Source organism: Helianthus annuus, chromosome 15, assembly GCF_002127325.2.
Source record: "Helianthus annuus cultivar XRQ/B chromosome 15, HanXRQr2.0-SUNRISE, whole genome shotgun sequence".
Taxonomy (NCBI): Eukaryota; Viridiplantae; Streptophyta; class Magnoliopsida; order Asterales; family Asteraceae; genus Helianthus; species Helianthus annuus.
Genome location: NC_035447.2, coordinates 144,359,120 through 144,647,477, shown reverse-complemented (window position 1 = coordinate 144,647,477; position 288,358 = coordinate 144,359,120).

Here is a 288,358-nt window from a genome sequence, read left to right as displayed (position 1 = left end):
GAACGACTCAATCGGGTCATCCGCACGATCCTACAATTGGTATCAGAGCCAGTTGGAGGAGTTCCGCAGTATTCAGCCGATTTAAATTGAAATTTCTCACTTCTACACCTTCTTTCATCATTTCAGTAAGATTTAACGGTCAAAATCAGTTCAAAATTTCACAAATTATAGATAATTGGACATTAACAAATCCCTGAAAGTTTGAGACTTAAATTCACATTAAAACTGATCAAAATGGACCTTCGAGTTGTTTTCGCTCGTAATGGACATTTCTGATTTCGCTCGAGTTATCATTCTGATTTCGCTCCAAATTGCCAACTTTCTGATTTCGCTTCTGCTAACGTTCTGATTTCGCTCCAGATAGTCAAACAAGTGATTTCGCTCCTGAAGTTTGCATCTGATTTCGCTCCTGAGTAACAAAATCTGATTTCGCTCCAGTGATCAGGGTAATTTCGCTCCAATCAACAACTTGGTGATTTCGCTCCTAAGTGTGTGTTTCGCTATTTCGCTCCAAAGCTGCAATTTGGGATTTCGCTCGAAGCTGCAATTTGTTAATTTCACTCGAAAGTGATTGTTTTTTGAAAAACGTGACTTGCAATCATGAGTGAAGAGTTCTATAACGCGTTCGCTTCATCTTCTACTGCTCCGGCTTCCATTACTCAAGTAATGAATTTGGAAAATGAGACAGGAACTACACAAAAGCCCCCAAAACTGATGAGTATCGAAGAATACTACGGGTGGAAAGACAGATTCGAAAACTGGGTTCAGGTGAATCATCTTAGGTCTTGGGAGTGTATTCTGAAGAAATATGTGTTACCACAAACGGATTTGCAGGTTATCAAAGAGCTATCAGAGTTCAATGACAAAGAGCGAGATATGTATAGAGCCGAGAAAATGATGATCAGTCTATTGCAGCAGGCAATCAAAGAAGACATCTTCATATTACTTCAGCATGACAAAACGTCAAAATCAATTCGGGATGCTCTTCGTGTGAAATTTGAGGGTAGTGAAAACATGATTAAGAGCAAGAAAGAGTTACTCAAGAAAGAATTTGATCTGTTCAGCAGTCTACCGGGTGAAGACACAAAGAAGTTAATTGAACGTTACTGTCACTTGGTGCGATCCATGTCAATGCTGAGTATTACAAAAGATCGTGAAGAGTGGGTAGACAAATTAGCAGATGCATTACCGCAAAAAGAATGGGGAACGTACTTGATGATTCTGAAGAATACTGGGGTGTATGATGGATTAACGATTTCTCAGTTTATCAAGAAGATAGAGAGTCAGGATTTGGAACAGCAAAAGATCGCAAGGATGAACAGTCCAAGTGGTCAACAGGATGTAAAGATGTACTACAAAGGTAATGTTCCAGTTCTGGAAGCTGAGAGAAGTCCGAAAATCCAGACTGCGTTCAGTGCTGGGGATTCTATAGAAAAGGTTGATCAGAGTTCATCTAAAAGCAGCAATGGATTCTCTACATTTCCGAGTGTTAATCCGAAAGAGTCAAATACAAGTTTTCACTCTCAAAGCACAAAAACTGGAAATGGTTATGTGATCCAGTGCAACATCGCTTTGAATCTTCCAGACGACCAAAGTTTTTCTGAAGAAACCGCAAAAGATCACATGGCTTTACTTGGTTCTGTGTTACTCTCCTATGAAGGTTTGGTTGCTGGTCGGATCGGAAATCCTATGCTCACAAAGGAGGATTACGATCAGATAGACGCTGAAGAAATGGAACTGATGGACATCAAATGGTGTCTAGCTAGTGTTCTTAGGCGTGCTGAAAAGTTCAAAACGATTATCGGGAGAAATGACTTTCTTGATGCACATGTTTCTACTTTAGGTTTTGATAAATCTAAAATTACTTGTTTTCGATGTAGGGAGAAAGGTCATTTCAAACGAGAATGCAAGAACAGGGAAGCTAGTGGAGTTCAGAATCCGTTTGGAAAAGATGATTACTACCGGAAAGCCATTTATCAGCAGGTTGGTCAACAACAACAGCAAGAACCGCAGGTGGCTCATGGTAGAAAAATCAAGGATTCAAAGAGAGCATGTTTGGTGGATTTTAACTGGAGTGAATACATATCACCTGAAAGCAAAGTCTGCTTAGTCAATCAGGATGATGAAAGACTACCTGAAGGCTTTAGCTGGGATATGTTTGTTGATGAAAAAGGAGAATTCAAAGCGTTCATTGCTAAGATTGTTAAAGAACCAGATACGTTTACTACATGGATAAAATCTATTGGTGAGACTGTGAAGAATGTGGAGAAAGAGTCTGTTGCATCTGATGAAAGCTCAGAAAGTGCGGACGAAAGCTCACAGAGTTCAGATGAGAGTGTACAAAGTGATGACAGTTCTAAAAAGGAAATTGTTTTTGATAAAACTCCATCTGATACTGGTTCATCAGATGAAAGTTCTGAAAAATCCGTAGAGTTTGATCAGTCACCTCCAGATGACAGCAGTGACGATGAAGAAGAAAAACATATTAACATTGCAAAATCTCATCTTTCTCCTGAAAGTTTTCATTTCTATTTTGCAGATTGCCTGGAGAAACTAAAGGAGAAACAAGCTGCAAAAGAACAACAAGAAATGAAGACTGAAAGTGTTGCTGAAGAGATTGTTGAGAGTGAGTATGTTGATAAAGCAGAAAAGATGACCGAAGCAGAGAAAATGGTCGAAGTTGAGAAGATCATAGAAATTGAAAAGATAGTGGAGGTCGTCAAGCCTTGCTTGAAGTGTCTGGAAGCTTGCAAAGAATGTGCAGCTAAAGATGAGAAGCTGACAGAATATGAAAAGATGAAGGGGCAGTTGCTGTTCAATCTCAATTATGTAAAAGAATCTTATGATGTCTTGAACAGAACGGTAACTGGTCTTCAAAAGACCAACTCTGAAAGAGAGGATGCTTTGACGATGATGAATGCTGTGATGATGTCGAAGCAAAAAGCTATCAATTTTTACATCGAAGAAAGTGCTAAGTGGAAGCAAGAGTTGGAAACTGAGAAAATCGAGAATGTGAGAATCAGACGTTTATTACAAAGTTATTCTAGTTCTGATTATCTTATTGATAGAATATCCAACTGTTGCAGGTTTCGAAGCTTTCCAAGATGACAAGAAGAAGAAGAAAGATAGTGGTAAGAAACCGACTGTTAGCTATAGCAAGTGTTCGCCTCCAATATGGGAAGGGTATTCTCCTAGAAAACCAAACAAGGAGCAACTTGAAAAAGCAGTCAATATAAAGCTAAAAACCGATTCTACTGATGAATTACCAGAGAACATTGACATCACGTTTACCTCGTCCGTCACGTTAGATACTGATGAGGAGTCTGAGTCAAAGTCTGAATCTGGAGGGTCAAGTTCGTCAGTCAATGGTCCAAAAGCGTCAGTCAAAAGAGCTTACAGTAAAGAGTTTTTGTTATCAAAATCAAACTTGAACGATGAAACATTCGAAGTAGCGTATACCTTGAATGATTCTGACAAGTTATACTCTGACAAAGAATTTCCAAAAAGAAGTGTTCGTTTTGAAATGATCAAAAAGGTTTTCAAAATGACAGAAATTAATATTTCTGAAATAAAAGATTTAAATCTTACTAGAAAACCTAAAAAATACACTTCAAGAGTTTAACAAAGGTTAAACAAGAAAAAGCGTTACAATTATGGTTCTGGTTTTCAAAAGAAACCAAACCAAAATCGTAGCTACAAAAAGAAAGGTCTTGGTTTTATTCCACCAGAAAATAATAAAAATGAGAAAATTTCTAAAACAAAAACAGAATTTGTTTCAGGTGGAAGTTCAGAAGATGAACAGATGAAACCGTTCTGGAAACAATCAAATCAGGAGTTTCTTGCTGAGAAGAAAAGGAATGGAACTGGAGTGTTTCATCCAAGAGAGACTCGAACCTGTTACAAATGCAATGAAGTTGGTCACATTGCATGGAAATGTCCGAAAAATGCAAAGACAAAACAGGGAGTTTCTGAAAAACTCAAAGAGAAAGTTGTTGATGTTGAACCACCAACTGAAAACTTCAAAATTTTTGAAAATTCTATTCATGAAGTTGGTGAATGTTCAAAGAAAAATGTTTACAAAAAGAAAGCCAAAGACAATCAAGTGTGGGTTGTTAAAAAGGTTGATGAGAAAGTCGGCGATGAATCTGGTTCCACAAAGCCAGATGAGTCACAGGTTGAGGTAAAAAATTCAGTGAATGATGATGATTTTCCATCACTGAAGTTTGAAGAAGTTAAGCAAAAAGTTGGTAAAGTTGAAATCTCGAGTCAGTTTTATTCTGAGAAAAATGAGTTTGATGTCGAGAAAACATTCAATGGGAATGTTAAGAAAATTTTTGGAAAAATGCTTAATGGAAAAGCAAAAGGGGTTAAAGATTTTTATGCAACTAAAAAGGCAACTTACAACCCTACTGAGCAAGAATTGAAAACCCTCAAGTCTGAAAAGACTTGGGTGGAAATTCTTTTCCCTTGAAGTCTTAGGACTATGCCGGAGATCCCAAGTTTGTAATCGTGGATCAGGAATAGGCATCATTCTAGTTTTTGAATAGATTGTTTGAAAAATTTTGAATGAGTTTTAAATTCTACAGGTTGAAGGACTACGCCGGAGCTTCCAGGTTGGTAAGTGTGAAGCAGGTGATTGTTTTTACATTTGGTACAAAGGGTGCATACTTGAATATGGTAAATCAGGGACATTAATTTGTATTTGATTTACTACAAATGTCTGATGAACAAAATGATGAACCACATCCCCGAACTTATTATTGATATACCTACAAGTGGTAAAATCAACCAAACATATTTTCCAGAAAAACCATTTTGATTAAAACAAACTTAAGTGTTTTGAAATCTAAAAGGGAAAATAGTTTGTTGATAGGGGGAGTTCTGATTGTTTATGCCTAAGTGGATGGCGAATTGATGTGATTCGATATCAGTTGTCAACTTACTGTATAGTTTTGTTTTACAATTGGGTCAAGAGTCTAGTTTTGTTTTTCAATTTTCTTTAATGTGTTTGCATTTTAGGGGGAGTAGAAAAATTTTAGAAAATCCAAAAACATTAGAAAATCTGAAAAATACAAAAACATGATAAAATCAAAAATGCGTTTTGTTGTAAAAAGAGGAAAGATAAATTGTGATAGAAAATCCAAAAACATCAGTGGGCTGTCACAACATGCTAAAGAATTAGAAAGATAAATTGTGATAAGCAATCTTACTGAGGATATGCCAGTAGGTTTTTACACATTTAGTAAATTGTGACGAGATATAAATCTAAAAAATTCAAACTTACTTATTTTGTGGGTAAAAACTTCTTGGATATATAGGTAACCCCTGAAATCTTGTTTGAAAGGTCCTTTATTCTGAGATACTAGGTCTTTATGCTCAGTGATATCTGGGGTATTATCCCGGGACTTCTGCTGTATGGAAATACTGACCTAGTCTCCGGATAATACTTTCTGCAAATGCTTGAAACATAGCATCACCCTTAGCAAGTTGATAAAACAAAAAAATTGATAGTCACTGCTGTTGTAACAAAAAAGATCCTCTAAAGGGGACACACCAAAAGTCGAAGCCGTCATCTCTTTGCGTATACGGAAGTATCAATCTGAGCTCTCACGGCCCTCGCAATTAACCCCTGACAGATATCATCTGTGGTATACTCACCTGTAAGACTGAATATTGGGATCTGGATATGGGAGTATATTCAAGTGTTGGGACACTCAAATAAGTTTAAGTATCTAAAACATTAACATCGTATCTCGGATCAATTGAACTTTGTGTGAAAATTTAAGTGGACAAATATACTGACAATCTAGGTAAATTGTTTAGAACTTAAAATGAAATCAAGCTTAATGATGTTAGTGACTTGTCTCAGAAACTGATATGATCCTCTTACACAAACTCACAAAAATATTGTATGTAAATATTTCTTCTCTGCATTTCTTTTATATCAAAAATCCAAAAAGATTTTTATTGTGTCTTAGCATAAATTTTGAAAAATTCAAAAAGATTTTCGACAACTGGTATTGAAAAGCTGATTTTCAAAATTCTGAGTGCTAAACATGATGAGTTTAATTTGAGGGGAAGTGTGTATTTTGAAATTAAATGTTTTCAAAAGTCAATCTTTCAAGTGGTTCATAAAAAATCATTGTTTGATCTAAGAGTGAATTAGTGTTGGTACAAGTCTCTATTTCTGAACAATGAAATTGTTACTGTTAGGTAAAGACTGTGTAGGTTAAAGCTGAGCCAGACAACGATCCTGAAGCTGATGAACTAAAGGAATGCCAGCATATCGCAAGGGGGAGTCTGAAGACAATCTGAAGATGAGAAGAGATGGTAAAGCCTAGAGACTGATCAAGACTGAAGTTTGAGAAGACTCGACACGTGCGACTCGTCAACATCTGAGGGGGAGTCTATTAGTGCATGCATCTGTTGACTTCGTCTTGTATCGAGTCTTGGATTTCATTGTATATATCAGGGCACGTTTTACGAGAAAACATCATGTTTAGGGTGTTAAATAGGTTGATTTCGCTCCTAGTCTTGATTTTGCTCCTAGGGTCATTTTGTTTGATTTCGAGAGAAATCACATGTATATGATTTCGCTCCAAGTGTTTCCATGTGGTTTCGAGCGAAATCACAACCCTATATATAGGGTGTTTATGAGCGAAATCAGTATCAATCACCTTGTAATCCATGCCAAAGTGCTGCCGGTGTGAGAATCGATTGTAAACATTGTCAAATCAATGCAATCAGTGAATTAAGTGAAGATCAAGCTGTTACTAAGTCTATTTCTTGTTTTCCGCACCTGAAATAGATCAGAACCTCTCTGAACGACTGAATCGGGTCATCCGCACGATCCTACAACTTGGGTAAGAGCTTTATTGTCAGGTTTTTGAACTGCGAAGGATGACCCATGGATTTTATTAAGGAAGTAAAACGGACTTTCTAAAAATTATATGGATGTTTTAAAATAAACACATAATCAGAAAGTTTACCTTTGGAATGAATTGTTTGTATGTGAATATGTGAACTCACCTTCCTTTGTGTTGACACTTGATTTTAACGTGTTCTACAGGTACTTGAGTTCGGCTTCGGGAATCATGGTGTATCTTGTGTTTAATGATGCATGTTGTGTTACTTAAAAATGTTGGACTACTTTTAAACTTTCTGGGACTTATGTAATAAGATCAGCGAGGATCAAAGACAACTTAACTTTTGTGGTTGTGTCATGGTTTTAAAAATGTAATGTTTAAATACTTTACGTTTTAAAATAAGTCAACATGTCCAACAAATAAGTGCATCGTTCAACAAGATATAAATGGGCACCAACTTCCGTCACCACTACGTTTAATATTCCGTTGCGACGTTTTTGGGGTGTGACAGAAGTTGGTATCAGAGCCAATGGTTGTTAGCGAACTAGTTGTTTTCGGGAGAAAACACTAGACTTCAATCGAGGAATTTTGAGATGTAAAGTCCAAAATTCTCGAAGCCAAGAATTTTAAATAAACATGAAAACTTTATCATGTATAAAAACCCTTATGTGTTTTTATGCATACGTGATTTTCTGTTTATTTGGGCCTTATGTGTTACTCTTCATATTGATCACACACTTGTACGGTTATATATGTGTCATAGATGTCACACGAGCACGAGGTCATCGAGATCAACGACTCAGGTAGCGAGCCAAATTTCGAGACTTCACCCAGATCCATTCTACCAGAGATACCTATCACGACCCCACAGATGGTTGGTATGGCTGAGTTTGCTTCATCATTCCGCATCGACCCTGCTGCTTTCGCCGGCCAGGTAGAACCCCGATATGCTTTCACAAGCAACAGGTGGATTGATGACAATGATGACGCTCCTCTCTCGATTCACGAGATGGGACAATCATCTGGCACAGTACCAGTTATCGATGATGTGATCAGAGGTGTCCCTGTTATTGTAGGATCTCTTAGTATTACACCAGCGGTTGATGCCACTATTATCATGGCTCGACCATTAGAGCCATCAGTTGTTCCATCTGCTACTGTGATTGAGTCTATCGCTGAGGTCCCTCCACTTATTCTGTCAGAGTCAGCTTTACCTGTCTTAGAGTTACGCACATCTACTACACCTCTGTAAGTGTATTATCGTCATGGGAAGAGGGTTAGGCCAGTTGGGGAGATTGCTTCTACATCACGTGCTGAGACTGCATTTGCTTCTAAGAAGTAGAAAGGGGTTTGGGTAGATCGATGTTGCCACTATGACCGACAGATTGCTACCTTGCGCGAAGAACTGGAAACGACCAAGGGTAAGATGAAGGACCTAGAGGGGAAAATGGACTGGTACGATGAGTTGAAGGATTTGGATAACAGTGCGATGGACCAGATGCATTGGAGGATAGTGGATTTGGAGGAGTTGGTCAGGAAGATGCTAGATTTTATAGGGATGAAGCGTTAGATGTTGGTTGTAGTTTGTTTGTGATTGTTTGTTTTTGGTTATTATGTTAGACACTTTTTATTACTTTTGTTTGGGGGCCTGCGCGCCGGTTATATATTTTTGTGATATTAGGTAGAAATTTTTGTGAAAACTTGTTTTGGGTGTCAATGTAGATATGCCAAGGATAGTTGGGATGTACTGAAAAACAAGTTTGTTAATTTCTATGATAATATCAAATGATCTACTTTTGGTTTAAAAATTTTTCTCATTAATATGTGGATATTATACATGCGCAATGTTTGGTCCACTAACATTTAATGAATGAATTATTTTTGGTTATCGTCTCATGTGATTATTATTGTTGTAAATAATAGAAACGATGAAAATGCCGCCAAAAGCAAGACAGGGTACTGGACTACCTGCCACACCAGAAGAGTTGGCACGACTCATAACCCAACACGATAATATTGCTTTGGAACAGCGTAATGCTAACCAGAATGATGGGCAGGAACGTGGATGCGGTGTTCACGGGCACAGTCTTGATGGGACGCAGATTGGAAACCCTCCAGGTAAAATAATGATCGAAAAGTTTTGGTAGTTCATTTGTTATGATCTTATTGGAACGTATTCCTGATTTTCATTAACCGTATGAACAGTGCACAGAAGCATACACAAAACAATCCAGGGTTGTACCCGAGATCATTTACTGGTGCCCTATGCAATGATGTGGCAGCGATATGCGTGATATCGTGCTGTCAAAATGAGTCGATCATCCGAGTGATTCAGCGCTCCGAACCTAGAACTGGAGATTCGAAGAAGCGCAAACCTGAGAGCTCCAAGAAGACTCCTGAAGAGGAACGTAGGAAGAAACGTAGTTTGGAGAAAGCGAGTGTAGCTAACCCTAGGGAATCGGGAAAGGGTAAAGTCGGTGATGAACAAGAGAAGTGCGCCAGATGTGGCCAAACCGGACATGTGACTCCCAAGTGTTATGCTAAGAATACGTTGGATGGAGTTGCGCTCGATGGATGCTTTACATGTGGTGAACAAGGACACAACAAAAGAAATTACCCGAAACTAAAAGGACAGGATGCTAAGGGCAAAGCCGTTGAGGCGAGTGCTGGGAAGGCATGTGAGAGTCCTGCTACTTTTACTGGTGTGTTTCGAATCAAAAGCCAATCTATGTTCATACTTTAATACCAAGGCTGACTTGAGTTTTGGTTCGAAAAACTTTGAACCATTATTGTGTTCACCAACAAGTGAGCTGAGTATAGAGTGCCTGATAGAACTAGCAATTGGTAAGTTGATAGAAACTAGCGAGGTCGTTCGTGGTTGTTGTATTTATTTAGGTGATCATAGTTCTAGTGTCGATTTATTTCCAGTGGAGCTGGGGAGCTTTGACGTAGATGTGAGAATGGACTGATTATCCAAGAACGAAGTGGGGACTATCGCTTGAAGAAGCTAGCTAGGATATCTTGTCCTGATGATGGTAGGAAGGTGGTACTTGTTCGCAGGAGATCGACCGAGTCGAGTGTTGAGTGTCGAGAGCTGAGTGTTGAGTGTTGAGATAGTCGTCATTATTATGAGGATGCTCGAGTTGTTACGGAGAGGCAGTCTTGCGTTTTTAGTGAATGTGGTGGATACGTAAACCGAATGTAGGAATATCAGAGAGATTTCTATCGATCGCAACTATCCGGAAGTCTTCCTAAAAAGACTTACCTGGATTGCCCCCCCTACGAGACGGATCGAATTTCGAAACGATCTGGCACCTGGTGCTGCGCCCAATTGCAAAATCTCCTCATAGATTAAGCATCATCTGAGATGATAGGAATGTCGAGTCAGTTTCAAGAGCTATTTGGACTAGGGTTTCATTCAATCAAGCTTTTCGCTTTGAGGCGCATCTATTTTGTTGAGAGAAAGAAGGATGGATCCTTCAGGATATGTGATGATTTCAGAAAGCTGAACAATTTGACTATCAAGAATCGGTACCCTTTTACCGAGGATTGACGATTTGTTCAATCAAGCTACCGGGATCCTGTCACACCCCGAAATATCAGAGCATTGGCGTGACTAGACTGGTATCTTCATTGCACAGCGGAAGCAAATAGGCTAAGACTTCTAGAAAACGAACGCCCACTAAGTACTGGACTCTTCATGGTTCTCCTATTTCAACCGTGCCTTAACTTTGAAATGCAACCTAAGAAAGAAACATGCGAAAAATCAACATAAAGTTGAGCGAGTTCATAGTTTGTTTTGGAAAAGATTTGAAATAAATCTATTTGAATAACTGGATTTTGAAATGTTGTTGAGAAAACGAATTTAAAAGTCATTTTCTTGTCAAGTTATATGGAAACTTTGTATTTGTATCGCATTATATTCGTAAAACCATGTATTTGTAAACTCTTGTATTTGTAAAATCTGTGTAACCGTCAATGTCCACCCTGACATTGACAACATGCATGCATAATCCTATGCTTTGAATTTGTATAAAACATGGTATGTAATTTGTGAAGACGTATTGAAACTGAGTTCTGTAATGTAAGGAATACGAGATCGCTAATGGTTCGTGAGGCCACTAATATATCTAACGACATAGGAAGCATTCAAACCATAGGCATTTTCAACTGTCGAATCCACGACTGTCGATTCATGACTAGAGACACAAAAGCACTGCTTGGTACTAGAGTGACCAAGAGTGTGGCTGCCTGAAACCCATTAGATCTAACCTTTTGTTCCGCGGTCTTGGTATGTAACTGATTAATGGTGCTTATGTTACCCTATTCGTGACATGATCTATTGTGTCATTCCTTAGTTTAACATGTCGTTTGTACTTGTACTTTCCCGTAGTTTAGAAAACTTGAATACGTGTGTATGCACATTTTAAAAAAATACTCTTGCTTGAAAAACTGGCATAGGACATAAGCTTTTCGTAAACCATTTATGTCAGTTAAAACTTGTTTGTAAAATGGTTTAGAAATATGTAATTCATGTTTATTGAAAACCTTGTATGCTATGCAAAATGTGCATGTCTTTCCACCCCGAAAATGTTTAGAAAAATTGTAAAACTGTAAAAAGGTGGGGGTTATGAACTCACCTGAATATTCCTGTGCAAAGCTAGCTATATACGACTTTGTAATGTCGTTTCCAAGACGTGACTCGCTAGCGTGCATTCTACAATATTCCTAACACGGAGTATCTTATAAGTTTCTAAATAAAAGCGGTAACTAAACTACGTGTCACCGAGCTCTACCGAATCGTTAACTGGACGATTTGACGATAACTTGTTAACTTAGAAGAAGAGAAGAAATTATACTTGTTTAGTTCGTTTCTTCGTCGGTAATACTCAATAAGTCTTGAAAAAAACAGTTAGTTCTCGTGAGATTTAAAATATATAAATATTTATATAAAAATATATAAATATTTCGGTAGAATCCCGTTAGGCGTCTTGAGAAGTCGTTGTGTAAATAGGAATATTCGTATGATACGATATTTGAAATAAATATAAAATCTATATTTATTTTAATAAAACGAATTCGAGTCATGTGATATTTGAAATAACTATATTTATTTTTATAAAAAGAAATCCAAGTTAATTGATGTTCGAAATAAATATACAATCTACACTTATTTTTATAAAATAATTGTCGAAATTTGGAAGTTTAGAATAAATATAATAACGATATTTATTGTCGTAAATAATATCTGAATCGTCATTTTTGTAAGTTGTAAAGTGCCGTCAATAAAAGTAATTTGAACCCGATAGTTTTATTTTATGATAAAACGCTTTGTATTTATGGATTTCTCGAAAAACGGGCAGAGTTTTGTAGCACCCCGAAAATGTAAAACTTTATATTAGAATTGTAAAGTTTAAAATAAACAAGAATAAGCTAACTAGGATAAATAACCCAGTTAGTTAGGAGTCTTATAGTAACACATGAATGAATTAAAAAGCCTAAATTATAAACCAAATGAAAGTTGAGGGGCCTATGTGATGAAATATGAAACTTGATTACACAAAACAAAACCAAACACACCCTTGTGATGTCTGGTTCGATCAGAAGCAGGAGAAGGGCGACCCCCCATCCTCAAAAACCCTAACATTCACTAATCTTTCAAATCGAAGGCTCAAATCAAGTTGAAATCGAAATCTGAACATAGAATCGTGGTCACCTCGTCAAAGGGATCATAAGGTACGTCAAATTAGGTTGTTTTGATTCAACCCAATTTTCTTGCATGTGATTGAAATCGAATGTTGAGCTTAATTATGTGTTGTAAAAATGAATTTGGAAGTGATATAAGGTTTAGGGACAAACCCTAGACAATTTCTTGTCAAAATCTTGCATGATAATTGTATGGATCAAAATCACTATAGTGGGTGGTTAATGAGTTAGTAGAACTTGATAAACACTAGGATTAAAACTCTTGTTCTAGTGTAAACTGAAATAGTGAGATAATCCCTAAACTACTGATGTTAAAATATGTGTGTAATGGCTTAATTGAAGTCAAATTGGGTGAAAATTTCAAGTAATGAACTTGGTTTTTGTCATATAGAAATCTGAACCGTTAGGTGTTTGATAAAACGCCTAAACGAGGGTTAAAATGTTAAAATTGGGTGAAAACGCAGATTTGACTATGTTAGAAAATAATGCGTTAAAGCTTATGAAAGAGTTCTAAAATTGATATGAATTGAACTCTTTAGGCAAGGAATCCGGAACGTCAAGCGGACACGCCGGAGGGGATACACGTGGAAAAGGTGTGCTTTAAAGGTACGTGACTTTCGTCTCATTAAATAATGCATATTCGTTTGGGTTTAATGTATAAATGGAGTTGTAGTGTAATAGATGCGTTTGATGTGTCTTTAAAGTGGCGAAGTTCACTCGACTATCAAATGGGTCAAAATAAAGGTTTGGAATTGGGTTTGGCTTGTTAATAAAGTGATGGTGTTCACTATGTGGTTAAACGAGTCAAATCGATGCCATAGAAAGAATCAAGAAAGTAGCAAATTGAAAGTCTAGTATGTTGTTAAGTGTTGGATTGCACTACTCTTATGGATTTAACTATGATACTTAAGGTTTGCGAATCCAGGTTTCGGATCAAACAATAGAAGTAAGTTGTAAATGTTTATAGGATCGTGTTCTCGACCTAACGAGTCATTCAGAGGCGTTCTCCTATGTCTCAGATGCTGAATAATAAGAAACGTAGGTAGAAATAGCTTGTTCTTTACTTTAATCTACTGTTGTATTGATTTATCAACATTTACAGCTTAAACGTCACACCGGCAGCACCTCAGTATGGAAATCACAAACGTTACAAATGAATTCGCTTCAATGATATATATAGTGATCAGGTTTCGCTTGAAGTGACATGTTCACACAAGCGAAACCTTATGTGAACACTCAAGGGCGAAACCAATCACTTGACATACAAGCGAAACCTTCTAAGATCATTTAAGCGAAACCTTCTCCTAAACACATACATTCTCCTATTTTCTCGTATATAGAGCCCTGATCTATACAAAACAATATATGACTTGATCGAAGACGAAATCAACAGATGTAGTGCATCAACAGACTCCCCCTCAGATGTTGATGGAGTCGTTCATCACCATGCTGTGACTTCACATCTTCTGTCTTGATCAGTCTCTGGGCTTTTCTCTCTTCACCATAGACTCTTCTTACTCTCATTCTGCTCAGGTATCTTTAGATTCCCCCTCTCGATTTGCTGGCATTCCTTTGTTCTTCAGCAACATCTTCAGGATCGTTGTCTGGCCTATACAGGATTTCAGGATTGATCAGGCTGACTCAAACATAGGTTTTCAGGAATCGAAACCTGGCTAAAACCTGCACATTCTTAACCCAGCAATAAGATTTCTAAATTTAACATTTAAGTGCACCAACACTAACTCACTCTCATAACATATGCACTAACTACAATTCTCCCTCAAATCATTTGCATATGATGAACCACTTGTTGATTTGAAAACTATGTTATAACAATTTTACACTCTTCCCCAAATACTGCTTCATCATGTTTAGCACTCGGAATTTTGAAAATCTGCTTTTCAATATCAGTTGTCGAAAATCTTTTTGAATTTTCTGAAACTTTATGCTAAAACACACACAAAATCTTTTTGGATTTTTGTCATAACGAAACATATAATGCAGTAAAGAAATATTTACAGACAATATTGTGAGTTCGTGTAAGAGGATCATATCAGTTTTAAAAACATGTCACAAACACCGTTAAGCTTGATTTCATTGTCAGTATATCGGTCCACTGAAGTTTTTACACAAAGTTCAATTGATCCGAGATACGATATTAATGTCTTAGATACTAGCTTATTCGTGTGTCTCACTACTTGAATATACTCTCGTATCCAGATCCCAATATTCAGTCTTACAGGTGAGTATACCACAGCTGATATCTGTATAGGGGTTAGATGCGAGGGCCGTGAGAGCTCAGGTCGATACTTCCGTATACGCAGAGAGATGACGGCTTCGACTTTTCGGTGTGTCCCCTTTAGAGGATCTTTTAAATTCAACAGCAGCGACTATCAATTTTATTGTTTCATCAGCATGCTGAGGGTAAAGCTATGTTTCAAGCTTTTGTGGATAGCATTATCCGGGGACTAGGTCAGTACTTCCATACAGCAGAAGTCCCGGGATAATACCCCAGATATCACTGAGCATAAAGACCTAGTATCTCAGAATAAGGGACCTTTCAAACAAGATTTCAGGGGTTACCTATATATCCAAGTTTGTGTTAACCCACAGAACAAGCAAGTTTGAAATTTAGTTTATATCTCGTCACAATTTACTAAATGTGCGAAAACCTACTGGCACATCCTCAGTGAGATTGTTTATCACATTTTATCTTTACATTTCTTTAGCATGTTGTGACAGCCTACTGATGTACTATCATTTCCTCTTTTCTCAACAAAACTCATTTTTGAATTTTATTATGTTTTTGTATATTTCAAATTTTCTAATGTTTTTGGATTTTCTGAAATTTCCCTACTCCCCCTAAAATGCAAACACATTTCAAAGGAAATTTGAAAAATAACTAAACTCGTGACCTACTTGAAACATGAAAAGTAAAACAAACTGTACATAAACTAGACAACTGACATCGAATCACATCAAATCGCCATTCACTCGGCATAAACAATCTGAACTCCCCCTATCACAAACCATTTTCTCATTTAGATCTCAAAACACTTAAGTTTGTTTTAATCAAAATGATTTTTCCGGAAAATGAGTTTGTGTTTACCACTTTTAAGTTTACCACTTATGAAGCATGGGGATATGGTTCATCATCTTGTTTATCAATCTCATATGAATAGTAAATCAAGTACAACTTAATGTCCCTGATTTACCATTTGCAGTTAAACACCCTTTATACCACTTGTAAAACAATCACTTGTAGGATCACAACCAATACCACTCGTATGTATAGCAAACTAATACCACATGTAGGAATGAATCATCTATATTTTACCCATCAAAGTGCCGATTCCTGCTTTGCACTTACCAACCTTGTTGGATCCGAGTTTGATTTTGATTGTATTTTGTGTTTGAAATTAAGATGAAAGTGAATGAGTGTGCAGCGGAATTAAGATGAAAACAAACTTTGCATACAATAAAACGAGAGTAATACTTTGATCAAACATCTTTACACAATGAACCGAAAGATTGAATTTATTTCAACAACGATTACAATGATTGATGAATGAATGCAAACTCCCCCTCAGCCAGAGCTCAGTTGTTTGTTCGTGCAAAGAAGACGAATGATGCAAAAGAGCTAATAGAACAGTACAAAGTACTGAACTATTTATAGGCACTTGCAAACTACTGAGCATCTTAGCTGACGTCACCATGAAAGTGACATCTAACCTCCACACAAACTCCAACCTCTGATCTATACAAACACTGCTTGTGTTAACTACTGCTAATACATTCTATTTCAAAACAGACTTTAGAACAGCTGCTGCAACCTTCTACTGCTGTGAACCCAGCAGCACTTGTCCGGATCAACAGTGCTTGACTCAAAGCAGTAGATTGACTCAGCAGGACTTTAGTCTTCCATCAGATCTTTTACTTGAGCAGCAGTTGTAGGTCAGCACTTTGCAAGATCAGCAGATAGGAGGTCATCAATTGTTGTAATCACTTTCAAGGGGAGAAACTTGTATGTAAACATCTGCTTATTCTGGATCCACTGCTCTGATCCAGTTTTGGCTTTAATTATCTGTTCCTCTGATAGGGTTCAATCCCAATAATCTCCCCCTGGAACAGATAATGCCAAAACTCTTCATTATTGTGGACATTTTATTGCCTCATTAACAGCTCCCTTATCTGACCTTTAAATTGTATTTCAAAGTCAAGGGCATCTGTGTCTTCATCATCCCTGCTAAGTGGAAGATCAAGGAGATCCTGCAAATCTCCAAGACTCATGCCAAGAGCTTGTTCCCTTGATATTTTCTCCACTTCTCCACCAGACCTGAGCAAAGTCAATACGCAGGTCTGTTTGTCAGTTTCCCACTTTTGTATTTTTGAGCCTGGTGGGTTTCTTGGGAGATGCTTATTTGCAGAGGTATTTGGTGAGGCTGGCCTGTTCATAACTGGCTGAGCAGTTTGTGCAGATTGACCCAGCCTAAGAGTTTCTATGATCATTTTCTTTATGTTTTCTTTTACAAGGTCATCTCCTTTTATCAACTCTTGGATGGTTTCAGCTCCCAACTGTTTGTGTATCCTTCTTTTGTAGATGGCAGTACCAGTTGGAGCAGTGGCTCTCCTGACTTGCAGCTTTGATGGTCTTTTTGAAACCTCTGCTTCAGGATAGTCAGGCTTTTGAGGAACTTTTGGATCTTTCTTTCTTAATTCCTCCAACCTTTTGTAGGTTGTCCTGACCACATCTTCTTTCCATCTTGCAACTTGTCTTTTGTTACCATATTCAACAGCAACCAGTTCTTCTCTCATTCTTTTCAGTTCTACCTGTTTGTCAGGTACATTCTTTCTAAACTTTGCCCAATCAGGAGGAGTGTGAGTGACTTTCCTTTTTATCATGTCTTGAATTCTTGCCGCTTCATCTTCAAGCTCAGGAACAGTCCACTCTTTGTACATGTGTCTCTCTCCTTTGTACTTCTTGTGAGCCATAATGCTTTCAATGTAGTCTTTCTTCAAAGTTTCAGCTGCTCTTTCTGAAATTTGTTGACTGACATTCTTTGCAAAATGTTCTAGGGAACTGACTTGTGTGAGCAGATATTGGTAGTATCTAGAAATTTCTTTGTCAGATTTCCCTTGTGTGTTTCTTTTCGAGATATCCTCTGCTTGCTTGGCCTTTATCTTCAAATATTCATCAACATTTTTGGGCCAGGAATATCCTTTGATTGATGGCAAACTCCTTTTGGCAGGGTCATCCTCCTAATAAAAAAGATTTTATTTCTTCTCTAACAGCTTCCAGTTCAAGAGGAAATTGAACACCTGCAGAAGGTAAGGGCTTGTACATTGGAACTGAAGAAAGAGGAACTGGTTTTGGTATTGTGACAAGAGCTAAAGATTTTGAAGAAGTTTGGGATGGTGAAGTGACATCATCTTTAAGAATTTGCCTTCTCCTCTTTATTTGAGGAGGGACTAATGATGTTTTGGATGGAATGGTGGTTGTAGTGGTAGTGGTTTGTGATAGACTAACAGTTGTTGAAACAACTGGTGTTCCAACCACTGTTGTCTTTACAGCAGATGTTATAACAACTGCTGTCTTCTGCCTTTTGGCAGGAGGTGATTTTGTTTTTGGTGGTGATGGAGATAAGGCAGTGGATGTAGTGTGTGTTGAAGTGGTGTGTGTTGAAGTGGGAGCAGATGTTGAAACCACTGAAGTACCAACAGTAGTGGATACAGCAGAAGTTACAACAGCTGTTTTAGGTGGTGGTTTTGGAGCAGACTTTGAACGTCTGGTTGGAATGGATTTGGGTAGCCTGATTCTTCTTGTAGGCTTCTTCTTTTTATCAATAAGATTTTCATCATCTCTTGATCCTGAAGTACCCTGATCCGGATAATCAACCCTGGCTTTCTTTTTGGCCTCTCTATCGCTTTTTACACATGCAACTGCTTCTGCAAGTGCATTTGTGGTCACATCAATTTTCTTGCTTCCATCTGGCAGAGGGATCTTTTTGGTCATATTTGAATTTTCTGGTGCAATGTAGAGGCCATCCTCTATCCCCTTTCTTCTCCGTTCCTGAATTTTCTCCCCCTTTTTGGCATTATCTTCGGGAAGTTTATCAATGAAGAAAACTGGTGGAGGAGCAGTGCCAGTGGTGTGCAGGATCTGAGATTTGAGAGCCTTTAGATCTGCCTGGGTGTTTTTGAATCTTGACTCCATTGCATTTCGCAGCTGTTGAACATGTTTTTCATGTTGCTGATCTGCTATTTTTGCTTGTTGATGGAGAAAAGGTTGAAATAGATTCCAGAGCTCTTTGGTAGCAGATGCCTGTTGTGGAGCAGGTGCTGGAGATGGAACAGCAGTGGATTGTACCTTTTGTACTTGTAACAACTAGTGTAGCATATCTTTGAGTTCTGCAACAGAGTTATCAAGTTTTTCAACACGAGCCGTCAATTTCTGGTACTTTAAACCATCACCCAACTTAATGGGATCATCTGATTTCCCACTAACAGTGGTTTTATCAGTGGTTGAAGTAGGGAGTTTACTCCAAACATTAACCACTGATGCCCCTTTTTCTTGGTACTGGGGTCTTCTTCCTTCAACACTTGACAACCTTTTGATGTTGCCAGTGGGATAAATAAGTCCACTGGTGGTTGACAGAGGTGCTATAAAAGGAATTGCCTCCAAGGAAGTCTTATTGATGTAACCACTGTCCAACTGTAAACCAGTGGGTTCAGCAGTTGTAGTGGCTGCTTCACTTGGATTACCACCAAGAGTTACTTGTAACTCAAGGGTTTAACCTCCTCAGGTTGTGTTGGTGGGTTAGCAAAGAATGATACATCAGGCTCAGTCAATTGTTGAGGTATATTCTCATTAACAGGTGATTGAGAAGGACTGGGTAATGCCTGGTTCAAATCGATTTCATCTAACAGTAGTTGTGTTTTTGGTGGAATTGTGGATGTGATGGTGGGTGTAGAAAAAGGATTTGCCCCGGGCATTGAGCTGTGGATGATGGAAACGAGTGTATCCAGAGCATCATAATGTGGTGGCCCTTTGTGTACAACCTGTTCTTTTTGTGAAGAAGCAGGAGGAGTTATGGTTATGGGTTGAGATATTTGTACCAACTGCTGTGAGGAAGGAGCAGCAGTGGTTTCTTGTGACATTTGTGTTGTCACAGTCATTAACTCTGGTATCTCATCCTCCAGAGTTGTCGTTTTGATTGGTTTTGGGGGTTTTGGATTTTTCTTTTTGTTTTGCTTTTTGGGATTGGTAGGTGTGGGTTTCAAAACAGTTGGTATGCTGCTTTGATCACCTAGAGCTGTAGGCTCAGCAGCAGATACCTGAGGAGCAGTGGTAGCTGCTAAATTCTGCTCAGGCACCCCTGCTTGTGTTTTGCAAGGTGCTAACATTCGTGAAAAAGTTTCAGATGTTAGGCAGTTTATTACAGTTATCTCACCTTGGTTTATTAAAGCTAAATCATCCTTACTGAATTTCTTTTCAAAATAGTAACTTAAAAACCTTGGAAACAGTAAGAATGATTTGGTTTCAACATTATTAACCAAATCTTTAAAGATTTCTCGAGAATAGTTAAAATTTTCTTCTTGAAGAATTGCATATCCCAGATTTTGAATCTTTATAGGGATCTCATTAAAAGAAGTGGTTTTGTTTGAAACACATAGTAGGAGGGTATGAAATAAGAATCTGGTTGCAGGAGGAAATAACCTTTTTCTAAGGTAAGTTTCTTCATCATTGTGGCTTCATACCCTCGTTCAATGAAGTCAATGTGCAACTCGTTTTTAGTGACGGAAGTTTTACCTGCCTGATCACCGAGTTGAAAGACTTCGGAGATGGATTGTGGTGTGATTTGGACAGCTTTACCCTTTATAGAAGAGTGAATGGTGGTTGCAATGTCTCCTTGTTTTTCAAGGGTTGCATTCTTCCAAAACTCCCTTTGAGTCGCCAAATAGATTGGTGCATCGGCGGTGAACAAAGTTTTTTACTTTGATTTTGCCATGATGGTAATAATGGAATCGAAAACATTGGTGGTTCCTGGTTTTGTTAGAAGACCCAGGAGATTGTGAGATGATTTGTATGGAATTTTAGTGGAAGTTTCCTTTTGAGAGGCTGTTTTCGATGATGATTTGGATGAGGGTTTTGCAGATGGCTTCGATTTTGTCATTTTTGAAACGAATGATCGAAGAAATTTGTGAGAAATGAGAAGAAAAACTGCTTTGAGAAGAGAATTTTTAAGAATTCAATTCGACAGTAAAACCATGTTTTGATGGTAAGTGGGGGATTTTACGGGGAAGAAAGTGAATGCTGACGTGGCAGCCGTTACAAAAGGTCTGACTGCTATGTACTGTCCACATGACAACTCCTGGTGAAAAATGAAGGACAGTACTTTGATGAAAGCAACTGATGAAGGCAGTGGTAAGGAAGCAGTGGATAATTTTCACTATCAGTGGATAGCATATCAGTTGATAAGACACTGCTTTTGTACAACAGAGGTTATCAAGAAATGAGAGAACAGAGGTTGCCTTTCAGCAGTGGGCAGGCTTTTTGAAGTAGAGCAGACTTTTGAACAATCAGTGATTGTGGCAGACTTTTAAGGATTTTAATGAAATTTTCATTTTTAGCTATTTTCAAGGATGGATTTTTGATTTTCTGAAAACATTTTGTTGCTTTTATTCATAAAAAAACAAGATGTTTCTTGTTATTCCATGTTTAGCATCCCAGTCCTAGAGCCCAGACTTTCAAAAGTGGCTGTATCAAGTGCTTTTGTGAGCACATCTGCCAGCTGGTCTTTAGTTGGGACATGATGCAGAGAAATCAAACCTTTTTCATAGCAATCCCTCACAAAGTGATGTCTGATGTCGATGTGCTTTGTGGTAGAGTGGGAAACTGGATTTTTTATGATATTTTCTGTTGCCTGGCTGTCCAACATGAGTGGTGTTTTTAAGGCAGTGATACCAAAATCCAGTAACTGATTTTGAAGCCACAGGAGTTGGGCTGTACAGCTTGCAGCAGCAATGTATTCAGCCTCAGCAGTGGATGTTGAAATTGCTGCTTACTTTTTGCTTTGCCAAGAAACTAAGCAATCACCTAGAAACTGGCACCCTCCTGAAGTGGACTTCCTTGTGGTGTGACATCCAGCAAAGTCACTGTTTGAAAAACCTGAAAGCTTGATATTCCTATTAGCTGGATACCAGATACCAAGTGTGGGAGCACCTTTTATGTATCTGAGAATCCTTTTTACAGCAATGAGAATTGATTTTCTGGGAGCTGATTGACTTCTTGCACAGACACATGTTGCAAACATGATGTCTGGTCTAGATGCAGTTAGGTACAATAAAGACCCAATCATGCTTCTATAAAGTGTTTGGTCAATCAGCTCATCCTTTTCATCAGACATGACCAGCTTATTTGTTGCCATGGGTGTGCTGCATGGTTTACAATCATTCATATCAAATTTGGTTAAAAGTTCTTTAGCATATTTGCTTTGATGAATGAAAGTTCCATTTTGCAATTGCTGTACTTGGAGACCAAGAAAGCATTGCAGCTCACCCATTGCACTCATTTCAAACTCAGCTGTCATGAGCTCTCTAAACTCTTCACACATTTTGGTACATGTGCTTCCAAAAATAATGTCATCCACATAAATTTGGACAATCATTAAATCTTTCCCTCTCCATTTAATAAACAGTGTTTTATCAATGGTACCTCTTTTGAAACCATTTGAGAGTAGAAAGTTGGAAAGAGTTTCATACCAGGCCCTTGGTGCTTGTTTCAGGCCATACAAGGCTTTGTTTAGCCTGTAGACATGATCAGGATAAAATGGATCCTCAAAACCTGGAGGTTGACATACATATACCTCTTCATGCAATGTACCATAGAGGAAAGCACTTTTGATATCCATCTGAAACACCTTCATGTTGTGGTTGACAGCAAAGGCCAGGAACAGTCTAATTATGACAACCGTCAATTTTGCATGCATCCGTACAATTAATTAATTTTAATTATGAGCTTAATGACTGTGCTTGATTACAACTAACACTTTAAATTGCTTACTGATTTAGATTACAAACATACATGTGCATTCTTACATACAGTCACTTCAATTATTTCATACAGACTCTTAGTGACAACCTGATGCACAAAGCACAGTTAGTACAGTGAGCGAATAACTCAGACACATGCTGACAATGCCAGCACATAGACAGACACTATTTTTAGGCCAGTATGGGCCAGGGATAAAACACTACACCAGTATGGAGTGTAGGGAAGTGAGGACCATAAGACTATGTCACTAGGTGATAGCTTGAGTGCCGGAAAGTGCCTAAAACACAATTTAATTACAGAATTCCGCATTTTCAGTAACAATTCAGCTTTTAACACACTCATATTATACAGAGTATTGACTAAACGGTCCTGAACACTTTCCTAAGTGTTGGAATTAAATTCGTTACAAAAAGATGCACAAAAGACGCTTTACGGGTCAATTAAACGCTTTAACGGAACGATGCGAAACCGAACAACCAGACATTACCCGGGACATGAAAATATTGTTAGAAATATTATTTTATTATTTTAAATTAATCATGGTTACAAAAATCCCCATGCACCATGCAAACATGACATACACCCACTATACTTGTAAATACCCTTAACCTTTTAATAATTACCTACTAATTAACAAAAAAATTTACACTTTACCCCCCCCCCCCCCCATAACCGAAAATCTGCCCTAATCATTAAGATATATTTTGTTTAAATCTTTTGTAAAGAGAATCTTGAGTTCATTGGCCAAATTTCATGTAATAATTCTCCTACAAGCTAGATGCACATTTCCAAGAAATATTCATCATTTCCTCTAGATACACACCTCTCTCTCTCCTCCCTCTAAAATCGGCTCATACCCCCCCCCCCCTCTCTCCACAACTGAATTCCATCACTACCATACATCAAACCTCCATTTCTTCTCCATCAAGCTCACATTCAAGTGGTAAAGATCCTCCATAGAAGTGAGAAGTTGGAGTGCTCTCAAGAAGCCTTGTTCAAGCTTTTCTCACCATCATTCTTTATCATCTCATCCTAAGATTTCAACCCTAGCCTTGTGCTAGTAGTAAGTCCATTCATACTCTTGTTCCACTTTGATTCTTGTTCGATTGTTGAATGTTCATCACACACAAAAGCTTAAACAGCTTGCTGAGTTGGATTTCCAGCCAACTTCAACAGGCTGTAACGGGATCATTTTAAAACGAAAAACGGAATTTCTAAAGCCTAAAATGAGTATTTTGGAATAACTAAACAAATGGCGCTGGAATCATAATTTTTCGAGACCGTTTACTATTTTTAAAAGGTTATTTTTGGACAGCAGCTCAAGCTGCATTTTTACTGCAGAAAAAGTGGGTTATTTTCGGAGTCACAACTTAAAACCTGAGTAAAATCAGCTCATAAAATTTTTACAGTAGATAGACACCGTTGTCAGGACGACCCTCCAACTGGAATTTCGTCAAACGGACTTACGGTTGATTTTTAGTGAATATTTCCGTAAACTGCGATCAGAAGGTAACAAATCTGATTGCAGTCGAGAAAATGATTTTCTATAAAATATGGGTAACGAATTGGACTTTGATATTTGTACACAATACACTTTGGAAATGTGTGACATTCTGTGAAAATTTGGTAATTTTTAGAAAAGGTTAACTATTTTATAAAAATCCTCGAAACAGTCTGGTTTTGAGTAATAAAGCTGAAATAAAGTAAGTAACGTTTTGTTTGTCGATATGTCGGTTTGATGATTGAAAATGAACTATTGGATATATATAAAAGAAAATGATATGATATTTAAGCATGGACACCTCTATTTACAGAGGAGACTCTGCCGAAATTTTCCGAGAATCCGAACACTTAGTAAAACATTCGAGAAAATAAATACGAAAATGTTGTCTAACTATTTTTCTAATAAAGTTAAAATAATTATTATTATTTTAACAACATAATGCAAATGTAACATAACTCAAAACACTAAACTCTAAGTCAAGGCACGGCCCGTCCATCTAATAGACGTTAGACCATTGTAGGTAGTCGTGTTTGCTGAGGAGATTTGGGTTACGAGTACCGAAGACGCAATACTGTGAGTTCATGTCCCCCTTTCCTCTTAACCGTTTTCAGTTTTATACTTCGGGTGTGAAATACATGTTACAATTATTACAGACTTTTACAGACATTTACAAACTTTTACAGACATTTTTATACATGGTATGATTAGCTAAGGAACTTACTGTTAGATCACGTGAATGGATAGGCTATTATCGTAAGACCATTAATCCTTGTATAAGGACCGAGAGGCATGAGTGATAGATCTATTGGGTGTTGCGAGCCCCACACATGGGCCAGCGTGTGGCTGCATGTGGTGACTATGTCGTTCCGCCGGAAGGACCGGTATGAAATACGCGTTACAGCTTTGAGTGCTTCCTAGACCATGTCACTTATTAATGCATTAGCTACACATTAATTGATCTGTTTTTCCTTATTGCTACATACCAAGGACATACATTTTTACAGACATATTTCACAATCTATACAGACACACATTAATGATTTATACAGACTCACATACACATGAACTCGCTCAACTTTTGTTGATGTTTTCCAAACTACATGTATTTCACGAAATTAAGTATGGATCTGGCGGGCGTTGGAATTTCAAGTCATGATTAAGTATAAAGATGTCATCCATGGTTTTTAGGTTTGGCCAGTGTGTCTTAATCCTGGACGAGACACGTCTTCCAAACTTGGATTACAACTATTATCTTTGACGAGTCCTTAGCAAACTTTTACACAATTCATCTGGTTTGTAAAACTTAAATTTTGAAGTCTACGTTTTAAACAATGTTGTTATGTTTTAAACTCATTTTATGGATGACAAATCTTTGGTATTATCATATAGATTGTTTGATATGGTTGAATGCAATGATAACAAGTAAGTCACCCCATAATCACGCTTCCGCAAAAGTCAGGGTGTGACAGCTTGGTATCAGAGCTTCGATCGTAGCGAACTAGGATTCATTCTCGAGTCTAGACTACGATCAATAGGGCTCTCACGAAAACGCTTTTACAAACATGTTTTCATTGCATACACAAAACGCCCAGATCCAGGGAACAAACATTTTTTACAAACAAAAGGCACAAATACACATTCCAAAATATATGTTTATAATTCAGTCTTAGAGACTGAGGGATTCAATCTTAGAGATTGAGGGAGGTTCAGCCTTAGAGGCTGGGGAGGTTCAGTCTTAGAGACTGAGGGATTCAATCTTAGAGATTGAGGGAGGTTCAGCCTTAGAGGCTGGGGAGGTTCAGTCTTAGAGACTGAGGGGATCAATCTTAGAGATTGAGGAGGATCAGTCTTAGAGACCAGGGATTTAGTCTTAGAGACTGGGAGGTTTGGTCTTAAAGACCAGGGATTTAGTCCTAGAGACTGGGGAAGTTGGTCTTAGAGACCAGGGAGTTGGTCTTAGAGACCAGGGAGTTGGTTTTAGAGACCAGGGAGTTGGTCTTAGAGACCAGGTAGTTGGTCTTAGAGACCAGGGAGTTGGTCTTAGAGACCAGGAAGTTGGTCTTAGAGACTAGGGAGTTGGTCTTAGTGACCAGGGAGTTAGTCTGAGAGACTAGGGAGTTCGGTCTAAGAGACTGGGTGAGATAGTCTAGGGAAGACTAGGATGGTTACTTGCTTACATTGCTATCGCATACATGCTTAATTGTTGATTATTGATAAACGTGCATATGTGGAAACTGTTTTAATACATACTATGACTACCATGCACCGATACACAGGTCGCCTTGATCAAAAAGCGAGTTGTCAAGCATTGACGATCCTACCGCCACCGCCACAGATGATGAGACTGTACCTGCGCCAGAGATATTTACGTCAGACACTGAGAGTGACCCTGACATGTTGACCAAGAACGAGGACGACTGCCAACCATCCGTGCTGCCAGACCCTGGTGATAAATTACCCTTGCAGATGGCTTCCTTGACAAGAATCTTCCTGTCATCCTTGTTTCGGTCCACGACCACCTCACCATTTGGACACTTCGATGACGCGCACATCGTGACTCCGATTCTCGACGCCATGCCGCTCATGATTATTTTCCCCAAGAATCTACCTCTTTGACAAATTGTTTGATGACGACGTTAATCTGCTTATTGATGATCCTTCCGTTGATACCCAGGATGATGGAAAGTTAGATGAGGACGTTGTTACTAACTCTACGTTTTGGGATCCCTCTTATCAAACTATCCTCTGATTCTAGTATACACTCGATTTCAGACTCCTCTGAGTCTGTGACATTTACAACCTTATGGATGGTCAGATTGCAACTTTCTACTACTGACACGGACGACGACGCCGTTATGACTGCTGCACTATGACTTGCTCGAGGCACCACACCGTTACATGACCCGGAGACTGCCCCTGAGCTAGCTTCTGCACCTTTGTGGGACAACTTGATGTTGCACCTGCTGAACCTGTTTAAACGTGATATTATTTCCTTTGGACTACTATACCTTGCACTCCTCTTACCAGACCCAGTACCTGCACCTATTGAATCTCCTTTTGTTGAGACATTCCTACCACACCTGCACCCGCTGATGTTGCATCTATGAAGACCGACGTCCATTGCACCGACATGCCTACCGTTCTCTTTCAAGACATACCCGCACCCCGGGAAGGCACTCCAGATCAGCACCCGCATAACGATTCTTCAGCTACGGTAACATTTTTCCTAAACTTAACAAGACGCACCGATTGCTACATTCACCTCTACAACGCTGGACAAGTCATTTCGATGGATCCCTATGCTACACTATGTTACCCTTGCCATCCCTCACATTATGGAGGCTACACACAGGATGAGTACACCTGTCACATGAGCTACAGTTTGAGGATATGATTCGCAGAGTGTTGGAGCTTGAGCTGACACCACATTTGGTAACTTCAAATGCAAAAACATTGCATAATTGAAAACATGATTTAAGTATTTACATCACAAAACAGCATATTGCCTGAAAAGTTTATGTAAGACACCACGCCCTCCACCCTGTCTATTGCCAGAATACATTTAACCTCCACATATATCAAGGTTCCTTTCGCGCTCTCGACCGTTGCTATCACACCGTTCCCAGGATTCTGATACTCATTTCTTTACTATCGAGCAGTAGAGCAGACAATTACTTCGACATATACACAAGCTCGAGGAGGAAGTCCACGCGCGTTAACAGTTTACTTTCTTTTCCTCCTCTTCCTCAGTCACCAGTATAGTTGGTTTCTGGATTCATGCGGATTGCATTACACTTTGGTAATAAACACTAATGATAAGCCGGGTTGTGGAGACTTTAAAGACCACTTCTGACTACGTAATTTTGATGCACTAATATACTTGTTGGCACAGTGATTGTGGTCGGAGGATGACGAAAGCCCTGCGTTCCTTCTGATATGATACGTTTTGTAAAACACAGTGATTGTGGTCGGAGGATGACGAAAGCCCAATCATCTTTAAACATGCGACAATACTTATGACTAATAACTAATGAATAACTCGGTCGCTGTATTCCCACTAAGCACGCTGTTAATCAGCATATTTGTGCTACAACTATAATGCTACATGTTTACTTGTTACGTTCCTATTTACAAGTTGTGCAATAATTGTGATGATACGTGATTGAATGTTACAACGACTGCGGATATACATATATGTAATATACCTCTGAGGTCCTATTCGTTAAATAGAGACTTGTGTACTCGTGTCCTTAACAAGACCTGACCTAACCAACATTCTTCTAGGAAGATGTCGACTCAAGGGAACACCAATACCAGCAACCCTCTGCCAACGACAGAGGTAGAATTTCAAGAACGCCTCTTACAGGTCATCGCGCAGTACGAGGCCCTTCGCTCTGAGCGCAACGGAGGTACCTCGGGAAATAACCCAGCCAACGGCTGTACCTACAAGCAGTTCTTAGGCTGCCAGCCCCTACATTTCGACGGCACTGGGGGTGCCGTAGCTTTCGTGCGTTGGATTGAGAAAACGGACACTGTTTTGCGTGCGAGCAAATGCGCCCCAGAGCACCAGGTCACGTACATTTCCGGACTGTTCCAAAATGGGGCTCTGTCATGGTGGAAACTCCAGGTTCAGACGATGGGCGAGACTACTGCGTATGCTTTATCATGGGACGAGCTGAAAGAGCTAATTCATAAAAAGTACTGTTCGAGAACAGAAAGCCAGAAGGGGAAACTGAGTTCTGGAACTTGAAGATGGAAGGTCCAAAAATAGCTGAGTATGTGGAGAAGTTCCAAGTTCTGTCGCGTATCGTTCCTTACATGGTAGACCCAGAGTTTAAGAAGATTGAGCGTTTCATTTGGGGATTGGCACCCCAAATCATGAGCATGGTGACGACATCGAAGCCTACAACGATTGCTGAAGCCATTAATCTAAGTGTGGCCTTGACTGAAGAGGCAATCAGGATGAACAAATTTTCAACCTCTGAGGAGAAGAAGGAGACTCATGTAGAGTCATCTGGAGATAACAAGAGGAAGTTCGCAAACTTCAAGCAGAGTACTCAGACGAATAGCAACAACAAGGTCAAAAAGAGAAAAGAGTACATGGGTAAACTACCTAAATGCGACAGGTGCCGACGTCATCATACCGGGCGATGTAAAAATGGGAAGTGTGACAGCTGTGGCAAAGTGGGACACAACAGGGAAACGTGTTGGAGTGAGACGAAGCGTGGAAAGAAAGGAAAGGGGAAAGATAAAGGATGTTATACCTGCGGGGATATGAGGCACTTTAGAAAAGATTGCCCAAGGGAGATTAAGCAAAATCATGGGAAAGATGTCTAACACCGGAGCCATAGAAGCACGCCAGGAATCCAAGCATGGATATCGGTACGTCCCATACTACTCAATGTTATGCATCTTTATTGCCAAATACTGTTGCAAATTCTACGATTCGCACCTCTAAGAGTTCGAGAGTATAATTGGTTTAAGCAGCGAGTAAGTAGATATTCCAATACCTATTAGAACTAGCTTAGGGGAAGCTAGTGGAAGCCAACACAGTAACTAACTGGAATCGGCAAGATAGAACACGGGAAGCGTAAGATTACACTTGATCTACTGCCAATGAATTGGGAGACTTCAACAAGGTAGTTGGAGGGATTGGTTGACAAATAATCAATAGGAGATTGATATCCGCACCATGATGGCGAACGAAGAAGTGATCTTGACTCATGAAGCAGGATACGCCTCTGCAAATTACAAATCGCTTGAAGGCACAAAGAATGTTACGAAAAGGATGGGTTGTTTTATGGCTCATGTCGGGGACAAGGGAGCCGAAGAACTAAAACTCGAAGATGTCCCTGTGATAAAAGAATATCCTGAAGCCATCCCCGAAAACTTGCCAGAATTATCTACTCAGTGACAAGTCGAATTTTGCATCGATTTGATTTCCAGGCGCCGCGCTTGCAGCCAATACACCTTGGCAATTTACACCTTCAGACATGCAAGGATCGACAGTGTAGCTTCAGTAGCTGGTAGAGAAGGAAGATAACAGACCAAGTTTCCCATTTTGGGTAACCCCAACTCTGCTCATCAAGAAGAAGGATGTGACTTTCAAATGAGCATCAATTACTAGGGGCCGAACGAGCTAACCCACGAGAGTCGGTGACTCTCGCTAAGGATTAACGAATTACGTATTTAACTAACTGTGAGGATCCAACTACTATTACATGACTGTTTGACGATCGAGTGTCGTTAGCGATGAATTCAGGGAGAAAGTATACCGGGGAAATCGTGGGACGATAACTTGTCTTTAGACGCACACAAGATGGTGTTTCCTACACAATGCACAAAACCGAGTTACACAGAATATGAAACCTTGAGGATCTAGAAAACATATGATTAGGACCCTTGGGAACCCAGGTCCAAACTTGTAAAGGTTATTACTTAGACACCATATCTGTTAACTCAATCGAACACTATTAACCTGACATATATGCCATTTCAGTTAACAGAATAGAAAGTACTTGAAAATTCTTTCGTTAAAATCTTCACTTTTGCTTCTAGCCGAGTAGATGTTTGCATCTCTACCCCCCTTAAAGTAGTTGCATCGTTTTGATTTTCTTCGCTAAGAGCGAACACACATTTGCTTCGATACATGGTCATTACCTCATACTCATTGTTTCATCACCTGGAAACTCACATAATACGCGTGCACCATCTGCTACGCATACGGTTTCATTTCGAACGCTTCATTGAAATTCGAATATTATGTTGCTAAATCTAACTACTGGTTTGTGATTCGAATGGCCTACATTATTGTAACGGTTGACTCTTCTGCTATCAAGTCAACACACTTTCTCGAAAACTTCTTTTGTTTCAAGATATATTAACCATGCTGAGATTTCCCTTATTGGTACATACGTTTATTGTCGCGTTATCCTAAAAATAAGTTCAATTGCTTGAACTTATCCATTTCACATGTTTTAATATGAGACGCCATATGATGTATTGGGAACATCACATTCAAATATTCTTGCAAAGGTTCTTTTGTTTCGAGACATAGTGGACTCGATTGGCCTACGACTCCACTAAATCATATGTTGATTTCGATACCTTGCGGTGATACTTTCACGGAATTGAAGCTTGTGCTAAGTTCGTTACGCACCTCATACACGGATTTGATTATTTATTGACTTGCACTAAATCCATTTTGTTTATCATGATTAAAGCAGTCTCAACACAGTTGTGTGTTAAGGCAATGGTACATAGATTCATTTCATAAGCCCAATGTACCTCCTGATGATACTTTCATTGACAAATCGAATACCTTGTGGTATTTAATATTTTTTTCACCTTCGATCAAAAACAGTGGCTCTTTGATATTCTTTGTTCAACTGGAAACTTTACGACATTGTGTAAATCAAACCTTCGGGTTGTCTTTGTACACTTTCATTTGATTTCAGGCACGATGAACTTGTTCAGTCACCATTATTATCTCTCGTCATTTCAACACCTTGTGGTGTCATTGCAAATTTGCAGCTTGTGCTAATCATGGTCGATCGTTTTACACAAAACTACATATTACTTTTGTTTGAACTAAGTCATTTAAACATTCCTGATGCAACTACGAATCAAGACAATGATACACCAGATTCACTTGTATTTCATTCAGTGTATTTTCGCAATTCGAGAATGTCAGCACACAAATTCTTATCATTTACTCATTCGAAAGCTGACAGGTCATTTTCATCTCCAAGTTGTTGATTTTGAGTTCATGTAGCGGATGCTATGGTTTGTGAAAATTTGCATACTATAACCAATCATTTGAGAATCCTATTGGACAAAACTCCTCTTTTGTGAAACCCCTATTAACTGGATTACACTAGAGTATGCGTCGATACGTCTTGTACCTTCGACGCCAAATGCTAAAAGCACATACCTTTTAATTCGTGATATTATATATATTCTTGGACTCACTTGATGTGAATAGGGTTTGATTCGATTTGGTGATTATCTACCTTGGTACTATTCATATGCATACATACATAATGAAACCCTAAGGAGTTAAGGTAGTACAAATTTCGAGGACGAAATTTTCTTAACGGGGGGAGAATGTGACAACCGTCAATTTTGCATGCATCCGTACAATTAATTAATTTTAATTATGAGCTTAATGACTGTGCTTGATTACAACTGACACTTTAAACTGCTTACTGATTTAGATTACAAACATACATGTGCATTCTTACATACAGTCACTTCAATTATTTCATACAGATTCTTAGTGACAACCTGATGCACAAAGCACAGTTAGTACAGTGAGCGAATAACTCAGACACATGCTGACAATGCCAGCACATAGACAGACACTATTTTTAGGCCAGTATGGGCCAGGGATAAAACACTATACCAGTATGGAGTGTAGGGAAGTGAGGACCATAAAACTATGTCACTAGGTGATAGTTTGAGTGTCGGAAAGTGCCTAAAACGCAATTTAATATTAGAATTCCGCATTTTCAGTAACAATTCAGCTTTTAACACACTCATATTATACAGAGTATTGACTAAACGGTCCTGAACACTTTCCTAAGTGTTGGAATTAAATTCGTTACAAAAAGATGCACAAAAGACGCTTTACGGGTCAATTAAACGCTTTAACGGAACGATGCGAAACCGAACAACCAGACATTACCCGGGACATGAAAATATTGTTAGAAATATTATTTTATTATTTTAAATTAATCATGGTCACAAAAATCCCCATGCACCATGCAAACATGACATACACCCACTATACTTGTAAATACCCTTAACCTTTTAATAATTACCTACTAATTAACAAAAAATTTACACTTTACCCCCCCCCATAACCAAAAATCTGCCCTAATCATTAAGATATATTTTGTTTAAATCTTTTGTAAAGAGAATCTTGAGTTCATTGGCCAAATTTCATGTCATAATTCTCCTACAAGCTAGATGCACATTTCCAAAAATATTCATCATTTCCTCAAGATACACACCTCTCTCTCTCCTCCCTCTAAAATCGGCTCATACCCCCCCCCCCCTCTCTCCACAACTGAATTCCATCACTACCATACATCAAACCTCCATTTCTTCTCCATCAAGCTCACATTCAAGTGGTAAAGATCCTCCATAGAAGTAAGAAGTTGGAGTGCTCTCAAGAAGCCTTGTTCAAGCTTTTCTCACCATCATTCTTTATCATCTCATCCTAAGATTTCAACCCTAGCCTTGTGCTAGTAGTAAGTCCATTCATACTCTTGTTCCACTTTGATTCTTGTTCGATTGTTGAATGTTCATCACACACAAAAGCTTAAACAGCTTGCTGAGTTGGATTTCCAGCCAACTTCAACAGGCTGTAATGGGATCATTTTAAAACGAAAAACGGAATTTCTAAAGCGTAAAATGAGTATTTTGGAATAACTAAACAAATGGCGCTGGAATCATAATTTTTCGAGACCGTTTACTATTTTTAAAAGGTTATTTTTGGACAGCAGCTCAAGCTGTATTTTTACTGCAGAAAAAGTGGGTTATTTTCGGAGTCACAACTTAAAACCCGAGTAAAATCAACTCATAAAATTTTTACAGTAGATAGACACCACTGTCAGGACGACCCTCCAATTGGAATTTCGTCAAACGGACTTACGGTTGATTTTTAGTGAATATTTCCGTTAACTGCGATCAGAAGGTAACAAATCTGATTGCAGTCGAGCAAATGATTTTCTATAAAATATGGGTAACGAATTGGACTGTGATATTTTTACACAATAAACTTTGGAACATGTGTGACATTCTGTGAAAATTTGGTAATTCTTACAAAAGGTTAACTATTTTATAAAAATCCTCGAAAACAGTCTGGTTTTGAGTAATAAAGCTAAAATAAAGTAAGTAACGTTTTGTTTGTCGATATGTCGGTTTGATGATTGAAAATGAACTATTGGATATATATAAAAGAAAATGATATGCTATTTAAGCATGGACACCTCTATTTACAGAGGAGACTCTGCCGAAATTTTCCGAGAATCCGAACACTTAGTAAAACATTCGAGAAAATAAATACGAAAATGTTGTCTAACTATTTTTCTAATAAAGTTAAAATAATTATTATTATTTTAACAACATAATGCCAATGTAACGTAACTCAAAACACTAAACTCTAAGTCAAGGCACGACCCGTCCGTCTAATAGACGTTAGACCATTGTAGGTAGTCGTGTTTGATGAGGAGATTTGGGTTACGAGTACCGAAGACGCAATACTGTGAGTTCATGTCCCCCTTTCCTCTTAACCGTTTTCAGTTTTATACTTCGGGGGTGAAATACATGTTACAATTATTACAGACATTTATAGACTTTTACAGACATTTACAGACATTTACAGACTTTTACAGACATTTACAGACATTTTTATACATGGTATGATTAGCTAAGGAACTTACTGTTAGATCACGTGAATGGATAGGCTATTATCGTAGGACCATTAATCCTTGTATAAGGACCGAGAGGCATGAGTGATAGATCTATTGGGTGTTGCGAGCCCCACACATGGGCCAGCATGTGGCTGCATGTGGTGACTATGTCGTTCCGCCGGAAGGACCGGTATGAAATACGCGTTACAGGTTTGAGTGCTTCCTAGACCATGTCACTTATTAATGTATTAGCTACACATTAATTGATCTGTTTTTCCTTATTGCTACATACCAAGGACATACATTTTTACAGACATATTTCACAATCTATACAGACACACATTAATGATTTATACAGACTCACATACACATGAACTCGCTCAACTTTTGTTGATGTTTTCCAAACTACATGTATTTCAGGAAATTAAGTATGGATCTGGCGAGCGTTGGAATTTCAAATCATGATTAAGTATAAAGATGTCATCCATGGTTTTTAGGTTTGGCTAGTGTGTCTTAATCCTGGACGAGACACGTCTTCCAAACTTGGATTACAACTATTATCTTTGACGAGTCCTTAGCAAACTTTTACACAATTCATCTGGTTTGTAAAACTTAAATTTTGAAGTCTACGTTTTAGACAATGTTGTTATGTTTTAAACTCATTTTATGGATGACAAATCTTTGGTATTATCATATAGATTGTTTGATATGGTTGAATGCAATGATAAAAAGTAAGTCACCCCATAATCACGCTTCCGCAAAAGTCAGGGTGTGACACTAATAGCTTCCAATCTTGCAACAGAGGCAAATGTTTCATCATAATCAATCCCCTCTTCCTGTCTGTAACCTTGAACCACAAGCCTGGCTTTGTTCTTGACAATAATGCCCCTTTCATATGTTTTGTTCTTGAAGACCCACTTTGTGCCAATGGGACTAATCTCTTCTGGCAGTGGTACAAGCTCCCATACTTGTTGTCTTTTAAACTGTTGGAGCTCCTCTTGCATGGCTTCTACCCAGCTGTTGTCTTTTAGTGCCTCTTGGTACTTGACTGGCTGATGGAGTGATAGAAAACCAGCAAAAAGACAAATGTTTTGGGTTTGGCTTCTTGTGAGCACCCCTTCATTGATGTTGCCAATGATTTGATCAGGTGGATGAGATCTCAAGAAGATTAAATCTCCTTGGTATGGTATGATGGCATTTGTTGGTGAAGGCTGCAAATGTGTATCATCTGAGCTAACCACTGCTGGTGACTTTGATGACCTAGCAGTGGCTTCAAAAGGTGGTGGAATAGGAGGTAATGAAGTGGACAACTGCTGACTTTTATCCACTGTTTGAGGACTTTTGTCAGCAGTGTTTGAGGATGTGGAAGCAGTGGTGAATGGGCTACTTTGGTCAACAAATGTTGATGTAGCAGTGGTTGAGCTTTGACAGATGTTTTGAACAACTGATGCTTTTCCTTTTGTGGCAGACCTTTGAGGGATGATGATTTCATACCCATAGTCTGTTGTTGTATCCTCTGTTGGACCTGCACTGTTAGTCTTGATAGCAGTATTTTCAAAAGTAAACTTTTCAAGATCAAACAGATCAGCAGGATTTGCTGGGATTTTCATTGAAGAAAGTTCATTAAACTTTACATTCAAAGTCTCTTCCACTGCCTTGGTCCGTGTATTGAACACTTTGTAGGCCTTGGCAGTGGCTGAGTATCCCAGAGGATAACCACAATCAATTTTGGCTGCAAATTTTGAAATGGAATCTTTTAAGTTCAAAATAAAGCATGGGCAGCCAAACACCTTGAAGTATGAGATCAGTGGTTTGATTTTATACAGAATTTCATAAGCAGTCTTTTTGTACCTGGGGTTTATTAAAACTCTGTTTTGGACATAGCAAGCAGTGTTTACTGCCTCTGCCCAGAAAGTTAATGGCAAACCTGAATCTGCAAGCATAGTTCTGGTAGCCTCAATCAGAGTTCTGTTTTTTCTTTCAACAACCCCATTTTGCTCTGGTGTTCTAGGGATGCTGTAATGCCTTACAATCCCTTTCTTCACACAGAAGGCATCCAACTCCTTATTTTTAAATTCTGTGCCATTGTCACTCCTGAAGCTTTTCACTGGAAGGTCAAATTGCTTTTCAACCTGTGTCACAAAGTCTTGCAAAATGCCTGCAGTCTCATCTTTAGAGTGTAAAAAGAAAGTCCATGTAAACCTAGAAAAGTCATCAACAATAACCAAACAATATCTTTTCTTCTTAAGGCTCATGACTTGTACTGGGCCAAACAAATCCATGTGCAGCATTTGCAAACATTGGGTTGTTTTGGACTCTTCAATGGACTTATATGAACTTTTATGCTGTTTTCCTTTTAAACAGGAAATGCAATGTTCAGAACATGAAAACAATTTTTGTGGTAGGCCTCTCACCAAACCATTTTTTGAAATTTCTATGATTGTCTTAAGATTTTTGTGCCCCAGCCTTCTGTGCCAAAGTTCTGTCTTTTTGTTAGAGGCAGCTGAGAACAGACAGGCATCAGCTCTAGGACACTCTTTTGACATATCAACAACATAAACATTGCCACTTCTTTGAGCAACAGGTTTAGTTTGACCAGTTTTGATTATTGCTTCAATCTTTTTGACCACGTCTGGTCCAACAATCCTACAACAATTTTTTGTGAAGAATGACCAAAACCCTTTGTCACTCATTTAAGATACACTCAGAAGGTTGAATTTCAGATTGTCTATTAGATTGACATTTTCAAATTTTACATTTCTAGATTGCACTGTACCAGACCCCAGAAATTTCCCTTTACTATTATTCCCAATGGATATATCACCCCCTCCATGGATTTTAAAGTCTTTGAGGAGGGCTTTACATCCTGTCATGTGCCTGGAGCCTCCACTATCTACATACCAAAGACTATCAAAGCATGCAGAAGCTCCCTGCACATGAAGTAAAAGTATTAGTTCATTAAGGACTCCAAAGCCAACAAGGCTTTGGATGGAGTCTCAACAGTGTCTGGTATGGATGTAGTGTGATGGACAGTGGTTAAGTCAGGGGTTTGGACAGTTTTAGTACTGTTTCTAGCTAACCACTGTTGGGGGTCTTGACCAATCACCTGCTGATAACCAAAAGGATGCCTGTTCACTCTGGGTTTAGAGGGCTTTTTGTAGACCTCATAAACGTGTGGAATCCTTTGGTAAGACTGTTTTTCCTTGCCTTTTCTGAACTGATTGGCAGGAGGTGCATCAGTAACCTGAACATCTCTTTTGACAGATGTTTGGTTCAGCTGTTTTATGACAGCTGTTTGAACTGGCACAAACAGTGGTTGTTTCTTGGCGAGTTTGACAGATGGTGATGATGCTGATGAACCCAAGGATGTTTTAGCAATGTACTCATTCTTCTTCACATCAAAGTTTTTGAGATACACACATGCTTGAGTTTTATGGTTTGTTTTACCATAAACACTGCAACTTTCAGCTGAAGTAAAGACACTTGTTTTGTTTAAATCATAAGCTTTTAAGTGGAAGCAGTCTTTTGTTAGATGATTCATTTTCTCACAAAATTCACAAAACAAGTTATCAATTTTTTCTTTCTTCTTTCTCTTTTCAGACTCCTTTGCAGCAGAGGTTTTAACCACTGCCGGGATGTCCTTGAGAGGAATGACTTTAGCTTTTGGAGCTTTAACACCATCAGTTGATGTAAAGTCCATTGGCTTGAAATTTTCAAGAATATCACACTCATCAGACCATTTTGGTTTAAACTGATGATTCTCAATCTCCTCAAAAACAGAGGGGCCCATTGGTCTGTCAAGTGTGATTTTGTTACCAAGTTTGTGAGTGATCTTCACTTCTTGGCCATTCTTATTTGTGGGAATGAACTCAGCAGTCCCATCAGTGGTTGAGACAGATTTTCCAAAAGCAATGTTTTCATCATCATGTTTTCTATAGCCAACCCCAAATTTCACATTGCTTTTTATCTGTTTCTCAAGCATAACCTCATACCCTTTGCATGATTCCACCCATCTCTCACATGTGATCTGGGTGGATTCTAACTCCTTTTTGCAACCTTGGTATTTTTCTACCAAGGTTTGGAGTTGGGTTTTGGTTATGCTTTGCTCTTCTTTCATGCTGCTAATCTCTTTCTCTTTTTCAGCCAATTTGTTTTTAAGTTATTTTAGAGATCTTTCAAATTTGACTTCATCAGATAAGATTTTATCATGAAGGTTTTCATTCACCTCTTTGATGTTAGCAAAAGCAATAATGCAATTATCAGAACACAATTTTTCAAGAACTTAAGGTGATACCTTGGCAGCAGCCATCATTGCACAATCACATTGAGGATTTTCCTCATCTTTGACTCTCTCTTCTTTCTCACCTGCCTTTTCTTCTTCTGACTATGGATCTGTCAGTGGTTCAATCAGGGTGCCTGAACTTTCTCCCAACAGTACTTCATTAGCCACAGCAGTAACCACTGCTTCAATCACCTCATCCACTGTTTCAGAAACCAGCTATTCCTCTTCAGATTCAACACCCTCCTGTATTGACTCTAATGCCATCAAACAAAATTCATCATGAGAAGAAACATTGGAAGCATAGAGTGTAAAATTTTCATCACTAAAGTCTTCAGGCATACTGCTCCAGTCAATAAACCCTTGAGTGAAAAAGCTTTGTTGATCTGGTTGTACTGCTGCTGGAGCAGTGGTTTGAGGTGCAGGTTGCACTTGTGCCTGAGGGACAGGGGTTTGAACATATTGGATCTGTGGAGCAGCTGTTTGGACATAATGTACTGGCACAGGGGCAACAGCATAGAGAGCAGTGTTCACTTGAGCTGCTGGGGCATATTGGGCATAGTGCACAGTGTTTTGATTTTGAGGTCTAGGGTTTGAACTAGGATGAGTGATTATGGGGCCAGCAGTTTGACTCCTACATTCCCTAGCAAAGTGTCCTAACCGATTACACTTGTAGCACTTGATTTTCGATTTATCCAACCCAACCCTTAGATTCCTATGCAACCATGGGAATTTTCGCCCTGTTCTTTTATAAAATTTGCTAGTTCTAACACTTAGCAAGGCCAGTTGATGCAGGATGTCCATTTCCTCTAAATCAGTGGGGTCAAAATGTTGTAGATCATTGAGTTCAAAGCTTAGATTGTCTGACATCTGGTTTTCGTTTGCAGTGAAAGCATAACTTTTAGAGTAAGGATCAGGGTTGCTAAAATTTGCACCAACAGTTATGTCAATGAAGTGATCATAACCCTGATCCTTACCACTACTCCCAGATTCTTCTTGACCCAAAAGAGCAGTGTTACCGAATGTATAATCATCAACGGTTTTTCCTGACTCTTGTAATTTCCTTTTCTGGTTCAACTCCCTTTCGTAGGTCAGGAGTCGACCATGGAGTTGGGTCAAGGTCAGATCCTTGAACTTAGGTGAATTTCGGGTGACAAAAGCTATGGTGTCCCATTTTTCTGGCAGTGACCTGAGGAACCTGCTATTTTGAGTTGAGTTTGTAAAAGTGGTTTTAACAAGCCTCAGTTCACTAATGAGACAACTGAAACACTCAAATTGTTGCGTTAGTGATTCACCTTTAACATGACAAAATGTTTCATACTGTTGGTTCAGGATTTCCCTATTGTTTTCTATGACTTCTTCGGTACCCCCAAACTGTTCCTTAAATGCGTCCCACAATTCTTTGGCACTGTTACAATGTAACAGTCCAGCATATATTTCATTGGGCAGCGCTGATGCTATGATGCTAAATGCTTTAGCATCTAGTTCAATCCTTTGAAAATCGGTTTCGGTATAATTTTCAATAGGTTTTGGAACAGATGCTTTAGCATCTTCAGCGCTTGGCACTGTAGGAACATGGGGACCAAAGACGACAGACCTCGAACAACCTGTGCTTTGTTGAGCGAGGATGTGACCCATCCTCCTCTGCCAGATGTTGTACTCATTTCTTTTTAGCATAGGTGGTTTAAAAAGCGAGCCGATGTTGTTTTTATCGTCCTGAGATTGTGACGTCATTCTTGTTGTTTTACAGATACTGAGAAATCAACTTTAATGGTGATTAATCCTTACTCTGTTTTTCAATGACAAACAAACGATCAGTATCAACTGTTTTGAGCTGAACTATTTACGTCAAAATGATTGTTAAATCAAATTTGACTGTTCTAGCTCTGATACCAATTGTTGGATCTGAGTTTGATTTTGATTGTATTTTGTGTTTGAAATTAAGATGAAAGTGAATGAGTGTGCAGCGGAATTAAGATGAAAACAAACTTTGCATACAATCAAACGAGAGTAATAGTTTGATCAAACATCTTTACACAATGAACCGAAAGATTGAATTTATTTCAACAACGATTACAATGATTGATGAATGAATGCAAACTCCCCCTCAGCCAGAGCCCAGTTGTTTGTTCGTGCAAAGAAGACGAATGATGCAAAAGAGCTAATCGAACAGTACAAAGTACTGAACTATTTATAGGCACTTGCAAACTACTGAGCATCTTAGCTGACGTCACCATGAAAGTGACATCTAACCTCCTAACAAACTCTAACCTCTGATCTATACAGACACTGCTTGTGTTAACTACTGCTAATACATTCTATTTCAAAACAGACTTTAGAACAGCTGCTGCAACCTTCTACTGCTGTGAACACAGCAGCACTTGTCCGGATCAGCAGTGCTTGACTCAAAGCAGTAGATTGAATCAGCAGGACTTTAGTCTTCCATCAGATCTTTTACTTGACCAGCAGTTGTAGGTCAGCACTTTGCAAGATCAGCAGATAGGAGGTCATCAGTTGTTGTAATCACTTTCAAGGGGAGAAACTTGTATGTAAACATCTGCTTATTCTGGATCCACTGCTCTGATCCAGTTTTGGCTTTAATTATATGTTCCTCTGATAGGGTTCAATCCCAACAAACCTGGAAGCTCCGGCGTAGTCCTTCAACCTGCAAACATCAAACACTATTCAAAATTTTTCAAACAAACTTTTAAACACTAGAATGATGTCGATTCCTGATCCACGATTGGGATCTCCGGCGTAGTCATAAGACTATCATGGAAAACAAACTTCCATCCAAGTCTTTTCAGACTTGATGGCTTTCAACTCTTGCTCAGTGGGGTTGTATGTTGCCTTTTTGGTAGCATAAAAATCTTTAACCCACTTTTCTTTTCCACTCAACATTTTCCCAAAAATCTTTTTAACATTCCCGTTGAATGTTTTCTCGACATCAAAATCCTTTTTCTCATTGTAAAACTGATTTGAAATCTCTGTTTTACCAACTTTCTTTTTAATCTCCTCAAATCTCTGCGATGGAAAATCATCATCATTTTCTGAAATTTTCTCCTCAACTTGTGGCTCCTCTGGCTTTGTGGAACCAGATTCATCACCGGCATTCACATCAACCTTCTTAGCAACCCAAACTTGATTATCTTTTCCCATTTTTTCATACCTATTTTTCTTTGAACACTCACCAACCTCATAAGTTGAATTTTCAAAAACTTTAAGTTTTTCAGTTGGTGGTTCAATATCAACAACTTTTTCTTTTAGTTTCTGAGAAACCCCTATTTTGTTTTGGCATTTTTTGTACAATTCCATGCAATGTGACCAGCTTCATTGCACTTGTAACAGGTACGATTCTCTCTTGGATGAAACACTCCAGTTTCATTCCTTCTCTTCTCAGCAAGAAACTCCTGGTTCAATTGTTTCCAGAACGGTTTCTTCTGTTCCTCATCTGAACTTCCACCTGAAACAAATTCTGTTTTTGTGTTAGAATTTTTATCATTTTCTAGTGGAACAAAACCTAAACCTATCTTTTTGTAGCTACGATTTTGGTTAGGTTTCTTTTGAAAACCAGGACCAGAATTGTAACCCTTTTTCTTGTTTAGACGTTGTTGAACTCTTGAAGTATATTTTTTAGGTTTTTCAAAACTTTTTAAAACTTTCAATTCAGGAATATTAATTTCTATTAATTTGAAAGTTTTGTTAATCAATTCAGTTTTAATACTCATGATTGGAAACTCTTTGTTGTAATATAATTTGTCAGAACCATTCAAAGTATAAACAACTTCGAATGTTTCATCATTCAAATTTTCCTTTGATAACAAGAACTCTTTACTATAAGACCGTTTGACCGACGAATTTTCCCTGTTGACTAACGGTTTTGACTTTCCAGACTTTTGACTCGGACTCCTCATCAGTATCCAAAACTTGATCGACCACCTTTTTGAATAACTCAGACTCATGATCAGTATCGGATGAGGTAAACGTGACATCAATATTATCTGGTAAGGCGTCAGTTGTGTCGGTTTTTAGATTTATATTGACTGCTTTTTCAAGTTGTTCCTCATTTGGTTTTCTAGGAGAGTATCCTTCCCAAATTGGAGGCGGACATTTGTTATAGCTAACAGTCGGTTTCTTACCACAATCTTTCTTTTCTTCCGGCTTCTCGTTTTGAAAAGCTTCCATACCTGCAACAGTTGGGTAAATACGATCAATGAGATAATCAGAACTAGAATAGCTAAGCAGTAAACATCTAATCCTCTCATTTTCGATCTTCTCGGTCTCCAATTCTTGCTTCCACTTAGCACTTTCTTCGTTGTAAAAGTTTATGGCTTTTTGCTTTGACATCATGACAGCATTTATCATTGTCAGTGCTTGTTCCCTTTCTGAGTTTGTCTTTTGGAGACCAGTTACTGTTTTGTTCAAGATATCGTATGATTCTTTCACATAGTTGAGGTTGAACAGTAACTGCTCTTTCTTCTTCTCATATTCAGCTATTATCTCATCTTTTGCTGCACATCCCTTGCAATCTTCCAAACACTTCTCGCAAGGCTTGACGACTTCAAGAATCTTCTCAACTTTGATTATTTTCACAACTTCAATCACCTTTTCTTCCTCGTTCACCTTCTCATCTTCACTTACTTTCTCAACTTCAGTAATCTTCTTAGCTACACTTTCAACATTTTCTTTCTGAACAACTTCTTCAATCTTCACTTGTTGTTGTTCTTTGGCAGCTCGTTTTTCCTTCAGTTTCTCCCTTCTATCTGCAAAATAAAAATGAAAACTTTTAGGAGAAAGATGAGATTTAGCAACATTAATATGTTTCTCTTCCTCATCATCACTTCTACAATTAATTGGTGACTTATCAAACTGTACAGACTTTACAAAATCAGCATCTGAATCAGATGGAGTTTGATCAAATATAACTTCCTTTTCAGAACTAGCCACATTTTCAACTGTGACACTCGAGGTTTTTCCGAACGATCACCTTGTAATATTTTGTGTATATATATATATTAGTAAATGAAAACGTGATTTTTACTTGATATGTGACGTATGTATGTATTATATATGTAAATATGAGAGCCGAAACCACGACCCGAGACCATGACTCGCAACCGGGCGGTTGCGAGTGGGTCACTCGGTTGCGAGTGGGCCTTTGGGCCGTAACCGGTTTGGGTCGAAACCCCCAAGCCCAACCCGAAACACCCTATGAATATATATCCCACCTCCTCCTCATTTCCTTCATTTGTTACACCAAACAAACACACACCTCTTCTATTTTCTCTCAACTAAAAACCCCAAGCCAACAACATCCAAACTCTTCCAAACTTTCGGTTCAAGCTCAAGGATCTCGGACAAGGAAACTCGGTCAAGACCAATTCGGACACTCCATCTTCTCGGTTCTCTTTTCTTTGTTTTCGGCTCCTCCTTTCATAACCGGTTAGTGTTATCTTTGTGTATCTTTTGTGTATAAGATTTATGTGGGTTAAATGAACTAGAAATATTATGCTTGGTTAGAAATACTATGCATGATTTTTAGGAAGATTGTGAAGTTTTGACTATGTGTGTTAAACCCTATGTATGATACTTGCTAACATGCTTAAATGGTTATGGAATAATGGTTTAAGGATGTTTAGGGCCAACCGAGTTATGTTAATGCCACTAAGTGTATGTTTTACTTGTTCTTGCATATTAATCTTGTTAGAAATAGGTGATTTTCGGTCCAAAATGTGTGATTATGTTGGCATGAAAACCCTAGAAAAACTATGAACTTGATGAACTTGTTGAAGATAGTTTGAAGATTTTAAAATGGTAATGTTTGATCTATTGTTGTATATGGTCAAAATTAGGAAAAGTGTTTGTAGAAACCCTATTGGCTGTTTCCAAATATGGGTCTGATTTCATATGTACAATTTGGACTGTCTTTTCTGCATCATCACGTGTATATGAAAGTGACAGATTACGACTCGCAACGACAGCATTCCGACTCGCAACGACAGCATTCCGACTCGCAACGACGGCATTACGACTCGAAACCACACGGTTGCGACTCGCAACCAAAGCATGACAAGTCGAAACCACGAGATTTCGACTCGAGACTACGACGGTTGCGACTCGCAACCAACACGTGACAACTCGAGACCACGATTGCGACTCGCAACCATAACGAGACAAGCCGAGACCACCTGGTTGCGACTCGAGACAAGCTGGTTTCGAGTGGGCTGTCCATTTTGGTTATTGGGCCATTCTGTGTTAACTTGGACTATCTGTTAAATGGACTATGTGATGCGGTTGACTGTTTAATTGTTTAGGCCGGCCCAATAACCCAATGACTGTTTACTTATATGCTTGATACGTGCCTATATGTGTTTTACGTGAATGCTTGTGCACCGAACCTGACCTATACCGGTAACCATGTTAGGACGTGGTGACCAACGTGATTGACAAGTAACCTAAACCTACCGAGCAACCCAAGGTGAGTTCACAACTTAAAAGCATGCGTCCCGGTGGTTTGGGACACGAGACTAACAACCCTATCCCCTGGTAAAAGGGGATACCATTTACATACCTTCCCTAGTTATTGGGAACAAAACCTACTTTTTCTTCCCAGGTATTGGGAAACCTTTTGGTTAATTACTGTTTATACGGATTGCAACTAACGGCACTAAACGAAACTCTATCACTCAAGTCCCTACTACAAATACCGATTAGTCGCCGGGTTAGGCGAACGGGTTATTAGTTGATAGCGCTATTTAGGTGTTTACCAGCCTCACACCGTGCCCTGGTTTGGGACGGGCGTGAACTAATGTACTCAGATATTCGTCAATGATGATAGAACATTGACATCGGGGCATCCTGCGGATACGCAACGGTTACCTAGTGTTCGGTATTGGAAAAACAGTTTAGTCGCTAACTTTTGGGGTAGCTCCCCAGGGCATGTATAAACGGATAAATTAACCGGCGAAACAAAGTTTTTGGTAATTAAAACTGGACAACTAGTGAACTCACTCAGCATTATTGTTGACCCCTTACTGCATGCTTTGCAGGTAACCAGTGACGAAGGAGCTTGCAGCTTGGGAACGTGTGGTGTCTGTTCACCCTTGTGTTGGGTGTTACCTTATTTTGAATCATGAACTTTGTTTTAAACTACCTTACTTATGCTTCCGCTATTTATTACTGTTTTGAACTTAACACTTTAAACTCTGAACTTAATATTTGCTAAGCTTATGATTAGTAAGTATTACTTTTGTTATCAACTTAAGTATTCAGTATAATTGGTGGCTGGATCCTGGTCGGTCACGCCCCCGAAGCGGGTGTTATCCGCAGGTGGATTTTGGGGGTGTGACAGATTGGTATCAGAGCCATTGGTTATAGTGAACTTGGTTTTAAAAAGGGGAAAATCTTTTTGGAGAAAACCAGACTATAACCCGTGACTCGCGACGACACTACACTCCAAGTGCAAGGCTCGACACATTTGACCTCATAGCTCGGACCAGTGTTTACTTGTTTGCTTTATGTTTCCTGTTATGATATACGTACTAGTGTGCCTAAACTAGATAGATACACCTCTCTCTTCTATCTCATTCTCGCTACACTACGACATCACACTCATACTGTGTTTTCTGGTTATGAAGACAATGAGTGGACGCGGAAGAGGAAACATTAACATGACGCAGGCTCAGTTCACTAACCTGCTCAACACAGTGGCTGCGGCTTTTGCAGCCCACCCCATAGGTAAGCTCGTTGCTTTAGGATGTATAGATCCTACCGCCACATCGACTTTTCGCCTCTAAACCTATACGCTTCGCTTCTCACGAACAGGTCAGCATGCACCTGCGCAACCACCAGTGTGTACTTTCAAAACTTTCATGGATTGCAAGCCTCTCCCTTTCAACGGCACTGAGGGTGCCATAGGTCTTCTGCATTGGATTGAGAAAATTGAAGCTGTTTTTGCTGTTTGCGAGTGTCCGCCTGCAAATTGGGTGAAATTTGCTACTGCTACGCTTGAAGGAAGCGCGCTTTCTTGGTGGAAGGCGCAGATTCAGATGTTTGGTTTGGAAACTGCAAATGCTACGGCATGGGAGGATTTCAAGGATATGATTAAGGATGAATACTGTCACCGGGATGACATCCACAAGCTTGAGAACGAGTACTATGAACTCAAGATGGTTGGGTCGGAAATTGAAACTTACACCAAGTTGTCCAATGACTATGCTGCTCTTTGCCCGAACATGTCTCGACCAATGTACCGAAGGATCGAACTGTACATCAAGGGTTTGGCTCCAGAGATTCGAAGCCATGTAACTTCAGCCAACCACACTACCATTCAGCCGATTGTTCGACTTGCTCACAAACTTACAGATCAGGCCGTAGAAGAGGGCCGGTTGCCCAAAAGGATTAGTGCCACTGTTGGAACTTCTAGTGACAGCAAGCGTAAGTGGGAAGGAAGTCAAAGCAAGGATGCTAACCCCACTCAGGCCCCAGCACAGCAAAGGAAAACTGAAAACAGCAAAGGCACCCAGCAACAGGGTGGCTACCGGGGAAGCTACCCAAAGTGCAACAAGTGTAACAGACACCACCATGGGACGTGTAACAAGGGCCAGTGTCAGCGATGCCACAAGATGGGGCATGAGGCCAAGGATTGCAGAAGTCAGTTCCCAGCTAGACAGAACCAGCAGCAACCCCAACAGCAACAGCAGCAGGGAAACAACCGGGCATGTTTTAAGTGTGGAGCTGAGGGGCACTTTAAGAAGGATTGCCCTGAACTGAATCAGAATCGCAACAATAATCAGGGAGCTGGGAACAACAATCAGAACAACAATGCTGGGAATGGTGCTAGAGGAAGAGCTTTCGTGATTGGAGCTGGTGAAGCAAGGAATGACCCCAATGTCGTGACGGGTAAGTTCCTACTCGATGATCGTTATGTTTCTGTGTTATTTGATTCCGGTGCCGATGCTAGTTATGTATCCCTACGTATTAGTAAGAAGCTTAAGCGTCCGCTTTCGTTACTAAGTTCTCCTCATATCGTCGAGTTAGCTAATGGAAGAAACATCGAAGCCTCACATGTTGTCAAAGGCTGCAAACTAGAGTTGTCTGGTCAGACATTTAGTATCGATCTTTTCCCTGTTACTCTTGGAAGCTTCGACGTCGTTATTGGTATGGATTGGTTATCCAAGCATCGCGCTGAGATCCTCTGTCAAGAGAAAGCAGTTCGTATTCCTCGCCGTTCTGGCAAACCCCTCATTGTACAAGGTGGCAAGGGTGGAGAAATCTCCGGCATTATCTCGTTCTTGAAGGCCCAGAAGTGTTTACGGAAAGGGCACACCGCTATCTTGGCACTTGTTACCAACACGCAGGAAAAGGAAAAGAGGATTGAAGACTTTCCAGTAGTACGCGACTATCCCGAGGTATTTCCTGAGGAATTACCTGGACTCCCTCCCCATCGTCAGGTCGAATTCCAAATCGAGCTAGCTCCCGGAGCAGCGCCTATAGCTCGTGCACCTTATCGACTAGCCCCCGCAGAATTGAAGGAACTCTCTATTCAACTACAGGAACTTTTGGATAAAGGATTTATCCGTCCTAGCTCATCACCCTGGGGAGCACCGGTACTCTTTGTTAAGAAGAAGGATGGCACGTTCCGAATGTGCATTGACTATCGTGAGTTGAACAAGGTTACCATCAAGAATCGTTACCCTCTCCCTCGAATCGACGATTTGTTTGATCAACTGCAAGGATCGAGCTACTACTCTAAGATTGACCTGCGATCCGGCTACCATCAGTTAAGGGTCCGTAACGAAGACATCTCCAAAACTGCATTCAGAACTCGTTATGGTCATTATGAATTCCTCGTTATGCCCTTCGGAATGACCAACGCCCCTGCAGTGTTCATGGATCTTATGAACCGAGTATGCAAACCCTACCTCGACAAATTCGTGATTGTGTTTATAGACGACATCTTGATCTACTCGAAAAGTCAGGAAGAGCATGAACAACACCTACGCCTTATCCTCGAACTCCTTCGCAATGAGCAACTGTATGCCAAGTTCTCGAAATGCGACTTCTGGCTTCGAGAAGTCCATTTCCTTGGGCACGTGGTTAACAAGGACGGAATCCACGTCGACCCTGCAAAGATCGACTCTATAAAGAATTGGCCTACCCCTAAGACTCCCACTGAAGTTCGCCAATTCTTAGGATTGGCAGGTTACTACCGCAGATTTATTCAGGGATTCTCTAAGATTGCACAACCTCTCACGACACTCACTCAGAAAGGCATCACCTACAAGTGGAATGAAGCACAGGAATCTGCTTTTCAGAGGCTTAAGGATAACCTCTGCAGTGCTCCTATTCTCTCGTTACCTGAAGGAACGGACGACTTTGTGGTTTACTGCGATGCGTCTATTCATGGGCTCGGTTGCGTGTTGATGCAACGCGAGAAAGTCATTGCTTACGCATCCCGACAACTTAAGACACATGAAAGGAACTACACAACACACGACTTGGAGCTAGGAGCAGTGATATTTGCGCTTAAGATATGGAGACATTACCTGTACGGTACCAAGTGCACCATTTACACCGATCATAGGAGTCTCGAGCATATCTTCAAGCAGAAGGAGTTAAACATGCGACAACGCCGATGGGTCGAACTTCTGAATGATTATGAATGCGCCATCAAGTATCATCCGGGCAAGGCCAATGTCGTGGCAGACGCCCTCAGCCGAAAGGACACTATACCACGGCGCGTGCGAGCATTACAACTTACCATCCAGTCTAGTCTCCCTACCCAGATTCGAAATGCTCAGATTGAAGCTCTGAAACCGGAAAACATCAGGGCTGAGTCCCTGCGAGGATCAAGACAACAGCTAGAACAGAAAGAGGACGGCGCCTACTATGTGGCAGGGCGCATTTGGGTCCCACTTTACGGAGACCTACGAGAGCTTGTGATGGACGAAGCCCATAAGTCCCGTTATTCAGTACATCCTGGTGCAGATAAGATGTACCACGACTTGAAAACCACATACTGGTGGCCTGGCATGAAAGCCCACATAGCAACCTATGTTGGCAAATGTTTGACCTGTGCAAGAGTCAAGATCGAGTATCAGAAACCAGCAGGCCTACTACAGCAACCCGAAATCCCGAAATGGAAATGGGAACAGATTTCCATGGATTTTGTTACAGGGCTACCTAGATCTCAACGCGGGAATGATACTATTTGGGTGATAGTAGATCGTTTGACTAAGTCTGCACACTTTCTGGCCATTAAGGAAACAGACAAGTTTTCTACCTTGGCAGAAATCTATTTAAAGGAAGTAGTCTCCAGGCACGGGGTGCCAACTTCTATTATTTCCGATCGAGACGCTCGTTTTACTTCCGAATTGTGGCAAGCTATGCACAAATCCTTTGGCTCACGTTTGGACATGAGCACCGCTTATCATCCGCAAACGGATGGGCAGTCTGAACGCACCATCCAAACCCTGGAAGACATGCTTAGAGCATGTGTGATCGATTTTGGCAAGAACTGGGAGAAGCATCTGCCGTTGGTGGAATTCTCCTACAATAACAGCTACCACACCAGTATTCAGGCGGCACCTTTTGAGGCATTGTACGGTCGTAAATGCCGATCACCTCTTTGCTGGGCGGAAATAGGTGACAGTCAACTCACAGGCCCAGAACTAGTGGTAGACACAACAGAAAAGATTTCCCAGATCAGTCAACGCATGGCGGCAGCTCGTGACCGTCAGAAAAGCTACGCTGACAAGCGTAAGAGACCGTTAGAATTCCAGGTCGGGGACCGGGTTCTACTTAAAGTCTCACCCTGGAAGGGTGTGGTCCGTTTCGGTAAACGGGGCAAGCTGAATCCAAGATATGTTGGACCATTCGAAATTACCGAGAAAATCGGTAAGGTTGCTTATAGATTGAACCTGCCTGCAGAGCTGAGTGCAGTGCACAACGTCTTTCATGTATCTAACCTGAAGAAGTGTTTGTCGGATGAAACACTTGTGATTCCTTTTAAGGAACTGACGATTGATGAACAGCTACATTTTACTGAGGAACCGATTGAGATCACGGATCGAGAGATCAAAACCCTCAAACGTAGCCAGATACCCCTTGTACGAGTTCGTTGGAACTCACGGCGCGGCCCAGAGTTTACCTGGGAGCGGGAGGACCAGATGAAGTCCAAGTATCCCCAGTTATTCCCAAACGAAAACCCCAGCACTGAAGCTACAGCCGAATTTCGGGACGAAATTCCAAACTAACGGGGGGATGATGTGACACCCCGTTGAAACACGCCAGCTTGGCAGTGGCTGCTTCAACTTTCGGGACGAAAGTTCTTAAAACTTGGGGATAATGTGACACTCGAGGTTTTTCCGAACGATCACCTTGTAATATTTTGTGTATATATATATATTAGTAAATGAAAACGTGATTTTTACTTGATATGTGACGTATGTATGTATTATATATGTAAATATGAGAGCCGAAACCACGACCCGAGACCATGACTCGCAACCGGGCGGTTGCGAGTGGGTCACTCGGTTGCGAGTGGGCCTTTGGGCCGTAACCGGTTTGGGTCGAAACCCCCAAGCCCAACCCGAAACACCCTATGAATATATATCCCACCTCCTCCTCATTTCCTTCATTTGTTACACCAAACAAACACACACCTCTTCTATTTTCTCTCAACTAAAAACCCCAAGCCAACAACATCCAAACTCTTCCAAACTTTCGGTTCAAGCTCAAGGATCTCGGACAAGGAAACTCGGTCAAGACCAATTCGGACACTCCATCTTCTCGGTTCTCTTTTCTTTGTTTTCGGCTCCTCCTTTCATAACCGGTTAGTGTTATCTTTGTGTATCTTTTGTGTATAAGATTTATGTGGGTTAAATGAACTAGAAATATTATGCTTGGTTAGAAATACTATGCATGATTTTTAGGAAGATTGTGAAGTTTTGACTATGTGTGTTAAACCCTATGTATGATACTTGCTAACATGCTTAAATGGTTATGGAATAATGGTTTAAGGATGTTTAGGGCCAACCGAGTTATGTTAATGCCACTAAGTGTATGTTTTACTTGTTCTTGCATATTAATCTTGTTAGAAATAGGTGATTTTCGGTCCAAAATGTGTGATTATGTTGGCATGAAAACCCTAGAAAAACTATGAACTTGATGAACTTGTTGAAGATAGTTTGAAGATTTTAAAATGGTAATGTTTGATCTATTGTTGTATATGGTCAAAATTAGGAAAAGTGTTTGTAGAAACCCTATTGGCTGTTTCCAAATATGGGTCTGATTTCATATGTACAATTTGGACTGTCTTTTCTGCATCATCACGTGTATATGAAAGTGACAGATTACGACTCGCAACGACAGCATTCCGACTCGCAACGACAGCATTCCGACTCGCAACGACGGCATTACGACTCGAAACCACACGGTTGCGACTCGCAACCAAAGCATGACAAGTCGAAACCACGAGATTTCGACTCGAGACTACGACGGTTGCGACTCGCAACCAACACGTGACAACTCGAGACCACGATTGCGACTCGCAACCATAACGAGACAAGCCGAGACCACCTGGTTGCGACTCGAGACAAGCTGGTTTCGAGTGGGCTGTCCATTTTGGTTATTGGGCCATTCTGTGTTAACTTGGACTATCTGTTAAATGGACTATGTGATGCGGTTGACTGTTTAATTGTTTAGGCCGGCCCAATAACCCAATGACTGTTTACTTATATGCTTGATACGTGCCTATATGTGTTTTACGTGAATGCTTGTGCACCGAACCTGACCTATACCGGTAACCATGTTAGGACGTGGTGACCAACGTGATTGACAAGTAACCTAAACCTACCGAGCAACCCAAGGTGAGTTCACAACTTAAAAGCATGCGTCCCGGTGGTTTGGGACACGAGACTAACAACCCTATCCCCTGGTAAAAGGGGATACCATTTACATACCTTCCCTAGTTATTGGGAACAAAACCTACTTTTTCTTCCCAGGTATTGGGAAACCTTTTGGTTAATTACTGTTTATACGGATTGCAACTAACGGCACTAAACGAAACTCTATCACTCAAGTCCCTACTACAAATACCGATTAGTCGCCGGGTTAGGCGAACGGGTTATTAGTTGATAGCGCTATTTAGGTGTTTACCAGCCTCACACCGTGCCCTGGTTTGGGACGGGCGTGAACTAATGTACTCAGATATTCGTCAATGATGATAGAACATTGACATCGGGGCATCCTGCGGATACGCAACGGTTACCTAGTGTTCGGTATTGGAAAAACAGTTTAGTCGCTAACTTTTGGGGTAGCTCCCCAGGGCATGTATAAACGGATAAATTAACCGGCGAAACAAAGTTTTTGGTAATTAAAACTGGACAACTAGTGAACTCACTCAGCATTATTGTTGACCCCTTACTGCATGCTTTGCAGGTAACCAGTGACGAAGGAGCTTGCAGCTTGGGAACGTGTGGTGTCTGTTCACCCTTGTGTTGGGTGTTACCTTATTTTGAATCATGAACTTTGTTTTAAACTACCTTACTTATGCTTCCGCTATTTATTACTGTTTTGAACTTAACACTTTAAACTCTGAACTTAATATTTGCTAAGCTTATGATTAGTAAGTATTACTTTTGTTATCAACTTAAGTATTCAGTATAATTGGTGGCTGGATCCTGGTCGGTCACGCCCCCGAAGCGGGTGTTATCCGCAGGTGGATTTTGGGGGTGTGACATCAACACTCTCATCTGAACTCACTGAAATTTCCTCAACATTTTCTGAAAGTTCATTACTACTTTCTGTAATTTCATCAGATGTAACAGACTTTTCATCCTCACTCGTCACATTTACTCCGATAGACTTCATCCATGTAGCAAACAATCTGGCTCTCTGACAATCTTTGCGATGAAAGCCTTAAACTCTCCTTTCTCATCAACAAACATATCCCAGCTAAAACCTTCAGGTAGTCTCTCATCATCTTGATCAACTATACAAGCTTTGTTATCAGGAGATATGTATTTGTCCCAGCTGAAGTCCACTACACATGCTCTTTTTTAACCTTTGATCTTCCTACCATGAGCCGTCTGTGAGTCTTGAGATTGACCAACTTGCTGATAAATGGCTTTCCGGTAGTAGTCGTCTTTTCCGAATGGATTCTGAGCACCACTAGCTTCTCTTCCTTTACATTCCCATTTGAAATGGCCTTTCTCCCTGCATCGAAAACAAGTAACTTTAGATTTATCAAAACCTAAAGTAGATACATGAGCATCAAGAAAGTCATTTCTCCCGGTAATAGTCTTAAACTTTTCAGCATGCCTAAGAACGCTTGCAAGACACCATTTGATATCCATGAGTTCCATTTCTTTGGCATCTATCTGATCGTAATCCTCTTTTGTGAGCATAGGATTCCCGATCCGACCAGCTACAAGACCCTCATATGATAACAACACAGAACCAAGAAGTGCCATGTGGTCTTTAGCAGTGTCTTCTGAAAAGCTTTGACCTTCTGGAAGGTTGAGAGCTATGTTGCATTGAATCACATAACCATTTCCAGTTTTTGTTACCCTGAGACTGAAAGCTTGTGTTAGATTCTTTAGGATTGACATCGGAAATGATGAAAACCCGCTACTGCTTTTTGTTGAACTCTGATCAGCTTTTTCCGTAGAATCACCAGCACTGAAAGTAGTTTGAATTTTCGGACTTCTCTCAGATTCTGGAACTGGAATGCTACCCTTATAATACATCTTCACATCTTGTTGACCACTTGGACTATTCATCCTCGCGATCTTTTGCTGTTCCAGATACTGACTCTCGATCTTTTCAATGAACTAAGAAATAGTCAACCCATCATAAACACCCGTGTTTTTCAGAATCATCAGATAGGTTCCCCACTCTTTCTGTGGTAGTGCATCAGCCAACTTATCCACCCACTCTTCACGATCTTTTTCAACACCCAACATCGACAATGATCGCACTAAGTGACAATATCTCTCAATCAACTTCTTTGTATCCTCTCCTGGTAAGCTGCTGAACAGATCAAACTCTTTCTTAAGCAGCGCCTTCTTACTCTTAATCATGTTCTCGCTTCCCTCAAATTTTACTTTAAGAGCATCCCATATCGACTTTGCAGTTTTGTCATTCTGTAGCAGAATGAATATATCTTCTTTGATCGCTTGCTGCAATAAACTGATCATCATCTTCTCGGCTTTGTACATCACACGTTCTTGATCCGTGAACTCCGATAACTGTTTGATAACCTGCAACTCTGTTCTAGGCAACACATACTTCTTCAATATACACTCCCATGATCTAAGATGATTTGCCTGAACCCAGTTCTCGAACCTATCTTTCCACCCGTAATATTCTTCGATACTCACCAATTTCGGGCGCTTTTGGGTTGTTCCTGTTTCGTTTTCTAAGTTCATGGCCTGAGCAATCACAGCAGGAGTAGTCGGAGTAGCGAACGCGTTGTAAAACTCGGAATCCATGATGACTTTGCACGTTTAAAAAAAAAAAACAGAGACGGATAAGCGAAACTATAGTGATCACAGAAGCGAGACTACTGATATGCACTTGAAGCGAAAACACCAAAAGTTCTAAGAAGCGAAACCACTGATGCCCTTAGAAGCGAAACCTCAAATACGGTGACACACAAGCGGAACTATCACGAATGTGACAATCAAGCGAAACACTTATGCAGTTTCAAGCGGAACCTTTGATCTTTGTGTCAAACAAGCGAAACTATTCTGCAATTTGAAGCGAAACTGTCAAGCGAAACTCCAAATTGTTACTAGAAGCGAAACATTTCAAGCGGAACTACTAAGTGTCCAAACAAGCGGAACCTAGTTTGAAGATGTTTTGACCTTTTTTTTAATTCGAATTTTGGCATGAAACTTTCCAGGGTTTGTCTTTGATCTATTGCGTACAATCTGAGAAATTTTGACCCAAATCTGACCGATAAAACTTTCTGAAATGATAAAAGAAAGGTGTAGAAGCAAGAAATGATGATGAAATCCAGCTAATTTCTGTAGAAAACCTCCTCCCAAGCTCTGATACCACTTGTAGGATCGTGTTCTCGACCTAACGAGTCGTTCAGAGGCGTTCTCCTATGTTTCAGATGCGGAATAATAAGAAACGTAGGTAGAAATAGCTTGTTCTTTACTTTAATCTACTGTTGTATTGATTTATCAACGTTTACAGCTCAAACGTCACACCGGCAGCACCTCGGTATGGAAATCACAAACGTTACAAATGAATTCGTTTCAATGGTATATATAGTGATCAGGTTTCGCTTGAAGTGACATGTTCACACAAGCGAAACCTTATGTGAACACTCAAGCGAAACCAATCACTTGACATACAAGCGAAACCTTCTAAGATCATTTAAGCGAAACCTTCTCCTAACACATACATTCTCCTATTTTCTCGTATATAGAGCCCTGATCTATACAAAACAATATATGACTTGATCCAAGACGAAATCAACAGATGTAGTGCATCAACAATGTTTCTTGTAACGGAATGTTTGAATTCCGAGGAAAAGAGATTTTAGTTCTAAGGGAACACAAAGCCATGAATGGCGCAATTACGCCAAGGTTATAAGCCCGGGGAATTGGGTAACCATGCCTAAGAGTAATAAGAAACTGAAATGTGGCATAATGCAACTACGGTTAGTGGGTCGGATAATCAAAATAAGGAAATCAGGAACTAATCGCTGGTAATTCGGTTTCCGTGATGTGAAATTTATATGGTTAGGTCCGTAATTTTATTACGGACTTATAGAAAAGAGAATCGGTTAAAACGGACTAGCTAATAAAAAGTTATGATAGTTTAAAGTTGGAAAATGGTCAATTTCCGGAGCTGGGCAGAAGTGCAGGATTTAAACCTGCACCTGCAGGAAAAGGGGTTCTCCCGCGCCACGCTAAAGATCCCATTCGGCCCCCGCGACACGTGAAATCCGCCGCGACACGCGACGGCATACATGAGTCCTCCTGCGACACGCGGCAGGACCAGTATTGGAAAATAATTATTTTTCTTTTATATTTTGAAGCAGAATCTAGTTTATGCATTTCATTTAAATGTCAAAACTAACATTTTAACTGGTTTTGACTCTAGGTGATGATGGGAAGTAACCGGATGAAAGCTTCCGCTTTAATTTAACTTTATCTAGACAAAGTTGTTGATGTAAATGACTTGTTACTCATATTTTGAATCTTTTAAGCTAGTCGGTGGTTAACTAGCAAGTGACACTTGAAACTTTAATTTTGTAGTTATGTAATTCAAGGTATCTTATATTTAATTAAGTATCTTTTATCATATACTATTTAAAAATGTAAACGGATGTTACAAGTTGGTAATCAGAGCTCAAGGTTATTAACAAAGTGTGTTCGGTTCGGGATTGATCAATATCCGGTAAGAGTTAATCATTTTAGTAGGTTCTTTAATGTAAACGAAACAGAAATTGATATGCACGGGAAGAGTGTGTTAACACACTCAAACCCGGAAAGTGCATTAAGTAAGAACAGTTAAACAAGTTACGAACTTGACTAAACCAAAGTAAATAAACCACATGATATAGATGAAATGTTTAACACATGATCTAAACATTTCTGTTTTAAAGATGACGGATATGGGAAATGATGATGCGGTGCCTAGAGTCACCGAGCAAATGAGAGAAGTGATTGCCGAGGAAGTGGGAAAGGCAATCGAAAATAACTTATCTGGTTTTATTGATAAGATCCAAAATACGGTACTATCGGTTGTTGACGAGAGAATCAAGAAATTGGAAGATAACGCTAATGTAGCTAAGGAGAAATTGGGAGAGCGTAAGGGCTGCTCGTACAAAGAATTTATGGCATGTAAACCACCACTCTACAATGGAGAAGTGGATCCAATAGTGTGCCAAAGATGGTTGAGTGATATTGAAGGGGTGTTTGAAAGAACCCACTCTGACACGAATGACTTCGTGGCTTATGGCACGGGTCAGCTGAGAGGCCAAGCAAAAGACTGGTGGGATAATAAGAAAAAGGAAATTGGTAGTGAAGCGGCGAACGCGATAACGTGAGACGAGTTTAAGGTACCATTCCTTAAACATCACAGTCCCAAAGCGGTTATCAATCGAATCAAAGAAGAATTTATTCAGCTTAGACAGAAGGGCGAATCCATTGATAAGATCACGGGGATCTTTCTCGACAAACTAAGGTTTTGTGATGAGTTGGTGACATCCGAAGAACAGAAGGTGTATTATTATTATAATATGTAAAGCGCAGAGTATCGGGAGTTCATGACTCCCTCAAAATATGAGACCCTCACCGAAATCATCAACACCGCTCGAGAAAGGGAGATTAAGTTAAAGAAACAAATTGAAAGGGGCGAAAGAAGGGCACGAGTGGTTAATCCAAGCCCTACGAAAAAGGCACGCACGACTGACTCGTCAAAGAAGCAAGAGGGAAAGAGTAGTTTGCCAAGTTGTAAAGTATGCGGGAAAGGGCACAAGGGTGAGTGCCGGTTTAAGGACAAGTCGTGTCCTATATGTGGGAAGACAGGGCACACGACTGCTTTGTGCCAGGAAAAGTGTCGGTGTGTTACAAATGTTATCAACCGGGTCACAAGAAATCTGAGTGCCCGGAGTTGATCGAAAAGAAAGATGAAAAAAATACACATACTGAGACACCAAAAGCAAAAGTAAGATCCTTCCAGTTAACAGCAGCGGAGGCGAAAATGGAACCTGATCTGGTTTCAGGTATATTTACTATAAATTCAATTCCCGCACATGTGTTATTTGATACGGGTGCGAATAAATCCTTTATTTCACATGGATTTATTCGACATCCTTCTTTTGTACTAACAAAATTGCCTATGCCATTAGAGGTAGAAATAGGTGATAACAAAAGTTTCCTTGTGTGTGATGTGTGCCGAGATTGTAAGATAAGCATTGACAATGAAGAATATCCAATAGACTTGATTCCTATGTCGATGGGAGAATTCCAAATAGTGGTCGGGATGGATTGGCTATCCCGACATCACGCGAAAGTCATATGTTCCCGCAAGGAGATTAAATTAACGTCTCCAAGTGGAAAACATGTTACCAACTATGGAGAAGGGCGGTAAACCCGTTATGTGCTCGATGTTAAAGGCTCATAATCTCATGAGACGTGGATGCAAAGCGTTCATGATATATGCGAATGAATCAGATAAAAGATCGCCAAGGATTGAAGACGTACCAGTAGTACGTGAATACACCGATGTATTTCCGGAGGATTTACCAGGAATACCGTCAGAGCGGGAGGTAGAGTTCGGAATCGAATTGATTCCGGGCGCGAAACCTGTGGCCAAGACGCCGTATCGGCTCGCGCCATCAGAATTACAAGAATTGATATCCCAAATCCAAGATCTACTAGACAAAGGGTTTATCCGGCCAAGTGTGTCTCCGTGGGGCGCACCGGTGCTATTTGTGAAAAAGAAGGATGGGAGCATGCGCATGTATATCGATTACCGGGAGTTGAACAAATTCACGGTGAAAAATCGATATCTGCTCCCAAGAATTGATGACCTATTTGACCAATTGCAAGGCGCGAATTGGTTCTCCAAGATCGACCTTAGATCGGGGTACCATCAGTTGAAAGTTAAAGAGGAAGATATACCGAAGACGGCTTTCCGTACACGGTACGAACATTACGAGTTCCTTGTGATGTCCTTCGGATTGACCAACGCACCCGCAGCTTTCATGGATCTCATGAACCGGGTTTGCAAGCCGATGTTGGATAAGTCGGTGATAGTATTCATCGATGACATATTGGTATATTCAAGAAATGAATTAGAACACGCGAGTCATTTACGCGAGGTGTTAGAAACACTCAGAAGAGAAAAGTTGTATGCAAAATTCTCAAAATGTGCCTTCTGGTTACGAGAGGTGCAGTTCCTCGGGCACGTCATTAGTGCAAATGGGGTGTTAGTAGACCCATCGAAAATAGAAGCAGTGGCGAGCTGGAATTCCCCAAGGAACCCTTTAGAAATCAGAAGCTTCTTGGGGCTTGCGGGTTATTATCGGAGATTCATACAGGATTTCTCCAAAATTGCTATGCCATTAACCAAACTAACCCGTAAGGACGAAAAGTTTACCTGGGGCGAAGATCAAGAAAGGGTGTTCCAAACGCTTAAGGAAAAACTAACCCATGCACCGGTATTGTCATTACTGGATGGAACGGAGGATATGGTCGTTTACTCGGATGCCTCGCATTCGGGGCTTGGCTGCGTTTTGATGCAACGAGGAAAGGTTATAGCCTATGCCTCAAGGCAGCTTAAGACTCATGAAAAGAAATATCCTAAGCATGACCTCGAGTTGGCGGCAGTGGTGTTCGCCTTGAAAATATAGAGGCATTATTTGTATGGAGTAAAGTGCACTATCTTTACCGACCATAAGAGCTTGAAGTATTTCTTCGATCAGAAGGAATTAAATATGAGGCAGAGGCGGTGGTTAGAGACTGTCAAGGACTTCGATTGTGATATACATTACCATCCTAGGAAGGCTAATGTAGTGGCGGACGCGTTGAGCCGAAAGACAGATTATACGCCTATTCGAGTCCGATCGATGCAATTAATTGTGACATCGGGATTGCTTGACCAAATCCGGAAGTCTCAAATTGAAGCAATGAAGGAAGAAAATGTGAAAAAGGAAAGAATAGTCGGGCAGTTAAAAGACTTGGTGGAAGGTAACCAAGGATTGAAAACTCGATTTGGGAGAATTTGGGTTCCAAATTCATGTGGAGCCAAGGCACTTCTACTTGACGAGGCCCATAAATCTCTCTATTCGATACATCCGGGGGCGACCAAGATGTATAATGATTTAAAACAAAATTATTGGTGGCCCGGGATGAAGAGAGACATTGTAAAATATGTGGAGAAATGTTTGACCTGTTTGCAAGTCAAAGCAGAGCACCAACAACCATATGGTAAGCTGCAACCATTGGATGTCCCAGTTTGGAAATGGGAACAAATTACAATGGATTTGCTAACTAAATTGCCCAAAACCAACCGTGGGTTTGATGCTATATGGGTAGTCATGGATAGATTGACGAAAAGTGCTCACTTCATTCCGGTTCGTGAGACTTATACATCTGAGAAAATGTCAGAGGTATATACCAATGAGATCGTGGCGCGTCATGGGGTACCGATATCCATTGTGTCAGACAGAGATACCCGGTTTACCTCAAACTTTTTGCGCGAATTCCAAGAACAAATGGGAACTAAACTGTTCATTAGCACTGCCTACCACCCACAAACGGATGGGCAAAGCAAAAGAACAATACAAACGTTGGAGGATATGTTGCGGGCTTGCATTATTGACTTCGGAGGTAGCTGGGATGTCTATCTACCCTTAGTCGAATTTTCATATAACAACAACTATCATGCGAGCATAAGAATGGCCCCGTATGAGATGTTATATGGTAGAAAGTGCCGAACCCCAGTGTGTTGGGGAGAAGTTGGTCCACGAGGACTAGCTCGTACCGATGTAATCCGAGCTACGAATGACAAAATCGACTTGGTCCGAACTCACTTAAAAGCAGCTCAGGATCGACAAAAGTCGTATGCGGATAAACGAAGGAGGCCAATAGAATTTCAAGTGGGCGATAAGGTAATGTTAAAAGTATCGCCGTGGAAGGGGATAATTCGGGAAAATTGAGCCCAAGATTTATTGGGCCATTCGAAATCATTGAACGAGTTGGTAAGGTAGCATATCGTCTCGAGCTGCCTGAGGAGTTGAGTGGGATACATAGCACATTCCACGTGTCACATCTCCGAAAATGTTTAGCAGACGAAACTACTCATATCCACTACGATGATATCGATGTGGATAACAGTCTCAACTATGTAGTAAAGCCAATTGCGATTTTAGATCGTAAAGTGAAGAGTTTGAGAAACAAAAAGATCAACCAAGTAAAGGTTAAATGGGAACATAGGAAGGGTTCGGATACCACCTGGGAGTCCGAGGAGGAAATGCAACGGCTCTACTCTACACTATTTGGTACGTATTTCGATTTCGGGGACGAAACCCTTTTTAAGGGGGGTGGACTTGTAACACCCCAAAGATGTAAAACTTTATATTAGAATTGTAAAGTTTAAAATAAACAAGAATAAGCTAACTAGGATAAATAACCCGGTTAGTTAGGAGTCTTATAGTAACACATGAATGAATTAAAAAGCATAAATTATAAACTAAATGAAAGTTGAGGGGCCTATGTGGTGAAATATGAACCTTGATTACATAAAACAAAAACCAAACACACCCTTGTGATGTCTGGTTCGATCAGAAGCAGGAGAAGGGCGACCCCCATCCTCAAAAACCCTAACATTCATTAATCTTTCAAATCGAAGGCTCAAATCAAGTTGAAATCGAAATCTGAACATAGAATCGTGATCACCTCGTCAAAGGGATTATAAGGTATGTCAAATTAGGTTGTTTTGATTCAACCCAATTTTCTTGCATGTGATTGAAATCAAATGTTGAGCTTAATTATGTGTTGTAAACATGAAATTGGAAGTGATATAAGGATTAGAGACAAACCCTAGACAATTTCTTGTCAAAATCTTACATGATAATTGTATGGATCAAAATCACTATAGTGGGTGGTTAATGAGTTTGTAGAACTTGATAAACACTAGGATTAAGACTCTTGTTCTAGTGTAAACTGAAATAATGAGATAATCCCTAAATTATTGATGTTAAATTATGTGTGTAATTGCTTAATTGAAGTCAAATTGGGTGAAAATTTCAAGTCCTGAACTTGGTTTTTGTCATGTCGAATTCTGAACCGTTAGGTGTTTGATAAAACGCCTAAACGAGGGTTAAAATGTTAAAATTGGGTGAAAACGCAGATTTGACTATGTTAGAAAATAATGCGTTAAAGCTTATGAAAGAGTTCTAAAATTGATATGAATTGAACTCTTTAGACAAGGAATCCGGAACGTCAAGCGGACACACCGGAGGGGATACGCGTGGAAAAGGCGTGCTTTAAATGTACGTGACTTTAGTCTCGTTAAATTATGCATATTCGTTTGGGTTTAATGTATAAATGGAGTTGTAGTGCAATAGATGCATTTGATGTGTCTTTAAAGTGGCGCAGTTCACTCGACCATCAAACGGGTCAAAATAAAGGTTTGGAATTGGGTTTGGCTTGTTAATAAAGTGATGGTTTTCAATATGTAGTTAAACGGGTCAAATCGATGCCATAGAAAGAATCAAAAAAGTAGCAAATTGAAAGTCTAGTATGTTGTTAAGTGTTGGATTGCACTACTCTTATGGATTTAACTACTTAAGGTTTGCGAATCCGGGTTTCGGATCAAATAATAGAAGTAAGTTGTAAATGTTGCTTGTAACGGAATGTTTGAATTCCGAGGAAAAGAGCTTTTAGTTCTAAGGGAACACAAAGCCATGAATGGCGCAATTACGCAAAGGTTATAAGCCCGGGGAATTGGGTAACCATGCCTAAGAGTGATAAGAAACTGAAATTTGGCATAATGCAACTACGGTTAGTGGGTCGGATAATCAAATCAAGGAAATCGGGAACTAATCGCTGGTAACTCGGTTTCCGTGATCTGAAATTTACATGGTTAGGTCCGTAATTTTATTACGGACTTATAGGAAAAAGAATCGGTTAAAACGGACTTGCAAATAAAAAGTTATGATAGTTTAAAGTTGGAAAATGGTCAATTTCCGGAGCTGGGCAGAAGTGTAGGATTTAAACCTGCACCTGCTGGAAAAGGGGTTCTCCCTGTTGGTGCACGAATGTCTAAAGCCTGCGTCTTAGTCTTAGTCAAGCTTGTATAGTGTCTAGGGGTCAGAAATGCTAATTATGTATAGTATAGGGGGGCTGTTTGTAAAAGTTGGAATGTAATGTTCTGATTTCGCTCCTAATGACATTATGTCATTTGGAGCGAAATCACAAAGTTCTGATTTCGCCCGAAATGACACAATGTCATTTGGAGCGAAATCAGACCCCTATATATAGTCTTGTTGTTTTCTCATTTTGGATCTGAATGTTGACCGTGTAGCCGAACTGCTGCCGAATTTTTCTGAGAAAGTTTAATGAGAAAACGTGTTTAAAGTAATCTGCATTCTGTTTCTACTCCATTCTACTTTGATTCAAGCTGTTTGTGTATTTCCGCTGCATAAATAGTGGTGTTTAGCTCTGATTGACTCATTTGATCGTCAATAACGACCCTACAATTGGTATCAGAGCCAGTTATGAGCTAGAATACCAGAATCAAAGCTTTTTTACTGCACTTTTTGAGTTTCTGGACATTGCCACGGACAAAATGGACTGAAATTTGGACATATTGTGTAAAATTGACAATTAACAAACCCTTGAGAGTTTCAGATAAAAATTCGGCAGCAGTTCGGCTACACGGTCAACATTCAGATCCAAAATGAGAAAACAACAAGACTATATATAGGGGTCTGATTTCGCTCCAAATGACATTGTGTCATTTCGGGCGAAATCAGAACTTTGTGATTTCGCTCCAAATGACATAATGTCATTAGGAGCGAAATCAGAACATTACATTCCAACTTTTACAAACAGCCCCTATACTATACATAATTAGCATTTCTGACCCCTAGACCCTATACAAGCATGACTAAGACTAAGACGCAGGATTTAGACATTCGTGCACCAACAAACTCCCCGTTGGATACAGCGGTAGTCTGCAGTCTTGTCTTCGGGTCTTTAGAGTGATTTAAACGTTTCTTCCCTTGACTTAGGCTTCCTCCTAAGTAAATTCCTCACTCTGTCATTCTCTTTCTTCCTTTTCTTTTCTTCCTCAGCTTGAATATTCATCCATTTTCCTCTGTTTTCTTCAAGCTTTCTACGTTCACGTTCAGCTTTCCTCTTTACTTTCTCTTCAAGCGACCACCAAGTTGACTTCCATTTACTTTCAAAATTTATACCTTTCTGAAAGCAAAGAGTAGCAACTCTTTGAAACTGCATCGCCTGCTCTTTATCTTCAGCCTAATAGTGAATCTTGTAAATTAATAAACATTCAATATCTTTCGCTGAGCAGTTCACTAACCACATCGGGTCATACACATGTATCTCTCTTATCTCACTTCCAGCTCTGTATGTAATCACAGCTTCTGTAGAGATACAACTGTATACCCAGCCCATGAAGCCTTTATAAAATTCCTTCTCCATCTTTGGCATTGGTATATCTTTCATCGTCTTTGGCCTTTTAACGTTAAGTATCGTTTCTTCAACCCCTGTTACCGGATCTACCCTCTGCACTCTCTTTGGGTAATGCGGCTTCCAATGTCGAAAATCTTTCAATGATTCAAACTTTATGTACCCCCACATTGCAACATCATTTTTACGTACTGGATACTCTAAAGTTCTTACTTTCGACAGCTCCTCAACATCCCACCATGGTAATGACATTATATCATATAGACGTTCAAAGTATTGCACTCCAAACTCCCTTCTGATCGCATATGCATTAACATGAGGCAGGAAACCCCAGCTAATGATGTCACCAAGTGAAATGCTTCGATCTCTCTGATAGAACTTCAACGGCCTTTTGAATTTTCTCTCATGACTATCTTTAAACCATTTATGCCGTTCTTCTTTCTGCATATCCTTCGGAGTACCATGGAAATTTTTGTCTTTTAAGATCTCAGCGACTTTCCTTCTTAACTCGTCTCTATTCTCTTCAGTAAAGAACTCCATCAGCGTAGGATACTGAGAAGTATCTTCACTTACACTCTCATCATCTGTGCAATCCTCAACCTCAACCCTGTCGTACATATCAACATCCTCTACATACTTATACTCGTATTCAGGTTGGTAGTTGATGTCGAATGCATTTAATTCTACTTCAAAATCAAACTTGAAATCAGGATCCACCATACGTGTCATTTCTTTAATCTTTTCCAATGTATACGTCTAAAAGTGTTCACCTTCTTCCCTATAAGTATCCAATCTCAAAACCAACTTTTCAACATGTTCAAAATTTTGAGCATCACCAGACTCCCCCTTTCCTTCAGCTCCCCTGACTCTTCATTCACAGAATCATTCAGAAAATCATCAACAGTTCTTTCATTGGAAGCTTCAGTTACTTTAATTCCCATACCACCTTGAGCATCGTCATCGTCATTATAAGAACTATGACTGCTAGCAGAAAATACTTTCTCATCATCGTCATCTTCCTCATCATCACCCTCTTCTTCATCACCCTCTTCATCGTCATCCTACAAGATTGCCACCTTGCCTTTTGACTAGATATAATACTTTAAAGACTCGTTATCTTCAGTTTCTCGCTACGGCTCGGATTGACGAAGGCGATAGACATTAATGCACTAACAGTCTCCCCCTTGGATATTGCCGCAGTCAATCTCGTAGCGTCTTGTCTTTCTCTTTCTCGAACAGAATCCCCGTGGATCTGTCTTTAGCTTCAGTTGCTCTCCCTCTTGGTAGTCTCTTACTTCAGGCTCCCCCTTTCGTCAAGCTTCCGTGCTTTTGGGATCGACACCTGGCTTTCCGTATACAAGCTCCTCCAAAATAGTTATCTGGCTCCTTGAATGCTCACTCCCCATTGCGTTGAGCTTGTCTTCAGACTCCCCCTTAGACTCAAATGTCGGGATCGTAGTCTGGCTTTCATTAGTCTCATACCTGCACATACTTTAACCAACACTAAGATTTGACTTTATGCTTATCACTTGTATTTAAAATGATTAAATTGGTTTCAAATTAATGAGCCATTTATCCATTTCAAAAACAATTCTCATTTCCAACAAACTTCCCCAAACTTCTGTTCTTCCTGTTTAGCACTTAGAATTTTGAATATCAGCTCTCCAACATCAGTTGTCGAAAATCTTTTTGGATTTTTCAAAATTTCATGCTAAAACACACTAAAATCTTTTTGGATATTTGTCTTTAATGAAAAGCAGTAAAGAAATATTTACAGATAATATATTTGTGAGTTTGTGAAAGAGGATCATATCAGTTTTTGAGACACATCACAAGCACCGTTAAGCTTTTAGACATTTTAAGTTCTAAACGTTTCACGTTGATTGACGATATAATTGTCCTCTTAAGCTCAATCTAAAAACTTTCGAAAATGCTTACCGATACGTTAAGGTATATTAATTTTGCACTAAATTCTTATGGATCCCATGATCTCAGCATATCCCCTCATCATGCAATACACTAACTCAAGTAATGCCTTTAAACTTTCATCAACTGTGATATGTGCGAAAACAATGCAGAATGTTTAAACATTAACAATCAGGTCGATACTTCTGTATACACAGAGAAAGTCCAATGTTTAAACAAAATAAGAAAAATAAAACAACTTGAAATTGTTTAGGCTTTAACCACCAGGTCGATACTCCCGTATACGCAGAGGTGATCCAAAGCTTAAACGAAACACCAAAGAAAATAAAGTAGAATGTTTAGGCACTAACATCCAGGTCGATACTCACGTATACGTAGAAGATGTCAAATGCTTAAACAAAATAAAGAAATTAAACAAGTTTAAATCTTTGCATAATGAAATGCACAATCACAGTGACTTTTTCAGCAAGTTGTGAAAGTTCACAAACAAACTGGTTTTTATGCTCTTTTAGCATTCAGCGATTACTGAGCAGGCACACAGTCAAGAAGGACAAAACTAAGTACTATGCTTTCGATCGTGTTTCCCACTAGAACTACGCTTTTTCATTTAAGTTTGTATCGTTATCGCAAATCTATTAGTCTAGCTGAGCCTATCGTCACATCTTTAGTGAGACCGTTTATCACATTTTACATTTCATTTCTTTAGCATGCTGTGATAGTCCACTGATTTACTATCATTTCCTCTTGTCTCAACAAAACTCATTTTTGATTTTTTCAATGTTTTTGACATTTTCAAATTTTCTAATTTTTTTTTAAATTTTTCTCCCTCTAAATCAAAATATGTTTCAATTTTGATTAACCGGGAAATTTTTAAAAACAAAGCAGTAAACTATACAAACAAAGTGACAAACTGATGAGAATTGTCTCAATTCGCCATCCACTTGGCTTAAACAGTCAGAACTCCCCCTGACAACAAACTATTTTCCCATTATGATTTCAAAACACTTAAGTTTGTTTTAATTAAAATAGTTTTTCCAGAAAATTAGTTTTGTTTGCCATTTCACAAACACGGGGTTTAATTCATCACACTGTTTTCAACCACTTGTAGGTTTTTCACAAAAACAATTTCCAATAATCATACCACTTTGTAAGATAGTTAAATCAAGTACAACTTAATGTCCTTGATTAACCACTTGTAAGACGAAATATCACAGTTAACAACCTGTGAATTTCTCAAGAAAGATGCCGATTCCTACTCCCCAATTACCAACCTGGGAGTTCCGGCAAGTCAGGTTTTTTCATTTAAACAATTTCACCCAAGCCTGATGGTCCTTGGGTGCTTTTGGAATTCCTTTTGACAATGATGGAAAATTTTCATCATTCATTGTCAAACCGAAATCACCACTGTTCACCTCAACCAATGGCTCCTCTGGTTTTAACAAACCAGATTCATTGCCTGAACATGGCTCCTTTGACATTGATGAGTCAAGATCATTGCCAACAACTGGCTCTTTTGATTCAGAAGAAACAAATTCATCACCAGGAACTTTTCCTTTCTTAACACTCCATTCTGTCCTCAGATTTGCATCTGAGGATTTCGTTTTGCTTGATTTGTCATTCTTTGGAGAGCAAGACGATTTATCAGAACTCTTCTTTGATTTTCTTGATGTATCCGAGGACAAAATCCTTTCGAGATACTCTCGTGCTTTCTTCATTTTCTTTCTCAGTCTGTCTTTTTGCCCTTGTGAAAGCTTCACTTTCTTTTCTTTCACTTTCTGTTCTGAAACTTTCAGTTCCTTGGGCTTTTCTTTGACTTTGACTGATTCCATCACCCTTTTCTGAGATTCAACCCTCGATCTTTCATTTGATCTCATTGGGCAATCTCTGGCAATATGTCCTTTGATTTGGCAGTTATAGCATCTCCTCGTCTCAAACCACTGATTCTGGCAGTTAACAGCAATGTGTCCTTGAACACCACAAGTGTAGCACACTCTGTTATCGTACCATTCACCACTTTCACACCAAACGCTAAGATCATAACATTGTCTGGCTTTGTGGTAATCAGCACTCCTCCTAAAAGCTGGATTTGGCTTTGAAGCACTGTGGTCAAACCTGCACCACATATTACCAACTTTTTGTGAGTTTTGATTTTTCAATTTTGTGGTTTTTTATCTTGATTGGATGATTGAACTGATGAGCTTTTATTCTTGTTTTGAATATTTTCTGAATTTTTTAGTTTTTGTTTCTGTTCTACTTTCTTCTTCAAGGGTTTTTGTGTAGAGCATTCACCCTTTTCAGTTGATTGCGGAACAGTTTCTTGAAATTTTTCTTTTAATTTCAAAAATATTTTCTTTTTTTCTTTTTTCTCATTTTCATCATCAGTTTTCTCATCACAATCTTCAATTTTGACTTTGTCAAAATTTGTGACATTGTCACTTATTGGGATAGCATTGATCGGTTTTGGACAGAGTTGATCAATCATTGCAGAGGAGGTCACAAAACCTTTCAATTTCTTCTCAAACTCAGCAATTTTATTTCTTGCACTCTTAGCTTCATTTTCAAGCTGAGAGATTTTTTCAAGCTGAGAAGTAATTGCAATTTCATTTTCCACTATATTCTTTTCAAGAACAAATTTTTCATTTTCTAAAATTTTTATATGTTCTTGAAATTTTGATTCATTTTGTTTCAGATTTTTGTTTTCCAATTTTATCCAAAGATCTTTGTTTTCTGAAGATTTTATCTTATCTTTAATAACTTTTTCATTTTCTTTCAAAATATTGATTTCCAATGTCAAACTCTCCATCTCTTTTAAGAGTTTGACATTGTCTGCTTTAGATTTATCACAGTTTAAGCACTTCCCGGTCATCGTTTCAGCTTCAGCTTTCTTCTCGATCTTGATAACTGAAATTTCTTCAACTTGCTTCTCTACCACTTGAACATTTTCCTCAGATTTGTCTTTTACTTCATCAGTTGCTGCTTTACTCTTCTCTCTTGAATCAGACTTCAATTTTCTAATCTTTTGGAACTCAAGTTCTTGAGCTTGAATCTTCTTGACGAAATCGATCAAATTGAAACTATAATATTCTCCGCACTTCTTCCAATCTAACAAATACGTTCCCCACACATCAATTGGTAAAGCATTCGCCAACTTATCAAGCCACTGCTCATTCATTTTGTTAATTTTCAAATTTCTCATCTCTCTATACAACTTAGCATACCTCTCGATCAAATCTTTTGTAAACTCTCCCTTGATACCTGTAAAACTATCAAACTTGTTCAGTGCAATATAAATCTCAGAACCCATGTTTCGGTATTGAACAATTTACAAAGATGGATTTTCAAACAATATGAAAATTCACACAATCTGAGATTTGTTTTAATCACTTTATCAGACCACTGAATCAGATAAATATCTAATTGAGTGGTAATAATCAGGCGACAACTGATCAGGTGGGAATTCGCTCGGACATGTATTCGATGCTTCACAAATACCTCGGATCACCTACAAACAAACAAACAAACAAACGATCAGTTTTAAACACAAACTGAATATGTGAAAGTGTGTGACGATGGAATTGATCTAGGACTCGTGTCGAATACAAAATGAATCGATGCACACTTCTTAATTCAAATGGGCCCTTTTTTACAGACTAATAATGTTTTTGGGCCAATTAATAAAATCAAGTCACACGGGCCGATGAAACAATTAATCAAATCAAATGCAATTTTGGGCCGTTCAACCTAGTGGGCTTTAATTGAAATGAATTCTGTCCGACAAATGCTTAGCACACAAACAATTTCATTAGGCCAACACTTGAATTGTGTCACTTGTAATATACTCACATGCACGAGTTAATCAAATCAAGGATCACATTAACTTCTGACAATCAATAATGATGACCGACAAAGTTTAATATGCAACTCAATTTCATTGGACCTAAAATCTGATTGGGCCTAAAATCTGACAATCAATTTCACGTTAAATGAGTCTGATTGGGCCTTACTAGCGACAACATCAATTAAGAGCCGACAACATATTAAGTAACATGGATCTCATTAAATAAACTTGTCTAATATCACTTGTAATCTCAATTTCTGATTTGACCGAATATTAAATGTGGCCGACACACAATGTTAATCTGAATCAATAATTGGACCGAAATAACCACTAAGCTGACATCTGGGCCGACTTTTTAAATTGTAAGTTTAAATCTATTGGGCCGTTCAATTTCACATTAATTTCTTTAACGGGGCATCGAGAGATTTAACAAGCCGACAACACTTATAATGATTGATTTTAATTTGACCGTTTAAATGTATTCAGTCGAAGCACATAGAGTCTGTCAATTTTTTCAATCAAAACACATGGTTCAATGAAATGTTTCACGTGAAATCAGCACAATCACACAGAATTAAATCACGTTCAAGTGGAATCAACTTTTGAAGTTCGAGCGGAATCAGAAATAATCTGTTTCAGGCGGAATCAGAACTAATCTGATTTCGAGTGAAATTAAAAGATAAATTTCGAGCGGAATCAGAATTTTTCTGATTAAGAGCGAAATCAGAAGATAATTTTCGAGAGGAATTAGGATTTTTGACGCGAAATCGGACCTAAAAACTCAAATTTCTCCTAAACGGCTAGGAGTTTGAATCTGAAATTTGGTAGGGTTGTAAATCAAGTGTTTTCGAACAACATATCAAAAAATCAACCAATTTGGACCGTAAAAACCCATTCAATTTGACGTTTTTCAGAGAAAACTGTGATAAAAGTGAAAAAGATGAAGAAATAGATGAAATTCGGATCTAAAATCAACGAAATCTGGTACGAATCTTGCAGGATCGTTGTTGAACCCGAATGAGTCAATCAGAAGAGTTGTTTATCCAATTCAAAGGCGGAATCAATGAATCAGACGCTCAAACTAATTATAATGCTTCTTTGATTGATTTTAACAATGTTTACAACCTGAAAGCAAATTGGCAGCACTTCGTTACAAATTCCAGAAGTTACCAAATGAACTACAAATGCACCTATATATAGTGAAATAGTTTCGCTTATATGGACTGTCCATAAAAGCGGAACTATTTGCTAATGGTTTCGCTTTTATGGACAATGTCCATATAAGCGGAACTATTTGCTAAACCACCAACTTTCGTTTCTCGAACCTCGTGCACTGGTTATTCTAACCTATCCTATTCTATTACGTGATGCAAGACAAAGTCAATAGACGTAATGCACTAACAAATCTATGTGTTTGATCAGTGCAATCGAGCTCCAGCTTTGATACCACTTGTAGGATCGGTTTTGACACCGTACGATTGCGTAACGACACGTTCAACGTGCGGAATCCGTGAACGTGTGTGACCGAACACACAAGAACGTACTAGAACCGTGATTCTATTAAATAAGATGATGTGTACAATGCAAGAATCACGTGAGAGAACTTTCTCTCTCTAAGCTTGAATCTCCTAAAAGTCACAATGAGCAAAAAGTCTCAACACTAACACTATAACTCCCTATATATAGGCCAAGGCTTTTAATGAAACTTTTCATTAATTACAAGATTGCCACCTTGCCTTTTGACTAGATATAATACATTAAAGACTCGTTATCTTCAGTTTCTCGCTACGGCTTGGATTGACGAAGGCAATAGACATTAATGCACTAACACTCCTGCGCCAGGCGGAAGATCCCATTCGGTCCCCCGCGACACGCGGAAGCCGCCGCGACACGCGACGGCATACATGAGTCCTCCTGCGACACGCGGCAGGACCAGTATTGGAAAATAATTATTTTTTTTTATATTTTGACGCAGAATCTAGTTTATGCATTTCATTTAAATGTCAAAACTAACATTTTAACTGGTTTTGACTCTAGGTGATGATGGGAACTAACCGGATGATGATCAAGCATGCTACCAAGAACCGAACACGCATTTTGAAAGCTTCCACTTTAATTTAACTTTCTCTAGACAAAGTTCTTGAAGTAAATGACTTGTTACTCATATTTTGAATGTGTTAAACTAGTCGGTAGTTGACTAGCAAGTGACACTTGAAACTTTAATTTTGTAGTTATGTAATTCAAGGTATCTTATATATAATTAAGTATCTTTTATCATATAATATTTAAAAATGTAAACGGGTGTTACAAGTTTCCTCTGTTTTTGGACGCCCCCGACAACACAAGTTGTCGTTATTTTTCACAATTCAAATAATACACTCAATATATAATATTTCGTCAAGTATGTAAAGATGTAAAGTATACTTAAATAGATCGGTTCGAGCTCGTTTCTCACGTATTTAATAAAACTATAAATATAACGAAATAAACGCATCGTTAATTTTTACCAAGTCTTCCGTCAAAATGTCGAGCCGCTTGACTGAGTTGACCGAGTCAACTGAGTCGACCGATTGACTTGCTAAGTTGAATAGGTTTGACCGATTTGACTCGGTTTGACCGAGTCAATCCGAACCGCTTCATAATCTGACCCGAGACTCGAACCTGCTGACCCGAAACTGAGTCTGACCCTGTATGAGTTCTGTTGACTGAACCAAGAACCCGAGGTTGACCGTGTTGATTCGAACCTAGATATGTCCAAAACGGAACCCGAAGCAAGATAACCCAATAAAACACCACTGTTGCTGAAACATTATCGGCGTGGTTCTGGCGGCTGACGCCGCCGTCGAACCATCACTAACATCACATCATCTCATCGTCATCCCCATCGACAACATCATCAGCTCCGATTATCATCTTCGTCACCATCGGACTGAAGACCTGAACCGTAACTTGAACTGAAACACCCGGAAATAAAACCCGAACCATCTCGTGACTGAATCATGAACCAATCCTGCTGAACCGAGAATTCGAAGCTGATGTCTGACCAGCTTTGACCGAACCCAGAACCAAATCTGAGCATAACCCGAACCGGAATCCCTTTGTCGATGTCATCGGCATGGCTCCACCACCATCTTCATCATCTTCACGTGTCATATTCATTATCAACTCATCATCGACTTCGCGAGACCGCGTTGCCGGTGTGGCTTGCCAAAACTGAAGAGAGAAGAGGAGAAAGAGAGTAACCGAGAGGGGGGGGGGTGTCTCGCCCGTCGGAGAGAACCACCGGCAGCCGTTGGCTCCACGATTTCACCGAATGCGAGTCACCGGACTTCGTGGGAAAGAGGGATGAGCAGACATGTTGTTTGGCTATGTGTCTGTAGGTACGATCGAGTGGTGAGAAGAAAATAAGGTGTGGTGTTGTTTGGGGTTTTCAAAGCTAGAAGATGGAGAGATCAGTAGTGTTGTGTGTGGGTATTTGGAGGAGATGAAGCTACTTATATTTGTAGATGAAATTTGAGAAGGAAGCAGAGGGGTTTTGTTTAGTGGATAATATAATTATTTTCTAACAATTTATTATCCACAAGTCATTATGTCCCATATCAACCTTACAAATCCATTAGAATATAGCAAATAAATCACAAGTGGATCCCTTATGTTGGTATGCTAGTTATGTTTCAATGCTTGGTTATGAAATCTAGTTTGATACAAAGTGTAATGGTTAGTGGTATATGTGTTTAGGGTGTATAGGATGTTTTATGATGTTTTGCGACCATAACTAGCTTCGTAACACCATAACAAAGCTTCTGTTTAAATTTTGGTGTTTAAGTGTGTTATAATGTTTGTTAATCGCGTAATTAGGAGCCGTAAATTACCGGTTGTCACATTGTTGGACCGTGTCCGACCCTAAACAGTCAGTGCAAGGCAGTTCATCTTTGTATACAAAGGCGGAATCAATGTAGACAAAGTCACAACAGCTTTTCCTTTCAATTTCCTTCTCTATTACTGCTTTCTGAGTAAATTTTGACAGCGTTTCGACACCTAGCACATGACTTGATTTCGCTCCAAACGTTTCAGAATGAGATCACACATAGGTATTTATAGTACGTCTGATTTCGCTCCAAATGACAGGAGCGAAATCACCATGTGATCAACAAGAGCGAAATCACCAAGATAAGCTTGGAGCTAAACCCCTACATAACACATAGGAGCGAAATCACCTATAATGACCTATGAGCGAAATTACATAAGAACCTGATTTCGCTTCAAATGACATGAATGTCATTTGGAGCGAAATTACATGCAAAAAACTATTTCTTGATTTCCATGCTCCATTCTAACCTATCAAGATCTAAGACTCGATACAGACGCAGTTAACAGACATTCAGTGTACCAACAGACTCCCCCTTGGATGTTGACGAAGTCTTTGGCGTCGAGTCTTCAGTCTTGATCTTTTCTCCAACTCTTCTCCAACTCTGTAAAAAACTCTTTCTTCACAGGTGCAGGATCTTGATCTGGCTCTATCTTCAGTCTCCCCTTTGACTATTTATCCAGACTTCTAGACTCCCCCTTTCACAGACTCCCCCTCTCGGTATGCTGTGATCTAAGGTCTTTAATCTGGTTCAAGCTTTGACTTTTTGATCCTCGGAGATGATAGAATCTACAACCTTTTACTCAAACAATAACATTACAATCTATTGATTTTAACAATAAATCACAATATCTATCAGTTTAGAAATCCACTTAAGTATTCAGGTCCAAGTTAATGACCCTGATTACTCAATTAATCTACCGAGTTCAACTTAATAACCTTGGTTGATTTCAAACAAAACAAACAGATTTAGATCATCATTTTCAAACATTTTCTGAAAATAACAAGCATCAAGTTAATGAACTTGTTTTTGACTTTTCAACAATTCAAACTTCATCAAGATAAGCTCTCCTCATTCTCCAGTCCAGAATTTTTCCTGCATCTGCTTCAACTTTCGAGAATCCAACGATCAATTCTCCACTTTGGTTTGTCCGAAAATAAAGAGAAACAAAATCTTTTTGGATTTTTAATACAGTTTTCTAAACTAAGAATGAAAAACAGAAACTTAAATTGAAGAATGTAAAGAAATTAAACTATTTACAAACATATTTTTGATTAGCGTGTCAGGGAATCATATCAGCTATCAGACAAGTTACTAGTACCATTAAGCTTTAATTCATACTCAGAATTAAACAATTCACTTAGGTTGTCGATATACTGATCCATTTTAAATTTTCACACAGACTTCAATTAATTCAGGATACGATTTAGATGTCTTAGGAACTTAACTCATTCATGTGTCCCACCTCTTGAATATACTCACGTATCCAGAATCCCAATATTCAGTCTTACAGGTGAGTATACCACAGATGATATCTGTAAGGGTTTAAATGCGAGGGCCGTGAGAGCTCAGGTCGATACTTCCGTATACGCAGAGAGATGACAGCTTCGACTTTTCGGTGTGTCCTCTTTAGAGGATCTTTTATTTCAACAGCACTGATTATCAATTTTATTGTTTAATCAAGTTGTTGAGGGCGATGCTATGTTTCAAGAAATTGCGGAAAGTATTATTCGGGGACTAGGTCAGAACTTCCATTCAGCAGAAGTCCCGGAATAATACCCCAGATATCACTGAGTATAAAGACCTAGTATCTCAGAATAAGGGACCTTTCAAACGAGATTTCAGGGGTTACCTATATATCCAAGTAGTGTTCCCCACGAATTTCGAAAGTTTGAAATTTTAGGTTTATATCCCGAACTAATCTACTAAATGTGCGAAAACCTATCGACACATCATTAACGAGACTGTTTAACTCTTTTTAAAATTTACAAATCTTTAGCATACTGTAACTGTCAAGCCGATGTACTATCATTTTCCCTTTTTACACAAGCTCTTTTTCATTTTTCTATTGTTTTTGGATTTTGAAATTTTATCATGTTTTTGTCTTTTTGAATTTTTTTTACTGTTTTTGTATTTTTCTGAAAATCTATCTACATCTACTCCCTCTAAATACCAAAACAGGTAAAAAATCGACAAACCATTGCAGATTGTTTCTCATCTTTATCCGCAACAGTATCCTCATCAACGCCAACAATTTCATCCGACACCGAAAGAAGCTTCATACCGTTCAGTTTTAAAAGATATTTAAAACGTGTTTTATCAAAAGCTTTGGTATGTAAATCAGCTTTCTGTTCGTCAGTGTGGATTTTCTCAATTCGAATCAACTTCTTCTCGAAGCAATCTCGGATGAAGTGATGTCGAATTTCTATATGTTTAGTTTTAGCGTGATGTACTGGATTCTTTGTTATGTTTAGTGCGGCCTCATTATCAACAAAAAGGGGTGTGTTAAGAAACTGCAAACCATAGTCGCGCATCTGTTGCTGTATCCACAGGATCTGAGAGCAGCAACTGCTAGCAGATACGTACTCCGCTTCACATGTAGATAGCGCCACAAACGTTTGTTTCTTACACTGCCAGGTAACCAAGCGAGGTCCAAAGAACTGGCATCCTGCAGTTGTTGATTTTGAATTGACTTTGCAGCATCCGAAATCTTAATCGGAATACCCTTCGAGCGTAAAGTCGCCTTTTCTAGGATACCACAACCCCAATGAAGGAGTTCCTTTCAGGTAGCGTAATATCCTCTTCACAATAATCCTGTGCGAAGCTCTCGGGTTAGATTGATATCTTGCTGCGAGGCACGTTGGGTACATGATATTAGGACGTGAAGCAGTTAAGTACATCAATGAACCGATCATGGAACGATAGAATGTTTCATCAGCCCTATCCCGGTGAGATCTGGGTGAATCCCATGATTTGTTGCAAGTGGGGTAACAGCTACAGTAGAACTTGACATCCCAAATTTCTCTAGAATATCATGCACGTACTTCGTCTGGTGAATGAAAATTCCCTCAGGTAATTGTTCAAGTTGTAGACCCAAAAAGAATTTCATTTCCCCCATTGATGACATTTCGAACTTTTGCTTTATCACTGATTCAAAGTCTTTGCACAGACTCTCATTTGTTGACCCAAAAATTATATCATCCACATAAATCTGTACTATCAGAAGATGTCTGTCGACCACTTTAGTGAAGAGAGTGGCATCCACTTTTCCACGAATAAAGCTGTTGGCTAGTAGGTGTTGAGACAAAGTCTCGTACCAAGCTCTCGGGGCCTGGTGTAAACCATACAGCGCTTTGTCCAATAACTAGACCTTGTTTTTGTGGATTGGGTCGATGAAGCCCAGCGGCTGTCCGACATAAACCTCCTCTTTAACCTTCCCATAAAGAAACGCCGATTTACATCTAGCTGATATACTTTGAAGTTCTTCCAAGATGCAAATGCCAAGAAAATTCTGATTGCTTCTAGTCGTGCCACAGGAGCATAGACTTCTGTAAAATCAATCCCCTCCTGTTAACTAAAGCCCTGAACAACGAGTCGAGCCTTGTTTCGTACAACAACTCCTCTGTCGTCTCTCTTACATTTAAATACCCATTTTGTATTGATTTTCCTGTGACCATCCGGCAAATCAACTAACTTCCACACTCCCAACTTTTCAAACTGACTTAACTCTTCCTGCATCGCAATGACCCAAGAGTCTTCAGTAAGCGCCTCTTTGTAAGTTCGCGGTTCGATCTGCGAAATAAAAAAAACTCAATGAAAATTCATTTTGTAAAGGTGCTACTGTAGAGTAAAAACATGTAAGGCCCTGGTCAATTTGACGTCTCGTGCGAACGCCTGTTTTCAACTCTCCAATGATCAACTCCTCTGGATGGTATGAAAGAGTTCATGGCATTACTTCACTTGGAACATCTACATTGCCTTCCAGATTAGTAACATTCTGATCTGCATCTTGTTCACCGACTTGGTTTGTTTGACTTGAGCACTGGATCTGCTCCCCCTCAGAATCTGAATCACCATGATCAAATACTAGCATGTTCTCAGCTTCTTGATTGTCATTCTCTTCCGACTGATTACCAGGAGCAATTTCATTATCATGTTCACTAGCATTGCTAGGACCTGCTTCATCATCATTTGAAGTTTCCCGTGGTCTTCTAGAATACTCAGCTGGGAACCTTTTCTGCAACTCGTATTCACACAAAGTATCCAACTCATCAAAGAAATCTTCTTCTTCCTCTGATTCTTCCCTCATGTCAAACGAATCCCACAACTTGTCATAATGATAACGCCATGAATCTCCAGGATTCTGCGGCGGCATTGTATAACCTTGACATTCAACATTTGCAGCTTCAATAATCCACTTCTCACTTGGAACGAAGACACGTCGCATAGGGCTTGCATAACGGACAAATATACCCTCAATGCACTTCGGACCAGACTTTCCATGAGGCTCTATAACAGTATAGGGTGACCCGAACGGTTCTAGATACTTCAAATTCGGTTTGCGGTTATTGATCAGCTCAAAGCATGTTTTGTTGAACTTTTTGACAGTGAGAACTCTGTTGAGAGTATAGCATGCGACGAAAACAGCTTCAGCCCAAAAATTTATTGGTAACTTTGAATCTGCGAATATTGTTCTGGCCGTCTCAATTAGTGTCCGATTTTTGCGTTCTGTGACTCCATTCTGCTGCGGAGTGTACGGAGCACTAAACTCATGCAATATACCTCTTTCATCACAAAATTCTTCCATCTTGCTGTTCTTGAATTCAGTACCATTATCACTTCGAATTCTTTTGATACGCCTTTGGTACAAATTCTCAATCTTCTTCAACAACGCCATCAAACTGTCAAACGTTTCATCTTTCGTCTTCAAGAATGAGACCCACGAAAATCTGGAATAATCATCAGTAACAACTAAACAGTAGTAGTCTCCTGTAATACTTTTGACATTCATAGGACCAAATAAATCCATGTGAAGTCTCTCCAGGGGTCTTGAAACTGAATTGACTTGCTTTGTAGGGTGTGACTTTTTCTTCTGCTTGCCTTTGACACAACTAATGCACTCCCCTTCCAGATGAAAACCTTTGACGTGGACACCCAACACTAAATCGTTATGAACCAAATGATTCATCTTCCGTAGGTGTATATGCCCCATCTTGCGGTGCCACAATCTCGATTCTTTCTCAGTTGCTCTAGACACAAAACAATGAGCCTGACCCGTGGTTGTAGTAGCTACACTCATGTCCAACACGTATAGATCATTAACTCTTGGTGCCCTCATGATAATCCATTCCTTAGGGATAACAAATCCTGGCTTCAAGATCAAACATTCTTTATCAGTGAAGTGAGTGGTATACATCCTGTCACAGATCTGGGAGATACTCAGTAGATTATTCTCCAGCTCAGCAATGTAATTAACTCTTTCAAACGTTACAATCCCATTGGACAACGTTCCTTCACCAACAATCCTACCACCTTGATTACCTGTGAATCCTACATAACCTCCATTGATATTTCTAACATCATAGAACAATGTAGTTTTCCCTGTCATATGTCTGGAAGCTCCACTATCCATGATCCATCTCGATACAAGTTTTGGAAGATCCTGCACATAACAAAAATTGATTTAAAAATTTCAAAAAGGATGCCAATTCATGCTTCGCGATCAAGGAATCTCCGGCAAATTCAAACTGCTTAGTCAAACATTGTGTCCACCCAAGCCTCATCAGTCTTGGGTGTAACCTTGGTACTTTTGACTCTCACAATTTGAATTTTAAAATTTTCAGCCTTAAGAAGTGGAAAATTTGCATCATACTCAATCGGAATTGAATCCTCAGCCTATTTCTCTTCAGAAGTTGAAATTTTTGTCTCTGTTTTAGGTTTCCAAACTTGTTGAGATAATGCTACCTGTTTGTAAAACTTGTCATTTTTAGTTACCACTTTCTTTACGGGCTCAGTTTTGACTTTGATGTTATCATTTTTCAAAACCTTTTTCTCAACAACCAATGGAGCTTTGCCCTAAGCAACAACTTTCCTTTGCTGAGACTTTACAACTTCAGTCTTAGGCTTCAAGTTGGTACAATTGCGAGCAATATGTCCAACCTGATTGCATCTAAAACATGTTCGAGTGTCAACTACTCGACTTGTGCCTTCAGACTGAAACTGTGAAGTCCTCTTTTCAAAGAATTCTTCATTTGATTTCGAAAAATCTTTGCTTCTTCATCAGACAGTGAACTTGAAATGTTCACAAACACCTTCTTTGCAACAAACTTCTTATCCTTACCTTACCCTGATAACCACCCGACCAGTTGTTTTGATTATTGTTATAAAAACGCGGTGGAACAACAGGTTTCTTGTAGTACGCTTTATCTTTCTCAAAATTTATTTGTCTCTTTGTTTGACTCAGATTGTTCACTTCTGACAACTCATCTTCAACCAATTTGAAAACATTTGTCAATTTGTTCACATTTACATTCTCAATGGGAAACTTAGAATCCGAAAACAACTTATCTGAACCCAACATCTTGTACATGACAAGATTTGGTTCTTCATGTAAGTTGTTCTTGGACTTTTGTTTCGGAATGTATTTGTCCAAGAAACATCCATCTTCCTCAGTAGTGTCACTGTCCGTTTTTAGCACATTATCAACAACACTTTTTACAACATCAGTTTGGACACTATCTTCATCGGAAGATGTGAAAGTAACATCAGTAGTATCTGGAAGTTTCACTTCATTTTCTTCTTCAATTTCAACCAACCCAGATTGTTTTTTCGAATAATGGTCAAGAACTGGTGGTGGAACTTGATGAAAACCCACCCCGGTTCCATCAGAGAAAACATCTTCGCCAACCTTGTTTTTCCCGATGGGTTTGGGAACAATATGTTGCAAAACAAAGCTTGCGGAGTTGTAACTCTTAAGCTTCAATTGGATTCGCTCATTTTCAATTTCAGCCTCTTGAACTTTAAGTTTTAATTTTGCGATTTCATCCAGTTGTTGGTTGATTGATTCCTCTTTTAACCGAAGCACCGTTTTTAGTTGAACTTTTTCTTTATAAGTTTTACCATTCATATCATCATTATCTTTCATAGTGCTTTTCAGTTTCTCAAACTTTTTAGTGATCTGACGATTTTCAAGAACTAACTTTTCATTTTCTTGCCTAATCCTTTCATGATCAATTTTATCATTTTCAATTTTGTTAGTTAATTCTTTTAACCGTTCAGTTGAAGCTTTAACCATCTTATCACGATCAAGGATTTGATCCTCAAAGATTATGACTCTCGCAGTCAAATCTTCAACCTTCTTACTGTTGCGATAAGTGACTGTGTTACAAACTTTGCATTCCTTGATGCAATTTTTGCAAACAACATCACCATTGTTGTTTTTACCAGACTCAGACGTTGACAAGTTTGAACTGACCTGGCCTTTAGACTCAGAGACGGATTTAGAATCTACCTCAAGTGCCTTAGCTGCCAGCACCTTGTCAGCCATTTTTCCAAGATTTTCAGCATTCAACTCCTGCGTTGTGTCAATGATCCCAGTGTCAATCTTCTTTGACTTCTCTTCATCTATCTCTTCTTTCTCTTTCTCCTTCTCTTCTTTTTCTTTCTCATCTCCGCTTCCCCACCATTTTTTCTGCCAATACTCATCTTCGTCTTTAAACTCTTTGATTATAGTTTCCACATCTAGAGGTTTATGATCAACAGCAATGTTTCCATATGGATCAAGATAACATTCCCTATCTGGATCCCATCTCTTAGCTCTTACTGCTTCATTAAAAATACCAGCTAATCTGACCAATCTGTTCGAGGCCAACGACCTTCTGTAAATGTACTTTTGTTCTTCAGTTCTGTTGTCTTTCCAAGGAATAGGTTCTGTTTTTGCCATGAATGCATATCCAACCGAATCTTCCTCAGGTAACAACTCACTCCAGTCATAGCCTTCATCGTCGTGAATTACTGCAAGAGCTCTAGACTTCTCTTTGTTCTCCTCCAGCTGCTTCAATCTTGGCGGCTCAGATTTATTCTGATGATAAATCGCCTTCTTGTAGTAATCTTCTCTGAACGGGTTCTCAGATTCATCAGCATACGCGTTTTTGCACTCATGCTTAAAGTGACCTTTCTGTTTGCATTTGAAGCACGTCACTTTACTCTTGTCAAAGCCTAATTTGGGAGAAGGTCCCCCAATTGATTTCCTCCCTGTGATCTCCATGAAACGCTGTGCACGACGAACTGCACTGGCCATACACCATCTTATGTCGATCAGTTCCATCTCCTCAGGATCTATCTGATCATAATCTTCTTTCGTCAAGTTGGTGTTGCCAATCTTCCCTGCTACAAGACCTTCATAAGATTCTAACACTGACGCCAAGAAAACCATCTGTTTTTTAGTAGACTCCTTGCTGAAATTCTGAGCGTTCTTTAAGTCTATAGCGATGTTGCATTGAAATAAGTTCTTTGCATCAGACTGGTTTGAATTTGATGAAGTTCCACTGTGATAACCACTATGATATCCACTGCTTTGACCTTCTTTGATTGTTGTGGAGACATTCTCAGCAGAAAACGCAGTCTTGGGAGATGTGTTCTTTGGCATCATGCTTTTTGGATAATACAAATCCAAGTTCTGCTGATACGTTGAGTGATTTACTTTGTGTGTCTTCTTTAGCTCCAGCTCGTGACTTTCAAGTCTCTTAATCAACATATCCATTGTAAGCTCTGCAGGCTTGATCGTATTCTTCAGCATCAACGCATAATACTGCCAATCCATCTCGTCTGGCAACGAATCAAACAGCTTGTCGACTAGCTCTTCTTGAGAATAGAAAATTCCATTTCTCGCCAGTTCCAGCTTTAGATGCCCAAACCTCTTAATCATTTTACAAAAAGACTCATTCTTTAAACACCCAAACAAATCAAACTCTTTTCTAAGTAGTTTCTTTTTGTTTTTCACAATTTCTGCACTTCCTAAACATTTGGTTTTCAACTTTTCCTAGAGATCTTTAGCAGTAGAGTACTCGATCAAAGATATTATATCTTCTCGAACGGATTGAAACAGCAACGCAACACACTTCTGCTCAGCAACAAACGATTCTATCTCCTCAGGTGAAGTTAAACTTTCCCCACTTTTACCTCCATCCTGGTATCCATTTTTTAGATTCTTCCAGCTAGGAAAGGCAAAAGCTTTCAACCAATCTTTGAAATTCTTGGCCCACCGGCTATATTCTTCGATAGGCATCAACTTCGGTGGTTTGTTTTAAGTTCCGAAAGCACTTTCAACTTCCAAAGCATCAGATAGCTTTTTCTTTGTATTCGGAGGATTCTCATTCGTGTTGCTTGAAGAAGTATCGTCTCCAGAATTTCCAGCAAACGCATACATATCGCTAAACGGGTTCATGAAAAGATCATCCATCTTGAAAGTACCTGAAAAATCAGCAAACAGTTAGAATATTTTCAAAGTTTTGAAAAACAGTGATTTCGAGCGAAATCAGCTTTTTGAGCGAAATCCACTTATGAGCGAAATCAGACAGAAGCAGTTCGAGCGAAATCAGATATATTCTGATTTTGAGCGAAATCAGAAATGTCTTCACGAGCGAAATCAAAAACTTATGTCCCTACGAGCGAAATCAGAACTTTCTCTCGAGCGAAATCAGGTTTCGCTTCAAATGATCAGGTGAATTTCGAGCGAAATTAGCCTTTTAGCAAAGAACTGTTTCGAGCGAAATCAGGTTTTTAAGCCATTTTTATCATTTTTACTTTGAATTTTAACCTGATTCTTTCTAGGGTTTGTTAATACTGTGTTTAATACAATATACTCGAAATTCAGGCCATTTCAACCGTTGGAACTAGTTCAAATCAGAAAAATATGAAAAGAAGAGAGTAGAAATAAGAAAATCCGGTAGAATCAAGCTGTTATGGTATGAACTCCTTGTCCTTTGCTCTGATACCACTTGTTGGACCGTGTCCGACCCTAAACAGTCAGTGTAAGGCAGTTCATCTTTGTATACAAAGGCGGAATCAATGTAGACAAAGTCACAACAGCTTTTCCTTTCAACTTCCTTCTCTATTACTGCTTTCTGAGTAAATTTTGACAGCGTTTCGACACCTAGCACATGACTTGATTTCGCTCCAAACGTTTCAGAATGAGATCACACATAGGTATTTATAGTACGTCTGATTTCGCTCCAAATGACAGGAGCGAAATCACCATGTGATCAACAAGAGCGAAATCACCATGTGATCAACAAGAGCGAAATCACCAAGATAAGCTTGGAGCAAAACCCCTACATAACACATAGGAGCGAAATCACCTATCTATGAGCGAAATTACATAAGAACCTGATTTCGCTTCAAATGACATGAATGTCATTTGGAGCGAAATTACATGCAAAAAACTATTTCTTGATTTCCATGCTCCATTCTAACCTATCAAGATCTAAGACTCGATACAGACGCAGTTAATAGACATTCAGTGTACCAATACACTTTCTCCCCCTGTTAATAAAATTTCGTCCTCAAAATTTAGACTACGTTAACTCCTTAGAGTTACGTTATGCGTAAGTAAATACAAATAATGTCAAAGGAAACGAGACATACTGATACAGTCACCAGTGTGACCAAGTTAACAGGGGTCCAATAAAAGAGGAATTTCAACCAATAGAATTCCAAGTGGACGTTTACAATAGGCAAATGAATGTTAGAAACAATAACATTCACTAGGAGAAGCTTAGAATCAACAAGCCCAACGAAATGGTTTTGCGTGAAACGCTCGATCATGATCAGCCCAAGCTGCAAGTTCTACCGACGCCACAAGGTGTCGTAGTTATCAAAATAATTCAATAATATCGGTGACCGAACAAGTTCACCGTGTTTGAAATCAACTGAAAGCGCAATGAAGCAAATCTGAAAATTTGTTTCGAATGACATCATAGGATTTTTCAATTGAAAAGGTAATAAATATCGCAAGGCATTCGATCGATAATGAAAGAACCATTAGGAGGTACACCGGAATATGAACTAAATTTTGTGTACCATTGTCTTATCATTCGATTGTGTTAAGATTGCTGTGACATGATAAATCAAAGCGGATTTAAAGCAAATCAATAAATGACTTATTGGAGTCGTAGACCAAGCAAGTCTACTATGACTCGGAACAAATGAAGCGCTTATTAAAACGAATTTGAATATGATGTGTTCAATACATCATATGGTGTCTTGAATTGAATAAGCGTAATGAACAAGTTCAAACAATTGAACTTGGTTTTGGCGCAAGCCGACAATAAATACATGTATCGTCAAGAAAACTTTCGGCATGGTCACAACGAAAAACCATGTATGTAACTTGAAAGAAAAGAAATTTCAAGAAAATGTGTTGCCGTGATAATAAAAAAGCCAACAATTACAATAACGCGGGTCATTCGAATCACAAATCAATAATTAGATTTAGCGAAATAATATTTGAACTTTAATGAAACGCTTTATTCGAAACGAAACCACATGTGTAACAAACGATGCATGCGTAACATATGAATTTTCAAGAAATGAAGCAATGAGTATTCGCTATAATGAAAGAAATGATTGTGATACAATGACCATTAAGAGGAGTAGAGATGTGAAAATCTACTCACTAGATGCAAATGTCGGAATTTCTATAAAAGAAATTTAAGGACTTTACCTGGGGTTGCGTGTGATAACTGGTTGTTAGGTGACATTACCATGGAATGTCGAACATGGCGTATTCGTCATTATTGAGATAGGGGGAACACGGAGACATGCGTCTTCTCCTTGGCGTGATTCATGTCGTTGCAGGACCGTGTGACAAGTTGCCGCATCATAATTCGGTAGTTCTCCTGCTGACGGAATCTAGCGTCGTTCAGTCGCGCCATCGTGTCTTCTCAAAGACCTTGCCTCGATATTCGTATATGACATACTTCAACCTCCATTGATGTATAGGTTGAGTTTCGTGTAATTTGCGCGCCCGTACTTCATTTTGCGTAGGTTACCTACTCGGTTACTTAAAATAGCATGGACGACATAATAATGGCGTTTGTCCGAGTTAATAAACGTGGTTCCTACGTGATGACCTTTAATGAACTTCAACATGAGTTTCCAAAGTCCTTAAATGCATGTTTCCTAAACTCTCAGAGTTTTATGTACTGTATGTAATTGTACCATGTGTATAACACCACAATAGCGTATGTTTGAAAACATAATCTTGACTGTTTGTTTTTCGGCAACGGTTGGAGACCATATTCGAGTCTTAGGCATTCTGTACGTATTTAAAGTCTCAGTAGTCTAAGTCCCAGAGAAAATTGAGGTTAGAGCCTAGGTATTCCTACAGAAAACCTTATTCGCTGTAACCTATAGTTCTGATACCAATCTGTCACACCCCGAAATATCAGAGTATTGGCGTGACTGGACTGGTATCTTCATTGCACAGCGGAAGCAAATAAGCTAAGACTTCTAGAAAACGAACGCCCACAAAAGTACTCGACTCTTCATGGTTCTCCTATTTCAACTGTGCCTTAACTTTGAAATGCAACCTGAGAAAGAAACATGCGAAAAATCAACATAAAGTTGAGCGAGTTCATAGTTTGTTTTGGAAAATATTTGAAATAAATCTTTTTGAATAACCGGTTTTTGAAATGTTGTTGAGAAAACGAATTTAAAAGTCATTTTCTTGTCAAGTTATATGGAAACTTTGTATTTGTAACGCATTATATTCGTAAAACCATGTATTTGTAAACTCTTGTATTTGTAAAATCTGTGTAACCGTCAATATCCACCCTGACATTGACAACATGCATGCATAATCCTATGATTTAAATTTGTATAAAACATGGTATGTACTTTGTAAAGACGTATTGAAACTGAGTTCTATAATGTAAGGAATACGAGATCGCTAATGGTTGGCGAGGCCACTAACATATGTAACGACATAGGAAGCATCCAAACCATAGGCATTTTTAACTGTTGAATCCACGACTGTCGATTCACGACTAGAGACACAAAAGCACTGCTTTGTACTAGAGTGACCAAGAGTGTGGCTGCCTGAAACCCATTAGATCTAACCTTTTGTTCCGCGGTCTTGGTATGTAACTGATTAATGGTTCTTATGTTACCCTATTCGTGACATGATCTATTGTGTCATTCCTTAGTTTAACATGTCGTTTGTACTTGTACTTTCCCGTAGTTTTTCGTAAACCATTTATGTTAGTTAAAACTTGTTTGTAAAATGGTTTAGAAATATGTAATTCATGTTTATTGAAAACCTTGTATGATATGCAAAATGTGCATGTCTTTCCACCCCGAAAATATTTAGAAAAATTGTAAAACTGTAAAAAGGTGGGGTTATGAACTCACCTAAATATTCTTGTGCAAAGCTAGCTATATGCGACTTTGTAATGTCGTTTCCAAGACGTGACTCGCTAGCGTGCATTCTACAATATTCCTAACACGGAGTATCTTATTAGTTTCTAAATAAAAGTGGCAACTAAACTACGTGTCACCGAGCTCTACCGAATCGTTAACTGAACGATTCGACGATAAGTTGTTAACTTAGAAGAAGCGAAGAAATTATACTTGTTTAGTTCGTTTATTCGTCGGTAATAATAAATAAGTCTTGAAAAAAACACTTAGTTCTCGTGAGATTTAAAATATATAAATATTTATATAAAAATATATAAATATTTCTGTAGAATCCCGTTAGTCGTCTTGAGAAGTCGTTGTGTAAATAGGAATATTCGTATGATACGATATTTGAAATAAATATAAAATCTATATTTATTTTTATAAAACGAATTCGAGTCGTGTGATATTTGAAATAACTATATTTATTTTTATAAAAAGAAATCCAAGTTAATTAATGTTCGAAATAAATATACAATATACATTTATTTTTATAAAATAATTGTTGAAATTTCGAAGTTTAGAATAAATGTCATAAATAATATCTGAATCGTCATTTTTGTAAGTTGTAAAGTGCCGTCAATAAAAGTTATTTGAACCCGATAGTTTTATTTTATGATAAAACGCTTTGTATATACGGATTTTCTCGAAAAACGGGCAGAGTTTCCTCTGTTTTTGGACGCCCCCGACAACACAAGTTGTCGTTATTTTTCACAGTTCAAACAATACACTCAATATATAAGATTTCGTCAAGTATTTAAAGATGTAAAGTATACTTAAATAGATCGGTTCAAGCTCGTTTCTCACGTATTTAATAAAACTATAAATATAACGAAATAAACGCATCGTTAATTTTTACCAAGTCTTCCGTCAAAATGTCGAGCCGCTTGACTGAGTTGACCGAGTCAACTAAGTCGACCGAGTTGACTCACTAAGTTGACCAGGTTTGACCGAGTTGACTCGGTTTGACCGAGTGAACCCGAACCGCTGCATAATCTGACCCGAGAGTCGAACCTGCTGACCCGAAACTGAGTCTGACACTGTTTGACTTCTGTTGACCGAACCAAGAACCCGAGGTTGACCGTGTTGACTCGATCCCAGATCTTTCCAAAACGGAACCCGAAGAAAGATAACCACAAAAATAAAACACCACTGTTGCTGAAACATTATCGGCGTGGTTCCGGCGGCTGACGCCGCCGTCGAACCGTCACTAACATCACATCATCTCATCGTCATCCCCATCGACAACATCATCAGCTCCGATTATCATCTTCGTCACCATCGAACTGAAGACCCGAACCATAACTTGAACTGAAACACCCGGAAATAAAACCCGAACCATTTCGTGACTGAATCATGAACCAATCCTGCTGAACCGAGAATTCGAAGCTGATGTCTGACCATCTTTGACCGAACCCAGAACCAAATCTGAGCATAACCCGAACCGGAACCCCTTTGTCGCTGTCATTGGCATAGCTCCACCACCATCTTCATCATCTTCACGTGTCATCTTCATTATCAACTCATCATCGACTTCGCGACACTGCGTCGCGGGCGTGGCTTGCCAAAACAAAAGAGAGAAGAGGAGAAAGAGAGTAACCGAGAGGGGGGGGTCTCGCCCGTCGGAGAGAACCACCGGCAGCCGCCGGCTCCACGATTTCACCGACCGCCGGTCACCGGACTTCGTGCGAAAGAGGGATGAGCAGACATGTTGTTTGGCTATGTGTCTGTAGGTATGATCGAGTGGAAGAGGAGAAGAAAATAAGGTGTGGTGTTGTTTGGGGGTTTCAAAGCTAGAAGATGGAGAGATCAGTAGTGGTGTGTGTGGGTATTTGGAGGAGATGAAGCTACTTATATTTGTAGATGAAATTTGAGAAAGAAGCAGAGGGGTTTTGTTTAGTGGTTAATATAATTATTTTCCAACAATTTATTATCCACAAGTCATTATGTCCCATATCAACATTACAAATCCATTAGAATATAGCAAATAAATCATAAGTGAATCCCCTATGTTGGTATGCTAGTTATGTTTCAATGCTTGGCTATGAAATCTAGTTTGATACAAAGTGTAATGGTTAGTGTTATATGTGTTTAGGGTGTATAGGATGTGTTATGATGTTTTGTGACCATAACTAGCTTTGTAACACCATAACAAAGCTTCTAGTGAAATTTTGGTGTTCAAGTGTGTTATAATGTTTGTTAATCACGTAATTAGAAGCCGTAAATTTCCGGTTGTCACAGATCCAGCTGCTACATGAAGATCGATCTACAATTAGGATATCATCATTTGAAGGTTGCTGGCGAAGATATTCTAGGGAATGCATTTCAAACGTGATACGACCATTACGAGATATTAGTCATGCCTTTTGACTAAATTAATGTGCCATTTATATTCATAAATCTCATGAACAAGGTATGGAAACCCTAATCGGATGAATTCGTGATAATATTCATCGACGACATACTTGCCTATACATGAACCAAAGAGAATCATGAGTAACGTTTGAAGTTAACTATGGAGTTGGTGAGGAATGAGGAAGGTATGCATGTAGATCAGTCTAAGATTGGAACAATCAAATGATGAGGAGCGCTAAAGACCCCGTTGGTAGTATGATGATTCATATGACTAGCTGGGTGCTACCGGAGATTTTTTAAGAATTTCTCTAAATTAGTGCAGCCTTCGACACTAATAGACCCAAAAAGGAAAAAGGGGAAATGATTGGATAGTAAGATAGGAGGAAGCTTTTCAAACCCTTGAAAGAAAAGTTGGGAGCGTATATGATGGACTCTAAAGGAAGTTAAGATACCCACATGCCCTTGGGAGAGTTATCTTACAATAATAGTTAACACGCTAGTATTTAGGTTGCTCCGTTTGAAGCCTTGCATGGATGGAAATGTTGATCACCATTTTGTTGAGCTACCGTGATAAAGGACAATTAACCAGACCTTAGTTTATCTAGGAAACTAGCGACACGATTTGCCTGGATCGAGGGAAGGTTAAAAGTCGTCAATTGATTGACAGAAGGATTATATGGACAATTTAAGGGGACTATTGCGATTTCAGATCGAAGATTTTGTTCTATTGGAGGAGTTACTTTAAAGGATATTATTAAGTTAGCAGAGAAAGGGAAAAAGCAAAGCCACGCTGACTTGGTCCTTTCAAGAGCCCATCTTGAGTTGGATCAGTCGCTTATAGGCTCAAGCTACCATAAAGACAGAGTAGTGTACATGAAGTATTGTTTGGTCCAGTTTGAGAAAGTGTATAATGGATAATACATTGATTTTGTTCTTGTAGAAATTTATTTTGAAGATAAACAAAATTTATCGAAGTACCGTAGAAGCAGTATGTATAGCTAGAAGAGTTATGCTGATAACTGGAGAGGTGATTACAGCATTCTAGTAGTATATGTGATTTATTGGTTGTGTAACCCGTGGATATCTGAAATGAATGCAAGATGGAAAGAAAACGAGTTTATGACATTTGATTCTTTGGAGAGCCCATCTCGAGTTAGATCAATCGTGTGTAAACTCAGACTACCTAAGGTACGGGGTAATGTATATGTAAACATATGTATGTAGAACCCGAATTGGTGAAATTTTGACTTAATCTTCATGATTATGTGCTTGTAAATGTTGAACCTTGGAAAGGGTGGAGAGCACTGAGATGTGAGGTTAGGAATTGAGGGTGTGTGTAATATATTTCTACGAAGATTCTTAGTAAGAATCAAAGTTTCTCGCAGAAACTACAAGACTATATTCATCAATCTTGTTTTTACTGTTTCCACCTAGTGCGAAAACAGAATCTGTAGAGTAAAATTTCGGAATCGAAATTTCCTAAACTGGGGGAGACTGTGACACCCGGCTTTTCAGGCCGTACCGTACAATTGTAACACGTGTTGTGAAAAGGTAAAAGGTTGTATTTGATTGATTATGATGTTCATATGTGTTATTAATCAGTTGGTAAATTTAAACTGTGGTAAAAATTATGTTGGCAACGATAAGATAAACGCTTATTGCGTAACGATTAAAATGCGAAACAGATGTCGGCGACCACCCGATTAGTGTTAAAATCCTAAAAATAGTCTGTTATGATTAGAATAACAATTTTAATCATATTCGTGAGGAAAAATAAATTAAAACGCTAAGAAACTCTATTTTTCGAGTTTGAGCACGTACCGCGCGCATTAGTCCAAAATACCGTCAACACAGCCAGTCAAGGTAACTGGTAATTATTTCAGTAATAATTTTGAGTGATTATTTTTATAGAATGATAAAAAATTTAAAACACACTAAAACGGGATTAAAACGCTAAATAAAATACCCGGTATCCAATAAAATACATGTTTTAACACTAGATTATATATATATAAGTGTATGTATATAATGTGTGTGTGTGAGAGAGGCTAGGTGGCGGCAATAGGCAGCCCACCAATTTGCCACTTTTCTTTCTTTGTGCCAAGTGTTGGCATGGGGAACATAAGTAATGATTTAAACATTCTACACACACTTCATTTACATAAATCAAGACCAAACTACTCTCTCTCTCTTCCTCCTTTGAACATCTCGGCCGAAACACCCCTCTAACACATACATTAAAAAATTTCAAACCTTTTCATGAAGATTCAAAGGCCTTTCATGGTGATTTCAGGCTTGTAAGGAGGTTTGGAAGTGTTTTCAAGAAGATTCAAGCAAGAACAAGCCTCATATCACAATCTTTTCTCAAAAACCCACTTAGAAATCTTGAAGGTATAAACTTATTTTTAAAACCACATTCTTGATTTTTTTGTGATGATGGAGATGTTAGATAGTTTCTCTTGAACTTGGAATAAATCACAAACTTTTAACAAAAAAAGAATGAGATTTTAAACAAAGTAAAACTGAGTATGTATATGTATGTATGTATGGCCGAAAATATGTATGAACATGTGTGTTTAGTTGTGTTTTGATTTTTGTTAAATGATTCATGAATGATTTGATTTGATTCTTGAGAGATGGATACATGCATGTGTTAAAAAGATGTCATAAAAGAAGGTTCTAAAAGGGTCTTGTGATATGAGACGAATGTGATGTAAAGTGAACTTTTGGAAGTTCATATGTGTGTGTATGTGTCATATATGTATATGTATATATATATGCATGTACAAAGTTTTGTCACATGTAAATAAATGAAAGAATGTTTGTATTTATGTGAATATGATTAGATGATGATGGAATATATATGTCTTGATTTACATGAACATGAAATAAATATGGTCTTTGATGTATTTAAGATCATGTTGGATGATGATATTATGATATGGGTATACTAGATGCAGATACTTAGACATGCATGGTGATTTGTGATCATAAAAAGGTGATTTGAGTATAATTATTTAAAAATAAGTTTTAGGTAGATTATAAACACTAAAATAAATTTATTTTAAAGTGTTTAGTGACATATAACTTTGTCATAATGTTTGCTAGCTTTGCATGTTGTACTTGGTGCATTAAAAGTTGTAAAATATGTGAAATCGCATGATTTATGTGACTTACACAAAAACTGCACTAATCTTATTATAACCACTATTTTAATCAGTAAATAATATGTATTTTGTTAAAATATCAAGTCATTCCGAGTTGGGATGATTATAGTAATGTTTAACGCAAAACTATGCGTTAAAACGGTCAAAAGTCGGCTTTTCGAGTGATTTTTATAAAACTGATCTAGAACAGTAAGTAAACTGATATTTTTAGTTTAAAAATAAGTATTTTAACTAATTTTAAGTTTACCTTGTGACACCCCAGGAAAACCAGAAAACCACGCAACCCAGTTAGCTTCCTCTGTGACTACGTGCTAAATTTCGGGACGAAATTTCTTTCAAGTTGGTGATGATGTGACAACTCGTAACTTTGAGATAAAAGCCCATCTATTTCTCTTTTATAAATCAAATCTTATAGTTATTTTATTTGATGGATTAATTATATGCTTATTAAAATTCTAGTGCGTCAACGAATATTTGAAACCAAATCTTTACCGTATTATACCGATCCGAACCGTTTGAACCAAATCATATATCTCGCTTGCCAACCCAACCTACTCGCGCAACCCGAAACCTTAGAGGGTCAAAAGATAGCATGGATACTGTACACGACATTGTTGATGCATTGTGTGTATAAATATATTTATATTATAATAATAATAGTAATAATTAAATAATTTAACACATAATACTTATTCATAAGTATGTGTTGCAAATATAATTTGAAGAATTGAGTTGATTTTGGATTACTGTTCGAAACCCAACCCCCAGCCCACCTTAACCCATGCATCGGCCTACACAATCAAACCCCACCGCCAATATTCAACCGTAATTATTTATACATGAATCCATGTACGTAATGTTTATCCTCACACGCATAACACCCGAACCCTACGGCAGCAGCAAGGTTTCACCCCCTCACATACCGGTGCGATCTCCCTCTCCGGCGAACATCACTTTCTTCTCCGGCGAGTTCGCTAACGAACACCGGTAAGATATCTCCTTCTCGTCCGTAGTTCTTGCAGTAGACCCGCTGCGGTTTCGGTTTCGGCCCAACCTTAACTTTGTGTCTTTGTTTGATGCCTGTGATTATGTGATTACGTGAAACTATCATGTAAACTTGTATGCATGTATATATATATAACCGTAGTAAATCTTTATGTATGTATGTATAAGGGTATATGTAACCATGAGGAGTAGGAAAGCATGTATGATAATTAGAATCGTGATCAATCTAAACATGTATTGTTACGACTCACTGGAGCTTCTTAATCTGAACATATAAGTAAGCATACCATAGATTTCCCAAAGGTGTGTGTCGACACGAACCGAGGAGTCGATGTCGGCTATATATATATGAGTGAACTGTTAATGGCGAGTGTGGTATGTGATATATAGATGTACGTGATATGTGTATATATATATTGGTTCGATGATCTGTACATGTATGTTCATGCTAAGATTCGTAATATATGAAAGTATATGTTTACTCGTAGTATATGAAATATATGTATACTTGTTCGATGATCCGTACACGAATCTTAGTAATACTTGCTTATGTAATTATGTATATGCATGCGTGGATCCGAGAGAAAATTTAAAGAACATGTAAGAGAACGAGTTCCGGTTCGACTTTGGTTCAAAAACATGAACTCGTGTACGATCCGGCGTGCTGATTGATTTGATTTGCAAGGATGTTAGTTGTTACACGAATCGTAAGTGAATATATAGGTATTTTCGGAATCGATGTAAATGACAGGAGAAACTGGTTATGTTAAAAGTGTCTATATATGTATCATAAATTACTTTGCATGAGTAGAGATACTTGTATACTTGACATATGCATATGCACTTAAATGTATATGTTTAGGAACGTGAATTAGCATCTGGAACTTTGGTGGGCATGTATGTATATATATTCGTAGTTATAAGTAGTATGGAAACTTGCATTTGCTGTTGTGGGTATTCGATGTAAGTAGGTGTATTTGGATAACATGTAGTTTTACGAGATGAATGGGAATGAGTTTTATCGGGGAGGGTTACAAAATGTCTATGCAAATAGGTTAAATATGAATAATTATTGATTGGAAATCATAGGATGAAGGTGATGTTGTCTGTTTCTGCTTGATCTCATTATTGCCTTAATGATTAATTTAGGCTGCATATTATGGACTTTGAATAGTGGGCTGCATACTTGTAACGGGTTCAGGGATTGGGCCGCACATTAATATTAAACTGTATAATGTAAGCACACCTCGTTTGGGCCTAAGGTCATGATATATTGAGTATACCCAAATCGCACATGTTTGGGGTATCAAAGAATTAACTATTATGTGACTTGTATGTATGAGCTCGTGAGGTGAATTGGCTTCTGATCTACTTACATGCTAAAAGACTATTCGAGGATGTTAGGCTCGTATGTTAATTGCTATGACTTGAACTATATGGGTGTTACTTTTATATTACGATTGTGTGGTATGTGATTGAGTAATATGTGAATTAATCGTACGTGAGATACGTAGTATGTATGCACATGAAACTGATTGTTATCTGTACCCGTGTTAGGACGTGCTTAATCACCGTTAAATAGAGTAACTTATCTTACCGAGCAAATCAAGGTGAGTTCATTGCATTTTCTCAAGCATGCGTCCCGGTGGTTTGGGACAACTGGTAAACATTTGGAAGGGAAACTTTGGGTAAACAACTTAATTGGTTTTGGTTATTGAACATGGGATCTATCATCGGATTGCCTGAAGGGCAATGGGGGTGATTAGTTGATAGCGCTATTAGGTGGGAAACCTCACACCGGGCCGTAAGGACGGGCGTGAACTAATTATCTGGGTATGGCTATGGTTGTTAGAGGCACACTCCTCGGATACATATGGGCACTCTCCCTAGGGTATCTAACGAAGGCAACATAGCAATCGGTCGTTAAGGGGTACCCACTCCCCGGATACTTATGGGCACACTTCCTAGGGTATCTAACATGAGCAACATCGTGACGCAACATTAAATCGCATTAACATACATATGGTAACATAACTTGTTAACAAAACCATGAACTCACCAGCGTAGTCTGACACACTTGTTTACATGCTTGTAGGTGATTATTGAAGGAACTTGGGAGCTTGCCGTCTGATGCTGCTGGAGTGGTTGTGGTCATGATAAACAATTATATTGATTTGGTTTTCATACATTTATACGCTTATACATTTATGCTTCCGCTCAATACTTTGGTTTTGGTTTAACTTTTCAAACGATACATTTCTTTCAATTGGGTATTTTAATACATTATAACTTGTGTTTGATATGATTGGTGGCTCTTTGTTGGATCGTTGCACCTCCAATGGGGACATGCCCTAGGTGGTTATTTGGGGGTGTGACAGTTTGGTATCAGAGCCACTGGTTATAGAGAACTCGGTTTTAAAAATGTTTTCATAAAACCAGACTATAACCGAATTGATCCAAACGATGACCATGACACTCAGCTTCAGACTGCAAGGTTCGTTCCTCCTTAGCTTATGCATTATATGCCTAGTAAACGTAACCATATTTATAGCATGCACGATACGACATGGTAGGCATCCTGACACATTGATAGTGTAACCTAACACTTGCATCTAGTAAATTCTAATCTTGTTGGTAGTGCTTATTTTGTGTTGATTGGGGTGGGAGAAACTTCAAACATAAGTTAAGAAGCATCGAGAGGAGCATGCAAACCGCCTTATTATCATGGGTGCACACATAATAATAACGCGTGGTGCATGTAAATCCCAATGAGGCTTAACGAGTGTAAGAGGGGTTCTTCCCTGTTTGTGTATGAACATGGTAGTTAATCGTCCCTAACGTGATAAACCTGAACACTTTCCTCGTTCTCGACACCTAAATCTGTTCCCTTCCCCTATTATAGAACCATGAGTGGACGAGGAAACGGACGTGGCAACATCAACATGACTCAGGCTGAGTTGACAGATTTAATCAACACCCGTGTGGCTGAGGCTTTAGCAGCCTATCAAGCTGGTCAGCAAGTGCAACCTCAACCCAACCAGCCTGCGTGTACATTCAAAATGTTTATGGACTGTAAGCCGCAGACCTTCACCGGGACCGTAGGGGCTGTGGGACTTCTGAGATGGTTCGAGAAAGCAGAGTCCGTGTTTGCTATCTGTAACTGCCTCGCTGGGGACAGGGTGAAATATGCTGCGGGTACCTTGGCGGATGGTGCCCTAACGTGGTGGAATGCCCAAGTGCAGTTGCTGGGCATTGAGGCAGCAAATGCCACAACTTGGGATGATTTTAAAGAGCTGATCAGGGAAGAGTATTGTCCTCGGGATGAGATCCAGAAGTTGGAAAACGAGTACTACGACTTGAAGATGGTTGGATCTGAAATCGAAGCGTATGTGAAGCGATCGTATGAATTGGCCGACATGTGCCCGAACTTGTCCCGGCCTATGTCTCGGAGGATTGAGCTATTCGTCAAGGGGCTGCCTTCGCGTGTAAAGAGTTTGGTCACCGCAGCCCATCTCAATGACTTGACACAAATTGTTCGTTTGACCCACAAGATTGTGGATCAAGAGGTGGAGAGTAACTCGTTACCACCGCGTGTTTCAGCCACTACTACTGCACCCACTGCCACTGCGTCCGCTAATGATAACAAGCGGAAGTGGAATGACTATGGCAAAGCATCTAGCGCGGGTCAGACTCAGAAAAGGCCAGACAATAGTAGCAACCGCAGTAGCAGCCAGTCGTTTCCTGTCAATCAAGGCCAGGGAAGTAGCCAAAGTCAGGGTTCGTATGCAGGGAAGAAGCCGCGATGTAACAAGTGCGGCTATCATCACTTCGGGCAGTGTGGACGAACATGTAACAGGTGTGGTAAAGCAGGCCACGAAGCCAAAGATTGTGGAGCCCCACAGCCCAGACATCAGCAACAACAGAACCAGCAGAATCAGGATTTCAGGAAGGGGTGCTATCAGTGCGGGGAGGAGAGTCACTTTAAGCGAGATTGCCCTCAGCTAAACCAGAACGCTAACGACAACGATCGCCAAAATAATAACAATGCTGGGAACAACAACAACAACCAGGGAAATGGGAACAACAATGGGGGGTAACAACGACGACAATGGTGCTAGGGGACGTGTCTTCGTGATCGGTCAGGGTGAGTTCCTACTTGACGACTTTTGTGTTACTGTTTTATTTTATTCGGGCGCCGATACTAGTTTAGTGTCTTTAAAAGTTAGTCAAATGCTTAATCGTACCCCGACACTTCTGAACACCGAGCATATAGTAGAACTAGCAAACGGTAAAAGTCTAGAGGCCACACATAGGTTAGGGTCGCTATCTTGTTCTTGTTGATCAGACCTTTTCTATCGACCTCACTCCTACCGTTCTGCGGAATTTCGGGACGAAATTCCAAATCAACGGGGGAAGGATGTGACACCCCAGGAAAACCAGAAAACCACGCAACCCAGTTAGCTTCCTCTGTGACTACGTGCTAAATTTCGGGACGAAATTTCTTTCAAGTTGGTGATGATGTGACAACTCGTAACTTTGAGATAAAAGCCCATCTATTTCTCTTTTATAAATCAAATCTTATAGTTATTTTATTTGATGGATTAATTATATGCTTATTAAAATTCTAGTGCGTCAACGAATATTTGAAACCAAATCTTTACCGTATTATACCGATCCGAACCGTTTGAACCAAATCATATATCTCGCTTGCCAACCCAACCTACTCGCGCAACCCGAAACCTTAGAGGGTCAAAAGATAGCATGGATACTGTACACGACATTGTTGATGCATTGTGTGTATAAATATATTTATATTATAATAATAATAGTAATAATTAAATAATTTAACACATAATACTTATTCATAAGTATGTGTTGCAAATATAATTTGAAGAATTGAGTTGATTTTGGATTACTGTTCGAAACCCAACCCCCAGCCCACCTTAACCCATGCATCGGCCCACACAATCAAACCCCACCGCCAATATTCAACCGTAATTATTTATACATGAATCCATGTACGTAATGTTTATCCTCACACGCATAACACCCGAACCCTACGGCAGCAGCAAGGTTTCACCCCCTCACATACCGGTGCGATCTCCCTCTCCGGCGAACATCACTTTCTTCTCCGGCGAGTTCGCTAACGAACACCGGTAAGATATCTCCTTCTCGTCCGTAGTTCTTGCAGTAGACCCGCTGCGGTTTCGGTTTCGGCCCAACCTTAACTTTGTGTCTTTGTTTGATGCCTGTGATTATGTGATTACGTGAAACTATCATGTAAACTTGTATGCATGTATATATATATAACCGTAGTAAATCTTTATGTATGTATGTATAAGGGTATATGTAACCATGAGGAGTAGGAAAGCATGTATGATAATTAGAATCGTGATCAATCTAAACATGTATTGTTACGACTCACTGGAGCTTCTTAATCTGAACATATAAGTAAGCATACCATTGATTTCCCAAAGGTGTGTGTCGACACGAATCGAGGAGTCGATGTCGGCTATATATATATATGAGTGAACTGTTAATGGCGAGTGTGGTATGTGATATATAGATGTACGTGATATGTGTATATATATATTGGTTCGATGATCTGTACATGTATGTTCATGCTAAGATTCGTAATATATGAAAGTATATGTTTACTCGTAGTATATGAAATATATGTATACTTGTTCGATGATCCGTACACGAATCTTAGTAATACTTGCTTATGTAATTATGTATATGCATGCGTGGATCCGAGAGAAAATTTAAAGAACATGTAAGAGAACGAGTTCCGGTTCGACTTTGGTTCAAAAACATGAACTCGTGTACGATCCGGCGTGCTGATTGATTTGATTTGCAAGGATGTTAGTTGTTACATGAATCGTAAGTGAATATATAGGTATTTTCGGAATCGATGTAAATGACAGGAGAAACTGGTTATGTTAAAAGTGTCTATATATGTATCATAAATTACTTTGCATGAGTAGAGATACTTGTATACTTGACATATGCATATGCACTTAAATGTATATGTTTAGGAACGTGAATTAGCATCTGGAACTTTGGTGGGCATGTATGTATATATATTCGTAGTTATAAGTAGTATGGAAACTTGCATTTGATGCTGTGGGTATTCGATGTAAGTAGGTGTATTTGGATAACATGTAGTTTTACGAGATGAATGGGAATGAGTTTTATCGGGGAGGGTTACAAAATGTCTATGCAAATAGGTTAAATATGAATAATTATTGATTGGAAATCATAGGATGAAGGTGATGTTGTCTGTTTCTGCTTGATCTCATTATTGCCTTAATGATTAATTTAGGCTGCATATTATGGACTTTGAATAGTGGGCTGCATACTTGTAACGGGTTTAGGGATTGGGCCGCACATTAATATTAAACTGTATAATGTAAGCACACCTCGTTTGGGCCTAAGGTCATGATATATTGAGTATACCCAAATCGCACATGTTTGGGGTATCAAAGAATTAACTATTATGTGACTTGTATGTATGAGCTTGTGAGGTGAATTGGCTTCTGATCTACTTACATGCTAAAAGACTATTCGAGGATGTTAGGCTCGTATGTTAATTGCTATGACTTGAACTATATGGGTGTTACTTTCATATTACGATTGTGTGGTATGTGATTGAGTAATATGTGAATTAATCGTACGTGAGATACGTAGTATGTATGCACATGAAACTGATTGTTATCTGTACCCGTGTTAGGACGTGCTTAATCACCGTTAAATAGAGTAACTTATCTTACCGAGCAAATCAAGGTGAGTTCATTGCATTTTCTCAAGCATGCGTCCCGGTGGTTTGGGACAACTGGTAAACATTTGGAAGGGAAACTTTGGGTAAACAACTTAATTGGTTTTGGTTATTGAACATGGGATCTATCATCGGATTGCCTGAAGGGCAATGGGGGTGATTAGTTGATAGCGCTATTAGGTGGGAAACCTCACACCGGGCCGTAAGGACGGGCGTGAACTAATTATCTGGGTATGGCTATGGTTGTTAGAGGCACACTCCTCGGATACATATGGGCACTCTCCCTAGGGTATCTAACGAAGGCAACATAGCAATCGGTCGTTAAGGGGTACCCACTCCCCGGATACTTATGGGCACACTTCCTAGGGTATCTAACATGAGCAACATCGTGACGCAACATTAAATCGCATTAACATACATATGGTAACATAACTTGTTAACAAAACCATGAACTCACCAGCGTAGTCTGACACACTTGTTTACATGCTTGTAGGTGATTATTGAAGGAACTTGGGAGCTTGCCGTCTGATGCTGCTGGAGTGGTTGTGGTCATGATAAACAATTATATTGATTTGGTTTTCATACATTTATACGCTTATACATTTATGCTTCCGCTCAATACTTTGGTTTTGGTTTAACTTTTCAAACGATACATTTCTTTCAATTGGGTATTTTAATACATTATAACTTGTGTTTGATATGATTGGTGGCTCTTTGTTGGATCGTTGCACCTCCAATGGGGACATGCCCTAGGTGGTTATTTGGGGGTGTGACATACTTGGTGTTTGGTTGGTCATACGTGACTTCCGACGCCCGGAAACGTTACCGAATCGCTAAAATACGCATTTTTCAATATCACTAGTATGGGTAAAATTTTGGGTGAACCTTATGTGTTAAAATGTGTTATGTGAGTTAAACATGAGAATGTGAAAACATGTTAAGTTTTAACATGATTTTGAAAATTTGGATTATGTATGTATACTTGTGCGTTTTGTGCGGTAGAAATGGTAAAAATCGCGTTAAATGTATAACTTGTATGTCGAGCATAAAATTTGACACATATGAGATATTTTATGTATAATTGCTTTAAAAATGACAAAATAGATAAGTAACAAGATTTCACGTGTTCCGATGGTAACTTATATGAACATTTATGTATATATATTACGACGCGTAAATTGTAGATATATTGCGTATAAACGGAAGTGTTAACGGGTTTACACGAAAACGGTCACCAATAAAATCGTTCAAATCGCAAAATCTTATATATATATATATATATATATATATATATATATATATATATATATATATATATATATATATATGAACTCACGTATATATATTAATCTGCCAACATAATTAGGGATGGCAATGGCTCGGGTTTGGGACGGGTTTAGGTAATCCCAAACCCGAACCCGGTTAGATAAGCTTGTCCCAAACCCGTCCCAAAACCCATCGGGTTTCTAACGGGTAAATACCCATCGGGTATCGGGTATAACCGCGGGTTTCGGGTAAACCCGTTAATTTAAAAAGATTACTCGTTGGGTATACTCATCTCAAAACCCATGGGGTATTTATCGGGTACCTACTAATCGGTTACATTTTGTATTGTCATTATAAAGATATATATCAATAACTACAATGTAAACGGAATAGAATACCTATATGTGTAAAAAATGGATGTATCATATATATACGTATTTAATAATATAAAAGAAATTATATCGGGTATACAATCGGGTAAACAGGTACACTTTATCGGGTAATTGGGTCGGGTAAACGGGTACATCACTAACTCCCAAACCCGTCCCAAACCCGCGAAAAAAAATAAAAACTATTCCCAAACCCGTCATAAACCCGATTAACCAACCCTAAACCCGTCCCAAATGTGTCGGGTTTCGGGTTTACCCAGCGGGTTCGTGTTTGATTGCCATCCCTAAACATAATCAAAAATGACAACTTTTCGAGAAAATCTCTGAGCTATTGATTTAAAACTCACTCCTACATATACTAGGACGTGTAGAAACCAATCTCTGGGATTGCGCTATTTAAAATACGCACTCAAAGGTGAGTGTCACTAAACCCCTCTTTTTTACTATTTTGTATATATTTTGGGTGTAGAACACGCCAATAAAAGGGTTTAATAAAGTTTTTGGGTTAAAACATACCTTTTAATATAAAATATATATTTTCGTTGAAAATATATGGAGTTTGATAAATCATACATTTCGAGATAAAACATTTTTGATGAATGAATGTTTGGAGGAAATTGGGATGGTACGGTGTTTCCGAGGAGAAACAGACCGTAAAGTTGGGACGAATGCTGGCCTGGTCTCAAGAGAGGGGATTCAAGGGATTCGTACAACTTCGTGTATTAAATTTGTCATATAAGTAGGATATATATATTGTACGTGAGGCAGACATCATATTTGGTCTCAAAGTGGACCCTGCGCACATGATGTCGTTTAATCTATTAAGTAAATCTACGCGAGGAATTGTTGGTAGATCTATCGGGTTGACAACCCCATCGTGACCGATCGCCCCGTGTCAAGTCAAACGACGAATTTAGATTCTGGTTATTGTCTAGCTTTGATTATCCCTGCATGGTAAATATATAGTTCGTATTGTCTAGCTAACATACGAGTCTGAAAATTGACGCTATGAATTTAATATAAAAAACCTGGGTAAGAGCTTTATTGTCGGGTTTTTGAACTGCGACGGATGACCCATGGATTTTATTAAGGAAGTAAAACGGACTTTCTAGAAATTATATGGATGTTTTAAAATAAACACATAATTAGAAAGTTTACCTTTGGAATGAATTATTTGTATGTGAATATGTGAACTCACCTTCCTTTGTGTGGACACTTGATTTTAACGTGTTTTAAAGGTACTTGAGTTCGGCTTCGGGAATCATGGCGTATCTTGTGTTTAATGATGCATGTTGTGTTACTTAAAAATGTTGGACTACTTTTAAACTTTCTGGGACGTGTGTAATAAGATCCGTGAGGATCAAAGACAACTTAACTTTTGTGGTTGTGTCGTGGTTTTAAAAATGTAATGTTTAAATACTTTACGTTTTAAAATAAGTCAATATGTCCAACAAATAAGTGCATCGTTCAACAAGATATAAATGGGCACCAACTTCCGTCACCACTACGTTTAGTATTCCGCTGCGACGTTTTTGGGGTGTGACAGTGATAATGGTTTAGAATTTGTAAATATCAATATGAGTAACTTTTGTAAACAAAAAGGAATTGTTCATCAAACGACTTGTGTCCATACTCCTCAACAAAATGGTATAGTTGAGAGGAAGCATAGACATTTACTGAATGTTTCTAGAGCTCTAATGTTTCAAAGTAATTTACCTGTTCGTTTCTAGACTGAATGTATTTTAACTGCTTCCTACCTAATTAATCGGACTCCTTCTTCTGTGCTGAGTGGAAAATCTCCTTATGAGCTAGTATATGGGTTTGAACCTTTTCTTGATCATCTGAGAGTGTTTGGGCGTTTGTGTTTTAGTACTGTTTTAAATGAATCAAAAAAGTTTAATAGTAGAGCTGAGAAGTGTGTCTTTATAGGATATTCATTTGAAAAAAAGGGTTATAAACTTTACAATCTAGATAACAAAACTATTTTGTATTCAAGAGATGTAAAGTTTTTTGAGTCTTTTTTTTTCCTTTTAAGCACAAACTGTTTTTGAAACTTTTGACTCTAATTTTGATAAGAGTGTAAACGTATTAAATTTTTTGATTTATATGATAACACAATAACCAAACAAGTCTCAGAGGTGAGTGATCCCGATCATGATGAAAGGGATTTAGGAGAAACAAGAACACATAGGGTTCAGCAAACTGAAACTAGTGTATTCACTGAAGGTAGGGCTGTTGGACAACAACCCAATAATGATACAACTTGTTCTGATAGGGCTAAAAATGTGATTACTGTTGGTGAACATGTGGTTAGTTCTGAGGGAGACACATCTGAGACAAGTGTATCTAATCTAAAAGATCTACTAGGAGTGTTAGTGTTCCTAGGAGGTTAGAAGATTATATAATAGAAGGTAAGGTTAAGTATGGAATGGAAAAGGTTGTGAATTATTCTAAATTGTCTAGTGCCAATAGGTCCTTTGCTACTCTATTGAATAAGAGTGTTGAGCCAAAAAAAAATTAAAGAGGATGTGTGTGATCCAAATTGGGTTACTGCCATGAACAATGAAATTAAGGCTTTACATAGAAATCATACTTAGGACTTGGTTGATCTACCTAAAGGTAGAAGTGTAGTTGGTTGCAAATGGATTTATAAAATTAAATATAAATCAAATGGTGAGATTGAGAGATATAAGGCCAGATTAGTGGCTAAAGGTTATAGTCAAAAGGAAGGTGTGGATTTTAGTGAAACCTTTGCACCTGTGGTAAAAATGGTTACCTTTAGGTGTGTGTTGACTTTAGCTGTTCAAAATAATTGGACTTTGTTTCAACTTGATATCAATAATGCTTTTCTATATGGTGATCTTAAAGAAGATGTTTACATGTGATTACCTTAAGGGTATTATTCTGAAAATGAAACAAGAGTTTGTGGAACGCAAAACTTGTGAAAGTGTTATTTGATTATGGCTTTGTTCAAAGTATGTGTATTTATTCTTTGTTTATTAAAAATAAAGGTGATATATGTGTTGCATTGCTGGTATATGTTGATGATATAGTTTTAACTGGTAATAGCTTAGCAGAAATTTCAAGTGTGAAAAAAGGCTTTAAAAGAAAAGTTTCTTATTAAAGATTTTGGTAAATTGAAATACTTTCTTGGTATAGAAGTCATTGAATGTGATAGAGGTCTTTGTTTGTCTCAAAGAAAGTATTGCATGGAACTTTTATGTGAATATGGAATGTCTGCCAGTAAACCAGTGAATACCCCTATAGAGTCTAACCATGTTGTAGCAAATTTGTGTAAGTTAAAAAACAAAGAGTTGAGTAATTTGAGTTTTAATCAGAAACTTGTTGGGAAGCTTATTTACTTATCCCATACAAGGCCTGATATTGTTTATGCAGTACATGTTTTGAGTCAGTTTATGCATCGTCCAACAGAAGTTCATTTAATTGTTGCTTTAGATTGCTGAGATATTTAAGATAATCTCTAGCAAACGGAATTTATTTGAAAAAAGTGATAATTGTGATTTGCAAGGATTTGCAGATTCTGACTAGGCAAAATGTGTTGAGTTAAGGAAAAGTGAAAAGTGTAACCGGGTTTTGTATTTTCATGGGTCGTTTTCTGGTATCCTCGAAAAGAAAAAAACAGTCAACCGTTTCTGTCACACCCCCAAAAATACCACCTAGGGAGTGTCCCTGATAGGCGTGTGATGAGCTGACGATGAGCCACTAATTACATTGAACCCACAAGTTTCAAAATAAAGTTCTCAAGTTCATAATAAAATCCCATCATAAGTTTATACGAAAATCCATATGTTTAGCGGAAGCAAATAACAAACCATAACTACGATGTTCCAAAAACCAATGTAAATTAATAATCAAGTAATCATATGAGTTTCCTCAGTCGACCCATGACCACTCTCGCTCCTCCAGACAGTAAGTATCCATAAACAAGAGACCTAACGACTTGCGAGCATGCAAAAAATGTATCAGACAAAGCTGGCGAGTTCACAGTTTATTAAAATGTTTGTTACAAAGTGTGTAAAACAGTTCATTAACAAAAGCAAGTAATATTGATAATATCTCATTTCTGAACAAGACGGCTCCTGATGTATGTTTTTGCCCTTTCCCCAGTGCTCCTATCAAAGCACTGGGCCTGACTGGGTCATTAGTTCACAACCGTCCTCCCCGGTACGGCGTGAGGGTGCCAAACCTAAGTAGCGCTACCAACTAATACCTCGTTACCTCCCCGGTAACAAAAGATGGGACTTAAGAATGATAGGATGAGAATATTATCCAATATATACCAGTTTTTACCCAAAAGCCTTATCCCTCCCCGGGATACCCACTGACTGTCCCAACCACCGGGACGCATGCTCAAAGTAGTGAACTCACCTTAGACTGCTCGGTATGTTATGTCACATTATTCACAGTTGGTCAACAATTCCTAACATGGTTACCAACACTAATCAGTTCCATGAATGTTTATATTCATACTCAATATTCACTTTAGACTATTTGTATGCTAGCAAAGCACATAAAATGGTACTGTTCTCGGCAGTTACTTAGTCACCCATTTGTTCACAAACATAACATTTCATATCATACACATAATCTCATAACAATTCTTGTCATTATTTCACACACATGGGTTCAACACACAACTTCACAGTTTCAATTTAACACAGAGCTTAATTAGACATACAATTAATTATATTATATGTTAGCAGTACTGATTGGATCACCTAAACAATTTGCAACATCAACATCTCTTAATCACTAATATGCTAGCCATGACTTTGTTCGATCTAATAAGGCCCGGCCCAACTCAAGGTCGCGGCCCAGTTCCCTTTTGTGCGGCCCGTTTTCGTTTCATGGCTCATGACCGGTGCATGGTTTGAAGCTGTGCGGTCCGGCACCAACCCAAATATGTGCGGCCCAATGTTAACCAATATGTGCCCGGCCCAATCGAGTTATGTCTAATGTGTGGTGTGACCATGTTGTGTAATCAGTTCGCGGGTCAGCAACTATTTCATCATTCCTAGAATTAAGTAACATGAACGTCTAATTTCATACCGATTACCATATCATAATTTATCAATCAATCTTTCATGAACTAGCGTTATGAACTTTCTTAACATCATATAACTCTATGTTCTTATCAACATCAGTTCTATCTATCATACCAATTGACACATCACGTAACTGACTTCTCGTTTTTTTCATTCTAGCAACTTACTTTGTTCACATAGCATAATTATCACGTTTCACATGTAGGCACTTTGCACGTATAGCAAGATCAAATGAATAGAAATTAATCATGAAAACAAACCACTAACCGGAAACTCGATCCAACAGAATGATGTTTCGAAGGAGATGGGATCTCTTGTTGCCGTACGAACTAATGAGAGGAAAGTAGGGTTTGTGTTTGCTTCTTGCTTTGAGATGTAACTTATGCGATTGCCTATAAACCCTCTAGTACGTGACCACCCAATGGCCCAACATAATAGCCCATCTCTCACTAGGTGGGCGTGTATATGAACCGAGATCACAAGCCGGCCCAATCACCCAATATACTTTGGACTTAACTAAGCCCAACATAAGTTCGATGCACAGAGATGCTCGGTTTGGGCTTCGGCTCGTTTAATTCGGCCTAGAAGGAATTGTGTGTGTGTACGTGGGCCGAAAGGAAATATAATAAGTGCGACCTAACTAACCTAAGGCCCAAACATACGGATAATGATTCTCGTTTACGTTAATGTTTAACAAATAACAAATAACAGTCGTTCATCGTAACGTGTGATAAAAAACGTAGTGTAACAGGAATAATACAAAATAAAAAGTTACGAGGTTAGACGACACAAACCTTGGAATTTCGGGTTGTCACATCATCCCCAACTTGAAAGAAATTTCGTCCTGAAATTTGACAAGTAAACACTGAGGGGTGAAGTGAGGAAATCAAGATTGTTGCGAATTTTGTTCAGGTTTCACATCATCCCCAACTTGAAGAGGAATTTCGTCCCGAAATTTACCAGCTTTACCAGATTTAGACTTGTCTTTAGGGAAAAGTTTAGGATATTTAAGCTTCATCTGATCCTCGCGCTCCCACGTGAACTCCGGTCCACGTCGTGAGTTCCAACGAACTCTAACAATCGGGATATGACTATGTTTGCGCACTTTGACCTCCCGGTCCATAATCTCAATAGGTTCTTCGACAAACTGTAACTTGTCGTCAATCTTCAACTCTTGAAGCGACACAATCAGTGTTTCGTCAGACAAACACTTCTTCAACTGTGAGACATGAAAGACATTGTGAACATTACCCAACTCCGCAGGTAACTCGAGCTTGTAAGAGACTTTACCGATCCGCTCCATATTTCTAAATGGCCCAACGTAACGTGGATTGAGCTTGCCACGCTTCCCGAAGCGTACAACACCCTTCCACGACGACACTTTCAATATGACCCGGTCACCTACCGCAAACTCTAACGGTTTCCTACGCTTGTCAGCGTAGCTTTTCTGACAATCATGTGCTGCTTCCATACGATTCCTGATCTGAACAATCTTTTCTGAAGTTTCAAGAACAAGCTCAGGACCCATGATCTGACTATCGCCCACTTCAGCCCAACAGAGAGGAGAACGACATTTCCGCCTGTACAATGCTTCGAACGGAGCTGCCTGAATACTAGTGTGGTGGCTGTTGTTGTAGGAGAATTCTATCAACGGCAAGTGTTTCTCCCACCCTTTCCCGAAATAAATCACACATGCTCGTAGCATGTCTTCAAGCGTCTGAATGGTGCGCTCGCTCTGACCATCCGTCTGTGGGTGATGTGACAACCCTCAATTTACATGTATTCCGTACAATTCATTAATGATAATTAAAGTGCTTGACGACTGCGTGGAAATATTTAACTGCTCTCTGATTTCTGTGTTATATTCACATGTGCGTGTTAACATACTAGTAGTATGCAGAAAACCTGACTAAATGGTCCTGAATATTTTCCTGAGTGTTAGGAATTAACCGTGTTACGAAAATATATTTAAAAGACACATTACGGTATAATTAAACGCTTTAACGGAACAGTATCCGACAGGATAACCGGACATTACCTGGAACACTAAATTTTTGTCATGGATATAGTTTTATTGTTGGCTAGTCATGGGTCCTGTATACCACAGCACCCACTATTTTCCCTACTAGCTAGTATATGGAATTATATACTTGCTATCTAACTAAGACTTGCCATTTAGTTACAAACTTTGCAAATAGACCCCCCCCCCAACCGAAAATTGGTCCATATGGACCCACCATATCATCCCTCCATACTTCCATATATTTGTTTAGATTTTAATTCAATTGTTTAATTGATTTCTTGCTTGTAGAAGTGAGTAAATCATTCCCTCCATACTTCCATATATTTGTTTAGATTTTAATTCAATTGTTTAATTGATTTCTTGCTTGTAGAAGTGAGTAAATCATTCCCTCCATACTTCCATATATTTGTTTAGATTTTAATTCAATTGTTTAATTGATTTCTTGCTTGTAGAAGTGGGTAAATCATACATAAGTATGGCTACCTCTTACACACATCATTCTCATCCTTACACACTCCATCTCACTACTCCTTTCTCTCTCATTCGGTTCCCCTATGACCGAAACCCATCACCACCACTTCATTCATCCATCTCTTCCATTAACAAGTGCATTCTAAGCTTTGAAGGTGAATCTTTGGAGGTTGCCTCTTGAAGGGTTTCAAAGGATCTTGTTCTAGTCTTTTTCACCATCATATTCTCAATAGATTCTACCCTAGCTTTAAGCTAGTAGTAAGCTCTCGTTTAACCCTTGATTATCTTACTTTTATGGCTAATATTTGTAGAATGATGTTTATTTCACAAGAACACTAAAAAGGGTTTAACCAAGAAGATGAAACATGATGTACTTGTGTTAGTATGAAGTTGTTTTGATATGTACTGAGTATTTTCTGATTTACTTGTTGATATTGATGTGGGATATTGTTACGATCACTAAATATAATTAACGGGATCAACCGAACACAAACTAGTAAGCTAGAGACTAAAAACAGCAATCTGTCCATACTTTACAGCCAACTTCAGTTGGCTGTAAACAGGTCATAAACTCAACGAAAAAACGATATTTTGAATCTAAAATATTTCATTATGAAATACGGTTCTAATGGCACTGGAATCGTAATTTTTGGACTTCGTTTGCTATTTTTAAAGTGTTAATTTGTAACAGCAACTTAAGCTGAATTTTGACAGTAATAAATGGGTGTTCCGTGGAATTACCCCAAATCTGTGTTTGCTATGATAACCGATGCATGTGTAATTACCCCACTGGAATTTCATAAATCGGACACTCGATGAATTTTTAATAAATTGTTCCGTGGACTGTGGTTAGAAATACACAAATCTGAGTTCAGTCCGGAACATGAATTTTTATAAAATATTGGTAATTAACCGGACCCCGATGTTTTTACACAATAAAATATGGAACGTTTAAGACAACCTGTAAAAATTTGGGAATTTTTGGAATAATTTAACTATTTTATTAAAATGTCCGAAAACAGCCGGTTTTGAATATAAATGCTGAATTGAGATAAGTTGTGACTTGCGTGTCTAAATGTCGAGTATGCTATCCGTGAATGATCTAACATGTTATATATGTTATGTGCATTATCGTATGTTTGATTTTGAGTGGGGAATGGATGGGAAACTTAGAGGGCATAAACCGTTAAAGTGATGCATGTTATGTGATAGATACGTGTAGGAACTTTGTGTTCTATTTGAAAGCCACTAAATGACTAACTGGTAAATCATATACTAGGACGTGATTGACCGACCTTGACTGTTAGCTATATTGAGAATCTAACCGAGCAAACCGAGGTGAGTTCACACACTTTCTAAGGCATGGGATTCCCGGTGGTTTGGGAATGGGTTAAAGAATTAAAACGGAATCTACATACCCTACTTAGGTAGGATATGTACGGCCATCCTCCTCGGGTAGGATGCCAGTATTAATCCTGCGTATTCTCTTTGGGAGAACTACGTACGTTCGTCCTCCTTGTGTAGGACAACAACCTTAAACTTACTAGACAAAACTCTTTCATAAGTCCCTCATTTTATATCGACTTAATCGCCGAGGCCAGTGGCGAGCGGGTCATTAGTTAATAACGCTATTAGGTTTAACAAACCTCACACCGTGCCAGTCGGACGGGCGTGTACTAATGGACTATGGCAAACCATCAGTGATGATAGACACTGATGTAGGGCACAACTTACTTGTGTAGTAGTCGATATCATACGGTCTAGTGGTTCACATGGGGAAGCCCCCACTAATCATGAACAGGGTATGGGTAATAAAGAATGAACTGGTTAAACTTTCTTTCAACTACGGGGTAACCCCCACGGCAATTATGCCAACGAAAGACAAACCACGTTTTCGAAAAACAACTTAAAACTAAACAACCAAACGTGAACTCACTCAACTTTGTTGTTGACTCGTTGTTACATGCCTTACAGGTCGTTAAATGCTTGGAGCTTGCATATGGAGGTGGTCGTTGTGGGATGCGAACTGATATGTCCCGTATTTAATAAATAAACTTTATGAACTTATTAAACCTACGTTTTGGACTTTAAACTTATGAACTATGGACTATGAACTTATATTTTGGTATCACGTATTATGCTTCCGCTGTTTAATTTAAAACTTGGTTAACTGGCTTTTGGTCACCAATTGTATTGTGGTTGGTTTTATTTACTTAAATACTTTGTTCAATATGATTGGTGGCTCGATCCTGGTCACGTCACGCCTCCAAGCGGTGGTCCTCCGCATGGTGGATTTTGGGGGTGTGACAGGTGATAAGCAGTACTCATATCGTGTTGTGAACCGAACGATTTATGCATTGATTGCCACAATTCAGAAGTGAAACGCGAATCTCGATCTGAGATGATAGAAGTTGGCACCCTGTGCCTAGAAACTACCTCCTTAAGATAAACTGCAACTAGCTGTGAAAACTTATCTGTTTCCTTGATTACCAGAAAATGCGCTGACTTCGTGAGTCGGTCAACGATCCCCCATATAGTATCGTTTCCAGCCTGAGTCCTCGGTAACCCTGTAACGAAATCCATGGCGATCTGCTCCCACTTCCACGTGGGTATCTCTGGTTGCTGGAGTAGACCCGAGGGCTTCTGATGCTCTGCTTTGACTTTAGCACATTTCAAGCATTTACTCACATATGTGGCGATGATAGCTTTCATATTCGGCCACCAATACAAAACTTTAAGATCCTGATACATCTTATCCGATCCCGGATGAATAGAGTATCGTGACTTGTGCCCTTCATCCATCAGAAGTTCTCTGAGATCACCAAACAGAGGAATCCATACTCTCCCCAATAATATAATAGATGCCATCAGATCTCTGCTCGAGCTGCTTTTTCATACCTCGTAAACCCTCAGCTTCAATGTTTTCTTCCTTTAATGCCTCAGTCTGAGCCGTACGAATCTTATCAGGAAGGTTCGAATGAATAGTGAGTTGCAGTGCGCGAACCCGTTTAGGCTTCGTCTCCTTTCGGCTAAGTGCATCAGCTACTACGTTTGCTTTACCCGGATGATACTTGATAGCATACTCATAATCGTTCAAAAGCTCTATCCAACGTCGTTGTCGCATATTCAATTCTTTCTGGTCGAAGATATGCTGAAGGCTTTGGTGATCGGTGTAGATGGTGCATTTGGTACCGTACAGATAATGCCTCCAGATCTTCAACGCGAAAAATACAGCCCCTAACTCCAAGTCATGAGTCATATAGTCCCTCTCGTGTACCTTCAGCTAACGAGAAGCATAAGCTATCACCTTCTCGCGTTGCATCCACACGCAACCGAGACCCTGAATCGATGCATCACAATAAACCACAAAATCTTCGATACCCTCGGGCCGAGACAAGATCGGTGCGCTGCATAGTTTCTGCTTCAAGAGCTGGAAAGCGTCCTCCTGTTTCGTTCCCCAAGAATATACAACGTTTTTCTGCATCAAGGAGGTGAGAGGTTGAGTAATCTTCGAGAAATCCTGTATAAACCGATGGTAGTACCCTGCAAGACCCAGGAATTGTCGCACCTCCGAAGGATTCTTCGGTGCCGCCCAATTCTTAATTGCATCGATCTTGGCAGGATCTACATGTATCCCCTTTTCGTTAAAAATATGCCCCAGAAAGTGTACTTCTCGAATCTAGAAATCATACCTAGAAAACTTCGCTTAAAGCTGCTCCTTCCTCAGGAGCTCCAAGATAAGACGTAGATGTCGCTCGTGGTCTTCCTTGCTCTTTGAGTAGATCAAGATGTCGTCAATAAAAACAATAACAAAGTCATCGAGATACGGCTTGCACACACGGTTCATGAGATCCATGAAGACCGCTGGTGCATTGGTCAATCCAAACGGCATAACCAAAAACTCATAGTGGCCATACCACGTCCGAAAAGCCGTTCTGGGAACATCCTCCTCTCTAACTCGTACCTGATGATAACCCGACCTTAAGTCGATCTTGGAGTAGAAACTTGACCCTTGCAGCTGGTCAAACAGGTCATCGATACGGGGTAAAGGATAACGGTTCTTGACTGTCACCTTGTTGAGCTCGTTATAATCTATACACATCCGAAAGGACCCATCCTTCTTCTTCACCAACAATACTGGGGCTCCCTAAGGTGAAGAGCTAGGTCGGATAAAACCCCTATCCAACAGCTCTTGGAGCAGATTTGACAACTCCTGTAATTCCCCTGGCGCAAGACGATAAGGAGTACGAGCAATCGGGGCTGCTCCTGGCATGAGGTCGATCTGAAATTCCACCTGATGATGTGGAGGTTGACCAGGGAGTTCTTCAGGAAACACATCAGGTAACTCACGAACAACTGGAAGATCCTCGATCCTCCTCTCATCAGACTGTGAATCAGTAACAAGGGCTAAAATAGCAGGATAGCCCTTACGCAGGCACTTCTGAGCCTTCATTGCCGAAATAATGCTAACCGGGGTTCCACTACGATGACCCTGAACCGATAAGAATTCTCTACTAGGGAGAGGAACACGCACGATTTTCTCCTTGCAGAGAATTTCCGCCTGATGCTTGGACAACCAGTCCATGCCGATAACCACACCGAAGCTTCCAAGAGTAACAGGGAGTAGGTCAATGTCGAATACCTGACCCATGAGATCGAGTTTGCATCCAACAAGAACATGTGAAGCTTCAATTGTCTTACCATCAGCTATCTCTACTATGTGTTTAGTTACAAGTGGTGTAGGACTCAACCCTAACTGACGACTGAACCCCAAAGATACATAACTCCAATCGGCACCAGAGTCGATTAAAATAGAAGCAAATATACCATTTACTGAAAACGTACCAGTCACTACATTGCCGTCATTCCGAGCCTCCCCAGCTCCAATAGTAAACCCGCGCCCACGCGCACCGTTTCCCCCGTTGTTCCCGTTGTTATTCCCAGTGTTGTTATTCCCATTATTATTACCACCCACATTCTGATTCAGCTGAGGGCAGTCTCGCTTGATGTAACCCTCAGCTCCACATTGAAATCACCCCTTCCGAATACCCTAGTTCTACTGAGGCTGCTGTCTACCCTGCTGCTATGACGACTGTTGCTGGTTCGGGAGTGAAACCCTACAATCCCTGGCCATGTGCCCTGCTCTATTACACCTGTGACAAACCCGGGCACACTACCCCCGATGATGATATTTGCACTTACTGCACAATGGTAGTTTTCCCGCATAAGAACCCTACCCCGAATTGTTACCCTGATTCTGATTCACTGAAGACGACTGGCTGAAACTGCGATTGCAGCCAGTGTCCGGCTTCTTATGTGACTGCACTGAATTGGACGTCTTGTCCACATCATTCCACTTGCGCTTGCTGTCAGTGGCGGGAGTAGAAACACGTGGTGGTAGTGAATTACTCTCCACCTCCTGATCAACAATCTTGTGAGTCAAACGGACAATCTGAGTTAAGTTATTGAGGTTTGCTGCAGTAACCAAACCCTTCACTCGTGGAGGTAATCCCTTGATAAACAACTCAATTCTTCGAGACATAGGTTGGGACAAATTCGGACACAAGTCTGCCAACTCATACGACCGCTTCACGTATGCTTCAATCTCAGATCCCACCATTTTCAGATCATAATACTCGTTCTCTAGTTTCTGTATCTCATCACGAGGACAGTATTCCTTCCTCATCAAGTCCTTAAAGTCGTCCCACGTAGCGGCGTTCGCCGCCTCGATGCCCAACAGCTGAACCTGGGCATTCCACCATGTCAGGGCACCATCCTCGAGCGTGCCCGTAGCATACTTCACTCTGTCCCCAACAGGGCAGTTACACATCGCGAATACGGACTCCGCCTTCTCGAACCAACGCAAGAGTCCTACAGCCCCTTCAGTCCCACTAAAGATTTGCGGCTTACAATCCATGAAGGTTTTGAATGTGCAAACAGGCGGATGGTGCAGATTCTGTTGCACCTGTTAATCTATTGAAGAAAGAACATAAAACAAACAAGTAAGACTCAGGCATGCGACACAGGGATAAAGAGTATTTGGTACACATCGTACCAGCCTGATAAGCCGCTAAGGCTTCAGCCACGCGAGTGTTGATGAGATCGGTTAACTCAACTTGAGTCATAGCAATATGGCCACGTCCACCAGCGCGGCCTCCACCACGTCCACCGTTACGTCCGCCACGTCTGTTCATGACTCTATATATAAGAAAAGGAAGGATTTAACATGCAAGTACAAGTAGGAGTCAAGCATTCCTATAACCTCCCATAGACTATCGAGTTCTATCATAGCATCAACTAGCAGAGCAGAATCCTTTTTCATGTGACACCTGTGTCACCATGAACACCAAAAAAATGCCAAACCTATGAAACATTGTGTTTCATACCTGGGATGTGTATAAATATGTGTATCCTTTGCACATATCAATTCTTGTTCAATTCCGAGCTATAAATCGCTTTCTGGAAAGTTATACGCGCACTGGTGTGTAAACGTAATCAGTTTAGCGCGACAAACACTCCGGAATAGTGAAATAGGCTTAACATACTTTAAATGACCTTTACATAACTTAGAAATAAGTTTTGGAAGGTTTGGTATGGCAAAAACAAGTTTATTCGATCGCAGGGACTATTTGCGTCAAACTGCGAAACTATACCGATTCGTAAGGTAATGAATAGTCCGGAACTTGATCATAAGCTAAACATACCATATATAACCTAAACATAGCTTAGAAATAAGCTTTGATAGGTTCGGTGTGCGAAAACATGCTTATATAATCTTACAGGGGCTAAAAGTGTCAAAAACGACATAAGTTTGCATTTTCGCGCATATCTTACGTTCTGACCACATCTGAACATCCAAAATTTTTGTACACACTAAAATATTTTTATTTTAGTGATCGGCATGCAAAAATTCCATTCGTCGCTTAATTTGGATCGATTTTGCGTTCGTTACGACTTCCGTCGTAATTAACCGAACAACGCGATTGTACGATCAAACGAACCGACATCCGAGATATTTTTGAGCATGTTCTGAGTCCCCTATACTTTAGCTTCATTTTATAGCCTTGAAATGATGTTAACGGGGTTTAAACGCATCGAAAAAGGCTTTAGACATGTGTAGGGACCAAAACTGTAATTATTTGAAACTTGCTGAATCAGACACATGGTAGCGTAGCGCGAGCATCCCCTGCCCATGTCGTCGCGCTACGCGACCATCACATCTGGGCAAAAAGTCTGTTTTCAGCAACAGTTTGTTAATTCAGGGACCAAACTTGTAATTTCTTTGTGTGATGGGCAAGTTTATGTGCTCTCCAAGTAATACTAGCTGTCCCTAACACTTGTATGGTTGTGATTCATTGCTTAATGGCTAAACAAACCACTTGTCATGATCTTGTTAATCACCAACAAGTATAAATAGGCCACTCCATTCACTTGTTCATTTCTCATTCCTTCTTTCTCTCCTTCACATCTGCTTTGGAGCTCTCCTAAGCTGAATTGGGACTTTGTCTTCTTGTTGAAAAGATAGCAAGGACCCTTAGTGAGCTTCTTTCATTCTTTTTATTGCTTTTTCTTGATGTAGTGCAGAAAGTCAAACGTTTGGTTTATAGAACTTCATTCCATATGAGTTGCAATACTCATTTGATTTATAGAACTTCATTCTATCCTATCTCCCGATTTAGGATCCGATTGTTTAACATAGTGATCCATACTAGGTGCCACTTGATTCCTTGATTTCCCGAGCTTGGTTAGGACACTTAATCAAGGATACTTGCAATCTCAAGTGAGTACATAGTCCCCTCTTTTACTATTTTCAATTGTTTTGGGGTGAAACATATATGCCTATCTGTTATTTTCCTGATTTTAAACTATATGATTACACATGCTTAATACATATTCTTTTGACAAATTAAACAATTACCTATGGTTTAAACACTGATTTTCCAAAACTTAATAAACAAATTGTTGGATTGTACCATTTTTATACATTCACCCAGCCGATTGGTAGTATGATATAGCGCTATAGGACTAGACACCGCATTCCTATTGTATGGAATGTCAGAAACCAAATTTTAACCAAATAGAAATTGCCTTTGTGGTGTTTCTATAGTCTCCAAAGTGTAGTTTGATACACTAAGGCATGATTGAATACCAAATCACACTCTTTTTGTATATGTTGATATACTACAAAAGTACAGTTTGATGTGCTCTCAAATGTGATCTACCAAAGTATATTTTGATATACTAAGTACAAAATCCAACATATGTTTTAACATACTACTTTGTTAATTACCAAAAGCATAGTTTGATATGCTACTGTTTACCAAAGTATAGTTTGATATACTACCAATCTTGTTATTTTAAACCAAAGTATATTTTGATATACTATCCAAAGCATAGTTTGATATGCTACTGTTTACTAAAGTATAGTTTGATATACTACCTACTTTGTTATTTCATAAACCAAAGTATAATTTGATATACTACCAATACTTTTATCCTTAAACTAAAGTATACTTGAGATATACTACCTAATCTAATATTTTAATTACCAAAGTATATTTCGATATACTACCTATTAACTATTTCAAAACTGAAGTATACTTTGTTATACTATTTATACAAACTTTCCAAAACCAAAGTATATTTTGTATATACTATAAACCCTTTTACAAAACGACACGTTTTCAGAAACAAAACTTTTTACATTGGATTCATGGCTATTTTGAAAACATAAAACCTTTTCCTCCTTTATCCAAAGCCATGAATCTAATTCATAAAATCCTATGTTACTCACAGGCATTTTTATGCTGACGTACCTATTTTCATATATGTTTCAGGTACTGCTTTGTGATGATTGTTGATGCATGCTACACATAGGATGGACTTGTGCCTTAGCGACTTTGAAACTGAGAAACAATTATTTGTATTTATCTAAATTGTACCAAAACATTGAGTTCAATAATTTAATAAAACAAAACTATTTGATCCATGGTTGTGAAACAATGATTCTGTTACAACACTCCCCGACGTTTCCGCCATGATTTGTTGTTTTACGTGGTCGGGGTGTGACAGAAAAGTTGGTATCAGAGCCAATGGTTATAGGGAATTAGGTTATTAGTAATGCTTTGACCTAGAGTATAACCTTCCTAGGACCCTAACACAAGTTATCTTGTGTTTAGTCTTAAAACAATACACTTCACCTATCCTTAGGTGATTAACAAAAACAAAACACAATTCGTTCTCTCGAGTCAAAATTTTTCAAAACATCACAAGAAGTCATCTATCCTTAGATGATTTGTTTTTAGGCTTTTAAGCCTTTGGTGTTTTTAAAATCTCGTCAAAGTTTGGGTCTAAATAATGTGAATACGTGCAAACTAGAAGGGTGAATGCCTGTACCCTGAGTTTTCTGTCTAAGGCTATAGTGTTCGTACAAATCCGCAGTATCAGACCAGTCACTCTTACCTAGGAACTCTTGGGGTGAGTGTTCACTTATAGGCGAGCATGTCTTCAGTGATACATTATGTTGACCCATTTACTTTGATTTGTCACAGTGTCGTTTGTTTGTTTTAAGTAATGAACAAATGGTCACAATCCGTATGCCTTGTCGATATTCTTAACATCCAGTTTTGAATATCCAATGACATCTCACTTGTTTTTTTTCCCTCATGTTTCTTTGCCCTTTTAGAATATGCCTCCTCGACGTGATCAAGCTCAGGATGCCGCTTTGGTAGCCTTAATCACTCAGCAATTCGCTACTGTACCCCCGAACCTTATCACCCAGATAAATCAGGCAAACAATAACAATAACAATGTTCAGTGCACCTTTAAGACATTCAACTCAGCTAAGCCACTTACATTTACTGGGTCTGAAGGGGCCACTGGGCTCCTACAGTGGTTCGAGAGTCTCGAAAGCACGTTTCGTCATGTACAATGCCCAAACGAGCGAAAAGTTGAGTTTGCGTCGAGTGTATTCCAGAAAAGAGCACTCACATGGTGGAATGGCATAATGAGGGATCGAGGTGCCGATGTAGCAATGGCACAAACCTGGGAAGAGCTTCGGGCTCTAATGATGAACGAATTCTGTCCTCGTCATGAGCTTAGGGCTTTGGAACGGGAATTTGATGATCTCAAACAAGGCAGCGGTGAACGTCGAGCCTACACTGATCGTTACGAGGAATTGAGTCTGTTATGTCCTACCATGGTTACGCCCTTGGATAAGGCAATTGAAAGATACATCGGTGGTCATCCTGACCCAGTTCAGGATATTGTTACTGGTAGCAACCCTACTACCGTCAGACAAGCCATTGAACTATCTGCCACCCTGACTGAATCTCAAATCAGGAAGGGTAAGCTTTTCCGAAAAGGCGATCCGAGACCATCTGACAAGACATCACAAGATAAACCAAAGGATAAACAGACCGAGTCTTCTAAGAAGTCGAAGAAGCGTAAGGCTTCACAAAACTTCGCAGTAGTCGCTCAGAATGATCAGGTTGCACCAAATCAGCCAGCACAGCCTCGTGCTAGGAAGAACTGTTGGATCGATCTCCGACCTAAACGAGTCGTTCGGAAGAGCTCAAATTCGTTTCAGCGGCGGAAACAAAGAAACGAACGTATACACAGCTTGTATTACACTTTAATCCTCTTTTATATTGATATAACAGCAATTACAGTAAGAGGAAATACCGGCAGCACCTCGGTATCAGTTTCGAACAACGTTACAAATGACATGAACAAAGACCTATATATACTAACTAGGAACCGCTCATAGTGACATGCCACAAAGGCGGTTCCAACAGTTACCGTAAAAGCGATGCCACATGATTGACGTAAACGCGGTTCCACAAAGTCTATATAGGCGGTCCGAAATGTTTAACTATTTTAAACCTTTTGTCTTCACTTGTTCTCTTGTCATTTGTCCTTTGATTGGTGATATCTCATTGGTTCTCAACATGGTGATCTTTCATTGGACCTCCATTTGGTCCAATCAACAAACATGGAAATTATGAACTTTTGACTTCATTTAACCATTTTGTCGTTTGCTGTTGATGATGATCATAGAATTTTGATGATGTCACATGATGTCATCATTAAATATGATGACATCATGCTTGACCCGATCCGCATCGCAACCCGAACTCGACATTAGACGTAGTCGACAGATGACTGCACCAACAGACTCCCCCTCAGATGTTGACGAGTCTTAAGTGTCGAGTCTTCAACGACTTCAGTCTTTATCAGTCTTTGGGCTTCTCTCTATCTATCTTCAGACTCCCCCTCTCGATTTGCTGGCATTCCTTTGATCTTCAGCAACATCTTCAGGATCGACGTCTGGCTTTCCTGCAAAAACTCTACCTCAGAGTAAATTTCTTTCACATATATTTATCAAACATATGAACTTGAACCAATCCAGATTCTCATTCAAAACATACACAGATTGTGATGAACCACTTGAAAAGGTTAGATTATGAAAACAATTAATTTCACACACACACACTCCCCCTCAAGAATTGCTCATCATGTTTAGCACTCGGAATTTTGAAAATCAGCTATTCAACATCAGTTGTCGAAAATCTTTTTGAATTTTCAAAAATTTATGCTAAAACACACCAAAAATATTTTTGAATTTTTCTGAAAGAGAAACTGAAATGCAGAAATGAAATATTTACAAACAATATTTTTGTGAATTCGTGCAAGAGGATCATATCAGTTTTGAGACAAATCACTAACACCGTTAAGCTTTAAACATTCTCAGTTTTAAACAATTTACCTAGATTGTCAGTATGTTTGTCCACTTAAATTTTCAACACAAATTTCAATCGATTCGAGATACGATATTAATGTTTTAGAGACTTAAACTTAATTGTGTATCACTCCACTTGAATATACTCCCGTATCCAGATCCCAAATATTCAGTCTTACAGGTGAGTATACCACAGATGATATCTGTAAAAGGGTTAAATGCGAAACCGTGAGAGCTCAGGTCAGAACTTCCGTTCAGCAGAGAGATGACGGCTCGACTTTTGGTGGGTCCCCTTTAGAGGATCTTTTTGCATTTCAACAGCAGCGAATATCAATTTTATTGTTTCATCAGCATGCTGAGGGCGGCGCTTTTTCAAGCATTTGCAGAAAGTATTATCCGGGGACTAGGTCAGTACTTCCATACAGCAGAAGTCCCGGGATAATACCCCAGATATCACTGAGTATAAAGACCTAGTATCTCAGAAGACGGGACCTTTCAAACAAGATTTCGGGGGTTACCCATATATCCAAGAATAGTTACCCACAAATTAAGCAAGTTTGATTTAGGTTTATATCTCGTTTCAATTTACTAAATGTGCGAAAATCTACTGACACATCCGCAGTAATATCGTTTAACACTTTTTAACTTTACATTTCTTTAGCGTGCCGTGATAGTCCACTGATGTACTATCATTTCCTCTTTTTCGCAACAAAACTCATTTTTGAATTTTATCATGTTTTTGGCTTTTTCAAATTTTCAAATGTTTTTGGATTTTCTGAAATTTCCCTACTCCCCCTAAAATGCAAACACATTTTAAGGAAAATTTGAAAACTTCTAAATTTTTACCTACTAGAAACATAAAAAGTAAAACAAACTATACAGAAACTTGACAACTGACACTGAATCACATCAAATCGCCATTCACTAGGCATAAACAATCTGAACTCCCCCTATCACAAATCATTTTCTCATTTAGATTTCAAAACACTTAAGTTTGTTTCAATCAAAATGATTTTTCCGGAAAATAAATTTGTGTTGATATCAACCACTTGTAGGTTTATCAATTTTAAAACGGGGATGTGGTTCATCATCTTGTCTATCTTTTGTCATGAATAGTAAATCAAGTACAATTTAATGTCCCTGATTTACCATTTGCCTCTTAGAACCTTCTGTATCACTTGTAAATGTAAACACTTCAAAGTATCCAAACATCTCAAAATTTAACCACAATTACCAATTGTGGGATCAAGATTACCACTTGTAGATACAATGGTTACCACTTGTAGGAATGTGACCTCTACATTACCATTTTCAACCAGAATGCCGATTCCTGCTTCACACTAACCATCTTGGAAGCTCCAGCATAGTCCTTCATCCTGCAAACAAAACATTCAAACATTAAACACACATATTCAAACTTCTCAAATACAAGAAAGATGCCGATTCATGATCCACGATATAAACTTGGGATCTCCGGCGTAGTCCTAAGACTATCATGGAAAACAAACATCCATCCAAGTCTTCTCAGACTTGATGGATTTCAACTCCTGAGCAGTCGGGTTATATGTAGCCTTTTTCATAGCGTAAAAATCTTTGACCCCCTTTGCTCTTCCACTCAACATTTTCCCAAATATCTTTTTAACATTCCCGTTGAATGTTTTTTCGACATCACTTTCTTTGTAGAACTGATTCGAAATCTCAGTTTTTCCCACTTTCTTCTTTACTTCGTCAAACTTCAATGATGGAAACTCCTCATCATTTACCAAAATCTTTTTCTCAACCTGTGGCTCTTCTGGCTTTGTGGAACCAGATTCATCGCCGACATTTACTTCATCTTTCTTTGCAACCCAGACCTGGTTGTCTTTTCCTTTCTTCTCATACTTGTTCTTTTGTGAACATTCACCAACCTCGAATTTTGAATTCTCAAACATTCTAAGTTTTTCAGTTGGTGGTTCAACATCAACAACTTTCTCTTTCAACTTCTGAGAAACTCCCTGTTTTGCTTTGGTATTCTGTGTACAGTTCCATGCAATGTGACCAACTTCATTGCATCTGTAACAGGTACGAGTCTCTCTTTGATAAAACACTTCAGTTCCATTTCTCTTTCTTTCAGCAAGAAACTCCTGGTTTGACTGTTTCCAGAACGGTTTCTTCTGTTCTTCATCCGAACTTCCACCTGACACAAATTCAGTTTTTGTTTTAGAATTTTTATCATTTTTATGGTTTTCTGGTGGAATAAAACCAAGACCTTTCTTTTTGTAGCTACGATTTTGGTTAGGTTTCTTTTGAAAACCAGAACCAGAATTGTTGCCCTTTTTCTTATTTAAACGTTGCTGAACTCTAGAAGTATATTTTTTAGGTTTTTCAAAACTTTTCAAAACTTTTAATTCAGGAATATTAATCTCTACTAGTTTAAAAGTTTTGTTGATTAGATCCGTTTTAACACTTAAAATTGGAAACTCTTTGTTGTAATATAATTTGTCAGAACCATTCAAAGTATAAACAACTTCGAATGTTTCATCATCCAAATCTGCCTTTGATAACAAAAATTCTTTACTATAAGACCGTTTAACCGACGAATTTTGACTGTTGACTGACGACTTAGACCCTCCAGACTCAGACTTTGACTCTGTCTCCTCATCAGTGTCCAACACCTGATCGACCACCTTTTTGATTAATTCAGACTCATGATCAGTATCGGACGAGGTAAACGTCACATCAATGTTTTCTAGTAAAACGTCAGTTGTGTCGGTTTTAAGCTGTATATTGACCGCTTTTGCAAGTTGTTCCTCATTTGGTTTCCTAGGTGAATACCCATCCCAAATTGGAGGTGGACACTTGTTATAGCTAACAGTCGTTTTCTTACCACAGTCATTCTTCTTCTTTTGCTTCTCATCTCGAAAAGCTTCTAAACCTGCAACAGTTGGATAAACACGATCAATGAGATAATCAAAAGTAGTGTAGCTTAACAATAACCTCCTAATTCTCTCATTCTCTATCTTTTCCGTTTCCAACTCCTGCTTCCATTTGGCACTCTCTTCAATGTAAAAATTTATTGCCTTTTGTTTCGACATCAAAGTAGCATTCATCATGGTAAGCGCTTGTTCTCTCTCTGAGTTTGTTGTTTGAAGACCAGTTACTGTTCTGTTCAACACGTCGTACGATTCCTTCACATAATTGAGGTTGAACAATAACTGCTCCTTCTTCTTTTCATACTCAGATATGATGTCGTCTTTAGCTGCACAGTTCTTGCAATCTTCCAAGCACTTCTCGCACGGCTTGATAACTTCAATAATCTTCTCAACTTCGATTGTTTTAACAACTTCAATCACCTTTTCCACTTCAACCACCTTCTCTACTTCAATAACAACCTCAGTAATCTTCTCAGCAACATTCTCAGCATTTTGAACATTGCCTTCAGATTCAGTTTCATCGCCTTCAGATTCAGTTTGTTGTTCATTAGCAGCTCGTTTTCCCTTCAGTTTCTCCATGCAATCTGCAAAATAAACATGAAAACTTTTAGGAGAAAGATGAGTTTTAGCAACATTTATAAGTTTTTCTCCCTCATCATCACTGCTGTTGTGAACTGGTGATTGATCAAAGTGAACAGATTTTTCAGACTCATTATCAGATAAATCAGAAACAGTTGGTGATTTATCAAAAACAACAGCCTTTTCTGAACCAATCTCATTCTGAACACCCTCATCAGAACTAACTGCATATTCAACATTTTCATCTGAATCTGTTGAAATTTCTCCAGATCTTTCAGAAATTTTATCATCAACACCATCTGAACTTTCATCAGATGACACAGATTTTTCATCTCCACTTGATACATTCTCTCCAATAAATCTCATCCAAGTAGCAAACAAATTTGGCTCTCGGACGATCTTTGCAATGAAAGCTTTATAATCTCCATTCTCATCAACAAACATATCCCAACTAAAACCTTCTGGTAGTTTCTCATCATCTTGATCAACAATGCGTGCGGCTGTGGCTTCAGATGATATGAAATCACTCCAGCTGAAATCTACCAAACATGCTCTTTTGGAATCTTCAATTTTTCTTCCGTGAGCTGTCTGAGGTTCCTGGGATTGACCAACTTGCTGATAGATAGCTTTGCGGTAATAGTCATCTTTCCCGAATGGATTCTGTGCTCCGCTAGCTTCTCTTCCTTTGCACTCCCGCTTGAAATGGCCCTTCTCCCTGCATCGAAAACAAGTAACTTTAGATTTATCAAAACCTAAAGTAGAAACATGTGCATCAAGAAAGTCATTTCTCCCGGTAATGGTTTTGAATTTCTCAGCCCGACGAAGAACACTCGCTAGACACCATTTGATATCCATAAGTTCCATTTCCTCGGCGTCTATTTGGTCGTAATCCTCTTTAGTGAGCATAGGATTTCCGATCCGACCAGCAACTAGACCTTCATAAGATAACAGAACTGAACCCAGCAGTGCCATGTGGTCTTTAGCAGTGTCTTCAGAGAAGCTTTGACCTTCTGGAAAGTTGAGAGCTATGTTGCACTGAATTATGTATCCATTTCCGGTTTTCGTACTCTGAGACTGAAAGCTTGTGTTAGTCTCTTTCGGATTCACACTCGGAAACGATGAAAACCCGCTGCTGCTCTTGTTTGAACCCTGATCAGCTTTCTCAGATGAATCTCCAGCACTGAAGGCGGTTTGAATCTTTGGACTTCTTTCAGCTTCAGAAACTGGAACACTACCTTTATAGTACATTTTAACATCCTGTTGACCACCAGGACTGTTCATTCTAGCGATCTTTTGCTGTTCAAGATTCTGAGCCTCTAATTTTTCAATAAATTGCCCAATTGTCAGTCCGTCATAAACACCCGTGTTTTTCAATATCATCAAATACGTTCCCCACTCTTTCTGAGGTAACGCGTCAGCCAATTTATCCACATACTCTTCACGTTGTTTATCAACACCAATCATTGTTAATGATCTCACTAAGTGACAATATCGTTCAATTAGCACCTTAGTATCCTCTCCTGGTAAACTGCTAAAAAGATCGAACTCTTTCTTGAGTAATGCCTTTTTGCTTTTAACCATGCTCGCACTACCCTCGAACTTGACCTGAAGAGCATCCCAAATCGATTTAGCTGTTTTGTCGTGTTCTAACAGAATGAATATATCTTCTTTGATTGCTTGCTGTAATAAACTGATCATCATTTTCTCTGCTCTATACATTGCACGTTCTTGATCTGAGAATTCGGATATTTCTTTTACAACATTCATCTCTGTTCTCGGTAACGAATACTTCTTCAAAATGCATTCCCACGATCTGAGATGATTTGCCTGAACCCAGTTTTCAAAATGATCTTTCCACCCGTAGTATTCTTCAATACTCATAAGTTTCGGGGGTTTCTGGGTGGTTCCCGTCTCATTTTCAAGATTCATGGCTTGAGCAATCGCGGCTGGAGTACTCGGTGTAGCAAATGCGTTGAAGAATTCAGAACTCATGTTTCAAGAGTCAGATGATATTTCGGAAAATACCGTAATGCTTCGGGAAAATACCTGAAAGACAAACAAACAACACAATCAGTTTACGGTATTATCAATTAATAGAAACGAACTGGTACTCGAACTGATAATCAATTCTGTGCGGATTTGAATGAAACACTGAGCAGACTGCTTTGACTCGGATCAAAATCAGATGACTTAACACTTTTTCGTACAAGCTGACACACTTTCAAATAAACTGAGCTTTTGATACTCTTGAATTCCAAACTGTACGAACTAGAACAAACTTCCGAGTGAAATGATTTCTATCAACCAAATTGAATCTTTTCAAGCGACTCAACCACATTGAATGAACTGATGAACTTTTCAATCGATGAAAACAATTTCAAATCACATGTAGCAATTCAACTCTATTTATATGTGTCAAAGAGGTGGTGAAAGTGGACAGATTAGTGGGCCAAAGAAAATAAATGGGGCGGTGGACGGTAATGTTAATTGGTTAATGTTTTAAAGTGGGCGGCACTTAGTCAACATCAACAAAACACTGAATACATGGACAGAAACAACTTTAACATTTTTAATTGTAGCTCTATTTAACAAACAAAGTGGGTCGGTGAAAGAATATGATTGGTCTAGTTTGGCGGCAACATTAACACATGTATGCAGACAACTCTTTGGTTATTATTGGTTAATCTTGGGCGGTGGAATATAGATGACATAAACACGAGTCAGTGATGATGTCCTTATAAGCGAGTCATGATATCTTTGTCAGAAAAGCGAACTACGTGAAGACTTCCTATAGGCGATCCAGCTAAGGTCAAATGAGCGGTTCATATGTTTCTGACATATGAGCGATCCATGAGTGAAAGTTTGGAGCGGTTCATGCACTTTACACTTTTGAACGGTTCAAGTATGTAACTTTGAGCGGTTCCAGAAGTGTTTCGAGCGGTTCCAGAAGTATTTCGAGCGGTTCCAGAAGTATTTCGAGCGGTTCCAGAAGGTGTTTCGAGCGGTTCCAGAAATGACGTCAGCAAACACGAATCGCTTTTTAAGCAAAAATCCAATTTTAACCAAATTAAGCCGAATTAAGGTCTGAAACTTTCCAGGCTTTGTTAAAACATGATTCCGCACACAATATGTAAATTTGAAGCAATTTTGACCGTAAAAAGTTGCGTTTTTCGAAAAAGAAAGGTGTAGAAGCAGAAAAATGATGAACAACGAGCTGTATATGCGAGATCTCCTCCTCCTTGGCTCTGATACCAATTGTTGGATCGATCTCCGACCTAAACGAGTCGTTCGGAAGAGCTCAAATTCGTTTCAGCGGCGGAAACAAAGAAACGAACGTATACACAGCTTGTATTACACTTTAATCCTCTTTTATATTGATATAACAGCAATTACAGTAAGAGGAAATACCGGCAGCACCTCGGTATCAGTTTCGAACAACGTTACAAATGACATGAACAAAGACCTATATATACTAACTAGGAACCGCTCATAGTGACATGCCACAAAGGCGGTTCCAACAGTTACCGTAAAAGCGATGCCACATGATTGACGTAAACGCGGTTCCACAAAGTCTATATAGGCGGTCCGAAATGTTTAACTATTTTAAACCTTTTGTCTTCACTTGTTCTCTTGTCATTTGTCCTTTGATTGGTGATATCTCATTGGTTCTCAACATGGTGATCTTTCATTGGACCTCCATTTGGTCCAATCAACAAACATGGAAATTATGAACTTTTGACTTCATTTAACCATTTTGTCGTTTGCTGTTGATGATGATCATAGAATTTTGATGATGTCACATGATGTCATCATTAAATATGATGACATCATGCTTGACCCGATCCGCATCGCAACCCGAACTCGACATTAGACGTAGTCGACAGATGACTGCACCAACAAGAACTATATTGGTACTGCACCCTTGTGCAACAAATGCAACCGTCATCATGTGAATCAAACACCGTGTCTCAAGTGTACCCATTGTGGGCGATTGGGACATTTTCGAGCATAGTTTCCACCTGGATCGTGCTATAACTGTGGTGATCTTACTCACTACCGGAACAATTGCCCAAGACTTGCTAATGCAAATCCAGCACGCGGACGAGTATTTAACATAAACGAGGCAAACGCGAACGACAATGCAGCAGTGAACAATTAGTCTTTTGTATTTCCTTTGTTTGTTATCTTTTGACATTTGAGACAATTCAGTTATTATAAATAAAATGGTTGTTCCAATTTTATTTCCAAAACTAATCCGATTGTATAAGTGTTGGCATACCTCTACAATATCGACACCAAAGAACCATGTTCTTTCCAGAACAAACTTCTCGTGTGATTCCTTTATTCTATGATCATTTGTGATCTCCCCAAAAATCCTAAGTACTAGTTTTTTTAAGAAACAAAGTACAGGTGCAATTCTTAATCAGATACTTGAAGTACCATTTCAAATCTTTGATTTGATAAAGGTACTATCGTAAGTCCTTAATTGGATTCTTTATTTATCCTAATACGAATGTTATAACACGACAGAAACAAATTCCAAATCCTTATAAGATCTTCCTATCTTCATAGTTAGATTCTTGAGGATATTTTAAAGTACTAATTGAAGTCCGTGATTGGATTTCTTGTGACAACCCTCACTAAACCAGGTATCCGTACGACTTAATTAACTATTAATTGTTGCTTAATTACTGTGCTTAACTGAAATTCCTGATGAACTGCTACTTGACTATTGATACTTGTACATATCTACATCATACTTTGATTTCCGTCACTACATTATTTACTTACTGAACTCCAGTGACAAACATGATGCACAAAAGCACAGTAGCATTTGAACGGATAACCTATTGAACATGCTGATATAGCCAGCATCAGGCAGACACTGCCTCTAAAGGCCTATATGAGCCAGAAATATTTTACTACACCCATAGTGTGTGTAGGGATACAAGGGTTGTAGAACTGCGTCTCTAGGAATAAGATATAATGATGGGATGTGCCTAAAACGTACTCTAAGCACAAAACACAGCACTTTACTTAACATACTAGCTTCTAGCTAACTAATAAAGTGCCAAAACATGAGGAAATATTCCTGACACTTTGCAGAATAAATTGTGTCGCTAAAAATATTACTCACGACGCTTAAAAGATTACTTAAGCACTTTAACGGATTACTATCCAACCGAACAACCGGACTATACCCGGAACATGAAAATATTGCCAAAAATATTATTAGTCTTTTTCTGAGCCAGTTAAGGTCCCTGATTACCCTAACACTCGCAATATAACACATCCTGCAACTAACGGGGTTAATCCCTAAAGTTAACCTACTTAACTAAACTAAACACTAACTGAACGATTGAAAACGAACCGGATACCCCCCCCCCCTAATGGGATCGGCCAAACTAGAGGAGACCAAGAAGTACACTTTTGATTATTATATTACCTATGTCTAATATCTAGATGACATAAAAACCGTTGGACGATGAACATGATTTGGTCTATAAATACCCTCACTAACATACATGAGATTACACTAGAGATTATACTCACCACAAATCACCAAACACAACTCTCTCTCCCTCTTGTTCTACTCTCGGCCGAACACCCACACTTCTATCCATCCATCTTTTGATCTTGATCACTCCATTTCAAGCACATACAAGGCTTACGGGTTACATATTAGGAGCCTTGAAGCAAGCGGAAGTGGAAGGACCTCGCTTCTTAGCTTTTATCCACCGCATCTTCGCCTAGATTCTTCCCTAGCCCCGAGCTAGAGGTATAATGTTTAAAACTCACTCTCGAACGTATCTAAAGTGGTTAATATGATTTTTAACGGTTAAAAGTCGGAATCATGCGTTTTGAATCTCTAAAGTCTACTAAAACTTGATTTTTGTTGGTTAAAAGCTCATAACATGTGTAAAAGTTGTAGTATTTGAATATGTTGATTATTGAAGCCCGATCTACGTTGTGGTGGCTCTGATCATCGTTTAACCCGACTTTGTTAAGATCATAGATCTTGACATAAGCTTGTTTCTGTCGGTACGAGGGTTAAAAGGTGAAACTCCACCACACGAGAAACATGAACTTGTGTAAAAGTATTATTACTAGTAAAATGGTGTTTAAAACTAGCGGATCTACGTATCTGCAAGTGGTATTTTCGTAGAACCAAGTGTCGAGAAAATCATGTTTTATAAAAGTCGGGTGACATACTAACAAAGGTGATTTTTACAAACCACAAGTGTATAAACACTTGTGAAATAAGAAGTTTCGACAAAATAACAATCTTTGAGAAAGATGACGGGAAGTTGTAAAGGATGATTTATTCTAAAAACGGGGTTTTTACAAGATTAAACTATTTCACACATAGATCCACCAAATATAAGGAGATCTACACTTTAGTTTTCGGAAAAACTACAAGTTCATGTAATAATGCGGTTTACATACTAATCAACTAGTTTGATGTGTTGAAACTAGTTTAATGTGTCGGAAATTGTTTGATTGAATCAAGAAATTGTTGAAGTGATTTTGTAAAAGAAAATGATACGCTTGAAAGCGTCGCCACCTCCAGTTACAGGGGAGACTCTGGCGAAATTTTTCTAAAATCTAACACTTAGAATTATTTACAAGTGTTAGACTATTTTTTTGATATATTTTCAAATATATTTCACCATGACTTTATTTATTAAATAATCGGAGGTGGGATTTTTCACAAAACTAAACGTGGTAAATACTTATTCGATAAATATATTTTTCACCACACTGTTTATGATTATTTTGTGAAAATATATAAATATTATTTTTAGAGTAAAAATAATATTTACAAACGTTGACGAACCCAAAATAATACAAACGCTTACACGACAAACGTATAAGTTACAACGGTAATTACTATTACCACTTAATCGTTAAAACGTAACTTACGCTTTATACGGAAATATTCATAAACGCGTATTTTGTCAACGTATTATTTTGGAAAGTATTAAGTGAAGAGAAAATATAATATTTTTGAGAAAAATATTTATATTTTGGAATGAGAAGTAAAAATATGTTAAGTGGGACTTAATGAGACGATACAAATACACATGTATTAAATCCCCCATCCTTGGGAAGGAAATTAAATTACCAAGTATATACAAGGAACGGTTGTCTAACTGTATCCCCGAAAATGTAAACTATAAAGCTAAGGCACGGCCATCCGTCTAATAGAATTAGCACATGTAGGTCGTTGCACAGCTATCGGATATTTGGAGTACTTGGTATAGCGACGCACTGACTGTGAGTTCATGTCCCCCTTTTCTCTTAACTGTTTTCAGTTTTCTAAACTGCGGGGGTGAAATACATGTTACAATGGTTTTGATTACTTTATACATGGTATGGTTAGCGTAAGGAGGGTTACTTTTAGATCATGTGAATGGGTAGGCGGAAACTTGAGGTCATTAATCCTCAGGGTAGGACCGAGGGGCAGGAGCGGTAGATCTATTTGGGTGTAGCGAGCCCAGTCTCAGGTCCAGCATAACGGACCTTGGGATGACTTTGTTCCCAACGCATAAATTTGCTAGGTTTGAGCCTTCCTACTTGCATTTCACACATATCAATGGCCTTGCAAACCATTGGTGATCTCTTTTTCCTTATTTGCTACATACCAGGGTTTTTGATAAATACAAAGGTTTATTTACTCACTTTCGCATGAACTCGCTCAACATTATTGTTGATTTTTCAACTTACATGTATTTCAGGGAATTAAAGATCTGGCACGGTATGGCATGTTTTCCGCTGCATTAGTCACCGAGGTCATCCAGGGTTTGGGGAATGTGACTCTTTCCTGGACAAGTCACAGTCCTCGAATCATGTTATGTTATGTTATGTTTAGGGTTGTAATGTTTGTGGGACAAGTTTATGGTTGATAGGGTGTTAACCCGTTAAGACAATGTTATGGTATTTTTATTTTAATGGATGATCTTGCATATTTTTAATTCATATAGCTTTGTTATGATTAAGCTATGGTATTAAGAAGTCACACCAAATTAACCACGCTTCCGCAAAGCCAGGGTGTGACAGCTTGGTATCAGAGCTCTGATCATAGCGAACTAGGATTCTTTCTTGAGTCTAGACTATGATCACTAGGGCTCTCACGAAAACATTTTTACTGCATACCACTTAAGTCCAGATCCAAAACCTTTTTATAAACAAATGTTGAGCGCATTTTATTTATTATTTTTAGGCTCAGTCTGGGAGGCTGAGGCTCGGTCTGAGAGGCGGAGGCTCGGTCTGGGAGGCCGAGGCTCGATCTAATGGATCGAGGTAGTTGTCTAGTGGGACTAGGGAGTCAGTCTGGGAGGCTGGGAGAATTTGCTAGTGGGACTAGGGAGTCAGTCTCGGAGGCTGGGAGAATTTGCTAGTGGGACTAGGGAGTCAGGCTGGGAGGCTGGGAAGAATTGGCTAGTGGGACTAGGAAGGACAGTCTGGGAGGCTGGGAGGCTAGTGGGACTAGGAGGATTATGTGATTATTATTTGGTAGCTTATGTGATTACCTGATATACTGATTATTTGTGCGTATTTGTGTTTGTGTTACAGACACATGGATTCACCAGGCACGGGTGATTCGGATACCACCGGACCTTTACCCATAGTATCTGATGACATTATATCCTCAGAGCACGAGGTGCATACCTCCGATTACACGAGCACTGATGACGATGACTTCCAGCCCTTCGCTCTGCCCGACGGCGCTGATGAGCCTATTGATGACCCTCCTGCTGAGTACTTACCCTTAGTTGTGATACCAGCTCCTATTCCTTTAGCTGTCTATCCCGCATATGACTTGCTACTCGACGCCGAGGCTGACGGCGATATCGATTTGTTTGAGGACGAGCCTTTTGAGGATGAGATTCCAGATGCAGCCCTTCTTCCCGCTGGCGATCTTCTGATGATCGCTGACGCCCCTGCTGAGGACTCGCCCGCACATTCACCGGTCCCAGACTCCTTTGAGTCTGTGGCATCCGCACCTTCTCACGAGGTGAGCGCACAGCTTTTTGCACACGACTCGGATCCTGACCAGGCTTCCTCAGCAGCACCTATTCCGAGCTTCGCATTTGAGCATGACGACATAGAGGATTCGGATCCCATTTTTCCTCCGGGATTCGACCCGGATCACGACATTGAGTTTATCCCGATGGACCAGCTCGTGGAGGACCCCACTGATCCAGTTGACCCTATTGATCCTGAGTTCGACTTCGATATGGCTTTTGATGACCATGAGCCTGCCTTGGCTCCTGAGCAGGCAGCTGCTCTCGATCCTATGCATGAGCATGACCTGGTACATGCTGGCGTTCCTATTGAGCCCATTATAGCTGACCCGCCTGTTGGCGATCTTCCTGTGGATGATGTTCCTTTGTTAGTTGGTGATCATGTTGTTGCTATCGATCCTGTTATTGATCCACCTTTTGTTGCTGATATACCGGTCTACCATCCTATTGCACCAGTTGACCCTGTCGTTGCTCCTCCGTTTGATCCCATTCCACTCGAGCCATGCCACCTACTGATCCATACCACTCGTTTCATGTTGGACCCACTATAGAGGACGTTTTGATGTCCTTCGTTCATCAGCATGAGTCGCACACGCAGCGTCTCCAGGAGCTCGAGAGAGCTCAGCTGCCACCATGTTCATGCCATGGTCAGATACACTCCCCTCTTCAGCCAGGTCGATCTTTACCCCCAGATTTTGCTGCTCATCTCTTTACCCTAGAGCAGCAGGTCGCTTCTGTTATTCGCACTCAGCAGGCTATGGAGGAGGATTGGCTTCTGTTACGCCGCTTGCTTTACCCTCACTTTCCCCCTCCTCCCCCACCATCCGCTTAGAGCTCATCAGTGCTATATAGGTAGACGTTGGTGAGACGACAGCGATTGTGACTGCACAGCATTTTGGAGACCATCTGACGATACTGACTTTTGTTGACACTTATTTGATGTAATTGATGTATTTGACACTGACATGATATAGTTTTTGGATAGGGGTGATGTAGCCCCTAATTGATTGATGATTGTATGACACAGTGATGTACTGATACACTTACTACATTGTGGTCTCGATATATATGGCAATCGCAGTATTCTCACCATATCTGATTCACTTGGTTGCTTATTTACATTTTTGTGACATGGGATGTTGGGACATGGGATGTTGTGTATATAATACTTGTGGCATGGGATGTTGTGACATGGGATGTTGTGTGTATAATATTTGTGACATGTGATGTTGTGTGTATAATAATCGTAACATGGGATGTTGTGTGTGATATATTGATAACATGAGATGTTATGTGCTATTACTATTACTATATACGTACGCTTTATTATGGCCTGACCGACGTATACATCTTTAGAAGATGCCGCCAAGACGTCAACCTCAGCCAATGCCTACTACTCAGGACGAACTACAGCAAGTCATTACTGCTGCTATTGCTCAATATGCTGCCTCTCAAGGAGGAATGAGTGGAAGCAACTCTGGCAACACGGGCAACAACAACAATCTACCGCATGGGTGCACCTACAAACAGTTCTTGGACTGCAAGCCCGTAAACTTCGATGGCACAGGTGGTGCTGTTGCTTTCGTCCGCTGGGCTGAGAAAACCGAATCCGTACTTCGCATGAGCAAATGCGCGCTGGATCAACAAGTCACTTACATCTCAGGCTATTTTTGGATGGAGCCCTATCATGGTGGAATCTACAAGTCCAAACACTTGGCGAAGCTGCTGCTTACGCACTGACATGGACCAAGCTGAAAGAACTCATGCGCAAGAAGTACTGTTCTCGCGCTGAAATTCAGAGATTGGAGACCGAGTTCTGGCATCTAAAAATGGAAGGTTCTAAGATAGCTGAGTATGTTCAGAGGTTCCACGACTTGTCGCATGTGGTACCCTACATGGTTACGCCTGAGTTCAAGAGGATTGAACGCTTCATTTGGGGATTGGCTCCTCAAATAATCAGCATGGTGACTTCCTCCAAACCTGCAACTATCACAGAAGCCATTGATTTGAGTGTGGCTCTCACCGAAGAGGCAATTCGGTTGAACAAGTTTGATGAAACTAAGCCCAAGAAAAAGGAGACTCATGTGGAGTCGTCAGGTGGGAATAAACGAAAGTTTTCGAATTTCAAGCAGGGCACCGGGATGGTGGTTAAGAAAGGGGAATCGAATGCGCCAGCTCAAGATACAGCTGGTGGGAGAAAGAAAAGTAAGGGGTATATGGGTGCACAACCCAAATGCAACTCATGCCAACGACATCACTCTGGTCGTTGTGGGATAAAGGTTTGTGAAGCATGTGGAAAGGCTGGCCACCTGAAGGAGACTTGTTGGGCCACTGCTGGCCGGGGAGGCCAAGGAGGATATGGGAATAGGAACAACCGTGGTGGTGCTGGGAACCGCCCACAAGGAAACCAGGGAGGTGATGGAAACCGTGCTAATCATGCTAACCAAGCGGGCACCGTGAATCGAAATCAGGGAAACAACCAAGCGGGAAACAATGGAGGGAATGGGCAGAGGCCCGGATGTTTTAACTGCGGTAATGTTGGGCATTACAAAAGGAATTGCCCAGAATTGAACCAAGCACGCGGAAGGGTTTTCAACATAGAAGCAAGAGAAGCGCGCCAGGATCCCAATGTTATCACTGGTACGTTCCTTGTAAACCAACGCTATGCATCCGTTTTGTTTGATACTGGTGCCGATTAAAGCTTCGTATCGCTAGAATTTAAGATATGCTTGGTTTAGCCGCTAGTAAATTAGATATTCCATACTCGATCGAATTAGCGAATGGGAAGTTAGTAGAGGCTAACGAGGTGATTCGAGGTTGCGTAATCGAATTGGGAGAGTGTGAGTTCGCTCTGGATCTACTACCAGTCCAGTTGGGAAGCTTCGACATGGTAGTAGGGATGGATTGGTTATCGAGTAACAAGGCCGAGATAGTTTGTCACGAGAAGATTATTCGTATCCCGACCGATGATGGTGAGACCATTGTTGTTCATGGGGAGAAGCGTGAGACGCCGTTAAGGATGATTAGCTGCCTGAAAGCGAGAAAGTGTTTGCAGAAAGGATGTGTTGCTTTTCTAGCACACATTGTGGATAAGAAGGCTGCTGAGCCGGAGATCGAAGACATCCCTATCGTAAGGGAATATCCAGAAGTCTTTCCTGAAGACTTGCCTGGATTGCCGCCTCAAAGGCAAGTGGAGTTTCGCATAGACTTAGTTCCAGGCGCCGCGCCTTTGGATAAGGCACCCTACAGACTTGCTCCGTCTGAGATGCAAGAACTGTCGACACAACTTCAAGAGTTGTTAGATAAGGGATTTATCCGACCAAGCTTCTCGCCTTGGGGAGCTCCAGTTTTGTTTGTCAAAAAGAAGGACGGTAGTTTCCGTATGTGCATTGACTACAGAGAGTTGAACAAGCTGACGATCAAGAATAGGTATCCCCTGCCAAGAATCGATGATCTGTTTGACCAACTTCAAGGTTCAAGCTTCTATTCAAAGATCGATCTTCGATCTGGATACCATCAGCTACGGATACAGGAGGAGAGTATCCCGAAGACAGCCTTCAGAACTCGATATGGACACTACGAGTTTCTCGTTATGCCGTTTGGTCTGACAAACGCACCTGCCGTGTTCATGGATTTGATGAATCGAGTTTGCAAGCCGTACTTGGATAAGTTCGTGATTGTATTCATCGATGATATTTTGATTTATTCAAAGACGAAGGCTGAGCACGAGCAGCATCTTAGAGCCATTCTGGAACTGCTAAAGAAAGAACCGTTGTACGCCAAATTCTCTAAGTGCGAGTTTTGGCTAAGGGAAGTGCAATTCCTTGGGCACGTGGTGAACGGAGATGGAATCCATGTGGACCCAACCAAGATCGAGGCGATCAAGGATTGGGAAACGCCAAAGACGCCAACCGAGATTCGGCAATTCTTGGGTTTGGCTGGCTATTATCGAAGGTTCATCGGGAACTTTTCAAAGATCGCTCAACCATTGACGCTCCTCACGCAGAAGGACAAGAAGTTTGGTTGGGGAATCAAACAGGAGGAAGCATTTCGGATATTGAAAGATAAGCTTTGTAACGCGCCAATCTTAGCTCTACCGGAAGGTACAGATGATTTTGTGGTATACTGCGACGCATCGCGTCAAGGATTGGGTTGTGTGTTGATGCAACGTCAAAAGGTTATTGCCTATGCGTCACGCCAACTGAAAGTGCACGAAAAGAACTATACCACACACGATTTGGAGCTTGGCGCAGTGGTTTTCGCTTTGAAGATCCGGAGACACTACCTTTATGGTACGAAGTGCACAATCTTCACCGATCACAAGAGCCTCCAGCATATATTCAACCAGAAGGAGTTGAACATGAGGCAAAGACGATGGGTCGAGTTGCTGAACGACTACGACTGTGAAATTAAGTATCACCTAGGGAAGGCGAATGTGGTCGCCGATGCCCTAAGTCATAAGGAGAGGATCAAGCCTATAAGGGTTAGGGCTTTGGAGATGATTATTCAAACCGACCTTTCCTCGCGCGTTCGTGCAGCGCAACAAGAAGCTCTCAGGGAAAGAAACCTTGAAGAAGAGTATCTCCGTGGGATGGAGAAGTTATTGGTACCAAATAGGGAAGGAACGTTGTGTTTTGAGAACAGGATTTGGGTTCCTTTGTTTGGTGGTTTAAGGAAGGTTATTTTCGATGAAGCTCACAAGTCACGGTACTCTATCCACCCTGGAGCGGATAAGATGTACCAGGATCTTAAAGATTATTATTGGTGGCCTAGGATGAAAGGCGATGTTGCAGTTTACGTGAGCAAATGCTTGACATGTGCCAAGGTTAAGGCAGAATACCAGAAGCCTTCAGGACTTCTGCAGCAACCAGAGATCCCCAAGTGGAAGTGGGAACAAATCTCTATGGATTTTATTACGAAGTTGCCAAGAACGCCAAGAGGCCATGACACTATTTGGGTAATAGTGGACCGTTTAACGAAGTCAGCACACTTCCTACCGATCCGAGAAAAGGATAATACAAGCAAATTGGCCGAAATTTACATGAGAGAGATTGTTACACGCCATGGAGTACCTCTCTCGATTATCTCTGATAGAGACGGAAGGTTTGTGTCAAGGATATGGCAATCCTTCCAGGAAGCTTTTGGCTCCAAGTTGAATCTGAGCACAGCTTTTCACCCGCAGACCGACGGTCAAAGTAAGCGGACGATTCAGACGTTAGAAGACATGCTGAGAGCATGTGTGATGGATTTGGGCGGTAGCTGGGATAAGCATTTGCCTTTGGTTGAGTTTTCATACAACAACAGCTACCACACCAGCATTGGTGCCGCGCCATTCGAAGCTTTATATGGGCGCAAGTGCAGATCGCCGCTTTGTTAGGCTGACGCAGGTGATAGACAATTGGTTGGTCCTGAAATGGTACAGGAAACCACAGATAAGATCGCGCAAATCCAAGACCGTATCAGCGCGGCTTGTGACAGGCAGAAAGCCTACGCGGATCGAAGCAGGAAACCTCTAGAGTTTGAGGTTGGTGAGATGGTTTTGTTGAAGGTATCACCCTGGAAGGGTGTGGCACGATTTGGGAAACGTGGAAAGTTGAACCCGAGATATATTGGACCGTTCAAGATCTTGGAGAGAATTGGGTTAGTAGCATACAAGTTGGACCTACCTGCCGAACTGAATGGTGTTCACGATACATTTCATGTATCCAATCTGAAGAAAAGTCCAACACAAGATACCGTTGCCATTCCTACCGACGAAATTCATATTGATGACACGCTCCACTTCGTTGAAGAACCGGTCGAGGTCACGGATTGGAAAGTAAACAAGACCCGCCGGAGCAGTGTCAAGCTCGTCAAAGTTCGTTGGAATGCTAGACATGGTCCTGAATTCACCTGGGAGCGTGAGGACCGAATGAAAGAGAAATACCCCCACTTATTTCCTGAGAACCCTGCTTCTACAAGCAGAACTTAAAATTTCGGGACGAAATTTTGCTAACGGGGGGAGAATGTGACAACCCTCACTAAACCAGGTATCCGTACGACTTAATTAACTATTAATTGTTGCTTAATTACTGTGCTTAACTGAAATTCCTGATGAACTGCTACTTGACTGTTGATACTTGTACATATCTGCATCATACTTTGATTTCCGTCACTACATTATTTACTTACTGAACTCCAGTGACAAACATGATGCACAAAAGCACAGTAGCATTTGAACGGATAACCTATTGAACATGCTGATATAGCCAGCATCAGGCAGACACTGCCTCTAAAGGCCTATATGAGCCAGAAATATTTTACTACACCCATAGTGTGTATAGGGATACAAGGGTTGTAGAACTGCGTCCCTAGGAATAAGATATAATGATGGGATGTGCCTAAAACGTACTCTAAGCACAAAACACAACACTTTACTTAACATACTAGCTTCTAGCTAACTAATAAAGTGCCAAAACATGAGGAAATATTCCTGACACTTTGTAGAATAAATTGTGTCGCTAAAAATATTACTTACGATGCTTAAAAGATTACTTAAGCACTTTAACGGATTACTATCCAACCGAACAACCGGACTATACCCGGAACATGAAAATATTGCCAAAAATATTATTAGTCTTTTTCTGAGCCAGTTAAGGTCCCTGATTACCCTAACACTCGCAATATAACACATCCTGCAACTAACGGGGTTAATCCCTAAAGTTAACCTACTTAACTAAACTAAACACTAACTGAACGATTGAAAACGAACCGGATACCCCCCCCCCTAATGGGATCGGCCAAACTAGAGGAGACCAAGAAGTACACTTTTGATTATTATATTACCTATGTCTAATATCTAGATGACATAAAAACCGTTGGACGATGAACATGATTTGGTCTATAAATACCCTCACTAACATACATGAGATTACACTAGAGATTATACTCACCACAAATCACCAAACACAACTCTCTCTCCCTCTTGTTCCACTCTCGGCCGAACACCCACACTTCTATCCATCCATCTTTCAATCTTGATCACTCCATTTCAAGCACATACAAGGCTTACGGGTTACATATTAGGAGCCTTGAAGCAAGCGGAAGTGGAAGGACCTCGCTTCTTAGCTTTTATCCACCGCATCTTCGCCTAGATTCTTCCCTAGCCCCGAGCTAGAGGTATAATGTTTAAAACTCACTCTCGAACGTATCTAAAGTGGTTAATATGATTTTTAACGGTTAAAAGTCGGAATCATGCGTTTTGAATCTCTAAAGTCTACTAAAACTTGATTTTTGTTGGTTAAAAGCTTATAACATGTGTAAAAGTTGTAGTATTTGAATATGTTGATTATTGAGGCCCGATCTACGTTGTGGTGGCTCTGATCATCGTTTAACCCGACTTTGTTAAGATCATAGATCTTGACATAAGCTTGTTTCTGTCGGTACGAGGGTTAAAAGGTGAAACTCCACCACACGAGAAACATGAACTTGTGTAAAAGTATTATTACTAGTAAAATGGTGTTTAAAACTAGCGGATCTATGTATCTGCAAGTGGTATTTTCGTAGAACCAAGTGTCGAGAAAATCATGTTTTATAAAAGTCGGGTGACATACTAACAAAGGTGATTTTTACAAACCACAAGTGTATAAACACTTGTGAAATAAGAAGTTTCGACAAAATAACAATCTTTGAGAAAGATGACGGGAAGTTGTAAAGGATGATTTATTCTAAAAACGGGGTTTTTACAAGATTAAACTATTTCACACATAGATCCACCAAATATAAGGAGATCTACACTTTAGTTTTCGGAAAAACTACAAGTTCATGTAATAATGCGGTTTACATACTAATCAACTAGTTTGATGTGTTGAAACTAGTTTAATGTGTCGGAAATTGTTTGATTGAATCAAGAAATTGTTGAAGTGATTTTGTAAAAGAAAATGATACGCTTGAAAGCGTGGCCACCTCCAGTTACAGGGGAGACTCTGGCGAAATTTTTCTAAAATCTAACACTTAGAATTATTTACAAGTGTTAGACTATTTTTTTGATATATTTTCAAATATATTTCGCCATGACTTTATTTATTAAATAATCGGAGGTGGGATTTTTCACAAAACTAAACGTGGTAAATACTTATTCGATAAATATATTTTTCACCACACTGTTTATGATTATTTTGTGAAAATATATAAATATTATTTTTAGAGTAAAAATAATATTTACAAACATTGACGAACCCAAAATAATACAAACGCTTACACGACAAACGTATAAGTTACAACGGTAATTACTATTACCACTTAATCGTTAAAATGTAACTTACGCTTTATACGGAAATATTCATAAACGCGTATTTTGTCTACGTATTATTTTGGAAAGTATTAAGTGAAGAGAAAATATAATATTTTTGAGAAAAATATTTATATTTTGGAATGAGAAGTAAAAATATGTTAAGTGGGACTTAATGAGACGATACAAATACACATGTATTAAATCCCCCATCCTTGGGAAGGAAATTAAATTACCAAGTATATACAAGGAACGGTTGTCTAACTGTATCCCCGAAAATGTAAAGTATAAAGCTAAGGCACGGCCATCCGTCTAATAGAATTAGCACATGTAGGTCGTTGCACAACTATCGGATATTTGGAGTACTTGGTATAGCGACGCACTGACTGTGAGTTCATGTCCCCCTTTTCTCTTAACTGTTTTCAGTTTTCTAAACTGCGGGGGTGAAATACATGTTACAATGGTTATGATTACTTTATACATGGTATGGTTAGCGTAAGGAGGGTTACTTGTAGATCATGTGAATGGGTAGGCGGAAACTTGAGGTCATTAATCCTCAGGGTAGGACCGAGGGGCAGGAGCGGTAGATCTATTTGGGTGTAGCGAGCCCAGTCTCAGGTCCAGCATAACGGACCTTGGGATGACTTTGTTCCCAACGCATAAATTTGCTAGGTTTGAGCCTTCCTACTTGCATTTCACACATATCAATGGCCTTGCAAACCATTGGTGATCTCTTTTTCCTTATTTGCTACATACCAGGGTTTTTGATAAATACAAAGGTTTATTTACTCACTTTCGCATGAACTCGCTCAACATTATTGTTGATTTTTCAACTTACATGTATTTCAGGGAATTAAAGATCTGGCACGGTATGGCATGTTTTCCGCTGCATTAGTCACCGAGGTCATCCAGGGTTTGGGGAATGTGACTCTTTCCTGGACAAGTCACAGTCCTCGAATCATGTTATGTTATGTTATGTTTAGGGTTGTAATGTTTGTGGGACAAGTTTATGGTTGATAGGGTGTTAACCCGTTAAGACAATGTTATGGTATTTTTATTTTAATGGATGATCTTGCATATTTTTAATTCATATAGCTTTGTTATGATTAAGCTATGGTATTAAGAAGTCACACCAAATTAACCATGCTTCCGCAAAGCCAGGGTGTGACAGCTTGGTATCAGAGCTCTGATCATAGCGAACTAGGATTCTTTCTTGAGTCTAGACTATGATCACTAGGGCTCTCACGAAAACATTTTTACTGCATACCACTTAAGTCCAGATCCAAAACCTTTTTATAAACAAACGTTGAGCGCATTTTATTTATTATTTTTAGGCTCAGTCTGGGAGGCTGAGGCTCGGTCTGAGAGGCTGAGGCTAGGTCTGGGAGGCCGAGGCTCGATCTAATTGATCGAGGTAGTTGTCTAGTGGGACTAGGGAGTCAGTCTGGGAGGCTGGGAGAATTTGCTAGTGGGACTAGGGAGTCAGTCTCGGAGGCTGGGAGAATTTGCTAGTGGGACTAGGGAGTCAGGCTGGGAAGCTGGGAAGAATTGGCTAGTGGGACTAGGAAGGACAGTCTGGGAGGCTGGGAGGCTAGTGGGACTAGGAGGATTATGTGATTATTATTTGGTAGCTTATGTGATTATTTGATTTACTGATTATTTGTGCATATTTGTGTTTGTGTTACAGACACATGGATTCACCAGGCACGGGTGATTCGGATACCACCGGACCTTTACCCATAGTATCTGATGACATTATATCCTCAGAGCACGAGGTGCATACCTCCGATTACACGAGCACTGATGACGATGACTTCCAGCCCTTCGCTCTGCCCGACGGCGCTGATGAGCCTATTGATGACCCTCCTGCTGAGTACTTACCCTTAGTTGTGATACCAGCTCCTATTCCTTTAGCTGTCTATCCCGCATATGACTTGCTACTCGACGCCGAGGCTGACGGCGATATCGATTTGTTTGAGGACGAGCCTTTTGAGGATGAGATTCCAGATGCAGCCCTTCTTCCCGCTGGCGTTCTTCTGATGATCGCTGACGCCCCTGCTGAGGACTCGCCCGCACATTCACCGGTCCCAGACTCCTTTGAGTCTGTGGCATCCGCACCTTCTCACGAGGTGAGCGCACAACTTTTTGCACACGACTCGGATCCTGACCAGGCTTCCTCAGCAGCACCTATTCCGAGCTTCGCATTTGAGCATGACGACATAGAGGATTCGGATCCCATTTTTCCTCCGGGATTCGACCCGGATCACGACATTGAGTTTATCCCGATGGACCAGCTCGTGGAGGACCCCACTGATCCAGTTGACCCTATTGATCCTGAGTTCGACTTCGATATGGCTTTTGATGACCATGAGCCTGCCTTGGCTCCTGAGCAGGCAGCTGCTCTAGATCCTATGCATGAGCATGACCTGGTACATGCTGGCGTTCCTGTTGAGCCCATTATAGCTGACCCGCCTGTTGGCGATCTTCCTGTGGATGATGTTCCTTTGTTAGTTGGTGATCATGTTGTTGCTATCGATCCTGTTATTGATCCACCTTTTGTTGCCGATATACCGGTCTACCATCCTATTGCACCAGTTGACCCTGTCGTTGCTCCTCCGTTTGATCCCATTCCACTCGAGCCAGAGCACGTACTATTTGCAGAGCATATGGATCCACCCGATGAGGACGCTCAGCACGGTTGGATACCTGCTGACGAGGACGTCCCACCTTTGCCCCCTCAGATCCCTGTTACACGATCTGTTGATTTCACCTTTCAGGTTCCTCAGTTTGTACCTCCAGCGAGGCCTGGAGAGGTTTCCTCAGCCCATCCTTTTGGGCACGTACAGATGTCTATTCCCTTCATGCCCCAGATGTCATCTGTTCCACCCTCTACTTCACCATTTCATGTGGCACCATTTGACCCCACCAGTGAGCCCTTGCTTTGGCCGACGCCATCAGCCATGCCACCTACTGATCCATACCACTCGTTTCATGTTGGACCCACTATAGAGGACGTTTTGATGTCCTTCGTTCATCAGCATGAGTCGCACACGCAGCGTCTCCAGGAGCTCGAGAGAGCTCAGCTGCCACCATGTTCATGCCATGGTCAGATACACTCCCCTCTTCAGCCAGGTCGATCTTTACCCCCAGATTTTGCTGCTCGTCTCTTTACCCTAGAGCAGCAGGTCGCTTCTGTTATTCGCACTCAGCAGGCTATGGAGGAGGATTGGCTTCTGTTACGCCGCTTGCTTTACCCTCACTTTCCCCCTCCTCCCCCACCATCCGCTTAGAGCTCATCAGTGCTATATAGGTAGACGTTGGTGAGACGACAACGATTGTGACTGCACAGCATTTTGGAGACCATCTGACGATACTGACTTTTGTTGACACTTATTTGATGTACTTGATGTATTTGACACTGACATGATATAGTTTTTGGATAGGGGTGATGTAGCCCCTAATTGATTGATGATTGTATGACACAGTGATGTACTGATACACTTACTACATTGTGGTCTCGATATATATGGCAATCGCAGTATTCTCACCATATCTGATTCACTTGATTGCTTATTTACATTTTTGTGACATGGGATGTTGGGACATGGGATGTTGTGTATTTAATACTTGTGGCATGGGATGTTGGGACATGAGATGTTGTGTATATAATATTTGTGACAAGGGATGTTGTGTGTATAATAATCGTAACATGGGATGTTGTGTGTGATATATTGATAACATGAGATGTTATGTGCTATTACTATTACTATATACGTACGCTTTATTATGGCCTGACCGACGTATACATCTTTAGAAGATGCCGCCAAGACGTCAACCTCAGCCAATGCCTACTACTCAGGACGAACTACAGCAAGTCATTGCTGCTGCTATTGCTCAATATGCTGCCTCTCAAGGAGGAATGAGTGGAAGCAACTCTGGCAACACGGGCAACAACAACAATCCACCGCATGGGTGCACCTACAAACAGTTCTTGGACTGCAAGCCCGTAAACTTCGATGGCACAGGTGGTGCTGTTGCTTTCGTCCGCTGGGCTGAGAAAACCGAATCCGTACTTCGCATGAGCAAATGCGCGCTGGATCAACAAGTCACTTACATCTCAGGGCTATTTTTGGATGGAGCCCTATCATGGTGGAATCTACAAGTCCAAACACTTGGCGAAGCTGCTGCTTACGCACTGACGTGGACCGAGCTGAAAGAACTCATACGCAAGAAGTACTGTTCTCGCGCTGAAATTCAGAGATTGGAGACCGAGTTCTGGCATCTAAAAATGGAAGGTTCTAAGATAGCTGAGTATGTTCAGAGGTTCCACGACTTGTCGCATGTGGTACCCTACATGGTTACGCCTGAGTTCAAGAGGATTGAACGCTTCATTTGGGGATTGGCTCCTCAAATAATCAGCATGGTGACTTCCTCCAAACCTGCAACTATCACAGAAGCCATTGATTTGAGTGTGGCTCTCACCGAAGAGGCAATTCGGTTGAACAAGTTTGATGAAACTGAGCCCAAGAAAAAGGAGACTCATGTGGAGTCGTCAGGTGGGAATAAACGAAAGTTTTCGAATTTCAAGCAGGGCACCGGGATGGTGGTTAAGAAAGGGGAATCGAATGCGCCAGCTCAAGATACAGCTGGTGGGAGAAAGAAAAGTAAGGGGTATATGGGTGCACAACCCAAATGCAACTCATGCCAACGACATCACTCTGGTCGTTGTGGGATAAAGGTTTGTGAAGCATGTGGAAAGGCTGGCCACCTGAAGGAGACTTGTTGGGCCACTGCTGGCCGGGGAGGCCAAGGAGGATTTGGGAATAGGAACAACCGTGGTGGTGCTGGGAACCGCCCACAAGGAAACCAGGGAGGTGATGGAAACCGTGCCAATCATGCTAACCAAGCGGGCACCGTGAATCGAAATCAGGGAAACAACCAAGCGGGAAACAATGGAGGGAACGGGCAGAGGCCCGGATGTTTTAACTGCGGTAATGTTGGGCATTACAAAAGGAATTGCCCAGAATTGAACCAAGCACGCGGAAGGGTTTTCAACATAGAAGCAAGGGAAGCGCGCCAGGATCCCAATGTTATCACTGGTACGTTCCTTGTAAACCAACGCTATGCATCCGTTTTGTTTGATACTGGTGCCGATTACAGCTTCGTATCGCTAGAATTTAAGAATATGCTTGGTTTAGCCGCTAGTAAATTAGATATTCCATACTCGATCGAATTAGCGAATGGGAAGTTAGTAGAGGCTAACGAGGTGATTCGAGGTTGCGTAATCGAATTGGGAGAGTGTGAGTTCGCTCTGGATCTACTACCAGTCCAGTTGGGAAGCTTCGACATGGTAGTAGGGATGGATTGGTTATCGAGTAACAAGGCCGAGATAGTTTGTCACGAGAAGATTATTCGTATCCCGACCGATGATGGTGAGACCATTGTTGTTCATGGGGAGAAGCGTGAGACGCCGTTAAGGATGATTAGCTGCCTGAAAGCGAGAAAGTGTTTGCAGAAAGGATGTGTTGCTTTTCTAGCACACATTGTGGATAAGAAGGCTGCTGAGCCGGAGATCGAAGACATCCCTGTCGTAAGGGAATATCCAGAAGTCTTTCCTGAAGACTTGCCTGGATTGCCGCCTCAAAGGCAAGTGGAGTTTCGCATAGACTTAGTTCCAGGCGCCGCGCCTGTGGCTAAGGCACCCTACAGACTTGCTCCGTCTGAGATGCAAGAACTGTCGACACAACTTCAAGAGTTGTTAGATAAGGGATTTATCCGACCAAGCTTCTCGCCTTGGGGAGCTCCAGTTTTGTTTGTCAAAAAGAAGGACGGTAGTTTCCGTATGTGCATTGACTACAGAGAGTTGAACAAGCTGACGATCAAGAATAGGTATCCCCTGCCAAGAATCGATGATCTGTTTGACCAACTTCAAGGTTCAAGCTTCTATTCAAATATCGATCTTCGATCTGGATACCATCAGCTACGGATACAGGAGGAGAGTATCCCGAAGACAGCCTTCAGAACTCGATATGGACACTACGAGTTTCTCGTTATGCCGTTTGGTCTGACAAACGCACCTGCCGTGTTCATGGATTTGATGAATCGAGTTTGCAAGCCGTACTTGGATAAGTTCGTGATTGTATTCATCGATGATATTTTGATATATTCAAAGACGAAGGCTGAGCACGAGCAGCATCTTAGAGCCATTCTGGAACTGCTAAAGAAAGAACAGTTGTACGCCAAATTCTCTAAGTGCGAGTTTTGGCTAAGGGAAGTGCAATTCCTTGGGCACGTGGTGAACGGAGATGGAATCCACGTGGACCCAACCAAGATCGAGGCGATCAAGGATTGGGAAACGCCAAAGACGCCAACCGAGATTCGGCAATTCTTGGGTTTGGCTGGCTATTATCGAAGGTTCATCGGGAACTTTTCAAAGATCGCTCAACCATTGACGCTCCTCACGTAGAAGGACAAGAAGTTTGGTTGGGGAATCAAACAGGAGGAAGCATTTCGGATATTGAAAGATAAGCTTTGTAACGCGCCAATCTTAGCTCTACCGGAAGGTACAGATGATTTTGTGGTATACTGCGACGCATCGCGTCAAGGATTGGGTTGTGTGTTGATGCAACGTCAAAAGGTTATTGCCTATGCGTCACGCCAACTGAAAGTGCACGAAAAGAACTATACCACACACGATTTGGAGCTTGGCGCAGTGGTTTTCGCTTTGAAGATCTGGAGACACTACCTTTATGGTACGAAGTGCACAATCTTCACCGATCACAAGAGCCTCCAGCATATATTCAACCAGAAGGAGTTGAACATGAGGCAAAGACGATGGGTCGAGTTGCTGAACGACTACGACTGTGAAATTAGGTATCACCCAGGGAAGGCGAATGTGGTCGCCGATGCCCAAAGTCGTAAGGAGAGGATCAAGCCCATAAGGGTTAGGGCTTTGGAGATGATTATTCAAACCAACCTTTCCTCGCGCGTTCGTGCAGCGCAACAAGAAGCTCTCAAGGAAAGAAACCTTGAAGAAGAGTATCTCCGTGGGATGGAGAAGTTATTGGTACCAAACAGGGAAGGAACGTTGTGTTTTGAGAACAGGATTTGGGTTCCTTTGTTTGGTGGTTTAAGGAAGGTTATTTTCGATGAAGCTCACAAGTCACGGTACTCTATCCACCCTGGAGCGGATAAGATGTACCAGGATCTTAAAGATTATTATTGGTGGCCTAGGATGAAAGGCGATGTTGCAGTTTACGTGAGCAAATGCTTGACATGTGCCAAGGTTAAGGCAGAATACCAGAAGCCTTCAGGACTTCTGCAGCAACCAGAGATCCCCAAGTGGAAGTGGGAACAAATCTCTATGGATTTTATTACGAAGTTGCCAAGAACGCCAAGAGGCCATGACACTATTTGGGTAATAGTGGACCGTTTAACGAAGTCAGCACACTTCCTACCGATCCGAGAAAAGGATAATACAAGCAAATTGGCCGAAATTTACATGAGAGAGATTGTTACACGCCATGGAGTACCTCTCTCGATTATCTCTGATAGAGACAGAAGGTTCGTGTCAAGGATATGGCAATCCTTCCAGGAAGCTTTTGGCTCCAAGTTGAATCTGAGCACAGCTTTTCACCCGCAGACCGACGGTCAAAGTGAGCGGACGATTCAGACGTTAGAAGACATGCTGAGAGCATGTGTGATGGATTTGGGCGGTAGCTGGGATAAGCATTTGCCTTTGGTTGAGTTTTCATACAACAACAGCTACCACACCAGTATTGGTGCCGCGCCATTCGAAGCTTTATATGGGCGCAAGTGCAGATCGCCGCTTTGTTGGGCTGACGCAGGTGATAGACAATTGGTTGGTCCTCAAATGGTACAGGAAACCACAGATAAGATCGCGCAAATCCGAGACCGTATCAGCGCGGCTCGTGACAGGCAGAAAGCCTACGCGGATCGAAGCAGGAAACCTCCAGAGTTTGAGGTTGGTGAGATGGTTTTGTTGACGGTATCACCCTGGAAGGGTGTGGCACGATTTGGGAAACGTGGAAAGTTGAACCCGAGATATATTGGACCGTTCAAGATCTTGGAGAGAATCGGGTTAGTAGCATACAAGTTGGACCTACCTGCCGAACTGAATGGTGTTCACGATACATTTCATGTATCCAATCTGAAGAAAAGTCCAACACAAGATACCGTTGCCATTCCTACCGACGAAATTCATATTGATGACACGCTCCACTTCGTTGAAGAACCTGTCGAGGTCACGGATTGGAAAGTAAACAAGACCCGCCGGAGCAGTGTCAAGCTCGTCAAAGTTCGTTGGAATGCTAGACATGGTCCTGAATTCACCTGGGAGCGTGAGGACCGAATGAAAGAGAAATACCCCCACTTATTTCCTGAGAACCCTGCTTCTACAAGCAGAACTTAAAATTTCGGGACGAAATTTTACTAACGGGGGGAGAATGTGACAACCCTCACTAAACCAGGTATCCGTACGACTTAATTAACTATTAATTGTTGCTTAATTACTGTGCTTAACTGAAATTCCTGATGAACTGCTACTTGACTGTTGATACTTGTACATATCTGCATCATACTTTGATTTCCGTCACTACATTATTTACTTACTGAACTCCAGTGACAAACATGATGCACAAAAGCACAGTAGCATTTGAACGGATAACCTATTGAACATGCTGATATAGCCAGCATCAGGCAGACACTGCCTCTAAAGGCCTATATGAGCCAGAAATATTTTACTACACCCATAGTGTGTGTAGGGATACAAGGGTTGTAGAACTGCGTCTCTAGGAATAAGATATAATGATGGGATGTGCCTAAAACGTACTCTAAGCACAAAACACAGCACTTTACTTAACATACTAGCTTCTAGCTAACTAATAAAGTGCCAAAACATGAGGAAATATTCCTGACACTTTGTAGAATAAATTGTGTCGCTAAAAATATTAATTACGACGCTTAAAAGATTACTTAAGCACTTTAACGGATTACTATTCAACCGAACAACCGGACTATACCCGGAACATGAAAATATTGCCAAAAATATTATTAGTCTTTTTCTGAGCCAGTTAAGGTCCCTGATTACCCTAACACTCGCAATATAACACATCCTGCAACTAACGGGGTTAATCCCTAAAGTTAACCTACTTAACTAAACTAAACACTAACTGAACGATTGAAAACGAACCGGATACCCCCCCCCTAATGGGATCGGCCAAACTAGAGGAGACCAAGAAGTACACTTTTGATTATTATATTACCTATGTCTAATATCTAGATGACATAAAAACCGTTGGACGATGAACATGATTTGGTCTATAAATACCCTCACTAACATACATGAGATTACACTAGAGATTATACTCACCACAAATCACCAAACACAACTCTCTCTCCCTCTTGTTCCACTCTCGGCCGAACACCCACACTTCTATCCATCCATCTTTCGATCTTGATCACTCCATTTCAAGCACATACAAGGCTTACGGGTTACATATTAGGAGCCTTGAAGCAAGCGGAAGTGGAAGGACCTCGCTTCTTAGCTTTTATCCACCGCATCTTCGCCTAGATTCTTCCCTAGCCCCGAGCTAGAGGTATCATGTTTAAAACTCACTCTCGAACGTATCTAAAGTGGTTAATATGATTTTTAACGGTTAAAAGTCGGAATCATGCGTTTTGAATCTCTAAAGTCTACTAAAACTTGATTTTTGTTGGTTAAAAGCTCATAACATGTGTAAAAGTTGTAGTATTTGAATATGTTGATTATTGAGGCCCGATCTACGTTGTGGTGGCTCTGATCATCGTTTAACCCGACTTTGTTAAGATCATAGATCTTGACATAAGCTTGTTTCTGTCGGTACGAGGGTTAAAAGGTGAAACTCCACCACACGAGAAACATGAACTTGTGTAAAAGTATTATTACTAGTAAAACGGTGTTTAAAACTAGCGGATCTACGTATCTGCAAGTGGTATTTTCGTAGAACCAAGTGTCGAGAAAATCATGTTTTATAAAAGTCGGGTGACATACTAACAAAGGTGATTTTTACAAACCACAAGTGTATAAACACTTGTGAAATAAGAAGTTTCGACAAAATAACAATCTTTGAGAAAGATGACGGAAAGTTGTAAAGGATGATTTATTCTAAAAACGGGGTTTTTACAAGATTAAACTATTTCACACATAGATCCACCAAATATAAGGAGATCTACACTTTAGTTTTCGGAAAAACTACAAGTTCATGTAATAATGCGGTTTACATACTAATCAACTAGTTTGATGTGTTGAAACTAGTTTAATGTGTCGGAAATTGTTTGATTGAATCAAGAAATTGTTGAAGTGATTTTGTAAAAGAAAATGATACGCTTGAAAGCGTGGCCACCTCCAGTTACAGGGGAGACTCTGGCGAAATTTTTCTAAAATCTAACACTTAGAATTATTTACAAGTGTTAGACTATTTTTTTGATATATTTTCAAATATATTTCGCCATGACTTTATTTATTAAATAATCGGAGGTGGGATTTTTCACAAAACTAAACGTGGTAAATACTTATTCGATAAATATATTTTTCACCACACTGTTTATGATTATTTTGTGAAAATATATAAATATTATTTTTAGAGTAAAAATAATATTTACAAACGTTGACGAACCCAAAATAATACAAACGCTTACACGACAAACGTATAAGTTACAACGGTAATTACTATTACCACTTAATCGTTAAAACGTAACTTACGCTTTATACGGAAATATTCATAAACGCGTATTTTGTCAACGTATTATTTTGGAAAGTATTAAGTGAAGAGAAAATATAATATTTTTGAGAAAAATATTTATATTTTGGAATGAGAAGTAAAAATATGTTAAGTGGGACTTAATGAGACGATACAAATACACATGTATTAAATCCCCCATCCTTGGGAAGGAAACTAAATTACCAAGTATATACAAGGAACGGTTGTCTAACTGTATCCCCGAAAATGTAAACTATAAAGCTAAGGCACGGCCATCCGTCTAATAGAATTAGCACATGTAGGTCGTTGCACAGGTATCGGATATTTGGAGTACTTGGTATAGCGACGCACTGACTGTGAGTTCATGTCCCCCTTTTCTCTTAACTGTTTTCAGTTTTCTAAACTGCGGGGGTGAAATACATGTTACAATGGTTATGATTACTTTATACATGGTATGGTTAGCGTAAGGAGGGTTACTTTTAGATCATGTGAATGGGTAGGCGGAAACTTGAGGTCATTAATCCTCAGGGTAGGACCGAGGTGCAGGAGCGGTAGATCTATTTGGGTGTAGCGAGCCCAGTCTCAGGTCCAGCATAACGGACCTTGGGATGACTTTGTTCCCGACGCATAAATTTGCTAGGTTTGAGCCTTCCTACTTGCATTTCACACATATCGATGGCCTTACAAACCATTGGTGATCTCTTTTTCCTTATTTGCTACATACCAGGGTTTTTGATAAATACAAAGGTTTATTTACTCACTTTCGCATGAACTCGCTCAACATTATTGTTGATTTTTCAACTTACATGTATTTCAGGGAATTAAAGATCTGGCACGGTATGGCATGTTTTCCGCTGCATTAGTCACCGAGGTCATCCAGGGTTCGGGGAATGTGACTCTTTCCTGGACAAGTCACAGTCCTCGAATCATGTTATGTTATGTTATGTTTAGGGTTGTAATCTTTGTGGGACAAGTTTATGGTTGATAGGGTGTTAACCCGTTAAGACAATGTTATGGTATTTTTATTTTAATGGATGATCTTGCATATTTTTAATTCATATAGCTTTGTTATGATTAAGCTATGGTATTAAGAAGTCACACCAAATTAACCACGCTTCCGCAAAGCCAGGGTGTGACATTTCTAGTGTACTTCAAATTCACAAACGAGCTAATAATTAAATTAACGAATACACAATTTGGTGATTTTGTGTTTATGTGTAACTCCAAAGCTCGTTATCTAAGTCCTGGTGGAATCTTTCGTATTTTCATATGTTAGATTCTCAGAAGGATACTCAAAGTACTGTCTTAAATCCTTAAGGGGCTTCTATGCAAATAGTAAGAACCTTGGATTCCAAAGTACTGATTCAAAACGATTATTTGGTTCCGAGTTATAAAGATCCCTTAAGTGGTCTATTTAAAGAGATCCTACAACGGTCTAGTTAAGGAAGATCATGTGTTGATCTGGTTAAAAGGATCGTTCATTGATCTAGTTAAAAAGATCCTTTGGTGGTCTAGTCAAGTCATTTCATGGTTATTTGATTGATTTTACCCTACACATTATAAGATGAACTGTGCGGACTGTGCAAGGAATTACGTAATTATGGATGCATACATAATTATGGAATTCAGTGCACAGAAACCACAGCAAGTTTTGTCATGTGTTAAGACCTATTGTGATAAGAATAACGAGACGGGAACAATGTAAAAAGGGCATGGTGGATACGCCGCTGGTACTTCCTATATATAAGTGTTCCTTACTACATTGCGAAAGTAGCGTTATTTAAATTGCTAGAAGTCCTGGACCTTGACCAATGTCAATCTTATTTTGCATTCTCCGACTCTGATTTTGAGCACACACAAGTTTCCTATAATAGTCTTCATAGGAAACATTCTCTAAAATGAGTTCAGGTCCAGTAACAGATTCGCTAAGAATCCAAACGTGACCTAGAGTTCTACTTGGGAAACGAAGGATTCATTTGAAAGCGAAACGATCACAGTTGTCTTCACAAGTTTCCTCTAGAATTAAATTTCGGGACGAAATTTCCTAAAGTAGGGGAGACTTTGACACCTGTGTCACCACGAACACCAAACAAATGCCAAACCGATGAAACATTGTGTTTCATACCTGGGATGTGTATAAATATGTGTATCCTTTGCACATATCAATTCTTGTTCAATTCCGAGCTTTAAATCGTTTTCTGGAAAGTTATACGCGCACTGGTGCGTAAACGTAATCAGTTTAGCGCGACAAACACTCCGGAATAGTGAAATAGGCTTAACATACTTTAAATGACCTTTACATAACTTAGAAATAAGTTTTGGAAGGTTTGGTATGGCAAAAACTGTTTATTCGATCGCAGGGACTATTTGCGTCAAACTGCGAAACTATACCGATTCGTAAGGTAACGAATAGTCCGGAACTTGAGCATAAGCTAAACATACCATATATAACCTAAACATAGCTTAGAAATAAGCTTTGATAGGTTCGGTGTGCGAAAACATGCTTATATGATCTTACAGGGGCTAAAAGTGTCAAAAACGACATAAGTTTGCATTTTCGCGCATATCTTACGTTCTGACCACATCTGGACATCCAAAATTTTTGTACACACTAAAATATTTTTATTTTAGTGATCGGCATGCAAAAATTCCATTCGTCGCTTAATTTGGATCGGTTTTGCGTTCGTTACGACTTCCGTCGTAATTAACCGAACAACGCGATTGTACGATCAAACGAACCGACATCCGAGATATTTTTGAGCATGTTTTGAGTCCCCTATACTTTAACTTCATTTTAGAGCCTTGAAATGAGGTTAACGGGGTTTAAACGCATCGAAAAAGGCTTTAAACACGTGCAGGGACCAAAAATGTAAATATTTGAAACTTGCTGAATCAGAAACATGGTAGCGTAGCGCGAGCATCCCCTGCCTATGTCGTCGCGCTACGCGACCATCACATCTGGGCAGAAAGTCTGTTTTCTGCAACAGTTTGTTAATTCAGGGACCAAACTTGTAATTTCTTTGTGTGATGGGCAAGTTTATGTGCTCTCTAAGTAATACCAGCTGTCCCTAACACTTGTATGGTTGTGATTCATTGCTTAATGGCTAAACAAACCACTTGTCATGATCTTGTTAATCACCAACAAGTATAAATAGGCCACTCCATTCACTTGTTCATTGCTCATTCCTTCTTTCTCTCCTTCACATCTGTTTTGGAGCTCTCCTAAGCTGAATTGGGACTTTATCTTCTTGTTGAAAAGATAGCAAGGACCCTTAGTGAGCTTCTTTCATTCTTTTTATTGCTTTTTCTTGATGTAGTGCAGAAAGTCAAACGTTTGGCCAACAGTTTGACTTTCGATTTTGACCATCAATTGGTCAAGTCAAAGTTCAATTGAACTTTGAAACGTGATTGTAATCACGATAGTTATAATCCTTCGTGATTATAGCCGCTGATTACCACGTTAACTAGTTGTAGTGTCGAGTCAAAGTTTCAGTCAAAATGCATTTTAGCACGCATTTTGCAACGGAACTACTTTAGGGTATCAACACACTTTGTTTTGATACCAAATCAGTAGGTTAAACATGTTTTGACATGTTTAACTCGACACTATTAGTTTGTGCTTGTTTAGGGTCGTAAGGTAAGCGGTCTAAACAACCGCTTACACTTCTGAACCCGACCCGTTGGGTCTATCTTTAGGATCCGACCAAGCTTAGTAAGTGATCATAGATTCATAGGAATAACCACTGAGGTTATAACCTTATGATCACCTAGGATTGGTTAGTCATTTGCTAGTTAGCTTGTATGCCCATAGGAAATGACCAAAATGCCCTTTTAAAGCTAAAATCCGTATTTTGATTATGTGAACATATTTTCGACATATAATCTGATTGAGTAACATGTATAGGGATAATTGGGCATGTAAGACTTGACATAGCACATAATTAACCATCCGAACATAGTTTTACGCAAACGGCGCATTATAGTGGCTTATACTACCATAATGGGTTGAAACGGGTCAAAAGCACTTAGGTAGACCTTCCAAATCAGAATGCTAGCTCTATTAAATCATACCATATGAGTTGCAATACTCATTTGATTTATAGAACTTCATTCTATCCTATCTCCCGATTTAGGATCCGATTGTTTAACATAGTGATCCATACTAGGTGCCACTTGATTCCTTGATTTCCCGAGCTTGGTTAGGACACTTAATCAAGGATACTTGCAATCTCAAGTGAGTACATAGTCCCCTCTTTTACTGTTTTCAATTGTTTTGGGGTGAAACATATATGCCTATCTGTTATTTTCCTGATTTTAAACTATATGATTACACATGCTTAATACATATTCTTTTGACAAATTAAACAATTACCTATGGTTTAAACACTGATTTTCCAAAACTTAATAAACAAATTGTTGGATTGTACCATTTTTATACATTCACCCAGCCGATTGGTAGTATGATATAGCGCTATAGGACTAGACACCCCATTCCTGTTGTATGGAATGTCAGAAACCAAATTTTAACCAAATAGAAATTGCCTTTGTGGTGTTTCTATAGTCTCCAAAGTGTAGTTTGATACACTAAGGCATGATTGAATACCAAATCACACTCTTTTTGTATATGTTGATATACTACAAAAGTACAGTTTGATGTGCTCTCAAATGTGATCTATCAAAGTATATTTTGATATACTAAGTACAAAATCCAACATATGTTTTAACATACTACTTTGTTAATTACCAAAAGCATAGTTTGATATGCTACTGTTTACCAAAGTATAGTTTGATATACTACCAATCTTGTTATTTTAAACCAAAGTATATTTTGATATACTATCCAAAGCATAGTTTGATATGCTACTGTTTACTAAAGTATAGTTTGATATACTACCTACTTTGTTATTTCATAAACCAAAGTATAATTTGATATACTACCAATACATTTATCCTTAAACTAAAGTATACTTGAGATATACTACCTAATCTAATATTTTAATTACTAAAGTATATTTCGATATACTACCTATTAACTATTTCAAAACTAAAGTATACTTTTTTATACTATTTATACAAACTTTCCAAAACCAAAGTATATTTTGTATATACTATAAACCCTTTTACAAAACGACACGTTTTCAGAAACAAAACTTTTTACATTGGATTCATGGCTATTTTGAAAACATAAAACCTTTTCCTCCTTTATCCAAAGCCATGAATCTAATTCATAAAATCCTATGTTACTCACAGGCATTTTTATGCTGACGTACCTATTTTCATATATGTTTCAGGTACTGCTTTGTGATGATTATTGATGCATGCTACACATAGGATGGACTTGTGCCTTAGCGACTTTAAAACTGAGAAATAATTATTTTTATTTATCTAAATTGTACCAAAACATTGAGTTCAATAATTTAATAAAACAAAACTATTTGATCCATGGTTGTGAAACAATGATTCTGTTACAACACTCCCCGACGTTTCCGCCATGATTTGTTGTTTTACGTGGTCGGGGTGTGACAGAAAAGTTGGTATCAGAGCCAATGGTTATAGGGAATTAGGTTATTAGTAATGCTTTGACCTAGACTATAACCTTCCTAGGACCCTAACACAAATTATCTTGTGTTTAGTCTTAAAACAATACACTTCACCTATCCTTAGGTGATTAACAAAAACAAAACACAATTCGTTCTCTCGAGTCAAAATTTTTCAAAACATCACAAGAAGTCATCTATCCTTAGATGATTTGTTTTTAGGCTTTTAAGCCTTTGGTGTTTTTAAAATCTCGTCAAAGTTTGGGTCAAAATAATGTGAACACGTGCAAACTCGAAGGATGAATGCCTGTACCCTGAGTTTTCTGTCTAAGGCTAGAGTGTTCGTACAAATCCGCAGTATCGGACCAGTCACTCTTACCTGGGAACTCATGGGGTGAGTGTTCACTTATAGGCGAGCATGTCTTCAGTGATACATTATGTTGACCCATTTACTTTGATTTGTCACAGTGTCGTTTGTTTGTTTTAAGTAATGAACAAATGGTCACAATCCTTATGCCTTGTCGATATTCTTAACATCCAGTTTTGAATATCCAATGACATCTCACTTGTTTTTTTTCCCTCGTGTTTCTTTGCTCTTTTAGAATATGCCTCCTCGACGTGATCAAGCTCAGGATGCCGCTTTGGCAGCCTTAATCACTCAGCAATTCGCTACTGTACTCCCGAACCTTATCACCCAGATAAATCAGGCAAACAATAACAATAATAATGTTCAGTGCACCTTTAAGACATTCAACTCAGCTAAGCCACTTACATTTACTGGGTCTGAAGGGGCCACTGGGCTCCTACAGTGGTTCGAGAGTCTCGAAAGCACGTTTCGTCATGTACAATGCCCAAACGAGCGAAAAGTTGAGTTTGCGTCGAGTGTATTCTAGAAAAGAGCACTCACATGGTGGAATGGCATAATGAGGGATCGAGGTGCCGATGTAGCAATGGCATAAACCTGGGAAGAGCTTCGGGCTCTAATGATGAAGGAATTCTGTCCTCGTCATGAGCTTAGGGCTTTGGAACGGGAATTTGATGATCTCAAACAAGACAGCGGTGAACATCGAGCCTACACTGACCGTTACGAGGAATTGAGTCTGTTATGTCCTACCATGGTTACGCCCTTGGATAAGGCAATTGAAAGATACATCGATGGCCTTCCTGACCCAGTTCAGGATATTGTTACTGGTAGCAACCCTACTACCGTCAGACAAGCCATTGAACAATCTGCCACCCTGACTGAATCTCAAATCAGGAAGGGTAAGCTTTTCCGAAAAGGCGATCCGAGACCATCTGACAAGACAGCACAAGATAAACCAAAGGATAAACAGACCGAGTCCTCTAAGAAGTCGAAGAAGCGTAAGGCTTCACAAAACTTCGCAGTAGTCACTCAGAATGATCAGGTTGCACCAAATCAGCCAGCACATCCTCGTGCTAGGAAGAACTATATAGGTACTGCACCCTTGTTCAACAAATGCAACCGTCATCATGTGAATCAAACACCGTGTCTCAAGTGTACCCACTGTGGGCGATTGGGACATTTGGTCGAAACCTGCCGTCATGTTATCCAAAACCAAAATGCTGCAAATCCTGCTGTTGTTCGAGCACAGTTTCCACCTGGATCGTGCTATAACTATGGTGATCTTACTCACTACCGGAACAATTGCCCAAGACTTGCTAATGCAAATCCAGCACGTGGACGAGTATTTAACATAAACAAGGCAAACACGAACGACAATGCAGTAGTGAACAATTAGTCTTTTGTATTTCCTTTGTTTGTTATCTTTTGACATTTGAGACAATTCAGTTATTATAAATAAAATGGTTGTTCCAATTTTATTTCCAAAACTAATCCGATTGTATATGTGTTGGCATACCTCTACAATATCGACACCAAAGAACCATGTTCTTTCCAGAACAAACTTCTCGTGTGATTCCTTTATTCTATGATCATTTGTGATCTCCCCAAAAATCCTAAGTACTAGTTTTTTTAAGAAACAAAGTACAGGTGCAATTCTTAATCAGATACTTGAAGTACCATTTCAAATCTTTGATTTGATAAAGGTACTGTCGTAAGTCCTTAATTGGATTCTTTATTTATCCTAATACGAATGTTATAACACAACAGAAACAAATTCCAAATCCTTATAAGATCTTCCTATCTTCATAGTTAGATTCTTGAGGATATTTTAAAGTACTAATTGAAGTCCGTGATTGGATTTCTAGTGTACTTCAAATTCACAAACGAGCTAATAATTAAATTAACGAATACACAATTTGGTGATTTTGTGTTTATGTGTAACTCCAAAGCTCGTTATCTAAGTCCTGGTGGAATCTTCCGTATTTTCATATGTTAGATTCTCAGAAGGATACTCAAAGTACTGTCTTAAATCCTTAAGGGGCTTCTATGCAAATAGTAAGAACCTTGGATTTCAAAGTACTGATTCAAAACGATTATTTGGTTCCGAGTTATAAAGATCCCTTAAGTGGTCTATTTAAAGAGATCATACAACGGTCTAGTTAAGGAAGATCATGTGTTGATCTGGTTAAAAGGATCGTTCATTGATCTAGTTAAAAAGATCCTTTGGTGGTCTAGTCAAGTCATTTCATGGTTATTCGATTGATTTTACCCTACACATTATAAGATGAACTGTGCGGACTGTGCAAGGAATTACGTAATTGTGGATGCATACGTAATTATGGAATTCAGTGCACAGAAACCACAACAAGTTTTGTCATGTGTTAAGACCTATTGTGATAAGAATAACGAGACTTGAAAAATGTAAAAAGGGCATGGTGGATACGCTGCTGGTACTTCCTATATATAAGTGTTCCTTATTACATTGCGAAAGTAGCGTTATTTAAATTGCTAGAAGTCCTGGACCTTGACCAATGTCAATCTTATTTTGCATTCTCCGACTCTGATTTCGAGCACACACAAGTTTCCTATAACAGTCTTCATAGGAAACATTCTCTAGAATGAGTTCAGGCCCAGTAACAGATTCGCTAAGAATCCAAACGTGACCTAGAGTTCTACTTGGGAAATGAAGGATTCATTTGAAAGCGAAACGATCACAGTTGTCTTCATAAGTTTCCTCTAGAATTAAATTTCGGGACGAAATTTCCTAAAGTAGGGGAGACCGTGACACCTGTGTCACCACGAACACCAAACAAATGCCAAACCTATGAAACATTGTGTTTCATACCTGGGATGTGTATAAGTATGTGTATCCTTTGCACATATCAATTCTTGTTCAATTCCGAGCTTTAAATCGCTTTCTAGAAAGTTATACGCGCACTGGTGCGTAAACTTAATTAGTTTAGCGCGACAAACACTCCGGAATAGTGAAATAGGCTTAACATACTTTAAATGACCTTTACATAACTTAGAAATAAGTTTTGGAAGGTTTGGTATGGCAAAAACAAGTTTATTCGATCGCAGGGACTATTTGCGTCAAACTGCGAAACTATACCGATTCGTAAGGTAACGAATAGTCCGGAACTTGATCATAAGCTAAACATACCATATATAACCTAAACATAGCTTAGAAATAAGCTTTGATAGGTTCGGTGTGCGAAAACATGCTTATATGATCTTAAAGGGGCTAAAAGTGTCAAAAACGACATAAGTTTGCATTTTCGCGCATATCTTACGTTCTGACCACATCTGGACATCCAAAATTTTTGTACACACTAAAATATTTTTATTTTAGTGATCGGCATGCAAAAATTCCATTCGTCGCTTAATTTGGATCGATTTTGCGTTCGTTGCGACTTCCGTCGTAATTAACCGAACAACGCGATTGTACGATCAAACGAACCGACATCCGAGATATTTTTTAGCATGTTTTGAGTCCCCTATTCTTTAACTTCATTTTAGAGCCTTGAAATGAGGTTAACGGGGTTTAAACGCATCGAAAAAGGCTTTAAACACGTGCAGGGACCAATACTGTAAATATTTGAAACTTGCTGAATCAGACACATGGTAGCGTAGCGCGAGCATCCCCTGCCTATGTCGTCGCGCTACGCGACCATCACATCTGGGCAGAAAGTCTGTTTTCAGCAACAATTTGTTAATTCAGGGACCAAACTTGTAATTTCTTTGTGTGATGGGCAAGTTTATGTGCTCTCTAAGTAATACCAGCTGTCCCTAACACTTGTATGGTTGTGATTCATTGCTTAATGGCTAAACAAACCACTTGTCATGATCTTGTTAATCACCAACAAGTATAAATAGGCCACTCCATTCACTTGTTCATTTCTCATTCCTTCTTTCTCTCCTTCACATCTGCTTTGGAGCTCTCCTAAGCTGAATTGGGACTTTGTCTTCTTGTTGAAAAGATAGCAAGGACCCTTAGTGAGCTTCTTTCATTCTTTTTATTGCTTTTTCTTGATGTAGTGCAGAAAGTCAAACGTTTGGCCAACAGTTTGACTTTCGATTTTGACCATCAATTGGTCAAGTCAAAGTTCAATTGAACTTTGAAACGTGATTGTAATCACGATAGTTATAATCCTTCGTGATTATTGCCGCTGATTACCACGTTAACTAGTTGTAGTGTCGAGTCCAAGTTTCGGTCAAAATGCGTTTTAGCACGCATTTTGCAACGGAACTACTTTAGGGTATCAACACACTTTGTTTTGATACCAAATCAGTAGGTTAAACATGTTTTGACATGTTTAACTCGACACTATTAGTTTGTGCTTGTTTAGGGTCGTAAGGTAAGCGGTCTAAACAACCGCTTACACTTCTGAACCCGACCCGTTGGGTCGATCTTTAGGATCCGACCAAGCTTAGTAAGTGATCATAGATTCATAGGAATAACCACTGAGGTTATAACCTTATGATCACCTAGGATTGGTTAGTCATTTGCTAGTTAGCTTGTATGCCCATAGGAAATGACCAAAATGCCCTTTTAAAGCTAAAATCCGTATTTTGATTATGTGAACATATTTTCGACATATAATCTGATTGAGTAACATGTATAGGGATAATTGGGCATGTAAGACTTGACATAGCACATAATTAACCATCCGAACATAGTTTTACGCAAACGACGCATTATAGTGGCTTATACTACCATAATGGGTTGAAAGGGTCAAAAGCACGTAGGTAGACCTTCCAAATCAGAATGCTAGCTCTCTTAAATCATACCATATGAGTTGCAATACTCATTTGATTTATAGAACTTCATTCTATCCTATCTCCCGATTTAGGATCCGATTGTTTGACATAGTGATCCATACTAGGTGCCACTTGATTCCTTGATTTCCCGAGCTTGGTTAGGACACTTAATCAAGGATACTTGCAATCTCAAGTGAGTACATAGCCCCCTCTTTTACTGTTTTCAATTGTTTTGTGGTGAAACATATATGCCTATCTATTATTTTCCTGATTTTAAACTATATGATTACACATGCTTAATACATATTCTTTTGACAAATTAAACAATTACCTATGGTTTAAACACTGATTTTCCAAAACTTAATAAACAAATTGTTGGATTGTACCATTTTTATACATTCACCCAGCCGATTGGTAGTATGATATAGCGCTATAGGACTAGACACCCCATTCCTTGTGACAAATGGCAATAAACCGGCAATTCCGTACAAACTAATCACTATTTTATTTACATAATCTCATGCATTTAGCGTAATTTAATTACGTAACAGTGTCGTTAATTGGATAACAAGGTTAGGACAAGGAAACAATGCTAAAACATATGTTGGTTTTCGCCTCATTGCGAAATCAGACAAACAATGTCCTAAAAGTGTTGGTAGAAAGTGCCACGTGCACTATTTATGGTTACACTATTCATGCCAGCAAACCGTGAAATCAGACCGAAACACTGAAAAACGACACTCGGATAACATAACTGAGTCCATTTACATAAGAAAACATTATTATGAAAACACATCTTGCAAAAATCTAGGACTTTCCAGTACAACGCCCTAAAGACTAAAACGTCTGTTTCGCTAAAAATATAACATTTTTAACTTGTCCATATTAATAATTAAGCATTTCTGGAACTTCGGAATGATGACAATTGATGACATATACGCTAAAACACTTTGGGAATATCATTGTAGTGTCCAAAATAACAAGCTTCCAGTGTTATATCGCTATACACATAACTTGTTCGTTATCGACCCGAAAAACTAGTAAGCGGTATTTTCGCCACAAAACAACCAAGCGAAGAAACTAGTGAACTAGTTAAGCCTATTTTGGGACTCGGAATCACCTCATGCTTCGCTTGATGGTGGAATAACAACTTGCGACGAAGTCTTGTCGGTATGACACAAAAGTGTCGTTAACTAGCCAACGCCTAAACGGAAAGAATTTAAGGTATCAAAATACAACTTACACTAGTCTAGTGAACTAGTTAACTATATTTTGACGTCGCAAGTACCCTAAATAAACGCCATAGTATCGATGGTGAATTAAAACCATAATTCTCGGTATTATATTATACCTTCCATATACCACCCGGTATCGAACCAACGAGCGAATTAGTGACATATTTACCATCCAAAATCTATACCCACTAAATATATAAACTAATTAAGACTTTACTTAAAACCTTAAACTACCCTAACTAACATACTTAAACTAATTACCAAAATATCTCATATTTTAATTAAATGTCACATGTTAAAAAAAAACACAATCTTTCAACCATTTCCCCAAGTTCGATCATAAGGGTCCCACCCACCTTATTCTTGTTGAATTTGTGAGGATTTGAAGTACGGTGAGTGATAGAAGTTGTTGAAAATGATCATATACATCACTCTTATACACATCATCCTTATCTACATTATTCAACTTTCAAAACAACAAAATCCTTTTCTTTTACACCCCTTGTTCACGGCAGCCTTCATTCCCCCATTATACCACCTTCAAAAATTCCATAAACACTCCATTTTTTCATAATCTAGCCATTTCAAGAACATATAAGCATGTGTTAAGCATGGAGAACACTTAGGAGCTTTCTTGGAGCTTAATCTTCTTGTTATTCTTCTTATTTGGCTTGTGCAAAGTTGTAAGTCTCCTAAACGCTCTATTTAAGTTCATTATTATGTATGGATTATAGAAGTACAAGTTGATCATCAAAAATCTTAATAAAAATCACACCAAAAACCCTAACCTCAAAGCTAATAAACACTAAATATAACCATATTATGTGGTGAATTGTGTAGATTAGTGTAGTTAGTTGATGTAATCTTGATGATTATGTTAATTTTGTAGAGATTAGTGGTTTAAAGTTTACATTTATGATGATCTTGTGATTAACTTTATGTAGTATTTTAGATTAGTGTTAATCTAGTCATATTAAACTTAAAAATTTGATTTAAACATGTGAATGTTTAAATCACACAAGATCATCAACTTCAAAGATTATGAGAATTTGTATGTAAACTTGATTAAGTGATTCTTGAAAGATTAAACAAAGAATAATCATGTGACAAGGCTTTTAAAAACACTAATGAAGTTGATTTTTAACATAAAGCAAGTTTATGGTATTTTATTTTAGAAAGTGTAGTATAAAAAGGTCTAGAGAATTTTTACAAAAATATGGGAATTTTTAAGAGTGGAAAAACTAATAGAATCAAGTTTACATAAAAGATGAACTTGAAAAATTGTTATTTTTAAAGTCTTGGAAAATATATACAAATAATAGGCTCAAGAGAATTTGAAGGTGAAAGTATGTGATTTTTTTGCTTGTAAAATGATTTTTGGAGAAACTTGATGAATTAATGGTGATTTGGAAATTGATTTGGCGATTTAAACGCGTTTTGAAAACGTGGGAAATGTCGTAGTTTAGGGGAAACTATGACGATTTTTTCTAAAAATCTAATCGCGATTAAAAATGGGGTTAAAGGGTGATTAACAAAGTTAAACGCGATTAGTGTTCTTAAATGTCATTATGGAAGCTTTGATGAAAATGATTAAGTCTCAAATATTCAAGAGTTCTTATGAACTTGAAAATATATTTTTACAAAAATAAATGGGTAAAAATAATAACCATGTAAAAGTATAATTTTTGGCAAAAAAAAAATTATATATTTTGAAAACTCATCAAGTATATGCATTATGTGCTACGTGTATATACTTGTATGTAACAAGTATAAAAAGACACCAAAAATACATATACATGTTTCCTACATGTTCCAATGAAATGCTATTAAACGGACGAATAAACGAAATGGTCGAAACAGTAATACATAACACTCGACGACGATAATTGAGCGTATCGACATCGCAAGGAAAACCACTACAATGTTGAGTCTAAAAATAACACATTTTTAGACACTAAACGAGCACATATCTAAACGAACGATAACAAGAATCCGGAAAGTCGAAAACTATACAAATTACCAAGTATTTTTCATAGGAAAAATGGACTTGTTTAAAGTTTACTACTTGGTAACATTTTGGTAAAAAAAAAAAATTGCAAGATTATGTTAATGGACTCATAAAGCTAGAATTGGGTTCAATAACATTAAAACATGGTTTAGATACGATAACATAGATGACATGGGCTCGACCCAATGGCATGAGCAAGGGCTCAATTACACGCGTGCGCGGCACGAAGACATATGAAGGGTGAAGCCCGTTCACCTATAATTCAATACGTATAGAATACATGTATATACATAACAATTGAGCGAGTAAACTATCAACGCTCTAAAATACAAAGTTGTTCCAAAGATGATAAACGAGAACATAATAAGGAATTCAAGATGAACAACTTGTACGAGGTCCGAAAGACCTAGTGTCTAACGAGATTAGTACACATGTAGGTTATTGACATGTCCGGACGCTCACTTCGATATCATAGTACACGGAACGCAAACTTGTGAGTTCATGTCCCCCTTTTCTCTTAACTGTTTTCGGATTTATAACTCTCGGGGGTGAAATACATGTTACAAATATTTCAATGGTATGATTTGGCTATGAAATGAACTATTAGATCATGTGAGCATAGGCTGAAACTGAAATGCCAATAACTCTCATAAGAAACATGGACAAAGGTTAGATCTAACGGGTACGGCCGAGCCCCACTCATGGTCCATTTATGACTACTTAGAGTGCTTTTGTGTCCCAGTCGAGGTGATTCGACAACGGTCAAGGGGATTTGACACAGTCAAGGTGATTTGACACAGTCGAGGTGATTCGACACAGTCGAGGGGATTCGACACAGTCGAGGGGATTCGACACTAATAATAGCCCACTTGGGTTGGGTACTCCCTATGTTTTCACATATATTAATGTCCTTGCAAAACATTAATTGATCTATTCATAGACGCTTTACATACTTGTTTTCAAAGGAATCTCTCAAATGTTTACAAGTTTATTGGAACTCATACAAAACGCATGAACTCGCTCAACTTTTGTTGACTTTTTAAAACTACATGTATTTCAGGAAACAAGTCTTGAGCCGGTGATACATGATTGGATGCAATGATTACCTTTCTTACGTCACACGCAACACGCTTCCGCAACTAGCAGGGTGTGACAGATTGGTATCAGAGCTCCGATTGTAGTGAACCGGGGAAAAACTTTTATTAAAGTTTGGTCTACAATCACCGAGGGGCTCACACATGAAAACAAAGTCGATCACATTACAAAAATGATTTCAAAATTATGACAAAAATGACCAAAGGTTTTCATTGTGTCACGATAACATGAGGATCTATCACGCGAGCTCAATCATAAGTAACGGATATGGATCAACACATGTTTAGTCTATAAGGAATAGACTCGAAACACTAGGATTACATGTGAAACATGAGAACAAAAACAAAATGAGATTTAGTGATTATATATATCTATATATATGTGTTGTACGTAATATTTTGCCATGAAGTAAAGTACCTTCGACTACGAATTTTATTATTACACTTGGCTCATGTGATGAGAATAACGACCTCGCGCCTATTACGAAGCTTATGGCGGGTGTGGTTCCTGAGTGAGACCCAAAAGCATTGATCCCGTGGAAGATGGTTGTTTTCCCTCGGATGGTATATGTCTGGCTTCGGTAGTGATGACGAGGCGGAGGTGGCGGCCTTGGACAACAACTCTACTAGTGGGACGAGGTCCCTGAGGCTCATACCAATCATGATTGATGACACTCTCGTCCAGACAAGGAAGATGAAGTACTCATCTTAAGGGTGCCCCTCCAGCTGCTATTGCGGCAGATTCTCTCTACTTATATTTCGTCTAATGTTGTGCCCTATCACGAATAATGACAATGGGCGTTAGCACGTGGGCCATCATGAAGGTCCCTCCTGTGTTGAGGGTATATAGACAATAGTTTCCTCTCTTTGGCTGATCATCTGTTTGAACGAGAGAATGCTAGGGTGACCATGCAAGGCAATTTATTATTACGGGGGCCCACGTAATAATAACTTGTAGTGCATGGGAATCCTGGTGGGCTCTGTGGGTCAAACCAAGAGACCACTATCCATTCGAAGTTCTTAAGTTGTTCAAATTTCTATCTAGTAGAACACTAACCGGAATGGTTACTATAACACTCTACTATACAGGAAGACTACACGTATTGTTTGCACTTAACATTCGATCTATAACACGAGTCGTCTGAGACTAGTCATCGAAAGCAAACAAAACTCATTAGCCACTCATGGAGGATTTTTCCTCAACATTCTCGAAATTCTTGTACATGGGCTGGTTCTTTGTTGTCTATGACACCTTACCTTATCTTAGTTATCGGAGATGATTACATTAAACTCTGTCGTTTGATATTTGTCTTATTCCAAGGGATACTATGGCATGAGCCAAGCTACAACCCCTTCATTGCATCATTCGACATCTATGGAAATTATGACAATTTTGTCGAAGCTCGTGGAGCTCAAGGAATATCAACGTATTCGTCACACGGGCTAGTGCGGCGAAGGATTTTTCCTACTTTGGGCAATCGAGATCCAGGAAGTATGGGATACACGTTGTAAAAATTGGAGACGACCGTTTGGTTTCTCCTCCTCAACGAATTACTACACTCAAGAGGTACTATGCATTTTGGAATGCATTTATTCATGAATATCATTGTTCAAACATACCGGAGCAACGCTGTCTTGAGGTTTCCATGACCAATCACATTCTTAATTCTTAGGCGCATGATAGGCTATATCTGTCCAAATAAAAGCCTAGACCCAATGATACTATGTATCGGAAACAACGTGGCGTCGACAAGAAAATCTACGCCCAGAAGAGGGTCAGTTAATCAGCACCCTACTATTAAAGTTGAATTAGAGGTCATATGGAACAACATGAGGTTGTCGAGTCGACACTAGTGATGGTACTGATGGTACCGGTAGTTCAAGTGATTCAAATCCCGATGGGACGAGAATGAGTGGCAATGCCACACTTGGAGATGCAATCACAGCAGATTTTAATCCTAAGGCTTTTCCGGATTATAAGCCGCGAGACCTCATTGATACGGAAGGTGCGGTGAGTTCTATCCGCTAGATAAAGACAAGGAAGTCAGTTAACCTTGCTAATAAATGTACTCCTAAGTAAACATTTTGGTAAACGAATAGCCTTCTGTTGAATGAGGCGTTAACTTGGTGGAATCTCCAAGTGCAAACTATAGGGAGTAATACAACAAAGAGGTTATTGTGGGAAGAACTCAAGAGTCTTAAGCGAGAAGAGTATTGCTCGCTAGTGGAAAAATTCCAAGTTTGGGAACCAAGCTCTAGAACTCGATCATGGTTAGAGCTAATGTTGTTAGTTACCCCGACGCCTCTACAATCTGTCAAGGATTGATTGCATATTGGATAACACTCAAATCCAAACGCACTGAGCGCTACATTTGGGGTTTAGCCCTGAAATATGAAGCTGACATCAAGGAGTACGCTAATAACTTGCCAAAAATTCTGAGTGAGATAAGTGAAACTCTCACTATGAGGGCACTTGCAAAAGTGCCAATAATAGCAATGTGGTGAGACTGGGTACAAAACGGAAACTAATGAGTTAGATATACTCAAGAAAGAACTAGAAGATTTGAACTGTGGTAAAGAAGTCACGACAAGCATGGATGTCTAAGGACGAATCAAGCAAGTTAATAAGTAAGTGTATGAGTAGAGTTAGGAATCCTCCCCAAAATCCTAAGGTTGCCATGGGTACGTTCTACTCTACAACCATCATGTATAAATTCTTTGGATACCAACGTCAGCTTAACTTAGCGTCTTTAGATACTAAGTATATTCACGAATTAGAGTCATGTAGGTTAAACATGTCTTGCTCTATCAAGTTAACTAATGGGGAAATCAGCGGAGTCATGTGAAGTCATTAAGGGTCACCGATACGATTCCTATCAATCGACCCGTTGCATCCATTTTGTTTGATATAGGTGTCGGTATTAATTTCTGTTGGTGCACTATATCTGTTGATTACGTCTAGATGTCTAGGATCAGGTCTTACATTGTATTGTATAGATTAGGGCGTGTTTTACAAGAAAACTGGAGAGTTTAGACGGTTTAAAGTCTTGGACCGCTTATTCGGACATGCCGAATAAGAGGTCCACAACCTAAACTCTGGAACCCCTTTTACGGACATTCTTGGACCGCTTATTCGTCACGTCCGTAAAAGAGGTCCAAGAATCCTATAAATACCGTATGAGAGGCCCCCAAATGTAACTTTCCGGATTCCATACCGAGGTGCTGCCGGTGTGAGAATTGCATGTAAAAAGCGTCAAATTAATGAGAAAAGAGAATTAAAGTGATATCTAGCTGTTTCTACATCAGGTACTTGTTTTCCGCACCTGTATCTGATCAAACTCCTCTGATTGACTCTTTCGGGTCAGATTCCGATCCTACAAGTGGTATCAGAGCTCCAGGAGGAGGAGTTCTACAGGAAATAGCAGAAAATCGTCAAAAATTCTGTCTTCTACTCATTCTTTTTCAGATTCAGACATTTTTCACGGTCAAAATTCGTTCAAAATCTCAGGGATTGTGCGCGATAGTGTATAGATAAACCCTTGAAAGTTTGGGGTTGAAATTCATAGAAAAAGTGGGTGAAAAAGATGTCCGAATGTGAACCGCTTTTCTGAACCGCTCGAAAATCTCTTGGTCCGCTCGAAAATATGTCGTGAACCGCTCGAAAAATCTGTTGTGAACCGCTCCAAACTTATTGTCTGGTTCGCTTTTCGGTCAAAATTTCTGGATCGCTCAAAAGCTGTTGTTTAGATCGCTTTTATGTCACAAGGTGGATCGCTCATTGGTTGAGTTTAGGACCGCTCAAAAGTCAACCTGAGAACCGCTTATATGAACCACTTATATGAATCACTTTTCTCAACATCATGAATCGCTCATTGTGACTCTTTAGAACCGCCCATATGTCATAATAATCAAATAGTGTGAACCGCCTATAAGGACCAATAACAGCCAACATATAAAATCATTAATTGCACCCTCATTAATGTTCATGAGGATTTTTTTTTGCACCGCCTTTAATCTAGTTGACCCATAATCATCTATTGGCCCAACACTTACACTGCCGTCCATTTATAATTTGTCACCGCCCAACTTGACCACCCATTAATCTTTTAACAAACCATTATTCTTGTAAAGCTCTATCTGAATATAATTGCACCGCCCCTATATAGTGTAAAGGTCCAATAATCAGCCCACATGTGAGGTGCCACCCTTTGAAGAGATCTTAATCGTTTTTTTTTTTTTAATTGTTTTGTGTAGTGAATTTTGTTTTTTAGAAAATGGTACCCATGTGAATGATGTTTTACTTTGTGCTACATCAGAATATTGTGAAAATGGTCAAAACAGTTTGAAGTGTGTTCAGGTCGCGTGAAATCGTGTGGAAGGTCACATTCGCTTGAACGTCGATTCTATTTCATACAGTTAGGAGTTCACAGTTCTCAAAGGATCAGTTCATTTGAAAGTTCGTCAGTTTGTACGAAAAAGTGTCAAGTCATCTGTATTTGATCCGAGTCATCACTGTCCGCTCAGTGTGTCAACCCTCAATACGCACAGAATTGATCATCAGTTCGAGTATCAGTTTGTTTCCATTATTTGATAAATCTTTAAACTGATTGTGTTTTTTGTTTGTATTACATCAGGTATTTTCCGAAATATCATCTGACTCTTGAAACATGAGTTCTGAATTCTTCAACGCATTTGCTACACCGAGTACTCCAGCCGCGATTGCTCAAGCCATGAATCTTGAAAATGAGACGGGAACCACCCAGAAACCCCCGAAACTTATGAGTATTGAAGAATACTACGGGTGGAAAGATCGTTTTGAAAACTGGGTTCAGGCAAATCATCTCAGATCGTGGGAATGCATTTTGAAGAAGTATTCGTTACCGAGAACAGAGATGAATGTTGTAAAAGAAATATCCGAATTCTCAGATCAAGAACGTGCAATGTACAGAGCAGAGAAAATGATGATCAGTTTATTACAGCAAGCGATTAAAGAAGATATATTCATTCTGTTAGAACACGACAAAACTGCTAAGTTGATATGGGATGCTCTTAAAGTCAAATTCGAGGGAAGTGAGAGCATGGTTAAAAGCAAAAAGGCATTACTCAAGAAAGAGTTCGATCTTTTTAGCAGTTTACCAGGAGAGGATACTAAGGCGCTAATTGAACGATATTGTCACTTAGTGAGATCATTAACAATGATTGGTGTTGATAAACAACGTGAAGAGTATGTGGATAAATTGGCTGACGCGTTACCTCAGAAAGAGTGGGGAACGTATTTGATGATATTGAAAAACACGGGTGTTTATGATGGACTGACAATTGGGCAATTTATTGAAAAATTAGAGGCTCAGAATCTTGAACAGCAAAAGATCGCTAGAATGAACAGTCCTAGTGGTCAACAGGATGTTAAAATGTACTATAAAGGTAGTGTTCCAGTTTCTGAAGCTGAAAGAAGTCCAAAGATTCAAACCGCCTTCAGTGCTGGAGATTCATCAGAAAAGGCTGATCAGAGTTCAAACAAGATTAGCAGCGGGTTTTCATCGTTTCCGAGTGTGAATCCGAAAGAGACTAACACAAGCTTTCAGTCTCAGAGTACGAAAACCGGAAATGGATACATAATTCAGTGCAACATAGCTCTCAACCTTCCAGAAGGTCAAAGCTTCTCTGAAGACACTGCTAAAGACCACATGGCACTGCTGGGTTCAGTTCTGTTATCTTATGAAGGTCTAGTTGCTGGTCGGATCGGAAATCCTATGCTCACTAAAGAGGATTACGACCAAATAGACGCCGAGGAAATGGAACTTATGGATATCAAATGGTGTCTAGCGAGTGTTCTTCGTCGGGCTGAGAAATTCAAAACCATTACTGGGAGAAATGACTTTCTTGATGCACATGTTTCTACTTTAGGTTTTGATAAATCTAAAGTTACTTGTTTTCGATGCAGGGAGAAGGGCCATTTCAAGCGGGAGTGCAAAGGAAGAGAAGCTAGCGGAGCACAGAATCCATTCGGGAAAGATGACTATTACCGCAAAGCTATCTATCAGCAAGTTGGTCAATCCCAGGAACCTCAGACAGCACACGGAAGAAAAATTGAAGATTCCAAAAGAGCATGTTTGGTAGATTTCAGCTGGAGTGATTTCATATCATCTGAAGCCACAGCCGCACGCATTGTTGATCAAGATGATGAGAAACTACCAGAAGGTTTTAGTTGGGATATGTTTGTTGATGAGAATGGAGATTATAAAGCGTTCATTGCAAAGATCGTCCGAGAGCCAAATTTGTTTGCTACTTGGATGAGATTTATTGGAGAGAATGTATCAAGTGGAGATGAAAAATCTGTGTCATCTGATGAAAGTTCAGATGGTGTTGATGATAAAATTTCTGAAAGATCTGGAGAAATTTCAACAGATTCAGATGAAAATGTTGAATATGCAGTTAGTTCTGATGAGAGTGTTCAGAATGAGATTGGTTCAGAAAAGGCTGTTGTTTTTGATAAATCACCAACTGTTTCTGATTTATCTGATAATGAGTCTGAAAAATCTGTTCACTTTGATCAATCACCAGTTCACAACAGCAGTGATGATGAGGGAGAAAAACTTATAAATGTTGCTAAAACTCATCTTTCTCCTAAAAGTTTTCATGTTTATTTTGCAGATTGCATGGAGAAACTGAAGGGAAAACGAGCTGCTAAAGAACAACAAACTGAATCTGAAGGCGATGTTCAAAATGCTGAGAATGTTGCTGAGAAGATTACTGAGGTTGTTATTGAAGTAGAGAAGGTGGTTGAAGTGGAAAAGGTGATTGAAGTTATTAAAACAATCGAAGTTGAGAAGATTATTGAAGTCATCAAGCCGTGTGAGAAGTGTTTGGAAGTATGCAAAGAGTGTGCAGCAAAAGACGACATCATAGCTGAGTATGAGAAAAAGAAAGAGCAGTTATTGTTCAATCTCAACTACGTGAAGGAATCGTACGACATATTGAACAAAACAGTAACTGGTCTACAGACAACAAACACTGAGAGAGAACAGGCGCTGACAATGATGAATGCAACTTTAATGTCGAAGAAAAAAGCGATAAACTTCTACATTGAAGAGAGTGCCAAATGGAAGCAAGAGTTGGAAACGGAAAAGATAGAGAATGAGAGAATTAGGAGGTTGTTGTTAAGCTACACTACTTCTGATTATCTTATTGATCGTGTTTATCCAACTGTTGCAGGTTTAGAAGCTTTTCAAGATGAGAAGCAAAAGAAGAAGAATGACTGTGGTAAGAAAACGACTGTTAGCTATAACAAGTGTCCACCTCCAATTTGGGATGGGTATTCTCCTAGGAAACCAAATGAGGAGCAATTGGAGAAAACAGTCAATATTCAGTTAAAAACCGACACAACTGACGTTTTACCAGACAATATTGATGTCACGTTTACCTCGTCTGATACTGATCATGAGTCTGAGTTAATTAAAAAGGTGGTCGATCAGGTGTTGGATACTGATGAGGAGTCCGAGTCGAAATCTGAGTCTGAAGGGTCAAAGTCGTCAGTCAAAAGTTCAAATTCGTCGGTTAAACGGTCTTATAGTTTAGAATTTTTGCTTTCACAGTCAAATTTGAATGATGAATCATTCGAAGTTGTTTATACTTTGAAAGGTTCGGACAAATTATATTACAATAAAGAGATCCCTATAATGAGTATTAAAACGGAACAAATAAACAAAACTTTCAAACTAACAGAAATCAATATTTCAGAATTAAAAGGTTTGAAAAGTTTTGAAAAACCTAAAAAATATACTTCTAGAGTTCAGCAACGTTTAAATAAGAAAAAGGGCAACAATTCTGGTTCTGGTTTTCAAAAGAAACCTAACCAAAATCGTAGCTACAAAAAGAAAGGTCTTGGTTTTATTCCACCAGAAAACCATAAAAATGATAAAAATTCTAAAACAAAAACTGAATTTGTGTCAGGTGGAAGTTCGGATGAAGAACAGAAGAAACCATTCTGGAAACAGTCAAACCAGGAGTTTCTTGCTGAAAGAAAGAGAAATGGAGCTGAAGTGTTTTATCAAAGAGAGACTCGTACCTGTTACAGATGCAATGAAGTTGGTCACATTGCATGGAACTGTACACAGAATACCAAAGCAAAACAGGGAGTTTCTCAGAAGTTGAAAGAGAAAGTTGTTGATGTTGAACCACCAACTGAAAAACTTAGAATGTTTGAGAATTCAAAATTCGAGGTTGGTGAATGTTCACAAAAGAACAAGTATGAGAAGAAAGGAAAGGACAACCAGGTCTGGGTTGCAAAGAAAGATGAAGTAAATGTCGGCGATGAATCTGGTTCCACAAAGCCAGAAGAGCCACAAGTTGAGAAAAAGATCTTAGTGAATGATGAGGAGTTTCCATCATTGAAGTTTGAGGAAGTAAAGAAGAAAGTGGGAAAAACTGAGATTTCAAATCAGTTCTACAAAGAAAAGAATGATTTTGATGTCGAGAAAACATTCAACGGGAATGTTAAGAAAATTTTTGGGAAAATGTTGAGTGGAAGAGCAAAGGGGGTCAAAGATTTTTACGCCACGAAAAAGGCTACATATAACCCGACTGCTCAGGAGTTGAAATCCATCAAGTCTGAGAAGACTTGGATGGATGTTTGTTTTCCATGATAGTCATAGGACTACGCCGGAGATCCCAAGTTTTTATCGTGGATCATGAATCGGCATCTTTCTAGTATTTGAGAAGTTTGAATATTTGTGATTAATGCTTGAATGTTTTGTTTACAGGATGAAGGACTACGCCGGAGCTTCCAGGTGGGTAATTGTGAAGCAGGAATCGGCATTTTGGTTGAAAAATGGTAATGTAGAGGTCACATTCCTACAGGTGGTAACCATTGTATCTACAAGTGGTAATCTTGATCCCACATGTGGTATTTGTGGTTAAATTTTTGAGATGCTTGGATACTGTGAAGTGATTACATTTACAAGTGGTACAGGAAACTATTGAATGCAAATGGTAAATCAGGGACATTAATTTGTACTTGATTTACTATTCATGAGAAAAGATAGACAAGATGATGAACCACATCCCCGTTTTAAAATTGATAAACCTACAAGTGGTTGATATCAACACAAATTCATTTTCCGGAAAAGTCATTTTGATTAAAACAAACTTAAGTGTTTTGAAATCTAAATGAGAAAATGATTTGTGATAGGGGGAGTTCAGATTGTTTATGCCTAGTGAATGGCGATTTGATGTGATTCAGTGTCGGTTGTCAAGTTTCTGTACAGTTTGTTTTTGCATTTTATGTTTCTAGTAGGTCAAAAGTCTAGAAGTTTTCAAATTTTCTTTAAAATGTGTTTGCATTTTAGGGGGAGTAGGGAAATTTCAGAAAATCCAAAAACATTTGAAAATATTTGAAAAAGCCAAAAACATAATAAAATTCAAAAATGAGTTTTGTTGCGAAAAAGAGGAAATGATAGTACATCAGTGGACTATCACGGCACGCTAAAGAAATGAAAAGTTAAAAAGTGTTAAACAATCTTACTGCGGATGTGTCAGTAGATTTTCGCACATTTAGTAAATTGAAACGAGATATAAACCTAAATCAAACTTGCTTAATTCGTGGGTAACTATTCTTGAATATATGGGTAACCCCCGAAATCTTGTTTGCAAGGTCCCGTATTCTGAGATACTAGGTCTTTATACTCAGTGATATCTGGGGTATTATCCCGGGACTTCTGCTGTATGGAAGTACTGACCTAGTCCCCGGATAATACTTTCTGCTAAAGCTTTGAAACATAAGCTTCGCCCTCAGCATGCTGATGAAACAATAAAATTGATAGTCGCTGCTGTTGAAATGCAAAAAGATCCTCTAAAGGGGACCCACCAAAAGTCGAGCCGTCATCTCTCTGCTGAACGGAAGTTCTGACCTGAGCTCTCACGGTTTCGCATCTACCCTTTACAGATATCATATGTGGTATACTCACCTGTAAGACTGAATATTTGGGATCTGGATACGGGAGTATATTCAAGTGGAGTGATACACAATTAAGTTTAAGTCTTTAAAACATTAATATCGTATCTCGAATCGATTGAAATTTGTGTTGAGAATTTAAGAGGACAAACATACTGACAATCTAGGTAAATTGTTTAAAACTAAAAATGAAATCAAGCTTAACGGTGTTGGTGATTTGTCTCACAAACTGATATGATCCTCTTGCACGAACTCACAAAAATATTGTTTGTAAATAGTTTATTTCTGCATTTTATTTTCTCACCTTGAAAAAATCCAAAAAGATTTTGTGTGTGTTTTAGCATAATTTTGAAAAAAGTCAAAAAGATTTTCGACAACTGATATTGGAAAACTGATTTTCAAAATTCCGTGTGCTAAACATGATGAGCAGTATTTGAGGGGGAGTGTTTGTGTAAATCTAACTGTTTTCGTTAAATCTAGCCTTCTTCAAGTGGTTTATCATAGTTTGTTTTGAGGGGGAGTAATATGTTAGTGCAGAGATGTGTGATATGTAATAAAATTAGAGAATTTATTTCTGGGTTAAGATTTTGCAGGTAACCAGGTTTCGATACTGATAGAAGAAAGCCAAGTTTCGATCCTGGAAATCAATTCTGAAAACCTGTGAAGAGCAGACAAAGATCCTGAAGATGTTACTGAAGAACAAAAGAATGCCAGTAAATCGAGAGGGGGAGTCTGAAGATAGAGAGAAAGAGAAAGCCCAGAGACTGATCTAGATTAAAGATGTGAAGATATAACTTTGAAGTCAAGGTGTGTTAGCGACTCCATCAACATCTGAGGGGGAGTCTGTTGGTGCACTACATCTGTTGATTACGTCTAGATGTCTAGGATCAGGTATTACATTGTATTGTATAGATTAGGGCGTGTTTTACAAGAAAACTGGAGAGTTTAGACGGTTTAAAGTCTTGGACCGCTTATTCGGACATGCCGAATAAGAGGTCCACAACCTAAACTCTGGAACCCCTTTTACGGACATTCTTGGACCGCTTATTCGTCACGTCCGTAAAAGAGGTCCAAGAATCCTATAAATACCGTATGAGAGGCCCCCAAATGTAACTTTCCGGATTCCATACCGAGGTGCTGCCGGTGTGAGAATTGCATGTAAAAAGCGTCAAATTAATGAGAAAAGAGAATTAAAGTGATATCTAGCTGTTTCTACATCAGGTACTTGTTTTCCGCACCTGTATCTGATCAAACTCCTCTGATTGACTCTTTCGGGTCAGATTCCGATCCTACAATTTCATTCCCCTTAGAATTCAAAATATACTTGGTCTAGAGTCAAGTAAGTTAGACGTTCTCTCATTCCATAGTATTGGCCAATGGTAAATTAGTTGAGTCGGGAGAAGACATTAAAGGATGCACACTCAAACTTGGAGCACGAAAGTCCAATATCGACCTTTCACTCATTCAATTGGGTTAATACGACATAGTATTTAAAATAGACTAGTTATCCGACAATCGATCTGAAAACACATGTCACGAGAAGATCATCGCATCCCCTTCCCGATGGAGAACATTTGTTAGTACATGGGGAAAAACAAGACACGCCACTACGAATCATTAGTTGCATGAAGGCTCAAAAATGTTTGAGAAAAGGGTGCATCGCCTTCCTTGCTCATGTCGTTGACAAGAAGGCTGAGGAGTGCAAGGTGGAAGACATCCCTGTGGTAAGGGAATATCCCAAAGTCTTTCCAGAAGACTTGCCGGGACTGCCACCACAACGACAAGTGGAATTTCGTATCGATCTAGTGCCAGGTGCGGCACCGGTGGCAAAAGATCCACATAGACCGGCGCCCTTGGAAATGCAAGAATTATCTACTCAGCTTCAGGAACTGCTTGACAAAGGATTCATTAGACCAAGTTTCCCGCCTTGGGAAGCTCCGGTGCTATTTGTCAAAAAGAAGGATGGAACCTTTCGGATGTGCATCGATTACAGAGAACTAGACAAGTTAACTATCAAGAATCGGCATCCTTTACCGAGGATCGATGACTTGTTCGATCAATTACAAGGTTCCAGCTTTTATTCCAAGATCGATCTAAGATCCAGATACCATCAGTTGAGGATACAAGAGGAAAGCATTCCTAAAACAACGTTTAGGACTCGTTATGGGCATTACAAGTTCCTTGTTATGCCTTTCGGCTTAACAAACGCTCCCGCCGTATTCATGGATTGGATGAATCGGGTATGTAAACCATACCTCGACAAATTCGTGATCATATTTATTGATGACATTTTAATATACTCACGAACTGAGGCGGAACATGAACAACACTTGAGAACTATTCTGGAGTTGCGTAAGAAAGAACGATTGTACGCCAAGTTCTCAAAATGCGAATTTTGGATTCGTGAAGTACAATTTCTCGGTCATGTGGTAAACGAGAACGGAGTACATGTTGATCCAGCTAAGATAGAGGCTATAAAGAACTAGAACACTCCCAGGACCCCAACGGAAGTAAGACAATTTCTGGGTTTAGCGGGATACTATCGAAGATTCATAGAGAATTTTTCTAAAATTTCTCAACCGCTAACCTCGATCACTCAAAAGGATAGAAAGTTCGATTGGGGTGAAAAACAAGAAATGGCATTCCAAACGCTCAAACATAAACTATGCCAAGCGCCAATCTTATCACTCCCCAACGGCACCGATGACTTTATGGTGTATTGTGATGCATCACACCAAGGCTTGGGTTGTGTATTAATACAACGTGAAAGTCATCGCGTACGCGTCATGGAAGTTGAAAGTTCATGAAAAGAATTATACCACTCACGACCTAGAGTTGGGCGCAGTGGTGTTCGCGTTAAAGATTTGGCGTCACTATCTCTATGGTACTAAGTCTACCATATTCACCGATCATAAGAGTCTTCAACATATATTCAATCAAAAGGAATTAAACATGCCCCAGCGTTGTTGGGTAGAACTGTTGAATGACTATGACTGTGAAATCAAGTACCATCCGGGCAAAGCAAATGTTGTGGCTGATGCTTTGAGCCGGAAAGAGCGAGTCAAAACTTTACGAGTACGAGCTTTAGTGTTAACCATTCAGACGAACTTCACTACTCGTGTGCACGATGCACAACTAGAAGCTCTAAAGCCGGAGAACATTCAAGCGGAATCCTTGCGAGGATTAGAGAAACAACTGGAAGAGATCAAAGATAGCACAAGGTACTTCATGGGAATAATCTGGATTCCTTACTTGGGCGGATTGCGAGACTTAGTGTTGGATGAAGCACATAAGTAAAAAATATTCAATACATCCCGGACCTGATAAGATGTATCAGGATGTAAAGGAATATTACTGGTAGCCTAATCTCAAAGGAGATATTGCGACCTACGTTGGGAAATGCCTAACTTGTGCAAAGGTCAAGGCCGAGTATTAAAAGCCATCTGGACTATTACAATAACCCGAGATTCCCGTTTGAAAATGGGAACATATATCAATGGATTTCATTACAGGACTCCCACGGACCTCTCGAGGTCATGACATGATTTGGGTTATCGTCGATCGATTAACCAAGTCAACTCACTTCTTGCCAATTCGCGAGAAAGACAGTACAGAGAAGTTAGCTGAGCTTTATCTCAAAGAAATAATAGCACGTCAAGGAGTACCTATTTCAATAATCTCGGATCGCGACGGTCTCTTTGTGTCAAGAAAATGGCAATCATTTCAGGAATCGCTTGGATCTCGTTTGGATCTAAGCACATCATTTCATCCGCAAACCGATGGACAAAGCGAATGAACCGTCCAAACGTTGGAGGACATGCTTCGCGCCTGTGTGATGGATTTGGGTGAAAACTGGGATACTCATTTACCGCTGGTGGAGTTTTCCTATAATAACAGTTATCATACAAGCATCAAAGCCGCCCCATACGTAGCACTATACGGACGGAAGTGTCGATCACCGCTGTGTTGGGCGGAAGTCGGAGACAAACAACTCATTGGCCCTGAACTAGTCCAAGAGACTACTAACAAGATAGCAAAGATACGAGACCGTATCAAAGCGGCTCGTGACAGACAAAAGAGCTACGCGGACAGAAGACGTAAACCATTAGTCTTCAAGGTCGGAGACAAAGTCTTACTGAAACTCTCGCCTTGGAAAGGCGTAGCTAGATTCGAGAAACGCGGAAAACTAAACCCGAGATACATTGGGCCATTTGAAATTCTAGAAAAGATCGGTACCGTCGCGTACAAGTTGAAACTGTCAGAAGAACTCAGTAACGTACACGACACATTTCATGTGTCGAATCTTAAGAAAAGTCCAACAAATGAAAACAGTTATCATCCTAGCGGATGGAATTCACGTAGACGACAAACTCCAGTTTACCGAAGAACCTGTTTAGGTTATGGACTAGAAAGTCCACAAGACAAGGAGAAGTCGTATTAAACTAGTAAAGGTCCGCTGGAACTCATGTCACGAACCCGAGAATACATGGGAACGTGGAGTTCAGATCAATACAAAGTACCCCTCCACCTGGTCGAGAAGAGTCCTTTAAAGGATAACTCAACGTGAATTTCGGGACGAAATTCTTTTTAACAGGGGGAGAATGTGACAAATGGCAATAAACCGGCAATTCCGTACAAACTAATCACTATTTTATTTACATAATCTCATGCATTTAGCGTAATTTAATTACGTAATAGTGTCGTTAATTGGATAACAAGGTTAGGACAAGGAAACAATGCTAAAACATATGTTGGTTTTCGCCTCATTGCGAAATCAGACAAACAATGTCCTAAAAGTGTTGGTAGAAAGTGCCACGTGCACTATTTACGGTTACACTATTCATGCCAGCAAACCGTGAAATCAGACCGAAACACTGAAAAACGACACTCGGATAACATAACTGAGTCCATTTACATAAGAAAACATTATTATGAAAACACATCTTTCAAAAATCTAGGACTTTCCAGTACAACGCCCTAAAGACTAAAACGTCTGTTTCGCTAAAAATATAACATTTTTAACTTGTCCATATTAATAATTAAGCATTTCTGGAACTTCGGAATGATGACAATTGATGACATATACGCTAAAACACTTTGGGAATATCATTGTAGTGTCCAAAATAACAAGCTTCCAGTGTTATATCGCTATACACATAACTTGTTCGTTATCGACCCGAAAAACTAGTAAGCGGTATTTTCGCCACAAAACAACCAAGCGAAGAAACTAGTGAACTAGTTAAGCCTATTTTGTGTGACAACTGCCACTTTCTGGTAAATTACTTACATTTAAAGCAATAAATTACATTATACAAATACGTGATTAGAATATCCGGAATGCATGATTTCATGATATACATCTTAGAATACTTATGGAATATTCATTTATGATGCACATGATTCATTTTTAGTGGTTACATTTGAAACAGTGTAAACAGTGCATCGAAACAACTAGAGTAGTGCCTAGTAAACTAGTGTACTGACAAAAACTCAGGATCCGCAGAAACTAGTGTAACGACAGTTTTAGGACTCAGACGAAAGTCCAACATCAATTATACAATAAACCCTACTTGGAAATACAAGGGTTTGGTCTAATATATTACCAATGTCCGATAGCACAAAAAACTGTCCGAAAACTGCCAAAAAGCACCAAAAATGACCATTTCAATGTTTTTCCGCAAAAATTCAGCATTTGTATTTTTACTACAAAGTGCAAAATGGGCTGTTTAAACTCAAATTCCATATGAAAATACATAGGAAACATCATATAAATATATAACCGAATGTTTCCCTACGACTTTCATAAGCGAACCTTTCGACTATCTTCTTGCGGAACGAGCGACAAAAGACTATCCGAACTACAATTTGACATATGTAGTGAACTAGTGAACCTTATTTTTGGTCATTTTCATCCTATTTGGGATCATTTTAAGTCTTGAACCATCTTGAAATTTGGTAACACATAAAAACCTAAACCTTTAACCATTTTCACCATTTTTTTTAACCTTAACAAAATTACCATCACATTTTTTTACCATGTGGGCCCCCCCACTCTTTGATTTTTTTATTATTTTAATTTATGTATACTTATCCATATATTAAGTGGATTATGAGGTGGATGATTTAGTGATGTGGTGGTATGGCTAGTCATGAGGTGTAAGAGTTATAACATGATTTCATTTAATCACTAACACATTACCCAAGTTCTTACACCTTACTTTACACACACTTAACCAAACTCTTTCAATCTTCATATCTTCATCTTCATATCTTCATATCTTCATCAAGAAAACCCTCAAAAACCCATCTTAATTATTCACTTTCTTTGATGATCAATATGGAATTTCATGGAACCTAAGAGGATCTAAAGCATCTACAAGCTAAATCAACCTTGTTTATCCATCCAAGAGTTTTCTACCAACAAGATCTTCATCTTCTTTGTTTCTTAACACCATCTAGATCATCCCTAGCCTAGAGCTAGAAGTAAGCTTCTAAATTTATTTTTCATACTTATTTATGTTATGATTATTATTATATCTAGTAATAACAAAGTAATCATAAATAATAATATGAAGATACAAAGAAGCAAAAATTACAAATCATGATGTATATGTTTGTTTATGTTGTGATTAAGGTTTGTTATTTGAATAATTTGATCTTGTTGAGATGATTAAGACATGTATAACTTGTTAGATGATATTCTAAAAAAAAATATGATCTAACAAGTATACATGAATATGTTAAAGTTTTTTTTTAAAAGAAACTTAAAAGGTAATGGATGATCAAAATTTATGGTATAATTAAAGTATCTAAGGTTTTTAACTAAAAACAAGATTTTTTTTCAAGTTTATAAAAAGTAACATACAACTTGAGATTTTTATAAAAGTTGTTAAAACTAGAAGTAAACTTGGTTTTTGAACTAGTTAGCATATGTTAGGATCATGTTCAAAACCCTACATGATTTTGAAATCATCTTGACAAGTTTATGTTATAAACTCTTATGTGTATTGTTTATGAAAATTATGAGTAAATTGTTGATGTTGATTTGAAAAGAAAAAGATATGTTTATTAAACATGGTAAAGTGATTAAAACAAAGGTTATATGACAAATTTTTCTTAAAAACTATATGTTATAAAAACTATCATTTTTGGTTAAATCCTTACAAGATTGAAAAAGGATTTTTAAAGAAAGGGTTCTATAAAAAGAAAAAGATTAGATAAATATATATATATATATTTTTTTTTTTGAAAAAAAATATATATTTGGTCATTTTAACCACTTATGTGCTATGTGTAAATTGATGGTATTAGTTATATATATCAAAGATAGGAACTTGAATCCAATATTACCTCTAAACTCAAGACATATAATTACGCCTTAAAAACATGTTACGGACAATACGAACGATCGGACATAAATTATGGACAAAACGGACGACGGACAAACTTATGAACATATTACCAATCCGAGGACTTAATACGACATCTAGACGAGTTTTTGACACGGACACAAAAATTTTGTTACCATTAACAAAATTCGGACATTTTGAACCTTATAAAAACTATTATGTTTTTATTACCTAAAAAGTATACTTAGTAAATTTTTATAAAAATGTTTTTATAAAAATGATATGGACTTATATCTCTTAATGGGCTATTTTTATAAATGGGTTATTTTTATATAAATGGGCTTATTTTCATAATGGGCTTAAACCAAACTCATGGGCCGAATCCAATACTAAACTCATGGGCCAAGCCCAACACTATTTTAAGCCCAACACTATTTAGGCCCAATGACATAGATTGTAAAAATACAAGTATACCATTGATTAACACTAGACACGAAATCAAGAGGACTAGATCCGACTATATGTCATACAAGATACACGATTAATTTCATATATATATTTGGAAAAATATATATATAACGGTCAAACAATAAATGCATCTAATACAAAGTTCAACGAACAAAAAAGACATACAAGTCTTACACATATTTAAGACATAAGACTTGTACTCAAGTTATTTACAAAGACCGAAGTGTCTAACAAATATAACAACGATTGTAGGTCGCAACACTGTTCAGGACTACCGCACGTGAAATCATATTTACTTCTACTCACTGACGCGATACTGTGAGTTCATGTCCCCTTTTCATTTTAAATGTTTTTCAAGCTTTACAACGATCGGGGAAAATACATGTACAATAAGTATGATAAGTCAAGGAATGAAACACCTTAGATCATGTGAGAAATTAGGGCCATAACTAAAGCACCATTAATCCTAGTTTGGACCAAGGAACAAAGGGTTAGATCTAATGGGTTTTGGCGAGCCTCACTCATGGCCATTTTGCCTAGGAGTGCATTTGTTGCCCTACGACATGGTGTCGATACAATTAAAATCGTCTAGGGTTGGTTTGCTTCCTATTTCGTCACACATATTAATGTCCTTGCAAAACATTAATGATCACGATTTCATTGACGCTTTTCATACTATATTTGATTCAAATACAAATACATTTTTCATTTTTCGGGTGTATCATACACAACTAAACTGCATGAACTCGCTCAACCTTTGTTGATTTTTCTACTTAAACATGTATTTCAGGGAATTAGTGGACCTTGTCAGGGATTCTAATTCAGGAAACAAGTATCAAGACTCCGTGCCATCTTTTGAAGGGTTTATCTATTATATTGCTGCTTTGCGGTGATATAGTGGACAAAGCCTTAGTGTTTAAAACTTTCGTTTTGAATGTATGAAATAATAACACCTTAGTTTCTTTGAATGGTTTGTAAATTATAAACTTAATGTATGTTGCGCATCTTTTGAACAATTATGGTAATGGCAATGGAGTATGTTTTATTCATTTAGTATGTTTACTTATATCGTTATGCAATGAGAACCAACAGATCACACCTCGCGCTTCCACTACGAGCAGGGTGTGACAGATTGGTATCAGAGCTTCGATTGTAGTGAACCAGGATTCTTTCTTGAGTCTAGTCTACAATCACTAGGGAACCTCTCACGAAAACAATTTATACAAAAACAAGAGTTTTCATTGCATAAAAAAATTCATATCATACAAATCAAGCAAGGACATTAAGTGCATTAGTCTCTAAATGGTAGACATGAAACATTAAGTTAATCCGCATAACACAAATAGAATAACTTAAAATGAAATTATGTGAATTCAACATTTTGTGTATATATATATTTGAAAAATTATTTTATTAATACATACGTTAAACCAATTATGTTACAGGATATCATGTCTTCATCCGAAGGAAGTAACATTTATGATGACGTGGATCCTATGACACCTTCTTCAGATGATGATTACATACCCGAGGTTCAGGTCATTACATCGGATAGTGAGACGGGATCTGATAGCGATATGGATGATTTTCAGCCGTTTGCATATCTAGGGGATATTGTTGACGATGATGTATTAGCTGTACCTCCACCACTCAATGACATAGTTATTATAGGTCACCCGGAGGGTGAACATATAGTCGAGATTATACCTTTGGATGTACTTCCTCTTGCTATGGTGCCTTTCGTCGACCTTGACGAGGATGATGACGACATTGTCCCGGTGATTCCCGTAGAGCATATAGATGATGACTTGGGAGACGGAGATGTTTATGATGTGGTTATTTTAGATATTGCATCACCGGTGGTCTCGGTGATCGATATTTCTTCGGATGCAGATACAGACTCGGATGCTTCTTCTTATGCATCCGTTACTTCATCTGCACTGCAGGCCCTTGGCCTACAGCGCAACGCAGTTGATGAGGATGCTCTCCTACCAGATGAGCCAGTTGTCCCTACACCTGACCATATTGCCTCTATCCTACCACAGACCGACCATACTGACGAGGCAGGACCCTCTGGACATGCCCACATACCACCCAGTGAGCCTCTTATTGCGCCACACTCTCCACCTCACGTCATGCCCGTGACAGATCCATACCACCCATTGCATTACCCATCTGTTACTACCGATCTACATGCTCGTGTGTTGACTCTCGAGCATCAGATAGACTTTATTATCCGCCGAGTTCATGAACTCGAGGAGGAGCTTCTTCACCTTGAGGCTTTGGTATTTTTGACTCCATCACCACCAGCTCATTCACCACCTCATGCTCCACCACCACCACCAGAGTTACCACCATTACCCCCACTACCACCTCAGATACCACCAGTTGACTTACCTGCTCGTGTTTTGACACTCGAGCAGCAGATGATTTTCCTTCACCGTTTGGTTCATGATATGGAGGATAGGGTTTCTCATGTTTACAGGGCATTGTTTCCGGTTCCACCACCAGTTTTTCCTCCACCATAGACTTTGTGTTTGCAGGTACTTCTTTTGTGATAGGTAGCTATATCAGCGTTTTGTGTACATAGACTCACACCAAGTTTCAAGACAACTGAAAGACTAAAGACCGCATGGAATGAAGGGAAAATTTTGCCACTTTGTATATGTACTAGTCTAGTAAGACCGGGGGATGTAGCCCGAGTCTATTTTGATTTCCTTTTCAAAAACAATCATGTAGTCGGTTGTCAGTTATATAAATAAGAAAACTTGGTGTTATCCTATATGTGCATTTGAATGTTATATGATACATGTTTTGTTGCTTGTATTGTTTGGTCTATTCACATGATATATTACTGGATTATATTTTTATTAATGTTATAAATGTGTTTTATATACTTAGTAAAAATATTTATTAACAAACCAACGCCTAAACTTAATCGTATATTCTTTTGGAAGAATAATGGCGCCAAGAAGACAACCTCCACGTACACGAACATCTAATCCACCCCCACCTCCACCAATGCCTACAAATGAGGCGGAATTGAATGCATTAATCGGAGAAAGGGTTTCCCAAGCTATAGCCCTTTATGAGGCCTCACGTGCCGAACACAGCGGTGGCACTGGCGGATCAGGAGGCCCAGGACACGGTGGTACCTATGGCGGAACCAATACCAATGGTAACACTTAGTGTTTTGTCACAACTTACCCAATTCCTTTTATAATCTATTCGTGTGTTTCATTGTCTGCTCATTCTTAATCCGTTAATTGTCTATTTCAGGATGCACATTCAAGCAGTTTCTAGACTGCAAGCCACTCAATTATGATGGCACAGGCGGTGCTGTGGCTTATGTGCGTTGGACGGAGAAAACGGATTCCACCATAAGAATGAGTAGATGCTCTCTTGATCAGCAAGTCACCTACGTCACTGGCTTGTTCATCAATGAGGCCCTTACATGGTGGAATTTACAAGTGCAAACTTTGGGTGATAGTGTAGCATACGGATTGACGTGGGAAGAATTGAAAGAAAGGATGAGAGAAAAATATTGTTCCCGTGCTGAACTCCAGAAGTTGGAGAATGAATTTTGGAATCTTACTATGGTCGGATCTGATATTACTGGGTATACACAAAGGTTTCACGACCTGTCTCGTGTGATTCCTTATTTGGTTACACCAGAATACAAGCGTATTGAACGCTATATTTGGGGACTTGCTCCTGAGATCCGAAGCCATGTTACTGCAGCAGAACCCACGACTATCACGCAGGCGGTAACTTTAGCTGTGAGCCTTAATGAAGACGCGATCAGGATGAAGAAATATAATGTGAAAGGAGATGAGAAGAAAGATTCACATGTCGAGTCTTCCACGGGTGGAAAAAGGAGTTACTCAAATTTCAAGAAGGGAACTCGTAGGAACAACAACTACAACAATAACACCAACCCCAACAACAATACCAACAACAATACCAACAACTACAACCGCAATAACCACAACAACAATAACAACAACCGCAATCACAACAACCCCAACAATTATAACATAAAACAAGAGAATACTCAGGCAAGGGATGCAAAGGCGTTTGTAGCAACCAATGATACTGGCCCGAAGAAGTACTCAGGTACTATGCCCAAGTGTGAGCGATGCACGTATCATCACGTGGGTAATTGTAGGAAATGTGACAAGTGTGGCAAACTTGGCCACCGTACCGAGTCATGCTGGGGATCAGGGAATAGATCAGGAACGGAGAATAGAAACAACAATAAGAATGGGAATGGGCGTGAGCAAGGATGTTTTGGATGCGGAAGCAAAGATCACTTCAAAAGGGATTGCCCTAAAGAAAACCTAGCTCGTGGTCGATCATTTGTGATTGGAGCTAAGGACGCACGCCAAGACCCTAATGTGGTCACTGGTACGTTCCTCCTTAACAATCATTTTGCATCCATATTATTTGATACTGGTGCCGATTTTAGCTTTATCTCTGTGGAATTTAAAAATACTCTGGGACTAAAATCTAGTAAACTAGATGTCCCATATTCTATAGAATTGGCTAACGGTAAACTAGTAGAATCTGGGGAAGTTGTTACGGAATGTTCCTTACAACTTGGAGAACAAAAATTCACTATCAATCTCTTACCTGTTGAGTTGGGTAGTTTCGATGTAGTGGTTGGCATGGATTGGCTATCCAATAATCGAGCCGAAGTTGTTTGCCATGAAAAGATCATTCGCATACCACTATTGAACGAAGAGACACTTGTGATACATGGAGAGAAGCGAGACACCCCATTACGGATCATTAATAGCATGAAAGCCCAGAAGTGCTTACGGAAAGGGTGTATTGCTTTTCTAGCACATGTTGTTGACAAGAAGACTGATGGGCCAAAGTTGACAGATATTCCTATAGTGAAAGAATTTCCGGAAGTCTTTCCTGAAGACTTACCAGGACTACCCCCTTATCGACAAGTCGAATTTCATATCGATTTGGTACCAGGAGCCGGACCCGTAGCTAAATCTCCATATCGTTTAGCACCTTCTGAAATGCAAGAGTTATCCACACAACTTCAAGAGTTGTTGGATAAAGGATTCATTAGACCGAGCTACTCGCCTTGGGGAGCTCCAGTCTTGTTTGTAAAGAAGAAGGACGGAACTTTCAGGATGTGCATCGATTATCGCGAGTTGAATAAACTTACCATCAAGAATCGGTATCCATTACCGAGGATTGATGATCTATTCGATCAGCTACAAGGGTCGAGTTTATACTCAAAGATAGACTTACGATCGGGGTATCATCAATTACGGATTCAAGAGGAAAGCATACCGAAAACGGCTTTTCGTACTCGTTACGGTCATTACGAGTTTCTCGTTATGCCATTCGGCTTAACGAATGCACCAGCGGTCTTCATGGATCTAATGAATCGCGTGTGCAAGCCATATCTTGACAAATTCGTTATAGTGTTTATTGACGATATCTTGATATACTCTCGATTGATTGAGGAACATGAACAACATTTGAGAACAATTTTGGAGTTGCTAAAGACAGAGAAACTATACGCGAAATTTTCCAAATGCGAATTTTGGATTCGCGAAGTACAATTTCTCGGGCATGTAGTGAACGAGAAAGGCATTCAAGTAGATCCGTCGAAGATAGAAGCAATTAAGAATTGGGAAGCGCCCAAGACTCCTACCGAAGTGAGACAGTTTTTGGGCTTAGCGGGATATTATCGGAGATTTATTGAGAATTTTTCAAAGATTTCTCAACCGCTAACTTCTCTTACACAGAAAGACAACAAATTCGATTGGGGAGAGAAACAAGAAGCAGCATTTCAACTTCTTAAAGACAAGTTGTGCATTGCACCAATCTTATCATTACCCGATGGTACCGATGATTTTGTTGTATACTGTGATGCTTCGCATCAAGGTTTGGGTTGCGTACTCATGCAACGTGAAAAAGTTATCGCGTACGCGTCTCGCCAACTAAAAGTTCACGAAAAGAACTATACCACTCACGACCTTGAATTAGGCGCAGTGGTATTTGCTTTGAAAATATGGCGACATTATCTATATGGTACTCAATGTACTATTTTCACAGATCATAAAAGTCTACAACACATATTCAACCAAAAAGAATTAAATATGCGTCAACGACGTTGGGTTGAATTGTTAAACGATTATGATTGTGAAATTAAGTATCATCCGGGCAAGGCGAATGTGGTAGCTGACGCCTTGAGCCGCAAGGAGCGAGTTAAAACGCTAAGAGTCCGAGCATTTGAAATGACAATCCACACAGATCTTATCACTCGGATTCATAATGCACAACAAGAAGCGCTCAAGGAAGAGCATATTCAAGCTGAAACACTTCGAGGCATGGAAAAGCAATTAGTGCCAAAAGAAGATGGAACTTTATACCTTATGGGTCGAATTTGGGTTCCACTCTTTGGAGGCCTTCGAGATGTTATTTTTGAGGAAGCACATAGGTCTAAATACTCGATTCATCCTGGATCGGATAAAATGTACCAAGATTTGAAAGAGTACTATTGGTGGCCTAAACTCAAAGGTGATATCGCGACTTATGTTGGAAAATGCTTAACCTGCGCGAAGATCAAGGCTGAATATCAGAAACCCTCGGGCTTGTTACAACAACCTGAGATTCCCGTTTGGAAATGGGAACAAATATCGATGGACTTCATTACGAAGTTACCCAGGACCTCAAAAGGTCATGACATGATATGGGTAATCATCAATAGATTAACAAAGTCCGCACACTTCTTGCCAATTCGGGAGAAGGATAGTACTGAGAAACTAGCGGAAATCTATGTCAGAGAAATAGTGGCTCGTCATGGGGTACCTATTTCAATCATTTCGGACCGAGATGGTCGTTTTGTTTCTAGAATTTGGAATTCATTTCAACAGGCCTTTGGATCACAATTAAATCTAAGTACGGCCTTTCATCCTCAAACTGACGGCCAGAGCGAACGGACAATCCAAACACTCGAAGATATGCTTCGTGCGTGTGTTATGGATTTAGGCGGCAATTGGGATACTCATCTACCTTTAGTTGAGTTTTCCTACAATAACAGCTACCATACTAGTATACAAGCTGCACCGTTTGAAGCTCTTTATGGTCGAAAGTGTCGCTCTCCGCTATGTTGGGCGGAAACAGGCGATAGTCAGTTAATTGGTCCGGAACTAGTCCAAGAGACTACGGATAAAATTTTCCAGATCCGAGACCGTATCAAGGCGGCTCGCGATCGACAAAAGAGCTACGCAAACAAAAAGCGAAAACAATTATCTTTCGAGGTCGGAGACAAAGTATTGTTGAAAGTCTCTCCTTGGAAAGGCGTAGCAAGGTTCGGTAATCGTGGAAAGCTAAACCCACGTTACATTGGACCATTTGAAATCTTAGAAAAGATTGGCACTGTTGCTTACAAGTTGAAGTTACCAGAAGAACTTAGCAGTGTGCACCACACGTTTCATGTGTCGAATCTTAGAAAGTGTCCAACACAAGATACCGTTATCATCCCTGCGGATGAAATTCACATTGACGACAAACTTCAATTCACCGAAGAACCTGTTGAGGTCACGGACTGGAAGGTTCAGAAAACACGAAGAAGTCGTATCAAGTTAGTAAAAGTTCGGTGGAACTCTCGTCACGGACCCGAGTATACTTGGGAACGTGAAGATCAAATGAAAGAAAAATATCCTCACCTGTTTCCGAAGACTCCTACAAAGAATAACAAAGCTCGAATTTCGGGACGAAATTCTCAATAACAGGGGGAGAATGTGACAACTGCCACTTTCTGGTAAATTACTTACATTTAAAGCAATAAATTACATTATACAAATACGTGATTAGAATATCCGGAATGCATGATTTCATGATATACATCTTAGAATACTTATGGAATATTCATTTATGATGCACATGATTCATTTTTAGTGGTTACATTTGAAACAGTGTAAACAGTGCATCGAAACAACTAGAGTAGTGCCTAGTAAACTAGTGTACTGACAAAAACTCAGGATCCGCAGAAACTAGTGTAACGACAGTTTTAGGACTCAGACGAAAGTCCAACATCAATTATACAATAAACCCTACTTGGAAATACAAGGGTTTGGTCTAATATATTACCAATGTCCGATAGCACAAAAAACTGTCCGAAAACTGCCAAAAAGCACCAAAAATGACCATTTCAATGTTTTTCCGCAAAAATTCAGCATTTGTATTTTTACTACAAAGTGCAAAATGGGCTGTTTAAACTCAAATTCCATATGAAAATACATAGGAAACATCATATAAATATATAACCGAATGTTTCCCTACGACTTTCATAAGCGAACCTTTCGACTATCTTCTTGCGGAACGAGCGACAAAAGACTATCCGAACTACAATTTGACATATGTAGTGAACTAGTGAACCTTATTTTTGGTCATTTTCATCCTATTTGGGATCATTTTAAGTCTTGAACCATCTTGAAATTTGGTAACACATAAAAACCTAAACCTTTAACCATTTTCACCATTTTTTTTAACCTTAACAAAATTACCATCACATTTTTTTACCATGTGGGCCCCCCCACTCTTTGATTTTTTTATTATTTTAATTTATGTATACTTATCCATATATTAAGTGGATTATGAGGTGGATGATTTAGTGATGTGGTGGTATGGCTAGTCATGAGGTGTAAGAGTTATAACATGATTTCATTTAATCACTAACACATTACCCAAGTTCTTACACCTTACTTTACACACACTTAACCAAACTCTTTCAATCTTCATATCTTCATCTTCATATCTTCATATCTTCATCAAGAAAACCCTCAAAAACCCATCTTAATTATTCACTTTCTTTGATGATCAATATGGAATTTCATGGAACCTAAGAGGATCTAAAGCATCTACAAGCTAAATCAACCTTGTTTATCCATCCAAGAGTTTTCTACCAACAAGATCTTCATCTTCTTTGTTTCTTAACACCATCTAGATCATCCCTAGCCTAGAGCTAGAAGTAAGCTTCTAAATTTATTTTTCATACTTATTTATGTTATGATTATTATTATATCTAGTAATAACAAAGTAATCATAAATAATAATATGAAGATACAAAGAAGCAAAAATTACAAATCATGATGTATATGTTTGTTTATGTTATGATTAAGGTTTGTTATTTGAATAATTTGATCTTGTTGAGATGATTAAGACATGTATAACTTGTTAGATGATATTCTAAAAAAAAATATGATCTAACAAGTATACATGAATATGTTAAAGTTTTTTTTTTAAAAGAAACTTAAAAGGTAATGGATGATCAAAATTTATGGTATAATTAAAGTATCTAAGGTTTTTAACTAAAAACAAGATTTTTTTTCAAGTTTATAAAAAGTAACATACAACTTGAGATTTTTATAAAAGTTGTTAAAACTAGAAGTAAACTTGGTTTTTGAACTAGTTAGCATATGTTAGGATCATGTTCAAAACCCTACGTGATTTTGAAATCATCTTGACAAGTTTATGTTATAAACTCTTATGTGTATTGTTTATGAAAATTATGAGTAAATTGTTGATGTTGATTTGAAAAGAAAAAGATATGTTTATTAAACATGGTAAAGTGATTAAAACAAAGGTTATATGACAAATTTTTCTTAAAAACTATATGTTATAAAAACTATCATTTTTGGTTAAATCCTTACAAGATTGAAAAAGGATTTTTAAAGAAAGGGTTCTATAAAAAGAAAAAGATTAGATAAATATATATATATATATTTTTTTTTTGAAAAAAATATATATTTGGTCATTTTAACCACTTATGTGCTATGTGTAAATTGATGGTATTAGTTATATATATCAAAGATAGGAACTTGAATCCAATATTACCTCTAAACTCAAGACATATAATTACGCCTTAAAAACATGTTACGGACAATACGAACGATCGGACATAAATTATGGACAAAACGGACGACGGACAAACTTATGAACATATTACCAATCCGAGGACTTAATACGACATCTAGACGAGTTTTTGACACGGACACAAAAATTTTGTTACCATTAACAAAATTCGGACATTTTGAACCTTATAAAAACTATTATCTTTTTATTACCTAAAAAGTATACTTAGTAAATTTTTATAAAAATGTTTTTATAAAAATGATATGGACTTATATCTCTTAATGGGCTATTTTTATAAATGGGTTATTTTTATATAAATGGGCTTATTTTCATAATGGGCTTAAACCAAACTCATGGGCCGAATCCAATACTAAACTCATGGGCCAAGCCCAACACTATTTTAAGCCCAACACTATTTAGGCCCAATGACATAGATTGTAAAAATACAAGTATACCATTGATTAACACTAGACACGAAATCAAGAGGACTAGATCCGACTATATGTCATACAAGATACACGATTAATTTCATATATATATTTGGAAAAATATATATATAACGGTCAAACAATAAATGCATCTAATACAAAGTTCAACGAACAAAAAAGACATACAAGTCTTACACATATTTAAGACATAAGACTTGTACTCAAGTTATTTACAAAGACCGAAGTGTCTAACAAATATAACAACGATTGTAGGTCGCAACACTGTTCAGGACTACCGCACGTGAAATCATATTTACTTCTACTCACTGACGCGATACTGTGAGTTCATGTCCCCTTTTCATTTTAAATGTTTTTCAAGCTTTACAACGATCGGGGAAAATACATGTACAATAAGTATGATAAGTCAAGGAATGAAACACCTTAGATCATGTGAGAAATTAGGGCCATAACTAAAGCACCATTAATCCTAGTTTGGACCAAGGAACAAAGGGTTAGATCTAATGGGTTTTGGCGAGCCTCACTCATGGCCATTTTGCCTAGGAGTGCATTTGTTGCCCTACGACATGGTGTCGATACAATTAAAATCGTCTAGGGTTGGTTTGCTTCCTATTTCGTCACACATATTAATGTCCTTGCAAAACATTAATGATCACGATTTCATTGACGCTTTTCATACTATATTTGATTCAAATACAAATACATTTTTCATTTTTCGGGTGTATCATACACAACTAAACTGCATGAACTCGCTCAACCTTTGTTGATTTTTCTACTTAAACATGTATTTCAGGGAATTAGTGGACCTTGTCAGGGATTCTAATTCAGGAAACAAGTATCAAGACTCCGTGCCATCTTTTGAAGGGTTTATCTATTATATTGCTGCTTTGCGGTGATATAGTGGACAAAGCCTTAGTGTTTAAAACTTTCGTTTTGAATGTATGAAATAATAACACCTTAGTTTCTTTGAATGGTTTGTAAATTATAAACTTAATGTATGTTGCGCATCTTTTGAACAATTATGGTAATGGCAATGGAGTATGTTTTATTCATTTAGTATGTTTACTTATATCGTTATGCAATGAGAACCAACAGATCACACCTCGCGCTTCCGCTACGAGCAGGGTGTGACATTTTGGGACTCGGAATCACCTCATGCTTCGCTTGATGGTGGAATAACAACTTGCGACGAAGTCTTGTCGGTATGACACAAAAGTGTCGTTAACTAGCCAACGCCTAAACGGAAAGAATTCAAGGTATCAAAATACAACTTACACTAGTCTAGTGAACTAGTTAACTATATTTTGACGTCGCAAGTACCCTAAATAAACGCCATAGTATCGATGGTGAATTAAAACCATAATTCTCGGTATTATATTATACCTTCCATATACCACCCGGTATCGAACCAACGAGCGAATTAGTGACATATTTACCATCCAAAATCTATACCCACTAAATATATAAACTAATTAAGACTTTACTTAAAACCTTAAACTACCCTAACTAACATACTTAAACTAATTACCAAAATATCTCATATTTTAATTAAATGTCACATGTTAAAAAAAAAACACAATCTTTCAACCATTTCCCCAAGTTCGATCATAAGGGTCCCACCCACCTTATTCTTGTTGAATTTGTGAGGATTTGAAGTACGGTGAGTGATAGAAGTTGTTGAAAATGATCATATACATCACTCTTATACACATCATCCTTATCTACATTATTCAACTTTCAAAACAACAAAATCCTTTTCTTTTACACCCCTTGTTCACGGCAGCCTTCATTCCCCCATTATACCACCTTCAAAAATTCCATAAACACTCCATTTTTTCATAATCTAGCCATTTCAAGAACATATAAGCATGTGTTAAGCATGGAGAACACTTAGGAGCTTTCTTGGAGCTTAATCTTCTTGTTATTCTTCTTATTTGGCTTGTGCAAAGTTGTAAGTCTCCTAAACACTCTATTTAAGTTCATTATTATGTATGGATTATAGAAGTACAAGTTGATCATCAAAAATATTAATAAAAATCACACCAAAAACCCTAACCTCAAAGCTAATAAACACTAAATATAACCATATTATGTGGTGAATTGTGTAGATTAGTGTAGTTAGTTGATGTAATCTTGGGATTATGTTAATTTTGTAGAGATTAGTGGTTTAAAGTTTACATTTATGATGATCTTGTGATTAACTTTATGTAGTATTTTAGATTAGTGTTAATCTAGTCATATTAAACTTAAAAATTTGATTTAAACATGTGAATGTTTAAATCACACAAGATCATCAACTTCAAATATGAGCATTTGTATGTAAACTTGATTAAGTGATTCTTGAAAGATTAAACAAAGAATAATCATGTGACAAGGCTTTTAAAAACACTAATGAACTTGATTTTTAACATAAAGCAAGTTTATGGTATTTTATTTTAGAAAGTGTAGTATAAAAAGGTCTAGAGAATTTTTACAAAAATATGGGAATTTTTAAGAGTGGAAAAACTAATAGAATCAAGTTTACATAAAAGATGAACTTGAAAAATTGTTATTTTTAAAGTCTTGGAAAATATATACAAATAATAGGCTCAAGAGAATTTGAAGGTGAAAGTATGTGATTTTTTTGCTTGTAAAATGATTTTTGGAGAAACTTGATGAATTAATGGTGATTTGGAAATTGATTTGGCGATTTAAACGCGTTTTGAAAACGTGGGAAATGTCGTAGTTTAGGGGAAACTATGACGAATTTTTCTAAAAATCTAATCGCGATTAAAAATGGGGTTAAAGGGTGATTAACAAAGTTAAACGCGATTAGTGTTCTTAAATGTCATTATGGAAGCTTTGATGAAAATGATTAAGTCTCAAATATTCAAGAGTTCTTATGAACTTGAAAATATATTTTTACAAAAATAAATGGGTAAAAATAATAACCATGTAAAAGTATAATTTTTGGCAAAAAAAAATTATATATTTTGAAAACTCATCAAGTATATGCATTATGTGCTATGTGTATATACTTGTATGTAACAAGTACAAAAAGACACCAAAAATACATATACATGTTTCCTACATGTTCCAATGAAATGCTATTAAACGGACGAATAAACGAAATGGTCGAAACAGTAATACATAACACTCGACGACGATAATTGGGCGTATCGACATCGCAAGGAAAACCACTACAATGTCGAGTCTAAAAATAACACATTTTTAGACACTAAACGAGCACATATCTAAACGAACGATAACAAGAATCCGGAAAGTCGAAAACTATACAAATTACCAAGTATTTTTCATAGGAAAAATGAACTTGTTTAAAGTTTACTACTTGGTAACATTTTGGTAAAAAAAAAATTGCAAGATTATGTTAATGGACTCATAAAGCTAGAATTGGGTTCAATAACATTAAAACATGGTTTAGATACGATAACATAGATTACATGGGCTCGACCCAATGGCATGAGCAAGGGCTCAATTACACGCGTGCGCGGCACGAAGACATATGAAGGGTGAAGCCCGTTCACCTATAATTCAATACGTATAGAATACATGTATATACATAACAATTGAGCGAGTAAACTATCAACGCTCTAAAATACAAAGTTGTTCCAAAGATGATAAACGAGAACATAATAAGGAATTCAAGATGAACAACTTGTACGAGGTCCGAAAGACCTAGTGTCTAACGAGATTAGTACACATGTAGGTTATTGACATGTACGGACGCTCACTTCGATATCATAGTACACGGAACGCAAACTTGTGAGTTCATGTCCCCCTTTTCTCTTAACTGTTTTCGGATTTATAACTCTCGGGGGTGAAATACATGTTACAAATATTTCAATGGTATGATTTGGCTATGAAATGAACTATTAGATCATGTGAGCATAGGCTGAAACTGAAATGCCAATAACTCTCATAAGAAACATGGACAAAGGTTAGATCTAACGGGTACGGCCGAGCCCCACTCATAGTCCATTTATGACTACTTAGAGTGCTTTTGTGTCCCAGTCGAGGTGATTCGACAACGGTCAAGGGGATTTGACACAGTGAAGGTGATTTGACACAGTCGAGGTGATTCGACACAGTCGAGGGGATTCGACACAGTCGAGGGGATTCGACACTAATAATAGCCCACTTGGGTTGGGTACTCCCTATGTTTTCACATATATTAATGTCCTTGCAAAACATTAATTGATCTATTCATAGACGCTTTACATACTTGTATTCAAAGGAATCTCTCAAATGTTTACAAGTTTATTGGAACTCATACAAAACGCATGAACTCGCTCAACTTTTGTTGACTTTTTAAAACTACATGTATTTCAGGAAACAAGTCTTGAGCCGGTGATACATGATTGGATGCAATGATTACCTTTCTTACGTCACACGCAACACGCTTCCGCAACTAGTAGGGTGTGACATTCCTGTTGTATGGAATGTCAGAAACCAAATTTTAACCAAATAGAATTTGCCTTTGTGGTGTTTCTGTAGTCTCCAAAGTGTAGTTTGATACACTAAGGCATGATTGAATACCAAATCACACTCTTTTTGTATATGTTGATATACTACAAAAGTACAGTTTGATGTGCTCTCAAATGTGATCTACCAAAGTATATTTTGATATACTAACTACAAAAAACATATGTTTTAACATACTACATTGTTAATTACCAAAAGCATAGTTTGATATGCTACTATTTACCAAAGTATAGTTTGATATATACTACCAATCTTGTGATTTTAAACCAAAGTATATTTTGATATACTATCCAAAGCATAGTTTGATATGCTACTGTTTACTAAAGTATAGTTTCATATACTACCTACTTTGTTATTTCATAAACCAAAGTATAATTTGATATACTACCAATACTTTTATCCTTAAACTAAAGTATACATGAGATATACTACCTAATCTAATATTTTAATTACTAAAGTATATTTCGATATACTACCTATTAACTATTTCAAAACTAAAGTATACTTTGTTATACTATTTATACAAGCTTTCCAAAACCAAAGTATATTTTGTATATACTATAAACCTTTTTACAAAACGACACGTTTTCAGAAACAAAACTTTTTACAATGGATTCATGGCTATTTTGAAAACATAAAACCTTTTCCTCCTTTATCCAAAGCCATGAATCTAATTCATAAAATCCTATGTTACTCACATGCATTTTTATGCTGACGTACCTATTTTCATATATGTTTCAGGTACTGCTTTGTGATGATTGTTGATGCATGCTACACATAGGATGGACTTGTGCCTTAGCGACTTTAAAACTGAGAAACAATTATTTGTATTTATCTAAATTGTACCAAAACATTGAGTTCAATAATTTAGTAAAACAAAACTATTTGATCCATGGTTGTGAAACAATGATTCTGTTACAACACTCCCCGACGTTTCCGCCATGATTTGTTGTTTTACGTGGTCGGGGTGTGACATTTCACACTTGTCAAGTTTCACTGGGACTCACATGCACCCCACATTATTATGTGTGCACCCACAATAATAATCCAATTTGCTTGTTCATCTCAGCTCCACTCAATTCGTGTTAGAAAGGTTTCCCGAGTTCAAGCAATAACACAGGTGACACCACAACATAGATCATGAAAGTTCAAGAAAAGTTGCACTTATTAAAACCTGTAACGTGGGTTGGTAGCATAGAAGTTCATACCGCAATGCCAAGTGTGCATTCACGTGTGATGTTATTCATAAACAAACACTAGATATACTGTGTAGTAGTAAACGAGAAACAAACCTTGCAGTCTGGAGTTGAATGTCATGGTCGATTTCGGATCTGTTCGGTTATAGTCTGGTTTTATAAAAACGTTTTAAAACCTAGTTTACTATAACCAGTGGCTCTGATACCAAACTGTCACACCCCCAAAAATACCACCTAGGGAGTGTCCCTGATAGGCGTGTGACGAGCTGACGATGAGCCACTAATTACATTGAACCCACAAGTTTCAAAATAAAGTTCTCAGGTTCATAATAAAATCCCATCATAAGTTTATACGAAAATCCATATGTTCAGCGGAAGCAAATAACAAACCATAACTACGATGTTCCAAAAACCAATGTAAATTAATAATCAAGTAATCATATGAGTTTCCTCAGTCGACCCATGACCACTCCCGCTCCTCCAGGTAGCAGGTATCCATAAACGAGAGACCTAACGACCTGCGAGCATGCAATAAATGTATCAGCCAAAGCTGGCGAGTTCACAGTTTATGAAAATGTTTGTTACAAAGTGTGTAAAACAATTCATTAACAAAAGCAAGTAATATTGAAAATATCTGATTTCTGAACAAGACGACTCCTGATGTATGTTTTTACCCTTTCCCCAGTGCTCCTATCAAAGCACTGGGCCCGACTGGGTCATTAGTTCACAACCGTCCTCCCCGGTACGGCGTGAGGGTGCCAAACCTAAGTTGCGCTACCAACTAATACCCTGTTACCTCCCCGGTAACAAAAGATGGGACTTAAGAATGATAGGATGAGAATATTATCCAATATATACCAGTTTTTACCCAAAAGCCTTATCCCTCCCCGGGATACCCACTGACTGTCCCAACCACCGGGACGCATGCTCAAAGTAGTGAACTCACCTTAGACTGCTCGGTATGTTATCTCACATTATTCACAGTTGGTCAACAATTCCTGACATGGTTACCAACACTAATCAGTTCCATGAATGTTTATATTCATACTCAATATTCACTTTACACTATTTGTATGCTAGCAAAGCACATAACATGGTACTGTTCTCGGCAGTTACTTAGTCACCCATTTGTTCACAAACATCACATTTCATATCATACACATAATCTCATAACAATTCTTGTCCTTATTTCACACCCATGGGTTCAACACACAACTTCACAGTTTCAATTTAACACATAGCTTAATTAGACATACAATTAATTATATTATATGTTAGCACTACTGATTGGATCACCTAAATAATTTGCAACATCAACATCTCTTAATCACTGATATGATAGCCATGACTCTGTTCGATCCAATCAGGCCCAGCCCAACTCAAGGTCGCGGCCCAGTTCCCTTTTGTGCGGCCCATTTTTGTTTCATGGCTCATGACCAGTGCATGGTTTTAAGCTGTGCGGTCCAGCACCAACCCAAATATGTGCGGCCCAATGTTAACCAATATGTGCCCGGCCCAATCGAGTTATGTCTAATGTGTGGTGTGACCATGTTGTGTAATCAGTTCGCGGGTCAGCAACTATTTCATCATTCCTAGAATTAAGTAACATGAACGTCCAATTTTATACCGATTACGATATCATAATTTATCAATCAATCTTTCATGAACTAGCGTTATGAACTTTCTTAACATCATATAACTCTATGTTCTTATCAACATCAGTTCTATTTATCATACCAATTGACACATCACGTAACTGACTTCTCGTTTTTCATTCTAGCAACTTACTTTGTTCACATAGCATAATTGTCACGTATCACATGTAGGCACATTACACGTATAGCAAGATCAAATGAATAGAAATAAATCATGAAAACAAACCACTAACCACAAACTCGATCCAATAGAATGATGTTTCGAAGGAGATGAGATCTCTTGTTGCCGTACGAACTAATGAGAGGAAAGTAGGGTTTGTGTTTGCTTCTTGCTTTGAGATGTAACTTATGCGATTGCCTATAAACCCTCTAGTACGTGACCACCCAATGGCCCAACATAATAGCCCATCTCTCACTAGGTGGGCGTGTGTATGAACCGAGATCACAAGCCGGCCCAATCACCCAATATACTTTGGACTTAATTAAGCCCAACATAAGTTCGAAGCACAGAGATGCTCGGTTTGGGCTTCGGCTCGTTTAATTCGGCCTAGAATGAATTGTGTGTGTGTACGTGGGCCGAAAGGAAATGTAATAAGTGCGACCCAAGTAACCTAAGGCCCAAACATACGGATGATGATTCCTGTTTACGTTAATGTTTAAGAAATAACAAATAACAGTCGTTCATCGTAACGTGTGATAAAAAAACATTGTGTAACAGGAATAATACAAAATAAAAAGTTACGAGGTTAGACGACACTAACCTTGGAATTTCGGGTTGTCACAGTTTCCATGTCATTTGCAGAGGCTGAGTGTAGGTCTCTTTAGGTGGCAGCCTGTGAAATCATATGGTTGATAAATCTTTTAAAAGAACTGAATGTAGTAGTGAAGTTGCCTGCAAAACTTTTTTGTGACAGTAATGCAGCCTTGTCAATAGCTGCGAATCCATTTTTCCATGATAGAACAAAGCATTTCAAAATTGACTTACTCTTTTTAAGAGAAAAAATTACTAAAGGGATATTGTCAACCATGGGAATACATACAAACGATCAAGCTGCTGATCTTTTTACAAAAGGATTGTCGGTAAAACATCATACTCTTCTTACGATAACTTAAGTATGTTAAATTTGTTAAGTAGTTGATTTGAGGGGGGTGTCAAACATTGTATATGTCTTCGATACAAATCAATTATGTGTTTTAACTTTGAATGTTGAATGTTGTGTTTAAATGAGGTGCTACTGAGGTAATAGGCTCAAGACTACAAGTGAGGACATGGGCTCAAGACTACAAGTGAGGACATGGGCTCAAAGATTCACAAGTGGGCCGCATGACTTATTAAAGGCCCTATACAGAGGGTTCTTGTTGTACTGTTGAACACATACGTACATCAGATCTTTTACACTCACAATTATTGGTCTCTCATAGTTCTCTTTATAGGCAATTAGGGTTGTAACTTAGATTCACCTTGAATCTAAGTTGTTCTTGTTTCGATCTTGTCTAGTCTAGATCATATTATCATATTGATAATCTGAAAGTGAGGATTGAGAGGTTGTGTTTTGTAATCGTTGAAATACTTCTCGTTTTGTTCGGAAATAAACAACAGGTTTCGGTATTTCATTGTTTTGATCGATTCTGATATTGATACCTGTTGTTGTTGACATAAACCTACCTATTGATTTTGTGTATAACTTTGTCAACCTTTTCTGTATGTGCTATGTTATGTAGTTTCAATGTTTTCTTTAGATTTTTATTCAAATACTATTACTCTTTTTCAATTACATTACGCTGTAAGAGGTCCAAAAGTTTGAACTATTTATTGTTAATTATTATGGCGAATGTAACATTTGTCATAACTGTAATTTATTACTAGCAATTCATATAACGTCATACGGTGTTATTATTATATTTTAAATACTGATATGTTTCTTATATATCGTCACAACGTGTTTAATAATGCGAAGTTGTATATTGCATTTGGTTTATGGAAATATGTAATTGATGGTGGGAAGGAGAAATATGTAGTTAGTCATTTAATAAGTTCCTTAAGGGTAAAATAGTAATTAATAAGAGTAATTTAATGAAAAGGAAAATATGTAATTCATATGGGTTAGGAAGGGGAAATATATAATTAAATTTTTTGTTTGGGAAATATGTAATAAGCTCTCTTAAAAGAAGAAATATGCAAAAAACCCTAAAATATATTACAAAGGATAGTCCTTTGATCTAATGGCACCAGGTGTTCCATCTCACCAGAGTACTAGAGGTGTAAGTCCATAAAGTCAGCATTTAAAAATGATATTATGGTTCCTTTTTATTCTCTTAGTTTTCTTCTTCTAGTGTTATACGTAAGTTTATTTGTTTAGTTGGTAATTAGTGGAATTAATCTCGTGTAGTGTAGTGCACTTGTTATATCAAATGAAAAAGAAAACACATTTTTATTCTCTTAGTTTTCTTCTTCTTGTGTTATACGTAAGTTTATTTGTTTAGTTGGTAATTAGTGGAATTAATCTCGTGTAGTGTAGTACACTTGTTATATCAAATGAAAAAGAAAACACAAAAAATATAGTTGTAATGTGCCAAAACATGTTCGAGTCGTTGAGTTTTAAACCAAAAAAAAAAAATTAAAAACAAAACAAAAACAAAACTAAAAGCAAAGGACAGGTGGTGAATAAACATCCACAAAAATTAGCAATAACATAGTTAACCATTTGCTCGTATAATCAATCTGACTAAGGAGCCATATCTGCTAGGTCAATCTGGCTGGTTCTTAATTTGCGCCTAGTTTGATGTAGCAACTATATTTAGATTAAAGGGAAAAAAGAAGGGGCGGGGGATGGAGAAGGAGAGAAACAAATGAAAATAAGAGGGAAAAAATATGCACTCAAGCTTGAACTTGTGACGTCATGCTTATAACCAAACGCCTTAGTCAACAAAACAAAAGAACTTTTATGATATTATGCTGAACAAATACCTGTATATACAAACTCGGTGATGGTATCCCACCAATGAGAAGCAAGTATTATTCAACTTGTTTTCCTTTAATCTATATAATATAATATAATGTTCTCCTTTAATCCATATAATAATATTATATCACATATATAAGGACTAAAAGACAGTTTTACATAATGATTTTTTCTTTAATTGTTACATGGTGCAAGAACCCCTCTCATATAGTCATATAGATATAATGTACAATAGGAAACAAATGAGTTATTTCTTTGACTCTAAATCATATTTTAATACATAAATAAACTTAGTATATGAGGTGTTGGTTCAACTAAGCTTTTAGTTTTTTTATCTATAACATATAGCATGATTTTTCAATCGACCTTCAAGTTTTTTTTAACTTACTTAGAAACAATCATTCTATACATGTTGCCTTTGAGAAATAAAATGAAAAAAAAAAAAATAGAACAAAAAACAAGTATAGAATACACTTAAGATTGTAGTTATCTATACTATAAGAAGAACAAAAATTTAAGAGCTAATTACACCTTAGTCCCTGTGGTTTAGAAAGTAACAAGGTTAGTTACTAATAGTTTAAAATCACATTCTGAGGTTTTAACTTTTCATGTTGTAACACGCTAGGGTACTAAAACTAACAAATGTTAGTTGTTCTGTTACTTTTCTATGAAATGACCAAAACACCCTTTACAACTTTAAGGGTCATTTATGTAATTCTTGGATTTAAATTAAAGGGGCTATTTATGTAAAACACAAATACATTTAAGTTGAGGAGGAAAGGTTTGTATTACTTCTATGATGCTTTATAATAACAATTGTATAATACTTATATAATAGTGATTCTCAAAGTTTTTAGTTTTGCCATTTATATCTCAAATAAAATGCTTTATCATTAAAAATTTATATCAACCATTAAAGAACCCCATTGAATTAAAATGTACCATCCAAAACCAATTACAATAACCAGTAAGTAACTAGTGTCGAAGAATTTGAAGTCTCACACTAAAAAAAGTTTCAAAGTCTAGATTACAGAGAACAACTTATGGGAATTACTAGAATTCCTTTGAAGAAGTTTTTTCTCCTGAAAAGATAGAACCATTAATTGAAGCATCATATCAGACTTTTGCTTCAATTAAGACATTAACATTGTTTTTGATATATGCACCAAAAGAGTAGTGTACCCTTTCGCACAAGTTTTTAGCCATCATTTGTAATTGGAGAGAAGCAAACAAAGACTACAGATACTTAGCAAACCTTTGTTTCAATATTATTTTTCTTCTTTTTCTTCTTTTTCCCATTTTTCAAAATTCTTCACATTTTTGCTTCATACATCGTTGTCAACATGACCCACTTTAATTTTAATACGTAACAGTTTATTAATAAACGTGTACGCATCTTCTGCCATCGCTATAAATTCACTTAATTGGTTTAAATATCAATATGTAGCTTGTCATGTCCTGACAACGTCAATTAATTGTGTACTAGTTGTGAAACTTTATTGTAAAACTTTCTTTATTTTAAATAGTTTATTCAATCAAAATAATATGTTTTTTTCAAGTAAAATGCCAGAATGATCCCTGAGTTTAAGCCACTTTTGCTACTATTGGCAAACTCTTATGTAAGTATTGGAGAAAAAGATGATCAACCTGATCATATGCTTAAAGATACCGTCAAGAAAGATCAATAAAAAGGTGCCTACAAGATATCAGGACAAGAAGAAAAGGAAGACACATCTTCAAAAAATATCAGGAAGTGATCAAGACAAAGAAGACAATCAGAAAAAGACCATTCTGATAAGTCTGATGATAAATCTGGTATTTATTATCAGAATCTGGTAACTCTGATCATTAGAATTTCTAATGATAAATCTCATCAGAATTCTGGTAAGCTGGTCATCAGAATTTCTGATGAACTATCTTGTCTTAAAAATAAGGCCCTGACACAATTTGGAAAGTAGCAAGTTGACATCAACGGATTCAATAAATATGCCAAAAAGCTACTTTGTGCAGAGCAAGTGCATGAATAAGCAAACATTTATTCATGATCCAGACTCTCTATAAATAGAAATGTCAACCACGAAGGATAAATCAGCTGAGCTAAGCATTTAATACACACACCACAAAATTCATTGCCCTTCACACAGAATTCTTTAAGCATTCATTTGTAGAAGTCAATAACTTTGTTTTCCAATGTGATCAATATAGTTGAAAATTCTGTAAGTTGTTGTTTCTTGAAAGTTTGATTTCTAGTTCTGCACAATATTTTCCTACTTGTTGAAATCTATTTGCCATACTTAGTTTTTGAGCATCTTATCTAGGATCAACAATTGGCATTAGAACAGATTGAATAAATCATTTTCAAAAGATCAATTGCTAATATTTTTTATAACAATCTCTTTTACTAAATATGGCAAACTTTCAAACTTATACTATGCCAAAGCCTCTGACTTTGTTCAAAGAGGAGTACCCCAAATAGAGAATCAGGATGATCAACTTCCTTAACGGACATGATCAAGCTCTGTTTCAATCCATTGAGAGAAGCCCAAACAGACCCACTATTGAAATTCCTGCTGTTCCAGCAACTGATCTCACACCAGCTATCCCTATCTTTTTTCCTCCTAAACAAGAAATACACTGGAACAAAGAAGATAAGGATATTGTTGAAGTTGATGAAAGGGCTAAATCACTCTTGATAATGGCACTTACAAATGACATATTCTCACAAGTAGATGCATGTGCATCTGCTAAGCAGATATGGGATCAGTTGGAAAATCTTTGTGAAGGAGGAGAAAGAATGAAAAGAAACAAGAGAACAAACTGTGTTTCTTTATATGAAAGATTTAAAAGTCTCCAAAGTGAGACACTTTCAGAAACATATAATAGGTTTACACAACTTTTGAATGATCTTAAAAAGTTTGGTATTGAGAAGTCTAATGATGAAAGAAATGTAAAGTTTCTGGATGCATTACCAAGAGAGTGGAGAAGTCTCACTATGACCTTGGCATCCACCCTTGAATTAGGGAACATGAATTTGCATGATCTTTACAGCATCCTTGTCCCAAGAGAGGAAGAAATTTATGAAAACTCAAACCACAAGTGTAACACCCCCAAAATTCCACCTGCGAAAACCCCGCGAGGCGTGTTACGCATCAGAGTTCGAGCCACCAATCACATTGAACCAATGATAAATATTTAAATAAGTCATGACATTGATTACCAACATAAGATGTCAACATGATATCAATTCTCAAATGTTGTGTAGCGGAAGCATGTAATCGTTTAGCAATCGTTTCTTAATAATAATCAAAATCAATGTATCGTTTATAAATGAATCCAAGAGTCTCGATCCATGACCACTCCAGCACTCCCAGATAGCAAGTCCATGTTCCAAGGCTAACGACCTACAAGCATGCAAACAAGTGTGTCAGACTACGCTGGTGAGTTCAAGGTTTTGTTAACGTGTTTTGTTACCAGATGTATGTTAATGCGATTCAATGTTGCGTTACGATGTCGTTCACGTTAGATACCCTAGGGAGTGTGCCCATATGTATCCGGGGAGTGTGTACCCCTTAACGACCGATTTGATTATTGTACCGTATGCAGCGTCAATGATGGGAATGCCTAACCCCGATGCCCATAACCAGGCATTGGTCAAAGTCAAGGTATCAAACAACCTTGACAAGCTGTAGGAGGTCTTATATCCGCGATGTATTCAAAAGTTGTCCCAGTAATTAGTTCACGCCCGTCCTTACGGCCCGGTGTGAGGGTGCCAAACCTAATAGCGCTATCAACTAATTACCCCATTGCCTTACAGGCAATCTGGTAGATGATTGTTTCTATGTTCCAGTTGTTTACCCCAAGTTTCCCTTCCAAATGTTTACCAGTTGTCCCAAACCACTGGGACGCATGCTTGAGAAAATGCAATGAACTCACCTTGGTTTCGCTCGGTAAGATTATTTACTCGTTTATCAGTTTGATCAACCACGCCCTAAAAGGGTTATCGATACAGTCAGTTACAACTAATTCATGTACTTAGGATTCACATCAAACATATATAACATCACGCATGTCATAGAAGCATCCGAGCGATAGTACATCTACGATACATGTTCCTGCCCCAAATTCACACATCACATGTAAGCTAACAACTAACATCTCATTGAGCTATTCGTATGGTGCACCCCAAAATGATATATATGCATAAATATAACCACACCAACTTAACAGTTTTGTCATTCAATGTGACTAGGGCCCTAAACACATGATGCATACATAAACAATATACCTACCACTAATCGGCCCAGGTTACAGGAACCCATCAGCCCATTATATTGATTAAATTGGGTTGTTATTTAATTCCCAGTCCCCTAAGAGCCCAACCGTGTGCCTTGGACCAAGTGAAAACCCCGTTTACAATTCAACATTTACCCTTGTTTAGTTATGATTACATCCTGGTATTTTCATAAGAACCTAAATGTTTTACCTCCACTTGTGTAACCTGTCCCACTCACTTTAACTATCATTCAAAATATAAATAGTAGCCTCGTTTCCATGTATCAAGCAATTCAAGTAGCTGGCCAAATAGTAGCCTCGTTTCCACATTATTACCCGTCGGTTCCCTTATCCTCTATATTAGTAACATAATATATATGCAGACAATTAACTAGATCATATTTCTCAATTTGATCAATTCATTTGATAATTATATATTTAAGTGTGGGCTTGTATAAATCACCACAGACGAACAGTTTGTCATCAAATGTGTGAATATACATGTTTGGACATGAATTAAATATGAGTGGGACTCATACTTTTAAATTATATGTGGACTATATTCCCCCATCATGTGCAGACTGTGCACTCAAATAATTAGCTATACAAACATAATAATTATACTCAAACAAGCCTATTAATCTTGCAAGGGTAGACACCATTTTCCAATGAGAGTTATAAACTTTCAAACACATACTGACATATTCCAACACTCATGCTATTTGGCCCACCATGTGATCATCGAATATTAAGTCAATATCATCAGATTGACATCATATGCCCATACATATATATCTAACTAGATACATCAATCGCATACACACATGATCATCAAATAGGGACTATTACAAGAATCGTCAGGCACATGTAAAACATACAACCCACATATAATTCAATTAAAGGCTTGCAAGATTATTTAACTATTACTGAATGATCATCAATTTCAAATAACTAAAATATTCATATAAAATAACTAACCAAGATACAAGATGAGAGCTGGATTATTGCAATCAGATGGCAATGACTTCGAGGAAGGGGAGGGGTTTTTACTGTCGTAACTTACTTAGGAGGAATATAGGGTTTGCAATGGATCATTTAATAAGTCCCATGTATATTACGTATACATAAGAGGGAAAGAGATGGGCCATTGTTTGCTTCATGATCTTGACGGCCCAATGTACCAGCGACCGGCCCAAGGTGGTTTAAGAACGATTACGGCCCAACTACACTAATTCGGTATACAAGAAGCCCACATACACATTCACTCGCACCCGATAATCATTTATGTTTAACCAGTTTAACCGAGTCCCGAGCGATTAACAGATTCACTAAAGCAAAGAGTGTGCAAAGTGATAATAATGAGGAATTGGAATCGCAGGATTGAAAGACACTAACCATGAAGTTCGAGTTGTCACATCATCCCCATCTTAAAAGAAATTTCGTCCTGAAATTTGGTACGCACTCACTGAGGAAGCTAGGTAAGTTAAAGCAGCTAGATAAGTTAAAGCTAGGTAAGTTATATCGTTTGCTGGTTTTCCTGGGGTGTCACATCCTCCCCAACTTGAAAGAAATTTCGTCCCGAAATTCACCAGTGATATCAAGAGTTGGTTCAATCCCTTGAACAATTGAGAACATTGAAGTTTTAGCATATCCTTCCGTTCCTATGTGAACTTCAGTCCACGTATTGAAGTTTAACAAGCCCTCACGATTGTCATACGACTCATGCTAGCGAACCTTGACTTCTTAGCCCATGCTTTCGATAAATTCCCTGATATATACAACTGATCCGATGACCTCAAATTCCGGTAAGGGTATCACCAGGGTTTCATCGTGCAACCACTGCCTTAAACCTAGGGCATACATAACATTAAGATAGTTATCCCGTTTCATCAATTAGCCTGAGTTTGTGAGCCAAGTCACCGTTTGTTCCAGTAATCCGAATGTCTCACGCGTCGTAAAGTAAGCTTGCCATGTTTTCTATAGCATACCGCACCCCCCCCCAGGGTGATGCTTTCGATTATGACACGTTTGCCTACAACAAACTCCCAGTGTTTCCTAAGCTAATCAGCTTTCCTAGCGCTCATGGGCTGCCATCAAACAATTTCCGATCTAAGAAATGTTCGAGTGTTTTGAGCTCAAGTCCTGGACCTGCGATTTCGTTGTCAACTACATTAGTCCAACAAGGAGATTAGAGTTACTGTCCAGGTTATGCCTCAGCATGGGCTGTATGCATACTATCGTGGTGCAGCTGCATTAGAGCTTCTCCCCAAGATAAGTGTCCTTCCCAAACGTTTACTAAAGTCAGTTATGCACATACTTACAACATGCCTTCGTGTGCTCAGATGGTTCGTCACTTTGCTCGATTGTCCTACCGTATTAAGCAATGTTCATGTCAAGACGTGAGTCAAAGGTGTGCGCCATGCCCGCCTTAAATTAGGTATAGTCCAATAGGTAATAGGAGTTGGCATCTCGTGCCTATAATTCGTCTCTTCCAGAGAAATTTTCACAAGCTGAGAAGACTCATCAGTTCCCCTGTCTGCAAGGAGGTGTGCTGGTCACATTCAGTGATCAACGATTGTTACTGTTTGTGTTTCCATTTCGAGTTGTAAATAGACTAGTGGCAGCATTCATAGCAGTCTGCTCCCATCTTCCACATAAGTGTTGCCAGTTTCTTATACTTCGCCTTGACTTTTCCCAAAGTCAAAAGTCATACCCATACATTGTTAGACGGGTTTTCATGCCCAATCATCAGTACAAGATTTACATGTCCAAACGTCTTTCTTTAAAATCCAGTTGAATAGAATTTTCGAAGCCGGTGTGTTTTGCTAACCACAACTTCCCTACCGTTGCTATGAAATGAGATTTATAGCCGTCCTATGAGTTAATGAATATCGTTCGTTTCACCAAGGTTGCTCTTCCATGCCCCGCATGGACTCAACTTTGAAAATTCTCTCCCCTTAGTTCCCTAGTTTGTGCAGAACGAGTTGGGTCAGGTGAGTTAGAGTCGATGGCGAGCTGCAAAGTCCATACACGTTCAGGTTCCACAGCCGTAATCCACCCAGAAGTTCCATCCAACGATGCCATTCACTGATTTAGCTCTTTCGAAACCAGAGTACACAGAAGGCCCTTGTGATCGGTCTAGTAACGCATTTGGTACCGTCCAAGCAATGCCTCCGTGTAACTCCAAAGACCACGGTTTCCACCACCATATTTGTGTCATGCAGTTCTTCTTTGTAATTTCAGTACGTAAGTCGTTACTCTCTCGTGTTGCGTCGACGTGTAACTGGGACTCTGATTCAAACCATAATGATATACCACTGTATTACCCATGCCCTCGGATAAAATGAGGCTCAGTACCTTACTGAATTAGGATTCGAAAGCTGAAGAGACGTCCTCATGTTCTGTCTTTCGCGAACACGGCACCCCGCTGTGCTAAAGGGATCCAAGCTATGCGGCCTTCGAAATTCCTGTGATAAATCAAGCGGAACCAAGAAATCGTTGTATCCTCGAAGGACTTTTAGTGTCGATCACTTTCCAAAGAAAACGGGTCTTAGCGAGATTCACGTGCATTCCCACTTTGTTGATTACATTACCCAAAAGGTACCTCTCGAATTCAGAAGCTACATTTATCAAGACTTCGCGTGATGTGGCTCCTCCATCAGGACCTCCCAAATAGGATAAAAAGTTGTCCATGTTGTTGCTTTCCCCCCGAAAAGGGTTCAAAATGTCACCCAATAGCACGGTCGGTTCACATGATCTATGAGGCTGCTGGTGTGATGATCGCTCTAAAGGTCTTGGAGTGCAAAGTTGTATGGCCGAATTGCGTCTGGTAAGCTTCTTTAAGAACTTTCTTCCCTTGAATTTCCATTTGATAATAATGCACTCGTAATTTAACCCTCGAATGAAAGCTCGTCTCTTGTAACTAGTCGATCGGTTTTCAATACATGGCCGCGGCAAACGATTCTCAACTGTCGTCTCGACGGGTGTTCGATAATTGGTACGTACACACAAAAAGGCTTATCTTCACGGATATAACTGGGGCTTCCCAAAGTGAGAATTAGGTCCAACAAACTCTTGTGCAACAATTCTCGTAGTAGATTACACGGTTCTTGCAACCCTTCTGGTGTAAGGCGGTAAGAGTATGAGTATTCGGAGCTCCCTCTAATCGTGAGATCACTGAGTTTCGGACTAATAGTTGTGGTAGTAGACCTGAAAGCTCCTCCAATTGCACCTTGAGATGAGTCACAACAATCGGTGGGTCCTCGATCCTATCTTACTTAGTCTGATTATTAGATATAGTTGCTAATACAGTGAGGTCCTCCTTCCATAGGCGCTTTCGAGGCTGTCATTACTGACATGATACTAATCTTTTCTCCACTCTGGTACTTTAGAGCATATAGTGACGCTAAATTTCTTCTCACAGGGTACGTCCGGGCGATATGTCCTAATAACCCACCAACACTAACTATTGCGCCGTAACTACCAAGGATAGCAGAGGTAACACCGGTGTCGAATGTCTGTCCCTTGCAATATCGAGTTTGCATCCCAACTAACATATGCGGTTTCTGGTGACCTGCCATCAGCCGGTTTCATAACAGGTTTGGTTTCAAGAAGCATCAGGGTTAAATGGAATCGAGCCGAAGCGATTTGCTATCCATCCAAACTACCATGTTGTTATTGTCCTGTCGTCGCCCACGTCAATCCTAAATACCCTTTCGCGAGCACCACTGCCGGTGTTATTGTTACAATCACACGGATTTCTACCATACTGTCATCGCTCCCTTGGTTGTTGTCGTCTTGAATTATCAACTGCCATTACATGCCGTAGGCACCTTCATTTCCATACTGTAAGCTACTATTACAAGTACCTTGATGTCACGATAGTTGTTGCTTCTAATGTTGTTGCTCGAAACAGGACTCTACGATCCTTCACCAACGATGTCCATCTCTTCATATTTCGTGCTAAGTTCCAGGGTGCTACTCGTTGTGTTGGAAGTTACACAGTCCACATCCTGGTCGATTGTCATCGTTTACGTTTCGATTGATTCATAAAAGTCGGCTCCCATAAGTTGCTGACTAGCATTAAGGATTCGTTTGGAGTCAAATCGTTGATGTTCATTGTCAATAATTGGAGTCGCTCAAATGTTGAAGCCGGTAGAGTACTAAATTTACCCTTATGCCCATCGTTCTTACAAGTTGACTGGGTATAACATGGTAGGTTTCCAGAGTGTTGCAGGTGTGACCGCCCTTCAGGGTCTGAGATGTGAGTATATTGAGTTCCAACAACAAAGAGGAGTGAGGGGGAAAGAAAAGGGGTATAAACCAATCATGGACGCTGCAACATCCACTCAGGGACGTTCGTACAAGCACCTAGCATTCTACTTAGTTCGCTAGGCGTTCAAAGGGACGTTCAAGTAATACTCGATAACATTGCGATTTCAAAAGGATTCAAAGAGAGGTGAGAAAGTCACATTTGAGTAGGAGACGATCACTGTTATGACCCCTATTAGTTTGTTACGTTTCACACTGATCAATTAACAGAGCGGAACCCCTCCTTCACTTGTTAAGCCTCACCGGGACTCGCATGCACCCCACATTATTATTATGTGTGCACCCACAATAATATTGTGATTTGCATGCTCATCTCAGCTCCTCCTAACTAATGTCGAATGGTTCCCCGAACTCGAATAGTAAACAAAGAGCATAACATAACATAAGTCACGAATGGTTAGGGAATTACCACCCTATTAGTCATATAACACGTGCAAGGGATACGTAAGTTCATACTATCGTGTTTAACGTGCACTAGCATGCAATATCATATGTAAGTGTCCACTAGTTACATAGTACAATGAGTATACGAAAGACGAACCTTGCAATCTGGAGCTGAGTGTCATGATCGATTTTCGAAGGTGTTCGGTTATAGTCTGGTTTTACAAAAAAGTTTAAAACCTAGTTCACTATAACCAGTGGCTCTGATACCAACTGTAACACCCCCAAAATTCCACCTACGGAAACCCCGCGAGGCGTGTTACGCATCAGAGTTCGAGCCACCAATCACATTGAACCAATGATAAATATTTAAATAAGTCATGACATTGATTACCAACATAAGATGTCAACATGATATCAATTCTCAAATGTTTTGTAGCGGAAGCATGTAATCGTTTAGCAATCGTTTCATAATAATAATCAAAATCAATGTATCGTTTATAAATGAATCCAAGAGTCTCGATCCATGACCACTCCAGCACTCCCAGATAGCAAGTCCATGTTCCAAGGCTAACGACCTACAAGCATGCAAACAAGTGTGTCAGACTACGCTGGTGAGTTCAAGGTTTTGTTAACGTGTTTTGTTACCAGATGTATGTTAATGCGATTCAATGTTGCGTTACGATGTCATTCACGTTAGATACCCTAGGGAGTGTGCCCATATGTATCCGGGGAGTGTGTACCCCTTAACGACCGATTTGATTATTGTACCGTATGCAGCGTCAATGATGGGAATGCCTAACCCCAATGCCCATAACCAGGCATTGGTCAAAGTCAAGGTATCAAACAACCTTGATAAGCTGTTGGAGGTCTTATATCCGCGATGTATTCACAAGTTGTCCCAGTAATTAGTTCACGCCCGTCCTTACGGCCCGGTGTGAGGGTGCCAAACCTAATAGCGCTATCAACTAATTACCCCATTGCCTTACAGGCAATCCGGTAGATGATTGTTTCTATGTTCCAGTTGTTTACCCCAAGTTTCCCTTCCAAATGTTTACCAGTTGTCCCAAACCAACGGGACGCATGCTTGAGAAAATGCAATGAACTCACCTTGGTTTCGCTCGGTAAGATTATTTACTCGTTTATCAGTTTGATCAACCACGCCCTAAAAGGGTTATCGATACAGTCAGTTACAACTAATTCATGTACTTAGGATTCACATCAAACATATATAACATCACGCATGTCATAGAAGCATCCGAGCGACAGTACATTTACGATACATGTTCCTGCCCCAAATTCACACATCACATGTAAGCTAACAACTAACATCTCATTGAGCTATTCGTATGGTGCACCCCAAAATGATATATATGCATAAATATAACCACACCAACTTAACAGTTTTGTCATTCAATGTGACTAGGGCCCTAAACACATGATGCATACATAAACAATATACCTACCACTAATCGGCCCAGGTTACAGGAACCCATCAGCCCATTATATTGATTAAATTGGGTTGTTATTTAATTCCCAGTCCCCTAAGAGCCCAACCGTGTGCCTTGGACCAAGTGAAAACCCCGTTTACAATTCAACATTTACCCTTGTTTAGTTATGATTACATCCTGGTATTTTCATAAGAACCTAAATGTTTTACCCCCACTTGTGTAACCTGTCCCACTCAATTTAACTATCATTCAAAATATAAATAGTAGCCTCGTTTCCATGTATCAAGCAACTCAAGTAGCTGGCCAAATAGTAGCCTCGTTTCCACATTATTACCCGTCGGTTCCCTTATCCTCTATATTAGTAACATAATATATATGCAGACAATTAACTAGATCATATTTCTCAATTTGATCAATTCATTTGATAATTATATATTTAATTGTGGGCTTGTATAAATCACCACATACGAACAGTTTGTCATCAAATGTGTGAATATACATGTTTGGACATGAATTAAATATGAGTGGGACTCATACTTTTAAATTATATGTGGACTATATTCCCCCATCATGTGCAGACTGTGCACTCAAATAATTAGCTATACAAACATAATAATTATACTCAAACAAGCCTATTAATCTTGCAAGGGTAGACACCATTTTCCAATGAGAGTTATAAACTTTCAAACACATACTGACATATTCCAACACTCATGTTATTTGGCCCACCATGTGATCATCGAATATTAAGTCAATATCATCAGATTGACATCATATGCCCATACATATATATCTAATTAGATACATCAATTGCATACACACATGATCATCAAATAGGGACTATTACAAGAATCATCAGGCACATGTAAAACATACAACCCACATATAATTCAATTAAAGGCTTGCAAGATTATTTAACTATTACTGAATGATCATCAATTTCAAATAACTAAAATATTCATATAAAATAACTAACCAAGATACAAGATGAGAGCTGGATTATTGCAATCGGATGGCAATGACTTCGAGGAAGGGGAGGGGTTTTTACTGCCGTAACTTACTTAGGAGGAATATAGGGTTTGCAATGGATCATTTAATAAGTCCCATGTATATTACGTATACGTAAGAGGGAAAGAGATGGGCCATTGTTTGCTTCATGATCTTGACGGCCCAATGTACCAGCGACCGGCCCAAGGTGGTTTAAGAACGATTACGGCCCAACTACACTAATTCGGTATACAAGAAGCCCACATACACATTCACTCGCACCCGATAATCATTTATGTTTAACCAGTTTAACCGAGTCCCGAGCGATTAACAGATTCACTAAAGCAAAGAGTGTGCAAAGTGATAATAATGAGGAATCGGAATCGCAGGATTGAAAGACACTAACCATGAAGTTCGGGTTGTCACACCAAGGTTGGACCTATAGCTCTTGTTTCCAACACACAAAAAGTAACAATCACTGATCCATAAACCTCTAACTGCCAAAGCTCAGAAATTTCTGATACCTCATCAGATTTTTTCAGCCTTTGCTGAGGTAATAGCCTTGCTCACAAAAACTTTTGAGCAAAGGCTGAGAGGTGGAAGTAGCAAGTACAAGAAGGGTGACAGGGAAAGGATGGAAGGTAAATTCAGTGAAAAAGGAAAGGCAGAGATTGTTTGCTATAGATGTAAACAAAAGGGGCATTACGCATTTGAGTGCAAAAATAAGAAGCTGAAGGATGTAGCCTACTATGAAAAGAAGCTTAAAGAAGCTAAGAGACAACAACAACAGAAAGTCAGTCTAATAGCAGGTACAGATACCTAGTTAACAGATGACTCTTCTGATGAAGAGGAAGAGGAAATGGCTAATGTCTGTTTAATGGCTGCAACTTCTGATGGGAGCTCCAGTTTATCAGAACCCAAAGTAAGTTCAGACAACAATGATTTGGAACGACAACTGAATAAACTAATGAAAGATTTTGTAATTTTACAAGATAAACGGTCATCAGAAAACACAAAATCTGGTGATTTGCAAAAATTGCTCAACAAAGTTAAAATTGAAAACAAGTTATTAATAGATCAAAATTTAAAAAAAGATGCCAAAATTGAATTTTATGAAAGAGAAAGAAAAGATCTTTACAAAAAAATTCATGATAATGAGATCAATGTAAAAGGTTTTCAACAAGCTAAAGAGTTCATACACTTTATTGAAGCAACACCTAAGAATAAAGGTGAATGATTAGGATATGTAAAGACAAATATCAGAAATCCTACCACCTTTGTAAAGGCATCAGAAAACTGTTCGATGTTGATTCTTGCAAATCAAGCAATTTTGATAAAAGTTTTCTACCATCTAAAATTAGCTTAAAAGGAAAAATGGGTGAGACTCAAAAATTTTCTGAAAAACGAAAAGAAATGCATCCCAAATTTCAAAGAAGCAAAAATCTTCCATCACAATCACACTTGTCTAAACAAATTGACAAAACAAGTTATATGTGTGTTGAAATTCTGAAGCTAATTCAACACCATCTCTCCAAAGAAAATCATTCTATTAATGGCTCAGCATTAAGCAGAAGTTCTGTAGGATCGGAATCTGACTCGAACGAGTCAATCAGAGGAGTTTGATCAGATACAGGTGCGGAAAACAAGTACCTGACGTAGAAACAGCTAGATATCTCTTTAATTCTCTTTTCTCATTAATTTGACACCTTTTACAATCGATTCTCACACCGGCAGCACCTCGGTATGGAATTTCGGAAGTTACAATTGTGGACCTCTCATATGGTATATATAGGAATTGTGGACCGCTTATACGGACGTGACGAATAAGCGGTCCAAGAATGTCCGTATAAGGGTTCCAGGAAGTTGTGAGGTGGACCTCTTATTCGGCATGTCCGAATAAGCGGTCCAAGACTATAAAACGTCTAAACTCTCCAGTTTTCTCGTAAACTCGCCCTAATCTATACAATACAATTAAAGACTCGATCTAAGACGAAATCAACAGATGTAGTGCACCAACAGACTCCCCCTCAGATGTTGATGGAGTCGACTATCGAGTCACAACAATGCTGTGTCTTCACATCTTCAGTCTTGATCAGTCTCTGGGCTTTCTTTCTCTCTATCTTCAGACTCCCCCTCTCGATTTGCTGGCATTCCTTTGATCTTCAGCAACATCTTCAGGATCGATGTCTGGCTTTCCTGCATAAACTCTACCTCAAAATAAATTTCTTTCACATATAAAATTCAAACATATAATCCTGCACCAATTCACACTCTCTATTCAAACAAACACAGATTGTGATGAACCACTTGAAAAAGGTTAGATTAAGAAAACATTTTAATTTTACACACACACTCCCCCTCAAGTATTGCTCATCATGTTTAGCACTCGGAATTTTGAAAATCAGCTATCCAACATCAGTTGTCGAAAATCTTTTTGAATTTTCAAAAATTTATGCTAAAACACACCAAAAATCTTTTTGTATTTTTTCTGAAAGAGAAATAAAAATGCAGAAATAAACTATTTACAAACAATATTTTTTGTGAGCTCGTGCAAGAGGATCATATCAGTTTTGAGACAAATCACCAACACCGTTAAGCTTTAAACATACTCAGTTATAAACAATTTACCTAGATTGTCAGTATGTTTGTCCACTTAAATCTTCACACAAATTTCAATCGATTCGGGATACGATATTAATGTTTTAGAGACTTAAACTTAATTGTGTATCACTCCACTTGAATATACTCCCGTATCCAGATCCCAAATATTCAGTCTTACAGGTGAGTATACCACAGCTGATATCTTTAAAGGGGTTAAATGCGAAACCGTGAGAGCTCAGGTCAGAACTTCCGTTCAGCAGAGAGATGACGGCTCGACTTTTGGTGGGTCCCCTTTAGAGGATCTTTTTGCATTTCAACAGCAGCGACTATCAATTTTATTGTTTCATCAGCATGCTGAGGGCGGCGCTTTTTCAAGCATTTGCAGAAAGTATTATCCGGGGACTAGGTCAGTACTTCCATACAGTAGAAGTCCCGGGATAATACCCCAGATATCACTGAGTATAAAGACCTAGTATCTCAGAATACGGGACCTTTCAAACAAGGTTTCGGGGGTTACCCATATATCCAAGAATAGTTACCCACGAATTAAGTAAGTTTGATTTAGGTTTATATCTCGTTTCAATTTACTAAATGTGCAAAAATCTACTGACACATCCGCAGTAAGATCGTTTATCACATTTTGACTTTCCAATTCTTTAGCGTGTTGTGATAGTCCACTGATGTACTATCATTTCCTCTTTTATGCAACAAAAACTCATTTTTGATTTTATCATGTTTTTGACTTTTTCAAATTTTCTGATGTTTTTGGATTTTCTCTAAAAATTCTTACTCCCCCTAAAATTCAAATACATCTAATGAAAATTGAAAACAAACTATACAGAACATGACAACTGATATCAAACCACTTCAATTCGCCATTCACTAGGCATAAACAATCAGAACTCCCCCTATCAACAAACTATTTTCCCATTTAGATTTCAAAACACTTAAGTTTGTTTTAATCAAAATGGTTTTTCGGGAAAATAAGTTTGATTGATTTTACCAATTGTAGATTATCATTTGTAGAAATATCCAACAAATGTTCGGGGTTGTGGTTCATCATCTTGTCTTTCGACCAATGTAGGAAAATACAAGTACAACTTAATGTCCTTGATTTACCATTTTCAGTTCAGAAACCTCCGTACCAATTGTAAGAAATACATAAACAAACCTCTTTACCGTTTGAATGACGTTACCGAATACAACTCTAAGAAAGATGCCGATTCATGCTCCACGCTTACCAACCTGGGAGCTCCGGCAAGTCCTGAGACTTACTGTTCAAAATATGTACCATCCCAGTCACAAACAAGGGATGGTTCAACCTTTTCTTTCTTTGTTTTCTTCTCATAAAATTCCTTAACCCCTTTGACTTTTCTATCAATCATCTTGCCAAAGATATGTTTTACCCTGGGGTTAAAGACCTTTTCAGCATCAAATTCCTGTTCATCATGATAAAATTGGTTAGAAATTTCAACTTTACCAATTTTCTTTTTATAATTTTCAGCACTAAGTGATGGAAACTCATCATCACTAACACTCGGAACTGAGTTCTCAATTTTTTATCAGCTTCACATTTTGAAACAACCTGTGGCTCCACTGACTTTGTGGAATCAGTTTCATCGCCTGAAGATAGCTCCTCTGATTTCGACATATCAGAATCATCGCTAGAGCTTTCACTACCCTTCTTCACAACCCATTTCTGGTTTTTAGATTTGGCTCTCTTCTTGTAAAACCTGTTTGAACTCTCACCAATTTCAAAAATAGAATCTTTGAACAATTTTGTTCTATCAAGTGGTGATTCGAACGCAAACACTTTTTCTGAGATTTTGCGAAAAACTCCCTGTTTTGATTGTATCGCCTGAGAACAATCTTTGGCGATATGTCCAACGTTGTTGCACTTGAAACAAGTTCTCGAGTCTTTCTTTAGTTCAGCTTGTTTCTTCTTCCAAAATTCACTGTTCTTTTCCCTCCAGAAACTTGTCTTTTCTTCTTCATCAGTTGATGTACCTGAAACAAAGGACATTTTTGTGACACCTGTGTTACCGCGACCATCAAACAAATACCAAGCCGATGAAATATTGTATTTCATACTTGGGATCTTGTATAAATATGTGTATGTTTTGCACATATCAATTATTGTTCAATTTCAAACTCTACATTGCTTTCTAGAGCATTATACGCAAACTGGTGCGTAAACGTACTCAGTTTAATGCGACAAATACTCCGGAACATCAACATATACTCAACATACCTTAAATAACCTTTACATAACTTAGAAATAAGTTTTGAAGGCTTGGGTATAGCAAAAACAAGTTAATTCGCTTACAGGGACTAAACTTGACAAACTGTGAAAGTATGCCAATTTGAACTGTAACGAACATTCCGGAACATGTTCATAAGTTAAACATACCCTAAATATCCTCTACATAGCTTAGAAATAGGCTTTGAGGTGTTTGGTATGCTAAAACAAACTTTTGGATCATTCAGGGACTAAAAGTGTCAAAAAGTGCACAAGTTTGCACTTTCGCGCATAACTTATGCTCTGAATACATCCGGACATCCAAAAATTTATGTAAGCATCCTTATATTATACCTTAGTGTTGGGCATGAGAAAAATCCATTCGTCGCGTCATTTGGATCGTCTTTCGCGCTTATGCGCATTCCGTCGTAATTAAGCGAACATCGCAATCGTACGGCCAAACGAACCAACATCCGGAATATTTTTGAGCATATTTCATGTCCCCTACACTTTAACTTCATCTTAGAGCCTTGAAATGAGGTTAACGGGGCTTAAACGTGCCAAAAATGGACCAAAATACGTGTTTCTGAAGTGCAGGGACCAAAATTGTAAATTCTAATCTGGGAACCTTAGGCGGGGCGCGTAAGGATTTACCAAATCCTTACGCGGGGCGCGTGAGACTGTCAGACAGATTCAATGTATCTATTTAATGCAGTTGGCCTTTCGTTCGATCAAGAGGCAATGCCCTTTCACCCAATCAAGAGCCAAGGGGCAATTTCTGACTTACCACAAGAATTTGACAAGTGTACGCTCGAGATCGCGGCACGATATTCGATAAACGATCCTAACGGTTCCACTTTTCCTATAAATACCCCCCCCCCCTTTGTTCCAAAAACCCACAAAATCTAATCTTAAGGCTCTAAGTTGGAACCATTGTTCCATACCTGAGCTATTTGATCTAGATTAGCACTCGGGGACCTTCCGTAAGTCTTCTTTCGCTCTTTTATCGCTTTTCGAGTCCGAAAGTCAACGTTTTGTTGACTTTCTGCATTGACCAGCTTATGGTCGATGCGAAGTTCATGGAACTTCATAACGTGAGCGTGATCACGATGGTTATAGTCCGTAGTGACTATACCTACTGATCACCACGTTAACTAGGCTCAGTGACGGGTCGTAGTTTAGGCCAAAATGTGCATTCTTGCATTTTTTGTAACCAAACTACTCGTGAGCATCAAAGCCGTTTGTTTTGATGTCAAACCTGTTTTCTAAACTTAGTTAAGCATGTTCTAACATGCTTAGCTCGTCACTTTTAGTTTAGTGCTTATATAAGGTCGTAAGGTAAGCGATCTAAACCATCGCTTATCCTTTCGAACCCGACCCATTTGGTCACTCATTAGGACCCGACCAAACAGATTAGGTGACCATAGCTATGACCTTCCGAGGTTATACCTTGTGGTCACGATGTTAGGCGTTCCAGACGCGTTCTACGCGAACGACGCGTTAGGGTAGCCTAAGCTACCTAAACGGGTCATGATGGGGCGTAAGCACTTAAGTTAGGTTTCATTTTAGTATGTAGGCTTTGTTAAACCATATTACACGAGTCTCCATACTCGTTTGGTTTACGAACCCGCGTACTATCCGATCCTTCCGGTTTGATCCGGTATATTAACATAGCTACCTATTAGGTGCCGTTGATATCCCGTGATCTTTAGCATTATCTGGTTATTATACAAGAGCTCAAAGCAATCTCAGGTGAGTACATTTAACCCCTCTTTTACTGTTTTCCAAACTGTTTTGGGGTGAAACACATGTGCCTACTTGCTACTTTCATGCTTTCCGGTTTTCACATCATATACTGCTATGTTCGATAGTACATATATAGTACATGATTTCATTGTGTTTATGCTATGTATGCCCATTGTGTGCGTACTTAGTACATTGCTTTACATCACATTTATGCTACGTACGCCCATTGTGTGCATACGTAGTACATTGTTTCACATTGCATATCTGTTGCATATGCTCATCCAGCATATGAACACATTATTCTACATTTTGAACCGTTGTACTCTACAATACATTTCATGCTACGTACGTCCATTGTGTGCATACGTAGTACATTGTTTCACATTGCATTTCTGTTGCATATGCTCATCCAGCATATGAACACAGTATACTACATTTTGAACCGTTGTACTCTACAATACATTTCATGCTACGTACGCCCATTGTGTGCATACGTAGTACATTGTTTCACATTGCATTTCTGATGCATATGCTCATCCAGCATATGAACACATTACCCTACATTTTGAACCGTTGTAACCATTTGACTATGTGAACCGTCTTACCCTTTTGATTTCATGAACCGTCTGTAACCATTGAACCGTGTAAACCAGTTGTATCCGTTGACATGAATTACATTTGACAATAGACATTTAACTCTACATGAACATTTCTACCGTTGTTAAACATTTCATTCTGATGGTTTGGTTTGAGTAAGTGATTAAGTAACGAGGCGTGTGTAATATGATACAAGCATGGTGGATACGCCGCTGGTACTTCCTATATATAAGTGTTTGTATGGTATTAACATATCGTAGCGTTATTTGAATCATTTCAATTTGAGACATATGACATTTTATACAAATAACACACTTTTCACGAGACATTGCTTTACAAACGACTTATCTTATACAAATGCATTTTTCATGGTTATCCGTTTAACCATACAGTGTCTTCTTATTTATACATATCATTTGATCTTACCGTTTTTCAAATGATTTACAAGACAAAGCAAAATACGAGGTTCATGACTAAACATTTTCTCAAACATAAGTCATGAATTCCGTTTTCACAAAACCAATGTATCTCACAGGCATTTTTATGCTGACGTACCTATTTTCACATGTGTTTTCAGGAGATGATGCATAGGACTTATCAAGACATACTTAGGCAGACCTGTGCCTTAGTGACTTAAAACGAGACAAGAACTAGTTAATTTATGTTATGTACGCTTTGATTCTTGTTTAGACAATGTAAACTTTCATGTTTGATTTATAAAACGAAACTTCATTTGCCATGGATTTGAAACAATTGATTCTGTTACAACACTCCCCGACGTTTCCGCCACGTTTTGTATGTTCTACGTGGTCGGGGTGTGACAATTTTGGATTTAAAATCACGAACATATTTTTCATTTTTCTGTTTTTCTGTAGGAGTAAAACCTAATCCTTTCTTTTTGAAATTACCGCTATGGTTTGATCTCTTTTGGAAATCTGAACCACAACCGTAATTCTTTTTCTTGTTTAATCTCTGTTGTACTCTTGAGGTGTATTTTTTAGGTTTTTCATTAAAACATAAGTCTTTAATTTCAGAAATATTAATTTCTGTGATTTTGAAAACCTTGTTTATCAATTCAGTTTTGACACCCCTTAATGGAAATTCCTCATCAGAATATAATTTGTCCGAATTCTTCAAAGTATAAGCAACTTTAAACAATCCATCATCCAAATTAGATTTTGATAGTAGGAATTTTCTATCATAAACCAATTTTCCCTGTTTTTCTGTTTGACTCGGCGCTTTTGACTCAGATTTCGACTCTGACGCTGACTCCGACTTTGACTCTTCACTGTCATCACTATCTAACACATGATCCACGACTTTCTTCATCAATTGAGACTGTTGATCAGTGTCAGATGATGTAAACACAACATCAATACTTTCTGGAAGATTGACCGACGACTCAGACTCCCACTGTAAATTTGTAGCCTTTTTGACTCTTTCATCGTTAGGATGTCTAGGCAAATATCCATTTTCCAGTGGAGGTGGACATCTGTTATAACTGACACTTTTCTTCTTACCAGATGAACTCATTTCAGTGTCTTTCTTCCTGTCACTCTTCTTCTTGTCAGCAATCTTTTCTTCAATACTGACTTCAGCTGCTTTTTCTTCAGTTACCTCATCCTCTTCCCAGACCTTCATGCTCTCAACAGTCGGATAAATCCTGTCAATCACATAGGAAGTACATGAGTAACTTTTCAATAAACGATTTACTCTTTCAGTTTCAATTCGTTGCAGCTCAAGCTTTTGTTCTAAAGCAGCACATTTTTCAATGTAATTGTTTACAATTTTTTGTTTTGTCATAAATGCTCCCTGAAGAGTCTTCATTGCTACAGCTTGCTCTTCACTAGTTTGATTGTACTGATTCATTGCCTTGTTCAGCACATCATAAGACTCCTTCAGTCTGTTTAAGTTGTTAATCAACGTGCTGTTCTGCTTTTTCACAATCTCACAATTTTCACACTTTACCGGAATTTCTTTAGCATCAACACTTCCATCAACTTTGAACTTAGGCACTTCTTTCACAGTTTGCCTTTTCATCACTGGCACTTCTTCATCATCACTACTCACCGGCGTTTTGATCTTCTTCTTTTTCTTCTCCTTCTTGATTTTTTCGTCTTCGCTATCACTCTCAGCAAGCAACTTCATATCTTCTCTATATTTTCTTGCCCAATACTCTGTATCATCATCACTATCATCTACAATCTTTGCTGTAAATGCAGTGTAAGCTGTAGTTTGATCAGGAACATAATCATCCCACGTGAAGTTTCCCCAGCTAAAATCTTCTGGTAATCTCTCATCATCTTGATCAATTATCAAAGCACTACCATCTTTTCTTTTTCCACAATCATAACTGCTTACACAAGCTCTTTTTCCGGTATCTTCAATCACATCTCTTCCGTGTGCAGTCTGAGCTTGATGTTTCTCTTGTTGAGATGATTGACCAACTTGGTGATAGATGGCTTTGCGATAATAATCGTTGTTGTTGTTGAACGGATTTTGAGCTCCACTTGCTTCTCGGTTTGTGCACTCCCTCTTGAAGTGTCCTTTTTCCCTGCACCGAAAACAAGTGACTTTAGATTTGTCAAAACCTAAAGTAGAAACATTCGCATCACGAAGATCATCTCTCCCCGTGATTTGTTTGAACTTCTCAGCTCTCCGTAAAACACTAGCCAAACACCACTTTATGTCCATCAGCTCCATCTCTTCAGCATCTATCTGGTCGTAGTCTTCTTTGGTTAGCATTGGATTTCCGATACGACCTGTGTGACACCCCAGGAAAACCAGTGAACGATGTAACTTACCTAGCTTCCTCAGTGAGTGCGTACCAAATTTCGGGACGAAATTTCTTTTAAGTTGGGGATAATGTGACAACTCGAATTTCCAAGATTCGTTTTCGTATTTATTGCACGATCATGTATTGATTGCCATGAAATTATATATGTTTTGATTGTTTGATTGTGCATAGTTGTTTATTATTTGTGAAACTTGTCAAATGTGTAAACTTGGTGGTGGAACTATGAAATAGTTATGAGATGGTGTACTATTGTAAATTATATTAGTTAGGGGTGTAGAGAGCCATTAGTGAATTTATTTGATTATACTTAACCCTAATCCCCTCCCTAATCATTCACTAATCACTTTCACCAAAACCAAAGCACGTACTCTCATTTCTTTGGCTCTCTAGCAATCATCACCAAATCATTTGGCACAAGATAATCATCACTTGATTCCTCTCTCTTTAGAATCATCACAAGGTAATTGTTTAATCATTGTTGTGATTAATTGTTGATTGTTTATTGATTTCTTGATTCTTGTGTTCATGGAAAACCCTAGCTCTCATGTAATATTCTGTGATTTAATCATGGATAGTTGAAATTACAATGATGATTAGATGCATGCTTGATAGGTATCATGGTGATAATTGTTGTGGTTTAACAATCGATCGAATAAACTTGTTTGCCGTCATATGATTTGATTTAGGGTTTGCTTGAAGGATTTACGTAACTGATGAAATCGTATGGAACGTGAATGTCTCGTATAATTACTGGTAGTTTGTTCTGAGTTTATGTTAATATGTTGCCTGAGTTTAATGTAATGCCTGAGTTTATGAAATGTTCCGAATATATTGAGTTGTTGAGCTGAGTGTATATGATGTTCATTGGTCCGAGTATAATTGGACTACCAAGGGTCCGAGTTTAAATGTTTGATTGAAAGTCTGAGTTTAATCTCAACCCTTGTCCGAATATAATGAGTTTACTTGGGCCGAGTATAATGAAATGATTGTTGCCCGAGTTTAAATGTTAATCACTTGTCCGAGTTTAATGAATTGAGGTGGTCCGAGTTTAATGAATTGAGGTGGTCCGAGTTTGATGAATTGTTTGGGGTCCGAGTTTAATGAATTAGATGTGGTCCGAGTTTAATGAAATTGATGAGGTCCGAGTTTAATGTATTGGACTGGTCCGAGTTTAATGAAATTGAGTGGTCCGAGTTTAATGTATTGTTTTGGTCCGAGTTTAAGGACACATCATTGGACCGAGTTTAATGACTAACCAATGGACCGAGTTCAAGGATAAATCATTGGACCGAGTTTAATTAACTATCCATTGGACCGAGTTTAAACATGATCACCCATGTCTGAGTTTGTATGATGATTACATGTACTATCCGAGTTTTGAACAGGGAGACCCCCCCCCATACTTGTCTGAGTTTTTGAGAGGTGCATGATCCTGTAAATGTTCATATGAACTAAGTGAATTGTATGAAGGGGTTAACTGTTATGTGATACATGATTTATACATGATATTGACTATCAAGCACTATGTGACATTAGATTACATGCGTATCATTTCGAACATGAACTGATTTGTTATACGTGCATACAATAGGACTTGATTAATTACTTGTGAGTGCATAACCTAGCATACCGAGCAAACCAAGGTGAGTTCACACTCCTACTGAGGCATGGGATTCCCGGGTCGTGGGAATGGGTTAAAGGTTTCAATTGACTAATAACGTACAAACGCTTTTCCTAGACTATCACCTATCATAGTCCTCGGATGTCAGGACGGTTCCGTAGGTTGGGATAACACCTACGTGGTTCCGTAGGTTGGATAACACCTACGTGGTCATATGCCAATTACTATCCTCGATACAAAGGATACGCACGTAAAACCTACGTGTACGCATTACTTACTTCTTCCGTAGGTTGGATAACACCTACGTGGTCATATGCCATTACTATCCTCGATACAAAGGATACGCACGTAAAACCTACGTGTACGCATTACTTACTTCTTCCGTAGGTTGGGATAACACCTACGTGGTCATATTTTCAATTACGCTATACGCGCTTCTGTTCTCGGACGAAGAACAGGGATAATTCGAATAGTCTAGTGGTCACATAACATGGGAAGCCCCCACCTGTATAACTTACTATTGGCCCTGTAGAGCCACCCGTTACTTACTATTACGCATTTACTTACTGTGAACTCGCTCAACTAGTTTGTTGATCATTCTGTTACATGCCTTGCAGATCGTTAGGTACTTGGAGCTTGCACTGGAGAAGCGGGTCGTTGTGGACAAGGATCGTGGTTTCTACGTTGAACTATTATGACATTTAAAACTATTGACTATTGTTGGATTATTTACTATGCTTCCGCAACTTAAATTATGTTTTGTTGAAACATCAATCGTATTGAATGGTTTGTTTACATTTATTATACTTGACATTAATTACATGTTCAATATGATTGGTGGCTTGATCCTGGTCAGTCACGCTCCCAAGCGGTGATACTCCGCAGGTGGATTTTGGGGGTGTGACAACCTGCAACAAAACAAGTATAAGATTCCAAAACCATTCCTAATAAAGACATTTGGTTTTTGGCAATATCTTCAGAATAATCTTGATCATTCTCAAGATTCAATACAATGTTGCACTGTAACTTTCTCCCATTTTTAGTTGCTGAGATGTTCGGATCGAATGATGGAAATGAAGTAAAGCTGGTTTTGCTGCTTGATCCAGATGATTGGCTTTCAGATAAGTTCTTGGCATTCATACCAGTCACAATCTTTGGAGATGAATTTGACGATTTCTCATTTACCCCAGCTTTATAATATAACCCGATATCTTGTTCACCATCGAAATCTTTCATTCTAATCACTTTCCGTTGTTCCATCTCTTGAGCTTCGATCTTTTCGATGAACTTACTGAGCGTCAGATTGCTAAAACCTTTCTTGTTTCTGAGCATCATCAAATATGTGCCCCAACTCTCATATGGCAACGCATCAGCAAATTTGTCAATCAACTCTTCATTACTCTTTTCAATACTCAATCTCTTCATATTTGCAAGCAAGTTACAGTATCGTTCAATAATCTCACGTGTACTCTCATTCTTTAACCCACGAAAGAGATCAAATTCTTTCTTTAGAAGCGACTTCTTGCTTTTAACCATCTCTTCACTTCCCCTAAACTTCGAACGTAACGCTTTCCAGATTGAGTAAGACGTTCCATTATGCTGTAGCAGAACCATGATATCTTCTTTCACTGCCTGTTGAAGAAGACTTAGCATCATTTTCTCATTTTTGTACTTCTTCCTCTCATCATCTCTAAGATCTTTGATTGGAACTGGCTCTTCATCACTATTCAATGGTCGAATATACTTTGTTTCCACGCATTCCCAAGCGTCAAGATAATTCGCTTGCACCCAATTCTCAAACCGACCTTCCCAACCTTTGTATTCTTCGATGTTCATTAACTTGGGAGGTTTTTGCATCGTTCCGGTTTCGTTTTCGAGCATTGTGGTTTGAACAGCAGTGATTGGGGTACTCGGAGTAGCGAATGCGTTGTAAAAATCAGAATCCATGCTTCAAGAATCAGATGATATTTCGGGAAATACCTGATGATCTTGGTTTACCTGACGAACACAAATGAAACAACAATCAGTTTAAAGTATTATCAATTAATAGAAGCGAACTAATACTCGAACTGATGATCAATTCTGTGCGGATTGAGGGTTGACACACTGAGCGGACAGCGATGACTCGGATCAAATACAAATTACTTGACACTTTTTCGTACAAACTGACGAACATTCAAATGAACTGAGCCTTTTGAGACTTTTGAACTCCAAACTGTACGAACTAGAACCGATTTTCCAGCGAATTTGACCTTTCAAACTATTTTCACACGACCTGAAGCTGAACCACCTTTTGTAAACTGGGATCAAATTCAAACCATACACTTACACACATATGAATAATGGGGTGGCACCACTTTGTATATTATATGACTTGGGCTTTAATGATTTGGGCGGCAACTTTGATCTGATAGGGCCTTATCTAGTTGTATTTTTAACTCCTTTAATGGGCTGTACAAGGTTAGAAATGGTCCGGCAAATTTTCAGTTCATTTAAAAGTTGATTGGCTATATGGGGCGGTGGATTGATAACACTATTTGACCAAAATAGCGAATCAGAAGTTGTCTTATCAGCGGTTCATCATGTTACCCAATGAGCGATTCAAAAAGGCATATGAGCGGTCCATACAGATTTCATTACGAGCGGTTCATAAAGGTTCCCTATGAGCGGTTCTTACTGATCACATAAGCGGTTCATAAAGTCTTTTATCAGCGGTCCACTTAAAAGTATTTTGAGCGATTCAACAGTTTACTTAAGAGCGGTTCTCAACTGTTATGAATAAGCGATTCAACACTTTTGTTCACAAAAGCGGTTTAAGATTTGATTTATGAGCGAACCAGAACAATTCCACACGAGCGATCCTAAAACTTTGACGAAAAAGCGGTTCACAACTGTTCAAATAAGCGGTTCAGACTTTTTGACGAAAAAACGAACCGAAAAATCGCGATATCTCCAAAACGGCTTGGAGTTTCAAGCTGAAACTTGGTAGGATTGTAGATCGGGTCTATGCGCACAACATATCCAAAAATCAGCCAAAACGGACCGTGAAATCTTGGTCTGACGTAAGAAAGAAGGTGTAGAAGAAGAAAATGTGACGAAATCCAGCAAATCTCAATAGAACTCCTCCTCCTGAAGCTCTGATACCACTTGTAGGATCGGAATCTGACTCGAACGAGTCAATCAGAGGAGTTTGATCAGATACAGGTGCGGAAAACAAGTACCTGACGTAGAAACAGCTAGATATCTCTTTAATTCTCTTTTCTCATTAATTTGACACCTTTTACAATCGATTCTCACACCGGCAGCACCTCGGTATGGAATTTCGGAAGTTACAATTGTGGACCTCTCATATGGTATATATAGGAATTGTGGACCGCTTATACGGACGTGACGAATAAGCGGTCCAAGAATGTCCGTATAAGGGGTCCAGGAAGTTGTGAGGTGGACCTCTTATTCGGCATGTCCGAATAAGCGGTCTAAGACTATAAAACGTCTAAACTCTCCAGTTTTCTCGTAAACTCGCCCTAATCTATACAATACAATTAAAGACTCGATCTAAGACGAAATCAACAGATGTAGTGCACCAACAAGTTCTGATGAGAACTGTTCCTCTGACGAAGATATATCTAGTGTGTTTTCATCAGAAAAAGTACCCAAACAGGTTTGGGTACCAAAAACTCTCTAACCCTATCATTTCAGGGCTGTCATGTGCAGCAGATCTCGTACTGCGATTCTGGAAGCTCCAAGCACATGACGGGGGATAGGAGCTTACTCAGTAATTATCAAGAAAAATTGCGTAAATTTGTAAATTTTGGAAATTGGGTTAAGGTAAGAACCATGGGTTATAGTACCATATAATATGGATCATTAACCATTGAGAAGGTTGCCTATGTTGAAGGTTTGAAATATAACCTACTAAGTTGTGGGCAATTCTGTGACAGAGGCTTCCAGGTAACTTTCTTACCAGAAAAATATTTACTTGTTGGTTTAGATGACAAGAAGGTATATTTAAGTGACAAAAGAATAAGAAATTCCATCTATTACTTTGACTTCATAAAAGAAATTGAACATCCTCAATGATGCTTATTTTCAAAAGAAAACAAAGGAAATAGCTGGTTATGGCAAAAAAGATTGCTACACTTAAATTTTAAAACTCTAAACCAACTAACTGGCAAACAAAAATTTGGTAAAAGGTTTACCTTTCATTTCATCCAAAAAGGATAAAATGTGTGAAGCATGTGAGCTTCGAAAATAAAAAAGAAGCTCACATAAAACAATTTCTGAATCATCAATTTCTGAAAATTTAGAACTTTTACATGTGGACCTTTGTGAACCTGTAAAAACAACAATTTTTTCTGCAAAGAAATACATTTTAGTCATTGTAGATGACTACTCCAGGTACACTTGGGTTGAGTTTCTCAGAAAGAAAAGTGAAACCCTAGATCTGATTATTAATTTCATCAGAAAAAACTGAAAATCTGTTGAAGTTGCCTGTAAGAAGGATCAGATCTGACAATGGAAAATAATTTAAAAATGAAAAACTTGAGACTTTCCTTACAAGAAAAGGAATTTCTCTTGATTTTTCTACTCCAAGAACTCCATGACAAAATGGAGTTGTTGAAAGAAGAAATACTACCCTGGTAGAAGAAGCAAGAACAATGCTTGCATATACCAGATTGCCCACTTACTTTTGAGCTGAAGTAATTGCAAATGCATGTTTTACACAAAACAGATCTATCATTAACAAGAGACACCAGAAAACTCCATATAACATCATCAACCAAAGGATCCCAAACATCAAATTTTTACACACCTTTGGTTGTAGATGTTTTGTCTTCAATGATTTTGATAGTCTTGAAAAATTCGCCAGGAAAGCTAAAAAAAGGAATTTTTCTAGGTACTCATTGTCTTCTAAAGCTTACAGAGTTTTTCCTTTAAATTTAAGGACAATAAGAGAAAGTTTATGTGTGTCATTTGATGATTCATCAGAAACAAAAATTTCTGATGAAAATTTACAATATATAAGCTTATCAAAACTGTAAGATGATAAAAGACTTGATTGATCATTATTGAATGAGTAGGTTACAATATATAAGGATTACAAGTAACCCTAGAAACCTAACTGAGCCCGTCGGCCCATAGTCTAATACTCCCCCGCAGTCGTAGCAGATGGAACTAGAAGCTTAGACTGAAAAACAAAAACAATAATAAACCCTAAAAAATTGTCTTCGATTTCGGTCAAAATTCCATAATCTTGCAATCTTCAATCCAAAATCTTTGATCCAAAGTTTTGAATGATCTCGTAATCCTACAAGAGGCATCCAATACGGCAGTGCGGCAGCGACGGGTAGCGGCGCAGCGGCGGATCGTAATCCTGCAGGCGGTGCAGCGGGAGACTGGAGTCTAATGAACGGCGGCGGCACGACGGCAAGGGGCGGCTTGATGGAGACGCGAAATCAACAAGATGAACCGTAGCATCATCTATGTGGTCAGAGACTGTAAGAACACTGGTGAATCTAGAAGCAAAAACGAAGCTTTATTTGAACATGAAACTGGGGAAAAAAAAAGAAGAACCGGAAATGGAAAACGAACAACGGCTGGACAGGGCGGCGACGACAGTGATGGCACACCGCCCTGTCTAGGGTTTTTCTCAAGTGGTGACGACTAGGGTTTGGTTAGTTGTGTGTGGCGCAGCGGAAATGGTATAGAGCCTAGGCTGGCTCTTATACCATGTAAGACAATAAAAGACTTGATTGATCATTATTGAACGAGTAGGTTACAATATATAGGGATTACAAGTAACCCTAGAAACCTAACTGAGCCCGTGGGACCATATTCTAATAAAAACAACTAGAAAATTCAGAGGATCTTCTAAACAAATTGGCTGAAGAACTTTTAGAACATGACTTCATGCAAACTATTTCAAATAAAACCATGTCATCTACTAACCCTGCAGAGAATCTCCATCAGAAAGTGTACCAAATGATCAGAATTATGGGAATTCATCAGAAAATCAAATTAAACAACAGAATTCTGATCCTTTTAACAACATAGAGGTCACAGATCAGGGGGAAGATTCAAATCCATCAGAAAGCACAAGTTCACACAACAACATAAGATGGATCAAGGGACACTCACAGACAAACATTATCGGAAACCCTGAAGAAGGTGTTAAGACAAGATCTGCAACAGCACATGAATGCTTATATGCTAGATTCTTAAGCATGATAGAGCCAAAATCTGTCAAAAAAGCACTAAATGACTCGGTTTAGGTGTAAGCAACGCAAGAAGAGCTTGGCCAATTTGAAAAGAGTAGAGTGTGGCATCTGGTAGCCTAACCAACTGATAAATCTTTCATTGGATCAGAATGGGTATTCAGAAACAAATCTGATGAACAAGGCATAATAACAAGGAATAAAGCAAGACTGGTGGTAAAGGGCTATTGTCAACAAGAAGGTATAGACTATGATGAGACCTTTGCACCAGTTGCAAGACTTGAAGCTGTAAGAATATTCATTGCTTATGCTGCCTCAAACAACATCAAAGTTTATCAGATGGATGTAAAATCTGCATTCTTGAATGGTAAGATTAAAGAAGAAGTTTATGTGCAACCACCAGAAGGCTTTGTTGATTTTCAATTTCCAAAACATGTTTTTAAACTAAACGAAGCCTTGTATGGGTTGAAGCAAGCTCCAAGAGCATGGTATGAAACTTTGTCAAACTTCTTAATCAATTCTGGCTTCACCAAAGGTACAATTGACACTACACTATTTCTGAAATCACACAAAGGGCACACATTGTTGGTCCACATCTATGTTGATGACATAAACAAATGAGAAATTTTGTAAAAGGTTTGAAAATTTAATGACCAGTCATGATGGGTGAATTAAGCTTTTTCCTTGGATTGCAAGTAAAACAACAAAGTGATGGTATATTTTTTAGTCAATCAATGTGACAACCCTCACAAATCCAGGTATCCGTACAAATTAATTAATATTTAATTAGTGCTTAATTACTGTGCTTTATTACAATTATGATCAAACTGCTTTCTGTTTTCTGATACATGCGTACTCATGCATCACATTTTATACTGTCACTCTATTATTTAGACACAAACATTAGTGACAAGCTTGATGCACGAAAGCACAGTTAGCACAATGAGCGGATAACCCAGAAACATGCTGACAATGCCAGCACTAGACAGACAATGTTTTTGAGGCCAGTGTGAGCCAGGAATAGAATACTACACTAGTAGGGAGTGTAGGGAGGTGAGAACCATAAAACTGCATTGCTAGGTGATAGTTATAGTGCCCGGAAGTGCCTAAAACATACTTAAAGTGCAGAATTCTGCACTAAATAAACAAAATTCAGCATTTAACAATGCTAGTAAAGTGCAAAAACTTGGCAAAATAGTTCTAGACACTTTCCAAAGTGTTGGGAATTTAATTTGTTACTAAAAACAATATAAAAGACACTTTAAAGCTTTATTTAGCACTTTAACGGATCAGCATCCAACCGAACAACCGGACTTTACCCGGAACATAAAAATATTGCCAAACACATTGTTTTTACTTTTCTGAGCTAGTTAGGGTCCCCGAACACCCTAACACACTTTATATTAGATAACACACAATAACATACTAACTAAACACTTTAAACTTAACTAGATTGTAACTAGTTCCATCACAACCCCCCCCCCTAATCGACGGTTACAAGGGGTGGGACACCCCCCACATTCTTTTGATTATTTTAATTACATATGTTAGAAGATTAGGGACATTTTACATGTTGGTTAAACATGAGAATTGGTTTATAAATAAGCTCTTTGGGTAATCATCTTCATTTCATCACAACCCATCAAACAAACTTCTCTTCCTTTCTCCTTCCCCACCTTCGGCCGCCACCCATCTCCACCATATCACCACCATCAACTTTCATTCAAGCCATTTTCCATACAACCAAAGGTGCAAGAGGTCCAACAAGCAAGCTTGGTGCACTCGGAAGCTCAAGGACCACCCTAGTTTTCTTTTATCCACCACTTTTACGCTTTGTTTCTCCCCTTACCTTGTGCTAGTAGTAAGTGCTTAAAAACTTCATCTTGTTCTGATTTTTAGTGGTTAATAGATGATTGAATGGTGAAATATTAAGAAACACTAAAGAATATAAACTAATCTTGAAACATAAAGGATAAAGAGTGGATAAAGAGAAGATGTATGGTTAAATGATGTTGAAATCATGTTGATCTTGTGTTGTTATGATTATTGGATGATGTTTGTTAGTAGAAGAAAGATGGTTCATCATCTAAGACTTGCTAGATCATGTTTAAGAACATGAACTAGTAAGATGTAAAGATTAACGTTATGAAGGATGATGAAACCATCCACACATGAACTTTGAACTTGAATAAATATAAGATTTCTTGAAAAATAAACATGTAAACTTGTAGATCTAAAGATCTATGAGCGGTTTTTCGGAAGAACCAAGTGAAAAATACTAGTTTTGTTAAAACCCGGATCTTGTATGAACTAAAAACATTTTTAGTGGGTAAACAAGTGTAGGAACACTTGTGTAACAAGAAAATTCCACAAAGAAATATTTTTGGAAATCATGACTAGAAGTTGTGAAAATACATATTCTTTAAAAATAAAGTTTTTAAGAAACTAATCATATTTTTCAAGATAACAAGATCTACTAAGTGTGTTAGTGATTTACTACATATTTTTACAAACTTTCAAGTTCATAAGTTTATGGTTCATGTTTATTTTTGTCAAAGTTAGTGATTAAAGATTGTATATTGTTAATTGTTGATTGTTTGAATGATTTTACAAAAGAAAATCATATGCTAAAAGCATGGACACCTCTATTTACAGAGGAAACTCTGGCGAAATTTTTCTAGAAATATAACACTTAGAAATATTTTTAACAAGTGTTTACAAATATACTTTTAACTTGGTTTTCAAAATAAATTTCGCCATCATTTTTATTACAAAAACATAAAGTCTCGGAGGTGGATTTTCGTAAATAAAATTTGTTAAATATATATTTAGAATATATATTTTATAATAAAACGCTTGTGCGATTGTTTGTTTATTGTGTGCATTAGATATATTATTTTTAGGGTAGAAATAATATAACTACTTTACATCACAAAAATTACCACTCTAAAATAATACTAACGCTCTCATAAAATAAATATTTGAGTTACAAAAGTATTGTTACAACGCGAACTTTAAAAAGTAACTTATGTAGTATTTCTGGAAAAATATTGTATGTATATTTTGATAAGTATTATTTTGGAAAATGTATAAGGTAAAATATAATATTTTTGGGAAAAATATACATATTTTGGAATTTAAAACAATTTAGACTAGTGATTAAAATATATTTTCAAGTGAGACTTAAAAATATATTTTCGGAATTATAAAGCATACATGTATTATTACCCCCATCATTGGGAAGGAAATATACTTATAAAATAAATAAGAAGTGTGAATACGAAATAGTTACCTAACTATTTTACCAAAAACGTTAAACCCTAAGCCAAGGCACGGCCATCCGTCTAATAGGCATTAGTACGTGTAGGTCGTCACGCAGCAGATTGAGTTGGAGACTGACGTTTCTGGATACGCACTTCTGTGAGTTCATGTCCCCCTTTTCTCTTTACTGTTTTCAGTTTTGTACTCCGGGGGTGAAATACATGCGACAATTATTACATACATTTATTTACATGGTATGGTTAGCGTAGGGAGGGTTTATACTACTAGATCATGTGAGGGGTGGGTACAACACTTGAGGCCATTAATCCTCGTTGTAGGACCGAGGGACACAAGAGTGATAGATCTATTTGGGTGTAGCGAGCCCACACCCGTGAGGCCCATAGAGGTGACTGTGTCTTACAGCCGAAGCCCGGTAACAAATTTGCTAGGTTTGAGTTTCCCTGCACTTTCTCACACATACCAGTGGCTTTGCAACCCATTGGTGATGTCTTTTTCCTTATTGCTACATACCAGAGACTTTTATACATACTTTAAAGGTTTATACATACTCACTTTTACGTGAACTCGCTCAACTTTTGTTGATTTTTCAAACTACATGTATTTCAGGAAATTAGTGGATCTGGCACGGTATGCACCACGTCAAGCTGCGTAGGAATAATGATGTCATCCGAGTTTAGGAAGTGTGACCTTTGCCTGGACGGGTTACAAGTCTTAACTGTGTTTTGAGTCAAGTCTTTTGTCTTATCATATGAACATGTTTTCATTATGTCAAGGTTGTATTTCTTTTTATGTGTCAACTTTTTAAAACAATGTTGTTGTGTTTTACTTTTAAAAACTTGATGAATGGATGAACATCATGGGTTTTATTTTCATATAGCATGGTTATGATAATTGCTATGGTATTAAGAAGTCACACCAAATAAACCCACGCTTCTGCCAAAGCCAGGGTGTGACAGCTTGGTATCAGAGCATTGAACATAGCGAACTAGGATTCTTTCTCGAGTCTAGACTATGATCGCTAGGGCTCTCACGAAAAAAAATTTACACTGCATACACTAAAACGTCCAGATCCAGGACACAAAACATTTTTACGAACAAAAAGTACCAACACTTTGTCAAAATTTATGGTTCAGTCTTAGAGACTGAGGGAGTTTAGCCCCAGAGGCTGGGGAGGTTCAGCCTTAGAGGCTGGGAAGGTTCAGTCATAAAGACTGAAGGGCCAATCTTAGAGATTGGGGAGGTTTAGTCTTAGAGACTGGGAGGTTGGTCTTAGAGGCCAGGGAGTTAGTCTGAGAGGCTAGGAGGTTCAGTCTAAGAGGCTGGGAGGGTAGTCTAGTAAGACTAGGATGATTACTTGCTTGCTTTATTGTGACTAACGTGTTTATTTGACTTTATGATTGATATATGTGCATATATGTGATTGTGTTACAGACATTATGGTTTCATCCTCAGACACAAGAGTATCAGACACACTAGACCCCATGGCGATCGTGTCAGATGACGAGATCCCGTCAGAGCGAGAGGTCTACACATCAGACACCACCAGCACTGACGACGATGATTTCAAGCCGTTCGCGCTGCCTGACGTCGGAGTTGAGCCTGCTGATGGCCTTCCTGCCAGGGATTTACCTCTTGCGGTGATCCCTGCTCCTATACCGCTTGCTGCTTTTCCAGTAGTAGACATGCCACTCGATGTCGTTTCTGACGACGACATCGATTTGTTCGAGGAGGATCCGCCTGAGGCTGACCATGAGGGCGGGGCCCCTATTGTTGCTGATGTTATTCTTCCCATTGCTGAGGCCCCTTTAGAGGAGCTTCCTGTTGGTTCACCTATCTCGGACTCATTGGAGTCTATGGCATCCGCATCTTTGCACGACCATGGTGTGCAGCCTCAGTCTTCTGACCCCGACATGGCGATGTCAGCTGCACCCGGTCTAGCACACAAGTTCGAGTTTGACCACGAGGTCGATGATGATTTGGATCCAGTCTTTCCCCCTGATTTCGGTCCTGACCAGGAGATCGACTTTATTCACTTGGACCAGCCCTTTGAGGCGCCCGTAGCTCCTATTGATCCTTTGTTTGACATCCCAGCTGATTTTGATATGGATCTTGTTGACCCAAAGCCTGTCATGGCCCAAGAGCCTGTAGTTGCTCCTGATCCTGCACTAGAGCATGACCCTGTTCATGATGATGCACCAGCCGTTGCACCTCTTGTTGATGATATACCCATTGCTGATCTTCCCGTTGTTGCTCCACCGTTAGTGGATGATCCTGTTGTTGATGCACCGATTCCTGATCCCGTGCCGGTATTGTATGACCGTGCACCTTTTGCTGCTCATATAGATCCACGATATGCCGACACCCCCAACGGGTGGATCGATGACGATGATGATTACCCACCGTATGTGCTGCCTGTCACTCCCCCAGTAGCACCCGTGTCTGCACCCACTGATACCCCGTTGTTTCCCCCACACACCACAGACGCTCATCGCACTGATCTTCCCATTACGTTCCTCCAGGACATACCAGCGCCTCGTCCTGGAGAGGGTTCATCGAGGCAGCCGCCTGTTTCTGCTCCACCCATGTTGTCATCAACTTTTCCATTCACATCTCAGTTTCCTCATGTTGCACCACCTACTGCACCATCTTTCATACCATCGAGCGAGCCATTTTTATGGACTACGCCCCCTATCATGCCATTGTCTGATCCGTATCACCCATACCATGTTGGGTACTCTACGGAAGACATACTTACATCCTTGATGATACAGCAGGAGGCATTGACACATCGTATTCAGGAGTTGGAGAGAGCTCCACGACCACCTTGCCATTGTCAGACCCCCTTTGCAGCACCACACACTCCTTGTCCACTTTCCCCTGATTCAGACGTCCGTTTCTTGACATCTGAGCAGCAGATAGCATATTTGCTGCGCGTCTGTCGTGCTTTATAGGAGGACTGGTTACATATGCGTCGCTTTCTTTTCTCTTGTTTTCCTCCTCCTCGTCCTCCGCCATCAGCATAGGCATTTTGGTTCGACGCAGATAGACTTTTGGTGAGAAGACCGCGATTGTGTCGACTATACAGCTTCTTGAAGACCGCATTTTGATGTCATGACTCTTTGTAGGATCGGATTGCGACCTAAACGAGTCGTTCGGAAGAGCTCAAATCCGTTTCAGAGGCGGAAACAAAGAAACGGACGTGTACACAGCTAGAATCACACAATAAACCTCTTGTATATTGATTTTACAGCGTTTACATTGACAAGGAACACCGGCAATACCTCGGTATCAGATCTGAAAGTCGTTACAAATGAACATGACAACAATCCTATTTATAGAGCTGCTGGTTCGCTCATATGACATAAACCACAAAAGCGAACCTCATACATAACCGTAAAAGCGAACTCACATAAATCCAAATAAGCGAACCTCTCTTTTTGTTGTATAAGCGATCCATCGTAATTCCAAATAAGCGAACCTCTTCAATTGACTTTCAATCTTTTGTCTCTTGTGAAATCATATCATTGGACCTTTGAATGGTGGATTCTTATTGGACCTTTATATGGTCACATCTAATTGGACCACCATAATCAATCAAACGGCCAACATAGTCCTTGTTTCATAACATCTAATTTGACCTAACCTCTTTTGTCTTATATGAACCTTATGCAATGATGATGTCATCATATGATGTCATCATCAAAGATGATTACATCATGTTTGATCCAAAACTGCAACGAACCCGAGATACGATATTAAGACGAAGACGACAAATGACTGCACCAACAGACTCCCCCTCAGATGTTGACGAGTGTTAAGTGTCGAGTCTTCAACGACTTCAGTCTTTATCAGTGTAATCATCCTCAAATCTTTCTCTTCTCTTTTCATCATCACCAACAGACTCCTCACGAACTGTCTCTATTCGGATGTCTTCAGACTCCCCCTTTCGATATGCTGGGATCGCAGTCTGGCATGTTGTAATCACAAAGATCTTCAGGTATCGGAACCTGGTTCTCTATCTCTTTGAAACCTGCACATCCTCTACCCAAAAATAAATCTTCCGATGATAACATGTAAAAATCTAATGAGTCACTTGCAGACATTATACAATCAAAAGAATGATTTTACAATGTAAATATTTGAAGAACCACTTGAAGAGATATATCATTTTTGTTTTCAAAACCAACACACTCTCCCAAACCATTTGTTCATCATGTTTAGCACCTGGAATTTTGAAAATCAGCTCTCCAACACCAGTTGTCGAAAATCTTTTTGTATTTTTCAAAAATTTATGCTAAAACACACTGAAAATCTTTTTGAATTTTTGACACAAGAGAAATAAAATGCAGTAAAGAAATATTTACAAACATTATTTTTGAGAGTTTGTGTAAGAGGATCATATCAGCTTATGAGACAAATCACCAACACCGTTAAGCTTCATTTCATATTAAGATTTAAACAATTTACCTAGATTGTCAGTATATTTGTCCACTTAAATTTTCACACAAAGTTCAACTATTCCGAGATACGATATTAATGTTTTAAGCACTTAAACGTATCTGTGTGTCCCACTACTTGAATATACTCCCGTATCCAGATCCCAATATTCAGTCTTACAGGTGAGTATAAAACAGCTGATATCTATAAGGGGTTAGGTGCGAAACCGTGAGAGCTCAGGTCAGAACTTCCGTTCAGCAGAGAGATGACGGCTCGACTTTTGGTGGGTCCCCTTTAGAGGATCTTTTTTACAACAGCAATGACTATCAATTTTATTGTTTCATCGATTTGCTGAGGGCGGCGCTTTTTCAAGCATTTGCAGGAAGTATTATCCGGGGACTAGGTCAGTACTTCCATACAGCAGAAGTCCCGGGATAATACCGCAAATATCACTGAGCATAAAGACCTAGTATCTCAGAATAAGGGACCTTTCAAACAAGATTTCAGGGGTTACCTATATATCCAAGCAGTTTTGTTAACCCACAGAACAAGCAAGTTTGAAACTTAGGTTTATATCTCGTCAAAGTTTATTAAATGTGCAAAAACCTACTGACACATCCACAGTAAGATTGTTTATCACTTTTAAACTTTCCAATTCTTTAGCATGTTTTGATAGTCCGCTGATGTACTATCATTTCCTCTTTTTCACAACAAACCCATTTTTGAATTTTATAATGTTTTTGTCTTTTTCAAATTTTCTAATGTTTTTGGATTTTCTGAAAATTTTCTACTCCCCCTAAAATGCAAACACATTAACGAAAATTGAAAACAAACTGTACAGAAACATGACAACCGATATCAAATCGCATCAATTCGCCATTCACTTTGGCATAAACAATCAGAACTCCCCCTATCAACAAACTATTTTCTCATTTAGATTTCAAAACACTTAAGTTTGTTTTAATCAAAATGATTTTTCCGGAAAATAAGTTTGATTGATTTTATCACTTGTAAGTATATCAATACTAAATTTGGGGATGTGGTTCATCATCTTATCTCTCAATCACTTGTAGGAAAATGCAAGTACAAATTAATGTCCTTGATTTACCATATGCACAAGTTATGCACAATCAAATCTACTAACCACTAGTAAACAAACACAAACAAACCTGTTTACCGTTTGCATGACTGACATTACCGTAGTAAATTCCTCAAAAAAAATGCCGATACCTGCTCCTCGCTTACCAACCTGGAAGCTCCGGCATAGTCCTTCAACCTGAAAAATTTTAACAATTTCAAACACTTTCAAATCATCCTAATTTAACATGAAAGATGCCGATTCCTGATCCACGATTACCAACTTGGGATCTCCGGCAAGTCCGGTGTTTTACTCAAACATAATGTCCACCCAAGCCTCACCAGCATTGGGTGACTTTGGAACACATCTGTCCCACCAACATTTTGATTTATAAAATTCTTTAGCACCTTTTACCTTCTTATCAACCATCTTCCCAAAAATGTGTTTGACGTTCCCGTTGAAAGCCTTCTCAACATCAAATTCTCCTTTATCAGCGAAGAATTGATTTGAAATTTCAACCTTTCCAACTTTCTTCATCAAATTTTCCTTTGACAGTTTCGGAAAATTCTCGTCGTTCACCACTGGAACGGAATTCACAATCTTTTTATCAACCAATGACTCCTCTGATTTTATGGAATCAGATTCATTGTCAGAATTACTCTCAGATTTAACAACCCATTTTTGTTTACTTAAATCACCTCTTCTTTTGTAAAACCTTTTTGAACTTTCTCCTTCCTTAGAAATAGAATTTTCAAAATTTTTACCAAATTTTACAGATTGTTCTTTCTTATCAACACAAGTTTTTCTCAAAACAGAGTTAGAAGAAACTCCCTGTTTTTGGTAGTTGGTCTTGGGACAATTCCAAGCTATGTGTCCAACTTCCTGGCATTTGAAACAGGTTCTTCTATCAACTCTCGAAGCAAACTTCCTCACATTCTTCTTTACTTCAGCAAGAAACTCTTGATTCGATTGTTTCCAGAATGGTTTCTTCTGTTCATCCTCTGAACTTCCTCCTGAAACAAATTTTGTTTTTGGTTTATAAGTTTTCTGATTTTTATAATTTTCTGAAGAATTGAAACCAAGACCTTTCTTTTTGAGATTACCATTATGGTTTGGTTTCTTTCGATAACCTGAACCATAATCATAACCCTTTTTCTTGTTCAATCTCTGTTGAACTCTTGAAGTGTACTTTTTAGGTTTTTCAGTAAGATTTACATCTTTTATTTCAGAAATATTAATTTCTGTTAATTTGAAAACCTGTTTGATCATTTCAGTTTTGACACTTCTTATTGGGAATTCCTCATCAAAAAATAATTTGTCCGAATTATTCAAGGTATAAGCAACCTTAAACATTTCGTCATTCAAATTATTCTTTGATAACAAGAATTCTTTATTATAAACCCTCTTAACCGACGAACTCGGACTTTTCTCAGACGAACTCGAACTATTAGACTTAGACTCCGACTTTGACTGTTCATCCATATCCAACACCTGATCAACAACTCTCTTAACTAACTCAGACTCATGATCAGTGTCAGACGCTGTGAATGTAACATCAATATTGTCTGGTAATTCATCAGTGATTTCAGACTTTAATTTGATGTTTAGAGCCTTGTCTACTTGTTCCTCGTTTGGTTTCCTGGGGGAATAACTCTCAAAGATAGGAGGCGGACATCTGTTATACTTGACACTTGTTTTCTTACCAGTATCCTCTTCTTTTCCTTTCTTCTTGAACGCTTCAAGACCTGCGACAGTAGGATAAACACGATCAATCAGATAATCACAAGTAGTATAACTCAAAAGTAATCGGTTGATCCTTTCACTCTCGATCTTCTCAAGTTCCAACTCCTTCTTCAAGTTAGCACAATCTTCGATATAATCATTAATGACACTTTGCTTTGTCATCAAAGTTGCACTCATCTTGTCATTTGCTTTTTCAAATTCTGCATTTGCTCTTTTCAAACTGTTAACTGTCCTGTTTAGTACATCATATGACTCTTTAACATACTTCACATCAGACAATAAATCTTCCTTCATTTTCTCTAACTCAGCAATCTTTTTATCTTTTTCTTCACAAACTTTGCAAGCTTCTGAACATTTCTCATAAGGCTTAGTAACTTCAACCACCTTTTCAACTATCTTTTCGACTTCGACAGTCTTTTCGACTTCAACAAGTTTCTCGACATCCACTAATTTTTCAACTTCTTTCTCAGTCACTGGTTCATCAGATTCTTTTTCAGCTTTCTGTCCTTCAGCTTCCTTTGTTAAACTTTCTTCAACTTTTGCTTTTTTCTGGATATCCAACTCATGCTCTTCAATTTTCTGAATAAACTGTGCCAGATTCATAACTTGAGACTTCCTCATGTGTTTTACAATCAACAGATAAGTTCCCCACTTCTGTTGGGGTAAAGCCTCAGCTAGCTTATCGATCCACTCATCATCCTCTTTCTTAATGTCCAATCTACCCATTTCCAATACCAGATGACAATATCTATCAATTGTCTGCTTTGTTGTTTCATCTTCAAAAGCCAAAAACATATCAAATGATTTCTTCAATAACGCAGCTGAAACTGTATCAACCGATGTAGCAAGAGCATTGTAAAAGTTCTCTTCCATGTTTCAAAAATCAGATGATACTTCGGGAAATACCTGATAACACACAAACAAAAAACAATCAGTTTAAAAATTTATCAATTAATGGAAACGAACTGTTACTCGAATTGGTGAAAATTCTTTGCGGACAGAAGGTTGACACACTGAGCGGACAGAAGATTGACACACTGAGCAGACTGAAAATTGACACACTGTGTGGACTGCTTTGACTTGGATCAATTTTCAACGAACAAACTCGGTATGTGCGAACTGATGAATTTTCTGACAACGTAATAGACCTTTGAAAATTTTGAACTCCAAAGCGTACGAACTGAAACTAACTTCCAGGCAAAATGAATTCTTTCACACGATCTGAATACACTGACGAACTGGAACAAGCTTTTAAGTAGACAGGACAAAGATCAAATGAACTTATAATGACCGGGTTCACAAAACACAATTTGAACTGCCAAACAACCTGTCCTTCTTTCAAATGAACTATTTCACTACATATAAACTGTCAAAAAGTATTTTTATTTATTTTTTAAAATTCATTCATTTGTGTCACCCAAACAACTAACCGACAACAAAAATTAATAATATGAAATGATAGGACCACCCTAATCACTAAACTAACTCATAATTGGACCCCCAAATTGAATTCACTTACAAAACAATTACACAAAATTATTGGGCGGCAATATTTTCTTTAATTCCAATTGGGCCAACACTCCACAGTAGCCGATTAAAAATGAATATAGAAACTTGGGCTTACTTTATCAACTAAAAATGATAGGGCCTCTCTTTATCAACTACACAGGTGGCCGACAAGGTTGTTAAACTATTCTATATCAGTGATTGGGCCTTCAAAACATTTCTTGACAAACCAAATAAATGTGATTTGATAGGGCTGACAACCTACTTGTATAATAATGGTGCCGACAAAAAATTTTGATTTGATAGGGCCGATGTATGAGAAAGTGACTATTGTTTTGTTTTTGTTTTTTTTAATCGATGAGTGAGTCAAAGAAAAACACTTATCACATTTATCCTTTAACAGTGATGATTGGGCGGCAATTTAATCGTGATTGAGCCGAATACTGATCAACCTTATTAAATGCATCACACAACTCAATGTAATTATCAAGCAGTTCACACTTTAAACCATTTTATTTTCAAACGGTTCACACTTAACAATGTTTATCACGTGAATGTGTATTCTTATAAGTGGACCACAAATGGTACTAAGAGCAAACCTACTATTGTCACAAAAAGCGAATCTGTTATTGTCCCAATGAGCGGACCAAGAACTTTGAAACCATTTGAGCGAACCTTACAAATTTTTGAGCGGACCTGAATTTTTTTTGAGCGGACCACGATGACGTCAGCAAAACACGAACAACTTTCAAGCTAAAGTTCAATTTGAATCAATTTTAAGCCGATTTTAGTTCTGAAATCTTCCAGGTTTTGTTAATACATGATTACGCACACACTGTGTGAATTTAAAGCGATTCTGACCGTAAAAAGTTTTGTTTTTTCGAAAAAGAAAGGTGTAGAAACAGAAAAATGATGAAAAACAAGTTGTATATGCGAGATCTCCTCCTCCTTGGCTCTGATACCAATTGTAGGATCGGATTGCCACCTAAACGAGTCGTTCGGAAGAGCTCAAATCCGTTTCAGAGGCGGAAACAAAGAAACGGACGTGTACATAGCTAGAATCACACTATAAACCTCTTGTATATTGATTTTACAGCGTTTACATTGACAAGGAACACCGGCAATACCTCGGTATCAGATCTGAGAGTCGTTACAAATGAATATGACAACAATCCTATTTATAGAGCTGCTGGTTCGCTCATATGACATAAACCACAAAAGCGAACCTCATACATAACCGTAAAAGCGAACTCACATAAATCCAAATAAGCGAACCTCTCTTTTTGTTGTATAAGCGAACCATCATAATTCCAAATAAGCGAACCTCTTCAATTGACTTTCAATCTTTTGTCTCTTGTGAAATCATATCATTGGACCTTTGAATGGCGGATTCTCATTGGACCTTTATATGGTCACATCTAATTGGACCACCATAATCAATCAAACGACCAACATAGTCCTTGTTTCATAACATCTAATTTGACCAAACCTCTTTTGTCTTATATGAACCTTATGCAATGATGATGTCATCATCAAAGATGATGACATCATGTTTGATCCAAAACTGCAACGAACCCGAGACACAATATTAAGACGAAGACGACAGATGACTGCACCAACACTCTTGATGTTTAGTTTTTGGTTGTTATAGATGACTAGATAGTTCAGACAAGGCCGATGTGGCCCTTAGTCACTTTTGATGTACGATACAGTTATAAAACTTGTAAACATTGTACTGTGGTCTTGATTTTATGATAGCACAATTACAGTATTCTCATTATATGTGATGTTGGATTGATTGTTTTATTTTTATAACATGAGGTGTTATGTGCTTGATTAATTTATAACATGAGATGTTATGTGCTCGATGAATGTTATTACGTATGTATACTATTTACTTACCATGACCTGACCAACGTGAAACATCTTTTAGAAGATGCCTCCAAGACATGACCCGCGCATGCCCGCTAATGAGGCAGAACTCCAAGGGATCATTGCGGCAGCTATCGCGTAATACGCTGCCTCTCATGCAGAAACGAGTGGAAATATCTCGCACAACCACCGCAATAACAATCCACCCAATGGTAATGTTAAGTCGTTTGAGATATACTATGATACATTTGGATATTTATAGCACGTCCGCTAATACCATTTGTAAATCCTAACGTATGAGCAGGGTGCACTTACAAGCAATTTCTTGATTGCAAGCCCGTGAATTTCGATGGCACAGGAGGTGCTGTTGTGTTTGTTAGATGGGCTGAGAAGACTGAATCTGTCCTTAGAATGAGCAAGTGTCCTCCCGAGCAACAAGTGACCCACATCTCAGGGCTGTTTCTGGATGGAGCCCTATCTTGGTGGAATTTGCAAGTGCAAACTCTAGGAGAAGCTGCTGCTTATGCGTTATCATAGAATGAGCTGAAGGAGCTCATGAGAAGGAAGTACTGCTCACGTGCTGAAATTCAGAAGCTGGAGACCGAATTCTAGCACCTAAAAATGGAAGGTCCTAAGATTTCAAAGTATGTTCAGAGATTCCATGATTTGTCACATGTAGTGTCGTACATGGTCACACCGGAGTTCAAACGTATTGAGCGCTTTATCTGGGGATTGGCACCTCAGATCAAGAGTATGGTTACCACGTCCAAGCCTGCGACAATCACTGAAGCCATTGATCTTAGTGTGGCACTTACAGAGGAAGCCATTCGGTTGAACAAGTTCTCGAATTCTGAACCAAGGAAGAAAGAGACTCATGTGGAGTCGTCTGGTGAAAATAAAAGGAAATTTTCAAACTTCAACCAAGGTACAAGCAATGTGAACAAGAAGGGTGAATCAAGCACACCGGCCAGAGCTGCAACCGGTGTTGAGAATAAAGGAAAGGGTTACATGGGTACTCTGCCCAAGTGTAATACATGCCAGCGCCATCATACTGGCCAATGCAGATTGAGGAAGTGTGAATCATGTGGAAGGAACGACCACACGAAGGATACGTGTTGGGTCGGAACTGGTGCTGGGCGTACTGGTAATCGAGGCTATGGGAATGGTAACGGAAACCGCCAGCAGGGAGGAAACGGCGGAAATGGAAACCAGGGAAACGTTGCGAATCAAGCTGGGAATGGTAATCGCAACAAAAACAACACTCAAGCTGGAAGCGGAAATGGTAATGGTCGAGGACCCGGATGTTTTAATTGTGGAGAAGTTGGGCACTTTAAGAAGGAATGCCCGAAGCTGAATCAAGCTCGTGGAAGAGTGTTTAACATAGGAGCAAGGGAAGCGCGCCAGGATCCCAACGTTGGCACTGGTACGTTCCCTATAAATCAACGCTTTGCATCTGTTCTGTTTGATACCGGTGCCGACTATAGCTTTGTATCGTTAGAATTTAAGAATATGCTTGGGTTAATTGCTAGTAAGTTAGATGTTCCATACTCAATTGAACTAGCTAATGGAAAGCTAGTTGAAGTGAATGAAGTTGTCAGAGGATGTGTAATTGAGCTGGGAGAACGCGAGTTCACTTTGGATCTACTACCAGTCGAGTTGGGAAGCTTCGACGTGGTAGTAGGGATGGATTGGTTGTCAAGCAACAAAGCCGAGATTGTGTGTCACGAGAAGACCATTCGCATCCCAGTAGAAGATGGAGAGACGATCGTGGTTCACGGAGAGAAGCATGATACGCCTCTGAGAATCATTAGTTGTCTGAAAGCTCGAAAGTGTTTACAGAAGGGATATGTTGCCTTCTTGGCACACATCGTGGATAAAGAAGCTGCTGAGCCGAAGATTGAAGACATCCCGGTGGTAAAAGAATATCCTGAAGTCTTTCTAGAAGACTTGCCAGGATTACCACCTCAAAGGCAAGTTGAGTTCCACATTGACTTGGTCCCAGGCGCCGCGCCTGTGGCTAAGGCACCCTACCAACTTGCGCCTTCGGAGATGCAGGAGTTGTTGACGCAGCTCCAAGAGTTGTTAGATAAGGGATTCATTAGACCAAGCTTCTCACCTTGGGGAGCTCCAGTTTTATTCGTCAAGAAGAAATATGGTAGTTTTCGCATGTGTATTGACTACCGGGAACTGAACAAGTTAACTATCAAGAATAGATATCCTCTGCCGCGAATTGATGACCTGTTCGACCAACTTCAAGGTTCAAGTTTCTATTCAAAGATCGATTTGCGATCAGGTTATCATCAACTGAGAATTCAAGAGGAAAGTATTCCCAAGACTGCTTTTAGAACTCGATATGGATACTACGAGTTTCTGGTGATGCTGTTTGGGTTGACAAACGCGCCATCGGTTTTCAGGGATTTGATGAACAGAGTTTGTAAGCCGTACCTCGACAAGTTTGTGATTGTGTTCATCGATGATATTTTGATCTACTCGAAGACGAAGGATGAGCACGAACAACATTTAAGAGCTATTTTGGTGTTACTTAAAAAGGGAAAGTTGTATGCCAAGTTCTCAAAGTGAGAGTTTTGGTTACGTGAAGTCCAATTTCTTGGACATGTGGTTAATGGAGATAGAATCCATGTGGATCCCACAAAGATCGAAGCAATAAAGAATTGGGAGACTCCAAAGACGCCAACCGAAATTCGACAATTCTTAGGTTTGGCTGGTTATTACCGAAGGTTCATTGAGGATTTCTCAAAAATCGCTCAACCTTTGACTTCCCTTACCCAGAAAGATAAGAAGTTCGATTGGGGAATCAAGCAAGAAGAAGCGTTCCAGTTGTTGAAGGACAAGCTTTGTAATGCACCGATCTTGTCGTTACCAGAAGGAACGGATGATTTCGTGGTATATTGTGACGCATCGCGTCAAGGTTTAGGTTGCGTATTGATGCAGTGACAAAAAGTTATAGCATACGCGCCACGCCAGTTGAAGGTTCATGAGAAGAATTATACCACGCACGACTTGGAATTAGGCGCAGTGGTATTTGCATTGAAAATTTGGCGACATTATTTATACGGTACGCGATGTACAATCTTCACGGATCATAAGAGTTTGCAACACATATTCGACCAAAAAGCGCTTAACATGAGACAAAGGCGCTGGATAGAACTGTTGAACGACTACGACTGTGAGATCAAGTATCATCCAGGGAAGGCGAATGCTGTCGCCGATGCCCTAAGTCGAAAGGAAAAGATCAAGCTCATAAGGGTTAGGGCTCTAGAGATGATTGTCCAGACAGATCTCTCACTGCGCATTCGTGCCGCGCAGAAAGAAGCTCTCAAAGAAAGGAATATTGAGGAGGAATATCTCCGTGGGATGGAGAAGCAGTTGGTACCAAACGAGGAAGGAACGTTATGTTTCATGAAACGAATTTGGGTTCCTCTGTTTGGTGGTTTGAGCAAGGTCATTTTCGATGAAGCTCACAAATCATGGTACTCAATTCATCCAGGAGCGGATAAAATGTACCAAGACCTTAAGGATTTCTACTGGTGGCCTAGGATGAAAGGCGATGTTGCAGTTTATGTTAGAAAATGTTTAACGTGCGCCAAGATAAAAGCCGAATACCAGAAGCCTTCAGGTCTACTGCAGCAACCTGAAATACCCAAATGGAAATGGGAACATATTTCGATGGATTTTATAACGAAACTGCCAAGAACGCCCAAAGGCCACGATACTATTTGGGTAATAGTACACCGGTTAACGAAATCTGCGCATCTCTTGCCCATCAGAGAAAAAGACAACACGAGCAAATTAGCTGAGATATACATGAGAGAGATCGTTGCACGTCATGGAGTGCCTCTCTCAATTATCTCTGATAGGGACGGAAGGTTTGTGTCAAGGATTTGGCAATCCTTTCAAGAAGCATTCGGATCTCAGTTGAACCTGAGTACAACTTTTCACCCGCAAACTGATGGACAGAGTGAACGAACGATTCAGACCCTAGAAGATATGCTGAGAGCTTGTGTAATGGATTTAGGTGGAAGTTGGGATACTCACCTACCATTGGTCGAATTTTCATACAACAACAGTTATCACGCAAGTATTCAAGCCGCACCGTTTGAAGCTCTTTATAGACGCAAATGTCGATCACCGATTTGTTGGGCTGACGCAGGTGATAGACGGTTAGTTGGTCCGGAAGTGGTCCAGGAAACCACAGACAAGATTGCACAGATCCGAGAGCGCATCAAGGCGGCTCGCGATCGACAAAAGTGTTATGCGGTTCGAAGAAGGAAACCTCTGTAATTCAAGGTGGGAGATATGGTTTTGCTGAAGGTTTCACCCTGGAAGGGTGTGGCACGCTTTGGAAAGTGTGGAAAGTTAAATCCGCGATAATTGGTCCATTCAAGATTCTGAAGAGGGTTGGTTTAGTAGCATACAAGTTGGACTTACCTGCTGAACTTAACGGTGTTCATGATACATTCCATGTATCAAATCTGAAAAATAGTCCAACACAAGAGACTGTTGTCATTCCTGCTGATGAAATTCATATCGACGACACGCTCCACTTTGTTGAAGAACCCGTCGAGGTTACGGATTGGAAGATAAAAAAAACACGCAGGAGTAGTGTCAAGTTCCTCAAAGTTCGATGGAATGCAAGACATGGTCCAGAATTCACATGGGAACGTGAGGATCGTATGAAAGAAAAGTACCCCCATTTATTTCCAAAGTCCCTTGCAACCAGAAGCAGAAGCTAAAATTTCGGGACGAAAGTTTCTTAACGGGGGGAGAATGTGACAACCCTCACAAATCCAGGTATCCGTACAAATTAATTAATATTTAATTAGTGCTTAATTACTGTGCTTGATTACAATTATGATCGAACTGCTTTCTGTTTTCTGATACATACATACTAATGCATCACATTTTATACTGTCACTCTATTATTTACACACAAACATCAGTGACAAGCTTGATGCACGAAAGCACAGTTAGCACAATGAGCGGATAACCCAGAAACATGCTGACAATGCCAACACTAGACAGACAATGTTTTTGAGGCCAGTGTGAGCAAGGAATAGAATACTACACTAGTAGGAGTGTAGGGAGGTGAGGACCATAAAACTGCGTTGCTAGGTGATAGTTATAGTGCCCAGAAGTGCCTAAAACATACTTAAAGTGCAGAATTCTGCACTAAATAAACAAAATTCAGCATTTAACAATGCTAGTAAAGTGCAAAAACTTGGCAAAATAGTTCTAGACACTTTCCAAAGTGTTGGGAATTTAATGTGTTACTAAAAACAATATAAAAGACACTTTAAAGCTTTATTTAGCACTTTAACGGATCAGCATCCAACCGAACAACCGGCCTTTACTCGGAACATAAAAATATTGTCAAACACATTGTTTTTACTTTTCTGAGCTAGTTAGGGTCCCCGAACACCCTAACACACTTTATATTAGATAACACACAATAACATACTAACTAAACACTTTAAACTTAACTAGATTGTAACTTGTTCCATCACAACCCTCCCCCCCCCCCCTAATCGACGGTTACAAGGGGTAGGACATCCCCCACATTCTTTTGATTATTTTAATTACATATGTTAGAAGATTAGGGACATTTTACATGTTGGTTAAACATGAGAATTATTTTATAAATAAGCTCTTTGGGTAATCATCTTCATTTCATCACAACCCATCAAACAAACTTCTCTTCCTTTCTCCTTCCCCACCTTCGGCCGCCACCCATCTCCACCATATCACCACCATCAACTTTCATTCAAGCCATTTTCCATACAACCAAAGGTGCAAGAGGTCCAACAAGCAAGCTTGGTGCACTCGGAAGCTCAAGGACCACCCTAGTTTTCTTTTATCTACCACTTTTACGCTTTGTTTCTCCCCTAGCCTTGTGCTAGTAGTAAGTGCTTAAAAACTTCATCTTGTTCTTATTTTTAGTGGTTAATAGATGATTGAATGGTGAAATATTAAGAAACACTAAAGAACATAAACTAATCTTGAAACATAAGGGATAAAGAGTGGATAAAGAGAAGATGTATGGTTAAATGATGTTGAGATCATGTTGATCTTGTGTTGTTATGATTATTGGATGATGTTTGTTAGTAGAAGTAAGATGGTTCATCATCTAAGACTTGCTAGATCATGTTTAAGAACATGAACTAGTAAGATGTAAAGATTAAAGTTATGAAGGATGATGAAACCATCCACACATGAACTTTGAACTTGAATAAATATAAGATTTCTTGAAAAATAAAGATGTAAACTTGTAGATCTAAAGATCTATGAGCGGTTTTTCGGAAGAACCAAGTGAAAAATACTAGTTTTGTTAAAACCCGGATCTTGTATGAACTAAAAACATTTTTAGTGGGTAAACAAGTCTAGTAACCCTTGTGTAACAAGAAAATTCCACAAAGAAATATTTTTGGATATCATTACTAGAAGTTGTGAAAATACATATTCTTTAAAAATAAAGTTTTTAAGAAACTAATCATATTTTTAAAGATAACAAGATCTACTAAGTGTGTTAGTGATTTACTACATATTTTTACAAACTTTCAAGTTCATAAGTTTATGGTTCATGTTTATTTTTGTCAAAGTTAGTGATTAAAGATTGTATATTGTTGATTGTTGATTGTTTGAATGATTTTACAAAAGATAATGACATGCTAAAAGCATGGACACCTCCATTTACAGAGGAAACTCTGGCGAAATTTTTTTATAAATATAACACTTAGAAATATTTATAACAAGCGTTTACAAATATATTTTTAACTTGGTTTTCAAAATAAATTTCGCCATCATTTTTATTACAAAAACACATAGTCTCGGAGGTAGATTTTCGTAAATAAAATTTGTTAAATATATATTTAGAATATATATTTTATAATAAAACGCTTGTGTGATTGTTTGTTTATTGTGTGCATTAGATATATTATTTTTAGGGTAAAAATAATATAACTACTTTACATCACAAAAATTACGACTCCAAAATAATACTAACGCTCTCACAAAATAAATATTTGAGTTACACAAGTATTGTTACAACGCGAACTTTAAAACGTAACTTATGTAGTATTTCTGGAAAAATACTCTTGTATGTATATTTTGATAAGTATTATTTTGGAAAATGTATAAGGTAAAATATAATATTTTTGGGAAAAATAAACGTATTTTGGAATTTAAAACAATTTAGACTGGTGATTAAAATATATTTTCAAGTGAGACTTAAAAATATATTTTTGGAATTATAAAGCATACATGTATTATTACACCCATCCTTGGGAAGGAAATATACTTATAAAATAAATAAGAAGTGTGAATATGAAATAGTTACCTAACTATTTTACCAAAAACGTTAAACCCTAAGCCAAGGCACGTCCATCCGTCTAATAGGCATTAGTATGTGTAGGTTGTCACGCAGCAGATTGAGTTGGAGACTGACGTTTCTGGATACGCACTTCTGTGAGTTCATGTCCCCCTTTTCTCTTTACTGTTTTCAGTTTTATACTCCGGGGGTGAAATACATGCGACAATTATTACATACATTTATTTACATGGTATGGCTAGCGTAGGGAGGGCTTATACTACTAGATCATGTGAGGGGTGGGTACAACACTTGAGGCCATTAATCCTCGTTGTAGGACCGAGGGAGACAAGAGTGATAGATCTATTTGGGTGTAGCGAGCCCACACCCATGAGGCCAGGGAGGCCCATAAAGGTGACTGTGTCTTACTGCCGAAGCCCGGTAACAAATTTGCTAGGTTTGAGTTTCCCAGTGGCTTTGCAACCCATTGGTGATCTCTTTTTCCTTATTGCTACATACTAGAGACTTTTATACATACTTTAAAGGTTTATACATACTCACTTTTACATGAACTCGCTCAAATTTTGTTGATTTTTCAAACTACATGTATTTCAGGAAATTAGTGGACCTGGCACGGTATGCACCACGTCAAGCTGCGTAGGAATAATGATGTCATCCGAGTTTAAGAAGTGTGACCTTTGCCTGGACGGGTTACAAGTCTTAACTGTCTTTTGAGTCAAGTCTTTTGTCTTATCATATGAACATGTTTTCATTATGTCATGGTTGTATTTCTTTTTATGTGTCGACTTTTTAAAACAATGTTGTTGTGTTTTACTTTTAAAAACTTGATGAATGGATGAACATCATGGGTTTTATTTTCATATAGAATGGTTATGATAATTGCTATGGTATTAAGAAGTCACACCAAATAAACCCACGCTTCCGCAAAAGCCATGGTGTGACAATCAAAATATATCAGAACTATTTTGAAAAAAATATTCACTTAAAAACTGTTCATCTTCAAGGACTCCCATGGCAACCGAAAACAAACTTGATTTTGATGTAGAAGGAAAATCTGTTGATATAAAAACTAATAGGGGAATGATAGGTTCATTGTTATATTTAATAGACAGTAGACCAGACATAATGTTTTCCACCTGTTTTCTTACAAGATATCATTGTAATCCTAAAGAGTTCCACAAGAAAGCTGTTAAAAGAGTTTTTAAATATCTTAAAGGAACATCAGATCTTGGTTTGTGGTATCCTAAAAACACAAATTTAGAATTAATTGCATACACAGATGCAGATCATGCAGGATGTAAACTTGACAGAAAAAGTACATCTGTTGCTTATCAAATGCTGGGAGAAAAGTTAGTATGTTAGACAAGTGTTGGCTCATGTGGATCCCACTTGAAGAACATATAACTGAAAGCCAAAATAGTTCTGCAATCATTTGATCAGTCAATAACAGTGCTTGAATACATTATTCCTTCAATGGCAAAGTCATCAAACAACTACTGCTTTTTTAAGGTCTGCTACAAAGCTAAAAGTCTGATGGTTCATAAGGTCTGCTAAAGTTAAACAACTATTGAAGACAACGGTCTGCTGGATGTATAGGTCTGATCACCCTTTGAAGAAGGTCTGCTAAAGCTTCAACAGAGGATAGAGCTCATCAGAGGATTAAATCATCATATGTGGTAATTAGTGTCCTGTAATGTAACAGTGTTTAGCTATAGCAGATGTTAGGAGTTGTTATAGTTGTTAGATGTCACTGGCTAGGTGACGTCAGCATAGAATCCACAGTGGTTTGGGTTATACTATAAATAGAATAGTGCATTTACTGTTCTATAAAGGATCACTTTACACACTTTCATTTTGTACGAACAAACTGAGTGATCAAAGGCTGAGGGGGAGTGCGTATTCATGCATACGTGAATCATCGTATCTTTCAATCATTCAATATAAAGTATTCATGATGAAAGCATATTTTTCATTGTTTGTGATATAAAGTTTATCTTCATTCCGTTGCAATTATTATCATATTTGTTATCATCTTCCATTTGTTCATCTAAGCATTCACAAACAATTCAAACTCAGATCCTAACATTTGGTATCAGAGCGTACGTCAATCAAATTCAATTTAACAGTAAACTTGATATAAAAGATCAGCTCAATTCAATGATATCATTTGTTCGTAGTATGTTGAAAAATAGAGTTAAAAGTTTAATCACGTTCAAAGTAGTTTAAACGAAAAACTTTGTAAAACAACCACACTGTCTCAAAACACACAAGATCCCCATATCACTGGCACCCTGTACAAACCACCTATGCTTGTCAGATCTGAGTATAATATCTGGCAACGTAGGATGGGTCATGTTCTTGCACAGCAAAACACTAGTTGCTAGAAATTGGTTATCCTCGGACCACATGTTCCGATGGTACCGAGTGCAGAAGATCCCAAGGTCAAAGTACCTAAGAAACTTGAGAATTACTCTGAGCAGGATTTACAGAAAATTGAGTTAGATGCTTAAGCATTCAGTATAGTTGCTACAACACTGCCCAATGATATCTATGCTAGCGTGTTACATTGTAACAGTGCAAAAGAGTTATAGGATGCACTAAAAGAGCAATTCAGTGGTACAGAAGAGGTTATTAAGAACAACAGAGAAGTATTGAACCAACAATATGAAATGTTTTGTCATGTTAAGGGAGAGTCATTAACCCAACAGTTTGAGAGGTTTAGTTGTCTGATTAGTGAGCAAAAACTGGTTAATGTAGAATATGCTAATTCAATCTTGAATATTAGGTTCCTTAGATCAATGCAAGAAAAATGGGACACTATAGCCTTTGTTACTAGAAACTCTGTTGGTTTTAAGGAGATGAGTTTGACTCAACTTCATGGTAGGCTCCTCACTTTTGAGAGAGAGCTTAACTAGAAAAAGAAGTTACAAGAGTTAGGAAAAGTGGCTGATGACTACTCTTTTGGTAGTATAACACTTTTTGGCCAGGAAGAATCATCTGGTGGCAGTAAGGATCAGAGTTATCATCATTTCATTGACATAACATTCGGTGGAGCATTCAACTCTGATTCTTACTCACCGAATTATGCTTTCACAACAAATGGGGAAAACCAGATCTCTGACAACTTGTCCTTTGAATTAAATGACCTTCAACACTTTGACCCCATAGGTCTGGAAGAAATGGACATTTTACATCAACTTCCCTTGTTGAGTGTGAGAACAAGAATGTTTTACAAAAGAACTGGTAGGAAGTTTCCAGGGTTGCATGGGAATTTGACAGTTGGGTTGGATAAATCAAAGATTAAGTGTTATAAGTGTAATAGGCTTGGTCACTTTGCTAGGGAATGTAGGAGTCAAACCAGTGGTCTTATAATCACTCACTCTAGTCCAAAACCTCAAAACACCCAAAACACTGTTCATTCTTCCCAATATACCCCTGATCCTCAAATGCAAAATACTACTCATTTTGCACACCCTGTAAACACTGTTCCTGTCCAGTATGTCCAAACCACTATTCCTCAAATTCAATATATTCAAGCCCCAACACTCCAGGTCGAAGTGCAAACTGCATCACAAGCTACACAAACATCTACTCCAGCAGAGGCCAGTCAATAGAGCTTCTTTACAAAAGGCTTTGTTAATTGGAGTAGCTTACTTGAGGATTTAACTGACGAAAATTTTGCTCTAGTTGTTAATTCTGATAAAAAACCTGATGAATTTTGTTTTATGGCACTAGAAACAATACCAGAAGGGCTTGAATTTAAGGAAGTGGAGTCCAAATTTGAGGTGGTAGAAGAAAATGCTGGAACAGATGTTACAGCAGAAAATGTTGGTGAACAGATGTTAGAAGAAAATGTTGCTGAACCTCTGTTGGAACCTCTGACTGACCCATCGGATTCCAGTGTGTGTGATGGTGAATGTGATTGTGCCATGATGGCTGCTGCTAAGGTATCACCCCAAGTTTTAAAAGACTTGTGTTCAAATAAATGCATTATTGTTTTTGCTAACATCAAAGAGGTGAATGAAAACCATAGAAACAAGATCATAAATTATGAAGTACAATTTGAGAAAACTTTCAAAGAGTTAAAATCAAAATTGTTTGAAAAATAAAATGAAATTGGCAGCTTAAAACATGAATCAAGCATAACCAAAGATCAACTCCAAACGATGGTAGAAAAATACCAGAGTTGTAAAAAGGAGCTTGAGTCTACCCAAAATCACTTGTGAAAAATGGGTAGAATCTTGTAAAGGTTATGAGTTGATGCTCGAGAAGTAGATCAAAAACAATGTGAAATTTGGCATTGGGTTTAGAAAAAAATGACCAAGTTTCTGAAAACACTACTGTAAATGAATCTGGCTTAGTTGAAGTAATTTCCACAAATTTGGCTGGTCAAGAAATAAAAGTCACTGATAAATGGAAAGAAAATTGTTTTAGTAAAACCAGAAGGATCCTCAACTTTTGAGGAAATTGAGAAATATCAATTTAAACCTACCTGGTCTGATGAGTGTGACTTTCTTGAAAATTTTAAGCCAATGGATTTTTCCATAATTGAAGGTGTCAAAGCACCCAAGGTCAAGATCATTCCCTTAAAAGACATCCCAGTAGAGGTTATAAACTCTGTTGAAAAGGAAGTTGAAAAGGGAAGAGAAAAGAAAAAGTCAAAAACCTGTTTTGTGATTTCTGTGAAAAGAAGAATCATGTCACCAAAGATTGTTTTCTTCTAAAAGCATATGACATTAACAAAACCTGTGTTGTTGTGCCTGCACTTCATTGCACAATTTGTGGGAAAAAGAATCATCAAACTCAACAGTGTGTGTATGTCACGACCCCCGACCCCATCCTGGCCGGAATCGGTGCCGTAAGCAGTCCAGTGGTACCGGTGATTATTTTGAAAAATATTACAGCGGAAATTTCATCAGGACCGTGAGTTAGGAAAAATATCAGAGTTTAGAAACACCGGATTTTATTTAAATAGATGGAATAAATTCCATGTTTTACAAAGGTAGCATTTAATAAAAACAATATTTCTTAATTTGATTTAATTAATAAAATAAGCCACTTCTTGAAGTCCTTTCAGTGCCGGATCCAATCCTTACGCCAATCTACTGTAATTACCTCAAACGTGTTTTAAAAAGGTTTTGTCAGCGGGAAATACTGAGTGAATCATTCATTTTACTCATTTTACTGAAAACGACACATTTGTTATAATATACAGTATTAAGGGGAATTACAATGTTTCTGATATCAAACCAACTACCCACAGTATTTGTCACTCGACCATCCATTGGCTTGCCCATTTGTCCAATGGTGTCTGTGACTGTGGTCAGATCACCCCTTGGCCACCCGTTTGTCCAAGTGTGACGGGAAACAAGTAATGTATACAAAACCCCACATACCGGCTGTAATTTGGTGATTACATAGACTTAATCCCTGTAATTATAACTGAAAATAGTTTGGAGTTTTGTAAAGCATATTTGGTAAAAAGAGAATGACTCACTTTATAAGCATGCAAGATTGAGTTAACAAGCTTCTTGATTCTACTTCTTCCGATAATTAAGCATGCATTTTATTATTCTGGATCCTCTGATGATTTAATAGTTTGTTTGATTGTGAGTGTGTAGTTGGGAGTATTCTTGGTAGTTAAGCATATAGTTTAACAGAATGGAATACGTATTTGTGTAAAACCCAAATCAAACCTTAACGGTAGTCACGAGATTCGAACCTTAACGAATTTCTCAAAGTGTAACACTTTGGATTCCGTTTACCGAAATCACAAAGTATAGTACTTTGGCATCCATTTAACAAACTCTCAAAGTATAATACTTTGGCATCCGTTTAACGAAATTCACAAAGCACGGCACTTCGGTATTCGTTGGATGGTTCATGAATCGATCGGACAGAGCATCGCATCGGTGATTATTGGTTAGAACACCAACGTATAGAGAAAAGAAGAAAGAAATGAACAAAGGAAATGAATTCCTAAGCTTCCTATTTATAGGCAAGAAGTATGAAAGTTCTAGGAAGTTTCCTATAGCTTTTCTAGGAAGTTACTTATGCATCTTCAAGGAAGCTTCCTATTCACTTATATCTATCATCTTACACCTTCTTAGCACCTTCCTTTGATATTATCTATTATATATATGTATATTTATTTATTTAGGTGTTTAATAAATCTTGCTTAGCTGATTAATGAATCCTGCTTAATCTTAATTAATTGTACTTAGCTTAATTAATCTAGTTTAGCTTAATTAGTCTGGATTAACTTAATTAATCTTGATTAACTAATTAATTAATCATACTTAATTTAATTAACAGATTAATTAATCTACTCAGCTAACTTAACTGCTAAGTTTATTTAACTATTATGTATTCTAGCAGTTTCCTGATTACGAGTTCTAATTTCTAGACAAAATGGAACTCGTATTAGTGTATTAACTCAATTCAACTTTAACGATAATCACGAGATAGAACCCTCACAACGATTTACAAGTGCAATACTTAACAATTCAGCGAATTCACAACAAATGACAGAGTATAGCCCGAGTTCGGACAACACTCAAACATTCAAGTCGAAATCACGATGAATAACAAAGTATAACTCAATTTGAGCAGCACTCAGACAATCGTTGGATAGTTATAATCGATCGGATAAAGTATCGTACCAGTGATTAGAGTTATTACCCTAATAACGGGCAGAGTTTAGGGATTTAGAGGGCAAAATCCCGAGCTATTATTTACAAAAATAAAAGCTGACGGAAAGAAAAGAATTGAACAGCGATCGAGTTAATACCCGGCATCGTACCAGCACCCCGCTACACTACTTAGTGATTTGTGTGTTGTACAGTGAATAACTCAACGTCAATTGAGAAATTGAACGTCGTTTGAACAGCAGAAATCGAATGCCAATGTCTGCTATTTATACACGAAATTTGGCAGGCTTACGAACCGTAAGCCATATCCCTTACGGTCCGTAAGGGAAGCACTCTATTTATAGGCTGCCTAGGTTCGGGAGTAGCCTTGCTGAATTGATGATTTTGACCAATAAGAATTAAACAACGTTTTATGTTGATAATCGTTAGCTAGGGTTTACCCCCTTTGAGTTTTAGGGGCCCTGATCCTGATTCCGATTGTTCTGGAAATTTTAGGGTTTATGCAGAATCACTTGGGTGTCTCAATTAGGGTTTCCTTATTGGATAATTATCATACTAAGTATTAATTTTAGTGAGAGTTGTTACAGTGTATCTCAAAACTTTTGAGGTTAAAAGAAAAGAGTATACATCAAATATAACAACCCTCATATAAGAAACGGACCCTAAATACCTTAATATTTAAAAAAATTAAATAAAAAACAAGTTTCCAAGTAACTTGCTGGCTGCGACTCACTTCTCTGGGTCTGTCGCGGGCCGCGACCCAGTGACGCCAGGCGGCACCCTATTGCGCCACGTGTCCGGTTACATGACGAAGCTACTAAGTTGACTCGACAAGGCTAGGACCTATTCTACTGGCCTCGCGGGCCGCGAGAGAGGAACAAGGGGGCTTCGCGGGCCGTGAGCCGCCCTTCTGTCACACCCTGACTTTTGCAGAAGCGTATGATGTGTGACTTGTTCAATATCATTGCATTCAATCATAATAAACAACTATATGATCAAAACGATGTTCATCCATTCATTACGTTTAAAGTATTACAAACACCAGTCATTTAAGTTTCAAACACACAACCTTCGACTAAGTTACAAACCAACAAAAGTTGATGACATCTAAACTTGGAATTTACTTCTAGAAACAACACCAGCGCCCAAGATCCAACTTGTTACCTGAAATACATGTAATTTTGAAAAAACATCAACAAAAGTTGAGCGAGTTCATGCGTTTTGTATGAGTACTGATAAGCTTGTAAACATTTGAGAGACTCCTTTGAAAACAAGTATGAAAAGCGTCTATGAACATATCAAATTAATGTTTTGCAAGGACATTAATATATGTGAAGACATAGGGAGCACTCTATATGAGTAGGCTTATACCCTCGTCGAATCCCCTCGACTATGTCGAATTTCCCTCGACTGTGTCAAATTTACCTTGCCTGTGTCAAATTCCCTTGACCCTGTCAAATCACCTTGACTGTGTCAAATCACTCTTGACCGTTGTCGAATCACCTCGACTGGGACACCAAAGCACTCAAAGTGGTCACATAAGGACCTTGAGTGGGGCTCGGCCGTACCTGCTAGATCTAACCTTTGTCCATAAATTCTTATGAGAGTTGTTGGCATTTCAATTTCAATCTATGCTCACATGATCTAATAGTTCATTTCATAGCCAAATCATACCATTTGAACATTCGTAACATGTATTCCACCCCCGAGAGTTATAAATCCGAAAACAGAAAAAAAAAAGAGGGACATGAACTCACAAGTTTGCGTCCTGCTATCTCGTATGCTCAAGGTCCTCCTATGAGTCGTACAACTACCTACACATGTGCCATGTTTAATTAGACGCTTAGGTCGTGTGACGACTCGTTGTCTTAGTTGTTCATTATGACTTGTTTTGGAAATCTTGGTGTATTCTGAGTTACATCATTGATGTATATTATAATATTCCAAACTATATAATTATTTGTTAAAATAATAAATATTTTAACTTAAATTATATTTATTAAATTTTGGAATATTAGTTAAAATAATATATTTTAACTTGCCACATATTGTATTTGTACATGTATAATTTTCCCCAAGGATAGGTGTATTCATACTTGTGTTCTTAAACTTGTGTATTTTGCCAAGTATTGGTGGCGTATTCCAGTGTGTATCTTATGTACGAGAATACGTATTTCTTGTATCTATTAAGTATTCATATACTTAATTTTTGTATTTACATTTTCGGAAAATCTTGTTACTTTTAACTAATAAAAATCACCAATTTGTATTCTTAAAATGTAAATAAATATTTTAAGAAACTTGTATAGAAAATTATTTATATTTCTTCCTTGGCAAAAGTATTTATTTTCATATAAATCTCAAAAATATCATATTTTCAAGATTAACTTAGAAAGTATTTATAAATCCATTTTTCACCCCAAAAATAATATATTCTAGATTTGTTAAGGAAATATATATTTTCTCCAAAAATATTATATTTTCTAATTGTTCAAGAAAACATATATTCTTCGTTACCCAAAATAATATATTTTTTTCTTGTAAAAAATACGGTTATTGGATTTTATCACCCTTAACTATTGGCCATTGGCCGCTGCCACCCCCAACTATCACTTTGACGTCCGCTACCCCCAACTTAACACCTAGTGTGTTCTGTCACCAAATCACTAACTTTGATCATGTTACTATACTTTTGAGAGTGTCCTAAGATCCCTAAAACCTTCCCAAGATCCTTATAACACCCCAAAAAGTGTAGTAACAGGATCAAAAGTTAGTAATCAGTTAACGGCGTGGTGACAGAACACACTAAGTGTTAAGTTGGGGGTGATGAGCGTCAAAGTGATAGTTGGGGTGACAACGGCCAATAGCCAATAGTTGGAAGTGATAAAATCTAATAACCCTAAAAAAGTATGATATATATTTTTTGTAATATTTATAAAAATCATATTTTCGTTTTCTTGGTTTCCAAAATACCGTTTACCAAAATATACTTATGACTTTAATTCCGGAATATTTATGTAAGTTATATTCCTTGTTCGGTTTGCCCAATCTTTGGGAATAAATTATATATTTATTTCTAGGAATTTTGGTAATATTTTGTATTATAATTTCTTGGTATTTTGGTGAGTTATATTATTTCAAGTCCTAAAATAATATAATTAATACACATAATATTCAATTAGTCACACACATGGTGACATCTATATATATATATATATATATATATATACATATATATATATATATTTTCCTAAATACATATTTAGTCACTTTTATTATCAAAAACCAACCTCCAACATTTATAATTTTTGTGACAAAAATTATGGCAAACTTTATATAAAAATCATGGTTAAAAATATACTTGTAAATATTTTTTTAAAAATATTTTTCTAAGTGTTTAATTTCTAGAAATATTTGCCATAGTTTCCCCTTAAAATGGAGGTTTCCATGCTTTCAAGTCATATCATTTTCTTTTATAAATCATCACAATCAACAACAAATCAAATAATACTTACCAAGTGCCATAAATCAAGCATTAATCACTACTTCATGAACTTGAAAGTTTATAAAAATTTGTAGTAACTTGGTAGTGTGTTTAGTAGGCTTAGTTACCCTCTAAAGGGTGGTTATTTATTTAAAAATATCATTCTTGAAGAATTTTAGATCTTCACAACTTGTAAAGAGATTTTCTAAAAATATTTCTTCTTGAATTTTTCTTGTTAAATATATATTTCTACACTTGATTAACCACTAAAAATGTGGTTGGTTTCTTTAAGAACCAACTTTATGTAAATCTTGTATTTTAACTTCGTTTCTTGAGAAAATCATTCATAAAATCATATGTTTACAAGACTTTATACTCATTTTGATCATCATTCTTCAAGAAAACAGTTTATACTTCAAGTTCATGCTTTACATAAGGATGATGACTTTGATTACTAACATAATCATCCTCTCATCTTGCTAGATCATGTCTTTAATCACCATCTAGCAAGATCATATGATTTTTAACATCATAAACAATTTTTAACATCATAAACACAAGCAATCATCAATCGAGAAGCAAAACAACACTTAACAACATGTATGCTTATGATCTTTAGTCTTATGTTCATGATTTAAGCTCTCTTGATCATTAGTGTTCTTCATGATTCTTTACTTGTAACATCTTTTAACCAACTTAATAAGATGTAAAATGGAGTTTTGATGATCTTACTACTAGCTCAAGGCTAGGGATGAATACAAGAAGGTGATGATGATAAATGAGGTGGTTAATAGCACTTGCAAGAGGTCCTTCAACTTCTAATGCTTCCACACTTCCTAACTTTGCTTCTTACACCATATTATCACCTTAGAATATATGGAAAGTGATTGAAAAATGAAGGATGATGGGAAGGCGTTTGGGCCATAGCTTTTCAGATGAAGAAAGAGGTGTTTGTTTAGCTTAAGTGGTTGTGAGAATGAAGAATGTGAGACTTATGGTCCTTTTGTTAAGATCCTCCAACATTGTTATATCTTTAGGTTAATGTGTTTCTAAAAGAGTAAACATGATCTAATAAAATGTTAGAACAAAATCTTCTTGTGGGGCCCATGAATAACTGGTTATGAGGGGGGTCTTAGGTTTCAATCCTTGGTTAAGCAATCTAGTTAGAATGTAATGGTAATGTTTAGGGTTATATGTGTTTTAGTGTTCTAGGATGTATTATGTTGTTCGGGGGCCATACCTAGCTTTGTAACACTAAAACAATGCTTCTAGTGAAAATTTGGTGTTTCGGGTAGTGTCCGGTTGTTTGTATCGTTACGATTCGTTAAAGTGCCAAATTGCGCAGTTTAGTGTGCTTTATTTTGTATTTTAGGACAGTTTCGGTTTCCGACACTTAGGAAAGTATTCTGGACAGTTAAACCACATTTCTGCATTATATTTAGATGTTAAAAGCTGAATTTTTGCTGAATTTGTTTATTTTCTGCAGAATTCTGCAGTTTCAGTGTGTTTCTGGCACTTTCCGGTACCTAAGTTATCACTAGGAAGGCAGTTTTGTAATCCCTACTTTCCTACACACTACTCTAGTGTAACACTTGGTTTCAGGCTCATTCTGTGTCTTAACATCACGTCTGTCTAAGTACTGAACTCTCGTCAGTACTTCTAGTTTGTCTGATAACTGTGCTAACTTTGTTTCGTGCACTAATTAAACCATATTGTGTTGCATGTGATAAAGATAAAAATCTTTCATCATGAAATGCCATTGTATGTACATGACAGTAATCAGAAATTCATTCATCTTGTTAATTCAATCATGCACAGATATTAAAGCACAGATTACTGTTTAACTCTTGTACGGAATGCATGGAAAAGTGCCAGTTGTCACATTCTCCCCCCGTTAAAAGAATTTCGTCCCGAAATTCAAGATATGCCATCGGTTGTAGGGGAGTTATGAATCAAATGTAGATAGTTAGACTTAATTTGGTCTTCATGTTCCCAAGTAAACTCTGGGTCATGATATGAATTCCAACGAACTCTAACAAATCAATTACGACTCTATCGAGAGTTGTGGACTTCCAGTCTACAACCTTAACAGGTTCTTTAATAAACTGAAGTTTGTCGTTGACGTGAATCTTGTTTGCGGGAACAACGACTGTTTCTTGAGTCAGACTCTTCTAAAGACTAGACACGTGAAACGTGTCGTGAACACTGCTAGGCTCATCTGGAAGTTTCAGCTTGTAAGCAGTGGTTCTGATCATTTCCAAGACCTCGAAAGGTCTAATATACCATGGGTTCAACCTCCCACGCTTTCCAAATCGTACCACGCCTTTCCAAGGCGAGATTTCCAATATAACCATATCTCCAAACACAAATTCCAACGGTTTTCGCCTCTTGTCGGCGTAGCTTCTCTGTAACACCCCCAAAATACCACCTGCGGAAACCCCGCGAGGCGTGTTACACATCAGAGTCTGAGCCACCAATCACATTGAACCAATGATAAATATTTAAATAAAACATGTCATTAATTGCCAAGATTAAATGTCAAACGTAATATCGATTCACAAAGAGTTATATAGCGGAAGCATACGATAAGTCGTTTAGCAATTGTTTCATAATAAAACCCAAAACCAATGTATCAATTATAAGTAATCCAATAGCCTCGATCCATGACCACTCCAGCACTCCCAGATAGCAAGTCCATGTTCCAAGGTTAACGACCTACAAGCATGCAAACAAGTGTGTCAGACTACGCTGGTGAGTTCAAGGTTTTGTTAACGTGATTTGTTACCAGATGTATGTTAATGCGATTCAATGTTGCGTTACGATGTTGCTCATGTTAGATACCCTAGGGAGTGTGCCCATGTGTATCCGGGGAGTGGGTATCCCTTAACGACCGATTGCTATGTTGCCTTCGTTAGATACCCTAGGGAGTGTGCCCATATGTATCCGAGGAGTGTGCCTCTAACAACCATAGCCATACCCAGATAATTAGTTCACACCCGTCCTTACGGCCCGGTGTGAGGTTTCCCACCTAATAGCGCTATCAACTAATTACCCCATTGCCCTCCAGGCAATAACCAAAACCGATTAAGTTGTTTACCCAATGTTTCCCTTCCAAATGTTTACCAGTTGTCCCAAACCACCGGGACGCATGCTTGAGAAAATGCAATGAACTCACCTGGGGTTGCTCGGTATGATACACAAAAAGTTCAGTTAAGCTACAATGTGATCAACCACGTCCTAGCACGTTTATCATACAAGTCAGGTTTTGGCTCATATAATGCACGTATAAATCATACAAGTTAACATGTTACTAACACGTATTGATCCAGGCAACACTTAACAGTCAAACATTGTGCGAAAAAGATAAGCCCAATGGTAATCGGCCCAACATGTTGTGCGTTCCAACAACATGTTGTGCGATCCAATAATCTGGCCCAAATAAACATAAGCATTCCAACAACCTTCCCGGCCCAATAAGATTAAACGACTTGTGCGATTTATAAGCCTTGTTCGGGTGACTTGGGCTTGTTCGGCCCAATACAAAACGATAATCATCTAACATAACTACGGCCCAATTAGATATCAATTACGGGGTTTGTGCGATCCGTTACAGGTTGTGCGACTAGAAGATTTGGGCTGCCCGGCCCAACAGTATAACCTAACATCTTGTGCGTGTTGGGTCCTTGTGCGATGGGCACTTGTGTGGCCGGCTTGTGCGATCAGACCAGATCGCGTATAGTTGGACCTTGTGCGACCGGACAGCTCGTGCGTATAAGCATGTGCGATCAGATCAGGTCCCAATTGACCTGATCTTGTGCGATCCAATAGATTATCCGGGACTTATGGCAATCGGTTACACATATTATTAGTTTCCAAGTTTTCATCAATCACTTAACACAATCAATTCACAGTTACATCGGTTTCCAAATCAAACCAATTAACATGTTTCTCATCATCCAACAAGCATATCATCGATTAAACTAGGGTTTCTATTACGAACTTCATATGAACCCTAACCGGTTTAATCATGATCAAGCATTAAAATCATTCACTCGGATCAACCCTATAATCAAAACATATCATCCGAATTCTTGTGTAACAAACCGGGAATATGACGTTCTAGTCGATTATCATTCATACAGATCCGATTACGATTCATTCAAATCTTAAATCTCATAATTAATTCACACCACCCTATACTCGATGATAGTCCAATCCGATTATTATTACCACACACATATGAGCCGATCCATCTTAACATTAATAGCTATAACACAACATCATGCAACCCTATGATTATGATTTCTCAACATGAACGGATTGAATCAAACATATACACACACCTTCATCAATCAAGCATAACATCAAATAATAACAAACACATAAAATACTAACCGGATTAGAGAATGATCCGAAACACTAAGAACTTCGATGATGTGTGCGGTTGCCTTCGAGTTCATGAGAGAGAGAGAGAGAGAGACGAGCTAGGGTTTTGGTGTGTTGTGATTTGATAAAGTGGGGAATGGTTACAATTCTCCCATGTGTTATCCGGTTAAGAGAGGATGGGCCGAACCCATCACTTGGGCTGCCCATGATTCGAATACAAGCGGTGGCCCGAATGGGCTTGTGCGGTCGCATGAGAGTTGTGCGGTTCGGATTAAGTAAGCATATACATATTCACATAACTTATCATAACGTCATAACATTCAATAAGTCAATCATTCAATGATTCAATCAAGTTCACATACGTTGCATACAATACAAAGACGGGTTTGAAATACGAGTTGTCACAGTATCCCCAACTAAAAAGAAATTTCGTCCTGAAATTTGGTACACACTCACTAAGGAAGCTAGGTAAGCTATATTGTTCACTAGTTTTCCTGGGGTGTCACATTCTCCATATATTATGATCACGTATCTGAACAATCCTGTTTGTAGTTTCTTGAACCAACTTGGGTGCTAGTAAATCTTTTATCTCCTGTCTCCGTCCAACACAACGGGGACCGGCACTTACGCTTCATATAAAGCTTCACGCAAGGCGGCCTAAACGGCGGTGTGATAAATATTATTGTAGGAAAACTCCACTAAGGGCAAGTGAGTATTCCAATTTTTCACCAAAGTTCATCACACTAGCACGTAACATGTCCATCAAAGTCTGTATCATTTGTTTATTCTGGCTGTTCGTCTAGGGTGAAATGCAGTACTAAGGTTCAACCGTGACCCATACACCTTCTGAAACGTCTGCCATATCATTGGCACAAAATGACCATCTCAGTCGGATAAGATAGAAACAGGCACTCCATAACGCGCCACAACCTTTCTAAGATAAATCTCTGCTAATTTCCTTGTGCTGTCTTCCTCGCTGATCGATAGGATATGTGCAGACCTGGTAAGTTGATCAATAATCACCCAAATCATATCGTGACCTCATTGGGTTCTTGGTAGCTTGTAATGAAATCCGTTGAGATTCGTTCCCACTTCCATATGGGAATCTCAGGCTGTTGCAGCAGCCTTGATGGTTTCTTGTATTCTGTCTTAACCTCGGCACATGTAAGACAGTTACCCACATATCTAACTATATCAGCTTCCATCTTGGGCCACTCATGCTAATCCTTCAAGTCTTGGTACATCTTGTCGGATCCAGGATGGATCGAGTACCTTGACCTATGAGCCTTGTCCCAAAATAAGCCTACGTAAATGTCGCGAAACGGAACCCAAAGTCGTTCCATGAAGTATAATGTTCCGTTTACCTTAGGCAAGAATCGCACTCCCATTCCATGTAATGCTTCAGCTCGTTGGTTCTCTGGTTTGAGCGCCTCTTGCTCAGCTTCACGAATCCGAGTAGCGGGATTCGTCTGCATGGTCATCTCTAAGGCTCGCACGCTTAGAGGCTTTGCGAGACTTCTTGCGGCTCAAGGCATCTGCTACAACTGTGACACCTGTGTCACTTCAACCATCAAACAAATGCCAAACCAATGAAATATTGTATTTCATACTTGGGATTTGTAAAATTATGTGTATCATTTGCACATATCAACTCTTGTTCGCTTTTAAGCTTTAAATCGCTTTCTGGAGGGTTATACGCGCTCTGATGCGTAAAAATAACCAGTTTAATCCAACGAACACTCCGGAATAGTAAAATAGGCTTAACATACCTTAAATAACCTTTACATAACTTAGAAATAAGTTTTAAAGGCTTTGGTATGGCAAAAACAAGTTAATTCGCTTACAGGGACTAAACTTGACAAACCGCGAAAGTATGCCAATTTGAACTGTAACAGACATTCCGGAACATGTCCATAAGTTAAACACACCTTAAATATCCTTTACAAAGCTTAGAAATAGACTTTGAGGGGTTCGGTGTGCTAAAATAAACTTTTGGATCATTCGGGGACTAAAAGTGTCAAAAAGTGCATAAGTTTGCACTTTCGCGCATAACTTACGTTCTGAATACATCCGGACATCCAAAAATTTATGTAAGCATCATAATATTATGCCTTAGTGTTTGGCATGAGAAAAATCCATTCGTCGCGCATTTTGGATCGTTTTTCGCGCTTATGCGCATTCCGTCATAATTAACCGAACATCGCGATCGTACGGCCAAACGAACCAACTTCCGACATATTTTTGAGCATGTTTCATGTCCTCAATGTTTAGGCATCATTTTAGGGCCTTAAAGATGGCTTAGCGGGCCTTAAACGTGTCGGAAATGGCCTTAAACCATAACAGGGACATAAACTGTCATTTTTGAAACTTGGCTTCTGATCAGAACCTCCAGGCGACCCGCGTAAGCCTAGGGGCAACCTTTACGCGGGCCGCTTCAGCCCTGCAGATGCAGAAACTCATTTTTCTTGCTGAAAATGGCCTTTCAAGCATCCAAGGGGCAATGCCTCTTCACAATCTCTGGGGTTGGGGTCACTTTTTGATACCACAACATTTTGACAAGTGTACGAATGAGATCGAGGCACGATATTCAAGAAACGATCCTAACAGTCTTGCTTTTCCTATAAATACCCCCCCCTTTGGTTAAAAACCCACAAAATCTGATCTAAAGCTCTAAGTTGAGGCCTTTGCTTCATACCTGAGCTCCTGGATCGAGATTAGCTTTCGTGGACCCTTCGTAAGTGTTCTTTCGTTCTTTTATCGCTTTTCGAGTGCCAAAGTGAAAACTTTGTTTGACTTTCTGCGTTGACCAGCTTATGGTCAACGCGAAGTTCGTTGGAACTTCATAACGTGAGCGTGATCACGATGGTTATAGTCCTTAGTGACCATACCTACTAAGTACCACGTTATCTAGGCTCAGTGACGAGTCGTAGTTTCGGCCAAAATGCGCATTCTTGCGTATTTTGTAACCAAACTACTCGTGGGTATCAAAAACGTTTGTTTTGATACCAAACCTGTTTTCTAAACTTAGTTAAGCATGTTCTAACATGCTTAGCTCGTCACTTTTAGTATAGTGCTTATATAGGGTCGTAAGGTAAGCGATCTAATCAATCGCTTATACTTTCGAACCCGACCCATTTGGTCGATCGTTAGGATCCGACCAAACACATTAGGTGACCATAGCTGTATAGGGAATAACCTTCCGAGGTTATACCTTATGGTCACGACGTTAGGCGTCCCAAACGCGTTTTACGCGAACGACACGTTAAGGTAGCATAAGCTACCTAAACGGGTCATAATGGGTCGTAAGCACTTAGGTTAGGTTTCATTTTAGTATGAAGGCTTTGTTAAACCATATTACACGAGTCTCCATACTCGTTTGGTTTACAAACCCTCATTCTATTATATTAACATAGTTACCTATATTAGGTGCCGTTTGATATCCGTGATCTCTAGCATTGTTTGGTTGTTATACAAGGACTTCAAGGCAATCTCAAGTGAGTACATTGTTCCCCTCTTTTACTGTTTTCAACTGTTTTGGGATGAAGCATGTGTACCTATCTGTTATGTTCATGATTTCAAAGTATAAATTGGATATACATGTTAGTACTTATCTTTTGACAAACTGAATGATTATTTATGGTTTAAACACTAATTTTTCAAAGATTATAAAATTAATTTCTGGATTGTACTTATTTTATACATTCACCAGACCGATTGGTAGTATGATATAGCGCTATAAGACTAGACACCCCATTCCTGTTGTCATGGAATGTCTGAAACCAATTTGTTTCTCCATCCAAATAGGGATTTCCTTTGTGGTATCCTTATATTCTCAAAGGTGTAGTTTGATGCACTAGGTCTGAATGAATTCTTAAATCACACCTTTAAAGTATATTTTGATATACTCCCAAAAGTATAGTTTGATATACTCTCATGTGTGGTATTGTACAGAACCAACATATATATTTTATTAACAAACCAAAACATATTTTTAATATGTTATTTACAAATCCAAAGTATACTTTTAATATGCTACTATAAGGTTATTCGTTTAACCTTACATTATTTTACGAAGCATAACTTTTGATTTATTCAAACACCTTGTTTTGTACATTTTTACTTGTGGTTTAAGAAATCTCATTTTACTTACCATACATAACTTTTGTTTATACATTACATGGTTTACATTTAACTTGAGTTATACAATAACATTGGACTATTGGTTTAAACATGAACATTCTATATTGGTGGTTTGGTTTGCGTAAGTGACTTAAGTAACGAGGCGTGTGTAATATGATGCAAGCATGGTGGATACGCCGATGGTACTTCCTATATATAAGTGCTTGTATGGTATTACATATCGTAGCGTTATTTGAATCATTTCAATTTAAGTCATATAACATTTTATACAAATAACATACTTTTCATAAGACATTGTTTTACAACAACTTATCTTATACAAATTCATTTTTACTTGGTTATTCAATTAACCTTACATTACTCTTTTACGTATCATCTACTTTACCATCACTTTTCGAATGATTTATAAAACTAAACATTTTACAAGGATCATGACTGACTTTTGTTGAACAACTCTTTCTAAACTTATAAGTCATGAATCCTATATTCACAAAACCTATGTAACTCACAGGCATTTTTATGCTAACGTACATATTTTTACCCATGTTTCAGGTGCTGTCTTGAGATGATTGTTGATACATGCTACATTTAGGATGGACTCGTGCCTTAGCAACTTTAAAACTTGGAAGATCATAGTTGTACTTATTTGATTGTATTAAAACAATGAGTTCATTTAATAAATAAAACAATATTTCAATTTCCATGTGTTATGAAACAATGATTCTGTTACAACACTCCCCGGCGTTTCCGCCACGTTTTATTGTTCCACGTGGTCGGGGTGTGACAGAAAAGTTGGTATCAGAGCTCATGGTTATAGGGAATTAGGTTGTTAGTAATGCTTTGACCTAGTCTATAACCTTCCTAGGACCCTAACGCGAGTTTACTTGCGTTTAGTCATAAAACAATACTGTCACCTATCCTTTGGCGACAACCACAACAAGAACATAAATTTCAAAACCGCTTTGAAAACTAATCATCTGTTCTAGGATGATTGATTACTAGGTTTTGAACCCTCTGTTATATGGTTTTGAACCCCTTTGAATTTTCAAAACCTCGTCAAAGTTTGGGTCTTATAGTGTGAACACGTACAATCTGGAAGAGTGGATGCCTGTACTCTGAGTTTTCTGTCTAAGGCTAGAGTGTTCGTACAAATCCACATAATCGGACCAGTCACTCTTACCTGGGAACTCTTGGGGTGAGTGTCCACTTATAGGCGAGCATGTCTTCGCGTTACATTATTTTTGACCTATTTACTTTGATTAATCACCGGGGTCGTTTGTTGCTTTGTAGTAACAAACAAATGACCACTATCCTTGCTTTCATCAGATTTTTTTCATCTCATTCTTTTCGTCTAATTCTCTCACTCGTTTCCTCTCATGTTTCCTCTTTTAGAATGCCTCCTCGACGCGACAATCAGGTGGCGAATGCCGAACTGGCGGAAATCATCGCGCAGCAAATGGCTGCTGCCATCCCAAATCTTTATGCTCAAATGATTCAAGCCATCAACAACAACAATGCTCCATGCAATTTCAAGAATTTTAACTTGGCTAAACCGCTCAAGTTTAGTGGTTCTGAGGGAGCAACTGGGCTTCTTCAATGGTTCGAGAGCATTGAGAATACTTTCCCTCACGTTCAGTGTCCTGAAAATCGCTAGGTCGAGTTTTCTTCGAGTGTGTTTCAGAAGAGGGCTCTTACGTGGTGGAACGGGGTTATGAGAGACCGCGGTGCTGAGGTTGCATTAGCACAGACTTGGGCCGAGCTTAGGGCTCATATGATGAAGGAATTTTGTCCTCGTCATGAGCTAAGGGCTCTAGAAAGGGAATTTGATGATTTGAAGCAAGACAGTGGGGAACATCGAGCCTATACTGACCACTATGAGGAATTGAGCTTGTTATGCCCTGCTATGGTTACGCCTCTGGATAAGGCGATTGAGAAATACATTGATAGTCTTCCTGACGTAGTTCAGGATATCGTTACTGGCAGCAACCCTACTACTGTCAGACAAGCCATTTAATTGGCTGCCACTCTAACTGAATCCCATATCAGGAAGCGCAAGCTGTTTCGGAAGGGCGACTTAAGACCATCTGACAAGAATGCTCATGTGGAACCAAAGGAAGAAAATGCTGAGGTGTCCAAGAAGAAGAAGCGCAAAGCCTCTCGAAACTACGCTGTAACTGCTCAAGACAAATAGGTTGCACCAAACCAGCCAGCACAACCTCGCAAAAGACAAAACTATGTTGGTACCGCACCTTTGTGCAACAAGTGCAACCGTCATCATCTAGAGCAAGAGCAGTGTCACAAATGTACCTACTGTGGGCGGTTGGGACATTTAATCAATGTTTGTCGTTATGCAAATCAAGCTGCTGCAAACCCTGCTGCTGTTCAAGCACGGTTCCCTCCGGGGTCATGTTATAACTGTGGTAACCTTACCCACTACAGGAACAATTGCCCAAGACTTGTTAACATTCCTCCAGCGCGTGGACGAGTGTTTAACATCAATGAGGCAAACATGAACAATGATGCAGCAGTGAACAATTAGTGTTTTGTATTTCCTTGGTTGTTATCTTTGGACACTTCAAGACAATTCGGTTGTTACATAAATAAAGATTTGTTTTTTTATTTCTGCAAAATTTATGCGTTTGTGTGAATGCTTGATGCAACCTTATGATGTCAACCCAAAGACAAACTACTCCTGTGGTTCTGTCATTTTATGATCACTTGTGATCTCCCCAAGAACCTTAAACACGCGTTTATTTTAAGAAACAAAGCCAAACTCTTATTGAGAATCCCTCTATCTTTATAGATTGATCCTTAAAAATCATTAAAGTGCCAAATGAAATCCATGGATTGGATTCCTAGTGTGCTTTAAATATCCATACCTAAAGATAACAAATTAAAGAATCAAGTTAACTAAATTTGTGCTTATGTGTTTTCTTACATGTTTTGTGGTTGTATGTGATCCATCCAAATCCTCATAGAATCTTCCATATCTCATACGAGAGATTCATAATAGGATATCCAAAGATACCATCTTAAATCCTTAATGGACTTCAACATTGTAGTTAAGTCCCTCGGGTTATAAAGTATTATTCTAAAATTGGACCACTTGAATGGTCTGGTTAAACAGATTGATTTTGAAAATCTGATTAGAAATATCATGTGATGATGTAACTAAAAAGATCCCTTAAGTGGTCTATTTAAGGAGATCGTACGACGGTCTAGTTAAGAAGATCATGTGTTAATCTAGTTAAAAAGATCGTTCGTTGATCTAATTAAAAGGACCCTTTGGTGGTCTAGTCAAGTCGCTTCATGTTTATTCAAGTGCTTTTTTTCCCTACGCATTATGAAATGAACTGCGCGGACTGTGCAAGGAATTACGTAATTATGGAGGCCTACATAATTATGGAATTCAGTGCACAGAAACCACATGAAGCTTTGTCATGTGTTAAGACCTATAGTGACAAGAATAATGATACGGGAGAAGTCTTGGACCTCGACCAATGTCATTTATTCTCACACTCCCCAATTCTGATCTCAATCACACACCAAGTTTCCTATGATAAGTCTTCATAAGAAACGTTCTTCTGTCCGTAGTTCAAAATTCCATGTTTTACTATTTACAAGGAATTCACTTTGAGGGTTAACAAATTCGCTAAGAGTCCTAACATGGCCCAGAGTTTTACTTAAGGGTTCAATGGATCTATTAGAAGGCGAAACCGTCACAGCTGTCTTCACCAGTTTCCTTTAGAATTAAATTTCGGGACGAAATTTCCTAAAGTAGGGGAGACTGTGACACCTGTGTCACTTCAACCATCAAACAAATGCCAAACCAATGAAATATTGTATTTCATACTTGGGATTTGTAAAAATATGTGTATCATTTGCACATATCAACTCTTGTTCGATTTTAAGCTTTAAATCGCTTTCTGGAGGGTTATACGCGCTCTGATGCGTAAAAATAACCAGTTTAATCCAACGAACACTCTGGAATAGTGAAATAGGCTTAACATACCTTAAATAACCTTTACATAACTTAGAAATAAGTTTTAAAGGCTTTGGTATGGCAAAAACAAGTTAATTCGCTTACAGGGACTAAACTTGACAAACTGCGAAAGTATGCCAATTTGAACTGTAACAGACATTCCGGAACATGTCCATAAGTTAAACACACCTTAAATATCCTTTACAAAGCTTAGAAATAGGCTTTGAGGGGTTCAGTGTGCTACAATAAACTTTTGGATCATTCAGGGACTAAAAGTGTCAAAAAGTGCATAAGTTTGCACTTTCACGCATAACTTACGTTCTGAATACATCCGTACATCCAAAAATTTATGTAAGCATCATAATATTATGCCTTAGTGTTTGACATGAGAAAATCCATTCGTCGCGCATTTTGGATCGTTTTTCGCGCTTATGCGCATTCCGTCGTAATTAACCGAACATCGCGATCGTACGGCCAAACGAACCAACATCCGACATATTTTTGAGCATGTTTCATGTCCTCAATGTTTAGGCATCATTTTAGGGCCTTAAAGATGGCTTAGCGGGCCTTGAACGTGTCGGAAATGGCCTTAAACCATAACAGGGACCTAAACTGTCATTTTTGAAACTTGGCTTCTGATCAGAACCTCCAGGCGACCCGTGTAAGCCTAGTGGCAACCTTTACACGGGCCGCTTTAGCCCTGCAGATGCAGAAACTCGTTTTTCTTGCTGAAAATGGCCTTTCAAGCATCCAAGGGGCAATGCCTCTTCACAATCTCTGGGGTTGGGGTCACTTTTTGATACCACAACATTTTGACAAGTGTACGAATGAGATCGAGGCACGATATTCAAGAAACGATCCTAACGGTCTTGCTTTTCCTATAAATACCCCCCCCCCCCTTTGGTTAAAAACCCACAAAATTTGATCTAAAGCTCTAAGTTGAGGCCTTTGCTTCATACCTGAGCTCCTGGATCGAGATTAGCTTTCGGGGACCCTTCGTAAGTGTTCTTTCGTTCTTTTATCGCTTTTCGAGTGCTAAAGTCAAAACTTTATTTGACTTTCTGCGTTGACCAGCTTATGGTCAACGCGAAGTTCGTTGGAACTTCATAACGTGAGCGTGATCACGATGGTTATAGTCCATAGTGACTATACCTACTGATTTCCACATTATCTAGGCTCAGTGACGAGTCGTAGTTTCGGCGAAAATGCGCATTCTTGCGTATTTTGTAACCAAACTACTCGTGGGTATCAAAACCGTTTGTTTTGATACCAAACCTATTTTCTAAACTTAGTTAAGCATGTTCTAACATGCTTAGCTCGTCACTTTTAGTATAGTGCTTATATAGGGTCGTAAGGTAAGCGATCTAATCAATCGCTTATACTTTCGAACCCGACCCATTTGGTGATCGTTAGGATCCGACCAAACACATTAGGTGACCATAGCTGTATAGGGAATAACCTTCCGAGGTTATACCTTATGGTCACGACGTTAGGCGTCCCAAACGCGTTTTACGCAAACGACGCGTTAAGGTAGCATAAGCTACCTAAACGGGTCGTAATGGGTCGTAAGCACTTAGGTTTGGTTTCATTTTAGTATGAAGGCTTTGTTAAACCATATTACACGAGTCTCCATACTCGTTTGGTTTACAAACCCTCATTCTATCCAAATCCTCCGATTTAGGTCCGGTATATTAACATAGTTACCTATATTAGGTGTCGTTTGATATTCGTGATCTCTAGCATTGTTTGGTTGTTATACAAGGACTTCAAGGCAATCTCAAGTGAGTACATTGTTCTCCTCTTTTACTGTTTTCAACTGTTTTGGGGTGAAGCATGTGTACCTATCTGTCATGTTCATGATTTCAAAGTATAAATTGATTATACATGTTAGTACTTATCTATTGACAAACTGAATGATTATTTATGGTTTAAACACTAATTTTCAAAGATTATAAAATTAATTTCTGGATTGTACTTATTTTATACATTCACCAGACCGATTGGTAGTATGATATAGCGCTATAGGACTAGACACCCCATTCCTGTTGTCATGGAATGTCTGAAACCAATTTGTTTCTCCATCCAAATAGGGATTTCCTTTGTGGTATCCTTATAGTCTCAAAGGTGTAGTTTGATGCACTAGGTCTGAATGAATTCTTAAATCACACCTTTAAAGTATATTTTGATATACTCCCAATAGTATAGTTTGATATACTCTCATGTGTGGTATTATACAGAACCAACATATATATTTTATCAACAAACCAAAACATATTTTTAATATGTTATTTACAAATCCAATGTATACTTTTAATATGCTACTATAAGGTTATTCGTTTAACCTTACATTATTTTACGAAGCATAACTTTTGATTTATTCAAACACCTTGTTTTGTACATTTTTACTTGTGGTTTAAGAAATCTCATTTTACTTACCATACATAACTTTTGTTTATACATTACATGGTTTACATTTAACTTGAGTTATACAATAACATTGGACTATTGGTTTAAACATGAACATTCTATATTGGTGGTTTGGTTTGCGTAAGTGACTTAAGTAACGAGGCGTGTGTAATATGATGCAAGCATGGTGGATACGCCGCTGGTACTTCCTATATAAGTGTTTGTATGGTATTACATATCGTAGCGTTATTTGAATCATTTCAATTTAAGTCATATAACATTTTATACAAATAACATACTTTTCATAAGACATTGTTTTACAACAACTTATCTTATACAAATTCACTTTTACTTGGTTATTCAATTAACCTTACATTACTCTTTTACGTATCATCTACTTTACCATCACTTTTCGAATGATTTATAAAACAAAACATTTTACAAGGATCATGACTGACTTTTGTTGAACAACTCTTTCTAAACTTATAAGTCATGAATCCTATATTCACAAAACCTATGTATCTCACAGGCATTTTTATGCTGACGTACCTATTTTTACACATGTTTCAGGTGCTGTCTTGAGATGATTGTTGATACATGCTACATTTAGGATGGACTCGTGCCTTAGCAACTTTAAAACTTGGAAGATCGTAGTTGTACTTATTTGATTGTACTAAAACAATGAGTTCATTTAATCAATAAAACAATATTTCAATTTCCATGTGTTATGAAACAATGATTCTGTTACAACACTCCCTGACGTTTCCGCCACGTTTTGTTGTTCCACGTGGTCGGGGTGTGACAACAACGCTTGCCTTGTCCAGGTAATACCTAATCTCACAGCCGTAATCATTCAGTAGCTCATTCCATCTAGTTATCTCATGCTTAAGTCCTTCTGATCAAAGATGTGCTGCAAGCCCTTGTGATTAGTAAAGATCGTGCAACGTTTTTCATACAAGTATTGACGCTAAATCTTCAACGCACAATTACTACACCTAGTCCAAGGTCTCTTCTCATGATCCTTTTATCAACGTGATGCGTACGCGATCACTTGGTCTCGTTGCATCAACGCGCAATCGAGACCTTGTTGAGAAGCGTCACAAGAACCACGATTCTATTGGTACTGTCAGGTGAAGATAAGATAGGTATCGACTAGGTTAGGGTTGTTAGCGGTTGAGCAGTCCTTGAAAGGTTTTCTAGGGGTCGTCTGATACAGCCTATAATCCCCAAAAATTCTTAGTTGTGTCTTAGGGACTTCCTAGTTCTTTGTTGCAGGGTCGACATGAATCTCATTCTTATCCACCACGTATCCTAAGAATCTTACCTCGCGAATCCAATGTTCGCACTTCGACATCCTGGCACATAACTGTTTTTTCTCTAAGAGTCCCAAGATGAATTGCAGATGTTGCTCATGACCTTCCTTGGTCCTTGGGCACATAAGAATATAGTCAATAAAAATAATTAAAATCTTATCCAGGTACGGCTTACACACCTGATTCATGAGGTCCATGAATACTGCCGGTGCATTTGTTAAGGCAAACGGCATAACAAGGAACTCGTAATGCTCAAGGCGACTCCTAAAGGTCGTTTTAGGGATATTTTCTTCTTGTATTCGCAGTTGAGGACATCCTGACCTCAAGTTGATCTTTGAGTAGTAACTAGAACCTTGTAATTGGTTAAACAAGTTATCAATCCCTGGGCAAAGGATACCGGTCCTTGATATCCAATTCTCTGAAGTTGATGCAAAATGGAAACTACCATATTCCTTCTTAACGAATAATACTAGGGATTCCCAATGTGAGAAGCTCGGCCTGGTAGATTTCCTCTGCCAAGCAGCTCTTGCAGTTGCATCAGAGGCTCCTGTGTCTCGGACGGAGCTAGTCGGTAAGGTGCCATTCGTCACTGGTGCCACTCCTGGCACTAGGTTTATCCTAAACTCCTCTTGTCACTGTGGAGGTAACCCAGACAAGTCTTCAGGGAAGGCTTCTGGAAATTCTTCCACCACGGGGATGTCTTCAAGCTTTGGCTTCTTGGTCTCCTTAATGACGTCATGAACAAGGGAGGCTATGCTGCCTATCCGGAGGCGCTTATGTGTCTCTATAACCGATATGAGATGTCGCAAATCCACCGCCTTATGGGGCCTAGGGCTCTCGCGTCTAATGCAAGAATGTTGTGTACTATAAGTGTCTCACCATTCGCACGAGGGATACGAATGATTTTCCTAATGACGAACAACTTCAACTCTATCCTTGGATATCCAATCCATGCTGACTACAATAGCGTGACTTCCCAAGTCAACGGTAATAGGAGGTTCCCGCTCTCTAAGTTCCAAAATACAATCCTTAATCATCTCCTTCGCTTAACTAACCTTCCATTCGCCAATTCTAAAGAATACGGGACGTCTATTCTACTCGAAACTAGGACAAGTAGTTTCTTAAGTTCTAAGGATACAAAGTTAAAGTCGGTGCCAGTATTAATCAAAAATGGATGAATAGAGTTGGTTAATAGGGAACGTACCCGTAACTGCATCTGGATCCTAGCGTGCTTCATGAGCACTGATCGTGAAGACCCTTCCTCGCTTGGTTCTTCCTAGGACAATCTTTCCTAAAGTGCCCCACATCCCCACATTTGAAGGAACCTAGAACTCTACCATTATCATTTCCGTCTTAGATGCCGCCATCATTTGCTCCTTTTTTGGGATACTTCGCCCAACAAGTGTCCTTGCTGTGTCCTTCTTTTCCACACCTATCACACTTAGGCCTCATACATCGACCTTCATGGTGGAACTTGCACTGGCTTAGTCCCCAAGTAAACCTTACCACCGGCCTTATTGGTGGCTCCATAAGCTTGCATGCCATGGGGCGGGTCCAATTCCCTTCTTTTGTTTGCTTTAGAGCTCTCATAACTGACTTGGGTGCTTATATTTAGGTTCGAAGACTTTCTTTTGTTATTTCCCGAAGACTCCACATGAGTTTCTTTCTTGTTTGTCTCAGATCCCAAAAACTTTCCCATACGAAGAGCTTCTTCAGTAAGTGTAACACTCAAATCGATGGCCTCTGTGATGGTTGGAGGCTTTGTGGCAGTAACCATGCTTAGGATTTGAGGTGCAAGCCCCCAGTTGAATCGTTCGATCCTCTTGAATTCAGGCTCGACTAAATAGGGAACAACCCTAGACAAGTAGTGAAAGCGTTGGACATACTCAGAAATCTTCGGCCCGTCCATTTTCAAATTCCAGAATTCAGTCTCAAGCTTCTGGATTTTGGCCCTGGCGCTGTATTTCTTCTACATCAATTCCTTGAGCTCGTCCCAGCTCAGTGCATAAGCAGTAGCTTCACCAAGGGTCTGAACCTGAAGGTTCCACCAGGAGAGTGCGCCATCCAAAAACAACCCTGAGATATAGGTAACTCTGTGCTCGGGCGAACATTTATGTCACACCCCTTTCTGCGGCGGAAGCACGAGGTGTGATCATGAAAGGTTCTCATTGCATACGAAAGGTAAACATACTATATGCTCATGAAAACTCATGAAAATACCATAATTTGAAACATACGTTTAGCGTTTACATCGCTAGGTCACATAAAACATTGTCTTAAGAGTTTACAACTTTATTTAAAGATAAACATAAGCGACATCCAAGAGCATAAGTAAGACCACGCGCACATCCATCCTAGTTTCCTGAAATACATGTGAGTTTTGGGAAAAAACGTCAACATAATGTTGGTGTGAATTCATGCAGTTTTGTATTTCACGTTTGTATACTTTGTATGAAAACATAGTTTGTGAATAAATCAAGTTTTCATATATATAAATCCAGTTTCATGTGTACACCACGTACTCATGTATAATTCAAATTCTTCTTGAGTACCCCACGTACTCAAGTATAATTCCCAGTTTCTTGAGTACCCCACGTACTCAAGTATTCATCAAGTTTTAGTATGGTATGAAATTTTATGTAAATATGTGACACCTGTGTCACCACAAGCACCAAAAAAATGCCAAGTCAATGAAATATTGTGTTTCATACTTGGGATTTGTATAAATATGTGTATCTTTTGCACATATCATTTCTCGTTCAATTCCGAGCTTTAAATCGCTTTCTGGAAAGTTATACGCGCACTGGTGCGTAAACGTAATCAGTTTAGCGCGACAAACACACCGGAATAGTGAAATAGGCTTAACATACCTTAAATGACCTTTACATAACTTAGAAATAAGTTTTGGAAGGTTTGGTATGGCGAAAACAAGTTTATTCGATCGCAGGGACTATTTGCGTCAAACTGTGAAACTATACCGATTCGTAAGGTAACGAATAGTCCGGAACTTGATCATAATCTAAACATACCATATATAACCTAAACATAGCTTAGAAATAAGCTTTGATAGGTTCGGTGTGCGAAAACATGCTTATATGATCTTACAGGGACTAAAAGTGTCAAAAATGGCATAAGTTTGCATTTTCGCGCATATCTCACGTTCTGGACACATCTGGACATCCAAAATT